This window comes from Protopterus annectens, chromosome 3.part0 (assembly GCF_019279795.1).
Source record: "Protopterus annectens isolate FY-2018-M chromosome 3.part0, PAN1.0, whole genome shotgun sequence".
Lineage (NCBI taxonomy): Eukaryota > Metazoa > Chordata > Ceratodontiformes > Protopteridae > Protopterus > Protopterus annectens.
The window spans coordinates 1,818,748,305-1,819,036,662 of record NC_056731.1 but is presented as its reverse complement, the minus strand read 5'-3'; positions in this window follow the sequence as shown (position 1 = coordinate 1,819,036,662).

Below are 288,358 nucleotides of genomic sequence, written 5' to 3'. Positions count from 1 at the left end.
AGAGTGGTCAGTATGTTTGCATGTTGAGGTATGACCTGGTGGCCATTGCCCACTACTGCTGATGACAGGGCCAAGTCCTCACAACTGCAGTGTCAAATACCATTCCCACCAGTATAACACATACTAGCAGTAAGCCATTATAAATGTATGGTGGTGATATGTGTCACTATCTGAAAGATTGACATGGCATGGCTGTTGGGCTAGATATACATGCAGTACACAGGGGGAAGTACCCCAGACATACAGTATATAATGTGTAACTGTGAAATGGACACACCCTTGGAATTATACATACAGGTATGCTTCACATTATCTGGGCCTGCAGTAGGGAATACCGGTGTCGTCTGCCCGAACACTGGCAGATCACAAAGGTGATAGGACTAAAGTAGTGGGAAACAGCTAATGTACTTGCACATGCCAGCATAACTAGAATGCCCCATGAATATCTGTGCGTCAGATGCAAGTAGTGTCCATAGCACACATGCACCCAGCTCACCCAAACACCACCCACAGGTACCTCTCTGGTCGTATCCCTGCTGTTGGGAATGGGTACAATATGACCCCACGTGTATATGGCAATAGCGAAAGAATGCAGCATGCAGTGCAGGTGTCCCATGCAGGTGTGTCCCTAGCTGTAGGTTGCACCCTGCCAGCATCCACACCACCTAATCAATAATGATAGAAATTATTGGCATGAACACCTAGCACACCTACCCTGTCACCCCAGGGGAATATACTGTATGGTGGTCTGGGACTGTAGGACTGACAGAATGCAATGGCCTGCCACAGCTGTCCTGCATTACCACCAAATGGCCTAGGCCTGGGTCTCACATGTACTGCCAATGCATGTTATGTTATGGAGACCCAAATAACAACATAACACACTCCACATAAGGCATATGCAAGGCCATGTGGACAAACCACAGTAACATGTCCACCATGTCCCACTGCAAGAACCATGGACCAACACCAAAACACAGCTGTGATGAGTTGATAACCTTAGGGAAAGTATTGGAGAATGTATGCATAATGTATGGAAGAGGATAGAATAATAAAGGGGGGTGGGAGCATGGGAAGCATGGAATGTGCAAAGTCCAACACACAGCTGTGTGCACATACTATCCCTGTCTGCAAACACATAAATGGGTGGCTACAAATCTGCCCATACACCACAATAGGGGTAATGTCATAACTTATGACCCCTACCTCTGGGTAACCTGTGTGAATCTGTACAGCTGTGAGATATTGCCACAGCAAGATAAGGCCATACTGTCATGCGATGGATGTACAAGTATGTGATCCTCTGCCAGCACTGTACTGAGGTGCTGAACCGGATACATAGACCCAGCAGCAAGTGTCTGCAGCTCCCTCTCCAGAATGGCATAACTTTCCATGAATATGTAGGTGTTTTCCCACAATACCAGACACAGCTGCATTCCCACTTGTTCCCCAGGACATCACTGTGTGCAAGAATGTCCACCTGACAGTACTTGAGGACATAAAACATCACAGTGTATAACAGTACACATGTCTGAATTTCTCTGCTAACACCAGTACCATGTAGCAGAGGCAGCACAGACACAATCACTTACATTACACACTATCCCTCGCACAGTTTTACCCCATATTGTCAAATGATCTACAGATACCCTGCAGGTACAGTTTTCTACCTGTAGGTGTACAACACAAAGGTCTGCACTGGAGTACAAACTACCAGAAATGGATCCACACATTCAATACAGAAGGACATACTGGGCATGCTCACACACAAAGAAATTAAGGCAATGTCAGACAACAGCATACTGAAAAGTCATACTGGGCATGCTCACAAACGTAAACAAATGAAGCCCATGTCTGCAAAAAACAGTTGACCATACATATCTGATAGTTGCAGATGTTAGTATGCACTCCTCAGTATGCACCAGTCATACTTTGCACACACATTGGATAGGAATACAGATATATATCCAAGGGCAACACACTATAATATGCCAAAAGTAGACATACATAGATATGTGGAAGAGAGTGACTGTGACAAAGAGCCATCCATCATGAGACCTGTCCCACCCAGCACACAGCCAAATGGCTACAACCACATGATGTGTAAATGTCACTCACTGTAGAAATTAGCCAGTGGTATCCATCAGCATTACAGACTATGTGGTGCAAGTGCTAGCTGTGCAACATGATTGTACAAGGCAGTAGTCATCTAGCAGCTGTATACACGTACCTGCAGAATATAATTGTGTGTGCCTGCATGTGGTGTGTCAACCTCTAGATGAATGGGTTATGGCCCATACACACACACTGCCCTCCCCATAACCCTACTATGACAAGTCTGCTGATGTAATCCACTTTGAAATACACCTTTGAAAATGGAGTAGCCCAGTAATCTCTTTGGCTCGTCCTAAAACTGTGTAATGCTGTAGTGTGATAAACTAGTTAGGAAGAAGTTCTAATCCCAGACATGACAAGTGTGTGTGTGTGTGTGTGTGTGTGTGTGTGTGTGTGTGTGTGTGTGTGTGTGTGTGTGTGTGTGTGTGTGTGTGTCTGTGTGTGTGTCTCTGCCTGTGTAAGGAGCAATGCCTTTTTAGGCTAGTTACACTTATTACAATTTACATGCTTTATCTTGGCATGGCTGCTGTCATTCACAGTGAAATACGCCATTGGGAAAAGTGTAGCCCAGTAATTTTCATGGCGCCTCCTATAACTGTGTACTGCTGTAGTGTGCTAAACTAGTTAGGTAGGAGTTCTAATCCCAGACATGGTAACTGTGTCTCTGTGTAAGGAGCAATGCTTTTTAGACTAGTCACACTCACTGCAATTCAAATGCCCTACTTTGGCAAGGCTGCTGATGTCATTCACTGTGAAATACACCTTTGGAAAAAGAGTAGCACTGTAATCTCCGTGGTGCATCCTATAACTGTGTAATGCTGTAATGTGTAAAGCTAGTTAAGTAAGAGTTCAAATCCCAGACATGTCAACTGTGTGTGTGTGTGTGTGTGTGTGTCTCTCTGTCTGTGTAGGGAGCAATGCTTTTTAATCTAGGCAACCTCACTACAATTCAAATGCCCTACTATGGCAAGGCTGCTGATGTCATTCACTGTGAAATATACCTTTGGGAAATGTTTAGCCCAGTAATCTCTGTGGCGCATCCTACAACTATGTAATGCTGTAGTGTGATACACTACTTAGGTAGGAGGTCTAATCCCAAACATGGCAACTGAGTGTGTGTGCCATTGACTGTGTAGGGAGCAATACTTTTTAGGCTAGTCACACTCACTACAATACAAATGCCCTACTTTGGCAAGGCTGCTGATGTCATTCACTGTGAAATTCACCTTTGGGAAAGGTGTAGCCCAGTGATCTCTGTGGTGCATCCTATAACAGTGTAATGGTGTAGTGTGATTAATTAGGTAGGAGTTCTAATCCCAGACATGGCAACTGTGTGTGTCTCTGTGTAGGGAGAAATACTTTTTAGGCTAGTCACACTCATTACAATTCAAATGCACTGCTTTGGCAAGGCTGCTGATGTCATTCACTGTGAAATACACCTTTGGGAAAGGTGTAGCCCAGTAATCTCCATGGCATGTCCTATAGCAGCATAATGCTGTAGTGTGATATAGTACTTGGGTAGGTGTTCTATTCCCACACACGGCAAGTGTGGATGTTTGTGTGCGTGTTTCTATGCCTGTGTAGGGAGCAATGCTTTTTAGGCTAGTCACACTCACTACAATTTAAATGCCCTACTTTGGCAAGCCTGCTGATGTCATTCACTGTGAAATACACCTTTGGGAAAAGAGTAACCCAGTAATATCTGTGGTGTGCCCTGTAACTGTGTAATGCTGTAGTGTGAAAGACTAGTTAAGGAAGAGTTCTAATCCCAGACATGGCAACTGTGTATTTGTGTGTGTGTGTGTGTGTGTGTGTGTGTGTGTGTGTGTGTGTGTGTGTGTGTGTGTGTGTGTGTGTGTGTGTGTGTGTGTGTGTGTCTGTGTATAGAGCAATGCTTTTTAGGCTAGTCACACTCACTACAATTCAAATGTCCTACTTTGGCAAGGCTGCTGATGTCATTCACTGTGAAATACACCTTTGGGAAAGGTATAGCCCAATAATATATGTGGCACATCCTATAACTGTGTAATGCTATAGTGTGATAAACTAGTTTGGTAGGAGTTCTAATCCCAGACATGGCAACTGTGTGTGGGTGCATGCATATGTGTGTCTCTGTCTGTGTAAGGAGCAATGCTTCTTAGGCTATTCACACTCACTACAAATTAAATGCCCTACTTTGGCAAGGTTGCTGAGGTCATTCACTGTGAAATACACCTTTGGGAAAAGTGTAGCCCCGTAATCTTCGTGGTGTGTCTTGTAACTACGTAATGCTGTAGTGTGATACACTATTTAGGTAGGAGTTCTAATCCCAGACATGGCAACTGTGTGTGTGTGTGTGTGTGTGTGTGTGTGTGTGTGTGTGTGTGTGTGTGTGTGTGTGTGTGTGCATTTGTGTGCATTTGTGTGTCTCTGTCTGTGTAAGGAGCAATGCTTTTTAGGCTATTCACACTCACTACAATTTAAATGCCCTACTTTGGCAAGGCTGCTGAGATCATTTACTGTGAAATACACCTTTGGGAAAAGTGTAGCCCCGTAATCTTCATGGTGTGTCCTGTAACTGTGTAATGCTGTAGTGTGATACACTACTTAGGTAGGAGTTCAAATCCCAAACATGACAACTGTGAGTGCTTGTGTGTGTGTCTTTGTGTAGGGCACAACACTTTATAGGCTAGCCACACTCACTCCAATACAAATGCCCTACTTTGACAAGGCTGCTGATGTCATTCACTGTAAAATTCACCTTTGGGAAAGGTGTAGCCCAGTGATCTCAGTGGTGTATCCTATAACAGCGTAATACTGTGGTGTGATAAACTAGTTAGGTAGGAGTTCTATTCCCAGTGATGGCAACTGTGTGTGTGTGTGTCTCTGTCTGTGTAGGGAGCAATGATTTTTAGGCTAGTCAATTCATTACAATTCAAATGCCCTACTTTGGCACGGCTGCTGATGTCATTCACTGTGAAATACACTTTTGGGAAATGTGTAGCCCAGTAATCTCCATGGTACATCCTATAACAGCATAATGTTGTAGTGTGATATAATACTTTGGTAGGGGTTCTATTCCCACACATGGCAAGTGTGGATGTTTGTGTGTGTGTTTCTATGTCTGTGTAAGGAGCAATGCTTTTTAGGCTAGTCACACTCACTACAATTCTAATGCCCTACTATGGCAAGGCTGCTGATGTCATTCAATGTGAAATATACCTTTGGGAAATGTTTAGCCCAGTAATCTCTGTGGCACATCCTATGACTGTGTAATGCTGTAGTGTGATACACTACTTAGGTAGGAGGTCTAATCCCAAACATGGCAACTGAGTGTGTGTGCCATTGTCTGTGTAGGGAGCAATACTTTTTGGGCTAGTCAATACAAATGCCCTACTTTGGCAAGGCTGCTGATGCCATTCACTGTGAAATTCACCTTTGGGAAAGGTGTAGCCCAGTGATCTCTGTGGTGCATCCTATAACAGTGTATAGTGTGATTAATTAGGTAGGAGTTCTAATCCCAGACATGGCAACTTTGTGTGTCTCTGTGTAGGGAGAAATACTTTCTAGGCTAGTCACACTCACTACAATTCAAATGCACTGCTTTGGCAAGGCTGCTGATGTCATTCACTGTGAAATACACCTTTGGGAAAGGTGTAGCCCAGTAATCTCTATGGCATGTCCTATAGCAGCACAATGCTGTAGTGTGATATAGTACTTGGGTAGGTGTTCTATTCCCACACACGGCAAGTGTGGATGTTTGTGTGCGTGTTTCTATGCCTGTGTAGGGAGCAATGCTTTTTAGGCTAGTCACACTCACTACAATTTAAATGCCCTACTTTGGCAAGCCTGCTGATGTCATTCACTGTGAAATACACCTTTGGAAAAAGAGTAACCCAGTAATATCTGTGGTGTGCCCTGTAACTGTGTAATGCTGTAGTGTGAAAGACTAGTTAAGGAAGAGTTCTAATCCCAGACATGGCAACTGTGTGTGTGAGTGTGTGTGTGTGTGTGTGTGTGTGTGTGTGTGTGTGTGTGTGTGTGTGTGTGTGTGTGTGTGTGTGTGTGTGTGTGTGTCTGTGTAGAGAGCAATGCTTTTTAGGCTAGTCACACTCACTACAATTTAAATGCCCTACTTTGGCAAGGCTGCTGATGTCATTCACTGTGAAATACACCTTTGAGAAAGGTATAGCCCAATAATATATGTGGCACAACCTATAACTGCGCAATGCTATAGTGTGATAAACTAGTTTGGTAGGAGTTCTAATCCCAGACATGGCAACTGTGTGTGTGTGCATGCATACGTGTGTCTCTGTCTGTGTAAGGAGCAATGCTTCTTAGGCTATTCACACTCACTACAAATTAAATGTCCTACTTTGGCAAGGCTGCTGAGGTCATTCACTGTGAAATACACCTTTGGGAAAAGTGTAGCCCCGTAATTTTCGTGGTGTGTCTTGTAACTGCGTAATGCTGTAGTGTGATACACTATTTAGGTTGGAGTTCTAATCCCAGACATCGCAACTGTGTGTGTGTGTGTGTGTGTGTGTGTGTGTGTGTGTGTGTGTGTGTGTGTGTGTGTGTGTGTGTGTGTGTGTGTGTGTGTGTGTGTGCATTTGTGTGTCTCTGTCTATGTAAGGAGCAATGCTTTTTAGGCTATTCACACTCACTACAATTTAAATGCCCTACTCTGGCAAGGCTGCTGAGGTCATTTACTGTGAAATACACCTTTGGGAAAAGTGTAGCCCTGTAATCTTCATGGTGTGTCCTGTAACTGCGTAATGCTGTAGTGTGATACACTACTTAGGTAGGAGTTCAAATCCTAAACATGACAACTGTGAGTGTTTGTGTGTGTGTCTTTGTGTAGGGCACAACACTTTTTAGGCTAGCCACACTCACTCCAATACAAATGCCCTACTTTGACAAGGCTGCTGATGTCATTCACTGTAAAATTCACCTTTGGGAAAGGTGTAGCCCAGTGATCTCAGTGGTGTATCCTATAACAGCGTAATACTGTGGTGGGATAAACTAGTTAGGTAGGAGTTCTAATCCCAGTGATGGCAACTGTGTGTGTTTCTCTGTCTGTGTAGGGAGCAATGATTTTTAGGCTAGTCACACTCATTACAATTCAAATGCCCTACTTTGGCAAGGCTGCTGATGTCATTCACTGTGAAATACACTTTTGGGAAAGGTGTAGCCAGTAATCTCCATGGTACATCCTATAACAGCATAATGCTGTAGTGTAATATAATACTTTGGTAGGGGTTCTATTCCCATACATGGCAAGTGTGGATGTTTGTGTGTGTTTCTATGTCTGTGTAAGGAGCAATGCTTTTTAGGCTAGTCACACTCACTACAATTCAAATGCCCTACTTTGGCAAGCCTGCTGATGTCTTTCAATGTGAAATACACCTTTGGGGAAAAATACTCCAGTAATCTCTGTGGCACTTCCTATAACTGCATAATGTTGTAGTGTAATAAATTAATTAGGTAGGAGCTCTAATCCCAGACATGACAGGTGTGTGTGTCTGTGTGTGTGTGTGTGTGTGTGTGTGTGTGTGTGTCTGTGTGTCTGTGTGTGTATGTGTGTGTGTGTGTGTGTGTGTGTGTGTGTGTGTGTGTGTGTGTGTGTGTGTGTGTGTGTGTGTGTGTGTGTGTGTGTGTGTCTGTGTGCATGTGTGTGTCTGTGTTTGTAATTCGTATCCTGTGTGGAGGTGGCTGTGAGTGTATCACAACGGGACTTACTGTGGAGTGGATTTTGCAAATTTCCTATATGGTAGCCCTATTATATGTCACAATGGCCACCTTACAAAAATAACAGATGTGAAATAGCTGAGAGGCTGGGGTGGCAATCCATACCCCTACATGTGACATCAAGGCCTGGCCAACAAAGTTAGCAACCCTTGTATTACACAGAGAACACTCTCAACCCATGTCTCATACACAAAAACACTTGCCTAGGCAACAACTGCTATGTTGGTAGTACCCTGCATATTGCCCACAGATAATAACCATGATGTCATTGCATTGGACAACAGGGGGCATGGCACCCTATACATCAGTAAAATACACACGTACATGCAGAGAGTGTGCCTTCACTATGCTCCCTACTGGACACCTGCAACACCTGTGGTGCCATCAAATGTGACCCACAAAGGACATACCATGCCTTATATACATGCCCTGTATGGACAGATGCCACTGACACCAGGGAATACCTGTATCATGCTATCAATGCAGGTTCAGGGTCAACCTGCTGTCCATTATCTGTTCCCAGCACATGTGACCAGGACAGGCATATCTGATTATAACATTCTGTGTACACAACATAGGCCAGACACCCCAGGTACAGTTCCACATGCCACTGTACATCCATGTAGGATGTGTGCACATCCCAGATAGCATCCATGTCATGGACTAAAGAACACATACACAGCAAACATTGAACAGCAATGGCCACACACAATAGTTACCCCAGGTGACTGGATGGTGAATACAATACCCACCTGTGTGGGCCAATCCAGACACTACACCCCTGAGCCAGACTGCAGATCATTGTCATGTGGCCTGATGCCAAGTTATACCCTTCACCTAGCCTTGTATAGCCTTCTGGCACAGTCAAACACTACGCACCCGTGAACCAATGCACACATGCATGTCAGTACTGGCACCCTGTGTCTGTGTGTGTGGTGCATGATGCTCTTGACCACATTCAGACTCACTACAACCCCCAATGGCATGCTGAAGCATGTAATCTGATGTCAGATACTTCCACATACCCTTTGCCCATATAACCTACGGATAACCCCCGTGGTGTATGTGATACCTGCACAGTACTGTATTGTGGCAAACTAACTAGTGAGGAAGTGTATTCCTGACCCTGCTAAGTGTGTCAATGTGTGTGAGTCCCTGAGAGATTGTGGCTGTGTTGATGCTGACACCTGTTCATGCAGACAGGCATGTGTACTACACCTACCGTATCGCTACCATATCACTGTTGCAGATGTTACTCACCATCACATATACTTTTGGAGAGCTCCTCAACATGTGAGCTATGTGGTGCATCCAATACCTGCATCGACATGAGATAGCAATACATAGTCAGTCAGAGGTTTGATAACCTGTACGGGTAGGTGTGTGACACCAACATGCTTAGGTTTTACTCTCCCACCCCCTCTTTAACTTATCAGTGCCTCTGTCTGCCTCTGTCACTCCCTTTCCGGTGGATATGGAGAACTACACCTGCTTTGCTTAAGCAACAGCATGTGCTTTGTAAGTGATGCTCATGATCAGCTGATGGCCTCTACATGAATTGCAGCCCTCCTCTAGCTGATTGCATGTGGAACAGCTGTGGTAACATTCCCATAGCCAATTGCATGGAGACACACTCCACTATCTAAGAACATCATGTTGGAGTTGGGCCTTTTCATTCACTGTGAGCAGGACCTAGATGTGGTGTTTGGCAAACAGCATCACAGATGGATTGGGGATTTACCTCTAACAAAATACACTGTGGAAACAGGCCAACACACAGGAGGGGGATGTGCCTGACATGACTACAGAATGTAAGTGTTGCTATTCTGCATTTGGAGTAATAATGGTTTAACAGGGTATGTGTGGTTATGGCTGGTCTACATGTTTTAATACCTGTAATGACAGTGCTATGTTTCTGAGGAAACCCCCATCTGTAGGGTCATCTGCAGGCTGAGCAGTGTATAGTGCCTTTTGTTTCTTGTGTTACTCACAGAGCACCTATCTGTGAACTACAGAAACATAGTGTGAGGATTGCAGTCAGTACATGGTGACAGCCATGAGAGTTACTGACTTCATATCCCTCATAGGACATATGTCACAAAAAAAACTGTTACAATAATAAATGTAAGAGGTTATCACAGCAACATGTCAATATTGGCCCTGTGTTTGTGCTTCCAGCCACAACTCTGTCAACCTTTGTACATATGTCATGCAGTAAGAGGTACATATGTTCTGTACACCATAATTTATTGACATCATATCTGATAACAAGCCAGTGAGATATCAGACTGCTACACATGTTATGTATAGTAGGGATTATATTTAGGACATAACCTGGGAATTCTATGGTTGTGTGTACAGTACTGAGGTCTGTGTACTTATGGTGATTGTCAACAGTGTGTGCGTACTGTGAATATTTATCTTAGCCTGTGTACAAACTCTGGTAGATGTCATTGTTCTTGGTCCTGTTCCATCTGATGTTAAATGATGCTCCACTGTATGTTACCCTATCTTCTTACATGTTTGTAGGGCCAAACACACACATGTCCCATACCACAGACAGGCATCGGACCACACTGTGTAGTGACCCAGTATATGTAGGTTTAGTGTGTGAGTGGTACATATGAGGATGGTGTTGATCAGATAGTCTATATACTGTAATATTAGGCTAGCTTACCATATGTGGCTGTGGCTGTGTTTACATTGGTTAGTTATGCAATTTCACACAGGTGTCTGTTACTCTGTGCTGTGAAATGCTTGTAGAACCTGCTATATATGCAGTTACATGTGTATTCCCCCATAAGAAATGCAGGCCAGTGTTGTGGCAGTCTGCCTGCACCCTGCACATTGCTTTGTTACATGTCTAGCAGCTTAGTGTACTTACCCAGTGTGATTTTATGCCCAGATACTTGCCAGATGTACTACTGCATGGCCACCATAACAGTCATGTATTTCAGACAAAACAGTGGGATGCTATAAGGGTGTATGTCACTAACTAGTGGGTAGTATGTGGCCATGGCACCTCTGTACCAGCAATTATTATGTGTCAGGACAGACAGGGGTTTGTGAATGCATAACAAATGGGAGAAAATGTATACCAGTATTTATGGGTTATGTGTATACCTCTGGCTGACCAGAGTGTGTCAGACTGTTCACATTTATTGCCCATATCTCTGCTGTAGTCCATAGGATCATTACTGTGCTAGCAGTGGTACTCTACTATGATGTTCTAAGGATGTCTGTCAGTAGCCAATGTCGCACATGTTGAAAGCAGATGTGAGCTCCCACACACGACATGTCTTTGAAGATAACCCCTATTACAGTAGCAATAGTCTACATATATGCCTGCAATACATACCTGATACCCCCTTGCACTAAGAGGTTGGGACTATTGGGGATGAGGTAAGGCTCCACTTTATGTTCAGGACATATGGTGAACATATATGTATATATAATTATCCACATATTTATATAGATATATACACATATACATATTGACATACATAGATGGATATGTATATGTACATTTTATACATTTAAATACTCAGATATATACATATACAAAGTAATATATGTCTACACGTATACAGAGATACATATGCATATACTTATGGATATATACATATATATTGACAGTAATAAGTATATCCCAATAGATTTATATGCAGATATAATTATAGATATCTACATATGTATATCTACATAAATAGGCATATCTGTACACATAGGATGTGCATACATATATAGCTATATATACATATACCTATATATACATATATGTATATATGTGCATATATATATATATATATATATATATATATACACACACACACACACACACACACACACACATATATATATATATATATATATATATATATATATATATATATATATATATATACACATACGAAGAGATGTACACATGGCCATATATATGTTGCACTATACAGATGTGTATACTGACATATGTATGAATATACATGTGTATGCACATGTAGACATATATCAACCTATTATATGTGTATATCCATATTCTTGTCATGTGCAAACCTTATGGTGGTGTATACCCTCCCAGATGTATCTCACCGTATGTATCTGCTATGTGTACATTATGATAAAACAACATATATGATGCAACAGGCATATTAATAACAAGTGCTACACAACTGGGAAGTAAAGGTAATTGTTCAATACTATTCAATATGTGTATTGACAGATATATTGGAAAAACAACAGCTATTTTCACAGTGGTCATGGTGTAGTCGTAAGTGTTGTGACTATAATGTACAGGGTCCTGGGTTCAAGACCTGCAAGGGCTGTTCATTTTGTTGCTGGGCAGAACAAGGGCTGTCGGGTACAGAGTGATTAAGGCAGTTTTGAACAGCTTTAAGCAGGTTTGTGCGGGTTTGTGTGAAGCTAAGCAGTGATAAGCTACGGGTAAACATACGGGTGCTTACACAGTGTAGGCTTCACTTACCAGTGCACAAATCAACTTAGCTGTTATATTGCAGCAATGTTGGTACCTGCTAAGCATGGCTTAGCCCTGGTAACCAGTTCACACCACTCTGTCTCATAACATAGCAGGGTAATGACATCTATAATAAGTGTATGTAATGCCATGCACAATACATGCGCCTATGTGCTGTCATTACAGTAGTAAGGGGGTGTGAGTGTCATATGTGGAACACAGACATATTTGAGGCCTGTACAGCACTGTTATCCATGTGAATGTGTTACATACAGGGGTAGTAGCCCAGGGCATGTGCTGTCACACTGGCATGCAGTGTATCATGGCAGTACTACTGTTGACAGTGCTACCCAGGCAAGAGTAGAATGCTAAAAAGTCTATGCATAAAAAATAATAAAATGTTTTTTATGCATAGATTTTTTAACATCATGTTATTGTAAGAATTTTATCATATGGAATGTACACATGATTTGAGATTTCATATTATGCATTGCAATCAGTAGAACATATATGAATACATACGTTTTTGTCAGTGAACTTTTTTCACATTTATATATTATAATTTGTGGTAAGGACATAAAATGTAGTTCATTACTTTTAAGGTAGTAAAGTAGATTTGCTTTAAGGTTTAATGAATTAATTAATATTCATTATCCAATTAATGATTGTAGATATATATGCCTGGGTTCTTTTTAGTACTTGTATCCATTTTAAAGTGTCCTGATGATGTCCCTTTTTAAGTTAAGGGAAGAAAGCGCTTAACCTGTGGATTTTTATTGTGAATAAATTTTTCTGCATCTACAGTGGTTGTGTTGTCGTATGTAGACTGGCTTTGCACTTCTGTGGTGGTTCTACAGTTTTTACAACAGTTTTCTTGAACCTTGGGATATCTGCCTATGTGGTGCTCTGCCGGACATCTGTCTATGCCTGCTGTGACCAGACACACTAGGCATGGTTACCACACTTTCCTGTGTGCACTGCCACCAAATGCCAGCTGTCCCTCCACTATGGCCATTACTGATGGGGTGTGTATAGGCACTGAAACTGTGTGTGGGGTAGTGGTGGCTAAAAGGGGGATGTCAAATGATGGTGCTGTTTCAGCCCCTGACAACCCCACCTGTGCCTCAACAGTACAATCATCTTCAGTGTCTGTATGGACACCAACATCAGACTGCATGCAGGAGGGACCCTGACCCACCTCGTCACCTGTGGGGGAAAATAATAAACGCACTTTAAGACCTGTACAGCATTGCATAACAGTACACACACACACACACACACACACACACACACACACACACACACACACACACACACACACACACACACACACACACCACCTTAATACCTACCTGTCCGTGACTTTACAGACAGTCCCACATATATAACCATGCATTCCCCATCCTGCATCACATTTGGTAACATACACTCATTGATGCCACTCATTAATGTATCAGTCCTCTAAATGCCTAGACAAGTGATGACAACACAAGTACTGTTACTGCATTACCCGCCTGACCTGTGTGGAGTGGTTTTACATGGCCTCACTGCTGTCATTCAGTGATCACCCTGTATATGTCTGGACATCATGGGCCTGGTCCCTATTTGTGGGGGCAACTATGCTTGCTCCATAATATCACGCACTGGTGTGTCATGTGTATGTATTGCTCAGTACATGCCAGATATGCTGCTCAATCAGCCTATCATGTAACAACTGTAATATATGGATACACTCCCTGGTGTTTACTAGTAATTCCCCAATGCATCTGTAGTGCTGCATACGTGGGTTGTCGGTCACCTTTCTGCTGAATGCAATATTAAGAGTATACCTGGTGTCTACCTTCCCTCTCAATGCCTGTTCCATGCTACAGACCTTATTATACTATCAGCTGTCCTTTGATTACATACATGACAAGTATTCCTGGTGTGTAATGTGGCAGTCCGTGTACTGCATGATCCCAAAAGGAGGTACTGCTGTATGAACAACCCCACAATCACACATGTGCATACATGGCCACCCACACAAACACACACACATATGCACACACACATCCTACATGCATCAACCTCCCTCCACTTCACCAGAGTGACACTACATACAAACTAACTACCCACTAGGATGCACACACACACCCATACACTATTACACATCTGTCAACATGCATAACATATGGTACACAACAGCATGCAGTGCAGCTATAGTCAATCCATGGAAGCAACAGTATACATGTGTGTGATGCATATGCTGTGTCACTAGGTGATGCCCCTTCCCATGGATACCACTGCACCCATGTACACAGTATTGTTGTGCACCTGTTCTGCACCCTGACATGCACTGTTCACCACACCTCATAGGTGTACAACCCATTGCTAAATGTGTAGTACTATGTCAGTTATATCAGCTTCAATGCTCACAGCCCCTGTGTTTGTTAGCAACACATACTTGGGATGATATGTGGACAGATGTCATTTGTGAATGCCTCATTTCTGATTTACAGCTCTCAACATCAGTGGACCATGTATGGCCAATCCAATAGTATTACACTGACAACCATCAGAGAATACTGTAGCTATGGGGGGTGTACACACCCTTATTGATATGACGCACCCTTCCTTGATCTGCCATGGGACTTCATCACTGCATATATTAACAGTACATGAGCCCGATATGTGACATATGTCCTGTACTTTCACATACAGTGTCTACGGAATGTGCTAGGTGTGCAGATGCTGACCACAATGCAGACACTCCATGTGGGCATATGTGTGCACACACTTATCATGATGGTTTGTTGCACCTATTGTTATGTGTACTACAGCAGTCACTACGCCTGGCAGGGGTAAACTAGCATGGGTCATCTGCATTTTCAAGTGTATGTTCAGTCTGCCCTACATATGTCCCCCAAATCTGCATGATTGCAAAGTCTACTCATGTGCACATCCCTTGGTGTTCACACACTGCCATCACTATTGCTGTGGGGGTAGGGTTACATCTTCCACAGTTCCTGAACCTGACAATGTGCAGATACAGCCATTCTTAGCATCCTTAGGATCCCTGCTGCAGTGCACTGGTGTGCCATGCTGATACCCCCCCACCTTCAGCCTTTTTGCAGATGCTTGACAAGTAAGGCCTACACATGTGTCAGTTTGCAGTGCCCCATACACTGAACACCACATGTTACAGCCTACTCCCAGCTGCTAATGTGGACCACAGTAATACATTATGCCATAGTGTAACTCTGCAACAGTTGCCATTGTCCTACAAGTATATACACTGGTGTTGCACTGTATACAGGTGTTGTTCCAAACATGTCCCTACTGTAGGCCATGTCTCCCACCATTATGTTACTCCTTGTGGACACATTCCACAATGACAGGATGTTAGTTATTTTGCAGGTGTCTGACATACCCTTCCAATACCCCATCATGCTCACCACTGGGATGCCATGCATTTAACAGCAACAATACATGCACATGTACAGCATGCATTCTGGGTAGGTGTGTTAGATGTGTGCATAGAATATACCATAGCCATTTCATGCCCGGTGTATTGGCAAGCATCTACATAAACCATACTCACCAGTAACAGGCTGCTGCCTTGGTGGTATACCAGAGGGACCTACATAAGAGGGTGAGAGATGCAAAGTCAGTGGCCACACCTGTGGCATTGCTACAGGGTAGGTGCAGCATTACAATACATCAACAGTACATGTCCACAATACTACCACAGATGCACATCTGTTTATCACTACTAAGCAGCAACAAACTATGTCTATGACATGTCAGATATGCATGATCTACCTGTACAGAGGCAGATGTATATGCAACAGTGGTCTACTGATGTGCCCTGTGGCCTTGCCTGCACGCTCCTCAGCTGGTGTGTGGGTAGCACCCACCTCCACAAAGGTGTTCAGCAGTTGGTGGCTATGTGGACAGGCAGGTGCCATGAGCCTGGCTAGGAGCTACTCCAAATGTGCCAGGGGGATGGATGGCATGACCCCCCCTGTTGTGAGGTGATCCCCCCAGACTGCAGCAGCACATTGATGGGCATTGAGAAGCAAGTCAGAACAATGATGCCAAACCTGCTCATAACTGCGGTTGTGCAGTCCGACATCAGTGACCCTGTGGACTAGGTCATTCCACGGGGTGGTCCGCTCCTGCTGATCATGGGCAGCCTGCCCAAACAAGACAGCTTAATGCTGTATTAGGTGGTTTACCACAATGTCATTCTCAGTAGGTGAGTAAGCCAGAAGCCTTTCATGGGACATCTTGCCTGAAAGACATAAAGACGGACTCAGGTGCGATCAACTCACACAGCAAGGTTACCACAGTTCTTAATACACATCATTGTCACCCCCCACCATAACAGTGACAACAAACTGTACACACAACTCAATAGGTATGGCTACAGCTTACCTACAAGTGGGGCAGATATTGTATTGTACCACAATTTGTGCACTGTGTTTGTAGCCATGTTCCCTGTGTGGACACTATCATTGCTGCCCTGTTACAGACTATTCACCTGAATGCCATTGTCAGGGCCACTATGGTTCCATATATGCCTGTGGTATGCTTGCTATGTGGTTGCTGCACATCTGACATTCTGTGTTATTGGTAATATCTATGCATGCTGTTGCACATGTTCCAGGATTGTGTAGACTATTACTACCCTCATATGTTCTATAACAGTGACACAATAGCATGTATATGTACTATTGTCCAGAAGAACCAACTCTCCAAACTCATCTGCCCATGATATCAGTCCTCATCACATGTGTGACCCACCCTGGGGTCTCCTCATATACTGGTACAGCAATACCTTCAGGTGGAACCAACTCAGGGGATATTGTATCCCCCCTGGGGGCACACACAGACATGATCTTGTCCCCCGAGGTCATGTCCAGGGTCTGTTCCATAACGGACTCCACAGACACATGTGGGATGTGCTACATCACCTTGAGGCACCCAGTACTCATTCACAGGGTCCACATGCTCCTCCTGCTCAGCCTCCAGGTCAGGCACCTTCGGGACATAGACTGCTGTTGTGAGCAGCAGTGGGTGGGAGGCTTGTTCCCATTGTGTCCATATTGGGGCCCATTAGGCATCCACATCACAGACCACACACCATCCAGTGTGTTTACCCACCACGTGTCACATACCACCCTTGTAGACTGTCCTCTATATCTACCAACCCTGACCACCTCCAGAACTATACCTGCCATACTTCCTCATATTCCCATTGCATACTTCACAGACAAGGGCAATGTGGTCCCAAAAAGGGGTTCACATGTGACATACCCATCCATGTTGCACAGATTGACAGCTGTAGATATGTATGTGTATTGCTATGTGTGCTGTTCCCTCGCACATAGCATGCAGCACTGTGATGGTAATATAGGGGGCATGTATTTACATACATATATGTTTGTGTGTGTGTGTTTGTATATATGTAGACATGTGCATATAGGTATATATCTATATATGTGTAGATATATATATGTTTAGTATATATACACACACACACACACACACACACACACACACACACACACACACACACACACATGCATACCTATATATGGGGTGCAGTCAGACATCAGGTCCACAATCTCGCAACGCCCTCCTGCACAGCTGCATTGTTCTGCCTTACTACAACACATACAGGTGCCAGATATGGACACAGCTTGACATTAGAGGGGTATATGTAGAGCCAGATTGCAGGTAACCCTATTACACACCTATGGCATTCCTGCATGCTACAATACAGGTTAACCTGAGTATCCTGCAAAAGGTGGGCTGTGGAACCCACTTGTCCATCATTATGGCATTACTTCCACCACCAGCTATTGGCCACAGTAATATACATACTTCCCATTACACAACACACACTATGATGGCTTACATCTTATCAGCCAGTGCTGCTCTGCACAGTTAATGGGTATGGCCCACTACCCACAGAGACAGACTCTATTGTCCTTAGCAGTTGTTCAGCTGAACATCATTACAACAACAACATCTGATGGCACATATAAATCATTCCACATCATCTATCCCATTATTATGGACCAAGTACTACAGTCAGTTACATGCATATATACTTCACATACCTGTTCTTGGAATGAAGTCTCTTCTGGATAGTTTGCTGGATGTTTTTTCTGTCTGTTTTTGGCTTTCAATCTCTCTCTCTCTCTCTCATTCTCACTCCAGTAAATGGATTGAGCTGCTTTGAATAGATTGTAGCATGGGTTTTGTAGGTGATGCACATGATCAGGTGATGGCCTCTGCACCAATGAATGTCCTCCACCTGCTACCTGTCATGGCAACCAATTACTATAAATCCCTACATCATGTGAGCATGGTCCCTTTACCTTTCCCGAATGGTGGACATCCTTCCTGTGTGTGGGCAGCAGTGTTACAGACAGCAGGTAGCAATACCTCTTACAACAGAACCTGCACACTCAGGCCAGCTGCATATTTGTAAGTGGTTCCAGAAGTACAGACAGAGTGCGAGTAGTGTTGTTGCATGCATTGTATAGCACCAGTGTTATAGGGTTTGTGTGTACATACTAGTTTAACTTGGAATGCAGTCTGTCTGCATAGCTCTCAACTGTGGGCCTATCCACTTGATGGCCAGAGGTGTTCCTATTATGTTTTGTCTGTCCACCACACAGGTCTTGTGTCAGATATATCACTGGCAGTGTGTGTGTATGTGTGTGTGTGTGTGTGTGTGTGTGTGTGTGTGTGTGTGTGTGTGTGTGTGTGTGTGTGTTGAGTGCTATCAGTACATGGCTACATCCATAGCTGTTTCTAACTTCATATTCCTGACTAAGGGTATGTTGCAGACTATCCTGTAACACCAGTGACTTGCTTAGTGTATGACAACAGTATTACACATATGGGCCTGTGTTCCAGCCTCTGTCCTCCACCTACATACCAGGCTTTGTACATATGACATGCTGTCAGGGGTTGTTGTGTAGTGGGCTGTGAGTATGTTATGCTGCCATTCCTGCCATCAGTCCACTGCTGTTGTGGCCCCCACAAATATTGTGGGGTTGGGTAGATATATGTGTGGACTTCATCTACACAATACATGTGTGCCCTTATGCACTCCAGAGACTAGTGTATGTAACACTGGTATATGGCCCTGTATTATTCAGTCTATAGGGGAGATGCACCATAACTAACCTAGGCTGTTACAACATGTGGGGGTATCAGGGGTAAGCTGCCTTAAGGTATCTGGATGCACACTACCATGCAATTCACCATGCGTAAATGCAGGCCTACTGTTTCCTGCCATACAGACTGTTCTATTTGTCAGTGTGATTGTGATGTTGTCAGTTATGCCTTGTCATGTAACAGATACATCCCATGGTGTCAACTGAGGTCTTTATCCCCTAGGGATTGTATACAGCGTGTAGTTAGAGGCTGCTGGACTATACATCTGCATTACTTACTGTTAACTGAATGCTATCCTGTGGCCCAGTCTGTCTTTAGTATTGTACTACTTGAAGGCCTTGGCCTGGACAGCAACATTTGTCAACCTTTCCAGACTACTGTATCAATATAACAGTTTCACAGTTGCATTACTCTGTTTATATGTATGTCAGAGTATAAACAGCTATATGGCATGGCATATACAACTGTAATAGTACACAAATAAAGCTTTCCCATGTATGCAAACCTGTGTGTGGTGTTATATACTTTGACCTCTCTGTGGGTATATGTTGCAGGCAACAATTGTCATTTGTATGGGTGGCTCATACAGTGTCCAGTTGGTAAGATGGCAACTGTAGGCATAGTGGCTGTTCCATATTGTGTGCACCTTCTACATATGCATCTTCCTATACATATCTCTTTATGTGTATGTGTAGTTACATATATATGTATATATATATATATATATATATATATATATATATATATATATATGTATCAACATATATGTGTCTGTGTATACGTATGTTAGGAATGTTGATTGCTTCCACATTGTACATTTCCCATGGTAGCCAGACTGTGCCACCTGATATGTTACTGATACCAGCCTGACATCATAAATGTGAGATGGAGTACTGTTAACATCTTATGTCCATATTGTGTCAGGTCCTGGTTATGGGATTTGCAACAGCTGGTATTGTATTGCAGGGCAGATGTGTTTAGTTGTGGGGGTGAATATCTATATGTACAAGATGTATGTTGTTTGGGTCCCCTCACCCCTATTAACAGTGCATGTGGACATATATGTTTATGTTATTTTCTCTTTTATATCTAAAGATATATGTCTGTATATATCTATATATATATATATATATATATATATATATATATATATATATATATATATATATATATATATATATATATATATATATATATATATATATATATATATATAGGCAGACTTGACTGGTCGACAGTTCATTTGATTGACACACATTTGGTCAACAGTTCATTTGGTCGACAAGCAGATTTGCCCACTTCCCCAATGTTGTGCAACCCTGGAGTTGATATATATAGTTAGGGGTGTGGGGGCCCCACATTAGTGGGGGCGAAGCCCCCCACCTAAAATGCCTGTCGACCAAATGAACTGTCGACCAAATGAGTGTCAATCAAATGAACTGTCGACCAAGTCATATAGACCCATATAGACATATATATCTATAGATGTATATATGTTTATATATATATATATATATATATATATATATATATATATATATATATATATATATATATATATATATGTATATATATATATATATATATATATATATATATATATATATATATATATATATACATATATAGATATGTTATATCTATTTAGATATAAATATATATACACGCACATGCATCTATATGTTTAAATACATTTCCTGTACTGTTGAATGACTAGGCTGGATGATATGTTTGTAAAAACATCAGGCATATGTATGTCTGACATAGCTTAGTGGTAAATCACTTTGGCTATGATGTGCAGGATCTGGGGTTCGAGTCTTGCAAAGGCTGTTTATTTTGTTGCTGGGCAGAACAAGGACCGTTGGATACAGAGTGATTAAGGCACTAGCAGGTTTGCGTGGAGGTAAGCATTGCTAACTTCCGGTTACAGTTTCTCATACTCAGTTAGCTTCTAAATTGCTTAACCTGTGTAGGCATTGCTTACCACCATGCAAACAAGCTTAAACATGCTTACAGCTGCTTAAAAGTGCTTACTCCTGCTTATCCCTTTTCTAATTTCTTTAAAAGAAAAGAGAAAAGGGTTGATAGAAAAGTGGTGAAAAAGGGGCACAAAGAGGGAAAGACAGTGGGGAAAAATAGCTAAGGATGTGCAGGAGGATGTAAGGAAGGTCCATAGTTCCCCATTTCTTCTACAGCAAAAGCTGTGCATATACACTGAATTTGGAGGTAGATTTGGACACTCAAACCCCTGATAGAGGGTTGAGAACAACAATAATATGTTGTGATGCCAATTAGACCAGATTACATGTGTCCAGTGGACATGTGTGCAAAATGGACAGCTTTGTATGGGGTGATATTTATTTCTGGAAACAGATTGCCCTTTTTTTTTTCAGGTGAGCTTGGGATGTTGAGGAGGGATAGTAGGTATATTTGGGTAGGTAGGTTGGGTAGGTTAACAGACAGGACAAACGAGGTGCATAAAGGGGCGGTATATGACACATGTGGTGGGTAAACACCTTGATGGGGAGGGGTGTTGGGAAATCCGAAGCCCATGGTCCCCCTAGTGGAAGCAGTGGGACTGAGGTCCCCACCCATGGGCAGTCACCATTGCATCTTCACAGCCTCGAAGGTGACTGTACTGAGGGCTGAGTCAGAGAGCCAGGCCAACCCTCTAGTCATGACACGCTGCCCTCGAGCTGGTGAAGCAGATCTCCAAACTGCTGATTGACCTCGCTACGAACCACGACCTGGACCTGGCAACTGATGACAGGTTCCTGTCCGCGCTCGCTCCCAGGGGGTTGAGCCCCATCCCCTAAGGTGGTTCCACCCAAAGGTGGTGCAGGACCAATGGACGAGGAAGTCCAAGGTTGGGCCCCAGATGTGCAGGTGCCCGGTGCCACAGCCAGTTGAGGTGGGACAGGTGGGTCCGCTGGGACCCACATTCCCATATGTGCTATGCTATTTATGGTTTATTAACATATGGGGGTTAGTAATAGTCAGCACATTCCAGGATTAGGTATAACACCATGCATAGATATTCCCATTAACCCAGACACCAGATATGGAACAGTTGTATAGCAAATGTAACCCATGCATATATGGGACCAGAGTGGTAATAACCACAGCATGCAGGTACATTGATGGCACCATGCATACATAGAAACAGATTTAAATAATTATCAAACAATAGGACATATGTCCCAAAATGACAGTGAAGCCATCACGTACCAATTGAGGTGGGTATTTAGTGTATTGTTGGAGATATGGTGGTGGGGGGAGAAAGATGTCAATTAACAACTAGTATATTCCTGTAGTTTGCATTACTTTCCTAGTCAGTGCTGTTATTTGTACCTTACATGTATTACTACATTACCCTATTGCCTTAGTTTGGACAGTGATATGGCTGTCAACAACTATATCCATGGACTGGTTTTACCTGCTGTATACACCTCTTACCTGGGATAACTGTGGAGGAATTGTTTATTAACACTGTTTCTACACATACTCCCAGATTCCAGGTTGATGTCATGTACATACCTGTCCATCTCTTTTTGTACAGACTCTAGCCATGTCTTGACCACATGCAGGTGTACCGGGACGTATGTAGATTATTGCCCTCTTCAACTTTTAGTGACTTACAACAGTCTTATACAGGATTTCCCAGACAGTTATATTATGTAGCACAGTGTGGGTAACAGTGATGAGTGATACCTTATTATTCAGAGCAACTGCAACACTCACAATGCCATACAATACCAGAGTAAACAGTACCAGTACAGGGTATCAATCTTTTATTTCTAGGCACAGTGTTCGTATCTGACAGACCTGTTGGAGCAATGTTTGTTAGCACTACCTGACTGTTGCCACACAAAGTACCAGATTTCACATTAGTATTATGCACTTACATCTCACTCTGTTACTGTACACGCTCTCGTCACAGCTTGACAACATGGGGGTGTAGATGGGACATACCTGGCCTAATACTCTCATAACATTTTGGAGAGTTGTTAGTGTGACAGGTTTGTTTTTATAGATGTGTGACAATCAGTTGTATTTCCTGTCTGGTGCCTAAACATCTGGGATCACCCCACTGATTTCCCAGGGGGACAGGGTGAAAGGCAGCAGATATGGGCCAATATACTGGACATTCTGGCCATATCTGTACAGTTGTGGGGTATAATTCTGTATGCAGCCTACTTCCACTCCCAGGATTCAGGCCATGGCTGTGTCTGCTAACACTAAAACACTGTCCATCACAGTTGTGTGTGTTATATGGATATTGCTGTATATATCTCTTTTCTGATTTCTGTGTATAATTCTCCTGTGGTTTTATATTCTGACCTTGCATTACATCACTCTTATACAGGATTTCCTAGACATTTATATTATGTAGCAGAGTGTGAGTGACAGTGATGAGTAATACCTCATTATTCAGGGCAACTGCAACACTAACAATGCCATACAATACCAAAGTAAACAGTACCAGTACAGGGTATCACTCTTTCATTTCTTGGCACAGTGTTCATATCTGACAGACCTGTGGGAGCAATGTTTGTTAGCACCACCTGACTGTTGCCACACAAAGTACCAGTTTTACATTAGTATTATGTACTTACATCTCACTCTGCTACTGTACACACTCTGGTTACAACTTGGAAACATGGGGGTGTAGATGGGACATACTTGGCTTATTACTCTCATAATTGTTTGGGGAGTTGCTAGAGTGACAGGTTGGTTATTATAGATGTGTGACAATCAGTTGTATTTCTTCTTTGCAACCTATATGTCTGGGGTCATCCCACTGATTTCCCAGGGGGACACAGTGACAGGAAGCAGATATGGGCCAATTTACTGGACATTCTGGACATATCTGTACAGTTGTGGGGTATGATTCTCTATGCAGACTACTACCACTCCCAGGATTTGAACCATGGCTGTGTGTGCTAAAAATACAACAGTTCATGGCTCAGTTATGTGTGCAATTTGGATTTTGTTGTCCATCTTTTCACTGTTATCTGTCTATGTCTCTCCCAGTAGTACTAGCTGACCTCTGGGAATTACACCAGTGATATACAGACATTCCTACACATTTTATATTTATGTTGCACAGTGTGGGTAACAGTGCTTAATACAATAGTACTATTAAGTGATTGCAATTCTACATTACTATATGATACCGGAGTAAACACATGCAGTACAGCAGTTAGACATTTATTGTCAGGCTATTATGCTTTTATTTACATACAACCTATACAAGATTCTTCCTGCCATAGTCTCTGGTGTATGCAGTACTAGTCTTAAAAAATACAGGTTTTCTACAGGCAATTGACTTACTAATACAGTTAGATTTATTTCCTATGACAGTACATGCAAGAGTATTACTAACCTGCCTCGTGTCACAATCTCTCCAAACGACAGCCATGAGCCTCCTGGTTCACATCCTGCTCACTTGCCACTGTGAAGGACATAAGAGGAATATTTAGCCATACCTATCCATAATATACATGACCTGGCAATTATTAAACAGGTAGTGGACTGATACTTATACACTACTGGGACTTGGCCTGTCCTCCTAGCCTCTTGGAGCCACTGATCCAAGAGATCCCCCTTTCGCTGCTTCAAGTCAGCATAGTGATGCCTGACCTGTTCACCAGTTTGGGGTATGCCAGTGGCACTGGTGAGATCATGGGTGAGGCAGTCCCAGGCTTCTGCTTTATATTGGGAACCCTGGTACTGGCCCTGCAGCAGTGTCTGCTCATGGTCTTTGACAAGTAGTCCTGCCGTGACTCTGGACTCCTGGGTGCCCCAGCGCTGTGCCCAAAAGCACACTCCCTCTCCCATTCCTGACATGGTGCCTGCAAGGGGAAGCTACAACCAGTTATGAGATATATTCCCCCCTGTTGGGTTTAAGTAGGGCTGATTTCCCACTCTTTACCATAATGGGACGGTTTTGAAAAAGCTAAGCTATGGGCAAACCTGCTTACCTAAGGTTGGCATTGTTTAAAGGGGTATACCAATGGGCAACTTGAGTTAGCTGGCCTACACATTGCTTACACCTACTAAGCTGTCCTGTGCAATGCTTAGCATTATTTAATATTTACTTTGCATTGCATTTGCTTTTTGGCAATTATTTATTATTCATCATATGTTATATATATGTCTGGTATCCATGATTCATGTGTATGTACACTGCATGGGGTTCTTGTGTTTAACAGGGGACTTCAACACTCTTATTACAATTACACAACACATCTGGGCTTACTTCAGTACTCCAGTTCACATACTTATGTTATGTAGTAGGTATATATAGATTCTTTCACATGTTCAGTTTGGTTTTACTATAGTGAGGATTAGTTTGGTGATACCTCAGTTTTATTTATTGCTGCGATGGCTTAGTGGTTCACTACTCTCACTGTAGTGTATAGGGTCCTGGGTTCAAGACCTGCAAAGGCTGTTTTTTTTTTTTTGTTGCTGGGCAGAACAGCGGCTGTTGGATACAGAGTGATTAAGGCACTTTTGAGCACTTGCAAGTCGGTTTGTGTGGGTTTGCATGAGGGTAACAAATGCTAACCTTCGGTTAAATATGCTTACAAAGAGTTAGCTTCAATATTGTTTAACCTGTATGCGCATTGCTTACCTCCATGCAAATGGGCTTAAATCTGTTTACTAGTGCTTACATATGCTTACTCTCACTTACTACTTCTTAATAGTGCTTATATTTGCTTACTAGTACTTACTCCTGCTTACCATTGCACTAATTTAGATAGTAATGTCTAATGGTTCTTGGGAAGATAGGGGATTTAGAAGCTGTATGGAGTTATCATTCATTACACATTTTACCTTCCATTTGTATCCCTGATTCCTGTGTATATATACTGTTTGGGACACATGTATTATCTGTGGACTTTGCAACATTATGACACTGACACCTCACATCTGCATTTAATACAGTACTCCATTTCACAAATATATGTTATGTAGTAGGTTATGCAACTAAAATATTGGTCATAAAGTGATTTGACATGGAAAATTGAATATACTCCAGTGGGACTCGAACCGGGAATGACAGCTCACAAGGCGAATGCTCTGACCACTTTACTATTGCTGTACTGCTTCATTTGCATATATCTTGCTTTTTATCCTCTTCTGCTATTTAAGCTGCATTAACTATAGGTAAGCAATGAGCAAACCCACGCACCTATCATTACATTTAATCTGTTTCATAAAAAAAAATAAATAAAATATCTTTATAGTGTTTGTTTTCACTATTGCTCTTTTACACATGGGCTAATGTTGCTGGGGGTATGCATACACCTATGAGCGGTCTCGCTCATTCTTTTAGGACTTGTCTGCTGTTCTTCATTGCAGGGGCATGTATATTCTGAGAGCTCTGCTCTCAGACGTGCCTCCTGCACTCTTACATGCTCAGTGTAAGATTAGGAGCTCAGGCAGTGTGCCTTCATTAATTTGCATGGCACGCTGCCATCCTGCTCCTCAACGGCTGCTTCTGTGCAGGACTAAGCTAGTCCTGCATGGGAGAATAGTAAATCTGGGGGGTTATGTAAAGAAGGACAGAACATTCCAAAAAGTTAATGATAAAAGGGTTTATGGACTGGCTGATGGGACTGCAATATTGTATTTAAAATAGAAATAAAAAATATATAAATATTCAAAGCATGATAGATGTGTAGGGGAATAGAGGTGTCATAAAATACTGGGGATAACCCAAAACATGTCATGTGTTGGAAAACAAGGACATTTGATAAGTAACTGTGATAAAAGAAAATATTATATTTGTGAGGAAATGGGACATGATGCAAAAATGTGACCTGAAATGCTATAAATGTAACACAATTGGACATTTATGAATGGATTGTAAAATTAAAATAAGAGAAAGGAAAAGAAAAAGAAAGAGAAAAATGAACAAGGACAAGAAATTATAGACATAGTAGAAATGGAAGAAAAAAATAAATAATAAAGAGGACATAGAAGACAGCATTGAAATAAGTGATGAAGAAGACATAATTTGGGAGGTTGCAAAAGAGAAAAAAAATCTATTGGTAAAAGTGGGTAAAAGAAAGAAAAAGAAAATTTAAAGGGACATGTTCCAAAGGAAAAAAGAAAAGAAGTGGATGAAAAAGAATATATACAGTTAACGGTTGGGGGTTGGTATGATGATCAAAGTGTTTAACCCCTAAACAGAGGGTGCAGTGTTTGAGTCTCACCTTTTGAAGGGAAATTTGCTAGGATTAGAATGGCCTATTAAGGGTTGCTAGCCTAGTAATTAGCTATGAACCTTTAAACCATAAATCTAGGGTAAAGTGGAAATTAAAAATTTAGAGTGCTTTCTGTAAATATGAATAGTACTAAGAATATACTAAGAAGAATAAGGACTTTGAAGTGGTATAATAAATGTGATGTAGATGTAATTAGTTTAGAAGACAAAAGATTCTTAACAAATGAAGAAAAAGAATAGACAGAGAAACTATGAGAAGTAAAGACAATCTGCAATTTGGAAAATGAGAGATATTCTGGAATAGCCATATTCTGTGGAAATATGATAAAGATATTAGATGTAACTTTAGTAAAAATGGGAAGATTAATCATTGTGGATTTAAAATGGAAAGAACAAGTATATAGAATTCTAACATGTTGTGCTCATACTAATGATAAAGAAAGTGAGCGCTTATTTCATCTGATTTTAGACCATAAATAAAAAGAAAAAAACCTACACAAATGGACAAGCAATGCAACACCAATCAGAAATGAAGTAAATAAAAAAAAAATACACCAACACATGGCTAAAACTTAAAAACAATTGACTTTTAATAAATGATTAGCACTTTCACAACCCACATGGTCACTTCTTCAGACCATATAAAGAAATTAAAACAAGATACAATAAATATACAACATCCAATAAAGAAGCAAAGTTCAAGTACTCTATATCCAATCAGAAAAGAGCACAAAGAAATTCTGTAACTGATACATAATGGCAAACTAGTATCACATATAGATAAAGCTCGTAAAGGTATAGCAGCTTAAAAACCCAATTATTGTTTAAACTGCAGGACTTCAAAACAGGTTTCAGTGAAACCATTCCATTCAAACCAATAAGATAAAGAAATTAAATTTCTGGTGCTACAATCGGTCCTGACCTTAAATTCATATCTAACTTCTGAATCAGGGTGTATAAAGCAATTACTGCTGCCTAGAAAGTCACAAAAGTTGCACCTTCAACATGGAAATGTGTCTGCTCCATCTTTCTGAGATATAGACTCAATCTGGCCACCAGGGTAGCATAGAAGTCTTTTCAGGGATTTTCTATTTTTAAAACAAAAATGTGTTGTGACCCCTACTAATTTGTGAATTCTATCATTTGTTAAAAGAACTCGCCAATGTTTCTAAAAATGTCAGAGACTAAATTAACATTACTGGTATAAAATAAAGGGACTGATACATGCGTAATCTTACTTACTCCCCTCTCTTGTTGACTGAGGCAGAAAGAAAAATAAGGTTTGGCTCTGCTATTTCTAAGTTGTCCGATATGAGAGAGGTTCGAGTTTAGTTGCTTCTATAGCCTCTGTCTATATGGCTGCACTAAAGCTTTTCCAAGTCATTCTGAAAACCTCTTTGGTAAGCATTGAATCTTGACATATGCATGTCCTGGCCTTTAACCACATTTCTAAAGGTGTGGTTAGGATGCATGTTTTTTTTTCTGTGCAGAAGAGTATTCCTATCACAATCTTTCCTATATAGGCCCATTTCAAACAACAGGAACAGAGACCTAGTCACTCTAATGATAGTGACTTTAATATCTAAAATATATCAATGCAGGTCATAGAATATTTAAAGGAAAACTTAAAAAATGAGGTAGTAGTAGGAAGATACTTAACAAATTTTAATAAATTACTCACAAAACTGGACCACAACATTTATTTATTTGCATTTGTTTACCGGGAAATTCTGACTGGACGCAGGTCCTTTTTCAGTGGATGCCCGGGGAGAAAAGCTCTACATCAAGTACATCATAAATAGCGATACAAAGTTGCAGCAATAGTAAACAACATTACAGGTTGTTGGCTTTAATACAATAACAAGATATTGATTATCAACAGTATATGCAGTAAATGTTGCAAGTTAAGATAGTTTCTATCTTATCTATAAAAATATCATCAACAAAGCAATGATAAAAGTTAATATGTTGAGAAAATCAGGAAACAGTGAGAACACACTGATTCTCCCATTGAACTAACAGTATATTGGAGTAGCTATTGCCACATGAAGTGCCCACAGCTATGTTAGCTGTTTGTAAACAATATGTCCGATCAGAAAGAAACATGTTATTTTCAGGTGCTAACTCAATGAACAAACAGACCAAATCAGTCTGTATGTTAGTATATGAGCTATGTTCATGTAAAATTGCCTTAACAAAATCCAAACCCTCTAAGTTAGGGATGACCATAAACAAGGAAGTTACATCTAACATAACCAAAAGACACTCACTGGATAATACATTTTGACTAGTAAATGAAAATAAATCCCATGGAAAGTGCTTAGAATCTGCAAGCATAGTCTTAGAAATATCCAATATGGGTCTCAGTTGTTTTTCTATATAGATGGAAAATGGTTCAGTGAGCCAATGACTGCAAACTAGGAGCCATAATCAAAACTCCTAACGATGTGGACATCCTACAAAAGGGCCTCACTGAGACACATGCCTGGTGTCAAAGCCTTGGCCTCAAGCTCAATGCCAAAAAGTGCATTGTCATCCCTTTTGGTAAAAACTCTGTACCCACGAACTACCACATAGGCGGTAGTCTACTTAACACCGAAAGTGTGATAAGACATCATGGGACACAGATGGACAGTAGTCTCTCCTTTGATAATCACATCGCTACAGTAGTCAGGAAATCCTTCTACGTGGCACACCTCATCACAAAAAGGTTTCCCATCCAGGAAAAAAGAGGTCATTGTCCCCCTTTACTCATCACTCATTAGACCCATTATAGAGTACAACACCCCTTTTGGTATGTACCTCACAAGACATCTACAACAACTGGAAAGGCTGCAGAAGTACCTCACAAAGAGGATTACCAGCCTCAAACAGATGCCCTATGCAGACCATCTCAAAAAACTCCAGCTTTACTCTGTTGCATATTGCCTACTCAGAGGCGATCTCTGCCTAACAAACAAAGCTATGTCAGACCCAGAGCTGTTGGACATGCTCCACTTAAAGAAATCCCAATCCCTCCAAGCTACATGCTCTAGGGACCTAAACCTTGTCACCACAATAAACAGAACATGCTGGAGGGATAGATTCCTGTCCCAGAGACTTCTCATACTCTGGAACAAACTACCTATCTATATCAAACAAAGCTCCTCATTAACACTCTTCAAGAAACATCTTGATTGGATGGGAGATAGGAAATTCTCCCCGGGGATCACTTCTGTGGCTCTGCTCGACAGGGGCACAGGAAAATTATTTTCGTGGGTGGCGAAAGCCAGGGTACCTTTTGGCTAGGCTTATATAGGACCTAGGGCCAATAGCCTAGTACCTACCTATGAACCTAGCAGCAACAATCAGACTATTGACCCATCTCAGTTGGGATTCATCAAGGGCAAGTATTGCCTACATAATCTGGTTAGTTTCTTCAAAAAACATCAATGTGGCAATAGACAAGGGCAAATCAGTATACCTGCATATGTGGACCTCATAAAGGTGGTCATCACCATCCCATACTTAGGCATAGTAGCTAAACAATCTCAGATAAATGTTAACCCTATATAACATGCTGGATAGCAAATTAGCTCACAAACAGAACCCAGAAAATTAGGGTGGGAAGCTCTACCTCCTCCAAAAAACTTGTTACTAACAATGTCCCCAAGGTTTAGTCCTTGGGACACTTCCCTTTGGCATTTGCTTTTCAGAGGTCAAAGCTATTGTCATGGGGGTGAGACTGGCAAATATGCAGATAAGAGCAAACCTGTATGATCATAAACTCCCCAAAGGACATTAAAATCCTACAAGATAGCCTGTCCTAACATATTCCTAAAAACTGATCCCATAGTTAGAGCTCTAAGAATCTATGTCAACAATGAACTGTCCTTTTATCACCATATGTCCTCCATTGCAAAGCAATCCTTTTTCTTTGCACATTAGGGTTGCCACCTTTCACTGTGGCTAAAACCAGAGTAAGGCTACACCCCTCGCATCACCTCAACACCGCCCATTCCTGTCCCATCTCCCACACCTGCTCCACCCATTTTGTGATGTCACTGTGACATCAGTGGGTGGGAATGTCCTGTTTTCCATTCCTGATGCCTGCTTTCAATGATTTACTATGGTTTTCTGTAAAAAAACATAGTAAATCAGCCAACAACAAACTCTGATAATCTTGTTTCCTTTTTTGAAACAAAATACCCGAGTTTGTACAGTGTTTTGTGGACTACTGGAGAATCAATTTGATTTCTGGATAGTCCAGAAAAAACTGATAGGTGGCAACCCTATTGAACAACTTCTATCTAAGGTTATGGTGTCCAGAGCCAGGGATGTAATTCTGCCACTGTACTCAGCACTCATTAGGCTGATCATTGAGTACAAATACCTGTTCAGTATGTACCTGTCCAAATATCTGCAACAAATGGAATGATCAGTGCTTTCTCACTAAAAGAATCAAGGTCCTAAAACTGTGCAGATTGACTCAAAGCCTTGCCTTTTTTCTCAGATTAATATGTGCTACCCAGAGGTTATTTCTGTCTTCCTTAAAGAACTTCATCCAAACCTATTCTATCAGAGTTAGTACACATTCACAAGTCTCATATCATAAACACCTGCTCAAGAAGCATCAGTTTCTTTGCAAAATTAACACTGTTCTATGGATCTGTCTTCTGCTCCACATAAAGCAGAGTTATTTCTATTACTCTATTCAATTTAATTTGTATGAATGGATGGGTACATGCAAACTGACTCCAGTTTAGCACCACTTGCCCTCATGGATGATCAGCCTGTCCTTGTTTTTGTATTGCAAAATATAAGCACTAGTAATTATCATGGGAATGCAAGGCTGGGTTTCTTAAGATCCTCACACACCAGTAGCCTAATAAGTATATATGAACCTGTGAACAAGGCAGCAGTTGTGGCAGTAAATGGGGAAATCAGAAGAAGCTTAAAACTGAGATATAATGAAAACAGTGGAAGACATTAATGGTTTTGAGTATCTAGGAGGTGAGGGTGAGGAGCCAGGGAAATCTGAATAAGGAAGTCAAAGCATGAATCAGATGGGCTGTGGCCACCTGCAAGGAGCAACATGTGACAGAAGAATGCCAAATAAGCTAAAACGCAAGTTATACAAAATAGAGTGTGGCCTGTGTTTCTATATGGCACAGGATCTTGAGCAGTGAAGACAGAACAGCTGAGGAAGTTTGAGAAGATATAAAGTACCTGAGATGTGCAGTAGGATGTATACTGTGTAACAGATGAAGACATGAGGACATCAGTGTAGAAGCCAAATTAGCCCCACTAACAGAAAAGGTTAAAGAGCACAAATTACAATGCTTTGGTCAAATGTTCAGGAAATGGAATACAATTTATTAAAGCAGATTTGGGAGAGACAGGAAGAAGGCAAAAGCAAACACAGATACCGAACCAAACATGACTATCAAAGAAGTTGCAGTAGTTGATGAAATACCCCAACCCCATTTAAAATGGGAAAAGGGGCATTGATGATAATGACTGCGAGTTTTAGGTCATGTACACTTGATGTGACTGCAAGTTCTAGGTTGTGTGTATACTTGGTTTGACTGCAAATCTGTAGGTTGTGTGTACACTTGGTGTACCTGTGAGTTGTAGGTTTTGTGTACACCTTGTGTGACTGCGAGTGTTAGGTTGTGTGTATACCTGGTGTGACTGAGTTTTAGGATGTGTATACACTTGCTTTGACTGCAAGTTTTAGGTTGTGTTTACATTAGGTGTGACTGCAAGTTTTAAGTTTTGTGTACATCTGGTGTGACTGCGAATTTTAGGTTTTATGTACATCTGGTGTGACTGTGAGTTTTAGTTTGTCTGTACACTTGGTGTGACTGTGATTTTTAGGTTGTGTGTACACTTGGTGTGACTGCAAGTTTTAGGTTGTGTGTTCACTGAGTTTGACTGCAAGTTTTAGGTTGTGTGTACACCTGGTGTGACTGCGAATTTTAGGGTTTTGTGTACACCTGGTGAGACTGCGAGTTTTAGTTTGTTTGTATACTTGATGTGACTGTGATTTTTAGGTTGTGTGTACACTTGTTTGCAAGTTTTAGGTTGTGTGTACATTGTGCACACTTGGTGTGATTGCAGGTTTTAGGTTGTATGTACACCTAGTGTGATTGCGAGTTTTAAGTTGTGTGTACACTTGGTGTGACTGTGAGTTTAGAGGTGTGTGTACACTTGGTTTGACTGCAAGTTTTAGGTTGTGTGTACACCTGGTGGGACTGTGAGTTTTAGGTGGTGTGTACACCTGGTGTGACTGCGACTTTTATGTTGTGTGTACACATGTGACTGCGACTTTAGGCTGTGTGTACACTTGATGTGCCTGCGAGTTTTTGGTTGTGTGTGCAAGTGGTGTAACGGCGAGTTTTAGGTTGCATGTGTTCTATTTTAGTAGTATTGCTGTGCTTAGGTAGTAGCTCCAATTGTAGAAAAGATCAAAGAGAACAGATTACGATGGTTTGGGCACATATGTAGAAAAACAGAAGACAATCTGGTGAGGAAGAGTTGGGACACACAGAAAGAAGGTAAGAGGAAGTGAGGACATCCAGCTAAGAGGTGGATGGATTGTGTGAAAGAAGATCTGCGACAGGCAGACATGAGTTTTGAAGAAGGCAGGAGTTTGGCACTGAATTGAGATAGTTGGAGAAAGTTAACATGATACCCTAAGCCCATGTAGAAAACTGCGAAAAAAGGGGGTTGATGATGATGATGATGATGCTGTGCTTAGGGGATTGTGTCTAATAAGCAAACCCTCCTGCTCTTGTTAAATGTTTATTTTTTAAGGGGGTCACAGGCATTTGGACATCACAGTGCTAGTTTCTCTTTTAGTAGGTTACAACTGTGTCTGTTTTAGGCTCTAGTAAGGTATCATATGAGGGGTGCCACTCATCCCTCTGCACGTAGAAGACGAAGCAGGCGGGGTAGTTCGTTTAAGATTCTTTATTACATAGAAACAAATCAAGATGGATAGCAGTATCAGTAAACGTAAACAAACTTATTAACAGACAGACCTTACATACATACATGCTTACATCTCAACAGGTTACTACAAAATGGCAGTCAGACTTGCACATGTTCAGTATTTATACACTTGCCGCTCTTGGATAACTTCTTAATGAGACATACACACATTGATCTACATCCTCCCTCTTAAAAAAATATTGCCCTTAATTAAAATGACATTGCAGTTAAACATGCATCAATATAGACATTTAGAAACAAGCACAATGTTCATGTCCTAGTTGTTGTATATCTAGAACATGGTCTGCAGATGTGACCAGATCTCATAACATAGCAATCAGGACTGAGCTTAGCAACAGGGACAGTCTTCAGTGAACAACTCATGTCAGGAACTTCGGGATTCATCACAGGAACAGGAATATTCTCTTTAACTTCTTCAGGAACTGGAACACTGGAAAACTCATCCTGAGATAAAGAGTCTTTCTCACAGGTTGTATGCTGTGGTATAGGCTCAGACACTGGTATCAAATGCTTTAAATTCCACCTAAAGTCAACTCCTTGTGATTCCACAATGTATGATCTCGGCTCTGGGCAGATGTTCTTCACAACTCCAATCCGATCATAACCTCTGAACATTTGTATCTTTACTACTTCTCCCTCTCATAATGGATTGAGTGGTTTGCTGGACTTATCATAATAGGACTTCTGGATTAAATGCTTCTTCAACAGACTGGCTTTCACTAACCTGTTGTTCTTGACTTGTGGAATGAACAATTGACTACTGATGGGTAATATGGTTCTGGTTTGTCTTGACAGAAGTCTCTGAGCAGGTGAACCAATATGTTTATCACGAGAAATGTTTCTGGGATTCTAGAGATTTAGGAAAACATCACTATTGTCTTGTTTCGACTTCTCTAGTAACTGCTTTGCACTTTGAACTGCATGATCTGCCAAAACATTTGACTGCAGATACTCAGGGCTACTCATGACAAGTAAAGTCCCACTCTTTTGGCAAATCTTTTGAACTGTTGGTTTATAAATGGTGTGCCATTGTCAGAAATAACTTTGTATGGACTACCATGGAATGAAAAATGATGCTTCATCTTCTATTGACTGTAGTGGATGCTAGATTTGGAAGTAGGTCCACCTTGAACCAATTGGAATAAGAGTCTAGTAACACCAAATAATTCCTCTCGAAAATATCTGTGGTTACTGTCAATCAAGGTAGTTCAGGAATCTGGTTTAGCTGAAGTGGTTCTTTCTGATGATGTGGCTTTGTACTCTTACACACAGAACAAGAGGAAAGTACTCTGTCAATATCTTGTGACATAGAAGGCCAAAATCCTAGTCCTCTCACCCTTCTTTTGGTAGTGCGCTCCTAGATGACCTCTGTGCAAGATAGTAATGTACTCTTGTTGCATGGACATTGGAACAAATACTTTAGGATCTTTCATGACAATACCATTGTCTGACAAAATCTCATCTCTGTATGGAAAATAAGGTTGTACTTCTGGAGGTGAACTAAGTTACTTTGATGGCCATCCTTCTTTGAGGAAGTGGTTGAGTTTTTGTAAAACTGGATCTGTGGCTGTGTGATCTCTAAGCTCATCAAAATATGTGGAAGAAAAATTTCTCACCTCCATGACTTCAAAATCAAATCTCTTATTCTCATGCTGTTTAGTGGTACTTCTGGGTGACATGTCAGCAAGATAAAAAAGTTTGCCTTTCTTGTAAACAACATTAAAATGATACGTTTGCAATATCAGCATCATGCATTGCAATCTGGCTGGAGCTGTATGCATGGGCTTTCTCAAAATAGTGACTAGAGGTTGATGATCTTTTTCGATCTGAATTGGTCTACCATAAACATAATCATGGAACTTGGAACATGCAAACACAATTGCCAAAAGCTCTTTCTCTGAGTATTTAGCTTGGGTAAGAGTTCTGGATTCATAAGGAACAGGTTGACTCTCTTGTAGAATGACTGCACCAAGACCAAATTTCAAACCATCACAGGAAAGATTAACTGGCTTGTGGATGTCATAGTATCTGAGAGTAGGTGGACTGGCAATTCTCTGTTTCAGGACATCAAATGTACTCTGGTGTTGCTCTAACCAAGACCAAGATACATCTTTACATGTTAGCTCTCTGAGTAGTACTGATATTTGACTCAAGTCTGGAATGAACTTGCCTAGGTATTTAACCATACCAAGAAAATGTTGCAAGGCTTGAACATTGACTGCAGCTGGCATCTCGAGAATGGCTGTTTGCTTAGAAGGGTCTGGTAATAAGCCTGAACTGGTAAATAAATTACCAACATAAGTGACTTCTCATAGCCTGAATTTCCATTTCTGAGGATTCAGCCTAAGATTCACTTTATGTGCCCTTTCCAGAACTTTTCTGAGGTTCCTGTCATGCTCTTCATCATCATTATCTCCTACCGGCATGTCGTCTACTATAATAGCACAAGGATACCCAGAAGAAATTTGCTCCATTACATGCTGAAAGATTTCACTTGCAGAATTTATCCCAAATGGCATTCTCAGAAATCTGTACCTTCCAAAAGTAGTTAGCAATGAAGACTTCTTGTCTAACAAAATTTGCCAAAATGAACTCATTGCATCTAATACTGAAAAACAGTGGCATTTGGCATTAGAGCTGTGACTTCCTCGACTGTGCTCATTGCATGATGAGGTCTTTTTAGTGCCTTGTTCAAATCTCATGGGTCAATACATATTCTGATGTCAACTGAGCTTTTATTATGTGCTACCACCATGGAAGATACCCACTCAGTTGTGGTAGATGAACCAACTGGACAAATCACACCTTGTTGTGCCATTTTGTCTAGTTTGACTTTAACTCTGCTCTGCATAGCTATTGGAACTCTTCTGGTGAGCCTGATAACTGGACTGACATCTGGGTCTAACATCATGGAGTACACAACTGGAAGCTTGCCTAGTTTGCCTTCAAAAAGATCAGAACAGGTAGAAAAAATAGACTGGGCAAAATTAGAGTAGTGGTCTTTTAAGCTAACATAGTGGACTTCCATGTTAAATGAAAGCAGTCTCATTTTCAAACTGTCTCTGAGGCATAATAATGACTGGACATGCCTCTTCATCACATAAAATAATAAGCTGTAGCTTCTCCCAGCAGAGTAACATGAAAACATTACTGAGCTTTCCTTTTGAATCTCCTCACCACTATAAGCTACACGCTTCACACACTTTGTCAAATCAAGCTTTCACCAGCACATACTCTAGCAAATGTTTCTATAGACATAACATTGCACTTTGAGCCAGTATCAACTTTGAGCTCTATGGGTTTGCCATTTATCTGAACAGTACAAAATACATCATTCTTGGCCCATAAATCAACTGCATTGACTGTTTCACTAAGTATTGACACACGATCAACATAAAAAGTATGAGACCCTGGGTAATGGCTTTCTAACTGATCAACTAATTTCTTAAAATGTTCCCTTTTAGTAAAAGAACAAGTGCCCTTTGATTTACAAAATATTTTGAAATGATTCCACTTATTACATTTGTGGCATTGTTGACCAAAAGCTAAGCATGTCTTTCTTTTAGATTCCTGACTATTACCACAATTACGACAGTTGATAATAAAATTAGGTTGAGGCCTATGCTTTGACTTTGTTGACTCACTCTTATGCTTCACTGTGCAAATTCTGGAACCTGCTAGAAAACTCTGGGGTTTACCTGTGAGTGTTGCAGGGGCTACAGTTGATGCCATGTGCCTGGACCTGTTTCTTTTAACCACGTGTTGCATGCTATCATCGTGAGCTTTAAAAGTTACTGGAAACATGCCTCTGTCATTTGTAAGCATATCAGTGTGTTTTTCTGTGAGCTCATATATCTGACAAATCTCAATGGCCTTATTCAAAGCTAAATCACTGTCACAAAGCAAAATCTTTCTCACAGTATCATCTTTAATACCACACACATGTCTGTCCTTTATCAACTCATCCCTTAAATCATCAAATCTGCACATTTTAGCCTTGTTTCTCAAGTCAGTTATATATGCTGCAAACGTTTCACCTAGCTTTTGATCCCTTCTGTATGATAAGTGCCTCTCCATTGTAATGTTGGTCTGGGGTTTACATATTTCTCTAAACTTACATTTTACGCACTCAGGGTCCTCCCTTGACTCATCCTGTACAACAATATGATGGTTTTCCCCCTGTCCAGCAAAGATAACAGGTACATACTCAAATAAACATTCCCTTTCAATGGCTTCTGACCCAGATAAATTAAGTAGAATAAATGCCTTTGTATGGTCATCTTTATCAGAAAATGCAGCCTGGATGAAAATGTTATACTCTTGCTCAAACACTCTCCAATTCTCTGCAATATTATTATCAAACATTAGTGGGCCAGGTTTTCAAAATCCTTCAGCCATGCAGACAAAGTATGCCCAAACAAACTGAAAATATGGCCTTGTAATTATATACAAACAAGTTGCCTCTCTGTATCTTGCAGTAACACACTAATATACAATAAACTCTTCAAAACACTATTACAAAATATGCTCTGAAATGGTTGTATTTTGCAAAATAACTTTACTGTAACACTGCACAAGCATGCAAACACTTCATACACCTCTGATAACTCGGATAGCCTCAGTTAATGTTAAAAATATGTGCTTTGTGAAAAATTTGGTTGTTTCTCTTTATTTTATGCATTTTATTTGTTTTATGCAATTAGGACTTTATTTCAAACATTTTTCATAGTAATTTGCATATTTCTAACAATATTGGACATTTTGACTTATTTTAACATCATTTAGAGCATTCTGTATGCTTTGTATCATATTTTGTGAATAATAAATAGTTTGAGTAAGTTTTAACATTAGAAATCTGTATCTGACCTGTTTTGCAAATTATACATGCAGCAAGGATGGTCCACTTCTATATATTCCACCAACCATAGCTAGATGCCTCTCGAATTCAAGGTAAAGAAATTGGAGTTCTTTCTGGCCATAAGTCATTTCAACCATGCCACTTCTGACACCATGTCACTCGTCCCTCTACACATAGAAGATGAAACAGGTGGGGTAGTTTTGTTTAAGATGCTTTATTATATAAAACACATCAAGATGGATAGCAGCATCAGTAAATATAAACAAACCTATTAACAGACAGACCTTACATGCACACATGCTTACATCCCAGCAGCTTACTACAAAGTGGCAGTCAGACTTGCACGTGCTCAGTATGTATACACTTGTACAAGCCCTTGGATTGCTTCTTAAAGAGACATACACAAATTGATCTACAAGAGGTACCGGTATATATTTCTGTAATTGTTACATTTTTGGTGTACTACCAATATTTTTGCTATGCATTTTTTTATTACATACCAACAAGTAATGCCTTCTAAGAAGATGGCTATTAAGGGCACACACTTGTACAAGCCTTATTTTCAGAGACTGAGAATGAAGTCATACTACAGGCCCTCCATCTCTATGATGGACAGCTCACTGATGTACTGGAAGCAGATGGTCAATTAAGTGAATGCTGTCAGTGGTCATGGCCATAATTATAAAGTGGTCTGACATAGGACCAGTGATATGATACATAAGGCCATCATCAGAGACTGTGGCATGGGAACAGAGGGTGGCTAAAGGTTGTGGACAGTCTACTGTACCACTGATTACCAAGACAAAGGAGTGTCTGGTATCAATTAGGGGCACTGACACTTCATTTGAGTTTCACAGTGGAATGCTCGATGTTGGGCAGAAATTAATAGACTCCAGAGGATTTCCACAAGTGATGTACCAGGTATGTCATTTTACCTTTCCCAAGTCCACCATTTGCATTTTTAGTCACATGAATGCTTATAATGCCTATCTCATGTATTGTGTATAAGTACATATGGCACTGAGGTCCAATGAACACCTGTACGAGGTATGACCCTTCTTGCATTTAGTTATCTTTATTAGTAATTGTGCTGTTTGATCATAGTTATAATATTTGTTTTTCTTTTTCTTTTTGGTGTATTTACAGTTGAAGAATCGTATGGCATCAGCACTATGGAACTACTCCATCTGATGATGGAGGATCCTTAGCCTCCAATGATGATGGCAGGAATAAGCAGGCCCAGTCTGGGGCTACAGTGGATATGTCAGACATGGGGAGTGTCACCATCACATCTTCTACACACACTTTAAACACAGTATGTCTGCCTACATGTAACTATGACACCATACCTCTCAACTGTCCAGATTTTCACAGAGTTTCCAAATTTCTGCCTCATATTTTTGGTCCATTCTTCAAAAAATGTGAGGTTTTCTGGAAAACCATTGTGGATTAAAGTCATTAATTGATGACAGAAGTTTGAGTTTCAGATTTAAACCTTTCAGAAAATTAATGCTAATGTGAAAGCTGCTATCCTTTTTGACTTTCTAAGTTTATAAGAGCAACATTTAAAATCTGCCCCTATTTTTGAACCTTTGTGTCCACATTATTTTTGGCTTTGTCCAGATTTCTTGCTCAAAGAGATTGAGAGCTATGCATGCACAGAACCTTCAGAGAGTAAACATGTTGATGGAGACACTGTAGATGAGGGTAGCATGGTGGGCCCAAGTGGAAATGTCTGAATCTGCCCCTGGCCATCTTGTGCAAAAGGGAACACACAGCGGGGTCAGTAGAGCTGACCCCAGAAGGAATGGTTACTGCCTTCTCCCTGAGGTTAGTGTGTAAGTAGTTTCCCCCCAAATATTTGTAGAGGTCCACTGTGGAAGCACAGGTGAGTTTCATCAAGGTTTCAGTAGAGGTTATGAGACTACTACTGGTGGTGCATGTTGAGGTATGGGACTGGATGAAATTTGTGTGTATGTGACTCCTTGGACAGGATGAATGACACACTGGACTGTGCAGTTTCTGCTCTGAGTCATATGTTGGACGAGACACGAAAATCAGATGACTACCTAATAATCCACTGCGAATACACCAATAAGTGCCCAAAAACGAGGATTCAGAATATAAATCCCACCGTATTTTCAAAACATCCACCAACAGCTGTACGAGTGCAAAGTCTACAAAATTTGTTCCATAACAGGCTCAAACAGCAAGAAAATACAATAGTGCAGATGAAATAATTCCAAGTTTTATTCCGTGACTAACACGAACAACACGTAAATACGAAAATACGAAAATACAAATAAATCAATGCAGAGTTAAGCGCTTTCACCCATTAACACAGGGTTTCATCAGAACTCACTAACCAACTGTTCACGGACGCTTAAATAGCTTTTTTGCCGCCAGTGTACTTTTAAAATCTTAAAGACATATCAAAGCAAAATTCCTTAAAACATATACATGCCAGTAGAATGTAAATAAACTTTATATTTCGTATACTGTAAGAGTTAACCTTTGGATTGATTAAATTAATTAAAATAAAATAAAACGAAAATACAATGAAATTACATGTTCTCTACGATTATCCCTACCAAATATGTATTGCTAATAGTGCAATTAAATCTTGGGCATTCCTAGGGTACTAATAAATGTCTAAATACATCCACTTATATATTAATAATAAAAATCTATATATAAACAATAAATAAGTAAATGTGTATTTGCCCAAATATAAAATATAAAATATCATAATTAAAATACACACACTTGGCATAATCCAATAATATTACATATGTACTGAATATCTGTGCATACATATAACTATATAAAAATGTTCAATGTTATTATAAATATATGAAAAATGTATAAAAATGTTCAATATTATTATAAATATACATTAATTGTTGATTTCAAAGAATAAATATTATTAAATCTTATTAAATCTATAAAATGTCCCATTTAACAATGATGTTAAAAATCCATTATTTCATAAGTATAAAAACAATATTCTTTTTTTGTTTACATAATAGTTTCTTTAAAAAAATTGTCAATAAGTGCATCATTATTTGAAAGGAATTGTTGTGTTCATTTCAAATCAATATGATCTCATTATAGTCTACATCTATATAGTCTGGGAACCATGACTAAAATACATGTAATATTGTGATTTTAACAAAATTTAAAATTTAAAATTTAAAATTTAAAATTTAAAATTTAAAATTTAATAAAGGTTTAATTGATATGTGGTCATTCAAACCTGGGGGAGTGGTGGCATCCAAATAAATTTGCCACCATACTTCTTTATAGCTTAACAAACTTTTAATGTCTCCTCCCAATGGGCTAGGTTTTAATACTTCTAAAATAATGAATCTAAAGTTGTGATTTTCTCCTTCATTGAGAATGTGTTTGTATAAAGCATTGTTCATATCTTTAGTTTTGATACTGTAGATATGATCATAAATTATTTTTCTTAAATTCCTCTCAGTTTTGCCTACATAAAAACTAGAGCATATTTGACATATACTCAAATATATGACCAATTTACTATTACAATTCCCTGATTTATTATATACACAACTTTTTAATTCATTGTTTAACTTAATAATGGGTTTATCTGACATATATTTACATTGTCTGCATGACCCACATTTTAAACTTGTGTTTGTCCCTTTGTGTTTGTCAATCTTTCTGTCTTTCTTGTATTCCACCATGTTTTTTATGTTACTACCCATCTTGAAAATAAAATTGGGTTTAGTACCTATTACTTTTGTAATCTGAACATCGTTAAATATTAGATACCATGTGTCGCTAATAATATGTTTCATGTAACTGGCTGCCATATTAAATTGTATCACGCATGATTTTTTATATCTATTGCTAGAAATCAAACCTGTTTCTTCCTTTTTCAACTCTGTCAGTCAATTGTCTTCCAACATGGTTACTTAACACAGGTTGATATCTGGTTTCCCTGAATTCCAAAATGTATGAAATAGTAGAATCCATCATGTGATTAGGATAACCTCTTTGCGAGAATAACTTTTTTATATATTCTAATTCCTTTATTAAATCATTATCGTTAGATATCATGCGTGCTGACCGTATACATTGACCCTTAAAAATGTTATTTTTTAAAATTTTTGGGTGGCAGCTGTTATAATGAAGATAACTGTTTGAAAAAGTATCTTTTCTATAAATAGTCAATGATACTTGATGTGCCTCATATTTTATAAGTGTATCTAAATATGGTACACCTGTGTTATTGTAGGAGTGTGTAAATTTCAAATAATTGCTGCTAGAATTTAAAAAATGAATAAAAGTGTCCAACAAAGACACGTCTGCTCCCCACAATATATAAATATCATCTAAAAACCTTGAATAATACTTAACATATTTAAAAAATTCACATATGAATAAAATATTATCTTCCCAATTTAACATAACTAAATTTGCATATATGGGGGCACAAGCAGCACCCATAGCGACACCTCTAATCTGTTTAAAAAGTTCTCCTTCAAAGTATATATAATTATTGTCGAGAACTATGGACATCATTTCCTGTAGTAAACATATTTGATTCCAATCCATACTATTTATTTATTTATTTATTTATTATTTTACATTTGTTGACCGGGCTAGTCCAGCTGGATAATTTCCATTTTCAGTGGAGGCCCGGGGAGAAAAGCTCCACAATTAAAACAAGGTTAAACATTTAAGCAACAATGCATACATTTTAGTGTAGTAGAAAATACAGCGAAAAAAAAACAGGTAAAAAACAAATAGCCTAAGCTATATATTCATATTTTTTTTTTTTAGAACAGTACAGTAATTTAGTCATTTGAAATAGCAGGGAAAGATAGTGATTTTTACGTAGGGAGGTATGGCTGAAGAGCGAAGAAGTCATTTAGTCTGGATTGGTACAGGAGCAGAGCCAGAAGTTGTTAAGATGTAATAGAAGTTGTTTTTCGAAAAGTTGAAAGGAGTCTAGTGAGGTAATGTGTGGGGAGGTTATTCCATATTTTCCCTATGGAGTTTGAAAATAGACAGTTACCTGCTGAATTTGTAATTCTAGTTGTGGTGACTTGTATCTTTTCGCAGATCATAACTGTTTCAAGTTTTTGTAGGGAGTAAGGAGGTTACTGAGAGCTGGTGTTTTGTTGGTTGATAAAGAATGTTATGTGTAATTAAGAGTTGTTGATAGATAAGCTTGTTAGGTAGTTCTAACCATTGTAATTGTTTTAAGTTATTACAGTGGTGAGTTCTGTACTGGGATGCTGTGGCAAAACGGGCTATATTATGATAGGATGTAGTTAGTTTTTCAGGTTACCTTTAGAGAGATTGGTGTAAATAGAGGAAGCATACAGTAGGGTGGAGATAAGATGTGATTGAGCTAAGGTGGTCCGTGCTTCTGGAGTAAGGAAGGGTTTTATTCTGTACAGTGAACCTATCTTTTTATTTACTGCTTTTATAGTGTTATTGATATGACAATCATAGTTAAGATTATTATCAATAGTAACACCAAGCAGTTTGGTAGTAGAGTCTGGGGAGATAAGAGAATTGTCAGCTGCAGTAATAGTAAAATTTAGTTGAGGAGATTTGTGGGTAGGTGAGAATAGTAATAGTTTTGTTTCTTGGAGTTGAGAAGGAGACATCTTTTTGAGAACCATTGTTCAACGGTTGAAAAGTAGATTGTGTGAGTGACTGGAGTTCAGATTGGGTGGGAGCTGTACAGATGATGGTAGAATCATCTGCATATTGTATGCAGGTAGTGTTATGGATAGATGATTGAAGATCATTAATAAAGATAGAGAATAAGAGTGGGCCTAATATTGATCCTTGAGGTACTCCTAAGGAGATAGGTAGTAGAGCAGATAGAGAATTTTTCCAGAGTACTGCTTGTTGTCGGTTTTCAAGGTAGGATGAGAACCACGTTAAGGAGGAAAAATCCAAGGCAAGTGAGTTTAGTATGTGTAGGAGAAGTTTATGGTTGACCATGTCGAAGGCTTTTGACAGGTCTAGGAAAAGAGAAGCAGTTAGTTTGTTATTATTACTTTTACAGTTTATTGTGTTAGTAAAGGAAAGTAGTGCAGTGGTCGTACTATGTGAGGGTCTAAATCCATGTTGAGTGTTTGCTAGTAGGTTATTTTGAAGGAGATGGTTAAGTAGTTGTTTGTGTATACATTTTTCCATGATTTTAGCTACTGGAGATAATAGTGCTATTGGGGTAGTTAGAGAGGTCAGTGGATTTGCCTCCTTTATGTAAGGGTATGATGTGTGATATCTTCCAGATTGCTGGAAAATCACTTTCTTTTATGGATCTGTTTATTAGGATCGAAACAGGGTAGGCTATAGCTTTTGCTGCTACCTGTAGGAATTCAGCAGGAAGCTTATCTGCTGAGGGGTAGTGGGTTTAAGTTTTGTAAGAGAGATTGTATGTAGGAGGTGGGTATGGGTTGAAGTTGAAGGGAAGGAATGACGTTGTTGGTGTTACTTAAGATCAGTTGGGAAGCATCAGGGATAAATGGCTTGCTAGTGTTTGTATGGAAGTAGTAAAGAAGCTATTGAAGTTATTGGCTATTAAAGAGGGATTATCAGGGTCTAGATTCTGTGGGTTAGGTGTTACTATTTTACCTGGGGTAAGTAGATGATTGATAGTAGACCAGAACCTGTTTGGTTCTTTTTTTGTGGATTGCTGAAGTTCTACATAGTAGTTCTTTTTGTCTGAAATAATAGCATTTTTGGTTTTGTTTCTCAGCTCTCTAAAGGTTTGATAGTCTGTTGGGTTTCTAGAGGAGCGCCATTTCTTCCAAGATTTATTTTTAAGCCTGATCTTTTGTTTAGTATTAGAGGTAAGCTAGGGTGCTGTTCTGGTCTTTATTCTAATGGTACGACTTGGGGCATGGTGGTTTAGGATTGTAAGGAATGCTGAGCTGCATACTAGTGTGTTTTCTTATGCTGTTACTAAAAGCTATAAGTCCTTCCTCTTTCGGAATACATGAAAACAAATCTATCACATCAATAGTTAAAAATATAATATTATCTAAATTAATATTTTTAGGAAAATTCATTAAAAAGATCCAAGAATCTTTAACCATGTGAGACACATTCTCATAAATAAATTTCAATTTTGAGTCAATATATCTTCCAATTGGGAAGGTTTTGGAATGACTGCCTGACACTATTGGTCTAAAAGGGGGGGTCAGAGGTATCCTTGTGTACCTTTGGGATACCTACAAAAGTAGCCAATTGTGGAAATTCTACCCTCAAGAATTTGTATTCTTCCTTGGTAATTCTTGCTTCAATGTAATATTCTTCTATGTATGAATCTATTCTACAATAAGCTATGTTAAGTTCATTGATGGAAATGGTGATGTAATTTCCAGAATGATGTAGTATATCATACATTTTCATAATGTACCTAAAATTATCGTATAAAATTATACCACCCCCTTTGTCAGGCTTCATTACTCTTATATTCTTGTCATTAATAATAATGTTTAGCAAATTACTATCCTCTATACTCAAATTACTATGTTTAGTCATTTCCTTCAATTTTTTTATGTTCATAATAAATTTTCCTTGATGTGATTTTATCATATAAGTCCACTTTTGGGTGTAAGGGTGGATTGAACGTACTTGTTTTTTTTTTAAAAAGAAATTTGATCGTTATCATGTGAACTGATTTTATTTCCATTACTCTGTATATTGTTAAAAAATAAATCTAAATTTATTTTTCTAACATATTTTTTGAAATCAATAATAGTATGTACCAAATTAAATTTAGGGTTTGGTATGAATTTCATCCCCTTACTAAATAAATTAAAATATTCCTTTCCTATAACACTATCAGTATAATTAAATATATTAAAATTGTCAAGTGTGTGTATATTACCTTCCACTTGGATAGCTTTGTTCTCATAGCTGTCATCTCTATTTATCCTCAAATCCTGGTTAGTGTTCAATACTGAAAATTTGCTGTGTCTCTTACAAAGCTCTGATTGCGATTCCAATGCGGTTGTATTGGTTGTTTCCCTTCTCTCTGAAAATCCTTCCTATTAATATATCCTTGATTGTGTTTATACAATGTGTTATTTCCCCCTTGCCCAAATTCTCTATTTGTTCCTTCACGTAATTGTGTTTTACGGTCTATAAACTCATAATTATTACTACTAACCCTACTGCTTGGCCATATATAAGCTTTGTTAGTGTTATAATGCTCAGTGTCCCTTTTCAGTTTATTGGTCTTACGTTTATTGGTGTTACTAATGTGTTTATTAGCTTCATTGAATTGCTTATTATATAAGTGTTCCCATTGAGGGAATACTAAATCATTCAATATATTATTATTTAGTGTCTCAGCTTCTAGTATATATTTACTCAGTTTTTCATCATTGTACTTCATTAGTAACTCCATAAATATAAATCCACAACTATCAAAAAAAGTATTAAAGTCCTTTTTTAATTTCTCTGAATATTCAAAACCTAAAGGTAGCTTAAAAAATCTCAAACCTTTAGGAACCATTTTCAAATCAATATTTTTTGACAGATATACATTGCCCACTCTCAAGTCATTAATATTTTTTAATTTTTTACCTAGCTTGTAAATCAATGTTTTTAAATTGTCATTGTCATAATTTTCTAACATAAAATCATTGTCATTAACATTCGCATCATTCATGTTATAATTAAACTGCAAAAAACTACATGAAACATATTATCAGTGACACATGGTATCTAATATTTAACGATGTTCAGATTACAAAAGTAATAGGTACTAAACCCAATTTTATTTTCAAGATGGGTAGTAACATAAAAAACATGGTGGAATACAAGAAAGACAGAAAGATTGACAAACACAAAGGGACAAACACAAGTTTAAAATGTGGGTCATGCAGACAATGTAAATATATGTCAGATAAACCCATTATTAAGTTAAACAATGAATTAAAAAGTTGTGTATATAGTAAATCAGGGAATTGTAATAGTAAATTGGTCATATATTTGAGTATATGTCAAATATGCTCTAGTTTTTATGTAGGCAAAACCGAGAGGAATTTAAGAAAAAGAATTTATGATCATATCTACAGTATCAAAACTAAAGATATGAACAATGCTTTATACAAACACATTCTCAATGAAGGAGAAAATCACAACTTTAGATTCATTATTTTAGAAGTATTAAAACCTAGCCCATTGGGAGGAGACATTAAAAGTTTGTTAAGCTATAAAGAAGTATGGTGGCAAATTTATTTGGATGCCACCACTCCCCCAGGTTTGAATGACCACATATCAATTAAACCTTTATTAAATTTTAAATTTTAAATTTTAAATTTTGTTAAAATCACAATATTACATGTATTTTAGTCATGGTTCCCAGACTATATAGATGTAGACTATAATGAGATCATATTGATTTGAAATGAACACAACAATTCCTTTCAAATAATGATGCACTTATTGACAATTTTTTTAAAGAAACTATTATGTAAACAAAAAAAGAATATTGTTTTTATACGTATGAAATAATGGATTTTTAACATCATTGTTAAATGGGACATTTTATAGATTTAATAAGATTTAATAATATTTATTCTTTGAAATCAACAATTAATGTATATTTATAATAATATTGAACATTTTTATACATTTTTCATATATTTATAATAACATTGAACATTTTTATATAGTTATATGTATGCACAGATATTCAGTACATATGTAATATTATTGGATTATGCCAAGTGTGTGTATTTTAATTATGATATTTTATATTTTATATTTGGGCAAATACACATTTATTTATTTATTGTTTATATATAGATTTTTATTATTAATATATAAGTGGACGTATTTAGACATTTATTAGTACCCTAGGAATGCCCAAGATTTAATTGCGCTAGTAGCAATACATATTTGGTAGGGATAATCGTAGAGAACATGTAATTTCATTGTATTTTCATTGTATTTTCGTTTTATTTTATTTTAATTAATTTAATCAATCCAAAGGTTAACTCTTACAGTATACGAAATATAAAGTTTATTTACATTATACTGGCATATATATGTTTTAAGGAATTTTGCTGTGATATGTCTTTAAGATTTTAAAAGTACACTGGCGCCAAAAAAGTTATTTAAGCGTCCGTGAACAGTTGGTTAGTGAGTTCTGATGAAACCCTGTGTTAATGGGTGAAAGCGCTTAACTCTGCATTGATTTATTTGTATTTTCGTATTTACGTGTTGTTCGTGTTAGTCACGGAATAAAACTTGGAATTATTTCATCTGCACTATCGTATTTTCTTGCTGTTTGAGCCTGTTATGGAACAAATTTTGTAGACTTTGCACTCGTACAGCTGTTGGTGGATGTTTTGAAAATACGGTGGGATTTATATTATGAATCCTCATTTTTGGGCACTTATTGGTGTATTCACAGTGGAATATGTTGGAGGAGAGACAACATCCATGAGGCCTGTCATCTGTTTCATCCTCAGATGTTAGCTGATGTGGTCAAGGACATGCCAAGGCCTTGGACACATTCATGCTGACACCTCATCCAGCAGACACTATTCATATTCTGGTATCACACTGACAACAAGGCAGGGTCATGGGACAGCCAGTGCAAGTTCTGGCAGAGGTAGTTCCCATGGATGTGGGCATGCATGACAGACCTTATACTCTCCCATACATGGCTCAGACCTGGCCAGTATGCCAGAGCACAGTATTGGCACACATACTGAAACTGTGTCCACACAGACCCACATACACAAACCCACACTGACAATTACACCTCACTTATAGTTCACCAAAGACTTCTACACATTAGACATATAGCCCTCACCTGGACACTCTATCCTTACTGCATATATTAATTCTGTTACAGCTCATCTCTCACACTCATATTCACACACTTCCCTGTGAAAGACTTGTGCTTCTGTAACCCCCCCCCCCCACCTCCACCCTGAGAAGATGATGATAATTGTAACCTGTCTTTGCACAATCTGTGACTTGGACTGCCTGTGTTTGATGCACAAAGTGACTAGGTTATGAATGGACAGGCAAAGCTTGTTTGTTTTCTGTATATGCATCATCATTGTTACTGTCTATTTAATCATTTAAGTATTTTAGTAGATGTAGAGTAAAGCTTGCTCATCAAACTGCGTATAGCACCCTGGCCTATGGAGGAATGTCTGACTTGGGGAGCCTATGTCTGATTCATAGAGTGGTCAGGTGGTGCATATAATTTGTTTCTATGCATAATTGTTACAGTCTGTATCTTCTGAGCTCTTATAGAAGATATGTAGTATGTGCTATTTGCTGTCTTTTAGCTACTGTCATGGCATATGCCTGCATCTGATATGATCATTTCCTGATGCTAAGTCCTCCTCTGACTCCATGCATGTCTCATCTTCCAAAGCCTGTGATGCTGGAAACTGCAACTGCTGCACGGTATTCCAGAGGCAAAAGCCTGAGACACCCCCACAGTGTCCCCAGTAGGTAGTTGAAAGGTCCCTGTAGCTAAGATACGTAAATCCACACAGACCTTTGTATGCTCTGGGATGAGTTCTCCACAATTCATGAGAGCAACACATCTCCGCTATTTGCTGTGCAGTGTCCTTGTCCACATTGTAGTGGTCCATTATGTCTATTTCATGGAGGCCATGGAAAATTAAGCATGGTCTGAAGACCCTGCACCTTCAAGGGGGGATGTCTGGCACCATGAATAGGAGCATGGTAAGGATCTGTTGGAGATAAATGTTTACAATGACTGCATCAACCTCTAACATTCTTTAAAGTTTTCTTCTGAATGAATTCGGGGATATGGATGAATTCATTGCTAAATCAGGGGTGGTGTGGCTGCTGATTACGTATATGTTTCATAATCATTGTCATGTTTTTTGACATCATTAGCATGCAACATAGTTCAATATATGCTCATTAGTATATATCTCAGTTAAGCCCTATTTTCCAGATGGTCACATTCTGTTATGCTTATTCTTTGAATGCCCACACCCTGCTCATCATTGCTCACCATGCAAATTCAATGAGTGCAACATAACAGGTGGCAATGAATTCTTGCCAAAGTGTTGACTGAAAAGGTACCATACAGTAACACCTGGTCTGGTGCCAATGTCACTTATGGGCAGTGGCAGTCAGTAAATCAGGCCCTACATAAATCAAATCTGTGGGTCACATTTGGGTTGCATGGCTAGGTTATAAGGGCCCTAGTGGCCATTATCCTAGTATACACCTATGAACCTATGAACACTTCTTCTTCTTCTCCTTTCAGCTTTTCTCATTAGAGGTCACCATGCAGAACAATTGGCAATGGAGTTTTACAGTGTTGAGTTGTCAGCTCATCCCCCAACCTTCCACAGAAGTCGTACACATGCACACACTCACACTTTGAGCCAATTTAGAGTGTGCAATCCACCTGCACCATGTCTTTAAGATGTGGGAGGAAACTGGAGTACCAGGAAGAAACACATGTGACCACAGGGAGGGCATACAGACTCCGCACAGAAGGCACCCCAGCTGAGAATCAAACCAGAGAACCTTCTGCAAGGTGGCAATGCTATCTGCTGCACCATAGTGACCGCCCTATGACCCTATACACACTTCAGGATAAACATTAACCTGATAGTCATATCTGCACACTTAGTTCATAGGTTCATAGGTGTTTACTAGGTTAACGACCACAAGGGCCTTTTTAAGCCTAGCCATGCATTCCAAATCTCTGGCAAGTTCTTATACCCTTGATAAGTATAAGCAGGGGCTTGGGAGATGAAACATTTACAAGCAGGATCCTGGCAGATTAATTATTTATAGGTTGCCTGTGTCAATTACAGACATAGTGCCAAACTAGGGATGAATTTTCTGTTCCCCAATTGTCCAAGTTACACTTAAATTGGGTTAGGGAGTAACTCTGTTTCACATGGATGGAGAGCCTGTTCTGGTATACATACCTGTCTCTTCAGCATATCCTATTTATATCACAGGCAAGGATCAAGTCTTTAGAATGGGTAATTCTGGTGCTGTTTGACTTGTGGATATGCAGGAGGTCCGTCACGGTGGGGTCTGACAATGCCCTGTATTCCAGGCATAGATGTCACCTCAAAAGCCTGTAGGAGACAGAATACAGTGATAGGGCCTTAATGTGGTCTGCATAATACACTTTACTTATGCCCTGTATTCTTTTAGTGAGGAACCTCTGCGGACATTCCAATTGTTGGATATGCCTGGTTAGGTATATACCAAAGGGGGGCACTGTACTCAATGATAAGTCTGATGATTGCCGAATACAGTGGACCAATGAAATCCTTGGACTTAGATGTTATACCATTGTTTTTAAGTTGAGCAGCATAGAATGATTTCCTCACTACTGTAGACATGTGATGGTCAAAGTCTAATTTGCTGTCTATGTGTGTCCCTAAGTCCCTGACTACTGGGTCATCTCTAAGGAGTGTGTTGGCAATATGATAGTTACCAGGGGTGGATGACTTCCCGAAGGATACTATTATGCATTTCTTGGCATTTAATTTTAGTCCATGGCTCTGACACCAGTTGTTTGCATGCATTAGCCCTTCCTGGAGAAGATTTGTGTCACTCTGGAATTCAATGACAGCTCCTAATTTGCAATGATCTGCAAATTTAGTCAGCCAGAGACCATTGATATTGGCCTTGACTTTAGAGAAGTAAATGCCAAAAAGGAGTGGTCCAAGGATCAATCCCTAAGGGACTCCACTTGTGACTGGCCTCTTTGTGGAGGTGAACTCCACAATTCTAACTTCCTGGGTCCTGTCTATGAGCCAGTTGACTATCCACTAGGTGACATACGGGTTTGTACCTAACCTCTTGAGGTTATCAATAATGTCCAAGTGGGGTATTGTGTCATATGCCTTGGCCAGGTCAAGGTAAGCAGTGCAAACCATTTTGCCCTAATCCATTGTTTAGGTGACTTTCTCAAAGAAGTCCACCAGGTTGAGTAGACACGACCTGCCCTTGATGAGACCAAACTGGGAAGGATCCAGTGTCTGGAGGTTTACTATATCACCATTGATCATTTCCATGATAATTTTTTCCATGGCTTTACATATAAGAATAATGAGATTTATGGGTTTGTAGTTTCCAGGGTCTGCAGATGACCCACCTTTGTGCAGAGGTATGACTGTTGCTGTTCTTCATTCATGAGGCATGAAGCCTGTTTGGTGGCTACAGTTAAATAGCAATTACAGAGGCCCTGATAGGTCATGTTTCATGCTATTTAGAAGGCATCTTGGGATATTATCTGGGCCCAATGATGCAGTGTTCTTGGTCTTAGAGAAAGCTTTAAGGACCTGCCCCCTAGTGACAGCAGGGGGAGTTATAATTGATGGTATTTTCTGAGGGAAAGTTGAGGGAAGGGAGGGGTAAAGTTGGAGCTGAGTTTATCTGCCAGTAGGTTTGCTATATCTTCTGGCTCAGTATAAGTGGCTCCATTTACAATGAGCTCTGCACACAATTGTGTATTGACTTTGAGGTTGTGGACATAGCTAAAGAATGCCTTGCAGTTGCCCTTGGTCTGGGAGGCCAAATTGTCCTTACATTTGGCTTTGGTAGACTTTATTTGTCATATAAGTTGTTTGTTTAGTCTGATGAGAGTATTTTTATCCTGCTGGATGCTGCACCTCCTAATTTTTGCCATAAGTTTCTTCCTTCTGTTATACAACCTATTGATTTTATGATTCCACCATTGTGGCTTGTTTTTTGAGTTAGTTCTGTACTTCTTCCTGGTGGGTACAGCTATCTCTATGCAGCTATTAACATGCTTGTACAGGGTTTCTGTGAACAGTTCTGCATAGGCAATGGTGTTCTCAGGATTTATGGGGGCTTGAAAATTTGCCATGTTGTCACTTTATAGCAGGAAGTTAGCCTTAGAGTAGTTCCTGAATATTCCATGATTAGCTGGGAGTCCAGTTTTTATTTTTACTTCAAAGGGGACCATTTTGTGGTCTGACCGTACCAAGAAAGACATTACAGTAGGGGGTGTGCAGCACTCTCCCATATTGCTGAAGACCAAATTGGTTGGTGTATTAACAATCTGGTCCAGGGAGTTTGTGTTTACAAAATATAGGAATCTCTGTGCCTGTACATTTGGTGTTGTGCAGGATTCCCCATTAATAGTGGGGTACTGAAAGTCACACGTGAATATGGTATTGGGTTGGATGGTGAATGTTTCCAATGAGATTAAATGCATGGTGTGGGTTTCCTGGGCCACAGAAGGGGACCTATAGCTTGCAAGGAAGTGGTATTGGATTTTGCCTATGGTGATTTGAACATGGAGCAGTTCAAGCACATTGTCCTGTTTAACCAGCCTTGAGGTATATTTATCTTTGATGCAAACTGAGACACCTCCACCTTTAGTCCCTGTCTGTGTAGTAGCTGGTCTAAACGTGTGGAAGGCATTATAACCTTGCAATGTCGGTGTGCTCTCAGTGGCTTTAAACCATGTCTCAGTGACCACACAGACATTAGCATTCTCTAGGATGAAGAGAGCTTCTAGGGAGTGGAGTTTTTTGTTTAGACTCCAGCATCGAGCAGTAATACTGTTAGATTTTCTTGGTTTTGATTTGCTGTGTTGGAAGTACTTTGAATTTGGTATTGCCTAAAAAAGGCACTATGGGGGAAAGCAATGTTTTTGCATTTTAGCTAATATTTAGAAGCCTAGAGGGGAGAAGTGCAGGCCATCACTGGCAAAGCAGCGAGGTCTGTTGACCATCTCCTTCCATGCTGACAAACATTGCACCCCCTTAGAATGACACCAGAAACTAAGCCAGTTATTAAAGTTAGTCATATTTTGTTCATATTGTAGCATCATCCTTGGAGAGGGTAAAATGCTGCTCAGTGCTAGGCTCATACCAGACTGAGACACATATTCTGACAGCTCCATGATGTCCCTCTCTTCATATAGTCTAGGGAGGTACATTTCAGGTCATTTTCTCCCACATGGACTATGACTAAGCCATACTGGTAGTTGTGGTACAATAACCTGAGTGTGTGCGTAATATGATGGATCCTAGCCCCTTATAAACCACTGACTGTGACTTTCTCCTTACTCATCCTGGTGAGAGGGATATCAGTGTGTCTCAGGAAGGAGTCTCCAATGACCAGAATGTTGGATTGTGCGGTGGCTTGCCTTACAGGTTTAGAAGTAGAGGCTCCATGAGATGAGTCTCTATGTGTTGATGTGGGTGTTGTTTCGAAAGAGTGCATTTGGGATTGCTGAGGGTATTTGTTATGTGTACATCATCTAGAAGGTCTTTGGATTTTAAGAAGGTTACATTTAAGTGCCTCAGCATATGTGGGTGTATATTTCTGCTTTGAATTGTGTGTAATGGGTGCAGCATGTATACTACTGACAACCTTATTGGCATTAGGAATACTTTTACATGAGAGATTTTCCTCTGGTAACATTGTGTAATTACATCTCTCACATGCCATATCAGTTTTTCTAAGAATTAATTGGTTGTCAGTAAACATGAAACAATTTCTGCATTGCCTCAGGATGCCCATATCCACCAAGATGGTAACAGAGATAGTGGGAAAGTTCATATCCATGTTAACACACTCTTCTTTATTGATTAGACAGTTGAAGTGAGAATATAAAGCAATGTCAGGAGTATCCAGTTTGCAACTCTGGGGCCAGTGCTTGTCACTGCAAACTAGGTGTCCTGTGTGCAACTAGGTACTGGTGAAATTTCAATGGTGCTTTTACAGGAATAATTTCACTCAAAGTGTCTGAGTCTGTACAAGGCACTGCCAAACACTTGACGGGAAACTAATACATGGACTCTGAAAACTTAAGGTTGAAGTATTTAGGTAGATATTCTAAAGTTAGAAACAAATCAAGCAGGACTTACTAAAAACAAAGAATTAGCTTGTCAAGAATGATGAAAAGAGGAGAGTCATGTGAATGGCTACTGCCTGGCTACTACTAGTGCTGGTCTCACCACAGTTTCACTCTGCTGGCATACAATGCTCCTTTGTTTTTTCTCTAACCAGAAGCAAAACATTAGCACCAGTTCCAATATGAGAAGCAGGCCACAGCTGTTTTGCCCAAGTATCTTTCCACAGTTTAATGCATGACTAAGAAATAATTGCATTTATTTAATTGTATTACTTTATTTATACTTCCTCCGGACTCTACTCCATTGTCCAAGCATGCAATAAAGTCCATCTGATGCAGGGATAATGCTGGGTAAAGTACATGTTTTCATGACAAATTCAATCTTTAGCATTGGGTGATATTTGGACATAGCTGTTCATACTTTTAGGGGTCTAAGCTGAGTCAGCTGAAAATTACCTGATGATTTTTGTATGCATCTCTGCCTATCTACATTTATAGTTTCAGGAATTAGGCTATACATTAATATTTATCTGTCAACTGCACTATATAGTGTGTCACTTAAATATTCTTTATATGTTAATCATGATAAGAATGTGTCTGAATTCCTACTTCTTGCTCTTCTGAAATATGGCAGTTCACATTCATCTCATATGTTTCACTACTTCCCTTTGGTGTGAACTGTTCTATGCCAACAGATGTGCATAAAATTTGTATTTTCCTGGCTGTGCAATTTAATGTGGTTCCATATGCTGAAGCAATAGTTAGATTAAAGTTATTAAAAATGTTCCTGTCTAAATGTCAAAGTATTTCCCTCATAGCATGAAACAGTAAACTCTGTCACTTCAGTGCTGTAACATAAATGGACATCTGTGATTTTTAAGGTATTTTTATAGACTACTCACTCCGGAGGCACAGACTGGTAATGCAAAATGTCTTTTACAGCTATGCCCTGGGGATAATGTCAGCACCATTTACAAACTAGTCAAGTTGCCCATGGAACATTTGTTAAAATGGTTAGGCAACCAAAAAAGAAAAAAAAAAGTGTGTTTACTTCAGTGTATAATACAGTTATTATTTTTGTTCATTGTTTACTTTCCAGACTGGTAGCTTAATCAATATAGAAATTATAGTTAGTGATATTTATTTTTCGAATGAAAGCTGACAATTTCAGATGCAGAGTAGGTAACAACATATGACATCCCCTGCATAACAATATATTACTTTATTATGCTTCTGTAATAAATCTCCAACTTACTTCTTCCTTCTGCTTTGCAGATTATTTTCCCCGGGTTTGCATAAAATGCAGATAAAGTGGGATTATAACTATATTTGAGCATACAGGATGAGCTGTCTTAATTTCAGATGGGCCTTTTGGATGTATTGCTGTGTATATTGACACTATGTTACTGTATAGTGACTGCATCTGTAGGGCCATGGCTGCCAGTACAAAAAAAAATACAAACATGTTGGTGCTGAGAGGTGGTTCTATTCAGCAATTTCATTTGCACCCCCTCATGCATATCTTTCTGCTGAAATATTAAGCTTTTCTAGCTATTTATGTATCTATTGATATCTTATATATTATATATTATATACATACACACACATACACACACTGTTGCTGGGTAGATGTGTGTAGAAATTTTAATCACAAATTTACTCTTTAAATTTCACTTAATCCATTGCTAGGATCGAGAAACAATGAGATACAGATAACCAAGAAGGAATATGATTAGGAGATAAATGTAAAGGGAGTCAGAAGCATGACAGTTAATGATATGCAAACAAATGTTTAGGAAAATATATTGAATCTCATATGAATGTAGAAAGAGAGACAAAAAATAATAAACAGATCTACATTGCCAAGAGCAGTGACATCATCAGACCTACAAGGGTTATGACAAGATCTGGAATAACAAGTCCCTACTTGTTTAGTGATGAATCCTTGAAATAATTACATGAAATAATGTCAGTTGACTAATATGTGATTTTTTTCCAGTGACTCAATAGCACCTGTTACTGAAGAAGGCTAGCTAAAAAGGTAGGGGCAGCTGTTACTGAAACCGTGTTGGCATTAGGTTCTGATATAAATGAGTTAATGCTACACAGCCTTGTAATCTCAGAGCCTCATTACCTTGATGCATTTTCTCTGGGTTAATCTGATATAGAAGTCTGGGTAAGCTTTCTGTATGCATTGTTACGAAAGTAAGTGCCTCAGATTTAAAAAAAAAAAGTAATTAATCCACTGGACCATATAGTGAAGGAGCAGTGTGCCCTCTAAGATGTCCGTAGAGAAGAAATACTGACTTCACTTACAAAACCTCAAACTACTTATATTTATTTATTTGTTTATTTGCTTTTGTTGGCCGTCATAATCTAAAAAGGCAAGATCCTGTTTTCGACAGAGGGCTAGGGAGAAAAGCACCCATAAAGTAAAAAACAACATATAGCAATGGCCTAATGCAGAGATCTCTAAGCAGAAAGAAATACAGTAATATAAATACAGGACAGATAATGCAAAGATAAATAAACTATACCTGTGATACTCATTTATTTAAACATTACATAGAATAGTGAAATGTAGTTATTACAGTTGGATCACAGAACCAATGGGCCATATTAAATGTATTCAGAATTATAAATAGTTAGAAAATGTTTATGATCTCAGTAAAACATTGAGCGAGGAAAGTTGTTGGGTTAGTTTTACATATGTACAGTGCTATATCATTTCATTATTGGTTAGGGAAAGCTAAACATTTAAAAAGTAAAAAAGAAGGAGAACATAAAAATAATAAAACAGAAGAAGAAAACATAAATAGGATAACTGTTGAAGAGAGGAGGGAGAAGGAATAAAATTAGATAGTAGAAAGAAAGGGAGAGATGCATAGGGGATAGAATGTAAAGTAAGGAAACTCTGCTTACAGGCATGTGGTTTAATAACAATCTGTCTACAAGTCAGGTTTTTTGTAGAACTGGTAATGATTTCAGGCTCCTACATACCCAAGTGAATAGCATAAGTATAGCAAGGAAAGATCCATGAGTCATATTAATTTGGATTTAAAGTCTTTTAATTTGAGTGTGTTTGCTTTAGTGAAAGTGGAAACTTGTTTCAGAGATTAGAGAAATAGCTGGAATAAATATTGTCTGTGCCATTATTGTTTGACTTGGTGCTAAGTAGTAGAAGTTTTTCACTGGAACACAATTCTCTAAATGGTGAATACTGTTGGATGTTTTATAGAGAGGGGCAAGTTTCAGGGTTGTAGATAAAATTGTGAGTGATGACTAAATGGGTATAGATCAGGTATTGTATTACTTCAGCCCAGTGTAATTGTTTTAGGGCAAGAGGATGGTGAGTTCCATTGTACCGTGGTGGTGCAGCAGTTAGTGTTGCTGCCTCACAGCAAGAGGTTCTCTGGTTCAATTCTCAGCTGGGGTGCCTTCTGTGTGGAGTCTGCATGTCCTTCCTGTGGTCATGTGGGTTACCTCTGGGTGCTCTTGTTTCCTCCCACATTCCAAAAGACATGCAGTAGGAGGACTGGACACTCTAAACTGGATGTAGGTGAGAGTATGAGTCAGTGGTACAAATTAACTACCGTGGTAGAACTAGCCACCCAGTGGTATAAATCTTGGCTTGAGATGATTGTCTCTGTGGAAGTGGCACCCTGACCCCATGAGCAAAATGGGTTGAGGATGGATGGATAGTGAGTCCTGTCAATTATTTCATTTGTGAATCAAACTCTGTATCTTGTGTTTGCAAGGTAAACACTTTAAACATTATGCCACCCCCAACCTCTTTTAGGGGTTAGGATAAAATAGATAGTATTATGATTTACTGTAACTTGAAAATTCTATGGAATTTTCACTTTTAAGTAGGGGTATTATAAATGACTTTTTCCAAATAGATGGGACATTGTTTTCTTATATGGTTCACAATGGTTTGCATGTGATTATTTGGCTAATTGCCACAGCAGACTTCTTTAAGCCTAGTCATGCTTCTCAAGGTAAGAATCAAACCCTGTACCTTGTGTCTGTGAGGTAAACACCTAAATCTTTACACAAACTCCCTGACCTTAAATCTCTGATAGAACAGTTAATCAAGATGGAGACATGGTAAGTTAGTGAATCAGCTGCCATCCTGGTATAAGACCTCTGTATACAATAAGATTACTAACAGCAAAATCTTTCCCCCAAATCTTTTCTAACCGTAGCAAGTAAGGTATTTCTGAGTCTTCTGAAGGAAGATTCAGAGTTACTTCTGTGGCTTGACATTCAGTAGCTTGGTATGTTCTGCAAAGTTGTATGGCCTTGTGATTATTTCTATATGTTTAAAGCTACATATAATGTCAAGAGTAACACAGACACCTAGATTGGTGGTCCAACTTATTGGCACTGTTCCAATTGTTACTTGGTCCTAAAAAGCATGGCCCTGATTTTCTGCTTGTTTAAGATGAAGTTATCAATAGTGGATCATGTGTAAAATATATACACATCCCTTTCTAAGTCTGAATTGGTATGGTAAAGGGCAAAACAAATGAATGTTTTTACAAGATTCTTAGTGCAGAATATTGTCCTTGTGAGGCTCATTAAAAAATTAAGAATAATGTGTCATGAGAATGAGACAGAAATCTGTAGGACACCCATCTGAATGTAAAGGGAAGAAAACAGTACATAATCCTACCTCTCAACCTCAGCACAAAGAATCTGGACATGGCCAAACATAGTGGGAGGACAAAGCCCCAGAATAGGGACACATTTTAGATATTGCTCTTGTAAATTTAGAAGGTTATTAAAATAAAAGATCTTGCATTACCATGCGTTTTCTGAAGAATGATATGAAATCTGTCATTATTTAGCAAATTCAATCTTCACTGATCCACCACAAAAAATCCAGAAAAAAACACAAGTTTTATGAGGAACAGAACAAAAATATGAGGCAAAAATCTAGACATTCTGTGAAAATCTGCACAGTTGAGAGGTATGTGCATAATTCTGAATAACATTTAAGTGTCTGAAAACCATCTGTCAAACCATGTTTTGAACTTATCAGTAACATTTGGGGGTGTAAGAATTGATAAGAATGTACTGTACTGTAATTAACTGGAAACACTGTAATAAGACTGAGAATGAAAGTCTTTATCTGTTAATTACCCAAACTCATGCTGAACAGGTGCCAGTCTCTCCTTTATGGGCTAAGTCTTGTGTACTTTTCAGAATGAATTTTCCAAACACTGTAGTTCATTCAATAAGGCTTTATTAGATGTTCACAATATTTGAATACCGTCTTCATTAATGGTGCTTATAATCAATTAGTATTTAAACCAAAAAAAAGGGAAAAGTGCTTTGAACACAACCAATAAACAACCAAAACAAAGCACCAAGGAACCAGCAAAACGAAGCCACCAACACAGCGTAGATAGGAGCAAAAAGGTAACATTGCAAAACACCACGTTTTTGTCATAGTGTAGCCAGGACTTCATCAGAAAAGAAAAATACATTGTATTCCCTCCTTCCTAATTACCTCATAATGGTTCTTACATGTTTGTTTTACTTTCATGTATAGGTACTTGTTTATTGTGGATGTATGTGCAACTGTTCTGAAACACACATTATATTTATTATATGATCTTATATTTTTATACCAATGTTGAGGGATGTGTTCACCAGAATGGATTAGTATTGTATTTATTGAACAAATGTCACAGCAATTTTAGTACGAGTGTTTTAATTACATATTATTAAATTTTTATGGTTTATTTTATTTAATTGGGACTAATTACCATTATGATGTAATTAGGAAGGAGGTATATAAGGAGGGAATACAATGCATTTTTCATTCCTGATGAAGTCCAGATACACTAGGATGATGAAATGGCGTTTTTAACGCACCTTTTGCTCCTATCTATGCTGTGTTGGGTGGCTTCATTTTGCTGGTTCGTAGTATTTACAAAAACAAAGACAGATTTTATTTTTTATTTATACAAAGTTTTTTTTTATTTACTGTTAGACAAACTCCAGAGTATTTTTTCTAACTGTATCAACATGATGGAAGTCACAGACTCTATCAACTGTGCCTCTGTAGTTACCTTTACAAGTCCAAGACTAACTTCAAATTTATTCTTACCTGATCATTTCTAATTATAAAAAAAAATAATAGTGCTATATATATATATATATATATATATATATATATATATATATATATATATATATATATATATATATATATATATATATTATATATATATATATATATATATATATATTATATATATATATATATATATATATATATTTTTATTTTTTTATATATTGAACTTTTTTTTTTTTTTTTAATGATTAATGGTTTTAACTTTATTATTTTGTATATTTATGATTGAATACTTTTTATTTATTTGTGAATTAAATTGCAAATCTAATTTCTTTTTTTTTAAAATACAATTGCAAATCTAATTTTGACCACTAGGCTTGAAGTCTTTTCTAAGTTTTTCAGTAGGATATCTATATATTTTAAACCTATGATTTTATTCTAAAAATGAGGGTTTTTTAATTCTTTGGCTTTTAATCATTATATTGTGAAATCTGACTAACTTCTTATGAGTACTAGCTGCTTAACCTACTTTCTTTTTTCTCTTTATAGTCGAACTGTTAACCCTTATACCTTTTGTTTTCATATTTCTATATGTTGTGTTTTTTTAACCTTGTCTCTTGAGTCCTTGTTCTATCTTCTTATCTCTCTTTTATAGTCTTTATGCTGTTTTTTCTCTTATAAAATTTGTCCTTGTGTTGTATATTATCCCATTACATTTAAATTTCCTAATTTTTTTTACCTTTTATTTTACTTTGAATATTAATTTTTATGAATATTTTTAATATTGCTATATATTCTAAATTTTTAAGTTTATATATTTTAAGTCTATACCTTTCACCTTTTCACTGTCTCATTGTCTTCTTAATTACTAATAAAGTATAAGTACATCTGTACTTTGTAAATATGTAAAATAAACTATTATTATATAGTAATTAATAAGTATACTGAATCTACTACCTATTATTTAGATAACTTATTATTTAAATAATTAATAATAAAATTTAATTAAAGCCTGTACAATAATTCTGTAATAATAAATACTAATAAAAATAAAATACAAATAAGTACCTTTTAAGTAACCTTAATAAAGACTATAATAATGTAATTCTGTTACTTTTAATTTACTTTAAATAACTGATGTAACTGAAATGTTTTTTTATATTTTTTATTTTGAGATTTGACTGAAATGTGCTAATAGCTGATATAGCTGAGTATGAATGTCATATTATTTGAAATCTGAATAATAATATATATACTGATCTTAATAAATATCTATGTTCTGATCTATGTGAAAACTAAACTTACTGATACATATATAATATATTATTTTTTGTTATTGAAATACAATAAAAGCATAACTGAAAACTGAAAACTATTGGTACCTTTTCCTGTTTCTATTCTAGTACACTAGACTGAAAACTTAGTACTGTTGAAAAATTGTGTGAAGCATGAATAAAACATTTTGACAGTGTTACATGAACACAGATAAACTGAATATAGATAAACTGAAATTTACTATTGTTATATTCTGGAGACTAAACTATTAATATCTTTTTGTAAGTATTGCCTGAACATAGATACAAATATAAACTGAAACTAGTACTGTTACATAACTGTCTGAAAACATAACTGAAATCTGTTTTCCTATCAGTATTGTCTGAACATAGATAAACTGAAACGTAGCACTATTGTACAATTGTCTGAAAACATGAGAACATTTCGATTGTCTGAACACAGACTGAAAACTAGTACTGCTGTACAATTGTCTGAAAACATGAAAACATTGTCTGAACATAGATAAACTGAAAACTAGTACTATTAAGATTTTAATTGTCTGAACATAGACTGAAAACTAGTGCTGTTGTACAATTGTCTGAAAATATGCATACGTGCTTTTAACTCATATATTTTTACTTTAAACAAATATTGAAGAAGTAACTGAAACACAAAGACAACTTCTGCACCACACCTCTTGTCAAATTTTACTCTGCATTGTTCCAGTCACTGATGAGGTAAAGGAAGTTAGGCCTTTAAACCTCTTCTTTTCATCCCTTGTGCAAGGCTGGGTGACTAAAGTTCTTGATTATATCTAGTATCAGGTCCTTAGTATAACATTTGCATCTTTAACAATTTATAAATGATAGGATTGCTTATTGTCTGGACCTTATTTACATTGTTCTGCATGAAATAACATTTGCAGCTTTAACAATTATAAACTGATAAACTGATAACATTACTTATTCTGCTGACTTTACATTTTTCTGCATGAAATAAACATTTACTGCTAATAAACTCTTGCAAGTCTGTAAGCAAACTGATAACCTCAAATAAAAAAGTAGTAATCTAAGACTGTGCATTTCTGCACCTATATAGAATTAATTTTAACTGTTGCATTCCTTACATTTTTTCCTTGTGACCTTTAGATTTTAGCATACTGTTCTGTGAGTGAAACTTCACCCACTGTCTTACCATAACCATTTCTCCAGCTGACGTCATTTAACTTTTCAGTTGTACTGAATGCTGTAAGAATTTATCATTACTGTCTACAATTTTCTTGGATAAATAGTAAAACTGTAAATGCATTAAATTTATTTATTTATTTTTTGCAATACAGCCTTATGGCATATAGTACTGTCTTTAATTTAAATTGCTAGGCTGGCTGTAATCTGATCTGATGTGCTTGGCAAACTGCCATATCCATATGAAACATAGATAAATATTAAAACTGTACATTAAATTGATTTTTGCCATACAGCCTTATGGAATGTTGTACTGTCTTTAATTCAGTTTGCTAGTCTGGCTGTAATCTGATCTGATGTGCTTGGCAAACTGCTGTCTCCGTACAAAACATATACAGTCTTACACTGATTACATAATGTTATTCTTTTATACATAGGATCTGAATTCTTAACTGTATTGTCACCTTGACAATGTAGTATTGACTTTAAATTTTACATTCTGTAAATTAGCAGACATTATTTTGTCTCTGTCTATATCATTGCTTATTGTTTATGCATTGCAACACTTTAATACAAAGCTCTTAACTAATGACTGCTAAACAAAACAATAAAATAAAAAATTAATTTGCCAAATCTGTAACTGCAAACCCTTTATTTTTCAAACTAATTTGATTGCTAGTTCTGATATACCTTATAAGACATAGAGGTATATGGTTACCCTTTGTTTTTTAACTGGCCACACCCAATATGTCTTTCTGAGCACTTCAGCTGTTTTAGCTGAACGGGAATTTATTTTATTTTTTAACCCATAAATCTGCATGTTCTTGTCATAACCAATTTTTTTAAATCTGTACATTTGCACAAATCTTGTTACTGAAGTCTAAAACAGCATATAACTCTAATGACATGTTTATACCTAGTACAGAGCTGTTACACTTTGAACTGTTAGCTGGTGTAATGTTTGACCCTTTAAACCCTAACAAGACTGCATTTGTGTCCTCTAATAAAGATATATGTGTAGCTGAAGTTGATTTGTCTGTATTAATTAGTACAATATTCCATACTTTTTGTGTAAACAATCAAATATTGTGATTTGTTTTAATCTTAAACAATGACAGATAAATGCTCTGGTTTGGTACTGGACTGTCACACCCTTTATAGATGAACTGAAAATCTTTTGTTATACAACTAGTGACAAAACAGACTCTGGCTATGGAATGTGTTATTTCTTTACTTTGCTCTAAAACAGTGGTTTGCAATGAAGTCTGCATATTATTCTCCCTCAGTGCAATATTTGCACTGGCTTGTACACTGATGTTTTTGTCTGTATTTACTATATTGGCACTTGACTCTGGACCTGGAATGACATGTAAACAAGAATGTATTACATTCTGAAAATTTGCATTTGAAAATGTACTACAGTGTAACTCTGTATGTCGAATTGTATATGCTGAACTTGTGTCTAAAACTGTACTGATAGCCTGCTTCTGTGATTTAACCCTTTTGCATTTAGACATATTTAACATTCTTGAACTAATAACCTTTAACTTTAAGAGAACATTTTTGAAATTAAACCAAAAAATGACTGATGTTTTAACTGTAGCAGTATTACTTGACATGTTTATACAACAGGTATGGAAATTACTTTTACTGATAGATTTAAATGTTTTTGAGCTGTTAACTAAAAGGTGCATATAAAGACTTACATAACTTTATGGTCCTGGAAGAATGTGTGCCATCGTTTGTAGGTAATTAACCTTTTTTTTTGCTTTTTGGCTGTGTGACATCACACTGAAAACTTGAACATTCTTGGAGATACCTGTTAACTGGATAATGTCTTTTATGTTCTGAAGGAACACTGCTTTGATTTAATACTGGTTTGCTGAAGTTGTTAGAGGCTTTTCTGAAGTAAACATTGGTGCTGTGCATTTTAGTTAATAGCTGCATTTACTATATGTAGAGGTCGTCTGCCTTGTCTGTTTTCTACATGAAGTAATGCTGTCTTACTGAAAAGTCTTTTCTGTAATGAGAAGCTGTAGTACCATCATTTCTGGCTTATTATGTATAGAGTCCACAGCTCTTTGTGGAAAAAAACACTGGTATGCTGCTGAAAAGTCTGTTATGAAACATTTGCTGTCACTGTAAACATGTTAATGAAACCTTGAAGTTAAGCTGGCTACTGCAGTAAAACTGCAATTGAAAGGGTTACTTATTGCATCTGTTTCTTTTGAAGTTTTATTAATAAGGCTGATTTGCTGTGTAGAACACGTAATTGAGCGAAACATGGAGTTCTGCACTGTAATGAAAACACTGCTATTTCATAGTCTGTAGAACACACAAAGTCTGACTGCTGATGCTAGGTTCTATGGGGTTTAGGGAGTTACCTCAATTAGTAGCTCAACATTGTAAGAATTGCTAAGACTGTACTGTACTGTAATTAACTGGAAACACTGTAATGAGACTAAGAATGAAAGTCTTTATTTGTTAATTACCCAAACTCATGCTGAACAGATGTCAGTTTCTCCTTTATGGGCCAAGTTTTGTGTACTTTTCAGAATGAATTCTCCAAACACTGTAGTTCTTTCAATAAGAATTTATTAGATGTTCACAATATTCAAATACTGTCTTTATTAACAGTGCTGATAAACAATTAGTATTTAAAGTTACTGTACATCATATTCTGATTGTCCTGGACAATTCAAACTTATATAGTCTTTATTTGACCTGTCTTCTGCACTCAGGCTTGAGTGTCTGTAATCTTCTCTGTAATAACAGGTCAAATGAACTAACTAAACTTAACTGAACTGCTATCCTGAACACAACATTTTATATTGCTTCAGTCCTGTAATTTTCCTTATTAAACCACATTCGCACTCCTTAACCTTTGTCTCAGGCTTTGTCTCATATGTGCTTTATTTAACACTCCATTAAGGAACATTCTGTAGCTGGCAAGATTGTATCTTTCCCTTGAGAAAAGAACATTCTGTATTTCTGTATTTTCTACGCACGTTATGCTTATCTTTCCTTTGTAATAAACTGTCTATAATACCTGACCAGCAAAGTTATTCTTTCTTTCTGCTTAGCTGTCTTTTATGCATAAATGAAACACAATTTTAGGCCTATTTTACCCTTTAGCCTGTCTAATGTTTAATAACTACTTTAAAATGCAAGTCCCTAACCAAATGAGGTTTAGTCTGTAATGCAAGTAACTAGTTATGCATGAAGATAAATATAATTCTGAATCTAATGAATGAAATGGATTTCAGCACAGGGGCAAACAAGCCTAACAAGATTATGAACAAGTCTTTTTTAGCTAGTGGACAAATGAGTTAAATAAAATAGTTCATTTGTTCCTGCTTTTTCCTGCTACTTTTAGTTTTGATCATTCTGAAGTTGCTAAAAGCTGCTGCAGTATTGTAGCGTCCATCCACATTTTAGGGAACAAGCCATGAAACATGTAAAGAAAATTCATTTTTTTATACTCTTCTTGGAACCCATGATGAAGTTTTAACATAAGCTTATATTTCATTTTGCATCTGTCAATAATGATGCCTAAGTAATCTGGCATCTAGCTTTGCTACTAGTTATGCTTTATGACTTTTTCAGCAGTAAAAATAAAAAAAGTCCCCACAATGAATTCACTGTGACACAAACCAAAACCAAAAGTAAAAATTGCAAAAAGTAATGGCAGCAGAAACACAGCAGAAGTGAAATATATAAAAACAACACTTTAATGACAATGATGAAACAACAAAGGATAAGCACTTTCATATGATAAGATTCTTTTTCAGACCATAATGAATCAAAATAATCACAGTTTTTATGTTTGGTTTTAGTTCCTGGCACAGTTAATTCCTTGTGGAGATTTTTTTTTTATTTTTGCTTCGTTTTTGCTTGGCTCCCCCCTTGGGATCATGGCAGAAGGATATGATCAACCCTTGGATTTGGACTATTTTCCTGGTAATTCTGATGATAGTAGAGGAACAGACCATTTCTCTAAGTTTGCAAACATGGAGAATAATCCCTATTAACATATCAGTGTTCATGTATGGATAAAGAATCAGTTCCATCATTATTTGATAATGCTACCTTTCCTTTATGGGCATGCTGATGGGGGTTGAAAATGATTTGTACAAATTAAAACTCCTACAGTTGCAGCATCTGCACTTGGAGGCTTGCTTGTTCTATCGCGTAATACCTAGAGGACTGAGAATTTTGAAAATTCCTATCTGTGGTGAAACATACACTGATTTGTTACAGAGATGGCAGCAACTCAATTTGGAACATAGTTTTAACTACATATGGCTCTTGATTGACGTTTTTAAACCTCATGAAAATTAACTTTGTGACAGCATTGTTTTAAAATGACAGAGTCTTCACAAAGACATCCCTAAAGATGTTTGTCTCACTGCTCATGACAAGGTTATGGATAACATCTTAGCATATGAATCTCATCTAAGACCACAGAAGTTTAAGAAATTAGTGATGGACTTGCTTGATTTTAAGCAGGGTCATATTTTTCATGGCCATGTACCAGCATGGGTAAAGCAGCAACCGTTTCTAATAAGGACAAGGAGGAGCAGCATCTTGATTGTACAGAACTGGCTAGAAGGGCAGTGGCCAATGAGAACAATTCTTTTCGCACACCTCCATTGACTCCTACTATGGATGTTCCCCCAGTCAACCAAGTACACACTGACCAGATGTGTGGAAAAAAAGACTAATACCACTCAGCAGGTTTTTTGGACTTAGCCCTATCCTTACTGATGAAAAAAAACCTGCAGTAGTTCACTTAGTTAATGCTGAGTTGAAGAAACATGAGACTGGATGTAAAAGAGAGATCACTCAGCAGGGGCAGGAAGAGAAGAAGGCAGCAATTGAATAGACAGCAATCTGTAACACTGAATCATTTATGGAGATGAACAACGAGTCCATAGTGTTGAACATCTCTGGTAAAGTTTTGACTGCTTCACGCGTTTCTCTTTTTGAACAAGGTTTGACTTTTATTCCAGCACAGCGTTCAGATTTTACTGAAGTAATTGCTAATTTGAGATTTTTCTGCAGAAATGTTATGTCAAAAATGATGTTTTCAAATGATTCAAGTTTTCTGTCTTTTAAAAAACCCAGTACTTTTCAGCTGGCATTGTATCCTATTCTTGAAGCTTTTTGTAAGAAATGTGAATCGGATTTATTCATGTTGTTTTGTTTACCTGGTGGCCCTAAGAACAGTTTCTCTAATTTGATGACCATGGAGAAAGAATTCCTGAAGGAATTATGAAATGACAATAGTATAGTTATTAAATTAGCAGATAAGGGGGTGTAGTTGTTTTTGTGGACTATTCGTTTTATAAGGACACCATCCAATAACACTGTATATGAACAAATTAATAGTGAGCATATTAAAACTTTACAATATTCTAGTTCCTCAATTATACAGGATTGTTTAGAAAATTTGCTAATAACTATGGAGTTTTCATAGTACCTTACTGAGCATCCTGTTGTGTCCATTTTTCAGGGTTTACCTAAATTACGCCATTCAGACCCATTGCATCTGGGAGGGGGTGGTTAACCAAACCATCCTCTATATATGTTTATAAACAGCTACATGTGGTACTGGATGGGGTTGATACAGTCCTTAGGGACACAAAGCAGTTTTTGGGGGACTTGTATAATCATGTAAGCAATGCCCTGAGTCTCAGTGATTGTTTAATGGTCACTTTAGATGTTGAGTCATTGTTTATGGTGATTCCTAACTTGGAAGGGATAGATATGACTAGAACTTTTCTCAGAATGCATAGTGACTATGATATCAAACATATTGATCTAATTTGCTTATTTTTAGAGGTGGTTTTACAGAACAATGTTTTTATTTTTGAGGAAGTCTATTATATACAGAAGACAGGCGCAGCTATGGGCACATCTTGTACCAACAGCTATGCCAACATGATTCTAGCATTTTAGGAGCAGGAGTATTTGTTGAAAGACAATGCTTATGTGACACATGTTGCCTTTTACAGGCGGCATGTAGATGACATTTATTTGTTATGAGCAGTTGAGTCATTTTATAGCATATTTACACACCACAACTTCATTCTTAAATTTCACTAGCCACTGTTCCAGGGATAGGATCACCTTTCTTGATGTGTGCATTTCTAAAGATAAGGATGGAGAATTCACTACAGGGCTCTATATGAAGCCCTGCAGGAAGAATGCTTTTTTTGCATCGTAATAGTATGCATCCTTCCTCTATATATAGGAATATCCTGAAGGGTCTGGGGATGCGGGTTTCAAGGTTAAATAACTCACAAGGAGGATTCATTAATGACTTGGCATCACTAAGGAATGAGTTTGTGGATGGGGATATAGTTATAGGGAAGTGGATAATATGTGTGTTGATATAATGAATTTGAGATTTGATAGGGCAAGACCCTATTTTTCTGGAGTTAATGCAAGTACTTGTACTACAGTTACAGCCAATGGTAAAGATTGGAGGACAGCTTGGTTCCTGTAACTCTTTCGTATGCTAGTGATATAGGGGCTATACATGATGTGTCTAACTTTCCCATCTTGGCAGCTGATGACCACATTAAGAATATAGTTGGAGAGAGAGACTGCAAATTAGGTATAGAAATAAAAAGTCTCTCAAACGACAGTTATGTTACAAGACCAATCATACACCTTCTCAGAAATGTTTTGTTTCTGGCACACGTCACTGCAATACATGCAGTTTCTGCACCCATATTGATACATCGAATACTTTTGTTCATCCAAGTTCTCGTGCTGCTTTTACTTGTAGTGTTGCAGCAGATTGTCGGACCTCCAATGTGGTTTATTTGGCTGTATGTAAATCATTTACTTGTTTCTATGTGGGCAAGACTAATCATCCAATTTTTAAAAGATTAAGAGAACATTTATATAACATTCGAACTGGTGATAATGGAAATGCCCTAGCCAGATATGTGATGGAATTTGACTGCACATATATTTTTAATTTTATGGTGATTGAGAATGTTGAATTATGTGTACTTATGGAAGATTTTAAGAATTATACTGAGAACAGGGAGTTACGCTGGATCATCAGGTTTCAGGCTGATAAGCTGCCTGGCTTAAATGGTAAGGTTTCTTTAACGCCATTTCTGAAGTCAAGGGACTTGTTCAGATGATATGTATTATTACCTAAATTCAGTGACCTGTTATGCTTTATTAGGAAACATCTGTTATTGGTTGAGATGACTTTAGGCTTCCTTTATATGTGTTGTGATTATTTTGATTCATTATGTTTTTCAACAGTACTTACAGAGAGGGTACTGCAATGAAATTAATCTTTAATTCATCCCAAGACAAACAGTTTGAGAAAGATTCAAAGGTCTGATACATTCTTGGCCTGACCATGCATATCAGCCCATAACAAACCAGCACAAATAATGACAGTGCTGCAATCTAATTGATCAGTTTCCTAATAAACTGGTAACTTAAACTGGCTGACTTGTTGTGGTTCTATAATGAGAATCATCTGGATTCTAGAGTTGTACTTTTAATCCCAAAAATTTCCAACACTGATGTTCCACTTGGCCTACACTGTGCATGCAAACTGTGGAATATATTGCCTTTGTATCGTCTTTTTTTTCAAAAGGTCCTAAGCTTTTTGATTTTTAATACTCAAAGATGTGAGAAAGTTGTGTCTTGTTTTTCATGCTTGGACAGTAATTGCATGATTGGCTATAATTAGCAATAATGACAGTGTTCTAGGTGACACCATAAGGTTTGGTGGGGATTAAGACATAGATCAGGCATCAAAATATGGCAGTTTTTACAAACTAAATCAAATACATATATTTTGGATGCTAGGGCAAGAGTGCAGAGGGATGGAGTTTTAATGCAATTTTTTATGAAACAAACAATGAAGAAATATTTTTTTCACAAATCTGCTGGATGTTTATGTTTTCTATGAAGGGAAAGCCCTTTCCCATGTAATGCATTTTGTTCTCAGCATCCCAAACTGTAAGGTCACTGCATCTAGTAGAAAAGATAACTGCCCTTTGGCTGTGCACACCAGTAGCAGATGTTAACAGCTGTCCATCAGACTGTTGTTTAGTATACATCATAGCTCTCAACCTGTTAGCATGGGACATTATGGACCAAGACCTACCAAATGGTGGTACAAAGACACAACTACAGGGAACATGTTTACATAGTGTACTCATACATTAGTAGCAAGGTGTTCTGATAACGGATTTGCCATTAAATTGCACTCCAGGTAATGTCATATATTTGCTAAACAAGGATCAGACATATGGGGCAGTAGTCATTACATTCTGCAAAAATCATAACAGTTGAGAGGTATGGTATAGATGCATTATACTGTCCATTTAGAACAAAAGATATATTCTTTAACAAAAGGTACTCACTTTTTAACTTTATCAGTTTAATAGGAATGTTCAGAAAGAAACATTACAATGCCATTTATAAATGTATAGTAGTATCTTCTCTACTGTAGAAACTTTATCGAATGGCCTTTTTTGATGTTTGTTCTGTGCAACTTCTCATATTCAAATTTTGTAGTGTTTCTTGTACAGTTACCAATTCATAAGATAATCTCCTATAGAGATATTATACTCAGCAGTAATGAACTTCTAACCAGCTCTCAAAAACATTAAATCTGTCTACAGAAAAAAAAAGAAAAGCACTTGCGAGAAAGATTCTTCATCAAGACATCATGGCACTAAGCAAACACATTCTGATTGTTGTTTTTACATGTCACCCTTAGTATGCAACTTCCCCTGTGTAAGTCTCCAGAGGAAGTCATTCCATCCATGGATGCATTTAAATCTGAGCTGATGTTGATGAATACCTTGATGGATCTCACGAGCAAGGTTATCCCAAAGATTAAAAAAACACAATCTTTCCTTATAGAAGAAAACTAGGCTTTTCTATCCATCCAGATCCACATGATATTATGCTTCCATAATTTCAAAAAGCTTTAGTCACAAGTAAGACTAGCTACCTCCTCATTTAATTTTTATTTATTTATTTTTTCTCATTCCCAAAAAGAACATTTAAACAACAGTTTACAACACCCACAAAAAGTATGGGGCACTATGATGTATATTTTGCCCAACAAATATAAATTGCAAGATTACAAAATAAATAAAAGGGGATGTAAAAGACCCAACCCTATTACACTCACAGAATTACAAATAATGTCTTGTTTAATGGCTTTAGATGAGCTCCACAGAAATAAGAAAGAAAAACAAGGACAAAATGTTCTTTTCTAAACAAACAGGTAAACAACAGACACTCATTAATTAAGTGAAATGATTCAGCAAATCAATATTAATTTGATTTATTTTCTACTAAAAGAAACTCTGATTAAATCACGCTTCTTAGTTAAAAGCCATGTTGACTCCAGCTTAGATTTCCACAATAAAAGATAGTCATCATTACAGTCCAACTGAATTCCAAGTAACAGAGAAAAACATAAAGAAAAAGAACTACCTTGAATAGAACATACATGACCAAACCAACACATTTCATGACATTAAGCTGTGGAATGTAACACATGTTGTAGCTATATAATAGGATATTACATCCAGACATCATTTTTTGAAAAAAAAAAAAAAACAGAATAACATCATCAGTGTAAGAAAACAGGAAGGTAACAAACATCCCTGGTGTAAGTTGCAGCCTGCCATCTTTAAGAGTAGGAGCCACAGCTGAAAGTGGGGCATGGTTACCCAAAACAAACAAAGAGTTCTTCAGTGGGCAATGCTCCTTAAGTCAACATAGCATAGATGGTTGAACTAAAATAATCAGTATACAGTAAATACTCCTTACAATTTAAAAGGGTGCACTCTGGACACCAATTCAGTGTGCTCTTTGTTAATCATGTGTATCCCAATAGAATGAAGTCTGGCCACTGAAGTCTAGAGCTATAGCAAGCTTTCTACTGGAATATGTTATTTTAGTTCAGCAATGAAATTCATGGGACAAGGCAAAAATATGAGGAATAAGGGACATTCTTCAAAGGTTTGGATAGCTGAGACTTATGATTATTAGCAATACGATCAATTGTACCGATGGTAACCATACCTCTCAACTGCTCAGACATTTGCAGAACATCCCTGATTTTGCTTAGTCCCATATAAAAGTTTGCTTTTCTGCTAAATCACTGAAGATTTTTGTCAGTCAATAATGCCGCATACTATAGTTTCATACATTGTGCAGTTCTGAAAATGCATGTCGATACCAAAACATATCGTTCTATTAAACTTTTAAAGCAATTATTTATTTTTGTTGCTGTTGATATATTCTGCCATTTGTCCCATTTTATTTTTGCCTTATCCATCTTACCCATAATTCTAGTAAAAGAGTTGACACATTTGCTGGCAATATTTCTTAAAAAAGTCTGAATGGGAGAGATAGGGAGAGAGAGAGAGAGAGAGACCGAAGCAGAATGTGAGACAATCCACTCCCTTGTCACCTGCATCTCTTGCACTGCACTGATGTACCAGTATGTGGATGTAGGTGCCATATGCATGTGCAGTACATCAGTATATTCAGGGCAGGAGATGGAAGGTCACTCAACCACTGTTATACAATAAGATTATTTAAGAAAGGAAAGCAATTGCTTTCTTGAATAATGTTGTATAATAACAATATTCCATTCCTGTGCGGGGTTATCATAGTACTACCCATGGTTGGCTTTGTTTCATCATTTTAGCATCACTCTCATGATCAAACCACACCAGCCATTTGTAAATCCTGTGATACCCATACCCAGTTGCAGGTCATTACTAAATTAATCAATACAACAAGGGTGGTTTGGGCAAATATATTTTTATAAGAAACATAGTCTGCAAGACTTTCCCAAAATAACTTACTAGAAATATTATCAACTACTTTACGAATGTCAAACTAAGCAATAAGTCAGATGTACAGTAGGAAATAATGGTGTTAACTGTTTCCAGAATAATTATTAATAAGGCCCTGACATCACATTGTTTAATTCTATAAGTGTTTTAAGACACCAAAAGAAAGTCTGCATTGCAGCATAGTCATTAACAATATACAGTCATTACAATAGAAGATATTACTACTCCAATTTCACAAGCCCCTTTTATCAAATTGTTTCCAGTCAAAACAAATAACTGTTTTAAGAATATCTCCCAAAGAGCAACCTGATGAATACCTTCCATTAAAAGCATGAGGTAGCACTTAACATTTGTTGTATGTCAGAGACCTATAATAATCATATTCTAGGCTATTCTGGTTTAAGCATAAGTTATATTAACAATATTCAAAGCCAAATCCAATTCATCAGTAGTAAAATCTTTACCAGTAGCCTGCCAAAATGAGTTAGGTAAGAGGGGTACCTTCCATAGCTATGGGACTGAAACACCTCTATATACAACATATTGTGAATTTAAATACCAGAGATCTTTCCTAAATTAAATAATCTCAATTCCTTCACAATAAAATACCTAGAAAAGAAATTACCAAAAGGAAACCAGTTTAAAGAGGAAACAACAGTAGCATATACAGGTTTTTGTATGGAAGGAATCCAATGTATACAGGAGAAATACAGTGGTATATATTTAAACTTCCAGTATAGCCACTACCAACTCCAGTAGAATAGCACTCCTTATATTAGCTATACTAACCTTACAAGCAGTCACAGCAGATACAGAAAGCAAAGAATCACCTTCCACGAAACTCTTAAGTTACTTACAGTTGATGCTCCCCCATGACTTCTAACAGGTAGAATTACTACAGTGCTAAATAGTTAACCATCATACTAAGGGCCCCAACATCTTTATATTGTCCTCACATATATGGCCACTTTTTGCACATATCCATATTTCTTATCTTTTCTTGTTAAAAAAAACTTGTCTAAAACATATTGTCCAAATTTACAACCCTAGTAGACTATTATGATATACCGACTAAATGCTGCTAACTGTTACAAAATGATAAAATGTTGCTAACTGTTACAAAATGATAAAATGTTGCTAACTGTTACAAAATCATAAAATGTTGCTAACTGTTACAAAATGATAAAATGTTGCTGTTACAAAATCATAAAATGTTGCTAACTGTTACAAAATGATAAAATGTTGCTAACTGTTACAAAATGATAAAATGTTGCTAACTGTTACAAAATCATAAAATGCTGCTAACTGTTACAAAATCATAAAATGTTGCTAACTGTTACAAAAGCAAACAACTCAACAGGAGACTCTTCGTGCTCCTCATATCTTATTAAAATATAGAACAACCTCACTCTTAGGAGTACAGTAAACAAAAACACCTCTAAATCACAAACATAAGAGTACCTTACAGGTACATGGTTATGTACATGCACAACTCCTGGACGATAAATGAACTACCTCAATCATTCATGTTTCCTCCAAACATATTCTCTTCAGAGAATAGACTAAAATCTCCATTGTTTCTTTCCACACCTCTTCCTCTATCCCCTTGGCTGGCCTATGAAACTTTCATTTCTCACCTGTTAAAACTATTCCTCCTTTCCTGCTTTTTTCCCTTCAACTATTCCTTCCCAAGTTACTCCTCAATCTACCACTGGATGTGCTTCCAGAATATCTGTATACAGCATTTTCCATAAGGCCACTAATGATTTGTGATACACCGTTATGCACTATAATCCAGCATTTAAATCATCTGTACTTTGGTTGTATCCTGTGAACACTACTTTGTAGTTTTTCTTTATAAAAATTTTCAGGAACTTTTCTCCCTTGGTCTTCATTGAAAGGGATATATTTCTGCTCAATTAAAATACTCTGGTAAACAAATACAATGAATAAAGAAGTAGAAATTATCAGACCATACATCAGTGACATTTTCTTTTAAAGACACAGTGATGCAGTAGTAGCGTTGTCGCCTCACAGCAAAAGGTTCTCTGGTTCGATTCTCAGCTGGAGTGCCTTCTGTGTGAAGTCTGTATGTCCTCCTTGCATTTGTGTGGGTTTCCTCTGGGTGCTCTGATTTCCTCCCATGTTCAAAGACATGCATCTGGAGTGTTTCTCCCTGGGCCTCCACTGAAAATTGGCTACATTCCAAGCTGGACTTTCCTGGTTAACAAATGTTAAATAAATAAATAATTGCTGGTACATCACCTGCAAATACCTCTCTGTGTTTAAGGATTTTTCAAAAGCAAATCATCTTCAGTTACTTAATAACCAAAATAAATTCTGCTGTAATCTTGCTCTAGTGGATCCCATTGTTAAAGCTGCTGCCTATGATTCAAACTTTTACTTCCACTTAAGTACTTATATTTTATAAGGCAATCCCCATCTGCAATAAATGTAAGGAGACATGTAAAAACAAACCCCTATGGTGGAATATCCAAATAAATACATAAATTATATAACAACAGATAGAAGTTATGCTTATAAGAAACTGCAATTTACCTACCTTAAGATGACACTTAAGCAAACTAGTAAAGTGCTTAAGGGAGCTATTAGGAAGCTAAAAGCTGAATATGAACTTAAATAGCCACTGAAACCAACTATTAGACTTCCTTTAACTATGACAGGGTATTAAAAATACCAAACAATGTTTGGAGCTAGTCCACAATAATACTCCTCATTCTGAACCAAAGGAAATAGCTACTATTGTAGCTGACAAACTTAATGCAGTTTTTTATCCCGTCACTGTTATAGCTAATTGGACTGTGGTGGTGGTGCTGCAGTAGCATTGTCGCTTCACAGTAAGACGTTCTCCCGTTCAATTCTCAGCTAGAGCGTCTTCTGTGTGGAGATATGCATGAATGGGCGTACCTTCATTGAAGGTTGTGCATCAGGGCCGGCAACTCGGCATGTAAAAATCTTCTGCCAATCATTTGCGGACCGGAGTTCCGCTGTGGCGACCCCTAACCAGGAAAAGCCAAAAGAAACAACAACTGTTATAGCTAATCGACAGATCCCTGAGTGTCAGCCATCCCTTAAATTATGGTACAAGTCCTGTTACTCCTCTCAAAAGCTAAGAACATCTCTTCCATGGGCTGTGACAATACTGGACTGACTCATTATCAATGCCAAATATGGCATATCTGAACCTCGACTTAATGTCTTTAAGCCTGTCAACTGGCTACATTCCTGAAGTGTGAAAAACAGGTACTGTAATATCACTACAAAAGGGTGACCCAAACACAGACCCTTATAATTTAAGATGCATTAGTCTCAATAGTCTCATATATGAAGCTATAGAATATATTATATAAGAGCTCATTAATTTTGACATTGAAAATATTTTCACCTTGGACCCCCATCAATTTGTCTTTGTCAAAACTCTGTCCTTCCTCTTCTTTGGAAAAGTCACCAAAGTAGAGGGTAATGGTTAAACAGTATGATAGTCTTGTAAATCTGAATATAAATGCACCTGTTGAGCACAGAAGAGTAGGTGGTTGCTGGTTCATCTAGCCTCCTGTGTCAATACTAGCACCCCATCCCTTCAGCCCTTCAAGTGAAGAGCCAAAAAAAAAAAAAACACGTCACTGTAATTGCAGTTATTGGCTTTTTACAGTTACATCTACACTGTCACCCAACTCTTTTATTAAAATAAAAAAAAACAAGATGTTCTTTCTACTGGCACACCAACCAGGCCAGCCAGATGCATGACACACAGCCCCTCCCTCCTGCCTCAGCCATTCAGATCCCATTTCTTTGCTCTGCCCCCAACCCCCTTTCAAGCTATTTCATTAAAAAAGTCTATTTTAAACTGTAGCAAACTGTTTGCTACAAATATAGCAAACGGTTGCTACAGTTTATACCTTGCCTGTAGAGAGCATTACAGCACTCATGTTTTATTTAAAAAATATTTTAAACTGTAGCAAACAAATAGCTACAAATGTAGCAAACTGTTGTTATAGTTTATAACATGCCTGCATGGAGTCCTATGCCAATCATATTTTAATAAACATTCTTGTTTTTAAACTGTAGCAAACTGTTTGCTACAAATGTATCAAACAGTTGCTATAGTTTATACCCAGCTTGCACAGAGCTCTACAGTGCCCAGGTTTTAGTTAAGGAAAAAAAATGTATGTAGTAAGCAGGTTGCTGGAGTTTAGACTCCACACTACAGCGTCAGGTTTGAGTGAAAATGCAATATTGACTTTTAAAACCTGGTACTGCATTAAAGAGAGATCAGGATTGGCTGATCACACCCCAACACTTTGAGCTTATGACTGCTGTTCCTCTCACCCATCCCTAGCTACACTACTGGTTGAACAGTGGATACCTTACTGCTAGAATCCATGTGATTAGAGTTGTCATTGTCACTTCTGAAATCAGAAAAGTTGCCAGTGGTATACCACAGGGCTCACTGTTGGGCCCCTCTTCTATCTGGTTTTATAGCCTTCAGGCCAACACTATTGGCCCATGGTAATCTAAGTTTGCAGATGACTATACATTGGGTGTCTTTAATTAATCTTACATTTGCTTAACAGTTTCTTCAACACAAGTTAGACCACATAAACATTTGATACAAAGACAGTAGTCTCAAACTGAAAGTGATAAAATGTCAAATAATTAATTTTGGTGTACAAAATATTTTCCCATACTATATAGGTCTCACACTCCACCAATCAGACAGTATCATAGGGGGTCTAGGTTCCATATCTTTTGATCATCATATGTCCACAGCAGTTTGGATAGCCTTCTGTCTGCCTTATCTGATTTACATCAATATCATCACCAGATCTATATGAGTCATAATACCTTTTACTCGTATCTCATCAGACCCCTCATTCAATAAAATCTCTCTATTGGCATATATTAAGTCTTAATATATTATTCATTTAGACAAACTGTAAAGATTCATAACTAAAAAGATCAATTGCCTCTTAAATCTTATTTATAAGGATGGACTGGCTCTCTGTAGTTAGTCTGTTATAAGCTTCTCTTTGGTTAACTGTGTCAAGGTTTTTAAGCCATAAAAGATGTGGTCCTCTTTGACCTGTAATTCATCCACAGAACAAAGGGTTTCTCAAATTCCAGGTCAAAAGAATGAAATCTTCATTGACAGATAAATAAAACACATTGGTGTGATACATTCATACCCCAAGCATCCCCATCTATAGAACAAATCTACTATTTGTCAGGCAGATCAGTGCTCTTGCTACCTTTAGGATTAACCTTGATAACTGTTTGGGCAGCCTCACATTCTCCCTGGTCTGTCTTATGTTTTGCTCCTTGTGGCTGTATGGAATTTCTGAATATAGGTTATTGGCTAGACTTGTAATGGTCTGCACACTGATTGCTTAGTACTTACCTTTGAACCTACAAACCTGCTGAGAAGGAGAATTTCCCAAGTGCTATACCTTTCACCTGCTATGACTTAGTCACAGTAGTATGATTTCTGGTCTCAGTTTTTGTCTTGTGCTTCTAACATGCATTCATTTTATTCTGAGTTTCCACATGTATACCTACCTGAGGGTATATACATTACTAAGAACTATACTAAGCCTATGCAAAAATGCCTTACTGCTGATTATATGAGGTCTAGTAAATAAAGATCTTCCAAAAAATAAGAACGTGTTCACTTTTTGGAAACTCAACTATCATTTATAAAGGTCAGAGCTATGAAGTATAATGTTCAAGGACTGAGAGATATATCCACTACCTGGCCAAATCTCCCCTAATCAGTATGAATGCAACCTAGGGTCTCTCCTGAAAAGATGCCGCTGACCTAGTATAACTAATTCAGTCAACAAAGTGTAACCAAATAAACTAAAAATAAGCTAAATTTGATTCAAATATTCTAGAAATTGAATTCTGCTAGTTGATTCTACCTCACCCAAATGAACAGATGGTGACATGATGCATATCACACTGCACTATACACATAGATAGACAGATAGATAGATAGACAGATAGATAGACAGATAGATAGATAGATAGATAGATAGATAGATAGATAGATAGATAGATAGATAGATAGACAGACAGAGACAGGCAGGCAGACAGACAGACAGACAGACAGATATATAGATAGATAGATAGATAGATAGATAGATAGATAGATAGATAGATAGATAGACAGACAGATAGAGATATAGATATATGGGTATAAATAAAGATACACACATACAAAGGGGGTGAGGGTTCATGGTAAATGATCAAAGTGCACTTACTTTGAATTCCATTCATTGATGGAAAACAACAAAAGAGTGAATTATCAAATTAAAGGACTTTTTAAAAAAATAAGTGCTTTTTAGAGGGTTTAGCACCCCTGTGGGCTCCATGTTAAGTACTGTGTCCAACACAACCCTCATAACATAAGTATACCAACTCCAAGATCACACAATACCAGACAAATGGGACATTCCTCTGTCTCTAGTATTCTACAATCTCAGATAACTTCTGGACTGCCACTAACTTTGTTCAAACTGCATTTAATTCGATCACTTCAATTTGGGTGATCCTTCACACACACACACACATATACATATGAAGAGAAAGATGTATATCTAGTTATATCTATAAATCTATACATGTATATATACACACACACACACACACACATATATATATATATATATATATATATATATATATATATATATGGGTCTACTTCATTTCACCTAACTTCCAATTCACTGACTTTCATTTCACTGACCCCATTTCACTGAAATTTAATTTGACTGACACTTCATTTCACTGACAGTTCATTTGACTGACAAGTATTATTAGCAAGAAAATGGAATATGCCCCCTTCCCCACTGTAGTGCGACCCTGGGGTTAGAATATATAGTTGGGGGGTGTGGGGGGCACAGCCCCCACATCAGGGGGTGTGGGGGGTGCAGCCTCCCACTTCATTTCATATGATATTGTTAAGTTTTGATATAATATTGCTTAGTAAAAGAAAAGTAAGTGGGGGGCTTCACCCCCCACACCCCCTGTTGTGGGGGGCAGTGCCCCCCACACCCCCCCAACTATATATTCTAACTCCAGGGAGGGGGCATATTCCATTTTCTTGCTAATAATACTTGTCAGTCAAATGAACTGTCAGTGAAATGAAGTGTCAGTCAAATGAAATTTCAGTCATTTGGTCTCAGTCAAATGGGAGTCAGTGAATTGGAAGTTAGCCAAATGAAATAGATATATATATATATATATATATATATATATATATATATATATATATATATATATATATATATGAGTCTACTTCATAAGATTGACAGACCATTTGATTGACATTCATTTGGTCGACAGCTCATTTGATCGACAACCAGTATTCAAGGCACTTAACAGGGATTTGTCCCCCTCCCCAATGTTGTGTGACCCTTGAGTTGGTAAATATAGTTGGGGGTGGTGAAGCCCCCCACCTATTTCCATTTAAAATATGAAAATACAACAAAACTACACATTTTAAAGAAAATAGGTGGGGGGCTTCACCCCCCCACACCCCCCCCTAACTATATATACCAACTCCAGAGGTCGCACAACATTGGGGAGGGGGGCAAATCCCAAGTTTTTGCCTTGAATACTGGTTGTCGATCAAATGAGCTGTCAACCAAATGAATGTCGATGAAATGGTCTGTCAATCTTATGAAGATATATATATATATATATATATATATATATATATATATATATATATATATATATATATATATATATATATATATATATGGGTCACCTTCAGATGCCCGACAACGCGTTTCCGACACGGAATCCGGCGGGGCGAAAACACCGACAACGCAGATGACCGACAAGGTGAGAATCCGACGGACTCGGTAAGTGTGCAATAGAGTGAGGGATTTAGTGTTAGGGAGTGGACAGGTAAGTGTGCGATAGTGAGGGACTGTGGGTTTAGGGGTGGGTTAAGTGAGTTAGGGTTAGGGTGCAGGTAGGGTGTGTGTGCGATAGTGAGGGACTGTGGGTTTAGGGGTGGGTTAAGTGAGTTAGGGTTAGGGTGCAGGTAGGGTGAGTGTGCGGTAGTGTCGGACCTTTGGGTTAGGGGTGGGTAAGTGAGTTAGGGTTAGGGTGCAGGTAGGGTGAGTGTGCGGTAGTGTCGGACCTTGGGGTTAGGGGTGGGTAAGTGAGTTAGGGTTAGGGTGCAGGTAGGGTAAGTGTGTAGTGTCGGACCTTAGGGTTAGGGTTTGGGTTAGGGATAGTGGATATGTTATGTAGTGTACTGTGTTATTTACGTGTAGTGTGTTGGTGTAATGGTTTTCGGTGTTTTGCGTTGTCGGTATTTTTTGTTGTCGGTCTTTTGGTGTCGGTGATTTGTGTGTCGGCAAAACGCGATTTCGGGCATCTGAAGGTGATCCATATATATATATATATATATATAGAGAGAGAGAGAGAGAGAGAGCTGCATCTATCTATACAGGTGCTGAGCACCCAATTGAACAGACAGTAAACCAACACCTTAATGTCGAATTCAGAAATGTTGACACATTCTGTGTATTCTCTTGGGATTATCTGGAGCTGACTAATCCAACAGCAGGTAATTTTTGCAGGAGGAGCAAGCCCACCTGCACCCCCCCCCCCCAAACCCTCTGGTAATTGTGTATACTAACTCCAGGATTGCACTGTCCCTGGAGAAAGGGAATATTCTCCTACCTGGGGCTTGTCAATATTGCACATCTGTTGACCCACAGTTTGTGTCTGAGAAATGGTGTCGACTCAATATTGCACATCTGTTGACCCACAGTTTGTGTCTGAGAAATGGTGTCGACCAAACAGGTGTCAGCTTACTGTCCATTCATTTGGGTATCCAACACCCAAATATATAGTTGTAAAAGTTTTGGGGGGTTGTATGTGTCTGCATGTTAAATTCATTGGTGGCACAGTTGATCAAATGACATTATAGACAAGATGAGGAACACTGACTGTAACATAATATTTTGTGGTTTTTCCTTGTTTTGTTGTGTGATCTTTAAGCATTGTAGGAGAAGAAACTTCATGCTGGAGGTGTGGGAGGAGGACTCCCCTATGTTACAATAGATTTTTAAGGTTTTAGTTAAGTAGGGTTATGATCACAAACATAAATGTTTCATTTACATTTGCAATAATTTTGGTATAGATGTTTTTGTTTTATTGCTAACAGGCCTGCAATAAAATGAGAGAGAGAGAAGGACTCAGGCACAGATGTATATACACACACGTGTACGTGTGTGCGTGCACACTTACATGTGTGCACATACACACACAGACACACACACATGCACACACACACGTGTGCATGTGCATGTACATCACATGCACACATACACAAAAATAATTTTATAGGCAACACAACAGAAAAACAGGCTTAGCAATGTGCCAAACAAGAACTTTAATATTCAAACAGAAAAGCTTTCAGGCTTATAAAGAACCCTTCCTCAGTGCTAAATACATAAAACAATAAGAGTGCCCTTAAATACTAAGCTAAAAGCAACACAACCAATAACATTTCATAGTCAATAAATCAATTAAAATAACAAACTTTTTAAAGAAACAACAAATAGAATATATATAAAAGATATTTCAAGCATGATTGTTCAATTTAAGTTCTGTTTTCAGTGTAACAGTTTGATTGATACCTGGAGTGCAATCAACTTGCAGTTGAAGGATCCATTCATACTCTTTAACCTCAAGCTTATTATTCAAGTCCCCCTTTCTCATATTTTTAGTAACCATGTCTATAACCCTAAAAGTAAAAACAAATGTAACATCAGTAGCACTAATATGCTTGGCCAGCATTTATAAAATTTACATTTACTTACAGCATATTCTTTCCTTTCCAAAATACATTTCAAAATTTTCCTCTGCAATAAACCACAACTGGTTGTTCCCCTATACTAACTCGGAATAATTTATTCTCCATTAAAATGTCCCAGTTCTTATTAAGAATCCATTCCAAGGTCTAGATTTTACTAAAATACATTGTAATAAAACTAGTTTCTTGACTATTCGCAGCACTACTCATCCCTTCCTCAGCAATACCCTCTACACCTGTACCAGGTGATGGAAGTAGTCCCATACTACAGGATTCATTTCAATCTTTTTTATTTTGTGTTTATTAAAGTTCAATATATTGTAGTTTTACTGTGGATCTGCCTGAGCCAGCTTTTGTTTGGACTTTTCTGGGCATGGTCTTTGTGTTTTGTTTGAATGGCTTAAGTACACGATTTGCCTTCACCTGTCCTTGTGGCCTGGGACATTACTGAAAAGAACAGGAGAAGGGTCTGTTCATTCTCATATCTAAAAAGTAAATAGGAAAACAAATATATCGATTCATATATTTACATGTAGTCCTTCCCCGTTCATCTGTCCCACATTTCTGGCTTGATGTTTATATCTCTGTTTTACAATTTCTTATGCAATATAGATATGGACTACTCACAGTAAGTTATATGCCAGTCTCCTTAGTATGTTGACAGTACAAGTTATAGCTGTGTTCCATTATTTATTTCACTGTATAGATTTTAAAACTCCACAGGTTGACTCTACTACATATCATGCTGAGTTTGGTTCCCTATTGAAATGTTAGGAATTCTAATGCTGAATCCTGGAACACCGAAAATGCAGCTGAAGATTGAATACTGAGCATTGTTTTTCTCCTTAAAACATATTTTTTGCAGGGAGGCTTGATAAGGGGCATGTCTCACAAACAACTTTGAGATCATAATACCTCAGAGAAAAATACATAACTATGTGACAGCAATACTTCAGAGAAAATGGAACATTATGAGAAATATCAGCCTTTGACAGAACATATAAGTATGGATTTTAAGTCATTCACTCTCCTCATTTTGGGACTCAGAACTGCAAGTCAAGACATTTTAAACAGTTTACCATTGATTGTCTTAATCTTTAAACTTCCTGTTTGACAAAGTGAATTAAAGCTATTTCTGCTGATCATGTTCTAGCAAAATGCTTTCACTCCTCTGCCAAGGTTACAGCCTTTTTTGACCATTAGACCATTGGTTCCTGCAGAGATAAGTTACTTCTATCAATATTCACATTCTTTACATCTTTATAAATGATTATAGCATCTGTCCATGGCATGATTTTGCACTTGTGGTATTCACAGTTCTAATAAATACTTAGGAAATGTGCAGAAGAATTGAGACTATATCCTTCCAGATTGCAGTTACTGACACAAACAAAAACTTCTGTGAAAAATAATTAAATGCTGGTATGTAGGGTTACCCACTGATTATTTTGTGATTTGTTTTATGCTGCTAACATCACAAATTTTGACTGAGACAACTGTCTAAGCAATTGCTTTTTGTATAATAACCAGGAATTGCTTTTATATTTCTTTAGACTTTGCAGATGTAAAACTGCATATTTTAGGTTTAGGAACTGTATTTCCATTTATATATATTTTTTATATATTTCAAAGACATGCGTCTGAAGCATTTCTCCCCGGGCATCTGCTGAAAATTGGCTTCGTTCCAAGTCGGACTTTCCCGGTAAACAAATGTTAAATAAACAATAAAATATATCCATGCTTATTTACAATTATTTCATGGGTTCCACAGTGCAAATTTATTTTATTTTATTTTAGTTATTGCATTTGTTTATCGGTTTTCCGTAGAGGCTCAGGAAGAAAAGCTCTGGCAAAAACATGGTTACAGAAAATATTAAACATTAATTGGTACAAATGTAGATACAGTGTTAGACATAGTGATTGCAGTAATATATATATAGAATATATACATAAAAGTAGGAATTTTGTTGGTTGCCAGATGAATTTAATCAGAAAAGTATAAACAGAGATATATTAATCAAAATTATTCTACCAGTATCAACAAGTGATGAAAAAAATAATAATTATGGAGAAAATATCATCAGTCAGGAGTAGCAAAAGCATAGGAGTTTGAATATCATATAAGGAGAAGGAGGAGGTTAGGTTATAGAGCAAGTAGATAGCCAGGAAGAGTTGAGATGATTTTTCAGTATTTGTTTGAAGGTGGTGGTGCTGCCTGTGTTTCTTATAGAAGGTGGAAGTGAGTTTTATAGTTTGGCAACAGTGAAGGAATAGAGGAGTTGACCAGCAGGTAAGGTGGACTTTTCTACTTTTAGAAGTAGATGATTTTCAGATCTTAGTTGCCTGCTGGGTTGGTATTGGGTGAGTATAGTTGAGAGAACAAGACAGTCTGTGGGTCTGTAGATTATTTTGTGTGGTGTGGTTTGTTGGGTGAATGAGAGACGTTGAGGGAGTTCCAGCCAGCATAATTGTTTCAGTGAGTTACAGTGGTGGGATGAGAATTTGGCCATGGTGGAAAATTTGGCTATCCTGTTGTAACACATTTCAAGTTTGGATTTTGCAGAATTTTGGATATTAGTGATGAGAGGGGTGCCATAAAGGATAGAGAGTAATAAAAAGGTGGTTGCAAGGGTTTGTCTAGTAGAGAGGCTAAGAAAGTGTTGGTGCTAGTAGAGCATACCGAGCTTTTGGTGTGTTTTATGATGTTATTGTTTATGTGTAGGTCAAGGTTAAGCATCTATAATCTATAATAATGCTTAGTAGTTTAGTGTTTAGAACAAATTATATAGTGGTATTGTCTTGGGCTTGTATAATGAAGTAAAGAGTTTTTTATCTAGGGGAGTGGTTTTCTTAGGGGTAAAAAGTACTAGTTTAGTTTTTTTTTTCAGACTAAGAGCAAGATGATTGTTGTTAAGCATCCAAGATTCACTAGAGGTGAGGGCATTCTGGGTGATTTGCTGGAGTTCAGAGCTGGAAGTTGGAGTGCATATTATTATAGAGTCGTCAGCGTACTGAATTACTGAGCATCGTGGGAGAATAGAGTGAAATTTGTTGCTGATGCAACATATGCTGATGACTCTACTCTGATTTGTTAGGCCACATCTCCAATAGAGTTATGGTCAGCTACCCAGACCACCTTTATTACAATAGAAAACTGGCTTTCTGAATGTCATCTGATCCTAAATCCCAGAAAAACTAAAATGCTGTTATTTTCACCAACACGTAGGTCTACCGCTTTTACCTTTACTATAAATTCAAATGATGGCACAATAATCTCCCCTGACCCCTCTACAAAACTATTAGGTGTCATCATAGATAATAATCGAAAATTTGACCTACATGTTAACCAAACTATCAAAACCATCAATAAAAAACTGGGGTCACTTTACAGAATAAAAGCCTTCCTAACCCCTCCTGCTAAAATTGCCATAGCTCGCTCTCACCTTCTTTCAACCCTTCTGTATGCATCCCCTCTACTCTCAAATTTAAAAAGACTGTTCTTAACAAACTCTCAATTTGCTGCAACCACATTGCAAGGTTTGCCACTGGGCTGCCTTTTAGGACACATCATTGCATCAATCTAAATCAGTTTGGGTGGCTTGAACTACCCAGCCTAATCCAGTATAACCAACTGATTATGGCCTATAAAATCCTCTATAATCCGGACAATACTCCTGCACTTAAAAATATTATCACCCCCTATGACAATCCTAGACTGCTTCGATCCTCTAACAAACTACTAATTCAGACTAGCAAAATTAATAACACAGCCAGTGACTCTCTCTTTGCAAACTCTGTAAGTAGACCCTGGAACTCTCTTCCAGCTGATATTACCTTACTTTCTAGCTTAGGTCAATTTAAAACTAGACTCAAACAACATTTGGCACTTAACTGGCTATGTCAATGTATCAAGCCTGGCTAACTCTGCCTAAAAGGTGTAAAAATCTGTTAACCAATTTACTGTGTAATTTAATTTAATCCTGACTTACGCTCGGGATTAACTCTAACCTGTGGAACTTGTTTAACTTGCTTACTTATGTAATCACTGTAAATAGCCTGTTTGTAATATGTAATGCTGGTATTATGTAATGCTGTATCTGCTTACCCTTGGAGCTTTTCTCCCTGGGCCTCCGCTGAAAACAGACATGCATCTAGTCAGACTATCCCGGTCAACAAATGTAAAATAAAAATAAAAAATAAAATTGTTAATAAAGATGCTAAATAAGAGATGACCAAGAATGGGGTCTTGGGGTACCCCCTGTGGAACTACTGAGGAAGGGAGATTAAGATTGTGGCCATTTGGTAGATTGCTGCCTATTGGAGAAATAGCTATCGAACCAATGTAGGGTAGGTGGGGAAATGTGGAGGGTGAATCATTTGGAGAGGAAGATGGTGTAGGAAATGGTATCAAAAGCTTTGGAGAGGTCTAAGAAAAGAGAAGTAATTATTTTGCCAGAATCCTGTGTCTGGTTAACTGTATATAGGAAGGAGAGGAGGGCATTAGTTGTGCTGTGTCCTGGTCTGAAACCATGCTGAGTGGGTGATGGAATTTGGTTTTCATGCAGGTGGTTGAGGAGTTGGGCATGGATGCATTTTTCCAATATTTTAGAGAGGGGTGAGAGAATTGCTATGGGCTGAAAGTCTGTTGTGTCTGTGTTCATGCTATTTTTGTGTAAGAGGAGAATGTATTCTTTTTTCCAAATCTCTTGGAATAGGGATTCTTTAATTGATCTGTTAATTAGTATGCTGATGGGATAAGCTATAGAGTTTGCAGCTAGCTACATGAAGTGTAGGGGTAGATGGTCAGGGGCCAGAGTACAGGGTTTTAGCTTAAGTAAAGGTTTTTTTATTGTGGTGGTGGGTATGGGGGAAAGTTTTAGGTTGGAGTCGAGGGTAGGATTGTTTTCTGCTATGATTTGGTTATCAGCTGGCTTTGTGGTGGTGGTGCCAACTGTAGGAATGGTAGTGGTTAGGTTAGCTATGGTGTCAATGAAGTAGGAATTGAAAAGGGTGCATGTTCGGTTGGGGTTTTGTCTGGGTCAGGTGATGGGTTGCTTTGAGATCCTGGGTGTAATAGATGGTTAATGGAGGACCAGAATTTTTTGGGATTATATTTATTTATTTATTTTGTTTATTTTTATTTAAATTTGTTTGGGTCCATTTTCAGCGGAGGCCCGGGGAGAAAAGCTCCACAGTAAAATAAACAGACAGTAGTTACATTGGATTACATAGCGATTAACAATTTAACATAGAAATTACTTACAACATATTTACAGATGAAGAACATAGTACATCAGTAGACAACTAGAATCTTTATCTGTGAAGTACATAACAGGCATTAACAAATGTAACAATGAGAAGTTCCTGCTGTATAATAAGTACTAGGCTTATGAGCATCTGAGCTTGCTATCATCAAGGTAGTTAGTGGAGGTGAAAGAAAGGTAGTAGTTGGATGGGGTGGATGATATTAAAGTGGGAGTTGCAAGGGCATAGCCAGCATGTTTTTAGTTGCATTTTTAATAAAGTTTTGAAGTTGGTGCATGATGGTATGGAGGTAATTGTGGGTGGGAGTGAGTTCCATAATTTGGCTATGAGAATAGTGCTTCACCAGCAGAGTTATTGGCTTTAGTGATCTGCAAGTGATTTTTGTTGCTGGATCTTAGTAGTCTGGTGGTGCGATAGGGTTGGAGTAGATTCTGGATGGATGGGACATTTAGTGGATGGTTTACTAGTTTGTGGGTGAGTGAGTTGATACCACTGAAGGAGGTGAGGGAGTTCAAGCCAGCCCAGTACAGCAAGTGGGAGACAGTGGTGACTATGGTAGGATGCCCCCTGTGGCGAATGCTTGATTTTGTTGTAGCAGGTCTCTAGCTTATTTAGATCACATTGCCTTAGGTTGGTATATACTGGAAAGGCATAAAGTAGGGTGGAGATAAGGTGGGAATTTGCTATTGAAATCTTTGCAGCTTTGGTGAGAAATTGTTTATTTCTGTATAATGCTCCTAGTTTTTTGCAGACTTTTTTTATGGTCATGGATATGTGAATGTCAAATTTTAGTTTATTGTCTATTTCCACTCCTAGCAATTTGGTGTGTTCAGTTGGGTATATAGTGGTGTTGTCTTTTGCTGTGATGTTAAAGTGAGAGTTGTTTTGAGTATGTTTGGTGGGTTGGAAGATGAGTAGTTTAGTTTTGTTTGGGTTGAGTATTAATTGGGCATTGGATAACCATGTTTCAACAGAGGAAAAGCAGTTTGGGAAGGGACTGGGCTGAGCAGATGATGGTAGAGTCATCTGCGTATTGGATGAGTGTGCCATGTTTGGGGGAAGAGGCTAGATTATTGGTGTAAACAGAGAAAAGTATGGATCCTTGGGGAGATATGTCATTCTGCCATACAACGGATTGTTGGCGGTCAGACAGGTAACTCTGAAACCAGTTGGTGACTGATTGTGAGAAGGATAGGTTATTGAAGACAGAAATAAGTTGTTTGTGTGGGACCATGTCAAATGCTTTAGATAGGTCTAGGAAAGTAGCAGAGGAGAGATAGCCATTGTTTTTATGCTGAAGGATAGTGTTAGTAAAGGAAAGTAAGGCAGTGGTGGTGCTATGGTTTGGTCGGAAACCATGCTGAGTACTGGAAAGTATAAACATATATTTATGTTGGCTTTGTAGTTGGATAGAGTGGGCTTTTTTATCTCTGGTTATTGGTTATTTTTCCTGGTTACAGAGTTGCTTGTATTGTAGTAGAGTTAAGAAGTCTTTTTTTTTCTGTCACGATTTCCAGATTTTATCCCTTGTGGACATGACTTCTTTGGCAGATTTTGAGAGCCAGCATGCATGGTTATGTTTCATTTGTTTTTGGCACATGGGTGCTTGCCTATTTAAGATGTCTAGGAATGTTGAGTTAAAGAATTCAACAGCCTCATTAATTGGTAGGGATTTTAGTGGTTCCCAATTTACTTTAGCTAAGGTTTCATTACATATTGATGGTTGGAACTTAGTTGAATTTCTGGTTGATTTGTATTGGTGTTGGCCTGAGGTTGGGGAAGATTTGCATAAGATATATGCTGGGTGGTGGTCACTAATGGTATTAGGTAGTATGCCTGCAGTGATGATATTGTTAGGGTTGAACACTAATATCCAGTCTATTGTGGAGCCCCAATTGTTATTTTTGTGGGGTCTGGTGATGTATAGAATTACTTGGGAGAAGTTGTAAAGGTTTATGTTTTTTGAGGAGTTCTTTTGGGCAATGTCTAGCCAATCAATGTTTACATTACCTATGATGATGGTTTCATTATCTATGTTTTGGTATGTCCAGGCAAGTATGCTCTCTAATATTGGTATGTTGTATCTTGGACAAATACACAGAGCAATTATGACAATGATTTTATAATTGTTAAGTTTTAATATAGAGATTAGTACATCGGCTGGGGAGACGTTGGGTGTTGGTTTTCAGCAGGAAAGTAAAGTATATTTGCTAGGGAAGAGTATTGATAATCCCCCTCCTTTCTTGTGGGGCTGATCAGCTCTTAGGCATAATTAGCCTGAGGGGAGAAATTATGTGTCTTTTACATATGATTTCAACCTGGTTTCAGTAGCTGCTTTAATATCGGGGTTGTTTTGTAAAATCCACACCTGGAGTTCAGGTATCTTGTTTCTAAGGCTTTGGAGATTTAATATTGATAGCATGAGAGATTTGCTAGGCTTGCTGGGACTAAGGGGCTTGGGCCTGGGTTGAGTTGTATATCACTGCACTGGGATATAATGTTTTGGCAAATTATGTGGATTATACTTATCATTTTTTTACCCAAAAATGGTATAGCTACTGCTGGCGGTGTGATAATGGGGGTGTCTTTGGAGAGGACGAATTTTTACTTTGGGTAGTACAAAGGTATTAGTAAGCTAGCGCAGATGTCCAAGTAACTTGATACATGTGGTTTATGTCTGGTGGTTGTACAGGTGGGTGTAAGAGGTATGTTGAGTGTCTGGAGAATTGTGATTATTGTTAGGAGAGACAATGTAAATGAGAGAAGTGAGACCATAGTAATAGTAGAGATGAACATGATGGTGGTTGAGTGCAGTTTGATAATAGAATGAGTATGAGCAGGATAGCTAGAGTTTAGGGGATTGAGCACTATATGGCCATACTAGAATGGGTGGGGAGGTAGAGTATAACTGGGGGAATAATTAGGGTGGTTATGGGATAAGTGGAAGAGAGGTATGGAAGGGGTCAGGTTAAGTATAAGCTTAATGTTATGTGGGGTGGGTGGGGATGGGGGCAGTGTGTGGAGTAGAGTGAGGGTAGTGAATGGAGCGGGCCAGCCCCCACAGGAACAAGAGCTGAAAAACTACCAGTTCACTGCAAGTAATAAGCTTAAAATATCAGTCTCTAACAAAAGATTAATCTAAGTAGCTCTGCAATGCTTTAAATATGCATATAGTTAAATAGCTAAGGACAAAAACAGTGTTTAGCTGTTATAGAGAGGGTTGTGATTAGTACAGAGAGAATGCTGAAAGTAAAAAGCAGAAATTTACAATTTAAGCAGTGAATGTTTGGGAATGGAAGACTGTGTGTGTGTGTGTGTGTGTGTGTGTGTGTGTGTGTGTGTGTGTGTGTGTGTGTGTGTGTGTGTGTGTGTGTGTGAGAGAGATAAGGCTAATTAATGGTATTATGATGCCATCTAGTGGCAACTGACTAAAATAATGGGGAAGAGAGAACCCTTCATTGTTGTGCACACAGCAAGAACTAACACACCTTTTAACACTAAGCCTTAGAAAAATTTAGAACTAAATTTATTATATACTTTAAGTAACACAGTTGTGATCTTACTATTTGATTATGAGAAACAGTCCAGCTATGAAACTTCTGGACTTGTGTTTCACTAACACATTGGCTTTGGCAAATAGTGCTTTTTTAACCATTTCATAGTTCTGTCACAGTCCTCTTCATGTCCATGAAGATGTTCATTGGTTCTCCCATCTGGTTGAGTTGAAAGGATCCCGGCCCACACATCTTAGTCCTAGTACTCCTGGTACACCTCTAAGTCCTCCTCTCTGGTTAGCTCTTTTAATAGTAGAACGGTCCTTGGTGTAGAGATTGATTTGGTCATGGCCTTCATTCTTTCATCTGCAGCAGTCATGGTTTGCAGTAACTGTTCCACAGTTGTTTTAACAAAAGTTCACAGCAATACCTTTGCTACAGTTCCATACAGCTAGGACATAGTCTGTTTCAGAAGGTATCTCTTTCTCTCTAAGCCAGTCAGTAGCTCTCTCTTCTGGATCCTACAACAAGGTCAATCTCCAGCTTTCTCTCAGTGTCTTCCTTCAAGTCTCCATTTACTCTGCTTTCTTACTTGCAGAGCTGCTGCACTGGGCACTGGGCAAATGAAAAAATTCAAAGCACATATCTTATTGCTATCGACTAATATTGTGTTACATTTTATAACTATATCACAGGAAAAAAGTGCAAATGAACTGGAAAGTTTGCCAACTTAAATCTCTTAATTCATTTTGTTTGAAATATGATTTTTTTTACTGCATTTCAGATTTATGTTAACTATAAGCTGTAGGTTCACTAAAATGAATGAGACATTTAGGAAATTCAAAATGTCCTTTATCATCTGGAAACATATTTGCTGTAATAATCTAAAACTTCTTGTATCAAAAACTTTTTTTGTAATTCCACTCGACTGAGTAGGAAATTCCGTGGTGGTGCAGCCATAGCGTTGTTGCCTCACAGCAAGAGGTTCTCCCATTCGATTCTCGGCTTGGGAGTGCCTTTTGTGTGGAGTCTGCATGTCCTCCCCATGGTCGAGTGGGCATTTGAAAGACATGCGTTGAATGGGTGTGCCTTTGTTGAAGGTTGGGCATCGGGCTGGCAACTCGACACCATAAAAAAGCAACTGCCAATCATTAGTGGACCGGAGTTCCACTGTGGTGACCCCTAACCCCTAAAAAAAAGCCGAAAAGATAAACAATTTGACTGAGTAGGAAGGAAAACAAAATCATATGCATTTTCATAGTCACACTCACCTACAGACCCTGAGTAAAGTTACATTTTCTTCTTAATGATGGATAAACATGGAATTTTTGCAGTAATGATCTTTCTGGAAAATGCTGTAATAATGATAAATAAAATGCTGCTGCCAATGAACCAACAAAGTCCAGCAATGCCCCCCCCCTTTTTTGAATACATATTACCTAATGGAATATACCTGCCTCATTCTATGTGTATATATTTACTTATACCTTGTTTTTTTTTGTATATACAACCAAGCTCTTTAATAACAACCACATCAGATGTCAAAAGAAAATACTTTTTGAAGAAAATGTGATAAAAGCACATTAAAGAAATCCAGACAAATATTCTTCAAGTGAATCCCATCAGAAGCAAACGCAGGTTTCTGCCTGCAAAATTCACACTGATCAATTACCAAAAAGCGGGGCTGCTCTGGCCACTCTGTGGTTAATGAACCTCCTGGCTGATTCCGATTTCATTGGTTTTCATACTTCAGCTGACCTTAACCTTGATATGACAAATGACCAAACAAACAGCATACCATGAATCTACTGAATACCTATCAGATCCCTGAAGATACTGGACAGTAAATACTGCTTAGCAAATAGAAAAAAACAATATTGTTCCTACCTACATGAATCACCAGAACATGAGGATGGCCTATCTGATGAAAACCAAGCTGCACTGCTGACTGCAACCAGTCCCAAAGAAGACCAGGAAACCCCCTTCAAATTGCTTCTGTGATTCTGGTCATTATATCACTCTATCAGCATGGACTATAAATGAATGTCCTAGTATTGCAATGCACCTGAAACCTGGAAAGGAATAAAGTAACTTAGGTGAGATGCAGTTCCCTAGAAAACAATTATAAAATATATGAAAATGCTCTGGAGGACTACCTCTTTGTTCATTTTATAACTTCCACAGACTGAACCTTCCTGCCCAGGTAAGAATCACCCTTGATCTGGAAGGAATAAAAAGAACAAACCTAATTAGAAAAGTCTTGTGCACCCAAAATCTCATGAAGCATGGAACTTAAGTCCTTTGGGTGACTGGAAGGCCCAAAGGGAGCTAAAGCCCTAAATACCCTGGAGTTGAAGAACAGGCTATTTTACAGAGAGACAGGGCCTTCCAAACTGGGCAGATAAGAGGGCAAAGTGCTCTGCTCAAGATTACCTGATGACATAGCATATTCTGATTTGTTTTGGTCATTAAAAATCCAAACCAAAACCACATTGTTAGGCACAAAACATCCCTCTACTGTAAAACTGAAACAACTCACTGACCCTGAACTCTAGTATATAACCATTAGTATATAACCATGACCATGAAGTAGCCCAGACCATACATGTACAGTAGTCAGCAACCAATTAATAAAAATCCCAGATTATGGGTGATAAAAGATTCTTGTCAGTGGGCTGTCAGGCATCGTTAGCCAGCTCCTTTACACTTTCACATCCTTTGAGCACCTTGGTGATGGCTAAGTGTTCAGAATAATGCAGCAAAATAGGGAATCTGTCTCAACAACTGTGTGCTGCCAGATAAATGCGAATAAGCATAGCTGCCTAATTCAGTAAACATCTGGACACAGCATAATGAAAAATAAGGCCCAGTGACCATCGCCTAACTTGCTGTTGCAAGTTGGTAAAAAATCTAGAAATGACAGGAGGGATGCCCTGTAAGGCATTACTCCTCTCCAATCAGCCATATTTCCAATGGAATGACATCAGAGTGTCCTTTCACCTATGGTGCCAATTTTCAGAACTTGTGGATCTGCAAGTGAGAAAGAGAGGCTAACAGCTAACAGATTGTGTTTTCCTGGGACATACTTGCCATTAAAAGCCAGGTTAATTTGGAGACAAGTGAAGAAACAACCTCAAGACAGATTACATCCATGATGACTACCCAACCTGGAATAATGTCAAAGAATGTAACATCCCTCGTCTACTCCACTAACCAGGATGTTGGCTCTCCAAGTAGACCCATAATTGTTTCAGTGAATAAACGCAGAGCTTCTAATGTCACCCAGTCTCACTGCCACTTGAAGATGTGATTGTAAATAAAGAGACAAATATGTCGCAAATGTAGGTAACTCTTATGAGGTGGTGCTTTTTCTGACCACACCTGAGCAGGTCAGACATAGATATGAACATCCTGACGGGAGAAACTGCCCTGGTGGCAAGGTTAAGCAATCAATAGCTCCATACCCTCCTACACTCGTAGCTTGTGTGCAGCTAGGAACACATCAATGACCCCCACTTAAGTGGTCTAACTTGGCTTGTGGCAACTTCAATGATGATGAATTCACAACACTTACCAGGCACAAGAACATGAGTGATTTCAGTGGTGCCTCCATTTTATCACTAGCAAGTACAGCCCAGGTTGTTAAACAGATTAAGTGATCCATACCTTCCTTCACACCATGTGTCCACTTGTCATTGATCAAAATTTTCTGCATCCTGATTTGGAGAGGCCCCTTGCTGTTAGTACCAGTGCAGAGCTGTCCTATATTTTTCAACATTGGTGGATGCCACTGTGCAATGGGCATAACTATGTCTAAGTAAAAGTTGCCTGCAAAAGTCATACCCAAGAGTGGATGTTCTTTCCTTCTTTCTTTCTTTCTTTCTTTCTTTCTTTCTTTCTTTCTTTCTTTCTTTCTTTCTTTCTTTCTTTCTTTCTTTCTTGTAGGGAGCAAGCAAACAGCAACTTTTATTTCCAGTTCTGTAATCTTATGTGTCCCAGAATACTTAATAAGGCGGATGGCTTTGTCCAGAGATGAATATTGCATTCAGGCATTGTCTGTGCTAATGCAGTCATTGACTGATGACCCTTGGGAAAATAATAAATAATGTATCAGCCTAAACTCCCCTTGCTTCTTCTTGGAGATGAGACTTACTGTGGAGTTTTAAAAGGGGTGAACCAGGAAGGGACTATCTACTAACAGCTATTTCTTTATTAAGTAATTTGATTTCCTGAATAATCTCTCTTTTCCTATAATCAACCTCAAGTTTCTACAAATTCTGTTATACAGCAATGCATATGACTTAATGGAAAACCAAAAAGTGAAACCAAATAACAGATGCTGTGGTGCCCAGGGATCTGGGTAAGTCATTAACTCCTTGACCAAGTCATCAGTTTTAATCGGTGAATGCAAAACACCACTTCTGTAAATCTCCTTCAAAGGATGTGAATCCTCAAGAACTTTGAAAGAAGTTCCTAGCCCTGGCTGTCTGCTCTGAACAAAGACTAGTCTGACAGCCATCCCCTCTCTGGGGAAGTCTGATAGGTGATTCCCCCACTTTCACCCACCATTTAATAACTGGATGTTCACTGTCATGCTGCGAGCATATGTGGATGAAACGGCAAGCCAACCAGGCACACATACCACTATTGAAGACCTAACAAGCCTTACCTTTTCTAGCTGTTTGTCATGAGTCATTTTGGGCCAATCAGTCATTATGCTTAGCCATGTATCAGGGTGACATGCATCCCACAATGCCTTATTCACTGCTTTAGCTTATGGAACTTTTGGTCATATCAATGTCAAATGTCAGTAATGCAAACTCACAGCCTAGAAAAATCTTTGGAGAGTTTTCCACCAGTAAACTGACAATCAAAAACTCTTCCCTACCCATTTATCCAAACAATATTTAAATTGAGGCAATAATGTTTTCCTCCTTATCATAATAGACAACATATTCCATCATCTACCAGCACAGGAATAAAATGAGATTCCTAGTAAATTAATCCTATAAGGGATAACATTGACCAACAAGTTACTTGTGGTACTTAATAAATTCCCACTTTTTAATGCCAACTCTTTCTGCAAATGAATCATTCTAAATATATTTATGTGCCATTACCAGATCTTCCCTAATAAACCTATAACTTTATGAAAAAAGAGACAATATTTCCAGTCATCTAGCATAATCTTACACTCTCAAACCTTTAATTTGTCTTGCAAAATATTTTAAGATTTTATCTAATTTCCTCATATGTAAGCTGCTGTAAAATAAAGTACCCATACTCTCTAATACAGCATGTAATAGTTTTATAGATTGACAACAACATTTTGGCATCTCTGCTTGAAATTGTTCTAAATATGTTGCCCAGTTCACAATAACAAGGACATGGTAAGCTTCCCATTGGGTTAAAAAAATATGATAGTGGTAAAGCTTGCTGTGATTATTATCTATCAGCTTTGCCATACACAACATGAAGTTTCAAACCTAGTTATCTTGGTTGCTCAGCAAACCTACTTATTTGCTTCTTCCCCTAAGTGCTGAAGGCTGTCACTAAATCCTTGGCCCCATTTCCCCCATTCTCCCAGATCTACAGAATTCTATCAGTATCAATTAAGTCAACTATATCCATGTATTCCCTGTGGCAGATCTTATACTTAATGGTTACTGGTATATGTGCCTTGATATGTGTTCCTGACATGATACGTGAGCTACCACAAGGGGTGTCTTTCAAGCTGCGACCCATTTTCATTAAAAGACCACCACTTGCCTGCCACAGCTTGTTGACTTATTAATGGAAGCTGGAGAAAAATTAAGATGGAGGGGCTAATACCTTTAAAATCTCATCTCTAGAAATCAGTAGCATAACATAGGTGGGGCGAAGGGAACAGTTGCTCCAGGTACAAGATCTTATAGGGCACAATCCTGAAGTGCACGTCCTGCATTCTTCTTTCAGAATTAGCATTTCTGAATGTTGGTACATAAGGTGAATTTAGCACATTAGCACTTTGTGTGGGGTAAGCTGTAGCTGTAGCAAGCTGATTGTTATAAATGTAGCAATCAGCTTACTACAGTTTAAAATGTAACAAATGATATTTTATTAATTTATTTACTTGGCTCTTTCACTGAAGAGCTTGTAGGTAGTGAAACAGAGCTATTATTTTTTCCTCTTCCATTGAAGAGCTGTGACAAGGAGGGAATGTGTGCCTGGGAGGGCAAGTGTGTGTCTGAAGGGAGTGTGTGTCTGGAAGGGGGAGTGTGCCTGGGAGGAAGTGTGTGCCGGAGGGGGGGGGGCTGTGCCTGGAAGGGGGAATGTGCCTAGGAGGGAGTGTGCGTTGGAAGGGGGAGTGTGCCTGGCAGGGAGTGTCTGCCTGGTTTTAGACTTTTTTTCACTCTTCAAATTAAGAGCTAAAGAGGTGGGATGTCACTTTGTAGTGTAGCCTTAGACACTATAAAATCCAGCCATGCCTCTTCTAGAAATCATGGGGGGTTCATTGAATGTTTTATCAATAAATAAGTCAAAAAACCTTGGCCTGCCTTCTTCGGGTAATGCATCTAAAAGCTTTTTAGATAATCATCAACAAATATTGCCAGTTGTCTGATCCTGCAGACTAACCCATTTAGAGGCAACTACATGATCCAAATTACATGTATTAGTGGCTTGAGGGTGGTCATCCAAAGGTTTGGCTGGAGGTTGTTCTCCATGGGATTGCCAAGATTTGCTCTGAGCTACTGGACAATGGTACCTCCTAGACTGAGCCAACAAATATTGCCAATATACTGGCTGACATATTGAGTGCAAACTTTAAAGGACCAATCACAATAGTAGTACACTGTCAGGCACCCAGTATTACTGCTGCACAGGTTAAGACACCACTGTCCAAGGCCAAGAATACAGCTTCTATGGGACCTGACAATATCTCTGGCTGTGTTCTACATGAACTACAGAGTGACCTGGCATCTCAACTGTGTGCCCTGTTCAATCACAGCATCACCTTAGGCGTTGTCCCTACTGAATTGTGCACTGCTACAGTCACCCCTCTTCACAAAGGAGGGTGACTATAGACCCTGGAAACTACCACCCCAATAGCCTGACAAGTCTTTTATTCCAAGCTATGGAATGCATCATCATGCACAGCTATGGAATGCATCATTATGCACCTAATAAACAGGGATATGGGAATCTGCAGACTCAGGATCCCACACAGTTTAGTTTTGTGAAGGGTAGGTCATACCTTCTCAATCAACCTGGTCATCTTCTTGGAGTCAGTCACCTGAGCTGTGGATGAAGGCAAGGTGGCACATACAGCCTACCTTGATCTGGCCAAAGCCTTTTATAACATTCCTCACTCAAGAATAATGCAAAAACTCACTAAGCTAGGCATCAACCCCTATATCACTAGGCGGGTTGCAAACTGGGCCACAGACAGAACTCACAGTGTGAAAATAGCTGACTGCAAGTCAGAATGCTGAGCAGTCATAAGTGGAGTACCACAAGGTTCTGTCCTGGGTCCTATCATGTTTGGTATCAACTTCTCTGAAGTCCATGCCAACATAAAGGGACTCTGGCTGACAAAGTTTGCAGACAATTGCATGTTGGGAGCTATTATTAACTACCCAAGTAATGTTGACATCCAACAGAAAGGCCTCGCTGAGACCAATGACTGGTGTCAGAGCCATGGCCTTAATCACAATGTCAGAAAATGTGTTGTCATCACCTTTGGGAAAAACCATGTCCCCATGAATTACCACATCGATGGTAGTCCTCTGAACAAAAAAGGCATTATAAGAGATCTGGGTACATAGGTTGACAGCAATGTCTCTTTTGACCACCACATTGCAACTGTGGTCAGAAATTCCTTCTATGTGGTACATCTCAGCACTAACGCATTAGCATCCATGAAGGAAGCGGTCATTGTCCCCCTGTACTCTTCTTGACAGAGTGACACAGTTTGTTTCAGCATACATATTCTGATGGATGTGAGATAAGTAAATGAAATGTATATCCTCATTTTCTGACAACAATCATATCTTCACAGTGATTTACCAGAGAAATGAGAATAATCTGTTAAACAGACCAGAAATATGAGCAATAAACCTGGACATCCTGAAACAATCCAGCCAGTTGAGAGGTATGCTCAAAACCCCTTACTGCAATGAATCTGGACCAAGGCTGACAAAGTGGAGGTTGGAAGCCATGAAAAATGGGGATGTATCTGAAGTACTGGCATAGATAAGATAACACAGTTGCTGTAGTAATACCATCCTTTGTGCTCTAACGTATATTTAGTGAAATAGCACAAGTAATTGAAATATGAAATCTGCTATGAGTAATTACACATGTATTTGCAAATATATCATGCACTACAGGGATGTAACAGCACTGACAAACAGACATCAGTGTGAATGTGCATACCCACAATCAGTATCACCACAGTCACAGTCACATACCGGTAAGCCAAGTGAACAGTAGAGTATACGGACTGTGTGAACAAATATATCATTGTTTGCCACTCACACACTAGCCCTACATATACAGTCCCAATTCTCAGTGTATTTGGAATCCTGACCTTGGTACAGGACATGTCTCAGTCAGCCCCTACAAGCATATACAGACAATAGATCAGCAGAAAATGGAGCAGCATGCACAGTCAGATAAAGAAGGAGCCATAGCACTTACATCCACCCCCCTCCATACACAGCCCAAATAACATGTACACATGACATGTGTACACAGTCCTGACAATCTGTTAACAATGGCCAGACATACACAGACCTCCTACATGTACAATTCACCTCAGAATGTACAGGCTCAGGACTCATATCTATGGCCTCTTCCCTGACATGTCTGTGGGTCTACTAGATCACTGGGATGGTAGCAGGAATGAAGGCAAGAAATAATGATACTAAATACATCTGAGCCTCATTGACATCTGGACAAAGCCTGACATCATTTGGTGACAGAGGCACAAACACAGGGGTAGACTGGGCATATTGCTGTCATACATTGAGAAAGTTGCAGATGTTACTGGGTTTGTTGTAACATATCCTTTATGAGGAATATGAAGTCAGTAATATCAATAGATGTGAATACTTGCTGACTGCATTTTCCAGAGTCCACGACTGATTTACCAAGGACACCAACTGTCTGGGGAACAGACAAAACATAACAGGCAAACATGTGGCCAGTCTGTGGACAGAGTGCCAGTGGAGAGGTATGTCAGAGACATATCACTGTCAGTTGTAAAGTCACTCACTAAATGCATGTCCACACAAACCCGGTCACTCTATCAATCCACCATGTGTATAACAGCACTGATGACAAAGAATCTGTTCACAATTCTGGGGATATGTCTTCCATGTTGTTGGGCTGTCTCCATATGTCTTGTCCTGTGACGTATTGCCCCCTACTGTATGTGAATCTATAGCCCACCACCTCTGTAATGTCCCTCACATAGGCAAGGAAAAGGGGCAAGGCCCACATTAAGGAATGTCCCATATGCTGGAACTAGCAGCAGTCTCGAGGTCCACAGCACAATACTATGTGGGCACCTACATAGTTGCATGGTCTTAGCAATACCTGACATCTGCACATCTGTACAGAGGACAGACCGAAAGTAGATAGCCAACAGGTTATGCACTAGGATGAATGTTTTGAAGGATATAAGTCTGAAACTGAAAGGTATGCCATTACTACATGATAGCAGTCCTCAATGGCATGTCCAAAAAACATAGTAGTCTACAGTTAATATCATAATATCATATCAATATCCAAAAAGAGATACATAAAAACATACAGCTCAAACACCAAGAAGAAGATAGTTAGTATTCAGAGTCCCAGCTTTGCATGCAGGGATGAATGGTTGAAGTACTACAATCAGCAATCTACTTTTACTTGGAAAAGCACTGGTAAAAGTATTAACTTAATAATACAATATGTGTTAAACTATTCTTGTCAACCAGTGTACTGTAGCTGGTGTAACATGCAAGTGTGACTGCATATAACCTGGGATACTACCCATGTATAAAACAAATACAAAAAAAGATAGTGGTACTACCCATGTATACCCAAGTGTCCCATACAGTATAGAGACACCCCTTGCTACTGTAATGACAGCACATAGAAGCATGTTATTTACAGGAAATTAAATATATTTATTAAAGATGTCATTGCCCTGCTAATTTATCAGACTGGAATGTGATCAATTGCTACCAGGGCTGAGCTATGCCTAGCAGGTTTAAGCATTGCTTAAATGTAAATGCTAAGCAGATTTGCACACTGGTAAGAGAAGCCTACATGGTGTAAGTGCCTATTTGTTTAACCATATGTTAGCACCCCTTACCATCGTGCAAATCTGCACAAACATGTTTAAAGCTGCTCAAAACTGCCTTAATCACTCTGTATCCAACAGTCCTTTTTCTGCCTAGCAACAAAATAAGCAGTCCTTGCAGGTCTTGAACCCAGGACCCTGCACACCATAGTCACAGCAATTTACCAGTAAGCATCTGAGATGTATGGTTTTAGGATGTTTTCTCAAACAAACCCTACTTTACAGCCAGTTTACAATAGGGAAGAGACACTGTGAAATTAGGAAGGATTGTATCTACAAATATATATCTGAAAAGAAACATATATATAGAGACAGAGAGAGAGATATGTATGGAGATACATATATGTGTATAACAATATATAGATATATTACCAAAAAATACTGAGGTGTATATCTATATATATATATATATATATATATATATATATATATATATATATATATATATATATATATATCTATATATATATATATATATATATATATATATATATATATATATATATATATATATGCAGACATGTCTAAAAATGCACATACAAACATATGCTGCTGATAGACCATCCGTAACTGGGGCAGCATCCACAGTTGGATACAAAAGGGCCCATGACACTCACATCTGCCCCCCCCACCACAGTCCAAGTGAATAAGTGAACAGTACACTGCTACAAAAGCATGATAGGCCATACACAATGGCCAGACATATAACAACCTCTTACACAACAACTAAAATGACTGAACATAGCAAAGAGAAATACAATCAGCCAGTAATTCACACATGTTCATTATACTGTGATGTCTTGGCCAAAGCCTTCAAGGAGTAAAACATTACAAGAAATAATTGTCTTAATCACAAGAAGCAATTAACACTTAATAACATAATTAAATACACAGCCTCCAATTACACTCCTCATTTAATCCCCTAGGGAATAAAGTATCACATTTAATAATAATAATAATAATAATAATAATAATAATAATAATAATAACAATACATTGATTCTGTCCATAACACTTGTTCTTTTATTTATTTATTATTTATTTATTCATTTCAGTTTGATTACCGGGGAGGTCCACTGGGCATTGGTAGCCCTGGGAGAAAAGCTCCAAAACAAGGAATTACTATTGTTCAAATATTTTGTTTACAAGAAGTAATTTCAATGAACATGCAAAGTCATAGGCACTCTGAATTACAAAAATAATTTCAATGAACATGCAAAGTCATAGGCACTCTGAATTACAAATATCAGGTAGTTACAACAGAAGAAACACTAACAATTCCAATTTTGTTTAGGGAGAAAGGCATCACATGATGATAATACATGTCTTACTATGTAGTTCACTTAAGCCTAATAATTTTAGAAAGGAATAGGAAGGAGAATATGAGGAGGTTAGTCTGGGGCAAATGGAGTAGAAAGTTTAGGATTTGTAGGCAGAGGAGTGCAGTTGCAAATTCTGTTATGATAGAGGTTGGAATGAAGCTGAGTTTTGAAGTTATTTGGGTTGGTACATGTCCTAAGTGACAAGGGCAGGGCATTCCATTTTTTAGCAAGTGTAAAGGATAAGAGAAGCTGGCCAGCAGGCTGCTGGGGTTTTTGAACTGTGATCAGGTTGTGTTAAGAAGATCTAAGTGGTCTGAGGGGGGTATAAGGGTGCAGAATATTAGAAATGGCAGTAGTAGCTTAAAGGCTGTAGTGAGTTGGAGGAGGTTAAGTTGATTGGGAAGTTCAAGCCAGTTTAGGGAGTGAAGGGAGTAGCAGTGATGAGAAGAGGATTTGGCGTTAGTGGCAAATCTAGCGACTTTGTTGTAACATAGCTCTAGTTTGGTGGTAAGAGAGGATGAAAGATTAGTGAGCAGGGGGGCACCGTATAGAAGGGTAGGAAGGAGGAAGGTAGAGGCAAGGGTTAGTCTGGAATGAGGAGAGAGGAAGTGGTTGTTTCTATACAGTAGACCTAGTTTTATGTGCGTTTTTGTGATGTTCAGTTGGATATGGGAATTAAATTATAGTTGATCGTTGATTGTGACACCAAGAAGTTTGGAGGAGGGTATGATTTTGATAGAGGAGTTATTGAGGCTGGAAATTTGGAATGACTTTTTGTCAAGAGAGGAGGATTTAGAGAGAGAGAAAAGGAGTATCTTAGTTTTGTTGGCATTTAGGGAGAGGTGATTTTGTAGCATCCAGTTTTCAGTGGTTGAGAAGGCACTTTGGGTTAGGGCTTGGAGGTCTGTTATGTTAGGGGCAGAGCAGATTAATGTTGAATCATCAGCATATTGTACAATTATTGTGTTGGGGATAGCCTTGTGGAAGTAATTTATGAAGATATTGAATAATAGTGGGCCGAGTTTGGAACCTTGAGGTACTCCGGTAGGGGTAGGAAGAAAAGTAGAGGTTGCTTGGCCCCATTTTACCACTTGGGATCTGTTAGAAAGGTAGCTGGAAAACCAGGAAAGGGATTCTGAGCAAAGGTTGAGATTTGATAGGTGATTTAGGAGGTGGGTGTGAGAGATGGTATCGAAAGCTTTAGATAATGAATGTTTCATCAAACTGAGGAACAGACTTTTTTGCAAAACAGTACCTTGGAAACCACTACTGTCCCCATGGTGAGATTTATTCAAATATACAGCTATAGAACTATCTTCTTTCTTATCAATAATATGTCTCACATGTTCTAACAGCCTAGATTTAAAACACGTGTTACTCTCCCCACATAAAATATGTTACAAGTGGATCTAAGAGCATTCTCTATACACCAATCTCTTGAATGTACAGAATTAACATGTTTTCCAGCCTTTCCGCTTGGCAGGAATGACAGCACTAAATAATGATAGACCATTATACCTATTAACCTCCTATTGTATGACATCTGGACAAAGCCTGACATAATTGGTGGACAGAGGCCCAAATACATGGCCATGCTTGAAATTTTGCTTTTATACACTGAGAAAGTTGTTGGTGTTACAGGGTTTGTTGTAACATATATTTTTTGAGGGATATAAAGGCAGAAAAACAAAATGGATGCTATCATTTACTGGCTGCAATCACCAGAGTATGCTACTAATTTGCCAAGGACAACACCTGTCTGGGGAACAGACCAAACATAACAGGTTAACCTCTGGCCATTATGTGGATAGCTCTACAGTTGAGAGGTATGCAGAGACAGAATGTTGTCAAACTGAAACCCATGCAGAAGTAGCCTGTTCAGACAACTCTGCTAAACTAGCAGTATTCCAAACATATAACAGCAATACTCACACTCTGGCTCTAAGTATTGAACCTTCTCCACCATTTATTTGGCTTGTTTCCACAAGTCTTGTTGTAAGAAGTATTAGCTCACACACCTCCAGGATGTCTTCCTCACAGTTAAGGGAAAGGACCAATGACCACATGGAGTACTTACTTATAGGAGTGTGTTGTCATAACACTGGCTATTGGAAGAACTACACAGCTGTTATGCATGCAATTAGCAAGTGGGGAACACCAATTGGTGCACAAGCCATCACCTGGTTATGAGCACCACCTACAAAAGCCATGCTGCCACCTATTCAAGTCAGCTCTATCCCTGTAGTGCAGAGAGAGAGAGAGAGAGAGAGTAAACAAATAAAAAGCAAAAACTGGAAAACAGGAAAGAGAATAAAAAAAAGATATGTGAAACATGTAAGCATGTAATTGAATGTATTACTTGGTCTGTAATAATGAGAAATATGATTTGGAAGAATATATGTCCCAACAAGACTTACTGTACTAATGTCCTGCTGAACAGCTTCTATGGCCATAGCATCTGGCCCTCTCTGCAGTAGGAAAGATCACAGCCATACCTCTCAACTGTACAGATTTTCACAGACTATTTTCCCATCATAGTTTGTGTCTGTTCCTCCCGAAATCTGTACTTTTCTGTCAAATAGCTGAGGATTGAAGTCATTAAGTAATGACAAACACTTGAGTTTAAGATTCCACATCCTTAAGAATATTCACGGTAATGCAAAATGTATTATTCTACAAACTTTCTAAGTTTGTAACAACAATATTTAAAATATTTACCTATTTATTTCCCCATCATTTTAGGCTTTGTCCAGATGTGATGATCCAAGAGGTTGTGAGGTAAGATCACACCTCAGGAGCCTGACTCATCCTGGGAAAGGACAGCTCACATATGACAACTGCTGAGGTGTCTGTCAAACAGTTGTGACTGTGCCACTGCTAGGCCAGTTAATGGGATGTTTTCCATACCCATATGTTATCTGTGAATATGAGTATGATACATGTTTGTCTTGTAAATCTAAGACACCTATATAAGGCATTCCTGAGAACACTGGAGAATATGAAGGTCTCTCCAAACACTATGTTATTGGGTGACTTCAACTACCCAAACATTGACTGGGAAAACTACTCAAGCCCAAACACCCTTGCCCAGCGGTTCCTTGAATTTATAAACTCTAACGCAATGGAACAACTGGTCACCACTCCCACAAGAGGGAACAACATATTGGACCTGGTCATCACCAACATGGGGACTCTATGTTCCACACCAGAGGTAAACCCCTCATTGGTAAGATCAGATCATAAACAAATTTCCCTGGACATCCATATCCTGTCCCCACCCCCAGCCAAGGAAATCACTGTAAAGAATTTCTCAAAAGCCAACTTTGCACTTCTCAAGACTGAGGTGGAATCCTTCAAAGCCCCTGGGCCAAAGGATAACACAGCCCAATCCACAGAATCCTTTACAAATGCATTCTATGAGCACTTGCAGGAATGCATGGATCGTGCTATCCCAAATAAAAGCATGACTCACTCCTCCAAAAACAGGAGACTGGTCTGGTGGACCCCGGCCATAAATAAGCTATACAACAGAAGGAGGAAGCTACTACATGACAGAGCAAAATCCCAAAAAGGGAAGGCATCTCTGATCAGTATTAGCAAGAAACTTCGATCCCTCATAAAAACATCAAAGGCCAGTTTTGAAAGAAAAAATTGCCCTAGGCACTAAAGATAATCACAAGGCCTTCTTTAGTTATGGCAGGAACATGGGCGGAAACTCCCAGATATGCTCTGAATTGTTGCATAACGGTACAAAATATACCGAACCTACAGACATAGCCAACATCCTGGCAGACAGATTCAATGCAAACCCCCCCTTCCCCCCCCAAAGGAGCAAATGCATATCCCAACTGAATGTAACCTCCCTGACATCACAGATGCACAGGTGAAAGTTGCCCTCTCCAAAGAAAAAAACACAGCATCTATGGGACCGGACGGTGTCCCAGGCTGTGTCTTACATGAGCTCCAAGAAGAACTGAACCCTCACATTAAGTCACTGTTCAAACTTAGCCTTACTACAGGATATGTACCCAAAGAATGGCATACTGCTACAGTAGTCCCACTCCACAAAGGTGGTGCCACAACAGACCCTGGAAACTATCACCCCATAAGCCTGACTAGTCTGGTCTGTAAAGCTATGGAGTGTATTATCATGGAACTCATAAACAAAGACATTGGGAGCCTCCAGACACTGGACCCTACCCAATTCAGCTTTGTTAAGGGCAGATCTTACCTCTTAAACCTAGTTGATTTCTTTGAAACAGTTATCAAAGCTGTAGATGAGGGCAAGGTAGTCCACACAGCCTACCTGGACCTCACAAAAGCCTTCGACACAATACCCCACTCGGGCATCATAAATAAGCTTACCAGCTTAAATATCAACCCCTATATCACAAGATGGGTTGCAAACTGGCTCAGAGATAGAACCCACATGGTCAGAATCGCAGGTGCCATGTCTGAATCCAAACCAGTTACAAGTGGCATCCCACAGGGCTCAGTTCTGGGACCTCTCTTGTTCGGTATATACTTCTCTGAGGTTTAGGCTAACACAGGGGGATTATGGCTGACAAAGTTCACAGATGACTGCAAACTGGGGGCCATAATCAAATCTCCAGCTGACACAAGCATCCCCCAATAGGGTCTCACAGAGACGGATGCTTGGTGCCAGAGCCACGTTCTCTAGCTAAATGCTAAAAAGTGCATAGTCATCCCCTTTGGGAAAAACAAGGTGCCCACAAATTACCACATAGGTGGTAATCCATTAAGTACAGAAGAAGTAATTAGAGATTTGGGGATCAACGTAGATAGTAATCTCTCCTTTGATAATCACGTTGCCAAAGTGGTTAGAAAGACCTTCTATATAGCCCACCCTATCACGAAAGGGTTCGCATCTAGATCAAGAGAGGTCATTGTGCCCCTCTACTCGTCACTCATCAGGCCCATAATTTAATACAATGCCCCTTTTGGGATGTACCTTACCCGACACCTGCAGCAACTGGAGAGACCCCAAAAGTACCTCACCAAGAGGATCATGGGCTACAAACAGATGTCCTATGCAGCTCGACTAAAGAAACTCCAGCTCTACTCAGTTGCTTACTGCCTACTCAGAGGTAATCTATGCCTGACGTACAAAGGCATGTCAAACCCAGAATCAATGGACATGCTCCACCTCAAAAAATCCAAGTCCCTTAGAACTACACGCTCCAGGGACCTAAACCTCAGCACAAAAATAAATAGGACATGCTGGAGGGACAGATTCATTTCCCAGAGGCTCCCCTCACTCTGGAATAGAATCCCAATTCATGTTAGACATAGCCCCTCGCTCACCCCTTTCAAGCGAAATCTTGGCACATGGATGGGAAATCGCAAATTCACCCCTGGGATCTCTTCTGTGTCTCTGCTAGACAGAGGCACAGTAAACTAATCTTAAAAGGGTACCTTCTGTGACCTACTTTACAGAGACACAGTAGGCTAATCTAATAGGGAGGCGGAAGCAAATATACTCTGGCTAGGCTTATAAATGCCTTAGGGCAGATAGCCTAGTATCTACCTATGAACCTATGTGCATAGGAAAGTACTGTTGCAGACATGTGTGTTGAACTGCATGTGATATATTGAATTAATAACATTCGACTGTACATTGTTCTGCTGGACAATAAACACATTTGTGACTGATATCTGTAGTCACATACACATATATTTGTGTTATGTCAGCCAAACTATTGGCAAGTCTGTGAGCAATGACTACGTAATATAATAGCCTACTTATGACTGTTGGACATCTTTCAGGTTATCACAGTGATATCAAAGCCTACTTTTCAATCAACCTACTAATGTATGGCACATCTATATTAATACAGTATCAATACTGATGTCCCTTTTGTCACCCATTTATGTGTGCCATTGTCCAGAAGTCTTGCTATAATAGGTTGGGAAGTATGACTGAGCAGCAAGACTGTAAATACAGTGTGCCATACTAACATAGAACAGAAATGTATACCAGGTATCTCCTGAGCACATGTATGTATTTATATGTTCAGCTGGAAGGCACAAAACTAATAACATGGGTTTCAAGCAGTCAAGTAAATAGGTTGTGCATGTTGCACATGTGTGTAATATCAGTGTCAATGCATACAACAGACATAAATGTGTACAACTACTTGTTGTATTGCCCTGACACTGATATGGGTACTAGAGTAGGCATGATTATCAGGTAGTAATCGGAGAAGTGTCCAACTGTGTTATAACCCTCTGTCCATGCCTACCACTAACAGCTATATCAACACCTATATACAGTGGATATCAAAAGTGCAGACACCCCTGATGGAATGCCAGGTTTGTATGCTGTATGACAATGAGACCACAGAAAATCATTTCAAAATGTTTCTCATCTTGAATGTGACCCCTAACCTGTACAATTTTATTGAAAAACAAACAAAGCTGTTTCAAGGAAGGTGATCAACTATTGCCAAGTGAAGATGTGCCATGATGTTAGAGTCCAAACCAAGAAGAATGAATGCTGTAACCATTTCAACAGGTGCTTACACAACATATCAGTTTAAGGATATGCACACTCATGCAACTGGCTTATTGTACTAATTATTATTTCCATATGTTTTCACAGACCATATTTTTATGTTTTCAATTGAACTGATTGAATTGTACAGGCTACAGGTCACTTTAAAGGTGGGCATTGGTTTTGAAATGAGTTATTGTGCTGTCATGTTTCAATTGCACAAATACCAGGCATTGTAATAGGGATGTGTACACTTTATATCCACTGTGGCTTTATGGACTCAGCTGTTCCTGAGCTGTAAAACCAGCCTCCACCAAGGTAGAGTAATCCCCTTTGGTGGACAGCAGCAATACACAAACCACAAAATAGGTTGCTATATTGGCTGTACAGAGACACATAGATGCAGGCAACAACTTGGAAGTAAGTCCACCTCTATCTGAGCAAGCATGTAAGTTCACAGGTGACTTCCTGTAAGGCTGACTATGACTACAAATCAGACATATCCACACCACCAAAGACAATTGCAACAGTGTCTCCACATATGTTGTCAGTCTCAGAGGCAACAACACAATTCACCCTGTACTGGGGGTAAAGCACACCTCATACACATGTCATGGATATAGGCAACCTCCATCAGACATGTAAGGTAGGAATATTGCCACCATGTTCACCCCATTTGTATAGGGCAATGCACATCAAGCATACTCCTCCCCTCAGCAATGGTGAGCATGTACATATTGCCTTCTGATGGCAACAACAGCAAGTCTCCATGGTGTATAATAACATCACTGTCTGCCTCCTACACAGCTCCATCACACACTACAGTCAAACACAGACTTGCCACCATCCACATATCATCCATATGGAAGATGGCCATTGTCATCCCTCTGCACAAAAATGTGTGGAGAATAGAGGATTATGCAATTAAGTGTCCAGCTAGATAGCTCAGGGCCAAGAGTGCAATGCAAGCTGCTGTAGTCATGATAGATTAGAGGGTTATGGTGTAGTTTGGATTATTTGCAAGTAATATCCACTGTTGATGTGCAATTTGACACAGTATGAGGTCCTGTGACTTTTTTTCCTGTTTATGTCTTCCAGGTAACATACAGAGGCCTCGCCTCCCGGCATTCTCTGCTGATGAAAATGACATAATCACCCAATCTGAGATAGAACATTATGGGATACTATATGGCCAGAGAGCACAAGATGTGTGGGAGAGGACCACCCTGTGGAACAACCTGGTCCACAGGGTAAATGCTGTTGGCCTGCACAGCAGAACTTATGAGCAGTTGTGGCATCAGGACAGCGACCTCACCCACCATGCCCTTTAATGGACTGCTGCTGTAGCGAGGGATGGGCTAGCCACAGGTGTGGGCCCAGCCATCCAACCCCCACTGACACCCACCAAGGAGCTCCTCGACAACCTTGAGGCACCCACCCAACACACAACCCATGAAGCTGAAGAAAATATTGTGGAGGTGGGTTGCATCCACACAATGGACAAGGACCACGCAGGTAAGGCCCCAGTGCACATTACTAGAACACTGTTGCTTATCCATTTCTATCTGTATAGTATCTACATGTATATGTCAGATGAGATAGTAGATCTTGCTGATGTTTAGTAATGCACAGACGTGCACATCTATGGTGATGGCCAGCATATTTTGTAGTATTGGGGGTTGTACTGTTAATGCGCTGAAATGCCGCTTCCAGACTGTACCAAGGCCACATGAGTGGCTACTGACATTACCTCTCTCCCACAACTATTTAGATCCATCTGGTATACAACTGGGAAAGCAGCCTGTAGCTGGTGAATATGGAATTTTTTGGTTGAGGTTTGCCAGTACATCGGCCATGTAAAGGCCATGCTATTTGCCATGCACACATTTATCACACTTACCCATAATGCCTGATGTACATGTTCAGTTTTGTTGGTGTTAACTGCACTGCATCACAGTGGTCACCATGGTGTCATACCTAAAGGGTATGTAAGATTCCTGCAGTGTACCTCACAACCTGTCAGTGCACGGTGTGTGGACAGAGACAAACAAAATAGTGGGACAAATAGGCTACAGTAGGGACATGTATGAAACATTACCCTTATACAGTGGATACAACAGTATATACATACCTATTAAGATGGAAATTGTTCCTGATATATACAATGACAGACCACAATAATACATTCCACACCTTTTACAACCTATAATGTGATCCGAACATGAAATATTAATGTGTAAAATAGAATTATATGCTAGGGCAACAAATATAGTGTATACAAACCTTACAAAGCACTGGATGCATATGTGTGCACACACTCAAAATAACATATTGTGGAGGCAGCTTGTGATGTACTGACAGCATTCACTCTACTTGAGTACACACTTGCCATCACGTACAGGGCCTCAATGTCACACCAAGAAGTATGTTCATGACATTTCCTCATTTGCCTACAACAGAGGCAGCCATGGCTTGTGCACATCTTACAAAGCATCAAAGGGATCCCATATCTGAAATGTAGCAGTCAGGAGTAGGGAAAAAAAGCATTACCTCACCATCACATATACCATGGAAAACAGTGCAGACAGTGATCTAGAGCTGTATTAAATATGGGACAAGAGTGATGAAAAGAACCAGATGCCATTCCAAAACAGATGACCAGACATGTAGAAAACTGGTCAGGGAGGCTGCCAGGAGACATGCAGCAACACTGAGCGAGTTGCAGGAATGTCTAGCAAGTACTGCCTGTGCAGTACCTGTGGCAACAATCGCCTGGATTCTGCATAAGTGTGGCCCATTGGGTATGGTAAGTAGACGGAAGATTTTCCTCACAAGAAACACCATCTAGGGCTGTGTACAGGTAAGCAAAAGCATAACATCAAGTCTCACCAAGGCATGTGTTGCAATGTGTAATGGTGTCATGACACCAAGGTTCAAACCTACAGACAGTATTCATAAAGATATGCGTGGTGCACAAGCAACACCTCACTTCACCTCAGGGCCACCATCCCCAACTTGAAGCTTGCTGGTGCCAGTGTACATCTTTAGGGTTGCTGTTCATTAGCTGGAACTAGACCTGTAGACATGGTGGAGGGAATTTAGAACACTGCAAAATAACACTCACATGTGGCCCACAATTGTCAAGCATCTGCAATAAGGCTGAGGGTGGGGAGGGGTTTCAGCTTCAAACACAACAGTGAACTGAAGCATACATCCGAAGGTAGCTAAGAATGGCTGTATCCGAACACATTCAAGATTATACCTTGTGCCAGACATAACCCAGACTCAACAGCAATAATAGAGCCCCTGTGTGACCTCCAAGAGCTGTGCACATGAGCTGGTCTTGCAATCTGGCAGAGCTGGGAGACCTTTGTAGGGAAGGCAGACCAAATAATGCCAAGTCAAGATGTGCCATGCTAGTATACCCATTCCTAGGAATAGTGACTGCTTTAGTTCACTTAACAGGTGCTTCAACAAGCCATTGGTTTAAGGCTGTTCAAACTTATGTAACCCCCATATTGTACAGATCTCATTCAGTATCTTCATGACTAACACATTTGTTTGATTCTTGATTGGATTGCACAGGTCATATGCCACATATCAGGTGTGTGTAATGTTTTCAAATGTAGTAGTGTGGCCCCATTTCATATTGTGGAAGAGGCTGTCATGTCAACAGGTATGTGTACTCTCCTTATAACTGCATTAAGCTTTGAAGGTCATTGGTGCAATCGGATTTTATTGGACTTACATGCACTGCTGATAATGAGATCTGCAAATCAAATGTCAGTCATTAATTAGTGACATCAGTCCTCATATCATCCCAGTTATGTAGCAGATAAACATATAGGGGTTGTGAGGAACAGAGAAAACATAACTTCCAGGCATCTACACATTCAGCAATGATTTGTACAGTTGTGAGATATGATGTACAGTAGATGCCAGTGTGTTCTACAGGAGCACAGCAATAATGTGTACATGGGTGCGTTGGGTTCCAGGGGAAGAAACATCACATACTAACATGATTCATGCATCCCACTGATGTATATTGTTAGTAACAGGGATTAAGAATGGCTGCAATGCATGATGTTGAGTCCCATGTGTCATGCATGTCAACTGTTGGGTAATGTGAGGTCTGTGTAATATCCTTGTGCCATCTCACCTGTAAGTGTGTGTGTGTGTGTGTGTGTGTGTGTGTGTGTGTGTGTGTGTGTGTGTGTGTGTGTGTGTGTGTGTGAGTAAACCATAATGTACAGGTATTAATTTACAGATATTGTCTTCCCCTCACAGGTGGCAATGTGGGTCGGGGTCCCTCCCATGGTTAAACTGATGTCACTGTCACTGCAGACTCTGACAATGATGATAGGCATAGTGAGGCACAGGCAGGGTTGTCAGGAACTGAATCTGTGCCATTGGTTTGCATCCCACTTTTTTCCACCCCATCCCCGGTCAGAGTCACAATGCCCACACATACCCCATCACCAGTGGCCATAGATGAGGGACAGTTGGCAGGTGGTGGCAAGGGACAGGAAAGTGTGGTGACTATGGCAAGTGTGTCTGTAGACACCAGCCATAGCTGGATAACAGGCGAGGTGCAACACAGGTAGATGGACAGGGCCACTCGTAGGAGGACTGCTGCCTGTCATGTCCCTGCCACAAATGTCACAGCAAGTGTCACCAGACACATGATTCAGACTGTCATGGAGGCGTAGGCACATATTGAATGTTACACCAGAGATGGTCTGAGGCTTCAGAGGGCTACTCTTCCTGCTGTACGTGACAACATCCGTGATCTTGCAGATGCCCACCATTATTATGCAGAAGTTATGTATAGACAGTTGGGTGAGATGGTGGCAATCCTCAACCGTGGGATGTCTGTGCTAGAGCATGTGGTGGGAGTAGGGTGTCAGCCACATGGATGTGGGACAGCACCTTGAATAGCTGAAAGTCTACGTGGCCATGCAACATCTCATTCCCCATCTAGTAGTGGCAGTACCAGCAGCTCCACTGCAAGGGGGGTATTGTCCACACCATGATGCAGCAGTCCATGGGTACATGGTCCTGGCCAGTTCCAACAGGGATGTGGATCAAGCAGACAATTGTAATTGTCAGGGAAGAGTAGCATATCTGGGCTTCTGCCTGGTGGTGCCCATGCAACCCCTGGCAGGCCCAGTTCCAATGTCCGTTGGTGGACACAGTGAACTGTACATCCTGCCATGTATGGTCCACAGCTGTCCAACATACCCCTGTATAGGGCAGCCACATGGCAGAACTGTGTGCATCCATACACACACACACACACACACACACACACACACACACACACACACACACACACATCACCATCACAGCTAGGGCAACTCCATACTTACACACACCAACTCTGCACATCCCATTTAATAAACAACCCCCTAACCCACACACATGATGTCAACCAAATGGTTCAGCCTTGGCCTCTGGCAAACCCACACCACACCCTGTGCATATTATGATACCTGTGTCACATCCCTGTCATCTATACCATCAATGCAGGGACATGCTAATATGGTTCTGATGCACAGGGTGAATGTACTACAGTTTAGCAAGGTAATGCCATTTAAAGTTTTGTCAGCTAGCATGTTTAATGCTTACACATCAGGGTGTGTAGTTGTCCAGTCAAAATGTATTATTGCTGTTATTAAAACTGACTGAATGTGGTCTCCATAATGTATTCTGTTTGTGTTCTAGGTGTCTGTGTGTCAGGAGGATGTTGGCCTGCTGTCCTTTCCTAGACGGGGTGTGGCAGTGTGATAACACATTGACTGTGTCATATCCAGGGTACAGCTGAACACAAGTAACAAGTCTGTATAACAGTTACTGCATGTGCCACATGGTTGATAGGTCTGAGGGGTGAATACAGGTAAGTGCATGGTGGGTGATGTAAGAAGCTCTTGTACAGTGGACAATGGTAAGTGTACTGTGTGGCAAACACCAAAGGTTTATGAATAACACACACATACAGAGGCCTTTGTGTTGATGCAACACACAGAGTACTGTTCACATAGATGTACTTCACTTTGCAGAGAACTAATTTTTGCAAATGTAATTCCACCAAGACTGAATTGCCAAAACCTCAAATCACTAAATAATCAGTTTGCCAAATTTCATTTCACTGAAAATAGTAGTGGCAGGGTATATGTTCTTTTCCCTACTGTAGTGCAATCCAGGAGTTGGTATAATTATTTGTGGTAGTGTGGGGGGCACAGCTCCCACATTGGAGGGTGTAGGGTGGTGTAGACCCACACCTAGTTAGATTAACAGCTACTTACCTTCTTAACATAGATTCAAAAGTATAACAGTATGCTACGCATGGGGATATGCACAGCACTATCCTCAATGTGGGGGACTGTGCCCCCAACAACCACCACCAACTATATATATATATATATATATATATATATATATATATATATACTAACTCCAGTATCGCTGTACAACTGTACAATGGGGAAAGGGCATTTACGCTGCCATGACTAGTTTTGGTGAAATTAATTTCCACAAGATGGTTCATTTGCAATTTTAGATTTTTGCCAATTTAGTCTCGGTCAAATGAACTCCTGGGAAATGTTTTTTTCTGCAAACTGAAGTAGATCCCTTCAGTTGCACACACACACACATACACACACACACACACACACACACACACACACACACACACACACACACACACACACACACTTGCTAACACTGAGATTAGACCCCCTACCTATGTAGTTATTGCTACTAATGTGTTCTGCCTTAATTGCCCACACCACACAGCTTGTAGGTTGAGGTGTATTCCAAGGTTCCTGTAAAGTGAACATCATCACCAGGCCTTGCACAGTATGGCAATGGGGGATGTACTGGGTGTGAATGGACATAACATACTATAACATACTGACATATACACACTGACAAATACATACAGTCATAGACACATTTGACACAACTGGGTTTAGCAGCCTAGACTATCTTGTCAATCAGGGAATACTGTTACATAGTTCATGCACACAGCACAGGGCTTATTGGGCTGAAGATTGTTGTCAGATAATTGTAAGGTTGATGGAGACAGCAGACCACATACAGTGAACCTAGGGACACGTAGTGGGAGTACCACTGTCTAAAATGTGACAGCCACCCTCCAAGTGGACATAGTACTCACTCAAACACAGGATACTGTACTGACACACAAATGTTCACATATTTGGGCTTCCTCAGATTAGAACCACTGGCTATGTAGTTGTTGCTACTACAGTGACACACATTTACTGCACGCAACACAGACTGTAAGGTGATGACTGTTCCATGGCTCCTGTACTGTGGCCAACATCAAACCCTTGTACAGTATGGCAATCCACAGTGTGTGTGGAGACTAAGCCCTCAAAATGCTGTCTCAAGCAAATATGCTCACTTGACTCACTCACACACATACATACACACATACTCACATTTCCCAGGACTCAGGGTGGAACCCCCATCTATGTAGTCATTGTTAGTATTGTGTACTGCAGTTACCACATGTTCCATGGAACCTATAGGGTGAAGAGTGTCACAAGGTATCCTTACAGTGAATAACATCACCAGCACTGCAAAGTATGGCAATGGGAGGTGGATTGGGTGGAAGTGCCCAAAGTAATGTCACCTACAGGTTTACATGCTCAGAAATAGTTGTATACACAGTAATGCACACACACACATATTTGACAGTACTGAGTGTCATGGGTCCATGTGTTTATATGTGTGTACCACACTAATGGCCATGGCGTCATTACAAGGCTAGCCCATGGGAGTACCCTGGCATCATGCCACCTGACATTTGTCAGCATTGCATCTAACAAATACTGCCATGTGAGTGATCCCTAGCATGACAGTTATATTCACCATCCACTAATCTGAATTTCTCTTTAAGAAGGTCAGTGAGGTGCTTTGACATGTATTCAACATATATAGCATAACATGGCTGGTATCTGTGTTATGGACCTGTCCCCAAGCATGTTCTGTTGAATGTGGTAATGCGGTTGAGATATCCATGGCATGTGGTGCATACAGATTGGGGTTTCCTAGTTGCGGCATTTGTAACATAGCTGTGCAGACATGGCATTGTCAGTCAAGCAGGGATTGCCTGTAAGTAGCCTAGATGTGACCAGGAACACTAGGCTGTTTTGGCCTCTTTCCATATCAGACAGTTGTTTCATGCCTCAGGTCCTACATCAGGTGCACTTGCAGCCTATCCAGTCGTTGAAGGTGTCTAGTGACTTATATGACAAATGGGCCATTGTACCTGCTGATTGGCCTAATGAAAGGGAAGTGGAGGGAGACATTGCTCTCTTCATTCCTGGATGACACACCCTTAGTTATGCAATGTGTCACATGGAAGGACTTTCTGTCCACAGTGGCAATGTGGTGGTCCGAAGAGAGGTTGCTGTTAAGTTGTGTTCACAGATCTCCTATAAAACATCTGTGTCCATTGGACTACCACCAATGTGGTCATTTGTGGACAATACATTGATTCAACAGGGGATTGTGACACATTTCTTTCCATTGTGACTAAGGCCAGTGATATGACAACAGTTGGAGGTGTCAAATGTCATTACCCTGCTATATTATCTGACTGGAATGTAATCAATGGTTACCAGGGCTGAACTATGCTAAGCAGGTTTCAGCATTGCTTAAATGTAAATGCTAAGCAGATTTGTGCACTTTTAAGCGAAGCCTACACAGTTCAAGTGCCTATTCATTTAACCATACGTTAGCACCAATTACCGTTACGCAAACCCATGCAAACACACTTAAAACTGCTCAAAACTGCCTTACTCCCTCTGTATCCAACAGTCCTTGTTCTGCCTAGTAACAAAATAAATTGCCCTTGCAGGTTTTGAACCAAGGACCCTGTACACCATAGTCACAGCAATTTATCAGTAAGCCATCTGAGATGTATGGTTTTAGGATGTTTTCTGAAACATACCCTACTTTACAGCCAGTTTACAATAGGGACACTGTGCACTTAGGGATGATTGGTATCTTAAAAAAAAAAAAAAATATATATATATATATATATATATATATATATATATATATATATATATATACATATATGGGCCTAGGACTATTCACTGAAAGCACATTTCACTGAAAGTCAAATGACTGTGCACAAATCACTGAAAGTACAATTCACTGAAAACACAATTCACTGAAACACATTTCCCTGAAAGTTATATATTGCCTTTTCTCCACTATAGTGTGACCCTGGAGTTAGAATACATAGTAAGGGGGGTGTGGGGGGCACAGTCCCCCACATTGGGGGTGTGGGGGCAGTAGCCCCCCCACATAGTTTGGATATATATTAAGTTTAGAAAAGAGTAATTTATTGAAATTACAAGTATCCATGTCTATAGTTCAAAATATTTAAAATAGGTGGGGGGCTATGCCCCCATACCCCCTAATGTGGGGTGCAGTTCCCCCACACACACACCTTACTATATATTCTAACTCCAGGGTTGCATTACAGTGGAGAAAAGACCAAATATAACTTTCAGTGAAATCTGTTTCAGTGAATTGTTTTCAGTGAATTGAGCTTTCAGTAAATTGTGCACAGTCAAATGTGTTTCAGTGAAATGTGCTTTCAGTGAATAGTCCTAGACCCCATATATATATATATATATATATATATATATATATATATATATACATATCTGAAAAGAAACGTATACATAGAGAGAGAGGCAGATATGTATGGAGATGCATACATGTGTATAACAATATATAGATATATTACCAATAAATACTGAGGTGTATATATGTGTATATGTATATAATATATATATATATATATATATATATATATATATATATATATATATATATATATATGCATACATGTCTCAAAATGCCCATACAAACAGGCTGCTGATAGACCACCATAACTGGGGCAGCATGCACAGTTGGATACAGTAAGACCCATGACACTTACATCTACCCTCCCACAGTCCATATTAATAAGTGAACAGTACACTACTACAAAATCATGAAAGGCCATACACAATAGCCATACATACAAAAACCTCTTAGCAAAAGAACTAAAATGACTGAACATAGCAAAGAGAAATACAACCAGCCAGTAATTCACAAACTGCCATACAACTCTTCATATGCCATATCCTTAGCCTTTGCCACATCTCTCTTTGCCATGCATCTCATCTCCTCACTCTCCTGTCTACTTTCCTCATCTCTCTGACAGTCTCACTCCTTCTTTCCATTCCTCTTTTTCTGTATACTTTGTACTTCCTCAGTCTACCACCAGGTTTCCTTGTACTACTTCCTCCATCTACATGTCACATCAAGTACCTTTCTACCCATCTCCCTTACTAGCTCTATTGTACTTAACCAGATATGTAGCAAATTGACAGTGCCACTCAGTGTCTGTCTTAACTCTTCCTTGAACTCCACCTCACAATTACCCTTTTCTAATTCACACCATGTGATCCTTGCTGCTGAACTCACACTCCCCCTCTTCTTGATCTCCATCATCCTGCAGACCAACATTCTATGCTGCCTAAATACACTTTCCTCTTCACCTTTTTACAGTCTCCAATCTGCTTCAAACTGGCCCTCCTACACTGGATATATTCCACCTGTGTGCATCTTACTACATTCTTGTAACTCACCATATGCTCCTCCCCCGAGTTATAGTACATATTCACCACAGCCATGTCCATCTGTTTTGCACACCCCACTACCATCTCACTGTTTGCATTCCTTTTAACACAATGCATATCTATCACTTCCACAGACCCTCTCTTCCCTTCACCAACATGCCCATTAACATCTGCCGCAATGACCACTCTGTCACCCTTGGGTATAGTCATCGCCACAGCATACAAATTACGTCACATTTCTCTTTCTCATCCATCACACAATCAAGTTGTGTAGCATATGAGCCCCCGCCAACCTTGGAGCACACACCCCAGTACAACAGCAGGGAACAGATGCCAACATGCTGGAGGTGGGTAGCACCCACACAATGGACAGGGAGTGTGCAGGTAAGGGCCCAGTGGGGATTAGTATGTCAATGTATCTAACATCTAGGTATCTGTATTGTATCTACATCCATGTATCAGGTCTGATTGCAGTTGTGGATGGGGTGTTCTAATGCACAGAGGTGCACATCTATGGTGAGGACAGAAAATTGTGTCTTATTAGGGTTTGCACTGTAAATGTGCAGACATGCTGCATCCATCCTGTACCAAGGCCACATGTGAGTCTGCTGACAATACCTCCCTCTCACATCTACCTAGGACCCTCTGGTCTGCATATGGGACAGCAGCCTGAAGCTGGTGAGTATGACATTGTTCTGTTGTGGCTTGGCAATACCCCAGGCATGTGAAGGGCATGCAATTTACCATGCACACAACTGTCAGTAATAGCTATATTGCTTTATGGCATGTTCACTTGTGGTGGGGTTAACTATATTGCATCACGGTGGTCACCACTAGGGCTTATCTGAGGTGAAATCAACATTCCTGTAGCATACCTCACAACTTGTCAGTGCAAGACATCTGAACAGAGGCCAGCAAAAAGGGCAGGACAGACAGACTAAGGTAGGGACATATGTGACACATTACTGGCATACAGTGCATATAAATTGTGTACATACTCCTGTTAAGATGCAAAGTTTTTCTGATACATACAAATTGGGACCACAATATGTCAGTCCACACTGCTTCCAACCTTTAATGTAACCCATAACATGAACAGTTCACTTGTAAAATACAGCATCTGGACTCATGTATTGCACTTACAAGGCTGGCTACCTGAGAGGGTGGCAGACATCATATCAGTGTGATGTTTCAGTCAGGTATGATACCTGATGCTGCTATATGTGTCAGTGCACTCACTGTGGCCTATTTCACTACAATATCACATACATGGGTATTGCTAAGGCATAAAGACTACTTCTGACCATGTATAGGTTGCAAACATCTGGATATTCCAGACACATCTGTACAGAGGACTGTACAATGGGTTTAACTTGCTGCATGTGAGGCAGATGCTGTTACCACACTATATAAAGTAATGGCAGCTGGTGGTGGTCACCAGCTGTGTTTGTAAACACATCAAAATGGTATAAGCCACACAAGATATGATCCTCATACACAAACAGTTGCCAGTATTAGGATTAGAACTCCTGCCTATCTAGTTAACTCTACTACAGTGCTATGCAGTTATCAAACATGCCACAGAGCCTATACATTTTCATGTACTCCAAAGGTACTTCTAAGGTGGATGACATCAACAGGACTGCTAAATTGGAGTGAAGTGAAGTGTAAAGGGTAGTACACAGGTCATAAATGGCATAACCCACAGACTACATGATTCTCTCACAAACACATATCCAAACATTTGCCAGTAGTGAGATTAGAACTCTTGCCTATCTAGTTATTTCTACTATAGTGCTACGCAGTTATCAGATGCGCCACAGAGCTTATACATTTTCACTCAGTTCAAAGGTATTTCTAAGGTGGATGACATCAACAGGACTACTATATTGGGGCAAGGGGATGTGTGAAGGGTAGTACACAAGTCAAAAATGATATAAGCCAGACCTTACATGATTCACTCACTCACACACACACACAAACACACACACACACACACACACACACACACACACACACTTGCCAGCATTGGGATTAGAGCTCCTGCCTATCTAGTTATATCTACTATAGTCTTACACAGTTACCGAATGCACCACAGAGCTTACTTAACTTTCAAATGGCCAAAGCTGCTGATAACTGCACAGATGAGGTAAAGTATTACAGGCTGCCGAAAGTCCGTCTTCAGTTTCACCCTTACATTGTGCTAGTTCTTTCTGTCTTGCACATCAAATAGCATTATAGCTTGGCACTTCACCAGATTATTGCATCAATAAGTGTGGTACACCTGGGAGCCATCAGCAGTACTCGTTCATCAAAGAAGTAGCCCCAGTACTTACTAGTTATGTCCACCCCTCCTGGCATGATTGAAGGGCAGTTTTCTTTGCTTTCACTCATTAACCTGGTGTATTTGTCCATTCTGAAGCACTGTTGCAATTGCCTCATGTACCCAGACAACCCTCCCTTCTAAACTACAAATACTCAGACCTGTGAGAGTTACTCGTATATCACCCAATGTCGACACATGCAATCTCCAGCAAAGACTGGACTAGCTGGTCAAGAGGATAAGATCAATACCTGCACCATACCATGTGGAACACATAGTTCACCATGTTACCCACTTTGACAGCCATGACATCAGTGAAAAGCCACACACCCACCTTCCCAGAGGCACTCAATGGACATTTATCCAAACAGCACAGACCATCAAGACAGACACCCACTCAGACACCATGGCATGGCACATGCCAAGGGACACATATTTAACATACACAGTGTGCCCCTCATCCTAAGCTCCTAAGGCTAACTACCTTGCACAATACAGCGATCATAGGTAACTCAATAACTGAGGCACACACATATCCCACTCACTAAGTTGAATATGGAGTAGGTAGCAGCCAAATATCTACCACATGTCAGCATCCAACACATGACACAGCTAGTCATGGCACTCCACAACAACTACGAGTATCACTCTGTATCAATGTGGGTGTGAATGACCTGGGACACACCTCCCTGGACTACATGACAAGAGACATGGTTGAACTTTTCTGATTATGTGGTCCAGTCAGGTGTGATAGTAGTCCTGAGCAGTATACTGCCATCACTCAGAATGATGCTGCAGTACTATCAACAGATGACTGACTGCAACATTGGCTTAAATGTTTTGTGTCATTCTCAGGGGATCCAGTATCTCTCTGCTTGGGATAACATGATTGACAGACCTCAATGACTTGCCACAGATGTTCTACATCTGTCAGCCCTGGGTTTCCAGGTACTGGCTAAGTGTCTTGCCAACCCTATAATGCCTTATTAGGCAGTGTTCCAAATGTAATTACCACCATAGCAGCTAGACATGTATGCAGTCTGAGGGTCATGCTGCTCAACAGTAGACATCTAACTGTCAGGATGCAGTCACTCAAAGTACTCCTCAGAGTGGAGGGCATTAACATTTCTGCTGTAATGGAGAGGTGGTTCACTGCAGCAGACAGCATCCCTGCAGTAACAGGCTATAATGCATTCCACAGCTGTCAGCCCCCAAACATGGACCACACCACACCTCCACAGATTGTGTGGTCTCCATATTCATTATGGATAGGAACACCTCCAGACTAGTATCCCAGCATAATGGATTGGAGATACTTCCGGTACAAATGCCTTGGGGTAATAGTGCAATCCAGACCATAGCCTGCTATGGGTCTACATCTATGTCCCTAGACTGTCAATGCATATTCCTCAACACCCTAACATCTATGAAGGTCCAACACAACACTGACATAGTAGGATACTTCAACTACCCCTTCATTACATGGGGAAAGTAGCCAAGTGCCAGTATGGAGGCCCAAAACTTCCTGAATTCATCATTTCCAATGACCTGGACTGGCTCACACTGACCCTAGTAGAGGATGCAACAACCCTGACCTGTGTTGACTACTTAAATATGGGACTGTTGCTCATCCACAGTTGTCAATCCCTACCTGGTGAGATCCACACAGGCTGTAATCAACATAGAACTCAACATGTCAGCCACACCCCCCACAAAGGTAACCACCTTGAAAAACCTCTACAAAGCTGACTTTGCAGACAGAAAAACAGGGGTGGATGACTTCACTGCACCTACGGCAATAGGAAATAGCTGCATGACTGTCAAATAATACACATATGGACTGTACAAACAGGTACATGAATGCATGGTACTAGCCATAGCCAACAGAACTCAAGACACTGTCCTCCAAACACTGGGAGACAATGGGATGGTCCCCTTGCCATTACTGAAGTGTACAACAGAAGGAGGACACTGTTGCAGAAAAAGGTGATGTCCCATGACTGTTAAACTCCCTTATTAGCCTCAAACACAACTTGGGATCCCTCATGGAATCCCCTACAGGCATGTATGAAGGCAGAAATGCAGCAGACACTGATGACAATCACAAAAGCCTTTGAGAGTTACATCAACAACCTCCACAACATTAAACACAAGTGCTGTGAGTTACTGCACAATGCTAATTCATATCCTGAGACAACAGATATTGGCTACAGTCTTGGCAACACATTCAGCACCAGCTTTACCCCTCTCTCCCCCCACAATTGTACAATCACAATGGCAGATGAATGGTAGATACCCAGCAATACTGCAGGCCAGGTTTGACCTGCATTGTCCACTGGCCAGAGTAAAGCTTCCATGGGACACCAACATATCCATGGCTGTGTTCTACTTGACATAAAGTGACCTTGGACCAAATCTGTGTGCCCTGGTCAGTCACAGCTCAGGCTTTGTCCCTCAAATATGGCACACTGCTACAGTTATCCCTCTCCATAAAGGGGTAGCATCTACAGTCCCTGGGGATTATTGGTCCCTTAGCCTGACAAGTCTACTATGTAGGGGTATGGACCGCATCATCAGGGACCTGATTGACCAAGACACAGGTGATCTCCTAACTCTGGGCCCACACAGTTTGGCTTTGTGAATGGTAGATCATGCCCGCTCAACTTGATTGACATCTTTGACTGAGTCACCAGGGCCGTGTTTGACAGTAAGGTACTGCATACAGCCTACATCAATCTGTCCAAAGCTTGTCATACCATCCCTCGGTGAGGGATTATTGATAAACCCTACAAACTAGGCATCAACCCGTATATCATTATTTGTTTTGTGAGCTGGTTCATAGAACACACAAGTATGACAGTGCAAACTCCAGGTCAGACTGACAAGCAGTCACAAGTGGAGTCCCACAGGGATCAGTACTGGGTAGTGTCCTGTCCAGCATCTACTTCTCAGGAGTCCAGTCCAACACAGAGGAACTCTGGCTGACCAAGTCCACAGAGGATTACAAGCTGGGAGCTATCATTAACTCCACTAGTGATGCACACATCCCACAGACAGGCCTTACTGAGACCACTGAGTGGTGTGGAAACCATGCCCAGAAGCTTAACATCACAATATGCATTATTCCCTTTGGTAAACACTCAGTTCCCAGTAAGTACCACACCGATGGGAGCCCAATGAACACTGTATGCATTATAATATATCTGGGGACACAGGTTGGGAGCAACTTCTCCTTCAAGCACCACATTCCCACTGTGGTCCGGAAGTCCTTCTATATGGCATATTGCATTACCAAGGGTTTTGCATCCAGGAAGACAGAGGTAATGATCTCTGTCTACTATTCCCTCATTAGACCATTCCTCAAATATTATGGCCCATTTGCCGTGTACCTCACTAGACACCTGCTACAGCTGGGGAAGCCACAGAAGCACCTCACAAAGGGGTTCCTAGGCATTAAACACACATCCTACACAGACAGACTCAGCAGACCCAAGCTATTCTCTGTGTCATATCACCTAATTAGCAGCTATCTGTGCTTGACTTACAAAGCCATGACTGACCCAGCTGGTTTAGAAATGCTTCATATAAATCCAGCCACACAACACACTGTAGAGACATCTACCTCAGTACTGCAATCACCACAACATGCTAGTGGGATAGGTCCCTCACCAAGAGACTGAACATGCCCTGGAATACATTTCCCATACATGTCATGCAGAACACCTAGATGACCCTGTTCCAGAGAAACTTGATGAGTGGATGGGTAATAGATAGTTCAACCCAAGGATCACTGCAGTGGCACTGGGATGTAACATTGGGTGGCACAATGGCAGGGTCCTTCTATGTGCTAGGCTTGTTAAGGCTCCTGGGCCATTACCTATTACACACTTGTGAACCTATGAAGGGAATGACATCAGCAGGACTGATAAAGTAGTGCAGTGGGTGTTTAACCTATCAAAATACTTTGTCCTACAAATGGACACACACACATTGGCCAGATGTGAGAGTAGAACCTCTACCTAACTAGTGATTTGTATCATAGTGCTATACAGTTACCACACATGCTACAGAGGTTACTGAGCTGAGGTTTGGCCAAAGTTGCTGATATGGGGAATGACATCAGCAGGACTGATAAAGTAGGGCAGTGGGTGGGAAACATATCAAAATACTTATACTTACAAATATACATACCCACACACACATTTGGTGGAAGAGTAGAACCTCTTCCAATCTAGTCATTTATACTATAGTGTTAAGTATTTATCACACACACACTACTGAGCTTACAGGGCTAACAGCTGGCCAAGGTTGCTGATAAGGGACGGACATGATCTGGACTGATAAGATGGGGCACTGTGAAGTGTCGTAGGTGGGAATGACATACAACTGTTTCACCTATAAACAAACACACAATTCTGTCAGTCTTGCACACACAAGTGTCTCTCTCTCTCTCACACACACACACACACACACACACACACACACACACACACACACACACACACACACACACACACACACACACACACACACACACAAACTTCTATAATTGCCAGGACTGAGATTAGAACTACTGTCTAACTAGTTATTTGTACTACTTTGTTATGCAGTTATCGCATGCGCCACAGAGCTTATGGGACTGAAGCCTGATGGAAGGCGCTTCTAAGATGACTGATATCTGCAGGACTGCTAAAGTTGGGAAAGGGTAGGTGTGCTGGGTTTGAATGGACCCAAAAGCTTTTAGTTGTAAACGCACACACACTTTTAGATTTGCCAGGACTGAGATTAGAATTCCTACCTAATTAGTTATTTGTACTATCTTGTTATGTAGTTATCGCACATGCCACAGAGCTTATGGGTGCTGAGGTTTGACGGAAGGCCCATCTAAGATGATTGATATCTGCAGGACTGCTAAAGTGGAGAAAGGGGAGGTGTACTGGGTTTGAATGGACCCAAAAGCTTTTAGTTGTGAACACACACACACACACACACACACACACACACACACACACACACACACACACACACACACACACACACACACACACACACACACACACACTTTTACATTTGCCCTACCTAACTAGTTATTTGTACTATCTTGCTATGCAGTTATCGCATGCACCACAGAGCTTATGGGACTGAAGCCTGATGGAAGACACTTCTAAGATGACTGATATCTTCAGGACTGCTAAAGTGGGGAAAGGGGAGGTGTACTGAGTTTGAATGGACCCAAAAGATTTTAGTTGTACTATCTTGTTATGTAGTTATCACACGCACCACAGAGCGTATAGGGCTGAGACTAACAAATGTGACTTCTATGGTGACAGACATCTTCAAGACTGCTAAGGTGGGGTAATGGAAAGTGCACTGTGTGGGGAAGGCCTGTTCATTCCTAGATCCTACTGACATTTCTCTAAGTGTATGAGCATGCCAAGCGTGTCTTTCTATAGTACATGTGGAACTCCATTCCAGGGATTCGTGTACTCCAGTCCTGTTTGTTTTATGCTACAGCCATACCTGTCAACCTGTTGGTGCAGGATATCTGGGGCTAGCCTATCAAAATGTGAGGACAATGGGTCATACAATGATTGTGGCAATTTCTCTCAGTAATGTATGGGTTGCAAGGGTTACAGGTCTGGATTTAGCAAACATCTGTCATATGTGCCATTTGACACTGTCATGTACAGTACCTGGTGACATACCTCCTCAGATCATCACAGTGATTTACCAGAGGAATACAAGTGAGATGATGCACACACAAGGTTTATGGGCCAAATGCTATGCATTCTTGCACTATCCAGTTTGTTGAGGGGTGTGCCTACAAGCAATTGACTGCTGGTGCTGTGGAAATGGTCCAGCACCGTGGAGATATATTACAATGGTGTAATCTCTGTGCATTTTATGTTCTGGCCTGGTCTGATTTCCAGTCCACAGTTGGGTAATATAAATCAGACAGGATCAGGGTGACATGCAGACTCCAGATATATTTGTAGGGGATAGGATATGTGGGGTGTGTGTGTCCTGAGTAGATATGTTTGGCTATAGCTACCAATACTTTGCAATGGGCTCTCCTCAATGGTTGACTGAACTTGGAGGGTCTTGTGTGTGTCATACTGTTTGACTAGCCTGGAGGTGTGTGTTTGTCACACAATATATGTATGGCCCACCTCATTTCATGGCCACATGGGGTCAGGATGTTGCATAGGATGAGTGATCAGGGAGGGGGTGTGTTACTCCCCACATGACTGTGGCCCAGGGTTCTGTGGGTGCAGACATGTCACCATCTTCCAGGGTTAGGCCTGCCTGCAGTAGGTGCATTCCCATGTTTAAACTCCTAGCCCTGCCTGTCAACTGTACAAAGTATCACAGAATGTCCACATCCATGACTCATATATCTTGCTGATTACCCAAACAAGTGTATTTTTCCAGCAAAAGTGTTATGCAAGTCACTCAGGGTTGAAGTCAGATATTACAGACAGTTGACATTGCAGTTTCAGACTTTGTACCCAGCAGACATTCCATGCTACTACAAATCATTACATCAACTTAATAACATTATTAGAGCAGTATTTCACATGTGTCCTTCTCTTTGGACCTTCATCACCCCATTATTCATGGAGCTGTCCCAATTTCTGGCTCCCTGAGGCAGGCAGGTTTGCTCCTAGCAGTTGTCAGCATGACCTTTCTTTGCATTTTGTGGACCGTGTTATGCTGGTGTTGTGGACCCAAAACACTACCTAAAGGGCACTATGAGTGAAGCATAGGCATTTGCCAGAGGCCTGTAGGCAAAATGTAACAGATGCAGGCCATCTGTAGCAGGGCAGTGCATTCTGATGATCATATGTTCTCAGGCTGCCTGCAGGAAACACCCCTGGGATGGCATCAGTAAGTTGACTGTGGGTGTTACTGACAATTGCTTTCTGTTACTATTGTGCCATCAGTCTGGGTGACAGCTAGATGCTGCTTAAGTCTAGGAACATGTCACTGCATTTCTATGGGACTATGGGGAAGGGGTGACATGACTGTACATGTTACACATCTGCACAGACTGTGCTGATATTTGCTTAATATTTTGGTCCCATGTAGCATGGTGCTGTGCCCTATCTTTCAGAATACATTTATAACAGAATCAACCACAGGTCAGATTGTTCTGGCATAGACATTTGCAGTTTGACTTCTTACCTTTCAAAGCCATACTGCCACTGCCAGACTTGCTGTGATATCACTGTGTAAAAGTCTATGGGTGGGGATTTCATGGATGTCGCCATGTGGAGGCCTTTGCCAGGCATTTCTGGATGGTTGTCTACAGCTGATCTGCTGTGTGGGGATGGTGGTGGGTATAAGACCCCCACTTTGACATCCATGCATGTGACCTATGACCCCTCCGTTATTTTTCTCACCAGATATACTGCAGTGGTATTTGTCGACTAGGGTGGTACTACATGGTGTGGGTAGGGCAATACTGGGGATACACATCCTGCTGTCCCACAGAGCTGTCAGTTGTCTGCTGCTATTCCAGTTTGCCACCCCATTCCCTTACATGCCTGATCAATACCATAGATATGCTGTCAGAAAAGTCTACCCCATTATTTTAATTTGTTACAGAGACTGGCTTACCTTGTGCCTGCAGCTGTTGTGAAGGTGGTGCTTGGGGGCTGACTATGTCTGATGCACACAATACACTGCCTATACATGGTCAGGTATAGGTGGTGTGATGTTTGGCATCCATTTTACTGTATGGGCGAGTCAGAGAGAGAGAAAGAGAGATCAGTCCCTGGGGCCCTGCAATGTCAGTGTATGTGCTATGCATTGCCTCTTTGCCAAGGCCAGGGCATACTGGGCAAACCTCCATCTGCCTAAAGGGACAGGCTCAGGATGTTCCTCCTCTGAGTCACTCTCTACCTGTGGTGGCCTTGGCAATGGTGGGGGGCTGTGTGGCCCTTCCCCATTATGTTTCTGCTGCAGCTGTTTCTGCAGGATCATATTGTGTAGTATGGCACATACTATGACCATGTGTGCACATGTGGCTGGAGAGTACTGCAAGGCTCCACCAGATATGTCAAGGCAGTGGAACTGTGACTTGAGCATCCCAAACACATGTTTTATAATGATCCTGGTTTGTGTGTGTGTGTGCCTCATTATGGCATTTTTGTGTGTGTGTGTGTGTGTGTATGTGTGTGTGTGTGTGTGTGTGTGTGTGTGTGTGTGTGTGTGTGTGTGTGTGTGTGTGTGTGTGTGTGTGTGTGTGTGTGTGTGTGTGTGTGTGTGTGTGTGTGATACATTCCACCTGCCAACTCTATTACTTGTATTTGAGTGACTCTATTCTGCTATTTCCCTTTTTTTCGTGTTCCACTTGGCATTTCATGTGTTTTTTTTTTTTTTTTGTGGTTTAAATCCCAGTGCATGTCATGCACACCCATTTAGGCAAGATAAACAAGGCTATACAGCCTTTGACACACTGCCTAGACCATGCTATCCCAAATAAAACCAAAACTCCTTCCTCAAGCAAGAAGAAACCAGTCTGGTGGACCCCAGCCATAAGCAAACTATACAATAAAAGGAGGAGACTTATACAAAAAAAGGCCAAATCTCAAGTAGAAAAAGCATCCCTGATCAGCATTAGTAAGAAATTGAGGGCCCTCATCAAGTCAACTAAAGCCCATTTCGAAAAGAAGGTTGCCAAGAATGCCAAGGATAACCATAAGGCCTTCTATGGTTACATCAAAAACCTAAATGGCAATGCTCAGGTCTGTTCTGAGCTAGTACAAAATGTAACAAAATACACTGACCCCACTGACATTGCCAACATCTTGGCTGATAGGTTCAGTGCAAATTCCCCCCCCCCCCCTCACAACCTACAGGGCCTATTACTATTCCAGGGGATTGTGTAACTCCAATTATTACTGATATGTTGGTTAATAAGGCTCTATCTAAAGCTAAAAACACTGCCTCCATGGGACCAGATGGTGTCCTGGGCTGTGTCATAAGCAACCTCCAAAATGAAATAACCCAACATCTGAATACCCTGTTCAGTCTCAGCCTCTCAACAGGATATGTGCCCATAGAATGGCGCACAGCAACAGTGGATCCGCTGCACAAGGGTGGGCCCACAACAGACCCTGGGAGCTACTGACCAATAAGCCTGACCAGTCTGATCTGTAAGGCAATGGAGCGAATCATTATGGAACTCATAAATGAAGAGATTGGGAACCTCCAAACACTTGACTCCACACAGTTTGGCTTCGTCAAGGGCAGATCATGCCTCCTGAACCTGGTGGACTTCTTTGAGATAGATAAGGGAAAGGAGGTGCACACGGCTTACTTTGACCTTGCTAAAGCATTTGACACCATTCCCCATTCGGGTATTATTGATAAACTCACCAACCTGGGCATAAACCCTTACGTCACAAACTGGCTCTCAGACAGATCCCACAAAGTAAGAGTAGCGGGATCTATGTCTGAATCCAGACCAATAATGAGCGGTGTGCCTCAGGGCTCTGTCCTGGGGCCCCTTCTGTTTGGTATATACTTCTCAGAAGTGCAGGCAAGCACCGAAGGGCTGTGGCTGACCAAGTTTGTGGATGACTGCAAACTTGAATGCTATAATAGAGTCTCCAGCCGACATGGATATCATCCAGAAGGGCCTTAATGAAACTGATGCATGGTGTCAAAGCCATGGTCTCAAGCTAAATGCTAAAAAATGCATAGTAATCCCCTTTGGAAAAAACAGAGTACCCGTGAACTACCACATAGGAGGTAACCCCCTGAAATCTGAAGAAGTAATAAGGGATCTAGAGACCCAAGTAGATAGTCAGCTTTCCTTTGATAACCATGTTGCCAAGGTGGTTAGAAAATCCTTCTATGTGACCCATCTGATCACGAAATGGTTTGCATCAAGATCTAAGGATTTAGTGGTGCCCCTCTACTCTTCCCTCATCAGACCCATTATTGAGTACAATGCACCAATTGGAATGTACCTGGCTAGGCATCTCCAGCAGCTGGAGAGACCACAGAGGTACCTCACTAAGAGGATTACTGGCCTCAAACAGTTGCCCTATGCAGCACGATTGAAAAAAAATGAAGGCTTTTCTCTGTTGCATATCGCCATCTCAGAGGTGATCTCTGTCTAACATACAGAGCCATGTCCAACCCAGAACTGTTGAACATGCTCCATCTTAGTAAAACAAAATCTACTCAAGCTACACGCGCTAGGGATATAAACCTCAGCACAACAATGAATAGAACATGCTGGATGGATAGATTCCCTTCGCAAAGACTTCCCTTGCTATGGAACAAGGTCCCAATCTACATAAGACAGAGCCCCTCACTATCACTCTTCAAGAGGAACCTTGACAAGTGGATGGGTAACAGAAAGTTCACACCAGGGATCATACCAACAGCTCTACTAGATAGGGGCCAAGGGTACTAGCTGCTAGATCTAGGGCCTAGGGAACTAACCAAAGGGGTGGTGAATACCGCACAACATGGCTGGGCTAATATATGCTTTCGGGCAGATAGCCCAGTACCTACCTATGAACCTATATATATATATATATATATATATATATATATATATATATATATATATATATATATATATATATATATATATATATATATATATATATATATATATATATATATATATATATATATATATATATATATATTGGGAAGCTTTTCTAAATATTAATCATATCTTCTATCTACAAACCCATGAAGCAATTCCACTGAATATTTATTATGACTTATCCACATTTTGTGGTTTATCTGGCCAGAAAAAGACTAAATATTTTAACAAAAACAAACTTCTATGCCCTCAGCAACTGTAAAGAATTTTGATGGATTTAGCAATACTAAGCAAAATAGATTTTGGCAAAGTTATCAGCTTATACCATATGAAAATGTTTATGGGTTACTGGTGTCAATTTAATCTTGCTGGCACTAAATAGCAAAATGCATTACTGAAAAAAAATGACTTTAGTCACCTGGTACGTCAATGCTGTGATGTTTCTTAAAGTGATAAATCTATAAGCTCTACAGTGTGCTGACTTCATGAAATCAATGTTACAATAAATTGTGTTACTGGTTTTCAGAAACGTGCTGAATTTTCATTTTACAGAATAGATTTAATAGAGCTGTAGAAATGAATTATTGGAAACATTGATTCAATTAATAAAATAATTACATTAGAAAAGGAACCTTTCTCAGTGTTTCTTATAATCAAGTAATTTTTGGCTACATACTTAAAAAGGTATATGCTGACATCCTAATAAACTCTTGTCAAGTGAATATGATTTTAGGGTGGATGGAATTAATTATACATGTATTAAATACACATTTCAGGGTTTCTGTGCCAAAGATAGTTTATTTCTTAATATCATTTTTGTAATTTTGTAAAATTAATTCAAGTTATCAACCAATGACAAATGATAAAATAACAGTAATGCAGTATTAGATGGAAATATAAGAAAGACTAAAAGGCTGGCTGAGCATCAGAACCCCAGAAAATGCAGAAACTGACATGAGCTCATCGGCATAATGACTACTGAATGCTCTGTATACCTGAAACATCATATATAATTGGTTTTAGTTGTAAATTGCTGGTGACTTCATGACACAGTTACTGCAGGAATAATATGTGTTTTACTCATGTTAGACAATCAAAATGAAATAACTGAATATACTCAACAGTTTTTGTTTCATAAAAAGAGCAGCTCAGTTTGGAAGCATGGAGACAGTATGAAGAAGATAGTGTAAGTGCTTGCAGTACATGTCAAGTATTAGCAAGGTCTTAGATAACAGCAGCTGAGCCTTGCAAACTAAGTACACATATAAGCCAGCTGTGAATATAACATTTGTGATAACAAGGGGGGCTGTAACTGTATAGCAATATATCACCCTTTTCCTGCTAACGCATATAAACAACTTGTAAAATCATCTTGTAAACACAACAGATACATCTCCCAGAACCAGATGTCTTCAGTAATAAGGCATGCATTGCCTTCAAAGTGCTGTCAAAAGCATGACTTGGTATAAGCCCCTAAGTGATATGGAACATGACTTATATGTGGATGGTATATAGTGGATGTTTAGGACAATTCATGTAGTTCCACTTTGAAATCACCAGTTTCATTCCATTTCAAAACCAGGATTATCAGATTTATTTATTTATTTGTTTGTTTATTTATTTTTGTTCTGTTATTTATACATACATGCTGATGATTTTGCATTAGTTTTCCAGCATATAATACAGTCTATGTGGCCAGTGTCAAACTGCAATCCAGCTTTGATTAATTTTAGGTGTGGTCTTAAAAGGAACATAACTATGCTCTTCTCAAGCAAAAAACAAAATCATTGTCATTGTAATATTATTCCATCAAAAGGTAATTCCACTATCTTCACTTTATGAGAAACTGTGTTATCTTAACCTCTTTGAATAACTCACCAAATGAGATAGTAGGCTTTGCAAAATCACTTAGTCTCATGTATGATATATTTTTTCTCTTTTTTATCTTTTTGAGTCCACTGCCTACATATCATCATCCCCTTCCCAGCTGATTGGCCCATTCAGTCCTCATCACCTAGGCATGGTTGATCAAGATGGAAATTAGTCAGTGGTGGCTCAGGACTTTTTGGTATGTCCTACATCCCTTCCCACACCAGGTGTGTAATGGGCTACCCACTCTGCCCCCTTCTCACTTTTGTAAATGTGCATATCAGCAATCAGCCCTGTCCTCCTATCCTCAAACACAGGATATGGTTTTCCTGGTCTCTACCAGAGGAATCTTACTATCCACTTCTACTATCAACTTAAGCACTCAAACCATTCACTTCTCATCCCGGCACTTGCTCAAAACTTATAGCAAGCACTAATAAACCTTAGCACTAGACCCCCCCCTATACTGTAGAGAAGGGCAAGGCTCTCTATTCGACCTTATCAGCCAATCAGTAAAACAGTTCACTGTTCCTATCCATGCATGTCCAAAGGGAAGTTTCAGGTGTACTCTCCGGTCCAACTGGTGAATCTGGGCATTTTGAGGCAATGTTACAATTGCCTCATGTACACAGAAAACCCCCTTCTCTTTCCACCAAACACTAATACATGAGAGAGATGCAATTATACAGCCAAACTGGAGGCTAAGCTCTCTCAACCCAAGACTGGACCAGGCAGTCAAGAGGAGAAAGGAATTACTTGCATCACACCACCAGTCTCACATAGACCTGTGAAACCAGCACCAGCAAAAAACACACATAAATACACAAAAGCATACTCAAAGGTTCTAAATAAAAATCTGCAAAAGTGACAGAGACCTCCAAAGCAGACATCCAAGCAACCTCCACCCCCAAACACAAACCATGAACAACATACTTCACAAAACCAGTGTGCCACGCAATCACAGCCCTTAAGGCAAAATAACATACCCAACACACTAGTAATAGGTGACTCTATAGTCAGGCACACTGACATCCCACTCACTAGGCTGAACAAGGAGAAGGTTACTGTTAGCTGCCTGTCAGGTGCCAGGATCTGCCACATAACACAAGCACTCAGGACACTCCAGAACAGGTACAAATATGACTCTGTCATTGTCCATGTTGGTGTGAATGACCTGAGATGTACCTCCCTGGACTACATGAAAAGAAATATGGAGGAGCTCTCTGATCACGTAGCCCAGGCTGGTATGACCTTGACCTTGAGTAGCATCCTGCCCTCACCAAGAATGATACTACGGTATAGAGAAAAAAAAGATCAATTTCAACAACTGGCTAAGCTTCTGGTGTCATTCAAAGGGGATCCGGTGTCTGCCAGCCTGGGATGACATGCCCGACAAGCCACGCTGCTTCACTAGAGACTGCTTGTACCTGTCACCCTTAGGCTTTCGAATACTGGCCAAGGCTCTTGCCACCCCCATAGGGCCTTTTGTAGGCAAGGCTCAAAAGACAAACCCACCACCATAAATAGCACAAGTAACAAAAAACTGAGGGTAATGCTACTCAATGCTAGAAGTCTAAACCTCAATATGCACACACTTGAGGCACTCCTCAATATGGAGAAAACCAATATACGTGCAGTAAAGGAAACCTGGTTTAAGGCTCCAGGGAGCACCCCAGGACTACCAGGCTACAACTCATACCATACATTTCTGCCATAAAACCTGGACCAAAATACAAAAGGGGGGGAGTATCCATATTCATCAAGGATACCCACACCTCCAGGTTAGTGGCAAAGCACGATGCTTCACAGATCATCCACGTGCAACTAACAATGGGAAAAACTGCTATTCAAATTATAGCTTGCTACAGATCACCCTCCATGTTCCAGGACCCCCACTCCGCATTCCTGGAAACACTGGGAAACATAAAGGTCCTACCAAACACCCTGATATTGGGTGATTTCAATTACCCAAACATTAACTGGGAGAACTACTCAAGTACAAACTCCCTTGCCCAACATTTCCTAGAATTTATAAACTCAAACGCCCTGGATCAACTGGTCAACACCCCCACCAGAGTTGACAACATACTAGACCTGGTCATCACCAGCATGGGCGACCGGTGTTCGACACTGGAGATCAACCCCTCACTGGTTAGATCTGACCATAAACTAATGACTCTGGATATCCACAATCCGCCACCACCCCTGGTCAAAGAAACCACCGTGAAAAACTTTTCAAAAGCAAACTTTATGTTACTTAAGACCAAGGTGGGAAATTTCAAAGCCCTCATGCTAAAGGATAATGCTGTTCAAGCTGCAAAATCCTTTACTAATGCACTCTACTGGCACCTACAAGAATGCATGGATTGTACAATCCCAAACAAAACCAAGACTCTTTCCTCTAAGAAAAGGAAACCAGTCTGGTGGACCCCTGCCATAAACAAGCTATACAATAGAAGGAGGAACTTAGTACAGAAAAGAGAAAAATCCCAAGAAGGGAAGACATCCCTGATCAGTATCAGCAAGAAACTACATTCCCTCATAAAATCATCCAAGGCTAGCTTTGAAAGAAAAATTGCCATGGACTCCAAAGATAACCACAAGGCATTCTTTAGCTATGTCAAGAATCTAAGTGGCAATTCTCAGATTTGCTCGGAGTTAGTGCAGAATGGCAGAAAATACACTGAACCGACTGATATAGCCAACATCCTGGCAGATAGGTTCAGTGCAAACTTCACCCACCTCTCACCCCCAAAAGGACCCATAACTATACCAGAAGAATGTAGTGTTCCTGAAATCACAGACACTCAGGTTAAAACAGCCCTCTCCAAAGCCAAAAACACAGCATCAATGGGACCGGATGGTATCCCAGGCTGTGTCCTACATGAGCTCAAAGATGAACTAACCCCTTATCTAAACACACTGTTTAAACTCAGCCTCTCCACAGTCTACGTGCCCACAGAGTAGCGCACAGCAACGGTTATTCCACTCCACAAAGGTGGAGCCACAACGGACCCCGGGAACTATCACCCTATAAGCCTGACTAGCTTGGTCTGCAAAGCTATGGAGTGCATCATCATGGATCTCATTAACAGAGACATTGGGAACCTCCAAATACTGGACCCTACCCAGTTCAGCTTTGTTAAGGGCAGATCATGCCTCCTAAACCTGGTGGAATTCTTTGAGACAGTTACCAAGGCTATAGATGAGGGAAAGGTGGTCCACACAGCCTACCTAGACCTTGCAAATGTCTTCAACACTATTCCCCACTCAGGTATTATAGACAAGCTCACCAGCCTGAACATGAACCCCTACATCATGAGATGGATTGCCAAATGGCTCATGGACAGAACCCACATGGTAAGAGTTGCGGGAGCTAGGTTTGACTCTAAACCGGTTGCAAGTTGCATTCCCCAGGGCTCAGTCCTGGGACCCCTCCTGTTCTGCATATACTTCTCAAAGGTACAGGCAAGCACAGGAGTACTATGACTGAACAAGTTCGCAGACAACTGCAAACTAGGGGCTATAACTGACTCTCTGGCTGACACAGACATCCTCCAAAAGGGTCTTACTGAGACAGATACCTGTTGTCAAAACCATGGCCTCAAGCTAAATGCCAGAAAGTGCATAATCATTCCCTTTGGAAAAAACAAAGTACCCACAAACTACCACATAGGTGGTAGCCCCCTAAATATGGAAGATGTAATAAGGGATCTGGGGACCAAAGTAAACAGTAACCTCTCCTTTGATAATCACATTGCCAAAGTGGTTAGAAAATCCTTCTATGTGGCCCACCTAATCACAAAAGCGTTTGCATCCAGATCAAAAGAGGTCATTGGGCCCCTCTATGCATCAATCATCAGATCCATCATAGAGTACAATGCCCCATTTGGGATGTACCTTACAAGACACCTGCAACAACTGGAAAGACCACAGAAGTACCTCACCAAGAGGATCACTGGCCTCAAGCAGATGCCCTATGCAGCTTGACTGAAGAAACTCCAGCTGTACTCGGTTGCATACTGCCTACTCAGAGGTGATCTCTGCCTGACATACAAGGCCATGTCCAACCCAGAATTGATGGACATGCTCCACCTAAAGAAAACCATATCCCCTCAAGCCACACACTCCAGGGATCTAAACCTCACCACAACAATAAATAGAACATGCTGGAGGGATAGATTCCTGTCCCAGAGACTTCCCATGCTCTGGAACAAGATCCCAATCTACATTAGGCAGAGCTCCTCGCTAACCCTCTTCAATAGAAACCCTGACAAGTGGATGGGAAACAGGAAGTTTACCCTAGGGATCACTTCAGTGGCTCTGCTGGACAGAGGCACAGGGAACTAATCTAAGGGGGTGGCAAAAGCCAACACATTCCGGCTAGGCTTATAAATGCCTTGGTGCAGATTGCCTAGTACCTACCTATGAACCTATGAACCAATCCATGTGTTCAGTGAGCACCCATCTCATCCATCCCTAGGGAGAGCTGAGCAGGCCACACACACTCATTCTTTTCCCTCTCTACCTCAGTCCTCCAGTTCCAAGCTTGCTAACTGAACCTGGATTCACCTGGGGTTGCAGTCCTGGGGTCGCAGTCAAGGCTCCATATCTCTGTACCACAGAACCAGGCATTGATTGGCAATAATGGCTCAAAAGCAAATACACGGGGCAATATCCTAACCTGCTATCATCTCACACTAATACAGACATGCCATCGCTATCTTCCCAACCTTTCTGGCCATGACTGCACCAGATCATTATTTACTGTTTGATGTCAGTTGTCTTATTCTATCATACTGCTCTGGAACATCTTGACTGATATCTTATCATTTCTCAGCATTAATGTTTATCTCCTCTACAGGTTTTTCTACATTGGAAGCCACTGAAAACTGTAACTTACCAGATGGATATTTAATGTAGATATCCCATTCTCTTTCATCTGTCTCCTACTCTGCCTCTCATATACCCTATATATTTATCTATCTAGCTATATACATATCTATATATACATATACATACATACATACACATATATAAGTGTGCGTGTGAATTTATAGGTATGCATGCATGTACAGATATCTATATCTATGTCCATTCTCTCTCTCTCTCTATATATATATATATATATATATATATATATATATATATATATATGTATACACAGGTGAAATTAAATGAAACATCTAAATATTATTGTTTACAAAGTCAACCACAAAATGTCTGCTTTGTAAACATTAACACACTACAACACATGCTCCAAACAAAAATCTCAGTGCATGCAAACAGTGAACTAAACAAATATAATAAAACATAATTTTTGCAAGGGGTGGGCACCCCTCCACACCCCCTGCTAATTATATATACTAACTCTGAGATTGCACAATCCTGATGAAAAGGCCTATTTCCCTAACTCGAAGACTGTCATTCTCACACACCTGTCAATCATCTGTGTAGTCAGCTATATTTTGTTGACCAATCAGATGACAACCAACAAAAAAGTTGACGAATTTCAGTGGACCCATATATATATATATATATATATATATATATATATATATATATATATATATATATATATATATATAGATATATATATACTTTTTTCTCCTTCCTGTAGTACCAATCCCTCCTCCCCTTATTTTTTTCCATGTCATTGCTTTTTTGAATTATTTGCTAAATACTCTCCTTGCTGTGCTCTCAAGCAATATAATCAAATGCACATAGTCACATTATGTTCTGTTTTTATGTACTATATGCTCTTTCTTTGTTATTGCATTTCTGGGGTTTAATTCCATGTAATTTGTAATGTACTCTAGTGTATATAGTCTCATTATATATTTTTTTCTGTACTATTGCAAATATGTTGTTTGATCCCTTGTAATTTGTTGTGGGCTACTTGGTCTGGGTAATCATTGTAAAGGAACCAAGAGCATGGAGTAATCACTACAAACCAAGCAAAAATATATAATCCAAGTGGAATAAGCCGATGAACCAGCGAAGCTATAATACACCTCTTTGTCAACTCAGCAAAATGAAACGATCCAAACACACAAAAAAAAAAACAAATACAAATCAAATAAAAATGATTAAGCACTTTCATCCACTGTATCGTGGACTTCATCAGAATCAGATACAATAATTGAATGATTCATTTTATATCCTTTTTGGCGCCAACTTCTTGTAAAGATTTAAAGCCATATTCATCATATTTTTTCAAAAACACATTACCTTTCTATGTCAATTCATAGTTAAAGTAAACTTTAGTATGCAGTGAGTACCTAACAAACATTACCTATATTAAAATAATAAATATTTTAAAATCCTTTAAATAATATCCTATCAACCTTATAATAAATTTGTTGTTTAAAACATCAAAATACAATAATATATATTATAATATGTTAAAACCAGGCATATGAAATTCCATTAATTTTTATATAACCATATGTAGGGGCTGAATACTAGAGTGTACTTGTGCATAATAATAAAGGGTTCTTGGACCAATCAATCTACCCAGTTAGCAAGCATTTAATAAATAAATAAATATATAAGTGATTACATGTGTTACAGATAGGGCATGTCTGCAAAAGAACTTGACTAAATTGACCAAACTATCAAATTTGCTGGACATTGTCTGTACTTGTTTAAGGTTGCTAAGGCCTGGAACTCCTTATCTATATCCATCAGGTCAATACCCTCCCTCTTATCTTTCAAAAGCACTCTGAAAGACTTCTTCTCTAAAATTTGGCCCTGTTCTTGCTGAAAAACATGATAAACTATATCCCTAAATGTCAGCAAGTACTTTTTTGTTTCTTATAACTCCTTTCTCTCCCTTCTTCACTTACTGCCTTACTTCTATCAAATCCTGTCAAATTCTCTTCCCTGACTTTCTCTCTAAATCTACCATAAGCCTGTTTTTCCCTCACTTCATATTGCAACTCCCATATGTATTAGACCTTTAATTTCCCAACAAACTGTCTAAACTGTTTCTTAATATTAAATGATTGTCATTAACTTGCATCAGTTCTTAACCGATATTTTTATATTAGGTCTAATTTGTTATAATTATTTAAACTGTGGATGTTTTTGTTTTATTTTTTTAAGATTGTAAAATTATTGTTCTTAAAATGTTTTGTAATAATTTGGAGCTTTTCTCCCTGGACCTCTGCTGAAAATGGGCTTCTACCCAGTTAGACTTTCCTGGTTTTCAAATGGCAATAAATAAATAAATAAATAAATCTGGGGACAGGAAAATGATGTACTGATAAATATATCAAAAACTAAGCATATGGGATTTAGGGAAACAATATGAAAGGTGAATACAGGGACTGAAACTGTATATTCATTTAAGGACCTGGGTATATGGGTGGATCCAGCTTTGAGTTTTTTCTAATCATATCAACTAGTTGGTTAATGATAGTTATAGAACTATATGTTGTATAAAAAGATTTTTAAAGTCTAGAAAATCAAAAATGATAAAGTAGTTGTTAGTTATGTTAGACTGAAACTTGACTATGGGGTAACAATATGGAAACTTATAGAAAACAAGCATGTTTAAAGTGGAAAGAGTACAGCACACATATATATATATATATATATATATATATATATATATATATATATATATATATATATATATATATATAAATATATATACCAAGGGCATCCATGGATGTGAAAATTTAAGTTATTATGAAAGATTAAAATATCTGAATTTGTACAGCACCTCATACAGATATCTAAGAGGAAATCTTATTCAGGTATATAGGGCATTTAGTGATAACTACCTCTGGGAATGTTTGGGGTTATTAAAAAGTACTAGAGAATCATCAGACAACCTATGTAGAAATTCTATAGGAATGAGAAGTGTACTAATAAGTTGTCTGAGACAGCAGCTGATACATGGAACAGACTACCAAATTACATTAAAGCAAGCACTAGTTTAGATATTTTAAGAACAGCTTGGACACATATATTGGCAGGTTGGAAGGGCATTAATCCCTGTGCTTGAAATATTTGTATGATTGTATGTATGTATATAAGTATATATAATGAGCACATGTACAAACACACACACACACACACACACACACACACACACACACACACACACACACACACATATATATATATATATATATATATATATATATGTATATATAGGGTCTATATTAGAACATCAAAGTTTCAAAACTTTGAATGTTCTAATATCAAACCCTATTCAACGAAAGCTGAAAATATCGAAGCAACAGAAAACCAAATTTTTTCCTAGAGAAAGAATTCATCTGTCTGTTTCTGTTACTTCAGTATTTTCAGCGCTGTGGTGGAAAGTTACGGGTCGGGTTCAGGTAAGTGTGCGATTGAGTGCGGGTTAGGTTAGTTAGGGTTAGGGTGCAGGTTAGGTATGTGTGCAATTGTGTGGACGTGATGTTTAGGGTGGGTTAGATGAGTTAGAGTTAAGACGCGGGTTAGGTATGTGTGCGATCGTGTGGACATAGGGGTTAGGAAGGGTTAGGTGAGTTAGGCTTAGGGTGCGGGTCAGGTAAGTGTGCGATTGTGTGGATGTGAGGGTTCGGGCGGGTTAGGTGAGTTAGGGTTAGGGTGCGGGTGAGGCGAGTGTGCGATAATGATGGACCATAGGGTTAGGGTTTGAGTTAAGGTAAGTGGATAGTTAGTGGTGTGTGTATAGTTTAGTGTAGGGTTAGATGTAAGATTTTAGGTGTATGTGTGTGGATTTCTGTTTGTTTTGTGTGCTTGTGTTGTGTGTATGTGTTTTGGAACAGCAAATTTTTTCCCTAGGAAAAAAATTTGTTGTTCTGTATGTTTGATGTTTTCAACTTTCGTTAAATAGGGTTCGATATTAGAACATTCAAAGTTTTGAAATGCTGATGTTCTAATATAGACCCTATATATATATATATAAAAATATTTATTTTCTCTATCAGAATAAAGAATGAAGGTTCGGCGACAATGGGATGTTGAATGACAGTTGGCTGACTCCCATATTGCCAACCTTCATGTTTGCGAGTGTCCGGTGCAGTGAATGTCACTGTACATTTGCTGATACGTGGTCGATGTTATGAATAGTGATCATGGTACAGTGCAGATTGGAAAATGTATCCTTTTCCTCACTGTAGCGTGATCTTGGATTTGGAATATATAATTCACAGGGGGTGTGGGGAGTGCAGTCCCCTGTGGGGGGTGCAGGGGGGCTTGCCCCCCTGCAAAAAACATGAATTTCAGTATTGTGCAGTACAGTCATACTGCTAAAAAACAGGACTTACCTTACTGTTGCAAAAGGTGCAGGGGAAATAGGATGTCGAATAATGATGAATTTGAATATGTAGAATAACATTCGACATACTGACTTTCTTCCTCTGCCATTGTCGGTGTTTTGAGTCACTCACACGAGCAAATTACATTGTGCCCTTCACGATTATGATAGTATACCATAATATATATATATATATATATATATATATATATATATATATATATATATATATATATATATATATATATATAAAATGACATATACATAAATGACTGTTGCGTCATTGAGAAAACTGGCAAATGAATGAATATTAAAACAGAGAAAATATTTTTTTTTTTTGTTACCAGATGTGCTATGCAATTAAAATGATCTCCATGAAGCATCTGCAACATTCCAATGGCTGATGGACAAAATTCTTAACACTCCATACCAGATATACTGCAGCCTACCTCAGTGATATTGTAATACTTTTTAAAAATTGGGAAAGCCATCTCCCTAATGATCCAGCCATTTTTTTCCCCGGCTAAGTGCAGGAGAAACACAGCAGAATAACATAATTTGTGTTATATAACAGGCTGAAGAATAGTGAAATCACAGAATAAACAAATTGAAGAAGCACAAAATTAGCTATGCCGACTACTAAAAAACAGGTTAAGGCTTTTTAGGCTTATATAGATATTATCATAAATGTATTTAAAATTTGTGCCATCGCTTGTCCACTGACTGACGTGCCAAAGGGCAAGTTTCCCTTGAAGGTTAAGCGGACAATTTAGGTACAATAAGTCTTTACAAGACATGCTGTGATCAGTGCCTAAGTTATTAGTCTCAGACCTTCCCAAGCAGTTTTACTATGTAATCAGAAGTCTCTGATATAGGCATAGACATAATCTTGTCTCTGGTTAATTTTATTTGTATTTATTTTTCAGTATGTTACTCAGGTAGGTTATCAGATGTATTTCAGCCATAACCCAGGCTCAGTGGTGCAAAAAAAGTGCAGTGATTATTAGTACCATGATGCATACAAAACAGTAGTACATATAACATGGTTAGAGACAAAATACACAGAGTAGGTAAACAGTTCAAAAAGTGCATAAAATTAAGAAAGTCATGAGTGCTTTACTACACATCATTCTAAACATCATTCAAATATTCCAGATATAGGTTCATAGGTTCATAGGTGTGTACGAGGCCAATGGCCCTGGAGCCTTACAAGTCTAGCCCATAGAAGTGCCCTGGCATCATGCCACCCAAAGTTAGCTCCTGGTGCCTCTATCAAGTAGAGACACTGGAGTGATCCCTGAGTTGAACTTTCTATTTCCCATCCACTCATCAAGATTTCTCTTGAAGAGGGCCAGTGAGGTGCTCTGCTTGACATGTATGAGAAGTCTACTCCAAAGCATGGGCAGTCTCTGGGTTATGAGCCTGTCCCTCCAGCATGTTACGTTGATTGTGGTAATGAGGTTGAGGTCTCTGGAGCGTGTGATGTGGAGGGATTGGGATTTGTTTTGGTGTAACATTTCTAATAGGGCTGGGTCAGACATGGCTTTGTAAGTCAAGCAGAGATCGCCTCTTAAAAGACAATATGAGACGGAGAAAAGCTGGAGTTTTTTGAGTCTGTCCATGAAGGGCATGTGTTTAAGGCCTAGGAACCTCTTTGTGAGGTACTTTTGTGGCCTTTCCAACTGCTGCAGGTCTTTAGTGAGGTACATGCCAAATGGGGCATTATACTCGACACATAGAAGGACTTTCTGACCACAGTGGCAATGAATCTGTCGGCCTGTATGTTAGCAATATCTGTTGGCTTAGTATAGGAGGTACCATTGTGCAATAACTCAGAGCAAATCTGATATTTGCCGTGGAGATTCTTGATATAACCATAGAAGGCTTTGTGGTTGTTTTTAGTGTCTGCCACAATTCTGCCTTCATAGCTAGCTTTAGAGGTTTTAATGAGGGATCTCAACTTTTTGTTGAGGCTAGTAGAGGAGTTTTTAGAGTCTTGGGACTTCACCCTTTTCAGTTTCTTCCTTCTGTTGTAGAGTGTTTTAATGGCAGGGGACCACCAGATTGACGTCCTTTTTTTGGAGGAGAGTGTCTTGGTTTGGTTGGGTATGGTTAGTTCCATGCATTTATGTATGTGTTTGTACAATGCATCGGTGTATGATTCAGTGGTCATGCACCTATTTTCCATTTGTGTGGGTGCTGTGAAGTTAGCCACCTCTGTTTTTAGGAGCCTAAAGTCAACTTTGGAGACGTTTTTCATGGTGGTTACCTTTGCTGGGGATGTGGATGAGATGTGGATTTCCATGGTAATTAGTTTCTGGTCAGATCTAACCTGGGAGGAATTGACTATTGGTGTAGAGCAATGGTTGCCCATGTTAGTAATAACCAGGTCAAGGACGTTGCTTCCTTTAGTGGGAGGTAAGGATGAGCTGGTCTAGGGCATTGGAATTAATGAATTCTAGGAAGTGTTGGGCAAGTGTATTGGGCATGAGTAGTTTTCCCAGTTGATGGAGGGGTAGTTGAAGTCACCCAGTATAAGAATGTTGGGTTGGACCCTAATAGTTTCAAGGGTGCTTAGGAACATGGAGTGAGAGTCTCGGGACATGGCTGGGGACCTATAGCAGGCTACGACCTGGATTGCCATCTTACCCACTGTTAGTTGTACCTGAATACATTATGATGGGCTACTAGTCTGGAGGTGTGCATATCCTTTATGAATATGGAGACACCACCATCTTTGGAGCTCCGGTCCATGTTCTGGGGCTGAAAGATTTGGAATGAGTTATAGCCTGGCAGCGCATGGGTGGTTTCTGCTGCTTTAAACCAGGTCTCCGTTACAGCACAAATGTTGATGTTCTCCATTTTGAGGAGTGCTTCGAGCAAATGCATCTTGAGATTTAGACTTCTAGTATTGAGCAGCATGACCCTCAGATTGCATTTTTTTACAGCTGACATGGTGCTAATTTGGTCTTTGGAGTACTGCCTAAAAAGGCACTATAGGGGTGGCAAGAGCCTTAGCCAGTATCTGGAAATCTAGGGGTGACAGATGCAGGCCATCTCTGGCAAAGCATCGAGGTCTGTCAATCATGTCATCCCAATCAGACAGATACTGTATCCCCTTAGAATGACACCAGAAACTTAGCCAATTGTTGAAGTCAAGCATTTTCTGCTTGTACTGCAGTATCATTCTGGGCAACAGTAAGGCTGCTGCTCAAGGTTAGGGTCATACCTGCCTGGGCCACATAATCCGAGAGCTCCTCCATGTCTCTTTTCAGGTAGTCCAGGGATGTGCATTTCAGGTCATTCACACCCACATGGACAATGACAGAGTCATACTTGTACTTGTTGTGGAGTGACCTGAGTGAGTGTGTTATGTGTTGGATCCTGGCACCTGACAGACAGCTGACTGTTACCTTCTCTTTATTAAACCTAGTGAGTGGGAAATCAGTATGCCTCACTATCGAGTCACCTATGAGTAGTGCATTGGGCAAGCTGTTTTCCATTAGGGGCTTAGGTTGATGGGCAACTGTGTAGGTGAACTATGTGTCTTGTGATTTGTGCTGTGTTGTGGTGGTTCAATGCATTTCTGATTTGGAGGTCTTTGCTGTTTGGGTAGATTTCTATTGAGAGCCTCTGAGAAGGTGGGTGTGTGATTTGTGTTTTTATGTGAGAGCTGTGATGGTGGGTGTTCTGGAGGGCTATGTGTTCCATGTGGTGTGGTGTAGGTGTTGACTTTCTCCTCTTGACTAGCTATTTTGGTCTTGGATGGAGAATGCATGGTTTCCATTTTGGATATATAAGTGCATCTCTCACAAGTCTGAATGTTGGGAGGTAAGAGGAGAGGGTTGTCTGCATTCATGAGGCAGTTGCTACACTGCCTCAGAATGCCCAAGTTCACCATATTAATAGGCAAAAGTACAGGGAACTGACCTTTAGTCATGCCAGGAGGGATGGTCATTATTAAGTACTGGAGCTGTTTCCTTATAGGACGTTTAGTGCTATTAGCACTTATGTGTGATACAATAATTGTTACAAGAAGCCAGATGAAGTGCTAGGAGAATAAGCTAGTTCAATGCATGAGAGAAACGAACTAGCAAGATCTAAGGAAAATATTGAAGAGCAGGCTTTCTGGCTCTGGTAATAGTTTACCCCAGCTTAGTGGCACTGCATGGCATGCAAACCTGCACAAACACGGGCTTTTAAAGCAGAAAGTTGAAAGGGATAGAAAAGCTGCCCAAACAGCCAATAAGCTACGATTTCAGAGCTAGAAACCACTCCTCTTGTGGTACATAGACTACCTAGTGCTTACCACTCCCACTGATAAGCTGAAAGGATTCCCTCTAACATAGAAACATCTGGGGAACTCAGAAACTACAATGCAGTCTTGAATACAGCAAATCTGTATCTGGACTACTCTAGTAACAGGAAAGGTGGGAAAACAAGCAAAACAAGCTAGAACTTTTGTTTTAATATAACAGTAGCAAACGAGCAAACTGATTTAAACAAATTAACCAATTAATCAATAAAAAAGCTAAAAACTGAGCCCTGTTCCAGCAGTCTTCAGTCAGACAAGTCCTAACTGCACATTCCTGCCACAAGGGTCCAGGGGAACCTTCTTCAAAAACAGATGACCTGGATTAGTGCTCAAGTTATACAAATAAAACTAGGTTCAGCAGGTCTGAATCTAGTCTATGCTACAGCAAACAAGGCGCACCAGAAATTCCCAGCTCAGAAGGGTAGAATCTACCCCCTACTCCAACATGAGTGAAGATTACAAACCTTCTTAATGTAAAATAACTGGCCTGAAGCCCATAACCATACTAAGTGCAGGAGCTTTTGACATGGGCAGGGTTTGCGATGACTAACTATCAATTACTAACTACCCATTATCTCTAAAGCACAGACATTTGATGCCTTGCTGCAGTTGTTATTTTACTTTAGTTTTAAATGCCTCCAGAGTGTTTTGATCACTAGGTTCTACTAGGAGTCTATTCCAGATTGTGCAAACTAGCTTAGAGAATGCATATTTTCCTGTTGCTGTCTTGAAACAATGCCTAGTAAATGTTAAGCTCTCTTCCTGATGGTCTCTGAGAGCATAGTTAGGTTGTTTAATTTGTAACTTGGATCTTTTAAGTGGACAATGCTCCCTTTACAATAACTTGTATATCTTTGAACTCAGCAGAGGTTGCTCTTTCATTAATGGTTAGCCACATGAAACATTGGAGAAGATGGCAATGATGAGTACTTGACTGATCTTGATTATAATAGTTTGTGTTTTGAGCATGTTTGTAGTAGAATGAAGAGTTATTAATGGACGGCCATATTCAATTTTTGGTCTAAGTAAGTTTCTAGCTATAGCTGTGGGAGCGGTGGTGGTAAGGAGGTGGGAAAGCTTATAGCATAACTTTAGTTGTAGAAGGGTTTTGTTAATATTAGCTGTATGGTTTGTTAATGAGAGATTAGGGTGTAATGTGATTTCTAGGGATTTTTGCTTTGTTACTAAAGGTAGCATGTTGTGTAACATGTCAGTTATTTTATGTGCTAAATTTTTAGGAGTTTGACTTTCTACGAGTAAGAAGCAGCATATTGTCCTTTGTCCTATCTCAAAGTCTAGTAAAACTGGTTTGGGGTTTCTGTTGTAAAATGGTAGTGTCTCTATGTTATTCTAAAAGCAGATGATTGTCCTCATGCAGGACTATACTGAGATGGGCCAGGACTATGGCAATGTCATTAATAAATAATGAAGAAAAAAAGGCCCAAGTGCTGAGCCTTCTGGGATAGCTGTTGTTTGGTATCCAGTTAAATAGTGAGTCATCTGCTAGTGCTTGGAATGTTTTAATTCACGAATAACTTTCAAACCACCTTACAAATATTGCGACAAAAAGTTAAATTTACTAAGTTTATAAAGTAGACGGTTATTACTGACAGTTTAATAGTGTCTTGTCATATCTATGAAAAGACCACATGTCTGCTTGGAATCATCCATATTGTTAAAAATTGTGTTTCTGAAAGAGTATAGTACTGTTACAGTACTAAAGGAGATTCTGAATCCATGCTGAATGTTGCAAAGGAGCCCATATATATTAATGCACCAAAAATGTGTTTGTCGAGTAACATTTAAAAGATTTTTGTTAAGGGACAAAGATTTGACAGAAGTCTATAGTCTACAAATTTTTGGTTGGGGTTATAGATGACGGTGATCAAGCCATCCATTATATAAGTAAAAAACTCAATATTACCAACAGACATTATTCAGCTATAGAGAGAGAATACATTGCCATAAAATGGGCCTTCAGCACCCTAAAATATTAAAAGTTGGGTAGTGAGTTTGTATTAATTATGACAATCCCATCTACAATTGCTTTACTATCAGAAAGACTGCAACCTTGAATTGTCTAGATGGGCCTTGACTCTTCAGCTTTAGAATTTCAAGATCCAACATTATCATTATGGTGGTAGTCCCTTAAAGTCAGATGGGCTATCTTGGAATCTGCATCCTACCTAAGAATGCTAGAACTTATGGTTCTATACTGGATGGAATGGACATGTAATATATCTTGTTCCTAAGCCTGAAAAATATACAGCCCAGTATGAGATTGTATCTACTAGGATTGTCTTTAGCAGAAGGTATATCATAAGATAGAGAGAGAAACACAGAACAGGCAAAAAAAAGCCTTTGCATCAGACAGCCTTAAAAATCTACTGTACACAGATAGGCTAAAAGCCTTATCCCTCTACTCAGTTTCATACAGACTCCTCAGAGGTGACCTCTGTCTGGCATACAAGGCAAACTCGGACTCTGCCTTGACGGGACTGCTGCATATCCGCAAGTCAGGCTCCAATCAAGTAACCTGCATGTGCAACCTCAACCTGGTCTGTGACATCAATAGGACTTATCGGTGGGAGTGGGACAGATTTGTGTCCCAGAGACTTCCCCATCTGTGGAATAAGCTCCATCTCCATGTCAAGCAGAGTACCTCTTTACACCTTTTTAAGCGCAACCTGGATAACTGGATGGGAAATGGAAAATATATCCCTGGGATTCCACCCGTGTCCCTGCTGGACAGGGGCATCAGGTGTTGATTTGTCTAAGTATGGGCTAAACTCTTGGCTAGGCTTATAAGGGCCTCAGGGCCAAAAGCCTAGTAACTTACTATGATCCTACGATCCTATGGTTCATCTGGAAGTATATAATTCTAAAACTTTGAGTGGAGAGAGGGGTCTGAAGTATGGAGACTTATGGGAGTTATAAAAGGTTTCCCTGAAACTTGAAGTATGAAAGGTGCCCCTGACACCTGGAGTTTGGAACATTTCATTAAAAATCATAAGGAGCTGTAGACTTACATAAGAAAAGCTACTGGAAATTAGCCTTACTTAAATGGTAACAATTCCCTTGTTTTTGTTCAAAGAAAGTTCTTTTCTTTTCTTTTCTTTTCTTTATTTCTCTGTAAAAACCTATTTTAAGAGTTGAAGAAACTCTTTCATTAGACTGTGTTTTTGATTACTGTCAGCATTGCAGAACACTAATCTCTCTCTCTTTTTTTGTGTGTGTGTGTGTGTGTGTGTGTGTGTGTGTGTGTGTGTGTGTGTGTGTGTATATACACACACACACATATATATATATATATATATATATATATATATATATATATATATATATATACACACATATACAATATATATATATATATATATATATATATATATATATATATATATATATATATGGATCTATTGCATATGACTGAAATACCCTAGTGTCGAATTAAAAAAAAACTTTCCATAACACTGCCACTGCACAAGACAGACTCAGACACACAAACATTCACAAACACACAAACAACACTACATCTATTCCTTAATCTAAACCTTACCATAAAATACAGAAGCACACAATACCCATCATTCACTAGTTCCCGCCCTAAGCCTAACTCGCACACACACACACACACACACACACACACACACACACACACACACACACACACACACACACACACACACACTCAACTCCAACCCCACTTACCTTTTATTGACATTCTGTACCATTGACATGTCCACTGTTTGGCCATTCCTACCGTCAGCATTAAATCATACCCCTGCATTTGTCGAACAAACATACAGTCAGTCAAATACAAGGGAACAGGATATAGATATATACACACACACACACATACATACATGCATATATTCAGACATATCTATCTACATGGATATATATATATATATATATATATATATATATATATATATATATATGTGTGTGTGTGTGTGTGTGTGTGTGTGTGTGTGTGTGTGTGTGTGTGTGTGTATAGCTTAAGTGCAGATAACCAATTGAAGTTTAAATCGACCTGTTTTGTCAGCACACTTTGGATGACAAAATTGATTGTTGACATTTGTGTGAGATGGCACAATACCTGCAGTTGGGGAATTTTCCCATTCCCCGGGGACTGTGTGATCTCGGAATTGGAATAAATAATTGACAGGGGTGTGGAGGGGGTGGGTCTTGCTCCCCTGCAAAGCACACTGTTTTAAAACTTGCATGGTCCAAAAAATAACTCTATTTCTTATGCTAGATTAGGCAATGTACATAACAAATTAGCAGACTAAATCTTAATACTGTGAAACTATTTTGCTATCTACACTTTCATCTCTGAGTGACATTCTCTGATATTTTATGGTGAGCCTATTTCTAACTGACAATTTAGCACAGAAGATTAAACATATGAGCTGTTAACAGTTAGCATCTTAACAAATGTCATCATGTAGTTTTAATGACATTGCTACTACTTTGGAACACTCAAATATTACACAACTTTTGACATTTACTGATTTATATTGTAATATGTTTAATTTATTGTAAGATGTTTATTTTGTAAGATGTGTTTGTTTTGTATGCCTGTACGTAACTATGAAATACTTTTTCTGACGTATATTTTCCCTAACTGTCATGTTTGTTAATCTATGATGCACTTATGCATGTTTTAGGTTTATGGAGCTTTTCTCCTCTGGCCTCCACTGAAAAGGGGACTTGCTTGGCCTAGATGGACAATCATGGTAAATAAATACATTTCTTCGGTCTCCATTTTTTACTGTGTAGTTCTGTGCAAATCAGTTAACCAGCCAGTGATCCTGAACCTGGGTCACTCATGAAAAGAGTCAGACATATCTAGTGTATTTACCTGGTTACCAAATAAATTAAAGAAAAGAACCAGGGGCCAGTTTTAATAACACCTACACAATGTGTACACAGTATGTATTCAACAACATTCCTACCAAATTTTTTGTGTCAGAAACATTACACTAAGCATACATGTTGTCTACTCTTTGGGGTAACCTTTATGAATCTCTGTCAATGTTTAAAGCTGCAAGAAAATCAGTAGGAAAACTATAATAGGGAAGAAGACAGTGTGAGTTATGCCTGTGTTTTCTGTTCACTCAGAAAAGTGTGCACGTAGTGTACACTAAAGGCATTATTGAATCTCACGGATTTTAAATGATACTCCACCTGCCACAGTTCTAATTTACCAACTAATTTTGCTTGTATATTTGACAAATGATTAATATAAACCAAAGCATTTCATTTTTTGGGGTCACACAAGAAGTAAAACTTTTTTTGTGGGTGGATGCCTGGTACAGGGACAAGCTCCCATACTCCTTGACCTCTAAATATATCGACTCCAAGGTCACAAATGAAGAGAAGCAAAGAGAAGAGACGAGACAAGACAAGAAGGGAAAGAAGGCAGTAAAATAAATAAAACTCACTTTCCCTGTCATCTCTGACTTTGTGGTATAGTCTTTGTGCAACTTAGACAGCTCCATTGCAGCAAAACACTGACTATAGGAATTTTCTCTGTTGTCATTTTGGAACTCACTGTTCATGGCTTGTGATAAATAATAAAGTTCCTGGAATTTTTCTTTTTTTTTTTTTTGCTTGTTTGCATTTTTATAAACTTTAATTTTATTTACATCTAACCTTTAACACATCACCTATGTCAACATGTAGACATTATATTAATGAAACCAAAAGGAGCACCTAGGTTGATGCAGAGTCACAAGTAGAAAGGAAAGGCATTTTTGGCTACTTTATTTGTTACTGTGCCTTTGCACTATTTTTTCCATTATGCAGAGTCAGAGTGAAACTGTAGATATTGAGCTAGACTATGAGCCCCGAGGTGTAGACCTGGGCTCAGTCTCTCATCTACAGAAGAGGTTTGAACAGAATCTCGTCTGTTCAACAGTCACTTCCTGGCAATTCGGCACTTTGGAGCGCTTTGATGACGCGGATACGGCGACACCCGACTTGGATGAGCTACAACGCCTGTTAGACAGTCTAGAGAAAGACTTTGCACATTTGAAACGTTTGCAAACACAGCGCTTGCATTTTCGTTATTGTTTGGACACAAAAATTGTACCGAGAGGATTACGTATATTAAACATGCCCAATCAGGGGGAACATTATCCAGAGTTGCTTTCAAGGTGGCAGCGCCTGAACTTGGAGGTAAGCAAACAGTACATGGAGTTACTTATTGACTTTTTTGCCTCTGAAGAGGAGAAACTCATTAATAACATTAAGAAACAACAGAAGAGAATTTTTTCTTGTTTCCCAAGTACTGTAATAGAACCACTATTTGAAAGCCTGTTGGATGGAATATCAGCCTTAGAGCGGAAACTTCTCCAACAGAAGAGAAGCAAGATAATTAGAGATCATAGAGATTTTAATTTAGGACAAGTCTTCGTTTGGCCTAAACATGGACATTATAGTGCTACCATTAAACCTAATGACTATACTAGTGTTAGACAACTGAGTTCCGAACCTAGTACTGGTTCTGAAAATGTTAATGTTGTTAATAATGCTTGTGAAGCTGTGGATATTACTAACTGTGTACATAACAATGTATCGCCTAGTAATAGGGTACAAAATATAGCTAACATTAATAACACTACTACTTCCAATGATACTGATGATGTAATTACTATTTTACATAGTGAGAGTGGATCTAGCTCTATTAATACAAATAATAAAGAAGTTAGTCAGCCTACTACTGTGAATAATATTGCAGACAGAACTAACTTATATCCAGCAGTACATGTTGTGAAGGGACCAATCAATAAGAGGTTGTCAGTAGATGACGGCATAGTGAGATCCAAGTTACCTCACAAAGTACATACCACCATCACTACAGGAGTAGTAAGTGAGCTCCCTTTTCCCCTCCCAGTCCGAAAGGACAAGAATATAACAAGGGGACGCTCTATGAGCAGGGGGAGACAGAAACACAAATTATCAGAAGAGTATATACCACATCAGACAATAAAGAAGATGTGGAAGAACAAAGTAAATTAGATACAGCTGAAATTTTGATACCAGCAGATTCTATGATACATAACATCTCAGGATATTTGTTGACTGAATGTGATGAGAAATTATTATATAAAGGCCTAAACTTTATACCAAGTGCACACAGTAACTTTACGGACACTGTAGTAGACATGAGACTTTTCTGTCGAAATCTTATGCTTAAACTGCTATTTCATGATAAAACTGATAGTGAATTGACAGACAATAACGTTACTAGACCACCAAAGTTTAAGAAGCTTAGCAACTTTGTCCCACCTAATCATCCGTTAGTTGAGGCATATTTGAAACTAACTGAGGATGATTTGTTTGAATATTTTTCTCTAAAGAAATATAGGAAGAATGGTAATTTGACTAGAGGGGAGCAGACTAGCTTACTTAAACTCCAGTCATTACAGTCCATAACCATCAAACCAGCTGATAAAGCTGGTCGGATAGTAGTTATGGACACTAGCAAATATCATGATGCTATGATTAAACTCTTGGAAGATGATTTCTTTTTTACAAGTTAACGAACAAATAGTGCAAGCCACTATTAGTCACGTAAACAATATGTTATTAGATATGTTGAAAGGTGATATCTTGGATCAAGAATTGTTTGACTATCTCTTTGTTAAGAATCCACTTGTACCAACAATACATGGGTTACCTAAGATTCACAAAGACTCCATTGACCCACCAATGAGACCCATAGTGTCTGGTCAGGGTTGGATCACTGAAAACCTTTCTGTCTATGTTGAGAAACATTTGTGACCTATATTAAATAAGAACAAAGTTGTACTGAAAGATTCCAAACAGTTGTTAACAGATTTGTATGACTGCTTAGGTGGCATTTGTGACGTTGATAACTTGATTTTTGTAACGTTTGACATCAAGTCCTTGTTTACTGTGTTACCAAATAATATAGGCCTGATTTATATCACTGAGTATCTACTCTTACATAGCGAATATACATCAGTTAAAGTAGACCTCATTGTACATTTCCTTGAACTCATTTTGAATAACAATCTTTTCACCTATGACAACAAGTTTTACCAACAGCGAGGTGTAGCCATGGGCACACCTTGTGCCAACAGCTATGCAAACATGTTTTGGCATTTTGGGAATTTGAGAGTCTCTTTAATTTAGAAATGTTTAAACAACATGTAACTTTTATAGACGTTCGTGGATGGCGTTTTTTATGGAGAGGCAGTGTTGATGATTTGTTTGTGTTCCATACTATATTGAACAACCTCACTGGCTATTTAACCTTCAGTATGAATCACTCTAGAGAGAAGATAGAATTTCTTGACTTGTATATAGAAAAGTTAGCATGTGGTTTGATTAATACAGGTGTCTATAGGAAACCTTGCTATTTTAATACTCTATTACAGCGTGATAGTATGCACCCACAGCATATTTTTAAGAATATCATTAGAGGCCAGGGGATGAGAACCTCTAGGCTAAATGCCACAGAAGAAGGCTTCCTAAATGAAGTGAGTGACCTCAAGATAGCAGCTAGAAGAACGGGGCTATAGCTCACAAGAGATTGAGTCCAACCTCTTAGATGTCAATAAACTTAGACTGAACAGAGCAGCCCCTTATTTTGGACCAGTTATTACTGGTGGATCCGTTACAACAGACAATGGTAGAGATGATAGATCAACTCATGTAAGGGTTTCTTTACCATATAGTACTGATTGTCCAGCAATCAAGAATATTATTATGAAACACTGGCCTATTCTCTGTACTGATGACACCATCGGTAAACTTGTGGGGACTAAACCCTCTTTTTTTTATATAGGAACAAATTAAATTTAAGGAGAATGTTATGTTATTCAAAAAGGGATGAATGGTCAATGCCTCTTGAACACACAAAACCATGTGGACGCTGTAATTATTGTAATTCTCTTGACCCCAGTCCATTTTTTGAACATCCTGACATGCACACTAACTTTAGCATACGTGCTGTAGCTACCTGTGATACTACTCATATAGTTTATTTGGCAGTGTGCCAAATATGTGATGCATTTTATGTTGGCAAAACCAATCGTCGTTTTAAAGACAGGATAAGAGAACATCTTTACTACATTAGGAAGGCTTCACCTCACAATGCCTTAGCCAAGCACGTAGCCCAAGCAGGTCCTGAACATTATTTCCTATTTAGAGCTCTTGAGAATATTAAACCCAGTATACGAGGAGGTGACATCAGGAACCATACTGAGAGTAAGGAGAGTATGTGGATAGTTAGATTGAGAGCAGATAGGGGTTTAGGTCTCAATGAGAGAGCCCCCATTAAACCTATGTTAAACAAATGGAGGAATGTTTGTAGATTTTATAATAAATGATGGAACATACATGTTTTTACCCCTTGAAATAGATTTCTTTTGATATATATATTTATATATACATATTTATTAGAGCATCTTGAGTGTTCATGGAGAGTTTTTATATGTTTTTTATATGTTTTTTATATTCACTTTGTCATTTTATACATCTTAGCATGTTTATATGTGCATATATCTTTAAGCTTAGATTAACTCATGAATATGTAACAAGAAGCAGCCAATAGGAGATGTTTTAACTGTATAAATGTAGCCTATGTACTTGAAGGTCTTTGTTACATGATCTGATGAAGCTCAAATGAATGAGTGAAAGCGCTTATCTGACCTGCAGTGGAATTAAAGTTGGATTTTAACCTGAGGGTTTTGCCTTTCATTTGGATTTTAACCTGAGGATTTTGCCTTTCCTTTCTACTTGTGACTCTGCATCAGCCTAGGTGCTCCTTTTGGTTTCATTAATATTATTTAAGTTTTTTCTGGAGCACTGGGCGTTTATCCTGTTTGTCAGCAAGTGGTTTGTTCATGTAGACATTATATGTTTTATGAGGGGTCCGAATGGAGAGATGATCAGCCAGCAAGCAAAAGAGAGTAGTATTGCTGAAACTGAATTCATCCTCAAGTCTTGGTGAGTACCTTCACAAAGTAAACCTTGTTTTTTACAAAATCTCCCCAAGACAACACTGATACATGGACTGTATTTATATAGCATATATTATGGGCAGAAGTAGGTTAAAAAATAAAAAAAGATGGCTGGGTGCACAAGACACAGGATAAAAAAGTGCCCAATCCTGGTAGGCACACTGGTGCCAGGACTGAAAAAATGACAGTGTAGAATCATCAAGACATGGCAACATTCCTATAATAGGGCTATACCATGCCCAGGTGGAGGATTCCCCCCTCATTGTAGAAGGAAGTAACAATCCACAAAAATCACAAAAACTGATAGGCCAAATGAGCCATAAATATAACAGAGTGGACTATTGAGGATAAGAAAGAAATTATGTATTATTACTATTATTCATTATTAGGGCGGCAGTGGTGCAGCAGTTAATGCTGTCGCCTCACAGCAAGAGGTTGTCTGGTTCGATTCTCGGCTGGGGTGCCTTCTGTGTGGAGTTTGCATGTTCTCCCTGTATTCGCATGGGTTTCCTCCGGGTACTCCAGTTTCCTCCCACATTCTAAAGACATGCTTCTGGAGCATTTCTCCTCGGGCCTCCGCTGAAAACAGGATCTGTGGAACCTAGTCAGACTTTCCCGGTCAACAAATGTTAAATTAAATAAAAATAAAATAAAAAAATTCAAGAAGCCCAGAATTTCTAGACATAAGATACACAAAAAGATTAAGAGAGAAGTTAAGGGGAAAGAAAATACTTCCACAAGAAAAAATGTCAGAAGCTTCAAATAAAAAATTGTGCTCATTAATACAACAGATTTATGAAAAACATTATATAGACCAAGAAATTGTGGTCCATTTGGAAAAAGAAGCAACTGAGGAAGAGCTAAAATATAAAGAACAACATTTAGAGACTTTTGAAAGGTATAAAAAAGAAATATGGACAAAGGAAAGAAAGAGAAATCTGATCTGGTGCAATATTTATGCAAAAGAGAAAGTCAAACTAATCAACACAAAAAGGCAGCCCTGAAGATATTCAAAGAGAAATGCAAGCAAAGGCATCAAGTTATGGAAAATGTCACAATAAACAAAATAAGATCACAAAAAGGGAATGTAGAACAGAAGATTAGTAAAGTAGAAGTTAAAAAATAGAAGATGGTATTATGGAATACCTGTGAAATGAAGGATTTAGTGTAGAAAGTCTAACATAGATTACATCACAGCATGATGGAACAACAAGTCCCCAAAGTAAAGAGAAACAGGAGGATCAGGAGCCATCTGAAGAAAAAATGTGGACATGGGAAAGAAAAAGAGATTTAATATGGTATAATATTTACGCAAATGAGAAAGCAAAAAAAAAAATCAAAACAAAAAGAGCAGCACCAAATATGTTTGAAGAGAAATACAGGCAAAGGCATCCAGACAGGGGAACATTTTACAATACAGAAAATAAGAAAGCAAAGAGGAAAAGTAGAAAAGAGGATTAGCAGTAGAGTAGTTAAAGAAATACAAACTGAGGTTATGGATTAATGGCAAAGTGAAGTATTTAGTGTAGAAAATCCAACTCAGAAAACATCACAGCAGGATAGAACACTGGATCCCCAAATTAAGGTGGGAAATAATATGATCAGCTGCCAGATGAAGATACTTTGGAGCCTTCCATAGGAAACCACTGCCAACAGCAAGTGGAGGAATATGAAATCGTGGTGACTCTGACGCTGCTAATATTGTGGGGTAATAGGACAGTGAGTACCCATTTGCAAGAGCAATGAATGAGACATGGTGAAACTGAAGAGAATGTGGCACAGGAAGATGCTGTGGAACTACCTACTGAATGCCCACAGGAAATGGAGAACAAAGAATGTGCCCACAGATTAGAGGAAAATGACCTAAGAGAAGAGTTGCTTGATTTAAGAGATGGATAGACATATTGAGATCAATGAAAGAAACAGATTGCAGAAAGTCAATAAAACCCCAAAAGTTAGAAGTTTGGTAAAACAAATGAACACAGTAATTAGGAGTGTCCACAGAAATTCAAGCAATATAACAGAAATAAATAAGATATGTTACTGTGCAGCTAAATTAATAATAGATAAAGTTTTACCACAAAAATACAGGGTAGTAAGGGAAAAAAAGGGGAGAAATTGAATGCCATCATGTGCATCTGTAAAAACTGTCATTTAATATAATTATACTGTGTTTTTGAGGAGCTTTTCTCCCTGGGTCTCTGTTGAAAATGGACATATATCCAGCTGGACTAGTCCAGTCAACAAATGTAAAATAAATAAAAATACATAAAATAAATAAAAGTATTGAATAGAGAAAACTATAAAGCATTTAAGACAAGTGTCACTGTTAGAAGAGTATAGAAGAGGGAAGAGATCATCAAAAATGCTCAGAAAGAAGTGATAAAAGCGATGCGCAGTATCAGAACAGATCAGGACCTATCGTGCACTATCACAAAGAATAAACTAAAAATATCAGCACAGGCAGAAAAAAATAAAAAAATATGCAGAAAAGTATAAAGGAAAAGTATAATATAAGCAATTTATTGATGACCCAAAAAGTTTTATAGAGAATTGGGAAACAAGGTAAAAAGGAATCGAAACAACACCGAAAAAGAAGAAATAAATACATTTTGGAGAAATATTTAAGAAGATCCCATGGAACATAACAAAGATGCTAAATGGATAGAAGTAAATTAAAGAATGACAAGTTCCGATGTACAGGATATGCAATGGGATGAAGTAACGGCTAGAGAGATTAAAGCAAAGTTAAGAAAAGCTGTTAATTGGAAAACCCCAGTCCCAGATGGTTAAAAGTATTAACATCTTTACATGAAGATTTAGCCATGAGTAAGACCTATTTATATGCACACTTTGAACAGACACCACCTTGGCTAACAACAGGTAAAACAATACTCCTGTATAGAATCTGCACGCCATCCTAAAAACTACAGACCAGTAACTTGCCTTTCTATGATGTATAAACTGTACACTGGAAATGATGCTGACAGAGTTTATAGTCATTTAGAAGAAAAAACATCATAGCAATAGAACAAAAGAAAGTCATATGGAACAAAGGATCATTTGATGTTAAATAAAGTCATAACTGAAAACTGTAAAAAGGAGAAGAATGTAAGTATGGCATGGATGGACTATAAAAAAACATTTAACAGTATCCCACATTCATGGATAAAAGTATATATATATATATATATATATATATATATATATATATATATCTACTTATACTTATATTATAATAATATAATATATTATATATTATTTATATATATATATTAATATATATATATATTTATATAGTATCATATATTTATTATTATTATTATATAATATATTATATATTATTATATAATTATATTATAATTATATTATATTATATTATTATTATGATTTTTCTAAAGTTGATGCTGGGCAGAAGAATAAGAACAAGTATAATCTGTCAAAAGCTGAATATTTAGCACTGAAAGAACTTGAAAACAATGTTAACATCATTGTGAGACCTGCTGATAAAGGTAGTCCAGTTGTAATTTTCGATAGTGTGAGATACACAGCAGATATGTTAAACGTGTTGGCTGATCAAATGTTTTATGAAAATGTTAACAAGAGACGCGTAGACAATATGATTCAGAGGATCTATATTACATCACCAAACGCTTAAAAAAGCGAATGGTGATTAATCGACACTATGTAAGCGAAAGCTTACAATGTCGAACTGTCAGAACAGCGATTTTTTTTTCCAAGGGAAAAAAATCACTGTTCCTACAAAAAAAAAAAAGAAAACACTTTAAACATTACATTACATTACCCCCCATGTGGGAGGGGGCGGAACCCCCCACCCCACCCCCCTACTTAAATATACCAACTCCGAGACCGCACTACAGTGCCGAAAATGGCAATGTAATGAAGCGGCCAAGCAATTTCTTTTCCCAGGGAAAGAATTCGCTTAAAAGCCGCTTCGATATTTTGCCTTTTCAGTCTTTTAAGTTCGACCAAGATGCATTTGAAATGAGTCTTCGATCTTGTAATAGAAACCCGATTCAGAGTGTTTATGATGTGTTAAACAGGCTGTTTAAATCTGGTCTCATAGATAAAAGTTTGCAGGATTATTTTTTTGTTGCACATCCCCTTATTCCTGTTATCAATGGCTTTCCTAAGCTGCATAAATACCCTGTTCATCCTCCCTTTAGACCCAAAGTCGCAGGTCATGACTGGTGCACTGAACCAATATCTGTTTTTCTTGAAAAACAGCTGAGATCTATTATTAACACTATTCCATGTGTGTTAAGAGACACTAAACAGGTTTTAGAAGACTTATATGATTATACTTCCAGCTCACAAAGCACATTTATGTTAGTTACAATGGATGTATCTTCTCTCTTTACTGTAATTCCTAATGACATGGGCATAGTTTGTGCTAAAAAGTTTTTGAATGCTTTTTCTGATTTTGATGAAACTAAAATCAAATTAATTTTAGTGTTATTAGACACAGTATTAGTGGACAATGTGTTTTTATTTGACAACAAATTTTATTGGCAGAAGCATGGCGTAGCTACGGGCACATCTTGTGCCAATAGCTATGCCACTGCTGTCATGTGACCTGGGAACAAGAATTTGTGATGAGTGGTATATATAAGGAATTTATTTCATTTTATTACAGATTTGTGGATGATTTATTTATTTTTGTGAAGTGGGTCCCCTGAACAGTTCCATGATTTTATGGACTATATCAACAGTAGTACAACATATTTACAGTTTTCTTCTGAAACATCTAGTACAGGTATACATTTTTTTAGATGTGAATATAGGTAAGAAAGGTCACAGTATTTATACAAATGTGTTTAGAAAACCATGATATCGTAACCATCTTCTTCATAGGGGAAGTATGCACCCACCACACATTTTTGAGAATGTAATCCACAGTCAAGCATTTAGGATGTCCAGGTTAAGTGAATTTGAAAGTAATTACCAACATCACACTAATAATTTGAGAAAAGCATTCGTAGAGAGAGGCTATCAGAACAAAGAAATTGTTGAAAATATTGAAGCTGTAAGGAAAGTGAGAGATACCAGTGCCAAACCCTATTTTTCCAACCAAATAACTAAGTTAAATGAGGCAGTAGTACCACAGGATTTTGTTAAGGATATGAAATTCAGAATACCCATGTTTTATGCAAGTGATAATGTTAGGTATCAGAGAGTTATTGAGAGACATTAGAACATTCTAATGACTGATGAAAGCCTTATCGGAATTTTAGATACTAAACCAAGGTTTATATATAAAAAGATAACATCTCTTAAGAACCATCTTTGCTACCTTAAAACTCATAGAACTGAGAGAGTAGATAAGAGAACATTCCCCTGTGGCAGATGTGCTGCTTGCAAGTATATAAATACTACCAATGTGATTTTACATCCTGATCAAAAGGAAGAATATACATTTAATATTTACACAACTTGTAGTTCAGAACACATAGTTTATTTAGCTTCTTGCACAGTGTGTGCTAAAGTTTATGTTGGGAAAATAGACAGAGCCCTGCATGATCGCATAAAAGAAAATGTTTATCATATTAGTAAGAGCAGTCAAAACAGTGCCCTTTCTAAATATGTCTTGGAGACAGATTTGACACACACATTCTTATTTATATCTATTGGTAGAGTGTTTGAGAGTGGCAGATGTGGTGACATTAGAAACACTACTGAACAACTGGAAGACAAATGGATAATCAGGCTTAGAAGCGACTATGGGCACGGGTTGAATGAAAGGGTGCCCATTAAACTGAAAGTAAAGAGTAGGCGCTTACGCAGATGAAGTAGCAATACTTAGTATAGAGTACTTGTGTAGTTACTGTTTTGAAAATGAGTTTATATTTATACTAGCTACATTGTTTTTATTTATTTTATATGTTTTTAGTTAGTGTGTATATTTCTATATATTAGGATACTGTCCCTTTTAGAGTTAATTGAAAAGTATCGTGTGATTTGTTTAATGGAGTATTTAATGCAGTTTTGTATGTTTGTTTGCATCTGATGAAGCAGTGCAATTTGTGAAAGTGCTCATACCTTTGTGAATAAAGAGATTTGAAGAACTGGAGCAGTCTGCTATTTTGGGGTTCACTTGTGTATTTGGGATTGTTGCTTGTTTGTTTTATTTGAGCCTGAAACTTTGGAGAATCATGGTGGTTTGTGTTTTTTACTATAAAAAAGCATTTGACAGTATCCCACATTCATGGATAAAAGAGTGCTTAAAAATGTATAAGATGTACCCTACACTGATCGATTTCATTAGAACAGCCATGAAGCAGTGGCAAACTACTCTGTAGTTAAGCCATGTTAGAGGCCAAATTATTTTTCCAGGGATAAAAATTCAAAGGGGGTATTTCTGGGTGAATCTCTTTCACCACTGCTCTTTTGTCTTGCCCTTAACCCATTAAGCTGTCCATTTAACAGATTAAGTCATGACTATCATTTGACTCCCAGAAAACAACAAAGTACAAAGACTTCTCATCTTCTTTTTGTAGATAATTTAAAACTGTATATTTCATCAGATGAGGAAATGAAAGCACAGCTGCAAGTGGTCAAAACTTTTTCAGATGATATAAGAATGTCATTTGGTCTTGATAAATGTACAAAAGCAACCTTTAAAGCAGGAAAACTGCAGCACCAAGAAAACATCAGTTTGGGACAGGAATGTGATAAAAAAGAACTTGAGCAAGAGGGAGTGTATAAATATTTGGGAACTGATGGATCAACAATAAATATGAACAAATGCAAATAAAAGTCAGTAAGGAATATTTTTAGAAAGCTTAAATTAATACTCAAAACAGCATTGACATCTAGGAACAAAGTCCAAGCTGTAAACCAATTTGCTCTTCCTGTCCTAACTTCCAGTTTTGGAGTGACTGGCTGGTCCCAAAAGGTGTTGCATAGTTTGGACAGGAAAACAGAAGGATGCTTTATGCTCATTAAATGATTTCTAAAAATCAGTGTATACCAAGACTATATATTCCCTGCCCTGAAGGAGGTATGGGTGTCCTCGAAAGTGATTACATCTAAAGATCTGTGATAGTGGAACTGCATACATATCTGCTTATCTTACAAGACCCAGACATAGTGAAGGTTTTGAAACATCGGGAGAATAAATCTAAGATGACTTCCCTGCTTAGTTTAGCAGAAACATAGCGTCAAGCAGGAATGGAAATCAAACCAGAAGTAGATAAAAATCAGGTAGCAAATGAATGTGCCAAAAAACAAAAGAAAGAATATATGGTGAAGAATCAGATGAGAAGGCAAGAAATGTGGAAAGTGCATAAGTATAGTTGCAAGTATATGATGTTCTTGGAACAACCTCATGTTGATCAGGATCGAATGCAGGAATGGATAAGGAGAGGTGTATTTAAACCAAAAGATGAAAGGTTAATATTGGTGACCCAAGATAGTGGACTATGTACACTCTGGTTTACAAAGTTCATTCAACATGTGTGAGAAACAGAGTTGGAAACAGTTGTGCATCTTTTTGCTGGTTGTAGTATACTAATGACAGTAGGACTGTATACTGAAAGGCAAGATTGTAGCAATATTGTTGCACTGGGGAGTGTGCAAATATTATAATAATGAAGTAGCTGAAAAAACACTGGAAATGTGAGTGAGAAAGCATCATAGAAAATTATAAAGTTTATATCACATTGGATCATCTATTACCAACAGTTCAAAAATAGATGCAAGAAAAACAGATATAGTAGTCCATGAAAAGAAGACAATAGTAGTCTCTACACCCATTGCCTACAGTGTCTTATGTACAGAGAGAGACACAAAGTCATAAAGTACCAGGATTTGCAGGCAGAAATGAGGGCGATATGGAAGAAAGATACCCAGACAGTTCCAGTAGTAGTAGGAGCAACAGGTCTTATAAAAAGAATTGCAATCATACCTTCGTTGAAGGTTGTGCAGCAGGGCTGGCAACTTGGCACATAAAAATCTACTGCCAATCATTAGCGGACCGGAGTTACGCTGTGGCGACCCCTAACCAGGAAAAAGCCGAAAGACACAACAACAACAACAACAACAACAACTCAGATATGCTACCGATACATGTAATTCCACACAAGTTGCAGAAGGAGTCATTACTGCGCACATTGCGGGTGCTGGAAAGAGCACTTCAGGCTAACATCAAAGACTGAAACAATATTAATCTCATGAAATTTAATTATACCTTGATTTAGGAATGGGGTCCAGTCCAGTCATGGTATTAGAAACCCAAAAGACTTGGAAAAATTAAAAAAGGGCAAAAGTATAATATCTCATTTTTATAGCCTTATGGAAACAAAATAATTAGACAGGTCACTGATTCCAGACACAGGATCAATAAAAAGTTTAAATATAAATACTGGTTACAGTCAGATTTTTACAAGTATGTTATCATTTGTACATGGCCAGTTTCCCAACTCATCTAGTGTGTCTTGAACTACAGTCCAGAATCCACCTAAATGAGATGCACTTAAAAGCAAATAGATGAGAAGTCAAATAACACTACTGCATTAAATATTGTCATGGCAGAAAAATATTTGCTGGCCTAAAATGTTTAAATTCAGCAAAAACAAACATGTTACAAGGTAAATTACTGATTTTTTGTAAGTATTTGACTCTTGAGTTTCTTGGGATTACTCAAGGTGGTATGGTGCAACTTTGCATCTGTTATACCATTTTTGCTTGTTTATTTTTGATCATCAAGAAAATCACAGTTCTGATACCATGTCATAAGCTGCTTCTGATTATTGCCCTAAATATTTTGTTGATCAAGTCAGAAATATCAGGATTCACCATTAGTTTCATCAAATAGGCAACTTATATTTCAAACTACATGGTAGATCAACATAATTATAGCTTCATAAGTTAATAGGTGTTTACTAAACTAATGACCACAAGGACCTTTTTAAGCCTATCCATGCATCCTAAATCTCTGAAAAGTTCTGGTACCCTTGATAAGTGGAAGCAGGGGCTTGGGAGATGAACAATTTACAGGCTGCTTTAGCGACATAAGTGCCAAAACAGGGATGAATTTCCTGTTCCCATCCAATCATCCAAGTTATGCTTGAATTGAATTAGGAAGGAACTCTCCATCACATGGATGGCGAGCCTGTTCCAGAGAGGGCATAGTCTCTGGGATATATACCTGCCTCTCCAGTACATCCTATTTATATCACAGGCAAGGTTTAAGTCTTTAGAATGAGTAATTCTGGTGCTGTTTGTCTTGTTGATATGCAGGAGGTGCATCAAGTTGGGGTCTGACAATGCCTTGCATACCAGAGATAGATCTCTCCTCAATAGCCTGTAGGAGACAGAATACAGGGATAGGGCCTTGAGGCACTCTGTGTGTGGGCATGTTACTTACACCTGGTATTCTTTTAGTGAGGAACCTCTCTGGGCATTCCGATTGTTTGATGTGCCTGGTTAGGTACCTACCAAAGGGGGCTTTGTACTCACTGAAAAGTCCGATGAATGCTGAATATAGTCAAACAATTACCTCCTTGCACTTATATGTCATACCTTTGCTTATAAGCTGCACAACATAAAGTAATTACCTCACTGCTATAGACATGTGATGGTCAAAGGCTAGATTACTGTGAATGTGTGTCCCCAAGTCTACAGTATGACTACTGGGTCAGCTCTTAGGAATGTGTTGTCAGTATGTTGGTTATTAGTGGTAGATGACTTCCTGAAGGATACTATTATGCATTTCTTGGCATTTAGTCTTATACCACGGCTCTGGCACAGGTTATTTGTCTGTATCAAGCCTTCTTGGAGAACATTAGTGCTGGTGGAGAATTCTATGACTGCTCCTAATTTGCATTCATCTGCAAATTTAGTCAGACAGAGGCCCTTGACATTGGCCTTGACTTCAGAGAAGTAAATGACAAAAAGGAGCAGTTCTAAGACCAATCCCTGATGGACTCCACTTGCGACTTCCCTCTTTGTAGAGGTAGACTTCCAAGTTCTAACTTTCTGGGTCCTGTCTGTGACCCAGGTGGCTATCCAACAGGTGAAATAAGGGTTTATATATTACCTCTTGAGTTTGTCAACACTGCCTGAGTGGAAGATTGTGTTAAATACCTTGGCCAGGTCAAGACAGGTAGTGTGAATGAGTTTTGCCCTCATCCATTGATTTGGTGACCTTCTCAAAGACGTCCACTTGACTGAATAGGCATGCCCTTCCCTTTGCTGGGTTGGGTCCAATGTCTGGAGATTTCCTATGTCCTTACTGATCATTTCAATGATAATTCTTTCCATGGCTTTCCATATGAGACTAGTGAGACTTATGGGTCTATGGTTTGCAGGTTCTGTAGCTGGCCCACATTTGGGCAGAGGAATGACTGTTGCTGTTTTTCATTAGTGAGGTACAGAGCTGGTTTGGAGGCTGCAGTTAAATAGCAATTTCAGACAGCCTAATAAGTCATGTTTCAAGCTAATCGGAGGCATCCTGTAATATTATTTAACAAACAAAAACAACAAAATGATAGAGGCTGCAGCAGCTATCAGACATCAACATGTGGAAGAGGCTGAGGGTGGTGAGGATGAGAATGCTGTCCACCAACCTACAGTGAGGAGATGGAGAAGGGTGTACAGACCCAGGGTAAACTACCAGGGGCTACATGAGCTGGAGATAGTGGAGTGCTATAGGGTGGACAGGGACTTCCTACAGCAAATTGTTGAGCTGTGCCGGCCACGCCTGACACACAGAACTAACAGAGGGGAACCCATCCCAGTGGATACCGAGTTATGTGTAGGCCTAGGAATACTAGCCACAGGTATCTCCCAAAACCCAACTGGGGTATCATGGGGATCTCACAGGCATCAGCACCCGGGGTATCCCACCAGTTCCTGGCTCCCATGCCAGCATATGCCGGTGAGCACGTATATTTCCTCAACACCTGTGAGGTGTTGGCCAACAATATGCGTCTCTTCCACCAAATAGCAGAATACCCTGAGGTGGTGGGTGCTATGGACTGCATGCACATATGCATCAAATTACCACCCAGTGAGCGGGGTAGGGTCTACATCAACCATAAGGGCTTCCGCTCCATCAACTGCCAGGTCATGTGCGATGTCCAGAGCATTATAATGAATGTGTGTGCTGGCTGCCCTGGAAGTTATCATGATTCCCACATCTGGCATCTGATACAGCTGTACCAGAGATTTGCCAGTAGGGACATCCCTTATGGTCAGCTAGTGGAGGATGCTGGTTATGCACTGGAGATATGGCTGATGACACCCATCAGAAATGCACACACACCCAAACAAGAACTCCATAATGAGGCACATGCACAGACCAGAATTATAATAAAGCATGAGTTTGGGAAGCTCAAGTCATGGTTCCGGTGTCTGAAAACATCCAGTGGAGCCTTGCAGTACTCACCAGCTACATGTACTCAAATTGTCATCATATGATCACATGTGCCATTCTACACAATATGATCCTGTGGAAACAGCTGCAGCAGGAACAGCACGGGGCAGGGCCACACAGCCCCCCATCAATGACAAGGCCTGCACAGGCACAGAGTGACTTCGGAGGAGGAACAACCAGAGCCTGCCCCAGTAGGCAGATGGAGGTGTGCCCAGTATGCCCTGGCCTTGGAAAAGAGGCAATGCATAGCACATGCACTAACACAGTAGGGACCCAGGGAATAACACCTCTCTCTGACTCACACATACAGGGATGCCAAACATAACACTACCTGTGCTCAACCGTGTATAGGGAGTGTACTATGTGCATCTGACATAGGCAGCCCTCCAGCACCATTCTCAATACTGGCACACCTACAAGGTAAGTCACTCTCCTTACCAATTGCCAAGTGGAGTAGTATGTGTTGTTACTTGTATCTATGGCATGGATGTGAGCATGCAAGGGAATCAGGTGGCTGAATGGGATGCCGGCAGATAGTAGACACCTATAGTGGCAGCATGAGATCTGTAAGAAATACTGGTGTCACCATAGTAGCCAGTACTACACATGGTGACAAAACTCACTGCAGGAAATGTGCTAGGCCACATGTGTGTCCATATGACTCACACATACCAGTCAGGGAGGTTCACATACCCAACAACAGTCTCAGCCAGCAGGACAGGTGTAGACAAACGCAAACAAAAGCTGTGCTAAGGCCTCTGAATGATGCCTATGGGTAACCTCCCCCCCAAGGCCTACACAGACAGACTACATCAGGTCCGGCAGTGGGATGTTAGTTCTGAAGGGTAGGAAGTCAGAAACTAATATGTAGGTCAATCAAACCTAAGACCTATAGTACACTGGTATGCCTCTAGTCAGCATGATAGGTTAGAATACAGATTAAAATGGAGTACCTGACATACCAGTACAGTCATAGCAAATGTGTAAAAATGTCAGGTGTGCCCCCCCCCAATCTTGTGTGGAAATGTAGAAACAGTCAGGTGTGCCCCCCCCCCAATCCTATGTATATATGTAGAAACAGTCAGTTGTGCCCCCTCCAATCCTATGTAAAAATGTAGAAACAGTCAGGTGTACCCCAGTCCTATGTAGAAATGTAGAAACAGTCAGGTGTGCCCCCCCAATCCTGTGCAGAAATGTAGAAATAGTCAAGTGTGCCCCCCCCAATACTGTTTAGAAATGTAGAAACAGTCAGGTGTGCCCCCAATCCTATGTAGACATGTAGTAACAGTCAGGTGTGCCCTCAGTCCTATGTAGAAATGTAGAAACAGTCAGGTGTGCCCCACCAATCCTGTGTAGAAATGTAGAAACAGTCAGTTGTGCCCCCTCCTCAATCCTGTGTAGAAATGTAGTAACAGTCAGATGTGCCCCCCCAATCCTGTGTAGAAATGTAGAAACAGTCAGGTGTGCCCCTCAACCCTACATAGAAATGCAGTAACAGCCTGGTGTGCCACCCTCCCAATCCTATTTAGAAATGTAGTAACAGTCTGGTGTGTCCCCCCAATCTGATGTACACACATTGTAACAGTCAGGTCTGTTCCCCCAATCCGATGTACACACATTGTAACAGTCAGGTCTGTCCCCCCAAATCCTATGTAGAAATGTAGTAACAGTCAGGTGTGCCCCTTCTCCAATCTGATGTAGACATGTAGTAACATGTATGTGTAGGTATAATACCAGTGGAGCACAGATGACTTGAAGTAGCCAAGGTAGCAGGATAGATTGTAGCATTTGTACAATATGCAGGTATGCGTGTGTTAGATTGGTGTGTGTTTCATATTGTATGAGAGTGGTCAGTTGCGGTTGAGGTTTGACCTGATGGCCATTGCCCACTACTGCCGATGACAGGGCCAAGTCCTCACAACTGCAGTGCCAAAGACAATCCCCCCCAGTATAACATATGCTAGCAGTAAGCCATTGTAAATGTATGGTGGTAATATGTGTCACCATCTGAAAGATGGACATGGCATGACTGTTGGGCTAGATATACAAGCAGTACACAGGGCAAAAGTACCTCAGACATACAGTATATAATGTGTAACTGTGAAATGGACACACCCTTAGAATTGTGCATACAGGTATGCATCACATTATCTGGGCTTGTAGTAGGAAATACCGATGTCGTCTGACCGAACACTTGCAGATTACAAAGGTGATAGGACTGATGTATTGGGAAATGGCTGATGTCCCTGCAAAAGTCAGCATAACTGGAATATTCCATGCATATCTATGAGTCAGATGCAAGTAGTGTCCGTAGCACACATCCACCCAGCTCACCCAAACACCACCAACAGGTACCTCTCTGGTCATATCCCTGCTGTTGGGAATGGGTACAATATAACCCTCACCTGTATATGGCAATAGCAAGATGATGAAGCATGCAGTGCAAGTGCCCCATGCAGGTGTGTCCCTAGCTGTAAGTAGCACCCTGCCAGCATCCACACCACCTGATCAATACTGATAGAGAAAGTATTGGCATGAACACCTAGCACACCTACCCTGTCACCCCAGGAAAATATAATATATGGCAGTCTGTGACTGTAGGACTGACAAAATGAAACGACCTGCTACAGCTGGCCTGCATCACCACCACCAAGCCTCTGCAAAAGGCCTGTGTCTCTCCCATACTGCCAATGTATGTTATGTCATGGACACCCAAATAACACCATAACACACACCACATAAGCCATATGCAAGGCCATGTGGACAAACCACAGTAGCATGTCCACCATGTCCCACTGCATGAACTGTGGGCCAACACCAAAACATAGTTGTGATGAGGTGATAACTATAGGGAAAATATCAGAGAATGTATGCATAATGTATGGAAGAGGATAGAATAATAGAGGAGGGGTGGGAGCATGGGCAGCATGGAATGTGCAAAGTCCGACACACAGCTGTGTGCACATACTATCCCTGGCTGCAAACACAAAAATGGGTGGCTACAAACCTGCCCATATACCACAATAGGGGTAATGTCCTGACTTATGACCCCTGCCTCTGGGTAACCTGTGTAAATATGTACAGCTGTGAGGTATTGCCACAGCAAGATAAGGCTATACTGTCACGTTGATGGATGTACATGTATGGGATCCTCTGCCAGCACTGCACCAAGGTGCTGAACTGGATACATAGACCCAGCAGCAAGTGTCTGCAGCTCCCCCTCCAGAATGGCATAACTTTCCATGAATATGTAGGCATTTGACTACAACACTGGACACAGCTGCAGTCACTCTGTGTTCCCCAGGACATTACTGTGTGCAAAAATGTCCATCTGACAGTACTTGAGGACATAAAACATCACAGTGTATAACAGTACACATGTCTGAATATCTCTGCTAACACCAGTACCATGTAGCAGAAACAGCACAGACACAATCAGCTATAGTACACACTATCCCTTGCACAGTTTGACGCTATATTGCCAATTGATCTACATATATCTTGCAGAAACAGTTTGCTACCTGTAGGTGTAGAACACAAAAGGTCTGTACTGGAGTACAAACTACCTAGAATGGATCCAAACATTGAATACAGAAGAGCATACAGGGCATGCTCACACACTTAAACAAATGAAGCCCATGTCTGCTAACAACAGTGGACCATACATATCTGACAGTTGCAGATGTTAGTGCATACACTCCTCAGCATGCACCAGTCATGCTTTGCACACACATTTGATAGGAATACAGACATATATCAAATATATCAAATCAGGGAATAACACCTCTCTCTGACTCACACATACAGGGATGCCAAACATAACACTACCTGTGCTCAACCGTGTATAGGGAGTGTACTATGGGCATCTGACATAGGCAGCCCTCCAGCACCATTCTCAATACTGGCACACCTACAAGGTAAGTCACTCTCCTTACCAATTGCCAAGTGGAGTAGTATGGGTTGTTACTTGTATCTATGGCATGGATGTGAGCATGCAAGGGAATCAGGTGGCTGAATGGGATGCCGGTAGATAGTAGACACCTATAGTGGCAGCATGAGATCTGTAAGAAATACTGGTGTCACCATAGTAGCCAGTACTACACATGGTGACAAAACTCACTGCAGGAAATGTGCTAGGCCACATGTGTGTCCATATGACTCCCACATACCAGTCAGGGAGGTTCACATACCCAACAACAGTCTCAGCCAGCAGGACAGGTGTAGACAAACGCAAACAAAAGCTGTGCTAAGGCCTCTGAATGATGCCTATGGGTAACCTCCCCCCCAAGGCCTACACAGACAGACTACATCAGGTCTGGCAGTGGGATGTTAGTTCTGAAGGGTAGGAAGTCAGAAACTAATATGTAGGTCAATCAAACCTAAGACCTATAGTACACTGGTATGCCTCTAGTCAGCATGATAGGTTAGAATACAGATTAAAATGGAGTACCTGACATACCAGTACAGTCATAGCAAATGTGTAAAAGTGTCAGGTGTGCCCCCCCCCCAATCTTGTGTGGAAATGTAGAAACAGTCAGGTGTGCCCCCCCCAATCCTATGTATATATGTAGAAACAGTCAGTTGTGCCCCCTCCAATCCTATGTAAAAATGTAGAAACAGTCAGGTGTACCCCCAGTCCTATGTAGAAATGTAGAAACAGTCAGGTGTGCCCCACAATCCTGTGCAGAAATGTAGAAATAGTCAAGTGTGCCCCCCAAATACTGTTTAGAAATGTAGAAACAGTCAGGTGTGCCCCCAATCCTATGTAGACATGTAGTAACAGTCAGGTGTGCCCTCAGTCCTATGTAGAAATGTAGAAACAGTCAGGTGTGCCCCACCAATCCTGTGTAGAAATGTAGAAACAGTCAGTTGTGCCCCCTCCTCAATCCTGTGTAGAAATGTAGTAACAGTCAGATGTGCCCCCCCAATCCTGTGTAGAAATGTAGAAACAGTCAGGTGTGCCCCTCAACCCTACATAGAAATGCAGTAACAGCCTGGTGTGCCACCCTCCCAATCCTATTTAGAAATGTAGTAACAGTCTGGTGTGTCCCCCCAATCTGATGTACACACATTGTAACAGTCAGGTCTGTTCCCCCAATCCGATGTACACACATTGTAACAGTCAGGTCTGTCCCCCCAAATCCTATGTAGAAATGTAGTAACAGTCAGGTGTGCCCTCCTCCAATCTGATGTAGACATGTAGTAACATGTATGTGTAGGTATAATACCAGTGGAGCACAGATGACTTGAAGTAGCCAAGGTAGCAGGATAGATTGTAGCATTTGTACAATATGCAGGTATGCGTGTGTTAGATTGGTGTGTGTTTCATATTGTATGAGAGTGGTCAGTTGCGGTTGAGGTTTGACCTGATGGCCATTGCCCACTACTGCCGATGACAGGGCCAAGTCCTCACAACTGCAGTGCCAAAGACAACCCCCCCCCCAGTATAACATATGCTAGCAGTAAGCCATTGTAAATGTATGGTGGTAATATGTGTCACCATCTGAAAGATGGACATGGCATGACTGTTGGGCTAGATATACAAGCAGTACACAGGGCAAAAGTACCCCAGACATACAGTATATAATGTGTAACTGTGAAATGGACACACCCTTAGAATTGTGCATACAGGTATGCATCATGTTATCTGGGCTTGTAGTAGGAAATACCGATGTCGTCTGACCGAACACTTGCAGATTACAAAGGTGATAGGACTGATGTATTGGGAAATGACTGATGTCCCCGCAAAAGTCAGCATAACTGGAATATTCCATGCATATCTATGAGTCAGATGCAAGTAGTGTCCGTAGCACACATCCACCCAGCTCACCCAAACACCACCAACAGGTACTTCTCTGGGCATATCCCTGCTGTTGGGAATGGGTACAATATAACCCTCACCTGTATATGGCAATAGCAAAATGATGAAGCATGCAGTGCAAGTGCCCCATGCAGGTGTGTCCCTAGCTGTAAGTAGCACCCTGCCAGCATCCACACCACCTGATCAATACTGATAGAGAAAGCATTGGCATGAACACCTAGCACACCTACCCTGTCACCCCAGGAAAATATAATATATGGCAGTCTGTGACTGTAGGACTGACAAAATGAAACGACCTGCTACAGCTGGCCTGCATCACCACCACCAAGCCTCTGCAAAAGGCCTGTGTCTCTCCCATACTGCCAATGTATGTTATGTCATGGACACCCAAATAACACCATAACACACACCACATAAGCCATATGCAAGGCCATGTGGACAAACCACAGTAGCATGTCCACCATGTCCCACTGCATGAACTGTGGGCCAACACCAAAACATAGTTGTGATGAGGTGATAACTATAGGGAAAATATCAGAGAATGTATGCATAATGTATGGAAGAGGATAGAATAATAGAGGAGGGGTGGGAGCATGGGCAGCATGGAATGTGCAAAGTCCGACACACAGCTGTGTGCACATACTATCCCTGGCTGCAAACACAAAAATGGGTGGCTACAAACCTGCCCATACACCACCATAGGGTAATGTCCTGACTTATGACCCCTGCCTCTGGGTAACCTGTGTAAATATGTACAGCTGTGAGGTATTGCCACAGCAAGATAAGGCCATACTGTCACGTTGATGGATGTACATGTATGGGATCCTCTGCCAGCACTGCACCAAGGTGCTGAACTGGATACATAGACCCAGCAGCAAGTGTCTGCAGCTCCCCCTCCAGAATGGCATAACTTTCCATGAATATGTAGGCATTTGACTACAACACTGGACACAGCTGCAGTCACTCTGTGTTCCCAGGACATTACTGTGTGCAAAAATGTCCATCTGACAGTACTTGAGGACATAAAACATCACAGTGTATAACAGTACACATGTCTGAATATCTCTGCTAACACCAGTACCATGTAGCAGAAACAGCACAGACACAATCAGCTATAGTACACACTATCCCTTGCACAGTTTGACGCTATATTGCCAATTGATCTACATATATCTTGCAGAAACAGTTTGCTACCTGTAGGTGTAGAACACAAAAGGTCTGTACTGGAGTACAAACTACCTGGAATGGATCCAAACATTCAATACAGAAGAGCATACAGGGCATGCTCACACACTTAAACAAATGAAGCCCATGTCTGCTAACAACAGTGGACCATACATATCTGACAGTTGCAGATGTTAGTGCATACACTCCTCAGCATGCACCAGTCATGCTTTGCACACACATTTGATAGGAATACAGACATATATCAAATGACAACACACTATAATATGCCAAAAGTAGACATACATAAATGCGTAGAAGAGAGTGACAGTGACAAAGAGCCTTCCATCATGAGGCCTGTCCCACCCAGAACACAGATAAATGGCTACAACCACATGATGTGCAAATGTCACTCACTGCAGAAAGTAGTCACTGATATCCCTCAGCATTACAGACTCTGTGGTGCAAGTGCTAGCTGTGCAACATGACTGTACAAGGCAGTAGTCATCTAGCAGTTGTATACACATACCTGCAGAATATAAACCTGCGTGTGCCTGAGTGCAATGTATCTACCTCTAGATGAATGGTTTTGGCCCATGCACACACACTGCCCTTCCCATAGCCCTACTATGACAACCATGTTGGTGTCATTCACTTTGAAATACACCTTTGGGAAAGAAGTAGCCCAGTAGTCTCTGTGGTGCATTCTATAACTCTATAACTGCATAATGCTATAATATGATAACCTAATTAGGTAGGAATTATAATCCCAGACATGGCAACTGTGTGTGTGTGTCTCTGTCTGTGTAGGGAGCAATGCTTTTTAGGCTAGTCACACTCACCACAATTCAAATGCCCTACTTTGGCAAGGCTGCTGATCTCATGCACTTTGAAATACACCTTTGGGAAAAGAGTAGCCCAGTAATCTCAGTGGTGCGTCCTATAACTGCATAATGCTATAGTATGATAAACTTGTTAGGTAAAAGATCTAATTCTAGACATGGCAAGTGTGTGTGTGTCTCTGTCTGTGTAGGGGCTAATGATTTTTAGGCTAGTCACAATCACTACAATACAAATGCCCTACTTTGGCAAGGCTGATGATGTTATTCACTGTGAAATTCACCTTTGGGGAAAAAAGTAGCCCAGTAATCTCCATGGTACATCCTATAACAGTGTAATGCTGTAGTGTTATGTAGTACTTTGGTAGGGGTTCTTTTCCCACACATGGTAAGTGTGGATGTTTAAGTGTGTTTTTCTTTGTCTGTGTAGGGTGCAATGCTTTTGAGTCCATTCACAGTCACTACAACCTCCACTGACCTTCACTGGCAAGCCTGATGATGTCATACCCAGTAAAATACACCTTTGGGGAAAGAGTACTCCAGCAATCTCTATGGCTTGTCCTTTAACTGTGTAATATTGTAGTGTAATAAACTAGTTAGGTAGGGGTTCTAATCACAGACATGGCAAGTGTGTGTCTGTGTTTGTCATTCATATCCTGTGTGGAGGTGGCTGTGAGTGAGTAACAACTGGACTCATTGTGGAGTAGATTTTGCAAATTTATTATACAGTGGCCCTATTATATGTCACAATGTCCACCTTACAAGGATACCAGATGTGAAATAGCTGAGAGTCAGGGGTGGCAATCCATACCCCTACATGTGATATCAAGGCCTGGTGAACAAAGTTACTAACCCTTGTGTTACACAGAGAACACTCTCAACCCATGTCTCATACACAAACGCACTTGCCTAGGCAACAACTGCTAGGTTGGTAGTACCCTGCATTTTGCCCACGTATTATGGCATGATTGCAGTGGACTACAGAGGACATGGCACCCTGTCCATCAGTACAATAGGCACATACACGCAGACAGTGTGCCTTCACTATGTTCCCCATTGGATGCCTGCAACACCTGTGGTGCCATCAAATGTGACCTACAAAGGACATACCATGCCTTAAACACATGCCCTGTATGTACAGATGCCACTGACACCAGGGAATACCTGTATCATGCTATCAATGTAGGTGCAGGGTCAACCTGCTGTCCATTACCAGTTCCTGGCACATGAGGCCAGGACAGGCACATCTGATGATAACAATCTGTGTACACAACATGGGCCAGACACTCCAGGTACAGTTCCACATGTCACTGTACATGCATGTGGGACGTGTGCACAACACAGACAGTGTCCATGTCATGGACTAAATAACATGCATGGCAAGCATTGCACAGCAATGGCCACACACAATAGTTACACAGGTGACTGGATGGTGAAGACAATACCCACCTGTGTGGGCCAATCCAGACTCTACACCCCTGAGCCACACTGCAGACCATTGTCATGTGGCCTGATGCCAAATTATACTCTTCACTTAGCCTTGTATAGCCTTCTGGCACAGTCAACCACTGCACACCCATGAAGCAATGCACTCATGCATGTCAGTACTGGCACCCTGTGTCTGTGTGTGTGGTGTATGATGCTTTCAACTACATTCACACTCACTACAACCCCCATTGGCATACTGAAGCATGCTGTCTGTCAGATATCTTCACATACCCTTTGCCATATAGCCTCCAGATAACCCCTGTGGTGCATGTGATACCTGCACATTGCTATATTGTGGCAAACTAACTAGTTAGGAAGTGTATTTCTGACCCTGCCAAGTGTGTTAATGTGTGTGAGTCCCTGAGAGAGTGTGGCTGTGTTGACACTGACACCTGTTCATGTGGACAGGCATGTGTACTACACCTACCGTATCACTACCATATCAATGTTGCAGATGTTACTCACCATCACATACATGTTTGGAGAGCTCCTCTACATGTAAGCTATGTGGCACATGCAATAACTGCATAGATATGTGATAGCAATGCATAGTCAGTCAGGGGTTTGAAACCCTGCACTAGTAGGTATGTGACACAAACATGCTTAGATTTTACTCTCCCACCCCCTCTCTGACTTACTTTGTCTCTGTCTGTATCTCTCAATCCCTCTCTGTTGGATGTGGAGAACTACACCTGTTTTGCTTAGGCAGCAGCTTGTGTTTTGTATGTGATGCTCATGATCAGTTAATGACCTTTGCATGAATTGCAGCCCTCTTCTAGCTGATTGCATATGGAACAGCTGTGGTAACATTCCCATAGCCAATTGCATACTAAAACAATGAGTGAGAGGGTCACTGAAAAAACAATCAGTAAAATCAAAATGAAAACCACAGCAAAGCTAGAACGTCCACTGAGTGACCTCCCAAACCTCTTGTTTCAGAGGCACATTGGATACATGCAAATGATCCTTATGAACATCAGTTGTTTCAGCTAATTGGTGATTCTGAATGCCCATGACTTGTTTCTTCATTTTACTGGACAATTTCAGGCCAATAAAGCCAAACTCCACTAGCTGTAGATATACATATTTTGGCCTTGTTTAGAGGTTTGGGAGGTCACTCTGGGTATCCCACCAGTTCCTGGCTCCCATGCCAGCATATGCCGGTGCGCACGTATATTTCCTCAACACCTGTGAGGTGTTGGCCAACAATATGCGTCTCTTCCACCAAATAGCAGAATACCCTGAGGTGGTGGGTGCTATGGACTGCATGCACATATGCATCAAATTACCACCCAGTGAGCGGGGTAGGGTCTACATCAACCATAAGGGCTTCCGCTCCATCAACTGCCAGGTCATGTGCGATGTCCAGAGCATTATAATGAATGTGTGTGCTGGCTGCCCTGGAAGTTATCATGATTCCCACATCTGGCATCTGATACAGCTGTACCAGCGATTTGCCAGTAGGGACATCCCTTATGGTCAGCTAGTGGGGGATGCTGGTTACGCACTGGAGCTATGGCTGATGACACCCATCAGAAATGCACACACACCCAAACAAGAACTCCATAGTGAGGCACATGCACAGACCAGAATTATAATAAAGCATGAGTTTGGGAAGCTCAAGTCATGGTTCAGGTGCCTGAAAACATCCAGTGGAGCCTTGCAGTACTCACCAGCTACATGTACTCAGATTGTCATCATATGTGCCATTCTACACAATATGATCCTGTGGAAACAGCTGCAGCAGGAACAGCACGGGGCAGGGCCACACAGCCCCCCATCAATGACAAGGCCTGCACAGGCACAGAGTGACTTCAGAGGAGGAACAACCAGAGCCTGCCCCAGTAGGCAGATGGAGGCATGCCCAGTATGCCCTGGCCTTGGAAAAGAGGCAATGCATAGCACATGCACTAACACAGTAGGGACCCAGGGAATAACACCTCTCTCTGACTCACACATACAGGGATGCCAAACATAACACTACCTGTGCTCAACCGTGTATAGGGAGTGTACTATGTGCATCTGACATAGGCAGCCCTCCAGCACCATTCTCAATACTGGCACACCTACAAGGTAAGTCACTCTCCTTACCAATTGCCAAGTGGAGTAATATGTGTTGTTACTTGTATCTATGGTATGGATGTGAGCATGCAAGGGAATCAGGTGGCTGAATGGGATGCCGGCAGATAGTAGACACCTATAGTGGCAGCTTGAGATCTGTAAGAAATACTGGTGTCACCATAGTAGCCAGTACTACACATGGTGACAAAACCCACTGCAGGAAATGTGCTAGGCCACATGTGTGTCCATATGACTCACACATGCCAGTCAGGGAGGTTCACATACCCATCAACTGTCTCAGCCAGCAGGACAGATGTAGACAAACACAAACAAAAGCTGTGCTAAGGCCTCTGAATGATGCCTATGGGTAACCCCCCCCCAAGGCCTACACAGACAGACTACATCAGGTCAGGCAGTGGGATGTTAGTTCTGAAGGGTAGGAAGTCAGAAACTAATATGTAGGTCAATCAAACCTAAGACCTATAGTACACTGGTATGCCTCTAGTCAGCATGATAGGTTAGAATACAGAATGAAATGGAGTACCTGACATACCAGTACAGTCATAGCAAATGTGTAAAAGTGTCAGGTGTGCCCCCCCCAATCTTGTGTGGAAATGTAGAAACAGTCAGGTGTGCCCCCCCAATCCTATGTATATATGCAGAAACAGTCAGTTGTGCCCCCTCCAATCCTATGTAAAAATGTAGAAACAGTCAGGTGTACCCCAGTCCTATGTAGAAATGTAGAAACAGTCAGGTGTGCCCCCCCAATCCTGTGCAGAAATGTAGAAATAGTCAAGTGTGCCCCCCAATACTGTTTAGAAATGTAGAAACAGTCAGGTGTGCCCCCAATCCTATGTAGACATGTAGTAACAGTCAGGTGTGCCCTCAGTCCTATGTAGAAATGTAGAAACAGTCAGGTGTGCCCCACCAATCCTGTGTAGAAATGTAGAAACAGTCAGTTGTGCCCCCTCCTCAATCCTGTGTAGAAATGTAGTAACAGTCAGGTGTGCCCCCCAATCCTGTGTAGAAATGTAGAAACAGTCAGGTGTGCCCCTCAACCCTGCATAGAAATGCAGTAACAGCCTGGTGTACCACCCTCCCAATCCTATTTAGAAATGTAGTAACAGTCTGGTGTGTCCCCCCAATCTGATGTACACACATTGTAACAGTCAGGTCTGTTCCCCCAATCCGATGTACACACATTGTAACAGTCAGGTCTGTCCCCCCAAATCCTATGTAGAAATGTAGTAACAGTCAGGTGTGCCCCCCTCCAATCTGATGTAGACATGTAGTAACATGTATGTGTAGGTATAATACCAGTGGAGCACAGATGACTTGAAGTAGCCAAGGTAGCAGGATAGATTGTAGCATTTGTACAATATGTAGGTTTGCGTGTGTTAGATTGGTGTGTGTTTCATATTGTATGACAGTGGTCAGTTGAGGTTGAGGTTTGACCTGATGGCCATTGCCCACTACTGCTGATGACAGGGCCAAGTCCTCACAACTGCAGTGCCAAAGACAATCCCCCCCAGTATAACATATGCTAGCAGTAAGCCATTGTAAATGTATGGTGGTAATATGTGTCACCATCTGAAAGATGGACATGGCATGACTGTTGGGCTAGATATACAAGCAGTACACAGGGCAAAAATACCCCAGACATACAGTATATAATGTGGAACTGTGAAATGGACACACCCTTAGAATTGTGCATACAGGTATGCATCACATTATCTGGGCTTGTAGTAGGAAATACCGATGTCGTCTGACCGAACACTTGCATATCACAAAGGTGATAGGACTGATGTATTGGGAAATGGCTGATGTCCCTGCACAAGTCAGCATAACTGGAATATCCCATGCATATTTATGAGTCAGATGCAAGTAGTGTCCGTAGCACACATCCACCCAGCTCACCCAAACACCACCCACAGGTACCTCTCTGGTCGTATCCCTGCTGTTGGGAATGGGTACAATATAACCCCCACCTGTATATGGCAATAGCAAAATAATGAAGCATGCAGTGCAAGTGCCCCATGCGGGTGTGTTCCTAGCTGTAAGTAGCACCCTGCCAGCATCCACACCACCTGATCAATACTGATAGTGAAAGTATTGGCATGAACACCTAGCACACCTACCCTGTCACCCCAGGAAAATATAATGTATGGCAGTCTGTGACTGTAGGACTGACAAAATGCAATGGCCTGCTACAGCTGGCCTGCATCACCACCACCAAGCCTCTGCAAAAGGCCTGTGTCTCTCCCGTACTGCCAATGTATGTTATGTCATGGACACCCAAATAACACAATAACACACACCACATAAGCCATATGCAAGGCCATGTGGACAAACCACAGTAGCATGTCCACCATGTCCCACTGCATGAACTGTGGGCCAACACCAAAACATAGTTGTGATGAGGTGATAACTATAGGGAAAATATCAGAGAATGTATGCATAATGTATGGAAGAGGATATAATAATAGAGGAGGGGTGGGAGCATGGGCAGCATGGAATGTGCAAGGTCCGACACACAGCTGTGTGCACATACTATCCCTGGCTGCAAACACAAAAATGGGTGGCTACAAACCTGCCCATAATACCACAATAGGGGTAATGTCCTGACTTATGACCCCTGCCTCTGGGTAACCTGTGTAAATATGTACAGCTGTGAGGTATTGCCACAGCAAGATAAGGCCATACTGTCACATTGATGGATGTACATGTATGGAATCCTCTGCCAGCACTGCACCAAGGTGCTGAACTGGATACACAGACCCAGCAGCAAGTGACTGCAGCTCCCCCTCCAGAATGGCATAACTTTCCATGAATATGTAGGCATTTGACTACAACACTGGAAACAGCTGCAGTCAACCTGTGTTCCCCAGGACATTACTGTGTGCAAAAATGTCCATCTGACAGTACTTGCGGACATAAAACATCACAGTGTATAACAGTACACATGTCTGAATATCTCTGCTAACACCAGTACCATGTAGCAGAAACAGCACAGACACAATCACCTATAGTACATACTATCCCTTGCACAGTTTGACGCTATATTGCCAACTGATCTACATATATCTTGCAGAATCAGTTTGCTACCTGTAGGTCTAGAACACAAAAGGTCTGCACTGGAGTACAAACTACCTGGAATGGATCCACACATTCAATACAGAAGAGCATACTGGGCATGCTCACACACTTAAACAAATGAAGCCCATGTCTGCTAACAACAGTGGACCATACATATCTGACAGTTGCAGATGTTAGTGCATACACTCTTCAGCATGCACCAGTCATGCTTTGCACACACATTTGATAGGAATACAGACATATATTAAATGACAACACACTATAATATGCCAAAAGTAGACATACATAGATGCGTGGAAGAGAGTGACAGTGACAAAGAGCCTTCCATCATGAGGCCTGTCCCACCCAGCACACAGACAAATGGCTACAACCACATGATGTGCAAATGTCACTCACTGCAGAAAGTAGTCACTGATATCCCTCAGCATTACAGACTCTGTGGTGCAAGTGCTAGCTGTGCAACATGACTGTACAAGGCAGTAGTCATCTAGCAGTTGTATACACATACCTGCAGAATATAAACCTGCGTGTGCCTGAGTGCAATGTGTCTACCTCTAGATGAATGGGTTATGGCCCGTGCACACACACTGCCCTCCCCATAGCCCTACTATGACAAGCATGCTGATGTCATTCACTTTGAAATATACCTTTGGGAAAGAAGTAGCCCAGTAGTCTCTGTGGCACATTCTATAACTCTATAACTGTATAATGCTATAATATGATGACCTAATTAGGTAGGAATTATAATCCCAGACATGGCAACTGTGTGTGTGTGTCTCTGTCTGTGTAGGGAGCAATGCTTTTTAGGCTAGTCACACTCATTACAATTCAAATGCCCTACTTTGGCAAGGCTGCTGATCTCATGCACTTTGAAATACACCTTTGGGAAAAGTGTAGCCCAGTAATCTCAGTGGTGCGTCCTATAACTGCGTGATGCTATAGTATGATAAACTTGTTAGGTAAGAGATCTAATTCTAGACATGGCAAGTGTGTGTGTGTCTCTGTCTGTGTAGGGGCTAATGATTTTTAGGCTAGTCACAATCATTACAATTCAAATGTCCTACTTTGGCAAGGCTGCTGATGTTATTCACTGTGAAATACACCTTTGGGAAAAAAGCAGCCCAGTAATCTCCATGGTACATCCTATAACAGTGTAATGCTGTAGTGTTATGTAGTACTTTGATAGGGGTTCTTTCCCCACACATGGCAAGTGTGGATGTTTATGTGTGTTTTTCTTTGTCTGTGTAGGGTGCAATGCTTTTGAGTCCATTCACAGTCACTACAACCTCCACTGACCTTCATTGGCAAGCCTGATGATGTCATACCCAGTAAAATACACCTTGGGGGAAAGAGTACTCCAGCAATCTCTATGGCTTGTCCTTTAACTGTGTAATATTGTAGTGTAATAAACTAGTTAGGTAGGGGTTCTAATCCCAGACATGGCAAGTGTGTGTCTGTGTTTGTCATTCATATCCTGTGTGGAGGTGGCTGTGAGTGAGTGAGTAACAACTGGACTCATTGTGGAGTGGATTTTGCAAATGTATTATACAGTGGCCCTATTATATGTCACAATGTCCACCTTACAAGGATAACAGATGTGAAATAGCTGAGAGTCAGGGGTGGCAATCCATACCCCTACATGTGATATCAAGGCCTGGTGAACAAAGTTACCAACCCTTGTGTTACACAGAGAACACTCTCAACCCATGTCTCATACACAAACACACTTGCCTAGGCAACAACTGCTAGGTTGGTAGTACCCTGCATTTTGCCCACAGATAGTAACTATGGCATGATTGCAGTGGACTACAGAGGACATGGCACCCTGTCCATCAGTACAATAGGCACGTACACGCAGACAGTGTGCCTTCACTATGTTCCCCATTGGATGCCTGCAACACCTGTGGTGCCATCAAATGTGACCTACAAAGGACATACCATGCCTTAAACACATGCCCTGTATGTACAGATGCCACTGACACCAGGGAATACCTGTATCATGCTATCAATGTAGGTGCAGGGTCAATCTGCTGTCCATTACCAGTTCCTGGCACATGAGGCCAGGACAGGCACATCTGATAACAATCTGTGTACACAACATGGGCCAGACACTCCAGGTACAGTTCCACATGTCACTGTACATGCATGTGGGATGTGTGCACAACACAGACAGTGTGCATGTCATGGACTAAATAACATGCATGGCAAGCATTGCACAGCAATGGCCACACACAATAGTTACCCAGGTGACTGGATGGTGAAGACAATACCCACCTGTGTGGGCCAATCCAGACTCTACACCCCTTAGACACACTGCAGACCATTGTCATGTGGCCTGATGCCAAATTATACCCTTCACTTAGCCTTGTATAGCCTTCTGGCACAGTCAACCACTACACACCCATGAAGCAATGCACTCATGCATGTCAGTACTGGCACCCTGTGTCTGTGTGTGTGGTGTATGATGCTTTCAACTACATTCACACTCACTACAACCCCCATTGGCATACTGAAGCATGCTGTCTGTCAGACATCTTCACATACCCTTTGCCATATAACCTCCAGATAACCCCTGTGGTGCATGTGATACCTGCACATTGCTATATTGTGGCAAACTAACTAGTTAGGAAGTGTATTCCTGACCCTGCCAAGTGTGTTAATGTGTGTGAGTCCCTGAGAGAGTGTGGCTGTGTTGACGCTGACACCTGTTCATGTGGACAGGCATGTGTACTACACCTACCGTATCACTACCATATCAATGTTGCAGATGTCAATCTCCATCACATACATGTTTGGAGAGCTCCTCTACATGTAAGCTATGTGTCACATGCAATAACTGCATAGATATGTGATAGCAATGCATAGTCAGTCAGGGGTTTGAAACCCTGCACTGGTAGGTGTGTGACACAAACATACTTAGATTTTACTCTCCCACCCCCTCTCTGACTTACTTTGTCTCTGTCTGTATCTCTCAATCCTTCTCTGGTGGATGTGGAGAACTACACCTGCTTTGCTTAGGCAGCAGCTTGTGTTTTGTATGTGATGCTCATGATCAGTTAATGACCTTTGCATGAATTGCAGCCCTCTTCTAGCTGATTGCATATGGAACAGCTGTGGTAACATTCCCATAGCCAATTGCATACTAAAACAATGAGTGAGAGGGTCACTGAAAAACCAATCAGTAAAATCAAAATGAAAACCACAGCAAAGCTAGAACGTCCACCGAGAGACCTCCCAAACCTCTTGTATCAGAGGCACATGGGATACATGCAAATGATCCTTATGAACATCAGTTGTTTCAGCTAATTGGTGATTCTGAATGCCCATGACTTGTTTCATCATTTTACTGGACAATTTCAGGCCAATAAAGCCAAACTCCACTAGCTGTGGATATACATATTTTGGCCTTGTTTAGAGGTTTGGGAGGTCACTCAGTGGAAGTTCTAGCTTTGCTGGTGTTTTCATTTTGTTTTTACTGATTGGTTTTTCAGTGACCTTCTCATTCATTGTTTTAGTTTGTTGTTTGGGATATTTTTGCAGTGACCCTAATGATAATGGACATCAGCTTGGTATAACAGCCCTGTGTTTTTAATGCTTAGTGAAACACTCTGCTTGTGCTATGCTGATGAGGTCAGAACAAAGCCAAAATTTGACTTGTTTCATCATTTTACTGGACAATTTCAGGCCCATAAAGTCAAACCCCACTAGCTGTGGATATGCATATTTTGGCCTTGTTTAGAGGTTTGGGAGGTCACTCAGTGGAAGTTCTAGCTTTGCTGGGGTTTTCATTTCGTTTTTACTGATTGGTTTTTCAGTGACCTTCTCATTCATTGTTTTAGTTTGTTGTTTGGGATATTTTTGCAGTGACCCTAATGATAATGGACATCAGCTGGGTATAACAGCCCTGTATTTTTAATGCTTAGTCAAACACTCTGCTTGTGCTGTGCTGATGAGGGCATAACAAGGCCGAAATATGCATATCCACAGCTAGTGGGGTTTGGTTTATTGGCCTGACATTTTCCAGTAAAACGACGAAACAAGTCATGGGCATTCAGAATCACCAATTAGCTGAAAAACCTGATGTTCATAAGGATCATTTGCATGTATCCCATGTGCCTCTGATACAATAGGTTTGGGAGGTTACTCAGTGGAAGTTCGAGTTTTGCTGGGGTTTTCATTTTGTTTTTACTGATTGGTTTTTCAGTGACCTTCTCACTTATTGTTTTAGTTTGTTGTTTGGGATATTTTGCAGTGACCCTAATGATAATGGACATCAGCTGGGTATAACAGCCCTGTTTTCTAATGCTTAGTCAAACACTCTGCTTGTGCTGACGAGGTCATAACAAGGCCAAAATATGCATATCCGCAGCTAGTGGGGTTTCACTTTATTGGCCTGAAATTGTCCAGTAAAACAACGAAACAAGTCATGGGCATTCAGAATCACCAATTAGCTGAAATGCCTGATGTTCATAAGGACCATTTACATGTACCCCATGTGCCTCTGATACAAGAGGTTTGGGAGGTCACTCAGTGGAAGTTCTAGCTTTGCTAGGGTTTTCATTTTGTTTTTACTCATAGCTAATTGCATGGGAGCACACTCCAGTATCTAGGAACATCATGTTGGTGTTGGGCCTTTTCATTCAGTGTAACAAGACCTAGATCTGGTGTTTGGCAAATAGCATCACAGATGGATTTGGGATTTACCTCTAACAACATACACTGTGGAAACAGGCCAACATACAGGAGGGGGATGTGCCTGACATGAATACAGAATGTAAGTGTTGCTATTCTGCATTTGGAGTAATGTCAGTTTAACTGGTTGTGTGTGGATATGGCTGGTCTACATGTTTTAATACCTGTCATGACAGTGCTATGTTTTTGAGGAAACCCCATCTGTAGGGTCATCTGCAGACTGGGCAGTGTGTGGTGCCTTTTGTTTCTTATGTTACTCGCAAAACACCTATCTGAGAACTGCAGAAGCATAGTGTGAGGATTGCAGTCAGTACATGGTGACAGCCATGAGAGTTACTGACTTCATATCCCTCATAGGGCATATGTCACAACAAACCCTGTTCCAACAGTAAATGTATGAGGTTATCACAGCAACATGTCAATACTGGCCTTGTGTTTGTGCCTCCAGCCACAACTCTGCCAACCTTTGTACATATGCAGTAAGAGGTGCATATGTTCTGTACACCATTATTTATTGACATCATATCTGATAACAAGCCAGTGAGATATCAGACTGCTACACATGTTATGTATAGTAGGGGTTATATTTGAGGACATAACCTGGGCATTCTGTGGTTGTGTGTACAGTACTGAGGTCTGTGTACTTATGGTGATTGCCAACATGTGTGTATTGTGAATATGTACCTTGGCCTGTGTACAGACTGTGATAGATGTCATTGTTCTTAGTCCTGTTCTATCTGATGTTATATGCTGCTCCAGTGCATGGTAGCCTATCAGCTTACATGTTTGTAGGGCCAAACACACACATGTCCCATACCACAGACAGGAAGGCATCGGACCACACTGTGTAGTGGCCCAGCATATGTAGGGTTACTGTGTGAGTGGTACATATGAGGATGCTGTTGATCAGACAGTCCATATACTGTAATATTAAGCTAGCTTACCATATGTGGCTGTGGCTGTTTTCACATTGGTTGTGGGTGTGCACTTTCACACAAGTGTATGTTACTCTGCGCTGTGACATGCCTGTAGAGCCTGCTATATTTTCAGGTACATGTGTATTCTCCCATAAGAAATGTAGGTCAGTGTTGTGGCAGTCTGCCTGTAGCTTGCACAGTGCTTTGTTACATGCCTAGCAGCTTAGTGTACTTACCCAGTGTGATGTTATGTCCAGATATTTGCCAGATGTACTACTGCCAGGCCACCATAACTGTCATGTATTTCTAACAAAGCAGTGGGATGCTGTAGAAATGTATGTCACTAACTAGTGGGTAGTATGTGGCCATGTGAACTCTGCACCAGCAGTTATTATGTGTCTGGACAGTCAGGAGTTTGTCAATGCATAACCTATGGGGGCATATGTATTCCAGTATTTACGTAATATACTCATCTACATGGCTGTTAACATCCACATTTCAGGCTTGGCGCACATGTCTTGCACTAAGGGGTTCTGTGTACAAGCCTGGACTGACCAGAATTTGTCAGACTGTCAACATTTATTGGCCATATCTCTGCTGTAGTCCACAGGATTATTACTGTGCTAGCAGTGGTGCTGTACTATGATGTCCTTAGGATGTCTATCAGTAGCCAGTGGCACACATGTTAAAAGCAAATGTGACCTCCCACACACAACATGTCTGTTAAGACAACCCCCATTACAGTAGCAACAGCCTACATATATACCTTCCATACATACCTGACATCCCCTTGCACTAAGTGGTTAGGACTATTAGGGCTGAGGTAGGACTCCACTCCATGTTCTGGATATATGGTGAACATATATGTATATATAAGTATCCATATATCTATATAGATATATGCACATATACATATTGACATACATAGATGGATTATATATACATATAAACACTCAAGCGTTTACATATACACAGCAATATATGTCTACCCATATACAGATATAGATACATATGCACATATACTTATGGATATCTACATATATATTGACAGTAATAGGTATATCAGAATAGATATGTATGCACACACACATATATATATATATATATATATATATATATATATAGGCATATATGTACACATAGAATGTGCATACATATATAGATATACATATATATATATATATATATATATATATATATATATATATATATATATACATACACACACACAAAGAGATATACACATGACCATATATATGATGCACTATACAGATGTGTATGCAGACATATGTATGAATATACATGTGTATGTACATGTAGACATACATCAACATATGTATATGTATATATCCATATTCCTGTCATGTGCAAACATCACGGTTGTGTATACCTTTGCAGATATATCTCACCGTATGTATCTGATATGTGTACATTATGATAAAACAACATATGTGATGCAACAGTCATATTAATAACAAGTACTACACAATTGTGGAAGTAAAGGCAATTGTACAATACTAATCAATATGTGTATTGACAGATATATTGAAAAAACAACAGCTGTCATTACAGTGGTCATGGTGTAGTGGTTAAGTGTTGTGAATATAGTGCACAGGGTCCTGGGTTCAAGTTCTGCAAGGGTTGTTCATTTTGTTGCTGAGCAGAACAAGGGCTGTCAGATACAGAGTGGTTAAGGCAGTTTTGAGCAGCTTTAAGCGCATTTGCACGGGTTTGCACAAAGCTAAGTGGTGCTTAGCTACGGGTAAACATACGGGAGCTTACACAGTGTAGGCTTTGCTTACCAGCACGCAAAGCAGCTTAGCTGTTATATTGGAGCAATGTTGATACCTGCTAAGCATGGTTTAGCCCTGGTAACCAGTTCTCACAATCCAGTCTGATAACATAGCAGGGTAATGACATTTGTAATAAGTGTATGTAATGCCATGTACAATACGTGCACCTATGTACTGTCATTACAGTAGCAAGGGGTGTGAGTGGCATGTCTGGGATACACAAGTATATGAGGCCTGTACAGCACTGTTATCCATATGAATGTGTTACATAAAAGGGTAGTAGCCCAGGACACATGCTGTCACACAGGCATGTAGTGTATCATGGCGGCACTACTGTTGACAGTGCTTTCCCAGGCAAGAGTAAAGTGCTTAATGTAGTACTGACAACAGGCAAATCTGCAGGCATAGCTGGACTCTAAGGCCTCCCTGTTGTGTCCCTGGTATGTGAGCTGTGTCACAGTATATATACCCTACTGGATAATGATCTGACATGTACAATGTAACTGTAGACTACCGTCTGTACAGCACATGTTAGTGAGTGCTTCCAACATGTAGTTATGGCATACATATTGTTGTCAAACGTCTAGCTGGCAACACATTCATCCTACTGCACAGCTACTTGCCAAGCTGATGACTGTCAGTCCCTGTACGGATGTGCAGATGGCAGGTAACCAACTGGGATATGTACAGGCAACCTACGCTTGAGTGACACTGACATTCCTGCCCTGCTGTGTAAGAACTGGCACATATAGGAGACAACACACTGTATGCAACACATACCATGGGTACCTCCACTACACTTCTACAGTCAGCAGAACATGCTTGGGTAGAGGTCTCCATCATAGACACTAACCATGTGTTGTAATACATGTTGCATACATGTCAACTTGATCAACTCAGTGGCCATGTGCAGGAGGCACCCAACGGATTGGCTGATGCATGTCACTCTCATCATGAGGGTCCCCACAGTGGTGTGTGTTGATAGACTGCCTGCAGCCACATGGCATGTGGCAGAATACCACTGTACACACATACCCTACACAGCCCATCTCTCCATGGACAATAGCTAGGTACACAGCTATGACCACCTGCAGCAATGCACCCCAGTACTGACACATGTGTACATGTGAATTACTGAGGATAGTAGCATCTGTGTGTTAGTACACCTGTACTTGGGAATTCCATGAGGGCCTTCACAACCACTGCAACACCCACTGCCATAGTCAGTTGTGGCTGCTGCTGTGTGGGACATTACATGTACCCTGTTATCCTCCTCTCCCTACTGGCTACATGAGCCTTGCAGTACCAGCACAACAGTGATGTACAAATGGATTGATAGACATGGGATACCCACAGAGTTCTGGCAAGTGTGTGTATGTGTGCATGTCCCTATATCTGTAGGGTACAGCATTCTGAGGCCACATACTCCTATTACAATACTCATTGCAACACAGTAGTACAGATTGTGTTGTTGCTGCCCATATGTGAGGCATGACAATGCAACAACCTACTATACCTGTGGCATGTGCATTAGATGCATATCCCTGTAGTACCACTGTTGGGATATACAATGGGTTGTATCACAGACATGGGCAATGTGCGATGGTGGGTATGTCAGAGTGGCATCATGGGTGTCAGGGAGTACAATATCCACTAGGGGATGTGAGTACTGTGTCATTACACCAAGGTACACCTGGTATATGTCCTATGTACCACTTTATGGTGACCACTGTCACCATCAACCATACAGGTAACTGATACCACAATCCAGCCCAGTTATGCATGTGCTGTGTGCAGCATACCTGTAACGCATTGGACACATGATCAAGTTAGTTAGCAGTGATAGGCCCAGGTCTCTTGGATGTGTGTCTGCCTGTTATGTGTCTGTTAATGTGTATATGATGGCATGCCGCACTATGTATTGTCCATATACAACCATTACACCCCCCATTAGCATACTGTACATGTCTGGGGATGTTCTGCATGTAACATGTAAACTGGAACACACCTCACCCTAAACGGTGTGTGGTGTGTGCAATGAAACCACACACTTCAATAGCACTACATCCCTAGGTAGGGGTCTACTCCCAGTATTGCCAAGTAAGAGTGTGCATGCATGTGGATGGGTCTACATCAGGTTGCAGATTATACATGTCCTAGTGGGTCACCTGTCCATGTGGCACATGCAATAATTGTTATACAAACCTGTGGCATGTGTTCAACTGTACCCCAGATATGTCACAGCCATGGTGTCACCACAGTGCCATACCCCTTGTGGAATATGACTGCAGACCATCCTTCTGCTGACACATGTACACCTGCAACATAAATGGATAACATTATGGAGACCACAGTCAACCAGTGTCACTAACAGCTATAATGCATCATTGCTGGATGGCTACACTACTTGACATGTATGCATTAAACTTTACTCCTGACAACATGTTACACTGCAGTACTTTGGTACACTGTAGAACAGTCACCGTGTGCATCAGAACCATATTAGCCTGTCCCTGCATCGATGTTATGGATGACAGGGATGTGGCACATGTATCATCATATGCACAGCATGTGTTTTTGGTTTCCATAGGCTTTGGGGGGGCATACATTTGACACTATGTGTGTAGGTGAGGGGGGTAATGAGGTGAACTGGGCATGGTGATGTGGTATGTGTAGGTATGGGGTTGCCCGAGGTGCGTTTGTATAGTGTGTGGGTATGCATACACACTGTTCTGCCATGTGGCATCCCTACACAGGTGTTTATGGACAGCTGCAGACCATACCTGGTAGGGTGTGCAGTTTACTGCCTCTGGCCACGAGCATGTGGACTGTGCCTGCCAGGGGTTCACTGGGTATGCCCAGGTACAGGCCTTGATGTGCTACTCTCCCCTGATGATGACAGATGTCCTCTGGATCCAGGTCTCTCCTGGGACTGGCCAGGACCATGTCCTCATGACCTGCTGCGATGTGGTGTGGACAGTGCCCCCCCCCCACAGTGCCAGGGCTGGTACAGCCACTATGGGAGCCCCTTGGTGTCCTAGCATGTCCAGTTTGACTGCCAGCTGTTGGTGTTGCTGGCCTACATCCATGCAGCTGTCGCCACACTCCCACCACATGTTCAAGCACTGAAAAACCATGGTCGATGAGGGCCAACATCTCACAAGACTGTCTATCCATGAGCTCAGTATAAGCACGGATGGCACCAGACAGTTCATGGAAGTAGCTCTTGCAAATGTGAGAGCAGCCCTCTGCAGCCTCAGGCCCTGTCTGGTGTAATGTTCCATATGTGCCTGCGCCACCATGACAGCCTGAAACATGCGCCTGGTGGTACCAGTTGTGGCGCATCTGCCAGGGGCATAATGACCAGTGGCCCTACCACAAGCACCCTGGGGCATCTGAATATGTAGTGCACTGCCAGACATCTGGGTATGCCTGCTATGAACAGACACAGTAGGCATGGTTACCACACTCTCCAGTGCACTGCCACCATCCACCAGCTGTCCCTCTGTTATGGCCACTGGTGATGGGGTATGTATAGGCACTGAAACTGTGTGTGGAGTTGGGGTGGCTAAAAGGGGGATGTCAAATGATGGAGCTGTTTCAGCCCCTGACAACCCCACCTGTGCCTCAACAGTACTATCATCATCTTCGGTGTCTGTATGGATACCGATATCAGATTGCATGCAGGAGGGACCCTGACCCACCTAGCCACCTGTGGGGGAAAACAAGAAATACACATTAAGACCTGTACAGCATTACATAGTAGTGCACACATGCACACACACACACACACACACACACACACACACACACACACACACACACACACACACACACACACACACACACACACCACCTTAATACATACCTGTTCTTGACTTTGCAAACAGTTCCACATTTATTCCCATGTGTTCTCCATCCTGCATCACACTTGGTAACATACACTCATTAATACCACTCATTAACGTATCATTCCCCTAAATGCCTAGACAAGTGATCACAACACAAGACCTGTTACTCCATTATCTCCCTGACCTGAGTGGAGTGGTCTTACATAGCCTCACTGCTGAAATTCAGTGTTCACCCTGTGTATGTCCAGACATCATGAGTATGGCCCCTATATGTGAGAGGCTACTATGTTCACTCCATAATTTCACACACTGGAGTGTCATGTATAAGTATTGCTCAGTACATGCCAGATATGCTGCTCAATCAACCTATCATGTGACAACTGTAATATATGGATACACTCCCTGGCATTGTCTAGTAATTCACCAATGCATCTGTAGTGTTGCATACGTGGGTTGTCGGTCACCTCTATGCTGAATGCAATATTAAGGGCATACCTGGTGTCTACCTTCCCTCCCAATGCATGTTCCATGCTACAGACCTTATTATACTATCAGCTGTCCTGTGATTACATACATGACAAGTATTCCCGGTGTGTCATATGTCAGTCCATGTCCAAACGGAAGTGCTGCTGTATGAACAACCCCACAATCACATATGTGTATACATGGACACCCACACAAACACACACACACACATGCACACACGCATCCTACATGCATCACCCTCCCCCCACTTCACCAGAGTGACTCTATAGACAAAATAACCACCCACCAACACACACACACACACACACACACACACACACACACACACACACACACACACACACACACACACACACACACACACACACACGTGAGGTTGCACAAAGATAGTACACACAGTCCTCCTATTACCCATCTGTCAACATGCATAACATATGGTACACAACAGTAGACAATGCAGCTATAGTCAATCCATGCTAGCAACAGTATACATGTGTGTGATGCATGTGATGTGTTAGGAGGTGATGCCCCTTCCCATGGATACCACTGCACCCATATACACAGTATTGCTATGCACCTGTTCTGCACATTTTCATGCACTGTGCACCAAACCTCACAAGTGTACAACCCATTACTGAATATGTAGTACTGTATCATTATGTCAGCTCTAATGCTCACAGCCCCTATGTTTTTCAGTAACACATAACTGGGATGATATGTGGACAGATGTAATTTGTGACTGCCTGATGTCTGGTTTACAGATCTCAACATCAGCGGACCATGTATGACCTATCCAATACTATTACACTGACAACCGTCAGACTATACCATGGCTATGCGGAGTGTACACACACTTATTGATATGACGCACCCTTCCTTGATCTGCCATGGGACCACATCACTGCATACATTAACAGTACATGAGCCCAATATGTGACATATGTCCTGTACATTTACATGCAGTGAATACGGAATGTGTTAGGTGTGCAGATGATGACCATGATGCATACACTCTGTGTGTGCATATGTGTGCACACCCTTATCATGACGGTTTGTTGTGCCTACTTTTATGTGTACTACAGCAGTCACTACTCCTGGCAGGGGTATACTAGCATGGGCCAACTGCATTTGCCAGGGTATGTTCAGTCTACCCTACACATGTCCCCCAAATATGTTTTTTTCCAAGGTCTACTTATGTGCACATACCTTGGTGTTCACACACTGCCGTCACTATTGTTGTGGGGGTAGGGTTTTGTCTGCCACAGTCCTCGAACCTGACTGTGTGCAGATACAGCCATTCTTAGCATCTTTAGGATCCCTGCTGCAGTGTACTGGTGTATCATGCTGACACCCCCGCCCCACCTTCAGCCTTTTTGCAGATGCTAGACAAGTAAGGCCTATACATGTCTGCCAGTTTTCAGTGTCCCATACACTGAACACCATGTGTTACAGCCTAGTCCCAGCTAATAATGTGGACCACAGTAATACGTTATGCCATAGTGTAAATCTGTAACAGTTGCCATTGTACTACTGGCATATACACTGTTGTTGCACTGTATATGGCTGATGTTTCACACATGTCCCTACTGTAGGCCATGTCTCCCACCATTATGTCAATCCCTGTTGACACATTCCGCAATGACAGGATGTTAGTTATCTTGCAGGTGTCTGACATTCCCTTCCAATACCTCATCATGTTCACCACTGTGATGCTGTGCATTTAACAGCAACAATACGTGCACATGTACAGCATGCATTCTGGGTAGGTGTGTTAGATATATGCATGGAACATACCATAGCCATAACATGCTTGGTGTATTGGCAAGCATCAACATAAACCATACTCACTAGCTACAGGCTGCTGCCTTGGTGGTATACCAGAGGGACCTACATAAGAGGATGAGAGATGCAAAGTCAGTGGCCACACCTGTGGCATTGCTACAGGGTTGGTGCAGCATTACAGTACATCAACAGGACATGTCCACAATACTACCACATATGCACATCTGTTTATTACTACTATGCAGCAACAAACTATATATATACATATATATATATATATATATATATATATATATATATATATATATATATATATATAAATTGTCAGATATGCATGATCTACCTGTACAGATGTGGATGCATACACAACAGTGGTTTACTGATGTGCCCTGTGGCCTTACCTGCACACTTCTCAGCCGGTGTGTGGGTAGCACCCACCTCCACAATCTTGTCTGGCAGTTGTTGGCTGTGCGGACGGGCAGGTGCCATGAGGCTGGCGAGGAGCTCCTCAACACATATCAGGGTGAGATGGATGGCATGGTTCCCCCTAATGCAAGAGGATCCTCCCAGACTGCAGCAGCATGCTGATGGCATTGTGAAGCAGGTCACAACAATGATGCTGGACCTGCTCATAACTGCAGTTGTGCAGTCCAACATAATTGACCCTGTGGACTAGGTCACTCCACAGAGCGGTCCACTCCTGCTGCTCAAGGGCGGCCAGCCAAACAGGACAGGGTAGTGCTGGATTAGATAGGTTAGCACTACTTCGTTTTCAGCAGTTGAACAAGATGGGAGCCATCTATGTGACATCTTGCCTGAAAGATATAAAGATGGAAACAGGCCTGAGCAACTCATATAACAAGATTACCACAGTTCTTAATACACATCTCTATCACCCCCCCCACCATATCAGCGACAACAAACTGTACACACAACTCAACAGGTATGGATACAGCTTACCTACCAGTGGGACAGGTATTGTATTGTACCACACTTTGTGCTATGCGTTTGTAGCCATGTTTCCTGTGTGGACACTATAATTGCTGGTCTGTTACAGACTATTCACCTGCATGCCATTGTCAGGGCCACTATGGTTCCATATATGCCTGTGATATGCTTGCTTTGTGATTGCTGCACATTTGACATTCTGTGTTATTGGGGATATCTATGCATGCTGTTGGATATGTTCAGGGATTATGTAGATTATTACTACCCATATATGCTCTATAACAGTGACACAATAGCATGTTAAGGGCATATTTGCCAAAAGAACCAACTCTGCAAACCCATCTGCTCATGTTATCAGGCCACATCACATGTGGAACCCACCCTGAGGCCTCCTCATGTACTGGTCCAGCACTACCTTCAGGTGGAAGCACCTCAGGGGATGTTGCCCCTCCCCAGGAGCACACACAGACATGATCCTGCCCCTCAAAGTCAGGTCCAGTGTCTGTTCCCGAGTGGGCTATACAGACACATGTGGGATGTGCAACATCACCTTGAGGCACCCAGCACACATTCACAGGGTCCACATGCTACTCCTGCTCAGCCTCCAGGCCAAGCACCTTTGGAACATGGACTGCTGTTGTGAGTAACAGTGGATGGGAGGCTTGTTCTCATTGTGTCCATATTGGGCCCATGGGACTTCCGCATTGCAGACCACACACACCATCCAGGGTGTTTACCCACCACATGTGTCATATACCACCCCTGTAGGCTGTCCTCTATATCTACCAACACGGACCACATCCACAACTATACCTGCCATACTTCCCCATATTCCCATTCCCTACTTCACAGACAAGGGCAGCATGGTCCCAATAAGGGGTTCACATGTGACATACCTGTCCATGTTGCACACACTGTCAGCTGTATATAACTGTGTGTATTGCTATGTGTGCTGTTCCCTCGCACATAGCATGCAGCACGGTGATGGTAATATAGGGGACATGTATTTACATACATATATGTGTATGTTGTTGTTGTGTCTTTCGGCTTTTCCTGGTTAGGGGTCGCCACAGCGGAACTCTGGTCCACTAATGATTGGCAGTAGATTTTTACGTGCTGGTTTGCTGGGCCTAAAGCACAACCTTCAATGAAGGAACGCCCATTCATGCATGTCGCCACACAGAAGACGCTCTGAGAATCGAATGGGCAACATCTAACTGTGAGGCGACAACGCTACTGCAGCACCACCACCGCAGCTCGTGCATGTGTGTTTGTATATATGCAGACATGTGCATATAGATATATATCTATATATGTGTAGATATATATGATGTATATATGTGTTTATATATATGTCTACATATGGGTATCTGTATATCTGTGGACATACATGTATATATAGACATATGTGCATGTGTGTTTGTATATATGTAGACATGTGCATATAGATATATATCTATATATGTGTAGATATATATGATGTATATATATATATATATATATATATGTTTATATATATATGTATATATATATATATATATATATATATATATATATATATATATATACATATATATATATATATATATATATAGATATGTTTATATATATATCTACATATGGGTATCTGGATATCTGTGGACATACATGTGTATATATATATATATATATATATATATATATATATATATATGTGTGTGTGTGTGTGTGTGTGTGTGTGTGTGTGTGTGTATATATATATATATATATATATATATATATATATATATATATATATATATATATATATATATATATATATATATATATATATATACATATATATATATATATATATATATATATATATATATATATATATGGGGTGCATTCAGACATCAGGTCCACAATCTCAAAACCCCTTCCTGCACAGCTGCACTGTTCTGCCTTGCTACAACACAGACAGGTGCCACTTATGGACACAGCCTAACATTAGGGGGGTATAGGTAGGGCCAGATTACAAGTAACCCTATCACACACCTATGGCATTTCAGCATGCTACAATACAGGCCAACCTGAGTGTCCTGCAAATGGTTGTCTGTGGAATCCATGTGTCCATCATTATGGCATTACTTCCACCACCGGCTATTGGCCACAGTAATATGCATGCTTTCCATTATACAACACAAACTATAATGGCTTACATCTTATCAGTCAGTGCTGCTCTGAACAGTTGACGGATATGGCCCAATACCGACAGGGACAGACTCTATTGTCCTTAGCAGTTGTTCAACTGAACATCATTACAACAACACCTGATGGCACATATAAATCATTCAACATCATCTATCCCATTACTATGGAAAAAGTACTACAGTCACTTACATGCATATATACTTCACACACCTGTTGTGGGAATGAGGTCTGTTCCAGATAATGTCCTTGTAAGGATTTTTTTTTTGTTCTCCTTGGATTTGGCCTCCTTTGCCCTCTTCAAAAGGAACCTTGATGATTGGATGGGGGACAGGAAAATTCACCCTGGGGATCTCATCAGTCGCCCTGCTAGACAGGGATCCAGGGAAGTAAATATTGTGGGAAGAAATATCCAGCGAATTGTTATGGCTAGGCTTGTATAGGCCCTAGGCCTGATAGCCTAGTACCAACCTATGAACCTATGAACCTATAGATATATGTATGTATATGCATATATATATATATATATGTGTGTGTGTGTGTGTGTATAGATTTATATATATATATATATATATATATATATATATATATATATATATATATATATATACATATATAGATATGTATGTACCTATTTAGATAGATAGATATATATATATATATATATATATATATGTGTGTGTGTGTGTGTATATATATATATATATATATATATATACACACACACACACACACACACACACACACACACATACATCTACATGTTTAAATTCATTTCCTGTACAGTTGAATGACTGTGCTAGATGATATGTTTGTGAAAACATCTGGGTTATGTATATCTCACATGGCTTAGTGGTAAATCACTTTGGCTATGGTGTGCAGCGTCCTGTTTGGTTGCTGGGCAGAACAAGGGCTGTTGTATACAGAGTGATTAAGGCACTTTTAAGCAGTTGTAAGTGGGTTTGTGTGGATTTGTGCAGAGGTAAGCACTGCTAACTTCTGGTTACAGTTTCTTGTACCGATTTAGCTTCTCAATTGCTTGACCTGTGTAGGCATTGCTTACCCTTGTGCAAACACGCTTAAACCTGCTTATTGCTAAAAGCGCTTACTCCTGCTTACCCCCGTGCTAATTTCTTTAAAAAAAGAAAAAAATGGGTTGATAGGAAAGTGGTGAAAAAGGGGCACAAAGAGGGAAAGACAGTAGGAAAAATAGCTAGGAATGTGCAGGAAGGGTGTAGGGATAGTAGGTATATTTGGGAAGGTAGGTTGGGTAGGTTAACAGACAAGACAAACAAGAAGCATACAGGTGTGGTATATTACACATGTGGGGGGTAAACACCTTGATGGGGAGGGATGTTTGGAAATCGGAAGCCCATGAGCCCCCTAGTGGAATCAGTGGGACTGAGGTCCCCAACCATGGGCAGTCACCAGTGCACCTTCACAGCCTCGAAGGTGGCTGTGCTGGGTGCTGAGTCGGAAAGCCAGGCTGACCCTCTAGTCATGACATGCGGCCCTTGAACTGGTATAGCAGATCTTCAAACTGCTGGTTGAGCTCACTACACACCACGACCCGAACCTGGTGACGGTTGACAGGTTCCTGTCCACGTCCGCTCCTGGGGGGGCAAGCCCCATCACCTGAGGTGGTTCCACCTGAAGGTGGAGCAAGACCAATGGGCAAGGAGGTCCCGGGTTGGGCCGCAGACATCCTGGTGGCAGGTGCCACGGCCAACTGACGTGGGACATGTGGGTCCGCTGGGACCCGCATTCCCATACATGCTATTGTGTTTACATTTTATCAACATATGTGGATTAGTAATAGTCAACACATTCCAGCACTAGGTATAACAGCATGCATAGATATTTCCATTATCCCAGATACCAGATATGGAACAGCTGCATAATAAACAGAACACATGCTTATATGGGACCACAGTGGTAATTACAACAGCATGCAGGTGCATTGATGGCACCATGCCATCAGTGTTGGAGGATTTTAACATAGCACATGCATAGAAACAGATTTAAATAATTATCAAACAATAGGACATATGTCCCAACATTGCAGTTAAGTCATCACATACAAATTGAGTTGGGTACTTAGTTTATTGTTGCAGATATGGTGGGGGGAGAGAAAGATGTCAATTAACAACTAGTATATTCCTGTAGTTCACATTACTTTCCTGGTCAGTGCTGTTATCTGTCCCTTACAAGTATTAGTACACTACCCTATTGCCTTAGTTTGGACAGTGGTATGGCTGGCAACAACTATATACATGAACTAGTTTTACCTGCAGTATACACCTCTTACCTGGTATACCTGTGGAGGAATTGTTTGTTAACACTAACTATTTCTACACATACTCCCAGATTCCAGGTTGATGTTATGCACATACCTGTCCATTTCTTTTTGCACAGACCCTGGCCATGTCTTGATCACATGCTGGTGAACCAGGACATATGTAGACTATTGCCCTCTTCAACCTTTAGTGACTGACAACACTCTTATACAGGATTACATAGACAGTAATATTATGTAGGACAGTGTGGGTGACAGTGATGAGTGATACCTTATTGTTCAGAGCAACTGCAACACTTACAATGCCATAAATACCAAAGTAAACAGTACCTGTACAGGGTATCAATCTTTTATTTCTAGGCACAGTGTTTATATCTTACGGACCTGTGGGAGCAATGTTTGTTAGTGCTCCCTGAATGTTGCTACATGAAGTACCAGAATTCACATTAGTATTATGCACAAACATCTCACTCTGTTACTGTGCACACTCTGGTCACAGCTTGACAACATGGGGGTGTAGATGGGACATACTTGGCTTGTTACTCTCATAGAATTTTGGGGAGTTGCTAGTGTGACTGATTTGTTCTTATAGATGTGTAACAATTTTTTATGTTTCCTGTTTCTGCCTAAACATCTGGGATCATCCCACTGATTTTCCAGGGAGACAAGGTGACAGGTAGCAGATATGGGTCGATATACTGGGCATTCTATACATATCTGTACAGTTGTGGGATATGATTCTGTATGCAGTCTATTTCCACACTCAGGATTCAGACCATGGCTGTGTCTGCTAACACTAAAACACTGTCCATCACAGTTGTGTGTGCTATATAGATATTGCTGTATATCTCTTATCCGATTTCTGTCATAATTCTCCTGTGGATTTACATTCTGATGCTGTATTACAACACTCTTATACAGGATTTCCTAGACAGTTATATTATTTTGCACAGTGTGGGTGACAGTGATGAGTAATACCTTATTATTCAGAACAACTGCAACAATAACAATGCCATACAATAACAAAGTAAACAGTGCCAGTACAGGGTATCAATCTTTTATTTCTGTGCACAGTGTTCATATCTGATGGACCTGTGGGAGCAAAGTTTGTTAGCACTACCTAAATGTTGCCATACAAATTACCAGATTCCACATTAGTATTATGCACATACATCTTACTCTGTTACTGTACACACTCTGGTCACATCTTGACAGCATGGGGGGGTGAAGATGGGTCATACCTGGCTTATTACTCTCATAACAGTTTGGGGAGTTGCTAGAGTGACAGGTTTGTTCTTATAGATGTGTGACAATCAGTTATAGTTTTTTTTTTTGCTGCCTATACATTCGGGATCATCCACTGATTTCCCAGGGGAACAGAGTGACAGGCAGCAGATATGGGCCATTTTACTGCACATTCTGGACATATCTGTACAGTTCTGGGGTACAATTCTGTATGCAGACTACTACCACTCCCAGGATTTGAACCATGGTTGTGTGTGCTACAAATATAAAAGTTCATGTCTCAGTTGCATGTGCTATTTGGATTTTGTTGTCTGTCTTTTCACTGTTTTCTGTCTATGTCTCTCTCAGTTGTACTAAATGACCTCTGGGGATTACATCAGTCATATACAGACATTCCTACACATTTTATTTATGTTGCACAGTGTGGGTAACAGTGCTGAATACAACAGAACTATTAAGTGATTGCAAATCTACATTACCATATAATACCAGAGTAAACTCATGCAGTCCAGCAGTTAGACCTTCATTGTCAGGCTATTATGCTTTTATTTGCATACAACCTATATGAAACTCTTCCTGCCATATACTCTGGTGTATGCAGCACATGCCTTAAACAATACAGGTTTTATACAGGCAATTAACTTATACTTTTAGATTTATTTCCTATGACAGTACATGCAAGAGTATTACTAACCTGCCTTGTGTCACAATCTCTCCAAGCGACATCCATGGGACTCCTGGTTCGCAGCCCACTCACTTGCCACTGTGAAGGACATAAGAGGAATATTTAGCCATGCCTATCCATAATATACATGAGCTGACAATTATTTAACAGGTAGTGGAGTGATACTTACACACAGCTGGTACCTCCTCTGTACTCCTTGACTCTTGGATCCACTGATCCAAGAGATCCCACTTTTGTCACTTCAGGTCAGCATAGCGATGCCTGACCTGCTCACCATTTTGGGGTATGCCAGTGGCACTGGCGAGGTTATGGGCGAGATGATCCCAGGCTTCTGCTTTGTATTGGGAACCCTGGTACTGGCCCTGCAGCAATCTCTGCTCATGGGCTTTGACAAAGAGTCCTGCCATGACTCTGGACTCCTGAATGCCCCAGCACTGCACCCGAAAGTGCACAACCTCTCCCATTCCAGACATGGGGCCTGCAAGGGGAATCTGCAACCAGTTATGAGATGTATCCCTGCCTGTTGGGTTTAAATAGGGCCGATTTCCCAGACTTTGCTGTGATTTGACGGTTTTGAAAAGGCTGAGCTATGGGCAAACCTGCTTACCTAAGGTTGGCATTGTTTAAAGGGGTATAGCAATGGGCAAATTGATTTAGCTGGCCTACACATTGCTTACACCTACTAAGCTGGCCTGTGCAATTCTTACCATTGCTTAATATTTAATTTGCATTATATTTGCTTTTTGGCATTGATTTATTATTCATTACATGTTATATATGTGCCTGGTATCCATGATTCATGTGTACGTACACTTTATGGGGTCCTTGTTTTTATTAGGGAATTTCAACACTTTATTACAATTACACCTCACATCTGGGCTTACTGCAGTACTCCAGTTCACATATTTATGTTATGTAGTAGGTTATAGAACATAAGACTGTATATAGATTTCTTTCACATGTTCAGTTTGATTTTACTATAGTGAGGATTTGTTTGGTGATACCTCAGTCTTATGTACTGCTGTGATGGCTTAGTGGTTAACTACTGTGACTATACTGTACAGGGTCCTGGGTTCAAGACCTGCAAAGGCTGTATATTTTGTTTCTGGCCAGAACAGTGGTTGTTGCATACAGAGTGATTAAGGCACTTTTAAGCACTTGTAAGCCGGTTTGCGCAAGGGTAACAATGCTAACCTCCGGTTAAATATGCTTACAGACAGTTAGCTTCAATATTGCTTAACCTGTGTGTGCATTGCTTACCCCAATGCAAATGGGCTTAAACCCGTTTACTAGTGCTTACATATGCTGACTCCCACTTATTACTGCTTAATAGTGCTTATACTTGCTTACTAGTGATTACTCCCGCTTACAACTGCACTAATTTAGACAGTAATGTCTAATGGTTCTTGTGAAGGTGGGGGATTTGGAAGCTGTATGGAGTTATTATTCAGTACACATTTTACCTTCCATTTGTATCCATGATTCCTGTGTACATATACTGTACACACATCTGTGAATAGAAGTGACATAAAGCTGCTTAAATGCTAGTGTATATTACCCCATATTACCCCAATGTGGACTTTGCAACATTATGACACTGACACCTCACATCTGCATTTAATGCAGTACTCCAGTTCACAAATATATGTTATTTACTAGGTTATGCAACTAAAAATATTGGTCATAAAGTGATTTGACATGGAAAATGGAATGTGCTCCAGTGGGACTCGAACTGGGAATGACTGCTCGTAAGGCAAATGCTCTGCCTACTACACTATTGCTACACTGCTTCATTTGCATATATCTTGCTTTTTATTCCCTTCTGCCATTTAAGCTGCATTAACCATAGCTAAGAGATGGGCAAACCCACGCACCTGCGGTTAAATTTCATCTGTTTCATAAAAAAATATGTTTATATTTTTTTGTTTTAACTATTGCTCTTGTACATGTGAGGGGATGTTGCTGGAAGTATGCATACACCTATAAGCGGTCTCGCTCATTCTTTTGGGACTTGTCTGCTGTTCTTCATTGCAGGGGCATGCATATTCTGAGATCTCTGCTCTCAGACATGCCCCCTGCACTCTTACATGCTCCGTGTAAGATTAAGAGCTCAGGCAGCACACCTTCATTAATATGCATGGCATGCTGCCTTCCTACTCCTAAATGGCCACTTCCGTGCAGGACTAAGCTAGTCCTGCACAGAAGGATAGTAAATATGGGGTAATATACACTAGCATTTAAGCAGCTTTATGTCACTTCTATTCACAGATGTGTGTACACAAAGGGTGAAATGTGCTGAAACACTTTTAAGGTGATTATATGAACTGGCAGAAAATTGTGGATTTAATGGCACAAAAGGCAAAAGAAGAAGAAGAAGTAAGTAGTGCCACCAAAGGCAGAGCACATCAAAATATAAAACTGCAAAGACAAATGGTTCTGCCACCAATTCCACTTAAAAACACTTGAAACTTGAAAACTCTTATAAAATATACAATGATAAGATAAAATAAAATAAACACACTGGCTCATAAACCAGATAAGCGCTTTCGGTATAATACCTTTTTCAAATCCTAAATGTTTGCCAGTAAAACTTCCTGTTAAATACCTTCATTTCCTAGTGTTCACTCACTTAGATGCTTTTAGTAACCATAGCAGCATACACACCCTTTTAATTATGTCATTTTGAGTACTGAAGAGCTTTCCCTTTTAGTGCAGGTTTTAAAGGGACAAATGCATTCAGACCTGGTGACTGATCTGATTGCAAATTCATTATCCACTTCATCTCTTCAGTTTCTGTTCGGTTTACTAAATCCCGACAAATGGCACAAAAGCTGAAGGAATAAGAGACTAATCGGGATTGAACTGACTGGTATAGATGGGTTTCAAAGGTCACAGCTTGAAGATAATTTAATAATGATAATAAGGTAATAATAGAAAAAGCAATAAAAATCACCAGAGAGGTAGAATTACTACAAGGGCAAAATGGTAAATTAAATATGGTAAATGATGTGGGTGAAATCAAGTGCAAAGTTAAAGGCAAGTTTTATAAGATGCTTAATTCTGGTCAAATTAATTGAATGTCCAAGAAACGAAGTGAGAGCAGTACCTGGCAAACACGCAAGGCATGACCGTTAACATGAGTTTGAGCAGTGTGCATGTGGCAGATGGTGTGCAAGGTGCAAAAGACAGGACAAATTTTGCAGTCATATGTAAAACAAAGCTAATTAAAGAAGTTGCTTCTTTAAATGCAGATGAAACTAAAATAATGTGCCATGGTCTTAATAAGGTGTAGCTGTTATAAATGTTGCTTACCAGTCATAGCTGTCTGCACAGCATTTTCATGTTAATTTGCTTTGCTTGAGCCTGGATGCACATGTACACCAGAGTGGTTACCATTTTTGGAAATGTGTGTTGTCTCTATTGTCACAAAGGTTGTGCACCATCTTGGGAATAGTAAAGACAGGCAAATCAATACCTCAAATGCTGGAAATGCACAATTGGAGCATATAAAACATTAGAACCTTTGATGCGAATAGCACCTAGTCATGAACCAATGGTCAAATCTCTGTCATGTGGATGACACATAGTTACAAACCAGAAGGAAAAGAAATGATATACAGCAAACATATGGATAACTGTGAAGAGAATTAATGCTTAGATGAATGAAGCCATCAGAGGTGGCTGTGTGATCAAAATCTCTGGTGCACAGATCCAGAAACCCCTCCATGGCATCATAGTATAGGGAGAATTATACAGGCTTAGATGCAAAATAAAAAGAAACACTGACAGATAAAATGTGAGGGTTAGCTTAGAAAACTGCTTCAAGGGACACAGTTGCAATGGCTGTGTAAATAATACATATGTACATGTACACACACACATACACACTCACAGACACACACATGCGTGCGTGCATATATGAATTCACTTCACTAGCTCGAAGTTTCAAAACTTCAAGCTGCAAATGGTCAAGACCAAAAGATTGAAGTTTTGAAACTTTGAACATTTTGAATTAAGATCGACATATAACATGGAATGGGAAATTTACCATTTTCCTCACTGTAGTGCAACATTGGAGTCGTTATATTTATTGAGCAGGTGTATGGGGGGGGGTGCAGGGGGCCAACATAAAAAAATATATATTGATTATTTTGTTTTTTAATACAACTCTGATATTTCAAAATTTCAATGTTATGGTCTCAAACATTACAGTTTGAAGTTTTGAAACTTTGAACTTGTGAAGTAGCTCTATATACACATACATATTAGAGAGTCAGAGATTAAATGGTGTGCAAACTCCAGCAAGATAATCATGAATTCTGGTCACATCCCTTAAGAGGTGGCCACACATAGACTAAGTCAACCAGCTGAGCGGGTGGTACTTTAGGGTCTGGTATCTATAAGGTAGTTTGCCCTCTTTTTTCTCTTCATCCACTTTCTCACTGTAATGATCTGAGGTATTGCCAGCTATGCCAGGAAAAGTAGGACAGTGGATGTGTAACATATGCTAGTATAGCTAGCTGGAATTTTGTAAAGAATTACATGTTATTGTATATCAAACTGATTTGTACAGATGCTTGTGTTGGAAAATGTATGTGTAAAGCTGATTGTGTTAAAAATGTACCAACTGTTTGTCCTGCTGGACAGATAAAGAAATACACTTGTATTTTAGACTGTATTATGACTATTGAAATTAATATTGTAACAGAGGATGCTGGATGAGAAATGGTTAAGCTCAGCTCCAGCTAACTTTGAAAAATAGTAAGAAATTAAATTACTTAATTTAGGCACTAAAGATTGTGTTGTACAGTTCTGATTGTGAGTAGAGACAAATTGTCTGTGCTAGAGAAAGTTTTATTTGCTCTGGTAGGACGAATGTCAGTGTTTTATTGTTTTATGACTTCCAGAAGCTACAACAGATCTTAGCAAACCTCTATGTGTGTATATTATTGACACATATGTGCCAATCCTGGCACCTTCTAGCCAAGGAGGTAATATGGGAACCAGAAGTCATATGACCAGATGTGTGTGATGTCATTCTGTAATTCATCACAACAATTATGTTTTAATACTAGATGACACGGAAGTCTCGGAGTAGTCTGTTTCTGAAACCTGACAAAGAAGGACAATTCACCTACTTCATCTTAACTTGCTCTAGCAAGTGACCAGGGAATAGTAATTCTTTAAATCAATCAGAAAAAATATAGCGAGATTGGTTAAGTATTGTTTTTCTGTATCTATATGAATCTATTCATCTGTATTATTTTAATATTTCCAGTGATTGAAACTCTGGTGTTTACTATAAATAGTTATTTTGTATTTTCAAGTTCTTTTATTATTTATTATAAAATATATTTAAACATTTCATTGTGGCAGGTCTTTTAGAGAATATTTTAACTTTTGAGAGCACTTATATCTATTTGGTGGCTCTGTGACCACTCATGAAATCCTTACTGCATTGATCAAACACTATCATTGTTGTTAACATTAATTTCACTCAGTATAATTGGGTACCCTTGTAAAAGCCTTAGAGTAGCTGGCTTTGGAGTGTCTGGCAGCAGTGTAACTACCATATAGTCTGGGCAGATGGGGTCATAGCTATTAAATTTGTGCCAGACTTTCCCAGGTGTACATGTATGTGCAAATTAAATCTCCAAGAGTGTATGTACATCAGCTGCTTGAAGCAGGGATACAAAGCACTGGTTTTATAAACAGGGTGCTGGAGGACTTGGATGGGACATCTGACTGAGGATACATCTCTTCAGCTGTGCCAGTGGAGAGCCTTACTACGGCCATGGACAGAGAGAGAAAAACCCAGACCCCAGACTGAGTGTGTTCCCTGGGTGTTCTTAAGGGAAATTGTGCTTGATGCAGACAGCTGCATCTGGAAATATTGGGTGTATCCATTTTTGTTCTAAGTGAACGTCCCTCTCCAGTGTCAGTGGTGATGAATCAGGCTCCTTAATTACCGGCACAGGCAGGGATATTCACAAGCTGAAAAAGCAACAAAACTACAAACTGAAGTAAAAGCCACAAAAGTTCAACAGCTTACAAACTCCAGTCTGTTCAGAACAACAAGATGCAAATCTCCAGAAAATGCTGTGTAATAGGTAGGACCATTTAAGAACCTCTTTAATAAAAATTAATTAAAATAAGATAAGCGCTTTCATTTTTGTTTCACCATAAAACTTCATCAGATAAATCGAAGGAAGTAGGGCTAAGAATTTATGTAAAAGTTCACTCCTCAGCAGCCAGTCAAAGTGCCAGAATTGAGCCAGCATCCCCTTAAAGGGAAACCTGCTTTATCTTCTTAAATCCTTTAATTTTAACAGACTGAAAATGGAGATACATTCATTAATACCTGGCCAAACATTAGCTTGAAAAAGCAGCTGCCAAAATACTTCCCTTCTTTCTATAAATAAATGCCATGGGCCTCCTCTATCCTCTTGGAGGATCTGCTCGACAACTACAAAGTAAAAGTAATGGTCTTGAATTTCTGTTACATGTTCAGCCAAGGCATTCATAATTTTGCCTTTTTGTATAATGTAAAGATGTCCATACATCCTTTCTTTTAAGGCACGTTCAGTCTTTCCAATATAAAATGATGGCTATAGTTGACAGAGAGCACCATAGACCACACCTTTGCTGTTACAATCAAATTTTCCTGCAACCAGAACATGTTAGCTTTTTATCCAGAAAGAATCACCCACTTGGATCCACTTACTGAATGAACAGGGGATGTTACATATTGGTGGCAGTAGTGGGATATTAATTGAACTTCTGTAGCCAGTAGGCAGTTGTCACTGAAGGTGTGTGTACTCTCAGCAGCCACAAGGTAAATGTTCAGAGTTTCTTTATCACAGCAGTTTTATTTATTTTTGTTAGTTTAGTTTAGTCAGGGAAAGCAAGCAAAGATGTCAGCAGAGGATTATGAAAAGCTGACAAACAAACAGTTGGCCAAGGTGTGTGAAGCCAAAGGGCTGATGCATGCCAACCTGACTTTCAACCTTAGTCAGAACTCAGACTAGCAATCAGGAGGATAACCAGTCTGGTGATGGGAATTAGCAGCCCTCAGCAACAGGACAGTTCACCTTTTTCTCAGACAACTCAAAAACCCATCTGGAGTTAAAGAGACTTGAACTGAATACCAAATGTTTGGAATTAGAATAAGCAGAGAGACTGCAGCATTTAGAGGCCAAAAGAAAATAAGAAGGGAGATGCTGACTCTCTGTCAGGGTCATGAAGGTGAAGGTAATGGGAAAGTGTATAACTGAACCCCAGAAGCAATACATGTCAGTACATTTCTTCCATATTTTACAAAGGCTGATAATTTTGATAGTTTTATTCATATATTTGAAAGAGTATGTAAACAGTATAATGTTGACCAAGGGCTCTAGGTATTGTTCCTGACCCCCTTACTCCATGGTAAAGGTGTAAATGCTGTTTCTAAATTGTCTGATATTGATTGCTTAAACTATGATAGAGTAAAACAATGTTTTGCAGACTATTTTAAGTTAACACCTGAATCTTACAAAAAAAGTTTTGTAAGCATAAATGCAAGGCAGATGAACGTGTATGTGATTATATTGCTGAGCTAAGCACTTATTTTCATAGGTGGGTGTGTAGGTATCAGGTTACTACTTCTGAAGGGCTGGCAGACCTGTTGGTGAGGGAATAAGTCCTTAGCACTTTGCCTGAGACATGAGAATCTGGTTGGCAGACCAGGAGTGTAAATATGTAGATAAGTTGGGGAAACAAGAGAATCCCTACTTAGTAAGCAGGGCATCACTGCACAAGAAGGAGATACCCAATACTGCACATGGATATAAGGGAATCCATTGTGGGCAGCCTAAACCAGCTTAAAAGTGTCCACCCATAACAGGGAAAGCCACTAGTTCAGGTACATGGCAGGATCAAGGGTTAAATGTTTTAAATGTAACCAGTGGGGCCATGTATCATATAGATGTATATGAAAGCAAGGTGGGGAACAAAAGGTAAGGGAGCCAGCAAGTGGGAATAAAACTATGTCAATGGTAAGTTGCCTGGAGACAACAGGGGTACCAAATTACCACCAGAGTTTATATTCTCACTTAGTGTATAGAAAACAGGCCACTGCTAAGAAAGACATGGCCTCTAACATAACTATTGTGAAGCCTGCAGTGGTTAAAGAGGAGCAGTACTTGCTTGGGCAGTCTGCTACAGTAAGAGCTTTAGGAAGGACCACAATCCAAATGCCTTTGGCCAGGGTTCACCTTCACTGAAAGGGTAAAAAAGGAAGCAAGCAAGTAGGTGTGTTGAGGCTATCCCTGCAGGTGTCTTGATAGGGAATGATTCTGATAATACAGTACCTTGCATCCATGCAGCTACATGAAATCATTATTGGAAACAGGCATGTGGGTCTGGTAGCCTGGGGAAGACCCAGACAGACCTCACACCTGAAGCCAGGGCTGGTGAGGTGGCTATTTCAGGGAGTGAGCTACCCTGTAGCAGTAAGCCTGAGTGTGAGCCACAGCTGCTGGTAGGTACTGATGTTACTTGAACAGAGTGATTGTAAGGACAGAGGTGAGCAGTAGTACCCAGGCTGACAGTGAGGCACCACTGTCAGAGGATACCAGACTTCCTGTGGAAGGGGAACTGGGAAGAGTCACAAAGATAGAACTGAGACAGGTTCAGCTCTCAGACCCTACATTAAGAGGCTTGAGGGAGGTAGCTAGGGTGGCACATGATTCTCAAGGAAAAAGGGAGTCTGTATATTGGAACAAAGGGCTACTGTATAGAGACTGGACCCCTAAGCATGGGCTAGAGTGTGCCATAATACAGCAGTTGGTAGTGCCTAGAGCCTACCATCTGGCACTTTTAGCCATAGAACTTGATATTACTTTTGCAGGTGATAATGGCAAAAAGTGTACCAAGAGATGCATTTTGCAGAACTTTTATTGGTCTGGGATTGCCAGGGATGTAACAGGGTAATACAGGATTTGTGTGCAGCGTCAAAATGTATGCAAGGGAAGAGACGAGGTCAAAGCTCCTTTGGTGCCTTTGCCTGTGATTGAGGAGCCATTTCAGAGGATAGCTTAGGATATTTTGGGGCCACTGAGTACCCAAAGTTCCACAGGGGAGAAGTATATCCAGGTACTAGTATATTATGCTACTAGATACCCCAAGACAGTGACTCAGTCCTCCATTGAAGCAGAGAAGGTAGCAAATGCTTTGTTAGAGATTTTCATCAGGATAGGTTTCCTAGGAGAAATACTTACTGACATAGGTGCCAATTTCATGTCAGACATGCTGGTTTGTCTGTGGAAGTGCTGTGGGGTGAAGCATGTAAAAACCATCCTCTACCATCCCCAGACTATTTGTCTGGTGGAGAGGTTAAACTCTATACTAAAGACCATGCTACAGGCATTTGCAGACTAGTTTAAGAGACAATATGACAAATATTTGTCCCATCTACTGTTTGCATACAGAGAGGTATTCCAGGAATCCACAGGTTTTTCACCCTTTGAGTTGCTGTATGGGTATAGGATGAGAGGGCCTTTAGAGCTTGTTCGTGATTACTAGGAGAGTGAGTGTGAATCCCGCAAGAAGTCTGTTGTGGCATATGCCCTAAACTTTAGGTCAAGGCTTAGAGAGCTCATGGCCATGGCCGAGGACAACCTGACAGGATCCCAAACACCAGGAAAAGGTCTGGAATGACAGAAATGCTCAAGCCCAAGAGTATGCTGTGGCACAGCAGGTTATTTTTCTCATTCCTGTCAGACACAATAAGTTGCAGGCAGCTTGGGAGGGACCCTTCAAAGCGGTAAGGAAGGTCAGTGATGTCAACTACATGGTAGAACAGTGAGGCAGGAGGAAGGAGCACAGATTGTACCATGTTAACATAATGAAGCCTTACCATGATAGGGAGGCCCTAGTGCTAATTATTTGCAGTAGGAGGCTGGAGGAGTATGAGGGGGATTTATGGCTACATCAAGCCAGCAAGCAAAATGCCAAATACTAAGGTGAAGTCTAGGGTTTCAGGCATATGACATGACAGTGCAGCACTGTAGTGGGGTCAGCAATGCCAATGGAGATGGGTTCTCAGCACAGGGCATGGGTTAATGTATTCCTAGACAGGCCCATTCCTTTCAAGCAATGTTTCTCACTTGAAATACTAACTTGGGTCTTCAAAGAGGAAAGAGATGTGATGATGTGAGGTATTGCCAGGTATGCCAGGAGAAGTTGGGCAGTGGATGTGTAATATATGCCAGTAAAGCTAGCTGGAATTTTGTAAAGAAGTACATGTCATTTGTATATCAAACTGATTTGTACAGATGCTTGTACTGGAAAATTTATTTGTAAAGCTGCTTGTGTTAAAAATGCACCAACAATGTGTCCTGCTGGACAGATAAAGAAATAAACTTGTATGTCAGATTGTATTATAACTATTGAAATTAATATTATAGAAGAGGATACTGGAAGAGAACAGGTTAAGCTCAGCTCTAGCTAACTTTGAAAAATAGTATGAAATTAAATTATTTAATTTAGGCCATAAAGATTGTATCTGACAGTTCTGATTGTAGGCAAAGACAAAATGTTTGTGCCAGAGAATGGTTTATTAGCTCCTATACGAAGAATGAATGTTTTCATAGGTCCATAGGTTCATAGGTAGGTACTAGCCTATCGGCCCTAGGGCCTATACAAGCCTAGCCAAGAAGGTACCTTGGTTTTCGCCACCCAAGAAAATTATTTTCCTGTGCCCCTGTTGAGCAGAGCCACAGAGGTGATCCCTGGGGTGAATTTCCTATTTCCTATTCTATTATGATTTCCAGAAGCTGAAACTGATCTTAGCAAAGCTTTATGTGTGTGTATTATTGACACATATGTGTTAGATCCTGGAAGCTTCTAGCCAAGGGTTAGTATGGGAACCAGAAGTCATATAACCAGATTTGTGTGATGTTATTCTGTAATACATTGCAAAAATTATGTTTATTACTAGATGAGACTGAAGTCTCAGAGCAGTCTGCTTTTTGAAACCTGATGAAGAAGTATAACTTATCTACTTCATCTTTTTTTGCTCTAGTAAGTGACCAGGGAATAGTAATTCTTTAGATCAGTCAGGAAAATATAGTGAGATTAGTTAAGTACTGTGTGAATCTGTTCATCTGTATTATTTTAGTATTTCCTATAATTGATTCTCTGCTGTTCACTGTAAATATTCTGCATTTGTATGTTCTTTTATTATTTATTATTAAATATATTAAAACTTTTCATTGTGACTGCTCCTTTACAGAATATTTTAACTTTTCAGAGTAGTTATATCTATTTGGTGACTCTGTGACCACTCCTGAAAGCCTCACTGCATTGGTCAAACACTATCCTTGGTATTAATATTAATTTCACTCAGTATAATTGTGTAACCTTGTGCCCACGGTGGTGTAGCGGTAAGCATTGTCACCTCACAGCAAGAGGTTTCCTGGTTTGATCCTTGGTTGGGGTGCCTTATGTGTGAGGTCTGCATGTCCTCCCTGTGGTCACGTTGGTTTCCTCCTGGTGCTCCGGTTTCCTCCCACATCTCAAAGACATGCTGTAGGTGGATTGGATACTCTAAATTGGCCCTAGGTGTGAGTGCATGTGTGTGTGTGCCTTCTGTGGAATGTTGGGCACTGGGCTGGCAACTCAACACTGTAAAACTCCACTGCCAATCATGAGTGGACAGGTCATCCACTGTGGTGACCCCTAACTGGGAAAAGCCAAAAGAAGAAGAAGATAATTGTGTAACCTTTTAAGAGCTTTAGACTAACTGGCTTTGGAGTGTCTGATGGCAGTATAACTACCTTATAGTTTGGGCAGAAGGGAGCATAGTTAGTAAATATGTGCCAACCTTTCTCATGTGTGTGTGTGTGTGTGTGTGTGTGTGTGTGTGTGTGTGTGTGTGTGTGTGTGTGTGTGTGTGTATTTGTGTGTGACACAAAGCACTGGTTTCACAGATAGGGTGCCAGAGGACTTGACCTGGACACTCGGCTGAGGACTCAGCTCTACAGCTGTGCCAATGAGGACTTTCACTGGGGCCCTGGAGAGGGAGAGAAAGAGAAACCTAGATCCTGGATTGAGTGTGTTCCTGTGTGCTTTAACGGGAAATTGTGACTGATGCACCTGCATTTGGAAATACTAGGTGTATCGATTTTTTTGTATCAAATGAACATCTCTCTTCAGTGTCAGTGTTGAGGATTCAGGCTCCTTGATTACTTGCCCAGAAAGGGGATGTCATACTCACCTTTATGAACCATCCAGTGCTCTTCCAAAAAAGATGGAAAAGACAGAGTGAGAGACACAGACAGGAAGAGAGAAGGACAGAAATAATATTTCCTGGTATTATCCAATGTGCACAGTGAATAAATAATAATGACCTATAGGCTGATAGATTTGGAATGCTTAGTAATAATAGTGTCATGCTTTGATAAAGGACTTGTTATTAATTAGTACCATGGCAAACTGCTTTTGTAAGTTCAGATTCTGTATGAGTCATAGCTGCTGGCAAAGTTAAAGCACACCAAACGGAAAGGGTGCCTTATAGGTTCATAGGTTCATAGGTAGGTACTAGGCTATCTGCCCAAAGGCATTTATAAGCCTAGCTGGAATGTGTTGGCTTTCGCCGCCCTCTTAGATTAGTTCCCTGTGCCTCTGTCCAGCAGAGCCATTGAAGTGATCCCTGGGGTAAACTTTCTGTTTCCCATCTACTCTTCAAGGTTTCTCTTGAAGAGGGTTAGTGAGGAGCTCTGCCTAATGTAGATTGGAATCTTGTTCCAGTGCATGGGGAGTCTCTGGGACAGGAATTTATCCCTCCAGCACATCCTATTTATTGTTGTGGTGAGGTTTAGATCCCTGGAGCGTGTGGCTCAAGAGGATATGGTTTTCTTTAGGTGTAGCATGTCCATCAATTCCTGGTTGGACATGGCCTTGTACATCAGGCAGAGATCACCTCTGAGTAGGCAGTATGCAACCAAGTACAGCTGGAGTTTCTTCAGTTGAGCTGCATAGGGCATCTGCTTGAGGCCAGTGATCCTCTTGGAGAGGTACTTCTGAAGTCTTTCCAGTTGTTGCAGGTGTCTTGTAAGGTACATCCCAAATGGGACATTGTACTCTATGATGGGGTCTGACGAGTGATGCATAGAGGGGCCCAATGACTTCTTTCAATCTGGATGCAAACCCTTTTGTGATTAGGTGGGCCACATAGAAGGATTTTCTAACCACTTTGGCAATGTGATTATCAAAGGAGAGGTTACTATCTACTTGGGTCCCCAGATCCCTTATTATGTCTTCTGTATTTAGGGGGCTACCACCTATGTGGTAGTTTGTGGGTACTTTGTTTTTTCCAAAGGGGATGACTATGCACTTTTTGGCATTTAGCTTGAGGCCATGGTTTTGACACCAGGTATCTGTCTCAGTGAGACCCTTTTAGAGGATGTCTGTGTCAGCCAGAGAGTCAATTATAGCCCCTAGTTTGCAGTTGTCTGTGAACTTGGTCAGCCATAGTCCTCCTGTGCTTGCCTGTACCTCTGAGAAGTATATGCTGAACAGGAGGGGTCCAAGGACTGAGTTCTGGGGAACACCACTTGTAACCAGTTTAAAGTCAGATCTAGCTCCCGCAACTCTTACCATGTGGGTTCTGTCCATGAGCCAGTTGGCAACCCATCTCATGACGTAGGGGTTTATGTTCAGGCTGGTGAGCTTGTCTATAATACCTGAGTGGGGAATGGTGTTGAAGGCCTTTGCGAGGTCTAGGTAGGCTGTGTGGACCACCTTTCCCCTTGTCTATAGCCTTGGTAACCATCTCAAAGAAGTCCACCAGGTTTAGGAGGCATTATCTGCCTTTAACAAAGCTGAACTGGGTAGGGTCCAGTGTTTGGAGGTTTCCAACGTCTCTGTTAATGAGATCCATGATGATGCACTCCATAGCTTTGCAAACCAAGCTAGTCAGGCTTATAGGGTGATAGTTCCCGGGGTCCGTTGTTGCTCCACCTTTGTGGAGTGGAATAACTGTTGCTGTGCCCTACTCTGTGGGCATGTAGCCTGTGGAGAGGCTGAGTTTAAACAGTGTGTTTAGTTGAGGGGTTAGTTCATCTTTGAGCTCATGTAGGACGCAGCCTGAGCACCATCCAGTCCCATTGATGCTGTGTTTTTGGCTTTGGAGAGGGCTATTTTAATCTGAGTGTCTGTGATTTCAGGGGCACTACATTCTTCTGGTATAGTTATGGGCCCTTTTGGGGGTGAGAAGAGGGTGAAGTTTGCACTGAACCTGTCTGCCAGGATGCTGGCTATTTCGGTTGGTTCAGTGTATTTTGTGCCATTCACCACTAACTCCGAGCAGATCTGAGAACTGCCACTTAGATTTTTGACATAGCTAAAGAATGCCTTGTGGTTATCTTTGGAGTCCATGGCAATTTTTCTTTCGAAACTAGCCTTGGATGATTTTATGAGGGAATGTAGTTTCTTGTTGATACTGATCAGGGATGTCTTCCCTTTTTGGGATTTTACTCATTTCTGTACTAGTTTCCTCCTTCTTTTGTATAGCTTGTTTATGGCAGGGGTCCACCAGACTGGTTTCCTTTTCTTTGAGGAGGGAGTCTTGGTTTTGTTTGGGATAGCACGATCCATGCATTCTTGTAGGTGCCCATAGAGTGCATTAGTAAAGGACTTTGCAGCTTGGACAGCGTTATCCTTTAGCACAGAGGCTTTGAAACTTCCCAACCCAGTCCTAAGTAACGTGAAGTTTGCTTTTAAAAAGTTTTTCACGGTGGTTTCTTTGACCAGGGGTGGTGGTGGAATGTGGATATCCAGAGTGATTAGTTTATGGTCAGATCTAACCAGCGAGGGGTTGACCTCCGGTGTGGAACATCGGTCGCCCATGTTGGTGATGACCAGTTCCGATATGTTGTCACCTCTGGTGGAGGTGTTGACAAGTTGATCCAGGGCATTTGAGTTTATAAATTCTAGGAAATGTTGGGCAAGGGAGTTTGTACTTGAGAAGTTCTCCCAGTTAATGTTTAGGTAATTGAAATCACCCAATATCAGGGTGTTTGGTAGGACCTTTATGTTTCCCAGTGTTTCCAGGAATGCAGAGTGGGGGTCCTGGGACATGGTGGGTTATCTGTAGGAAACTATAATTTGAATAGCAGTTTTTCCCATTGTTAGTTGCACATGGATGATCTCTGAAGCATCGTGCTGTGCCACTAACCTGGAGGTGTGGGTATCCTTGATGAATATGGATACTCCCCCGCCTTTTGTATTTCGGTCCAGGTTTTGTGTCCAAAATGTATGGTATGAGATGTAGCCTGGTAGTGCTGGGGTGCTCTTTGTATCCTTAAACCAGGTTTCCGTTTCTGCACATATATCAATTTTCTCCATACTGAGGAGTGCTTCGAGTGCATGCATTTTGAGGTTTAGACTTCTGGCATTGAGTAGCATTACCCTCAGTTTTTTGTACTTGTGCTATTTATGGCAGTGGGTTTGTCACTTGAGTCTTGCCTAAAAAAGGCATTATGGGGGTGGCAAGAGCCTTGGCCAGTATTCAAAAGCCTAAGGGTGACAGGTGAAAGCCATCTCTAGTGAAGCAGTGTGGCTTGTCGAGCATGTCATCCCAGACTGACAGACACTGCATTCCCTTTGAATGACACCAGAAGCTTACCCAATTATTGAAATTGATTATTTTTTCTCTATATCATGGTATCATCTAGGATGCTACTCAGGGTCAGGGTCAAACCAGCCTGGGCTACGTGATCAGAGAGCTCCTCCATATCTCTTTTCATGTAGTCCAGGGAGGTATGGCTCAGGTCATTCACACCAACATGGACAATGACAGAGTCATATTTGTACTTGTTCTGGAGTAACCTGAGTGTTTGTGTATTGTGGCGGATCTTGGTACCTGACAGGCAGCTAACCATAACCTTCTCCTTGTTCAGCCTAGTGAGTGGGATGTCAGTGTGCCTGACTATACAGTCACCTATTACTAGTGTGCTGGGTATGTTATTTTGCCTTAAGGGCTGTGATTGTACGGCACACTGGTTTTGTGAAGTATGTATTTCATGGTTTGTGTTGGGGGATGGAGGTTGCTTGGATGTCTGCTCTGGAGGTCTCTGTTGCTTTTGCAGATTTTTATTTAGAGCCTCTGAATATGTTTTCATGTATTTATGTGTGTTTTTTGCTGGTACTGGTTTAATGGGTCTATGTGAGACTGGTGGTGTGATGCAAGTAATTCCCTTCTCCTCTTCACTGCCTGGTCCAGTCTTGGGTTGAGAGAGCTTAGTTTCCAGTTTGGCTGTATAATTTCATCTCTCGCATGTATTAGTGGTTGGTGGAAGGAGGAGAGGGTTGTCTGTGTACATGAGGTAATTGTAACATTGCCTTAAAATGTCCAGATTCACCAGTTGGACCAGAGAGTACACCTGAAACTACCCTTTGGACATGCCTGGATAGGTACAGTGAACTGTTTTACTGATTGGCAGGTAAGGTCGAATAGAGAGCCTTGTCCTTCTCTACAGTATATGGGGGGAGTTCTATTGCTAAGGTTTATTAGTGCTTGCTATGAGTTTTGAGCAAGTGCCCGGATGAAAAGTGAATGGTTTGAGTGCTTAGGTTGAAAGTTTGTCTAGTTCCAAGGGAAAAATTGAAGAGTAGACTTTGTGGAGCCAGGAATAGTTATACACTAGCTAACCAGTGCTTCCTGGTGCACAAAACTGCACAAATGAGGGTTTTATAGCAGGGAAATGAAAGAGATAGAAATTAGCCCAAAATGGCCAATAAACTATTAATTTCTGGGCTGAAACCACTCCTCCAGGGACAGATAGGCTGCTCAAAGCTCTCACAGTGAACAGAGAAACTTCCTTCTATACAAGTAAGGTATGGGCAAACACAGAAACTTGTAACACAGCCCTGAATTCAACACTAACCTGAAAACTGGACTATACTAGATTAGAAAGGTGGGAAAACAAGTATATTTTTTCAGAAAATAAAGCAGATACAATAAAAAACACTTTAAATGCACATAAATAACTATCACATTTGAGTGTGTTGCCTACAACAGTTAAACAGGTAATTTAAGCACAAAATGACTTTGTTAAAGTGCAGGCAGTAAAATAAGTACAATATGTAGCTGAAACAAGCTTTTTAAATCACAGAAACTCTAGAAAATCCGTGTTTTAGGCGGAATTAGCTAAATGCAGCAAAAAAATGCAGAAAAATGATACTTAATCACTCCAAAGTCTCTCTTTTGTCTCTCTGCTGCTGTAGAACTCTGCAGGGCACCAGGCAGGAGCTTGCTGAGCTGTATACTAGCACAAAAACATTGCAAATGCAGGTTTTATAGCAGGGGAAATGAAAGAGATAGAAATTAGCCCAAAATGGCCAATAAACTACTAATTTCTGGGCTGAAACCACTCCTCCAGGGACAGATAGGCTGCTCAAAGCTCCCTCTCTCACAGTGAACAGAGAAACTTCCTTCTATCCAAGTAAGGTATGGGTAAACACAGAAACTTGTAACACAGCCCTGAATTCAGCACTAACCTGAAAACTGGACTATACTAGCTTACAAAGCTGGGAAACCAAGTATATATTTTTTGTTGTTTTTTTCAGAAAATAAAGCAGATACAATAAAAAACATTTTAAATGCACATAAATGACTATCACATTTGAGTGTGTAGTCTACAACAGTTAAACAGGTAATTTAAACACAAAAATGACTTTGTTAAAGTGCAGGCAGTAAAATAAGTACAGTATGTAGCCGAAACAAGCTTTTTAAATTGCAGAAACCCTAGAAAATCCATGTTTTAGGTGGAATTAGCTAAATGCAGCAATAAAATGCACAAAAAGTATAATTAATCACTCCAAAGTCTCTCTTTTGTCTTTCTGTTGCTGTAGAACTCTGCAGGGCACTAGGTAGGAGCTTGCTGAGCTGTATACTAGCACAAAAACCTTGCAAATGCGGGTTTTATAGCAGGGGAAATAAAAGAGATAGAAATTAGCCCAAAATGGCCAATCAACTACTAATTTCTGGGCTGAAACCATTCCTCCAGGGAAAACTGGACTATACTAGCTTAGAACGGTGGGAAAACAAGTTTTTTTTTTTTTCAGAAAATAAAGCATATACAGTCAAAAAAGCACTTTAAATGCACATAAATGGCTACCACACGAGTGTGTAGCCTACGACAGTTAAGCAGGTAATTTAAACACAAAAATGACTTTGTTAAAGTGCAGGCAGTAAAATAAGTACAATATGTAGCTGAAACAAGCTTTTTAAATCAAATAAACTCAAGAAAATATGCGTTTTAGGCGGAATTAGTTAAAGGCAGCAAGAAAATGCAGAAAAATGATAGTTAATTACTCCAAAGTTTCTCTTTTGTCTCTCTGCTGCTGTAGAACTCTGCAGGGCACTAGGCAGGAGCTTGCTGAGCTGTATACTATTAGAGTAGCTAAGGAAAAATAGAAAGGGACCTGAAGACATACCCATTCATGTCACTATCCCTTTACTCTGTCTCCTATTGACTATTTAGGGGTGACCTATGCCTGACCTACAAGACACTCACATATCTAACCCTGATGGAGCTGCTACACATCCACAAGTCAGACAGCATGAGAGTCATCCACTCTAGGGATCTAAACTTAGTCAGTGACTCAAACAAAGCATGCTGGAGAAACAAATATGTTTCTCAGATATTGCCCTTTCTTTAGAAATGACTTCCTATTTATGTTAAGCAGAGCCCTTCCCTGGTCATCTTCAAACACAGTTTGGATCAATGGATGGGGAATCGCAAACATACACCTGGGTAGTGCCTATGACCCTTATGGATAGAGCAATCTGTAAGATACTCAAGGAATAGGCACAAACCCATGCCATCCGCTAACCCCTAGGGGACATATTTTGTGTAAAATTGGGTTATATTGGGTAGGCCTTTAAGGAACTTTAAGCCATTAGCCTATTAATCTCCTATGAACCTATGACTGCTGCAGTGAAAGCTGCTGAGCATGAAGGAAGAGAGAGAAGAGTAGAATGAAAGGTCATAGAGGAGGATTAGCCCAAGGGTTATCAAGCTCCAGGTAATAAAGGTTACACGAAAGGTAATATTGACAATATGGATGCATTTTACAATCACTAGGATGAAAAGAGGTAGCACAGTTAAAGGAAAATTTGGGGGGTGCAACACTGATCTGGATAAGGACAATGGTCCCTTGGAGGTCATGCAATGGCCATATGTCAAAGAGCATCAAGCATACAGTACATCTGAGTACTCAGCAGTTTTTTTTCTTCAGCTCATTACATATTGCAGGAAGGGAAGTGAATCCCACTCTCACACCACAGACCTTAGGTCAGGTGAACGTCCAGGTAAGGAGAGCTACAAGCTACGCATATACTGTTGGCACTACAGGGAAATATGTGGAAGGATAATTACATAGATATATTTAAGTTATTCAGTCAGGAAAGGGTGCAGAGAATTTTTGAGGACGGTTAACTAGTATGAAAGGACATTACAGCAACCCTGACTGTTCTAGGTAAGCTCAGGGCATATAGGTTTATGGCAAGGATGTGGGAAAACTATGTCCTGATTCTATATCTCATGGCAGTGACAACAGAAAATAAAACAGAACAGACCATTCTTATGTTGTTATACTTTTTTGATTTTGTGTGAAGTACAAAACATGAAAGGGGGCAATCCGAATTATGGCATGACCATGGAAAATTCCTTATGATGGGACATTCTACATCCCAAGACTTTGCTTGAAAGAATGCTGGATTGCGTGAATCCATAACTGATGAAGCTAAACCCAGGAGAGGTCACCAAATACACATGGACTCCATACCACTTTGCCCATGTCTGTAGAACATGGACAGATTAACACCCAAGGTTCAAGGGTTTCATCCAGGATGTGGAAGAAAGACTAGTATCTTTTGGCCACATAACAAAAGATCAAGGAAAGGGGTCCTTTTTGAGGAGGAAAAGGAGGATCTGAGTTTTGAAAAACTAAACACTTCAGTCAAGTGGCATTGGCTACAGGAGCTGTTGATATGTCATCCTAATAAAGACCCCCTCAGTTATTGGTGGATGGTTCTGATAAAGTTTTATGCTGCAGATGGAGTTACCTATTATTGACAGTAGCGTAAAAAACATAAATCAGTTATAAATAAGGCTAAACAATTATATCCACTCTCAGTTTGCTGCTCAAAATGAAAGGATTCACTTCTCTCCTCTGTAATTCCACAACACTCGTTTAATGAATATAACACATGAATAAATAAAGTTAAGCACTTTCATCTACACCAAAGTAGACTTCATCAGAACACTTACATTTAATAAATGCTAGCTTTTATAATTACTACTGACCAATCCCAACCATCAGTTAGTATGCATCAATAAACCAATTAAATATTTAAAGTGCACTGTGCCCTGTTAACTTCATTCATTACATCTAGTGAACCATTCTCATAGTGTACATTTAAAATAATGCTGCTCCATTGCAACTTGATTATACCATTATTAAACAGAACAAAACTACCTATGCGTGTGTATTCATTTGACCAAGTCTTTTTAAAACATTTAAAAATGGATATGTTTAAAAGAAAAACATATAAAAATATATTGACTCAAGTCCATATTGAATGGTCTATGCAAAACTCTTAATACAAACATTCATAAAATAAAATTAAATACACATTTGCTTAATAAGCATTTTCTAAAATTGGCTTTATGGAAATACTATCATTTAACCCTGGGTATACTGATGCGTTTAACATAATCTGCCATCTAGTTTCCCTTTCTCCTAACTTTTTACGTATATTACGTAGATGAAAGCGCTTAACTTTATTTATTCATGTGTTATATTCATTAAACGAGTGTTCTGGAATTACAGAGGAGAGAAGTGAATCCTTTCATTTTGAGCAGCAAAAGGAAAGTGGATATAATTTTTATTGTGTGGACTTTTGCTGACAGTGTTTTTTCATTATAAATAAGGATGTTATGGCCTTTGCACTTCTGAACAAAGACATGATGGCAGAAATGATAGCAAACTCCTTCATGGAACCCATGTTTGAACACTGTAAGAAATTTTAGCTCTGTGACTGATACTAGCTTAATCATTATATGTATCATCCAAAATGGGCATTAGCCAAAGGTGGCAGAGGTAAGGAAGCTGCAAGAGTTTAATATTCTACATTAGATAATGCAGTTCAACTAATTTGGATAGCCACCAACCCATGATTAGCTAAGTCAGACAATAAGGCAGCTTTCAAGCCTGACACTGGATGGATATGCAAATAACTGGTACATTTTATTATGATAAGGTTATGCCCAACAGGGACAGCAGTAGACAATCTACATGTCTTCTTTTTGGAAGAATTTAATAGACTGAATTCCTGGCAGCAAGATTAGACTTTGACCATCAATATAAATCATTATAACAATACATTAATAGGAATAGCTGTGAGCAGCAAGTGGTTTATTTGCTATTATCTTCTGCACTAGAGCTGTAAAAAATTCAGTAGAGTATCACATTCCTGAAGCTGATGGCCATTTGGGAAGACATAAGTAATCAGACATGTGAACAGTTGACTATCTCTAGAGAAATAAGGCTATATATAAAAAAGCTAAATTGTGTTTAAGAATAATCAGACATTATTTATTACATTTACAAGTCTTGATCATTTCATTAGAAATGACAGCACAACTATAGAGGGTGCAAAGAGCCTCAAGAATAGAGAGAATATATTTCACTTTATAAAAGAATGCTAACAAGGAGACAGGCACGGTAAGTTTTAAACTACTAAGGTGTTATAAGTTACAACTGCAAAAGGTACATTTAGACATTTTTAATTTGTATATCTAGTTATTGTTATAGAATTAAGAAGGTGATTCTTAAAAATAAGGCTAAGCAAGAGGTGTTGGATGGAAGGATCATAACACTAAAAATTCAAAGAATAAACCAAAAGTGTGGTGAGGAGTTATCTAGGCAGATGAGAGCAGGTTTTAGCAAAACTGGAGAAAACAAGCAGAAATAATTTGGAAATTCTGAATGGTTTTTGCTGATCCAAACAAAAAGAAGGCCCTACAAGTCCTATGTGCTAGGTTACAGTCTCAATGCTTGCCTAGTTAGATAGGCAAGAAGTGTCAGCCCTTGGAAAATATGGAAGTATTGAATATGGGGCAGACGTAAGGATAAGACAGTAAGATTTCTGGTAGGATATGGAGAGTAGTGTATGATCTCATATGTTGCCAGATGCCCCCTACATTTTGGAATGGTAACATTTGCTGTGGGGGTCCTTTGGCCTTCAGTGATAATGACAAATTAATACTTTTGATGGTTTTATGTTGAGACAACATGTTGAGATAACTGAGCTGTTCCTAAGAGGGCTTTATGATCTCCCATAGAGAAGTTAAAAATGGTAAAACTGGTATGGTGAATAGCTGAATTTGTGACAAATGGTAAAGTAAATGAGGTTCACTGGGGTGAGGGATACCTCCAAAGAAGATTATTAGAATCGGAATGTGAAGCAGGTTATATTTGCTGGAGATTATATTACACCATTCCTTCAGCTAGTTGCAGAGGAGGCTGCCCTGCTTATCAGCTTCAAAGAAATAATTGGTAGATGAAATTAATTTGTATAGGTGGCAAGACTATTTAGCAGATAAAACTGACAGTTTAGGTCAGAAGGTTAAGACTATGAACTACTAATGAGCTTTATCCTTTAGTCTTGAGTATGATTCCCTCATGTTTCTTCTTGCAAGCTGTGTGAATCTGAGCAATCTAGTCAGCTAGACAGGGATCTTGGATTGCCCCTGAAAAGGGACATTTATATTTAGTGGGCTTACCTGCTTAAAAAAATAAAACCAAACTAATAACTACTTGGAAGTTGAAAACAGCTGGCATACCTAAAAGGTAAGTGCTATGTTATCAGTTGAATGGTATCAATATATTTGGAAATACCTGCTGTCAAATGTTGGAATAAAAGGTGATATATTGTATTTTTACTGAAATAAAATATTGCTCCTTATGTAAATATATCTTTCAGGAAAATCTTTGGTTACACTTCAATGAAATCAGGTGATCATGTGCATTCTTTTGTTGGAGAGCAAGGGACAAACTAGCATATGAATCTTAGTTAATTAAGTACACACCTCCTAAAAGGACTGATTTTAGGGGAAAGGTTCACCACCTGCTGGCCTTAGACCATGAGGGTTCCATCAAAGTACCTATTAGTTTCCTCTGATATCAGCAAGAAGGGCTAGTGACATCTAGGTAAGTATCTTGCTGTTGATGGTGATGTCCCTACGTTTTCTGGATAAGTCGGCGCATAATCTTGAGGTATGTGAATATATATATATATATATATATATATATATATATATATATATATATATATATATATATATATATATGCTGCCATGTGTGCATATGCAAGAAGGGCATGAGGAATGGATGATATATTTTATCAGCCTGCAGTAGTGTAGGCTTGTGCTAGAGCTTGTGCTAGAGGATAGCCCTACCATGGCTGTAACACCAATCCAGCAGGATGTGAGAACAGAGCCTTGGCTGCTCAGTCCCACTCAAACCTAGCTCATGCTTTGGCTATGTAACTATTAAACATTCCCAGAATATCAGCAGCTTAGATAGATTTTCCACAGCAGGTTAATGAAAAAAAATATTTGAAAGAAAATATCACTCAGGAAGACAAGCTCAAAACTATATATTCTACTGAGGGCAGAACTCCTCACATTTATCAAATTACTAGGCAGGGCTGGATCCAGCACTAGGCAACCTAAGAAGCTGCCTAGGGCTCCATGCTGGAAGGGGGACCCTGGATTCCATATTAAATTAAAAAAAAAAAAAGGAAAAGTTTTCTTACTTTGTTCAGTGACCACATACTGTGTACTGTTGTTTCAAGAATTAAAAAAAAAAGTTTTTCCTGATTTACCCACATCCCGCTGCTTCTTGTATGCATGCAAAGATGGCAAGAGAGTGCAGTGTTACATTGGTTTTACTTTCCTTTTAGAATGGATGCTTCAGTGAAACCTGTATTGTTTGTTGCCATTTTAAAAGTCTGCAACACAGATTTTACTAAAGGAGCAGAGGCTTTCAGAATGGGCTACTTCTTTTACTTTCATAACATTTTACTTTCCTTTCAGGACAGCCATTTGCTGATTTCATGTGTGTGTGTGTGTGTGTGTGTGTGTGTGTGTGTGTGTGTGTGTGTGTGTGTGTGTGTGTAATGCCCCATTTAGTTATGGGGATTGCTCAAAGTCAAACCCTGTACCTTACATACAGAGGGAAAGAGCCTTAATCCAACTGTCAGATCCAATTTTATAGGTAAAAACTCAAGATCTGGTACACAAAATACATGTTGATGCAAAATTTTGACTTTAAAGTAGTCTGACAGAGAAGACACAGGGAGGTCAAAAATGAGAGCTGGGGATCCTATAAGCAAGTAAGCCTCCCCTCCAAAAAAATAAAACAGCATGCTATATGCAGTAATATATCTGATTTTTGTATGACTTGTGGATTTTTCAACAATAGATACTGCTACAGAATTTATATTGTCTGTAATTGTTTTGCTTTATTCATAGGTTCATAGGTGTATACTAGCCTAATGACCACCAGGGCCCTTATAAGCCTAGCTGTGCAACAAATTGCACTAAAAAATGAATTAATTCATTAACAAGCATGGAGCAATTCACACAAATTAAAAACAATCATAATATCGAACGTACCAGACCTTGAAGTGCTTTTCCTGAGATTGCGGTATGGTGAAGAATGGGATATTTGCCCTTTCCTCACTGCAGTATAGTCTCAGAGTTGGAATATATATTTAGCAGGAGGTGTGGGGGGCACAGCCCCCTACAATAGGAAGTTCAAGGTCCGATACATTCAATATTATGAGCGTTTTTTTACAGTACCTTCTTTAGAGCCTCCATATAGTCCGTGTTATTTAGAGTGATGATCAGAACTGTCTGATCATCAGCATCCCTTGTGTAGTCAGTTATTGCATATTATTGTGGTACATTCTTCTCTAAAATATCAGACTGTAAAGGATTTATGAATTTAGTTAAAAACTGTTAGTCTGACAGTTAACACAGAGAACTAAAGCCCTAACTTGCTAATAACTGCTTTCTGTGTCAAGGGTGCATAGTTTGAATCTCTCCACCTTCATTTACCTCCTATGTAACACTGAGTAAGTCATTTAACCAGGCAATGCTTCAGAGTAATTGGGAATTTGTGCTAGGCCCCTTAATTGTCTCCAGGACCGAATGCCTAGTAACTATGAAGCTGTTTTCACTATTTGCCAGACATTTCCTATTCAATAGCTGATCTACTGACAGAAATATTATGGCAAAAATCATCAGCAAACTTTTTTTAATGCAACTCAGGCAATTTATTGTACAAGGGCAGCAAGCACTGCATTCAGTGATGAGGCCCTTAAATGCAAAGTTGTTTGCCAGCAGCAACCTCTACATTAGTAGTAGTTCTTTTTAATATGGAATTATTTAGATGACTTTTACTTCCTGTTGAGATTGTGCATATTAGGTTCAAAGGTTCATAGATAGGTACTAGGCTATTGGCCCTAGGGCATAATTAAGCCTAGCCAAAATGTTTCTGATTTTGCCTCCCTCCCATGTGGTTTAGTTACCTGTGCCTCTGTCGAGCAGGGCCAGAGAAGTGATTCCCAGATTGAATTTCCTGTTTCCCATCCACTCATCAAGATTCCTCTTCAAGAGCGCTAATGAGAAGCTCTGCTTCATATATATATATATATATATATATATATATATATATATATGGGGACCTTATTCCAGAGCAAGGGGAGTCTCTGGGACACGAATCTGTCCCTTCAACAAGTTCTGTTTATTGTTGATGCCAGGTTTATGTCCCTTGAGCGTGTAGCTCTGGTGGATTGGGTTTTCCTTAGGTGGAGCATTTCTAGCAATTTGGGATTTGACATAGCCTTGTATATCAGGCAGAGTTCACCTCTGAGTAGCCGGCACACGGCCGAGTACAGTTTGAGTCTTTTTAGCCTCATGGCATATGGCATCTGTTTAAGGCCCATTATCCTCTTTGTGAGGTTCATAGATTCATAGTTTAGTACTAAGCTAACTGCCCTTGCGAGCCATTTTAAGCCTAGCCAATTATCCCTTGTGAGACTCAAACCCTGCACCTTGTGTATGTAAGGAAAATACCTTAGCCATTAAGCCATCCTCCTGACCCAAGGGTGAGGTACTTTTGAGGCCTCTCCAGTTGTTGCAGATGTCTTGTAAGGTACAACCCGAATGGGGCATTATATTCAATAATGGGTCTAATGAGTGATGAGTAGAGGGGGACAATAACTTCCTTATTGCTAGATGCAAACACCTTTGTGATAAGGTGGGCCATGTAGAAGGATTTTCTAACTACTTTAGCGATGTTGTTGTTGAAGGAGAGGTTACTATCCACCTGAGTCCCTAGGTCTCTTATCACACTCTCTGTGATAAGTGGGCTGCCACATATGTTGTAATTAATAGGTACTTGTTTTTTCCCAAGAGGGATGACAATGCACTTTTTGGCATTTAGCTTGAGGCCATCTTTTTGGCACCACATATCTGTATCCGTGAGACCCTTTTGAAGGATTTCTACATCAGTAGGAGTCTCAATTATGGCACCCAGTTTGCAGTCATCTGCGAACTCTGTTAGCCATAGTCCATCTGTGTTTGCTTGTTCCTCAGAGAAGTAGATACCGAGCAGGAGGGGTCCCAAGATTGAGCCCTGTGGTACTCCACTAGTCACAGGTTTGGAGTTGGGTCTAGCATTTCCTATTCTCACTGAATGGGTTCTATTGGTGAGCCAGTTAGCAACCCATCTTGTAATGTAGGGGGTTATATTTAGGTTGGTGAGTTTGTCTATAATTTCTGAGTGGGGAATGGTATCGAAGGCCTTTGCAAGATCAAGGTATGCCGTGTGAATCACCTTTCCCTCATCTATTGCTGCTTTAGTGATCATTTCAAAAAAGTCAACCAGATTTAGGAGACATGGCCTTCCCTTTACGAACCCAAACTGGGTGGGGTCTAGGGTTTGTAGGTTCCCAATGTCGTTGTTTATGAGTTCCGTGATTATGTGCTCCATGGTCTTGCAGACGAGGCTCATCAGGCTGATGTGGCAGTAGTTCTCAGGGTCAATGGTGGCACCTCCTTTGTGGAGTGGGATAACTGTTGCCGTGCACCACTCTGTGGGCACATAGCCTGAGGTGAGGCTGTGGCTGAACATGGTATTAAGGTGAGGGACTAATTTGTTTTGGAGTTCATGTAACATGCAGCCTGGGATGCCATCTGGTCCCATGGATGCTGCGTTTCTTGCCTTGGAGAGTGCTGTTTTCACCTAGGTGTCTGTGATTTTAGGGGCAGCACAATCTTCTGGTATGGATATGGGCCCTTTAGGGGGTGAGGGTGAGGTAAAGTTTACACTGAACCTATCTGCCAATATATTGGCAATATCAGTTGGTTCCATGAATTTTTAACCATTATGCTGTAGCTCAGAGCAGATCTGAGAGTTGCTATTTAGGTTTTTGACATAGCTAAAAAATGCTTTGTGGTTGTCTTTGGTGTCTGTTGCAATTTTTCTTTCAAAGCTCGCCTTAGAGGTTTTTATGAGAGTTCTTAGCTTTTTGCTAAGGTTGGTCAGGGAGCTCCTCCATTCCTGGGTTTTTACTCTTTTTTGTAAAAATTTCGTCCTTCTATTATAGAGCCTATTTTTGGCCGGGGTCCACCAGACTGGTTTACTCTTTTTGAAGGAGTAGGTCTTGGTCTTGTTTGGGATAGCACGGTCCATGCACTCATGTAGGTGTAGAGTGCTTTTGTGTAGGATATAGCAGATTCAATCATATTGACATTCTGCGTGGGAGTAATGAAGTTTGCCACCTCTGCCTTGAGTACTATAAAGTTTGTTTTGGAGAAGTTTTTCACCGTAGTTTCCTTAGAGCGGGGGTGAGGATGGTATGTGGATATCTAGGGTGATGAGTTTATAGTCTGATCTGACCAATGAGGAATTTACCACAGGTGTGGAGTATTTGTCCCCCGTGTCAGTGATGACCAGGTCCAGTATATTGTTACCCCTTGTGGGGGTGTTTATAAGCTGGTCCAGGGCATTTGAGTTTATGTATTCCAGGAAGCACTGAGCAAAGGTATTAGTACTTCTGTAGTTTTCCCATTTGATGTTTGGGTAATTGAAATCACTCTCATGTTTTCCAGTACCTCGAGGAATGAGGAGTGAGTGTCTTGGGGCAGGGATGGCAATCTGTAGCAAGCTACAATCTGGATTGCAGTTTTGCCCATTGTCAGTTGCACTTGGATGATCTGCAAGGCATCTTGCTTTGCAACCAGTCTGGAGTTGTGGTTATTCTTGATGAATATGGTTATGCCTCCTCCCTTTGTATTTCGGTCCAGGTTTTGCGGCTGAAATGTGGGTATGAGTAGTAGCCTGGAATCGCTGGGGTGCTCTCTTGAGCCTTGAACCAGGTCTCCATTACTGCACAAATATCAATGTTCTTCATATGGAGGAGTGCCTCGTGAGAGTTCATTTTGAGGTTTAAACTCCTAGTGTTGAGTAGCATGACCCTCCATTTTTGTCGCTAGTACTTGTTACGGTGGTGGATTTGTTTTTTGAGCCTTGCCTAAAAAAGGCACTATGGGGATGGTAAGAGCCTTTGCCAGTATCCTGAATCCCAGGGGTGACAGGTGCAAGCCATCTCTGGTGAAGCATCGAGTCTTGTCGAGCATGTCATCCCAGGCAGACAGATACTGAATCCCCTTTGAATGACACCAAAAACTTAGCCAACTGTTGAAATTTATCATTTTTTCCTTGAACTGAGGTGTCATTCTTGGTGAGGGTAAGATGCTACTCAGGGCTAGGGTCATACCTGCCTTGATTGCATAATCAGAAAGCTCTTCTATGTCCCTCTTTATGTAGACCAGGGAGGTACATCTCAGGTCATTCACACCAACATGGACAATGACAAGGTCATATTTGTACTTCTTGTGGAGTGACCTGAGTGCGTGGGTAATGTGGCAGATTCTAGCGCCCGACAAGCAACTGATAGTGACCTTCTCTTTATCCAGCCTGGTGAGAGGGACATCAGTGTGCCTGACTTTGGAGTCATCTATTACAAGTGTGTTAGGTATGGTGTTTTGCCTTAAGGGCTGTGGTTGTGCGGCACACTGGTTTTGGTGGTTATGTGATGATTGCGGTGTGTTTGTGGGTGTAGATTGCTTGCGTGTCTGCTTTGGAGGTCTCTGTTGTTTCGTCAGATTTTTATTTAGAGCCTCAGAATATGTCTTTGTGTATCTATGTGTGGGGTTTGCACTTGCATGTTTGGTGGGTCTATGTGTAGTAAGTGGTGTGTTGCAGGTTGGTACCTTCTCGTCTTGGCTGTCAATACCAGTTGTAACTGGAGAGAGCTTTGCCTCAAGTTTGGCTATGTATGTACATCTCTCGCAGATTTTGGTGTCGTGTGGAAGGAGGAAAGGGTTGTCTGTGTACATGAGGCAGTTGTGACATTGCCTCAGGATGCCCGAGTCCATCAGGTGAACAGGACCATACACTGGGAGCTGGCTCTTGGACATGCCTGAATGGGTTGAGGAACTTATTCTTATTTACTTGGTGGGGAGAGTAATTTGAATGTTCCCTAAAAAACGACTGTTCTGGATCGAGTACTATAGTTTGTTAGTGCTTCTGTCTCTTTTTGGGGCAAGTGCAAGTCCAAAAGTGCTGATTTGAGTGCTAAATCTGGAAGAACTGGCTAGTACTAAGGGAAAAACTGAAGAGCAGACTCAGTGGAGCTGGGGATAGTTTAAACCTAGCTAACCGCCGCTGCGCTATGTGCAAAACCACGCAAATGTGGTTTTGGTATCAAAAAGATTAAAGAGCTGGAAATTAGCCCAAATTTTCCAATAAAACTACAGTTTCTGGGCAGAAACCACTCCTCCAAGGACAGGTAAGCTGTTCAGAGCTCCCCACTCTCACTGGTGAACAAAGAAACTTCCTTTTTGCCCAAGTAAGGTATGGCTAACACAGAAGCTTAAACACAGTCCAGGTATCAGCAAGTATCTGAAACTGGACTTTTCTAGCTTAGTAAGGTGGAAAAATAGCAATTTTTTTTGCTTTTTTTTTTCAGAGAAACAGTAGAAACAAACAAAAGAAAACACTTTTACAGTACAGTAATGGCTGACGCACGTGAGTGAGAAGCCAGTAACAATTAAAAAATAAGATTTACAACAAAAACAACTTCTTTAATGTGCATAGGTTCATAGGTTTATAGGTTGGTACTAGGCTATCGGCCCTAGGGCCTATACAAGCCTAGTCATAACAATTCCCTGGATACTTCTTCCCACAATATTTACTTCCCTGGACTCCTGTCTAGCAGGGTGACTGACGTGATCCCTGGGGTGAATTTCTTATCTCCCATCCAATCGTCAAGGTTTCTTTTGAAGAGTGCCAAGGAGGTGCTCTGCTTGACATGTATGGGCAGTCTATTCCAGAGTATGGGGAGTCTCTGGGTCAGGAACCTATCCCTCCAGTATGTTTTGTTCATTGTGATGACAAGGTTTAGATCCCTGGAGTGTGTGGCTCTGAGGGATTTGGATTTTGTTAAGTGGAGCATGTCCAACAGCTCAGGGTTTGACATGGCCTTGTATGTTAAGCAGAGACTGCCTCTGAGTAGACGATATGCCAAAGAGTATAGCTGGAGTTTTTTTAGACGGTCAGTATAGGGCATCTGCTTTATGCCTGTGATTCTTTTAGTGAGGTATTTCTGTGGCCTTTCCAGCTGTTGCAGATATCTTGTGAGGTACATACCAAATGGGGCGTTGTACTCTATAATGGGTCTAATGAGGGATGAATACAGTGGGACAATGACCTCCTTTTTTCTGGATGAAAAGCCCTTAGTAATGAGATGTGCCATATAGAAGGATTTCCTGACTGTTGTGGCAATGTGTTTATAGAAGGTGAGACCACTGTCCACCTGTGTCCCTAAGTCTCTCATCACACTTTCAGTGTTTAGTGTATTGCCACCTATGTGGTAATTCATGGGTACATATTTTTTCCCAAAGGGGATAACTATACATTTCTTGGCATTAAGCTTGAGCCCATGGCTCTGGCACCAAGCATCCGTTTCTGTAAGGCCCTTTTGTAGAATATCCATATCATTTAGGGATTCAATAATGGCTCCCAGTTTGCAGTCATATTCAAACTTTGTAAGCCAGAGTGCCTTAGTGTTGGACTGTACTTCAGAGAAGTAAATGCCAAACGGGGGCGGCCCCAGGACTGAGCCCTGAGGTACTCCATTTGTCACTTGTCTGGAGCTGGATTTGGAGTTGGCTACTTTTACAGTCTGGGTTCATTCAGTAAGACAGCTAGCAACCCATCGAGTGATGTAGGGATTTATACCCAGCTTAGTAAGTTTATCTATGATTCCAGAGTGGGGGATGGTGTCAAAGGCCTTGGTGATGTCCAGATAGGCTGTGTGGACCACCTTACCCTCGTCCACAGCTCTGGAGACTGATTAAAAGAAGTCAATTAGGTTCAGGAGACAAGATCGTCCCTTCACGAACCCAAACTGGGTGGGGTCCAGTGTTCGAAGGTTGCCAATGTCTTTGTTTATAAGTTACATGATAATGCATTCCATGCCTTTGCAGATCAGGCTCATCAGACTGATGGGATGGTAGTTCCCGGGATCCAAGGTGGATTCCCCACTTGTGGAGTGGGATAACTATAGCTGTGCGCCACTCAGTGGGCACGAAGCCTGAGATGAGACTATGATTAAACATGACTCTTAGGTGAGGTGCCAGTTCATTTTGTTGTTCATGTATTACACAGCCTGGGATGTCATCTGGTCCCATGGATGCTGTATTCTTAGCTTTGGAGAAGTGTGGTTTCTACCTGTGTGGCTGTGATTACCGGAATTTGGCAATCTTTTGTTATTGAGATGGGCCCTTTAGGGGGTGAGAGGGGCTGAAGTTTGCACTAAATTGATCTGCCAGGATATTGGCAATATCCTTGGGATCAGTATATTTAATGCCATTCTGTTGTAGCTCAGAGCATATCTGAACATTGCCATTTCGATTCTTGACATAACTATAAAATGCCTTGTGGTTGTCTTTGGAATTTTTGGCAATTTTATTTTCATAACTAGCTTTGGAGGATTTTATGAAGGAGCTTCTTACTGAGGCTGGTAAGGGAGTTTTTTGCATCCTGGGATTTTCCTCTTTTCTGCAACTCTTTCTTTCTTCTGTTGTATAGTTTGTTTATGGTAGGGGACCACCAGATTGGCTTCCTTTTCTTGCAGGAGAGCATCTTGGTTCTATTTGAGATGGCACGATTCATGCACGAGTAGATGTGCTCGTACAGTGCCTTAGTGTAGGATTCAGCAGTAGAACTTTCAGCTCCCATCTGCATGAGTGTCATGAAGTTTGTCACTTCTGACTTGAGTAGCATGAAGTTGGCTTTGGAGAAGTTTTTTATGGAGGTTTCCTTACTGGGGGTTGGGGGAGGGATGTGAATGTCAAGGGTGATTTGCTTATGGTCAGATCTAACCAATGAGGGGGTGACCACTGGTGCGGAGCATCTATCTCCCATGTTGGTAATGACCAGGTGTAGGATATTGGAGCCCCTGTTGGGACAATGGATTAGTTGATCCAGGGCATTGGAATTTATGAATTCCAAGAACCGCTGGGAAAAGTGTTGGTACCCGAGTAGTTTTTCCAGTTAATGGCAGGGTAGTTGGAATTACCCAGTATTAGGATGTTTGGTTGTATCTTAATATTGTCCAGTATGTTTATAAAGGTGTAGTGAGAATCTTGGGGCATGGTGGGGGATCTATAGCAAGCTACAATTTGGATTGCAGTCTTACCTAATGTTAGTTGCACCTGGAGAATCTCAGATGCATTGTGTTGGGCAATTAGCCTGGAGGTGTGAATATCCTTGGTGAATATGGACACTCCTCCACCTTTAGTGTTTCGGTCTTGGTTTGGTGGCCAAAAAGTGTGGTAAGAGTTTTAGCCTGGTATTGTAGGGGTGCTCTCTGGAGCCTTGAACCAGGTCTCAGTTACTGCACAGATATCGATGTTCTCCATTTTTAGAAGTGCCTCGAGAGAGTGCATTTTGAGGTTTAGACTTCTAGCATTGAGTAGCATTACCTTCAGATTTTGCATGCTTGTATCTGTTATGGTGGTGGTTTTATCCTTTGAACCTTGCCTAAAAAAGGCACTATAGGGGTGGTAAGAGGTTTAGCCAGTAACCTGAATCCCAGGGGTGACAGGTGCATACCATCTCTGGTAAAGCATCGTGGTTTGTCGATCATGTCATCCCAGGCAGACAGATACTGGATCCCCTTTGAATGACACCATAAGCTTAGCCAATTGTTGAAGTCAATCATTTTGTCCTTATACTGTGGTATCATTCTGGGCGAAGGCAGGATGCTACTCATAGCTAGGGTCATACCTTCCTGGGCCACATGATCTGAGAGCTCTTCCATGTCTTTTTTCATGTAGTCCAGGGAGGTACATTTCACGTCATTCACTCCAACATGGACAATGACAGAGTGTGTGCATTATGTGGTGGATCCTGGCACCCGACAGGCAGCTGACTGTAATTTTCTCCTTGTTCCTCCTGGTGAATGGGACATCAGTGTGCCTGACTATAGAGTCACCTATGACTAAAGTATTGGGTACATTGTCTTGCCTTAGGGGCTGTTGTTGGGTGGCACACTGGTGATGTGAGCTATGTGTCACTTTGATTGTGACTGGTGTTTATTTGCTATTCAGCTTCAGAGGTCCTTGTTGCTTGGGTAGGTTAATGTTAAGGGCCTCCACATATGTGGGTTAGTGTTGCTATGTGTGGGTGTTTTTTGTTGTGGGTTTTGTAGAGCTATGTGTTGCTTGAGGTGTAATGCAGGTGTTAACCTTCTCCTCTTGACTGTCTAGCACAATCTTGGCTGGAGAGAGCTTTGCTTCCAATTTGGCTATGTAAGTGCATCTCTCGCAGGTTGTAGTGTTGGGTAGTAGGAGAAGAGGGATGTCTGTGTACATGAGGCAGTTGGTGCATTGCCCCAGTATGCCCAGATTCACCAGGTGGAGAGGAGAAATCACTGGAAGCTGACCCTTGGACATGCCTGTTTAGGTGCTTTTTTTTATAAAGTACAAGAGCTGTTTTCCCTTACCTTTGCAAGGTATTTTGCAATTACAGGCTGTTTAGTGCCTATGATTAATGTCTCCTTATTAACAAGGAGAGTTGAGTGCTTGTATCAGTTTAAGTCTTCCTAGTGCTTTTCAACAGGTTCTAGAGCAAGTGCTAGACACAGGGGTCAGATTTTAGTGCTACTACTGAGAAACCAACTAGTTCTAAGGGAGAACTTGAAGAGCAGACTTTCTGGCATCTGGAATAGTTTAACTGTCACCTGGTGCTGCTGCACGATGCGAAAAATGTGCAAACACGTGCGTTTTTAAGCCAGAAAGTTGAAAGGGATAGAAATCAGCCCAAAATGGCTAAACTTACAATTTCAGAGCTGGAAACCACTCCTCTAGTGTCAGACAGGCAGTACAATGCTCACCACTCCCACTGGTAAGCAGTAGGACTTCCCTCTACCACAGCAAGGTCTGGATAGCTCTGAACACAGAAAATAAAGTCCTGAAATCAGCAAAGCCTGGGATCTGGACTATACTAGCTAGGAAAGGTGGGAAACGAGCAAAGAAAATCTTTTTTTTTTTTTTGTTAATACAGGCTAAACAATGCAATGATACACTAAATAAACACAGAAAAGGCTAACACACTTGAGTGTGTAGCCCTAAATAGTAAATGCAATTAAAACTCTACAAAATTAACAATTTAAAACTGTTTAAATGAAGCAAGGCAAGTGCACGACTGAAAAACGATTTAAGGGGCAGTAATACAGTAGAATAAGTGGCTAGTCTACATATACAGAAATGTCTATATATACAGAAAAGCAGCTAAAACACACTAAAACAATTCAGATGCAGTGCAACCTAGAGCACTTGAGTTGTAGCAATATTAAGGCAAATACAGTTTTAATAAATGCACTAAAATATACTCTACATTTCCAAAATGTTTGAGAAGCACAGTCAGAACACAAGGATATTCAGACAAATTTTTTTTTTTTTAAAGGGAGAAAGGAGAAACAGAAGGAAATTCTCTCTGTATTAGGTAGAATGAGCTAATGACACCAGGCTGGGAGGATTGTCCAAGATCAAATTTAAAGTAGGGGTGGGCAACTGTAAGGCCAGCAGGTAGAAGGACAAGATGTCAATGCGGATGGTGGGTGGGAAAAAACACTACAGAAATGTTTCTCACAAGTGAGCCAATAGCTATGAAATACAGTACAAGTATGCAGTATACAATAAAATTGCTATAAATATCTAAAATAAGCAATAACTACTACAAATAAGCAAAAAACAGACTACTTATTGCTATATATCACAGATCAGCTGCCCCTCCTCAGATAGCTCTGTGTGTAATGGCTGAAACACTCAAGTTAACTTCTTAGCAGAAAGTTGAAACCTGAAACACTTTAAAAAATGTTCAAAAGACCAATGAGGTGCTTTCTCCCAGCTGTAGCCCTGGCAACCCAACTAGGCAATGACCATAAATACTAAACTCTCACTAAAGTGCAGGCACACTAAAGTGCAGGCACAAATAAATGCAATTTCAGTACAAAATGAGCATTTTAAGAAGCAATAAACGCCAGAAAACGAGCGCTTAGGTGGAAATAGCAATAAGCAGCAGGAAAAAAATAGAAAAAAGCACTTAAACACACCGAAGTCTCTCCTTTTGTCTCTCTGGCGCTGTAGGTCTCTGCAGGACACCTGGGCTTGATCTGCTAAGCTGATACAAACCGTGCAAATGTGTTTTTTATATCAGAAAGATTAAAGAGCTTGAAATTAGCCCACATTTTCCAATAAAACTACAGTTTCTGGGCAGAAACCACTCATCCAAGGACAGGTAAGCTGTTCAGAGCTCCCCACTCTCACTGGTGAATAAAGAAACTTCCTTTTTGCCCAAGTAAGGTATGGCTAACACAGAAGCTTAAACACAGTCCAGGTATCAGCAAATATCTGAAACTGGACTTTCTAGCTTAGTAAGGCAGGAAAATAGCAAGATTTATTTTTTTGTTTTTTTCGTTTTTTTTTCAGAGAAACAGTAGAAACAAATGAAAAAACACTTTTACAGTACAGTAATGGCTGTTGCATGTGAGTGAGAAGCCAGTAACAATTAAAAAATACAGTTTATAACAAAAATAACTTTTTTAAAGTGCAGGCACAAATAAATGCAATTTCAGTACAAAATGAGCATTTTAAGAAGCAATAAACGCCAGAAAACGAGCATTTAGGTGGAAATAGCAATAAGCAGCAGGAAAAAAATAGAAAATGGCACTTAAATACTCCAAAGTCTCTCCTTTTGTCTCTCTGGCGCTGTAGGTCTCTGCAGGACACCTGGGCTTGATCTGCTAAGCTGATGCAAACGCAAAAAACGTGCAAATGCATTTTTTATATCAAAAAGATTAAAGAGCTAGAAATTAGCCCAAAATGGTCAATAAAACTACAGTTTCTGGGCAGAAACCACTCCTCCAAGGACATGTAGGCTGTCCAGAGCTCCCCACTCTCACTGGTGAACAAAAAACTTCCTTTTTGCCCAAGTAAGGTATGGCTAACACAGAAACTTAAATACAGTCTAGGTATCAGCAAGTATCTGAAACTGGACTTTTCTAGCTTAGTAAGGTGGGAAAATAGCAAGATTTTTTTTTTAATTTTTTCAGAGAAACAGTAGACATATCAATATCAGGTGGTTAATGTATGCTCTCATAAAAACCTTGTAGTACAATTGTGCGACACATGGCTGTATCTTATGGTATGATACTAGTGATCTTTATACAGTTTCATGTAGTTCACCCAAAGCTACCAATAAAGAACATGTATTTCTTAAGGGATGTACACAGTCAACAAAGTGGCTGTAACTGTTGCTTTTGGTGGTGGTGGCAGTGGTGCATTTTGTGGATGAAAGTATCTTATGCTCTCACATTGTCATTTTTAAAAGTTCCTTAATCTGGCTTTGCACGACAGTGTGTGTGTGTCTGTGTTTGTGTGTGTGTGTGTGTGTGTGTGTGTGTGTGTGTGTGTGTGTGTGTGTGTGTGTGTGTGTGTGTGTGTGTGTGTGTGTGTGTGTGTGTGTGTGTGTGTGTGTGTGTGTGTGTGTGTGTGTGTGTGTGTGTGAGACAGGGAAAGAGAGAGAAATAATTATGTTACAATACTTTGGATATTGTGTGTCTGAGTGAAACAAATTTGAAATATGTGGCTTTGGTCATTAATACTGTTTTTATTTATTTTTGACACGCATCTGAGAAGGATTTGATCAACAATGTGGCTATAATTGCTGGATTTTAATTTATGTCTGTATTTAAAAAATAACTGAACCTGCTGAGCTGATAAAGTTAAAAAGTGATTAGTTTTTGTATGACTAGTGTGCATTTGAGTAAAGCTAATTGGAATATTTTGCCATGGACATTTTTATCATAATCAGGCATGTAATGTGTACACAGCTGATGACAAAGTGGCTATAATCATTGATTGTTGTTTGTCTTTTGGCTTTTTCCTGGTAAGGGGTCGCCACTGCGGAACTCTGGTCCGCTAATGATTGGCAGAGGATTTTTACGAAACGCTGAGGTTCCAGCTCGACGCCCAACCTTCAACTAAGGCATGCCCATTTACGCATGCATGTCTTTCGAACCCTACCCAACTGCGGGGAGAACATGCAGACTCCACACAGAAGGCACTCCCAAGCCACGCCGAGAATCGAACGGGAGAACCTCTTGCTGTGAGGTAACAACGCTACCGTCGTAATACCGTGGCATTCCTGGCTATAATCATTGATTATGGATATTAATTCATTATAACAATGGCAGTTTGAATGGTCTTTTATGGTTAAAATGTTCTGAAATCGGTCATTTTTTTCATTACTGGTTCATGCATTTTGTTTCTCTGCTTACTAGAAAAAAATGTTCAAAACTACAAATTTAAAATGCAGTCTGACAAATGTTTCTTCACTAAACAAGAAATATAATTTAAAAGGTTTGACAACAGAATGGGCAAGTGAGAATAGTTGCAGGAAATTATACCATTTGGAAAAGGCAGAGGAAAGATGAGAGAGGCATTCAAATGTAGGACGAGCAGAAAAGAGAAGTCTGAGAGAGATGCAAAGAGAAGAGAGCTAAGATGGATGAGAGCCAGTATGTAGGGGGATGATGAGATAAGGAAGGATGAAGTAGGGATAAAGGGGTGTGAGAGCTGCAACGTGACTTGAGTGAGTACAGCTCCACTTTCTGTGATGAGTTTTTCCTCAACACCATAACACACAAACCACAACAATACATAAATTAGTAAATATGTAGACAAACATGCATCACCCTAAAAAACAATATAAAATGCAATTAATAAACCAGCTCAACTGACAGAGCCAGGTGACCTGATTCAATCAATGGCTTAGGCACCTACTTGAGCAACCTACACTAATAACTCTGGTAAACCATTTGCCATATAACAAAAATTAAATGAACAAGATAAGCATCTCAATACATGACTGTTCATGTGTATCTTGATTTATCTATATATATGTTTTTATTTCTATGTATGTATGTATGTGTAGATATATATATATATATATATATATATATATATATATATATATATATATATATATATGTAATGTGCATGTGTGTGTATAGATGGACAGATGTAGGTATACTCTCACACACTAATATATAGATACACGCACAAAGGCATCAGGCATAGACACTCACTTGCATATATAAGTACATGAACTACATAAAGTAAAGACCCTGACATCAATAAAGTCAAGAAGAAAGTCCAAGAAAGACAAAACCAAGAACACAAAAATGCAAGGAAGTTCCACAGGCCTCGTAGTCAAACAGAACATAAGTCACGGTGTGTTTTTTTAAATAACAATAAATGATAAATAAATATATACATCAAAAATACATCCAAATGACAATAAGGGATAAGCACTTTTGTCCTGAATAAAACAAGACCATGAGACCTGATGAGGTCTTGTTTTATTCAGGACAAAAGTGCTTGATGTATGTATTTTTTATTTATTGTTTATCGTTACTAAAGCACACATTTTGTGAGTTACACACACTCTATTCGACTGCAAGACTTGTGGAATTTCCTTGCAGCAATAAAATACACAAAAATGAAAGCAAAAATAGAATTACAGGCACTTCAGTTAGAGCTACCAATGACACCTCCAAAGCCAGACATGAAACCCAGACCATACTGTTGACTACATCACTGCGGCCAAATTCCACTCAGCCCCCCATCCAGTCTAAACCTTAAACCTACCAATCCTGTGTATAAAGTCATTAGAAATAATTTCTTAAAAATTGAAAATCTTAGTATTGTCTAAAGTAAATAAAATCTTTAGCATACTTAACCTGTAGAACTCTTATAGAAGCAGCTGTGCCACTATATTTTCAAACCTGGTTCAGATGGATGGAGCTCTGTTTGCAGCCCTGGCCCAGGAGGAGGTGGATAGGGTGAGAGAGGAGGGTGGAGGTGCTTTCTTATCTTGGGTGGAGGGTTGCAGGTGCTCAAGGACTACCCAGGGAAATGCAATTTTACTAGAAGAAATCAGGTCAACTACTTCATTGCTTCAAGGTTGGTGGGCAGCGATGCTTGCTAGAAACATTTTGTGGAAATGAGGGATAAGCACAGTCTGCCCGTTGCACACACCATTTGAACATGCATGGGGATGCAGACATTTCTGCCTTAATGATGGTCCTCTTGGCTGAATGTTGCCCCCTAATGGGGATGGAATTAATTGCTCACTTAGATGAAAAGGGAAGCTGGCAGCAGGAGCAAGAAGTACAAAAAAAATCTTCATGGCATTCAAGATATGCACCTTAACCAATTAAGGAAGACAAATTATAATTTTACTATTTTACTACACCTTTCCCATTGTTAGAAAAATATGTATTAATATGTGTGCATTAGTGCCTTTTAAAAAGCCCAAAAGGGTTAATACATTTATTCTGCTTTATGCTGAACAAATCCATATTAATGGCAAATGCTTTCTGACCTTGTATTTTGTCAGCGCAGCTAAAATCTTGTTTATGTCTTAGGAAATGTACTGAGAAGCAGATGGTTTTCTACTTGATTAGGAAAATAATGAATAGAACAATACTGCTTTCTATAATGTTATTAAACTTAGACAATTAGCCCTGTCTGTGTTATGAGAACATAACCAGCTGCAGGAAGGATAGATAAAGTGGAATAAAGACCGCTTAAAGAATATGAACTATAATCTGTGATTGCTTTGTGCTCAAATGAGTAGAGTACCTTGAAATGTAACACAGCACTGTAGAAATAATTGCAACTAGCTGCCGGTCTCAATAGCCATGTTATTTTTCCAACGTTTTCTCATGAATCTAGAAATGTTATGTCATATCAGCAGAAAATCATGAGCAACATCTGCTGTGAAAAACAATATCGTAAACTTGTGATTAACTACGTCAGCTTCAGTAGGCAATGTCTTGTAAGAATAGTATAAGAATGGCTTCACTTCCTGATTTTAGTTAGACAAACTCTGTATTTTTGCATGCATGTTTTTGTCTCCTTGCTGCAAGAATTAAAGCGCCTTAACCTGAACCTTACGTGTATTGGTCTTTGAAGTTTTTTTCCTTCGACAGATTGGTCCTTCGGACCGGAAACCTCCACTCTGACCAGATCAGACAGGCCATGTGGCTTGAAACCGTACGGGGAAGAAACCACATTGGTTCTTCTTATTTGAAAAGACCTCCTACTGAATTGTCATCCAAAAGAGGCCAGCCACTGTTCTGATCTGCGACTGAAGGGCGGGTTTACCTCGAACCTGACGATCAATCACGGAGTCTCAGGTAAGGTGAGATTTACCTTTTTCTGTTTTAGATCAGGGACTTGATTTGCATTGTCTGTCAGGGGATTTGTCTTGTACAAGTCAGGGACAAGAAGATTGAAGTCTTGTCATAGATCAGGGAAACAGAATAGGTAAGGCAGTTATTCTAGATAGACTGTGAAAAAGAGAAATCGTGGTACCACGTAAAAATAAGAAGGGTTACGTAACATTTCGAAGGTTAGAATAAAATGGGAATTAAGTGCACGAAAAGATCCCAAACTCCGCCGTTAACTGAAGATGCGAAATTTATGCAATTACAACATGCCGATAATGTTAAATACTACTCAAAATGGGTTAATAAGTATGAATTTGATGGTAAATTAGAAAAATCCTCGCTAATTAAACTCATCAACAGCTTAAAAACAATTCCAGAGGTCGGGTAAAAAAGCAATGTCAATTAGGAATTCCTCAGGCACACAGGTGGATTGAGGAAGCAAACCGTAGGGAACAGAAGAGCAATAACTCAAAAACAATGTTTTTAGATAAAGAGGATAATAACTTAGTAATAGCATTGGCCCCTCCACTCCCTCCGCTTCCCTTACCAGAATATGAAGCGAGCGGACAAGCTGGTCCACCCCCATGATATCCTGCTATCCCTGCAAAAGCAAAACCGTTTGTTAGAGATCCCATCGAGACTAGGTCTCGAACACGGGCAGGAAACTCAAAAGGGGACATTGAGTTATATCAAATGGGTAGAAGTTCATGATGTATAAGTGAAGAAGAAATGTGCCCACTAATAGAAGTTCTTAATCCTCTGGCAGGACAAGAAGGGCAGGACCCAACTCTCTTAGTTTACAGACCGTGGACACCGGAAGATATCCGGAAACACACTGAGTGAATTTCCCCATCCAAAAGTTAATTTTAGAAAATTTTTAGAAGACCTACAAGGCATGAGGTTAAGTTATAACTTAAACGGAGAGGAAGTAGAAAAAGTAGTCAGACAAATCGTGGGACCAGATTGGCACATGATCAGTGGCAACTGGAATCCCTGTGACGCAGAACACAAACCCCTCCCACATAGTAGCGCAGAACTAGACAACAGAGTGAAAGGTCTTACAGACCGAATCTCTGAGAAATGGAAACCTAGGGCAGACTGGACTTGCATTAATCAATGCATTCAACAAGAAGGTGAAACTGTTGACAGATATTATGCTAGATTATTAGAGTGTTTTAATAACCATTGTGGAATGCAGGTACCTGAAGATCAAACACATGATTCCGCGTATGAGCAGCAGTTAAAGAATGCATTTTTAAAAGGCAGTATTTTGCCTATAAGCAGCTTTATTACAAAGCACATGGTAGATCATCGTACAAGTAGATTACAGTCACTACTTGAATATGCTATACATGCTGAAAGGCATTTTAATAGTAAAAAGAAAAAGAAAGCCCAAGTATTCTCTGTAGAAGATGGAGCAGAAGTTTATGTAGTACAGTCCGGGAAAAAGGGCAAGAAAAATGCTCAGGGAAACAAACAGTCTGATCAATGATCAGAGGACTTTGAAGGGCGAAAGAAAAGGGGGGGTGCTTTAAATGCAGTAAGAAGGGACACCTGGCAAGAGATTGCAAGAAAAACAAGAAGGCAACTACGGAAGATAAGGAGGGTGAGGACTGACTATATGATAGCCAGGAATCACTAGAAGAAAATAGCCAAGAAAAGACAAATGCAAATGTGATAGAAGGAGTAGAGGATGTCACAGGAGAAATAGAGGAAGTGCATGAAGCCACAGATAGTGAAGAAAATGAAATTTTAGACTTAGCTTTATTGAGTTTGGAGCTCTATTTAGCAGACATGAAACCAGAAGTTACACTCCTGGTAGAGGGGAGGGAAATCACATTTTTCTGTGACTCAGGGACCTCACGGACCCTGATACACCCCTCCAAACTACCAGAGAATTCAGAGTCACCGGATTACATATTATTGAAAGCAGCTAATGGACAGCTGTATCGGAAGCCCCTCTCCCATAACATCGCAATAACTGATCCTGTTTCAGGATTGACCCAGAAAAGCAACATTTTTGTTTCTGCAAAATGCCCAGTAAACCTTTTGGGCCAAGACCTTATGCAGTTATTTGGCATAGCAGTAGTTCCAACTATGCAGGGTATGGAAGCACAGTGACAAATTGATACTTTTGCAGTGCGATCAGAGGGTGAAACATTTTATTGGTACAGCCAGGACTTAGTTACGACTGGTCCAGGGTCAGTAACTGAAGAGCTGATGAACGTAGCCATCAGCAAGTTCCCCTCTCTTGACACTGACAAACAACAATTGTTGCACTGTGCTCTATATTATTGTAACACACCAGGACCTGATAAGGAATATGAGCAAGAGTTGTTTAGAAACTGTGCAAACAGATTAGTATTGCGTAATCTGTACTGGGATATGGAAGGGAACAGCGTAGTTAGCTGTTCATTACCCCAGGAGGTCTTTGCACTTTATAAATCTAATCGATTACCACATGTAAGCTTAACCAAGGACAAAAATGTGAAATGGGCAGACCTAGGAGAAAAAGTCACAAGGTGGGAAAAACAGACAAAGTTAGAACTGTCAGAACAGGGAGTACAAAAGCAGAAGTTAAATTGGATAGCACAGACACACCCAGCTGTGCATTTGCAGTCAAGCGAGGACAGCTGATTTGCACTCTTATCAGAAGAGGAAGAAGATGCCTTACAAGGCATACCAGAAACTCTCTGGTCAACAGGCAAATCAGATGTAGGACTTATTCGTACAGCGGGACCAGTTACTATTATGCCAAAGTCAGCATTTAGACCACAAAAGAGACAGTATCCCTTGAGAAAAGATGCAGAGGTAAGAATCAAACCTATTATAGTAGTTTTACTTAAGGAAGGAGTACTGGTAAAATCACCTGATTCACCATGTAACACTCCTTTATTTCCTGTCAGAAAAGCAAACGGAGAATGGCACATGGTCCAAGACTTACAAGCTGTAAATGATGCAGTAATACCAAGGGCACCTACAGTGCCGGATCCACACACTCTGTTGAATGATTTGAAACCTCATCAGAAATATTTATCTGTGGTAGATATCAGCAATGCATTCTTTTCGATACCGATACACCCTGACAGCCAACATTGGTTCGCATTCACATTTCAGGGGAAAAGGTATACATACACGCGACTACCAAAGGGATATTGTGAAAGCCCAACAATATTCTCACAAGAAATAGCAAGCAACTTGTTGGGATTTACCCCACCAAGAGGCAGTCAGATTTTACTTTATGTTGATGATATCCTGCTGGCAGACCCCACCGAGCAAGATTGCAAAGAAGATACCATACTGTTATTACAATTTTTAGCCACTCAAGGACATAAAGTAAACAAAAATAAATTGCAACTTTGGAGAAAGCAAGTTAAATACCTAGGATATGTAATATCCAAAGAGGGTAGAACATTAGATGAGGACAGAAAAATAGCAATTTTTCAAGCACCGAAACCCACTACCAAGAAGGAAATTATGTCCTTCCTGGGTACGACCAATTTTTGTCGGAGCTGGATTCCAGACCATGCCTTGGAATCTGCACCTCTGACTAACTCAATATACAAGAAGCCTATGGCAGCACAAGATTTATTACAATGGACACCAGAAGCAGAATCTGCATTCTGCAAATTGAAACAGTTGATAGCATCCTCATTAGTTTTAGGATTACCAAACTATCATAAACGTTTTTTCCAATCAGTAGATTGTAAGCAAGGTTATATGACATCAGTGTTAACACAGCAGCATGGGGACAAGCAATGCCCCATTGCTTACTATTCATCACAACTGGACCCAGTGGCGCGGTCTTTACCCCACTGTGTACAAGCAGTAGTCGCAGCTGCAATGGCAGTGCAGGCTTCAGCCTCAGTAGTGTTGTTCCACCCTCTCACATTGAGAGTGCCTCATGCAGTCACGATGATTTTACTGCAAGAAAAAGTAGCATATCTTTCTCCTGCTCGACATCATTCCTGTATGACTATATTGTTGAGCCAACCTCATATGACAAATGCCTTCTACCAGCACCTGCAGGACTGCATGGATAAGGCAATCCCAAGCAAAACAAAGACTCTTTGTACCAAAGGCAAGCGTCCAGTCTGGTGGACCCCAGCCATAAACAAACTCTACAACAAAAGGAGGAAGCTACTACAAGATAGAGCAAAATCCTTAAAAGGTAAGACACCCTTGATCACTATAAGTAAAAAACTAAGAGCTCTCATAAAATCATCCAAAGCAAATTTCGAGAGAAAAATAGCTAAAGACTCAAAAGACAATCATAAGGCCTTCTTTAGCTATGTTAGAAACCTGGGAGGAAACTCCCAGATATGCTCAGAGCTAGTTCAAAATGATGTGAAGATTACTGATCCTACAGACATTGCCAACATACTGGCTGACAGGTTCAGTGCAAACTTCTCCCCTCCCCAAAAGGAGAGATATCTATACCAAACGATTGCAGCCCCCAAACATCTCCAGCACCCAAGTGAGAACTGCTCTCTCCAAAGCAAAAACACAGCATCCATGGGACCTGATGGTGTCCCCGGCTGTGTGCTCCATGAACTCAATGAGGAATTAAACCCACAGCTAGGACAGCTGTTTAATCAAAGTCTTACCTCTGGATACGCACCAGGAGTGGCGCACTGCAACTGTGGTACCACTTCACAAAGGCGGTGCCTCCACCGACCCTGGAAATTACCGCCCATTAGCTTGACAAGCCTTATCTGCAAAGCCATGGAGAGGATCATAATGGACCTCATAAATAAAGACATAGGAATTTGCAGACTTTGGATCCAACCCAGTTTGGCTTTGTCAAAGGCAGATCATGACTTTTAAACTTGGTTGACTTTTTCAAACAGTCACCAAAGCCATTGATGAGGAAAGGCAGTCCATACAGCCTACCTCGATCTGGCTAAGGCCTTCAATACAATACCCCACTCGGTATCATTGAAAAACTCATCAGCTTAAATGTCAACCCATACATCACAAGATGGGTTGCAAACTGGCTGAGTGACAGAACCCACAGGGTCAGAGTTGCTGGCGCCATGTCAGACTCAAAGCCTGTCACAAGTGGTGTCCCACAGGGCTCAGTCCTGGGCCCACTCTTGTTTGGCATCTACTTTTCAGTACAAGCAAACACAGGAGGGTTATGGCTGACAAAGTTTGCAGATGACTGCAAACTGGGCCATAGTAGAAAACACATCTGACACAGATATCCTTCAGAAGGGTCTCACAGAAATGGATAACTGGTGCCAGAGCCACGGCCTAAAGTTAAATGCCAAAAATGCATAGTCATACCCTTCGGGAAAAACAAGGTTACCCCTAGCTACCAAATAGGTGGCAATCCACTGAGCACAGAAGAAGTTATCAGGGACCTGGAGACCCAGGTTGATAGCAGTCTGTCATTCGACACCCATGTAGCTAAAGTAGTTAGGAAGACCTTCTACATTGCCCACCTTATCATGAAGGGATTCTCATCTAGATCAAGGGAGGTCATAGTCTCCCTTTACTCATCACTCATCAGACCAATGATTGAGTACAATGCCCCATTCGGAATGTATCTGACTCGACACTTGCAGCAGCTGGAGAGGCCACAAAAGTTCCACACCAAAAGGATAAAGGGTCTCAAAAATCTGTCCTATGCTGCCCGACTGAAAGAACTCCAGCTCTATTCAGTCGCTTACCGCTTGCTCAGAGGTGACCTTTGCCTAACATACAAGGCCATGTCAAACCCAGATTTGATGAATATGCTTCACCTCAAAAAATCTAGATCCATCAGAGCCACAAGGGCGGGAGACTTAAACCTTGACACGGCTATTAATAGGACGTGCTGGAGGGATAGATTCATCACCCAAAGACTCCCTATGCTGTGGAACAAAATCCCGGTACATGTGAGGCAGAGCACCTCGCTGGCCTTGTTCAAGAGAAATCTTGACCAATGGATGGGAGATCGCAGATATACCCCAGGGATTACCTCAGTGTCACTGCTCGACAGAGGCACAGCAAAATAATGGGTATAGTTCCCCATACTAAAGGGGTGGCGTAAGCCACAAAACGATGGGCTAGGCTTGTAAATGCCCTCGGGCAGATAGCCTAGTATGAACCTATGAACCTATGAACCTATGAACGATGCACGACTTTGAATCTGTCTACCTTGCTTCCAACTCCTGCAGATGGCACACCGCACAGCTGCCTGCAGGAGAGTGAGCAAAAGACACTGCCCAGAAAAGATCTCACGGATGTTCCCTTAGATGATGCCAAGGTGACATACTATGTGGATGGCTCGTGCAAAAGGGGTCCTACAGGGCAGAACTTAGTAGGGTATGCAGTAGTTGCTGATACTGAGATTATAGAAGCAAAATCTTTACCACACAACTTATCTGCACATGCAGCAGAATTGATTGCCTTGACACAGGCATGTACCTTAGCAAAGGGTAAATGTGTGAACATATTTACTGATAGCCAGTACGCTTTTCCTACTGTACATGTTTTTGTGTAACAGTGGAAAAATCGAGGAATGATAACATCTACTGGCAAATCAATCAATCATGCGCAGTTTATTTTATATCTTTTAGAATCTATTCAGTTACCTCAGAAAGTAGCTATTTGTAAATGTATAGCTCATACCAAGCAACACGATAGAATTTCAAAAGGGAATGCAAGGGCTGATACAGCTGTAAAGCAGGCAGCTTCAGAAGCATTTCTTTTGAATGAGGAATTACAACCTTCTGAGATTTTAGACTTAGAAATGTTGAAAACAATGCAGACACTTACTAAGCAGGTTGAAAAACAAAAATGGATAAAACGAGGAGCAATTCTCAAAGAAGGGCTGTACATCTCCAAAGAGGGAAAACCGATATTGCCATCTAACTTGTTTAGATATGCAGCTTTGTTGAGCCATGGGCAATGCCATGTCTCAACAGGGGGGATGGTACAGTTAGTGAACAGAGTGTTCACAACATATGGATTCATAAACTATACTAAAAATTTTTGTTTATCATGTCATGTTTGTAATAAACATCATACACAAGGGGCATTAAAGCTCAAGCAGGGGACTTTCCCTGTACCACCATATCCTTTCCATACTATCTGTATGGATTTCATAGAATTGACCAAATGCGAAAATAAGAAGTATTGTCTTGTCATTGTAGATATGTTTTCCAAATGGGTGGAATCTTTTCCGACTAAAAATCCAGATGCAGCTACTGTTGCAAAAATCCTTGTTAAAGAAATTATTCCTAGATTTGGCATACCGGAAAAGATCTACAGTGACAATGGCACACATTTTGTGAACCAAACCATACAACAACAGAGCAAGTTTTTCGGAATTTCTTTGAAAAATCATTGTGCGTATCATCATTGAGCAAACACATAGAAATTGGGTGTATTGTCTGCCCCTGGCACTGTTGAGCATGAGAACTCTTCTGAATGCAAAGGGATTAACTCCTTTTGAGCAGTTATTTTGGAGGGCATATTATATACCTCAGTGGAAACCTCTCATGCCTGCAGATCAGGAAGCCAACTGTACACTTGCTGAGTATATGAGGAGAACGTTGAATTCTAAACACCTTTTGCAGTTTAATTCTGTTTCAGATAAGGAACAAACCAGACCATCGGAAGCAGCAGTAGTCCCAGGCACGTGGGTCTGGGTGAAAGTCATCAAGAAAAAAAACTGGACGACACCGAAGTGGGAAGGGCCATACCAAGTGCTACTGTCAACACCCACTGCAGTCAAGATCGCAGAGCGAGTGTCCTGGATTCATCTGACACACTGTAAAATGGTTAAAAACTTTGAATTAGGCAAAAATCTTGTTACTGTTAAACCACAAGAGTAAAAATGACAAACTCCAGAGCATACAGGAATACAGAACAGCCACAAAAAATTACATGATTATCCTGTTGGCTATACTGGTGACATTAATCTTTTTGTTGTGGCCTTTTCTTTTTCCAGCCACAAAAGCTAAACTGAATAAACGCGATGCGTCACTCATAGACTGGCATCCAAACTTTAACACTTACCAAGAGATCAAACATGTGTATGCTGAAACTTTTAATGTTTCAAATTGTTGGGTTTGTACAGCTATACCATCAGCATATGGGGGATTATTAATGACTGCAATCCCCCTAGGGGTCAATGAGACCTGTGAAAACTTGGTTTATGATACTACGACTGTTAAATCACAAGATAAAATAGCATTGCGCCTGCCTGTTACACAAAAGGGAATTGTGTGTTTTTATAAAAATGATACTGTCCAGGTGGGTTGGAGTAATTGCAATATGACTGTTCCTTACAAATGTTACACCAAAGCTAATAATGCAGGTTCTATTTGTGATACAGACTATGACTCATTTCTTAAATCAATGCACAGAACAATTAATGAATACAACATAATCCTGTTCTTTTTAAACAACTGTCTATAATAAACAAGAAAATGTTTCATGCAGGGCAAGCATATGTTAATAGTAAAGTTACTACTAAGGTGGAAGATTGTTATTTTGCATCTGGCAAAAAGGCCTATAAATGGTTACCTGAGAATTGGTTCGGCAGTTGTTTTTTGGGTTACCTGGTTCCAGCCATACGACACACTGCAGTTTTGCCTCGAGGTAAAATTCGAAATGCACGAGAGGTCACCAAGAAACCTGTCAGGAAACCTGAAAATCCAGTGGGACAGATCGAGGCGGGCTGGAGAAACCATCATTTCATGGCCAATAAACTAACACATATGGACTTAAGTGACACTGTCATATCGTGGGCAGGCATATTACCAGCATATGGAGCAGTGAAATCGATTTGGGAGCTGAGAAAACTGTCTAAACTCCTCGAAGTAATGAGCAATGCAACTTTTTCTGCTCTCGAATTAGTGACTGATGAACTGAATGCCATGAGAACTGTGGTGCTTCAAAACCGCATGGCTCTTGACTTCACCCTAGTGGTGAGAGGTGGTATGTGCGCTTTAATCCAAAAAGAATGCTGTTCGTATATTCCTGACAACCAGCACGAGATAGACAACCACCTTGAAGTGATTCAGCCTGTCGACCATGACAAAAGCAGGCCCAAACCCACTGATGGACTTTTTCCAGAAATGGTTTGGGGGTGGGGTTCCATCCTAATGAACATCTTGATTGCTATTTGTGTAGGAATGCTCCTGTTTGGAGTATGTGTTTGTTGTGGCATCTCCTGCATGAAAAGATTGATCAAAGATTTTATAGATTTGTCAGTTTCTGAAACCTTATATCAAGGTACTGAGCTTGATGAACTATTGAAGACTGAGATGCTTTCATAAGTTAAACTGAATGACTTTCTTAACTACAAATCCAAAATGGAAGAGGTTAGGAAAAGAAACAAATCGTTTATGCTTTTGAAAGTAGAATAAAAGTATTAATAGGGGGGGCATGTTAGAAAAATATGTATTAATATGTGTGCATTAGTGCCTTTTAAAAAGCCCAAAAGGGTTAATACATTTATTCTGATTTATGCTGAACAAATCCATATTAATGGCAAATGCTTTCTGACCTTGTATTTTGTCAGAGCAGCTAAAAGCTTGTTTATGTCTTAGGAAATGTATTGAGAAGCAGATGGTTTTCTGCTTGATTAGGAAAATAATGAATAGAACAATACTGCTTTCTATAATGTTATTAAACTTAGACAATTAGCCCTGTCTATGTTATGAGAACATAACCAGCTGCAGGAAGGATAGATAAAGTAGAACAAAGACCATATAAAGAATATGAACTATAATCTGTGATTGCTTTGTGCTCAAATGAGTAGAGTACCTTGAAATGTAACACAGCACTGTAGAAATAATTGCAACTAGCTGCCGGTCTCCAAGGCCATGTTATTTTTCCAAAGTTTTCTCATGAATCTAGAAATGTTATGTCATATCAGCAGAAAATCATGTTCAACATCTGCTGTGAAAAACAATATTGTAAACTTGTGATTAACTACGTCAGCTTCAGTAGGCAATGTCTTGTAAGAATAGTATAAGAATGGCTTCACTTCCTGATTTTAAGAAAACAAAGCCACACAGTGAACTGCATAAACTGATTTATTAAATATAAAGAAATAATGTAAAAACAATAGTACTAAGCGCTTTCACCCATCAACATTAGGGCAACATCAGAGTACTAAGAAATAGTAACAAGGCCATTCTATATATAACATACCTAATAAGATAATTGCATTGTTAAAAACTGGATAGTACTTTAAGTAGAGAAGAATATTCTTATCTCATTGTTGATTTTCCGATTACTCCAAGTATTTTTGGTATCCCCAAAATACATAAAGATGTGTACAATCCACCTTTTAGGCCTATTGTGTCAGCTAGACATTCAAAAACTGAAGGTATGGCATCCTATATCGATGTTCATTGTAAAGAAACGTTAACAAAATTACCACACATTTTAAAAGATTCCTGGCACTGTTTGGATTTAGTTAGACAAAGCAAGGTCACAACTGGTTCTAACTTGATTATGGCCACTATTGATGTGGTCAATTTATTTTCTGTGATTCCTCACAAGCAAGGCCTAGAAATGTTTGAGGCCAGTTTAATGAAATATAGTGGAATGAATGTTACCAAATGCTGGCTTTTGACTGAATTAATGGAAATAGTGTTGGAAAACAATTTTATTTACATTAATAGTGAATACTATAGGCAAAGTACTGGTGTGGCTATGGGTTCTAGATGTGCACCGATTTATGCCAATTTGGTGTTAGCCAGTTGGGAAACAGAATTAGTTTTTACATCTATATATTGGCATAAGGTATCCTTATATCTATGTTATTTGGATGATATTATTATCTTTTTGACAGGTGAAAAGGACGAGTTGTTGGAATTATATAGAGTATTTAGGAAAGACGTCAGAATTTCTTGAATTTACTAGCAATATTCAAGAAAATTGCTGTGAATATCTTGATCTTATTCTGTCCCACAGTGATGATGGATTTCAATCAAATATTTTCAGAAAGAAAACTTTCTCGAATTCTTTTTTACATTTTAATAGTTGTCATCCTTTTCATCAAAAAAGGAATTTGGTTAAAGGACAAATGGTTAGGCTGTCAAGAATTATCAGTGATGACAATACATTTAATGAAGAAATTGAAAAATTATCTAGTATGTTTTTAGATAGAGGGTACCCCAATGAACTAATTTGTACTATAAAAAGGGAAATTTACATAGATTTACATTTTACAGACCCATTATAAAATATGGCTGTGATAATATGTTGAATGTTAACCCTAGTAAGCCTAGACATGATACTTTTATTTTACCTTACAATGATACATCACATCACATTGTTAACATTATTAAGGAGACTTGGACAAGTGTTTTTATAAACAATGCTGAGTTACCGGAGATCATTGGCTCCCAGCCTAAGATTACATATAGTAGAGGTAGGAATCTGAAGGACATCTATGAGACGAACACTAATAAGGATATTTTTAAAATGTCTAGAATGAGTAAATGTGGTACTTGTCATACATGCAAATACATCAATGATGGTCCCTACGTTGCTATACAGAATTATGGTAAAACCATTAGATGCCCTGTGTATTGCAACTGCAATACAAAGATGGTGGTGTATCTAGCAACATGCTCAGCTTGTACGGCATTTTACGTTGGAAAAACAATTAGTAAGTTAAGAGAACGTATTATTGAGCATGTTAGAGACATTAAGAAAAATAAGACTACAAGTTCCCTATATATGCATAGCATTAGATGTCCAAATTTCAAAAGATTTATATTTTTTATTATAGATAGAATTCCTCAGAATATACATAAGGGTGGGGATGAGAAGACAATGCTGGAGGCACAGGAATGCCTTTGGCAACTTAGATTAAACGCCTGTACTTTGCCTGGTATTAATGAAATTGTTTCTATTTCCAGTATTTTAAAATACAGGTCATATTTTATATGACCGATTATAAGGTGGTGGATGCTGACATATATGTACAAATATACACAATATATAAAAACATATTTATGTACATATACAACATACTATATTTTAAACTCAATATTTAACATATATATATATTTTTTTGTAATGGTTGTTTTATTAATAGACACAATGTGTATCTAATCCAACATATTTAATTTAATTATTAAATATTAAATATTATTATTAATATTATTTTATTTAATATTTAATCCCTATATTTTTATTATTTGTTATGGTACTTAGATTTTTTTATATGTGTTTGGACACATGTTTAGTATTTCTATTTATTTATTTATGTATTATATTGACATATATTTTTACAGCAATTGTGGTTATTAGTTGTTTTTTTCTGTGCCAAGTCACTTTAACAGATATTCATTAATCAATTAATTAAATTAGTTTTTAACAATGTAATTATCTTATTAGGTATGTTATATATAGAATGGCCTTGTTACTATTTCTTACTACTCTGATGATGCCCTGATGTTGATGGGTGAAAGCGCTTAGTACTATTGTTTTTACATTTCTTTATATTTAATAAATCAGTTTATGAAGTTCACTGTGTGGCTTTGTTTTCTTACAAGTTTCACTTCGCTATTTTGTACTTCCTGATTTTAATTAGACAAACTCTGTATTTCTGCATGCATGTTTTTGTCTCCTTGCTGCAAGAATTAAAGTGCCTTAACCTGAACCTTACGTCTATTGGTCTTTGAAGTTTTTTTCCTTCAACACCCATTCACAGAACCTAGCTACTGCACTAGAAAGTCTCATTATGGGAGAAAAAACAATGTACAATGTCATTGGCCTTTGAAATCTGTGGCAAGCAGTATTGCACATAACATGATAATTTTGGCTAATAAATTAAATCACTGGTAGTCTGGGATATGGGAGCTTATTTTGTGATTTTATGCCAAAATAAAACTTGTTCAGATCACTGAGGCACACAAAGTGGTACATTGACTTCCCTGGAACCTCTAGACAGGCTGTTTAAAATTCAATATGCTTCAGAATATGCTTTTCTGAATGTAGTGGTTGCACTCTGGCGAAAGTGTAAAATGCTAGAAGCCATTATTCTTTGAACTGTAATGATGATTTGATGACTTGATAATTTGCTTTCTAATAGCTTAATACGTTGGCATAATGTTTAAAGTGTTACCTTATAGACACATGGTGCAGGGTTTGATTCTGACATGGGGCAATTAGCTAGGCTTATAGTAGCCCACATGGGCAGTTAGCCTAGTGCTAATCTATGAACCTATAAAACAGTTAAGAAGGGGAGTCAAAGAATACATGCATTTATGCATGGTCCTAAAATGTGTTCAGGGGACCAATGACTTGAAAACAGCTCGGGGACCATAATAAGCTTAATCTATCACTGGCCAAATGCATTTTAAACAAATGTGAGTTTCAAGGAAAGAGAAGCTCACTGTTCCTCATGCTAGATTTGTTTTCAATGGTGAGACTGTTTTGTTTTGTTTTGTTTAATTTAACAAGTGGTCATTGGTGTTTGTACAATAAAATTTGAAATAAGTTTTAAATCAAACCCATGTCTCTGCAATCATTCTAAAAGTAAAGAAGAAAGTAGAACACACAATGAAATATTTGAGCAGTGTTTATGGTAACTGGGCACAGGCAGCAAATTAATGGGACACTGTTATGGTTGTGGGGAGCCTGATCCATTACCCTGCCTAGGTCCCTATTTAATCATAATCCAGCCCTCTTATTAGGTATGAGACTGATAGATATTAGAGAAAAAATACTATAGTAAACTTGGGGAAAGTTTTTTTTTTTTTTTCTTGATCAACTAGAGCTCTTGAATCTTAATACATCACACTACTGGAACTTTGCATTTTCCATTTACTTTACTGTTCTAATAAAGGTACTTTATTTGAGATATTAATGTAGCTCATCATGTCATACTGAAAGGTTAATGGAATTCTAAGCTGTACCTTTGATATTTTTACTTTTGATCCAGCTAATTTAGGAAATTAAATTAACTGGTAACCTTTAATAGTTCAAATAAGGTGTCATACTTTAAAAGTTGATAAACGTTGCATACAAATGCAAATAGAAAAACAGGCAGAGAAATTATTTTACCTTCTGTCTAGCAATATTTTACAATAATTGAAAGCTATTTCTGGATATGTTATTGTTCTTGAACATTGCATGTTTCTTTATTCTTCACAACAATTGCTTTTTTGTAGAATAAAGTCTGTGTTGTATATTATCATTATCATATTCACATATTAGTACCTTATTACAGCTTTTAATATCTTAGCAGTTAGATATACATTAAAATGTGCACATGTAGATTAGCATTTTTCACAAAAAAATAATTTTCTAAACACAGTAGTAGCTGCTAAAGTGAATAGTTTTGGTCAGTAGTACACCAGCCTACCTTCAGAATTGTGCTTTATAATCACCTGTGCAGTCCAACATATAATGCTATACACCTTGTTAGATGTTACTGTTTTCAAAAGAACATGACTTGGAGTAAGCCTGTGGCTGACGTGAGGGCACTATATTCACCTATGCCACCTCAAGTAAAGACAGGGCACTAATGTGTACCACATGTGACCAGGGTTCATTTTGTATCACAGGTGCTAGAGGGCTGATCAGGAGAAGCGGGGTACACAGCAGAGTTGGTCATGGGAGCAAGAGGGGGCGCATGGTGAAGCACTAGATTCCCTTCCACAAGGTAAAAGTGAGGCACATTGTGCACTGTATGATCCCACAGTGTTCACTGAGAGAAGCTGCTTGCTTGACTTGCAGTAATATGTCAGGGCTGGTTGTGTGTTAGCAAGCTGAGGCCTGTGAGGGAACTTGCCACTTCCTGTCCCAAAGTCTTTGTATAATTAAAACTCTGAATGGGAGAGAGGACTGTATTACAAAGAAGAGGAAAGTGAAATGCAAAATATGATTAGGATACATCAGTATCACTGGAACCATGTACTGATGATGATATAATGTTAAGGATAAAGGAGCAACTGTCAGCTCCCTGATAAAGACATGGTAGAAAAACACTGCTTCTTCTTCTTTTGGCTGTTCCTGTAATTTGTTTCCATTTCTTCCTGTCCACTGCATCTTGCTCTGTCACACCAACAACTCACATGTCCTCTCTCACCACATCCATAAACCTTATCTTAGGCCTTCCTCTTTTCCTCCTACCTGGCAGCTCCGTCCTTAGCATCCAACCCATATAACATAGCTGGTCTTACTACCCTCTTGTAGACCATCCCTTTTACTTTTACTGGTACTCATCTGAAACAAAGCACTCCTGACACTCTTCTCCACCCACTCCACTCTGCCTGAAATATGGTCATTATTTATCAAAAACTGTTGTTTATGATTACTGTATAATTATAGACTTAACTGCCTGACTGCTTCTACGCTGGTAAAAATTAGAAAAATTCAGTTAGTCATTTGCATGTTGGTATATTTCAGTATAATAACCTAACTGATTAAACTTGTACTACAAAAACTGCAGCCTTACTTCTCCTTAGATCTTAAAAAGACAAAATGGAAGTTTTATTCATGACACAGTTTTCAGACAGAATTAAAGTTTTATTCATGACACATTATTCATAAATATAATTTAAAGCATTACACACTTCTCTATAATATTGATTAGCCGATTTCTTATCACTTTTAGATATTTATTTTGGAATATGTGAGTACAAAGACACTGAGGATGAATTACTTTTCCTATTAGCCTTGCTCATTTTCTTCCATGACAGAGGCCATTGTCCATAAATCACTAATAAACTACCTCCATTTATTACTTTATATAGTTGCTTTGTGAATCCTGTGAACCCTAAATTTTCTCACTGTTTCTGAAGCCAATCATTTCTAAAGACTGACCAAGTCATACATTTCTTGTCTCTGCAGACAACATATCTTTTAGTTATGTTCCGTAGATGAGGGTGTCAGACTTGCCTCCATATTTACGTGTGTGTGTGTGTGTGTGTGTGTGTGTGTGTGTGTGTGTGTGTGTGTGTGTGTGTGTGTGTGTGTGTGTGTGTGTGTGTGCACATGTGTACATTTTTATTCATGTGATCAGAAACTATATAGTCTTGATTACATGTGTTAAAAATGTATGTGCACTCAAGTTATGACTTTTGAGCTATGGTTGCTAGCGATTAGTAAATTGGGCTGTGTGGTTTTGAATGCTCATTGGGTTGTGTAGTTTTGAGGAGTTATTGTGGGTCTCACTCCTGGGCATATACACTGTCGGCCAGCACATGAATGTAACTTTCCAAAGCCATGCTGTCCCCTTTCTCTCCATTAGATGTCAGCACTGCAGTAAGACAGTTCTCTCCCTCCCCAGGATGGATAGGCTGAGCTAGTCTCTTATCTGCTCACTCCCACCCTTCATCAGCCCCTCCAGTGCTCAGGTCAGTAGCCAGTCCAGGATCTTCTGATTTGAAGTCAGACCTTCATCTCCTTTGCACCAAAAAGGCAGTGCACATCCCCTTTTTGAGTGATACTACTACCTTCATTACTGCATAAGTTGTTAAATTATTTGAACAATTTTGTCATGTACTAGAGTTCTTAATTTGGAACCCAATATTAAGTTCTTTAGACCTATATTATTATTTTCTATTTGTGAAAAACACAAAGCTCTACAAATTGGTCAGTGCTATGGTGTGGTGAATTACAAGGGTGGGAGGCCACAACTGCTACAGTATTGGACAAATACGTAGTAACTGACAGACTAACTGCAAAGTATTTTGGTTTCAGTAAATAAAATACTACTGAAAAACTATCTGTGCAGATACATATATCACCACATTTGGTGACTTCCTCCAATTGCTAACCTTAAAAAAGTTCCTCTGCTCTAAATGGATAGATTATGTCCATCTTGTATGGTCCGGTTCTCATATCTTGGCTCTTTGGATGCAGTTAATTAATGTTACCCATTTAGCTACTCAGGTGCAGCTGCCTAACTTTCATGATGTAGCTTTTTGTTTGCTAGAAATAACTTTCGGACGCTGGATATGCAATACTGTTCTCACATTACTAGCAGTTATTTTTCATTATCAGAAATTGGCTCCCAAGGATTTGCTTAAATTATTGCATCTATTCAGTAATTAAACAATGGGTCTAATTCATATCTTATTGGGAAAGCATGGAACCACTATTCATCTACGTGCTTACTTATATTAGCTGTAGAAAGCAAACCATGAAACCGGTTTAGCTGTAGAAACCACGAAACATGTTTATTTATGATGATATTGTGCAGCGTCTGTTCTGTTAAATTCATCCTTCATATTGCTTTTGTTTAGTTTTAACATTTTGTATTATTTTTATACACTTATAATAAAGGTCGATGTTAAAAAAAAATTCTCCTCTGTGAGTCTGTACAAGTCTGAATGTTAAAATTCTTCCATACCTGCCCATCTTATTGCCTAAATTAATGTGAACCTTGTTTTTTATCTTAAATGTTCTTTACAATACTTCATCATGATACCAGGGGTCCATTCTGACACTTCATCATGATACCAGGGGTCCATTCTGACACTTCATCATGATACCAGGGATCCAGCCTGACACTTCATTGTGATACCAGGGGTCTATCCTGACACTTCATCACGATACCAGGGGTCCATTCTGACACTTAATCTAGATACCAGGGGTCCATCCTGACACTTCATCATGATACCAGGGGTTCATTCTGACACTTCATTATGATACCAGGGGTCCATCCTGACATATGAGCACTAGACTAATGCTAGTATTTTTAAAGTGTTCCTACTTCCAATGTAATCCTTCTAAACTGCTATACGTGGCAATATTATCCCTATTCTAACTGACAAATCTCAAAATCACATTGTGTATAGTTGCAATCATTCTAAACTGTACAGCTTACTTCAAGTGTTCCCATTGTTACTGTTTGGCCCATGTGCTTCACTGCCTTACAAAAGAAGTCACCTCACTTTTTTCAGAAGATATTTCCTGTATAGCACCAACGTCCATGGATATGACCTTGCATTTCCTGAAATTTTAACAGCATAATTAATTCCATTGACTATACAAGCATTCTTAAGATACTTATTTTATTTTTCACACCATAGAGGCTGTCAACCGGCTTTCCCTGCTAGCCAGCCATACCACATAAACTGCTTCTGAGGCTGAATAGGTTGGATGTTTTCTTTTGTGACCATGGTTTTGTTGCTGTTCTCACTGACAATCAGCAGAAATGGAGAATGATGAACTGAGAAGATATTTTGAAATGCCTTTTTATGGGGAGGTTTTATCTCCCACGTTCCATTGCATCCCTTGCTTAATTATTTTAACTCTGACCTGTCACAGCTTGAGGAAAAGAGCAGTTTCCCTGATGCAGTGAATTAGACATTGAATAGCTGGGTGTGATGGGTTTATATGAGTTAGCTAAAATGGTATTCCGGCGATCACCTATTCAGCGACTCGTAAGTAGTGAAAATTGGATCAGCAATTCACTGAATTTGCTAAGGGCAAAAAAATAGTCACCAGAAGCACAATGGACAAACTTTTACTTGACATGAACCCACACACCCCCCTTAACTATATATACCAACTCCAAGCTCGCACTACAGTAGAGAAAAGGGCAAAGTTCTGTAGTTGTCTGTTGTGATTCAGGCAACTATTTCATTGTCCTTAGTGAATTCAGTGAATTGCTGAAGGGATTTTCACTAACTATGGGTTGCTGAATAGGTGTTTACCGGAATACCATTTCGGCAACCTAATATATACCTGGGTGTGATGAATTTGCCATTGCAGTATCCACCTCTTTGCAATGGTATGGATAGCACTGGTAGGTAGGTACTCATAACCCTTTTCTTAACATTAGTCTCACTTTCAGTCTTCCTCGATTCATACTGATCACTAGACACAACTGTTGTTCAAAGTCCAAGCCACCCAACTTCTTCTACAGACCCTTGTGATACTAGCCTTTATTAAATTCATGCTGATAATTTTAAAGGAAAATCTCTTTCCAGCCTATAGGCAAAAGTCTCTGTTTGGCTTCCTTTGGTATGGCATACTATCTGGCAGTCAGTGCAGAGGGTTAAGTCTGAGAATTGTAGTTCCCGTGGTACAGAGTTTGATTCTGTCAGCCCTCATTTGTCTACAGTGTGACCTTAAGCAAATTATTTACCCAGACAGTGCTTGGGTGGCAACTGGAAGTTTGGGTTAGGCTCCTCACTAGTCCCCTGGACTGCAAGGTTCATAAGGACCTATGACGTTTTACATGTAAAATTATGTCTAGATATCACCAAGCATAAACTGTCTCTAACCAAGAGGCCATTCCTGTATCATCATTTTTGAGTGAATCTACTATTGTTTTAATTAATCTAGTCTTCAGAGTGACCACATCAAGTGCTGAATGCAACTGCAGGCATCCCAAGCGTGACCACTACCACTTTTTTCAAAAAAGTCACATCAGCCTGTCTGGACTTGCATCAGGATCCTGAGTTATTCAAATGCTACATCTCTTAAAAGATTCACTTTGGCTAATAATCTTACTCTAAGAGGAGATACGAAGGCTTACATGGAGTCTAAGAGTAGTGTAAGACTCCAGAAACCAATATGTCTGCCGAGCGATCCAGGAACAGCCAACAGGGGTGTGCATGAGAGCTCCTAAAACTACTCTTGCACGGACAGTGTTAGGCTATGCAAATTACCTCATTTGCTGCTGAAAGATATGCAAATGAGGTAAATTTGCGATCCAGAAAACACTAACCTGTCGAGTAAGAGTAGTGTTATTTGCAGGAATGTACTCGGTTGGTAACTGAGTACCGTTCTGCAAATAGCAAAACGGAGCAATGACAGCTCCAAATAAAGGATGCATCCCATTGAGGAAGCATGCCAATGGCCAAATATAAGGCCAATGGCATTTATATGTGTTGCAAAAAAATAAAAAAGTAATCATTTTTTTTCCCCGATCCCCGATGTTTAAGCATAGCGCAGCATCGCGCAAACATGCAGTGCTCTAAAAACCAAAAATTAAATAAATAAAAACCAAAAATAGGCATATTATTACAAATATCCATCTGCCATGCAAGTGAATGGCAGGCTGAAGACAACATTGCTACTGAGTAGTGGTTGCTAAGGGGGGAAGCTCAGTGTGAGAGGTGTAACCAAGCATTAGTAGGCAATCCTATGCAAATGAGTATAAGGATAGTGAATTCCAATTTTCCCTGCCATGTGAACCATGTCCCTAGAGTGTAACAGTAGGATTAGGGGAGTATCAGAGTAGTAGATAGGTGACATTATGAGGGGGGTATGTATCAAAGACTGTAAGCTTATTGGAGCAGAGTGGCATGTGTTTGCTGTGAGTAACCCAGAACTGGAAGAGGCATGTCTACAGATGTCTGAACTGAAACCAAAAGCAAAGGCATACGCTGTGGCTACAACCAAAGTTTCTTGCAAACACCTGCACACCTGTCTAAGCCTATGTGCGTGTGTGTGCACTCGTGTAAGCCTGTGTAAGGCTGTGTAAGCCTGTGTGCGCAGATGTGCACCCACCTAAACCTGTGTAAGCCTGTGTAAGTCTGTGTGCGTGCATGTGCACTCGTGTGCACGTGTTTGCGCTTGTTTGCGTGGCACCGCTCCCAGTGGGAACAGAAAAGGGAAAAGGAAGGAAAAGTAGTAGTAGGAAGTTAACCAAGGAGAGGAGAACTAGCAGAGCTGCCAGGTGAAATCAATCAGAAACAGTCAATTACACATGCAGTCCACTAGCTCAGCCCAGCCCAGCACTTAAAACTCTGCAAACAACATCCCCCCATGTTTTACTCAGAAACACTGCAGTATACAAAGAGAAGTGAAATCTTAAAAAGCTTAACTGAGAAAAAAAAATGTTAGGGGCTGCCATTGCTATTATAAGGCAACATGTGCAAGATGCTGAGGGTGGCGCCATTGCGGATGTTGCTGAGCAACCCACAGTGAGGAGACGGAGAAGAGTTTACAGACCCAGGGTAACCTACCAGGGGCTAAATGAGCTGGAGATTGTGGAGTGCTATAGAGTGGACAGAGAGCTCCTGCAGCAAATTATTGAGCTGTGCAGGCCATGCCTCAAACACAGAACCAACAGAAAGGAACCCATCCCAGTGGAAACCAAGGTATGTGTTGGCCTAAGAATACTAGCAACAGGTACCTTCCAGAGACCAACTGGTGATATGATGGGGATTTCACAGACATCAGCATCCAGGGTACTGCACCAGTTCCTGAATGCCATGTCAGCACATGTCGGTGATCATGTATATTTCCCCCAATTCCCATGAGGTATTGGCCAGCAATATGCATCTCTTCCAGCAAATAGCGAAATACCCTGAGGTAGTGGGTGCAATTGACTGCATGCACATACACATCAAAGCACCAGCCGGTGAGCGGGCTAGGGCCTACATCAACTGTGAGGGCTTCCATTCCATCAACTACCAGGTCGTGTGCAATGCCCAGGGCATAATACTGAATGTGTGTGCTGGCTGCCCTGGAAGCTACCATGATTCCCATATCTGGCATCTGACGCAGCTGTACCAGACATTTGCCAATGGGGACATCCCTGATGGTCACCTGGTGGGGGATGCTGGATAAGCACTGGAGCCGTGGCTGATGACACCCATCAGAAATACACACACACCTGAGCAAGAACTTCATAATGAGGCACACGTACAAACACGAAATGTAATCGAGCGTGTGTTTGGGATGCTCATGTCAAGGTTCCAGTACCTGGACACATCTGGTGGAGCCTTGCAATACTCACCAATTACATGTACCCAAATTGTCATGGTATGTGCCATGCCACACAATATGATCCTGTGAAAACAGCTCCAGCAGGAACAGAATGGGGCAGGGACAAACAGCCCCCCACCATTGCCAAGGCCTGCACAGGCACAACGTGACTCAGAGGAGGAACCACCTGAGTCTGCCCCAGTAGGCAGAAGGAGGCATGACCAGTATGCCCTGGCCTTGGCAAAGAGGCAACGCATAGCACATACACTGGCTCAGTAGGAACCCTGGAAATGATACGTCTCTCTGACTCACACATAAAATAAAAAGGATGCCTAACTTGACACTACCTGTTTCCAAACATGTATAGGGAGTTTAGTATGTGCATCTGACATAGGCAGCCCTGCAGCACCACCAGAGGCATGATTGCCATGTTTTAAGCAATATAAAGCAGTGCTAAGCAGCATTTACCAATATTTAGTATATGTAAACAAACTCGCCCGTGCTAACTACCGCAATGTTGGGCAATGTTGAGCAATGTTGGCCAAGGTTGGGCAAAGTCATGCAAAGTTGAGCAAAGTCAGGTAAATATGCTCATATTTGCTCTACTGTTCCTTAACCAGTCTGCTCTGCCCAGCATGAGAATAAAAAGCAGTGACAGGGCTCAAACCCAGGATACTGTGCAATATAGTCACAGTACTGAACTATTAAGCCATGATAGCATTTCAGTGGCACAGACACAGCAGGACAATTGTACAGTAATGCAATCACAAAGAAATGCTGTATCATGTCCCTAAAGAGGCATATGGGTAACCTCCCCTACAGGCCTATGCAAACAGAGAACATCAGGCCAGGTGGTGTGATGTGGGTAGTGTAGGCTATGAAGTTGCAATCTAATATACATGACATTGGACACTAGGATCTGTAGCACAATAGTATGCCTCAAGCCAGTATGATAGGCAACAGTACAGACTGAAATGGTGTACGATACATAGCAGTACAGGCATAGCAAATGTGTATAAGTGTCAGGTGAAACCCTCATCCTATGTACACCCACAGTAACAAGCAAGTGTGCTCCTGGGTAGAAATGTACAAAGAATAGCTGCCCCCCCCATGTATGTAGTAATGTTGATAAGTCTATTCAAAGTGTGTCATGGAAGCCCTGCAGGCACAGCATGATCCCTGTTGATCTATGACACAAAGGTGAGCCCTGCTGTAAAGATACAGCTTGACTTTCCATACACATATAGTATAAATGTCTATACTGGGCCTGCTCACACACTCCAACAAATGCAGTGGATTTCATTCAGCATCACACTGAAAGGTCATACTGGGCATGCTCACACACATGACAAATACAGAGGTGATAATAAGGGATCTATGGAAAAATGTGGATAGACATCTCTACTGCCAGAAATTCATTCACAAAGTTGTCAGAAAATCATGCTATGTGTTCACATAAACTGCCAAGGTCTGTGCATGTAGGTCAAAGAAGGTTCCCAGTACTCATCAGTCATCAGACCCATCAAAGAGTACCACAACACACTTGCGATGAATCAGACTAGGCACATTCAACAGACAGAAAGACCACTGAAGTACCCTAACAAGAGGATTACTGTCCTCAAACAGTTGCCTCATGCAACAAGACTGAATGTAACCCAATCTGTACTCTGTTGCATACTGTCTACTCAGGAGATCTCTGCCCAACAGACAGGTCCATGTCATGGCTACACTCAGATCTGTACTGAGTTACAGCTCAATGGCACTAAATATACTGACCCAACTGATATTGACAAAATCCTGGCAGATAGGATCACTGTTAACTGTACTCCCTCTCACCCATGAAAGAGCACACCTCTATAATGGAAGACTGCAAGGTTGCTTTCATCACAGCTGCACAGGTAAAAAGCACTATCCAAAGCCAGTATCACAGCAGCCATGGGACCAGTTAACTTCACAGGCTGTGTTCCACACAAACCACAGAACTAACAGGCACTACACTGATGTACCATGTGCAGTCATAGCCTCACCTCATGCTGTGTGCCTGTTGAATGGTGCACAGTGACGGTTATCCCACTACACAAGGGTGGAGACACCACGGACCCCAGGAACTAGCGCCCCATCATCCCGATAAGACCACTTTTCAAGGCCATGGAATGTATTATCATACAACATATAAACAATTACATTTGAAATCCCTAAATCCTGGACCACAACCATGTTGGGTTTGTAAAATGCAGATCATGTCACCTAAACCTGATAGATGACACTGAAGCAGTCAACAGAACCGTCGACAAGGGTAAGGTGGTTTACACAGTCTATGTTGATCCTGCCACGGCTTACAACACCACCCCACACTCTGGAGATATAGATAAATCCACTAAACTAGGTATAAATTGCTATGTCACAAGATGGGTTGCCAACAGGCTTACTGACAGAACACACACTGTGAAAGTAGCAGACTCCAAGTATGACTTTGGACCAGTGATGAGTGCAGCACCACAAGGTCCAGTCCTGTGTCTTGTCCTGTTTAGTATCTACTTCCCTGAAGTAAACTTTAACATAGAAGGTCTGTGGCTACAGATGTTACCAGAGGACTGCAAACTAGGAGCCATAATTGTAAACACTAAAGATATGGACATCCTACAAAAGGGCCTCACTGAGACAGATGGCTGTTGTTAAAGCCATGGGCTCTAGCTCAATGGCAAAAGGTGCATTGTCATCCCCTTTGTTCAAACCTCTGTAGCCAAGAACTACAACATAGGCGGTAGTATACTTAACACTGAAAGTGTGACAAGGGACCTTGGGTCACAGGTGTACACTGGACACAAGTGTGATAATCACATCCCCACAGTAGTCAGGAAACCCTGCTATGTGACATACCTCATCACAAAATGTGTCTCATGCAGGATAGAAGAGGACATTGTTCCCCACTACTCATCACTCACTAGAACTATAATAGAGTACGCCACTTTTGCTATGTACCTCACAAGACAACCACAACAACTGTAAAGCCTGCAGCAATACCTCATAAAGAGCATTAGCGGCCAGAAATACATGCCATACACAGACCATCTCAAAATGCTCCATCTGTGCTCCCTTGCATATCACCTACTCAGATGTGTTTACTGCCTAACATACAAAGCTATGTCAAACGCAGAGCTGTTGGACAGGCTCCACGTAAAACACTCACAATCTCCCTGACCTTCGTACTCAAAACCACGAGTGAAATACAAAAGGAAGGGGTGTACCCATTTACCATATGGATACCCACACCTTCAGGTTAGTGGCACAGCGTGAGTCCTTGAAGACCATGCAAGTGCAACTAACATTGGGCAAAGATGCTCATCAGATTGTAGCCTGCTACAGATCACCTACCTTGTCACAGGAACCTCACTCAGTATTTCTGAGAACAGTGGAAAATATAGAGGTCATATCAAACACCATTATATGTTGTGATTACAACTACCCAAATAGTGAGTGTGAGAATTACTTGTGTACAATGCCCTTTGCCCAGTGTTTCCTAGAGTTTAAAAGGTCTAACCCCCTGGAAAAGCTGTCACCATGCCCACTAGAGGTGACACCAAACTGGACATGATCATCACCAACATGGGGTACCAGTATTCCACAACAGAGATAAAGCCCTCGCTGGTAATATCAGATCATAAAGTAATCATACTGGACATCCACATCCCACCCCCTCACCCGGTAAATGAAACCACCATGAAGACATTTTCAAAAGCAAACTGCGCACGTCCCAAGACAAAAGTGGAAAGTTCCAAAGACCCCTTGCTGTAGGATAATGGTATACAATCTGCCGAATCAATTACAAGTGATTCCTATGAGCATCTACAGGGATGCATGCATCGAGACATCACAAATAAAACCATGATGCACTTCTCCAAAAATAAGAAAGCAATCAGGTGGTTGTTGCCCATAAATAAGCCAGACAACAGAAGGAGGAAACTAACACCTGATAGAGCCAACTTCACTAAAGGAAAGGCATCACTGAGCATTATTAGGAAGAAGCAATAATCGCTCATAAAATAATTCATGGACACTTTCAAAAGACAAATTGCCAAGGACTGTAAGAATGATAACCACAAAGCTTGTGGTAGCTATGCCACACATGTAGGTGTCAACTTCCAAATATGCTGTCAGCTGCTGACAAATGGCAAGGAATAAACTGAACCAACTTTCATTGTCCACATCCTGGGAGACAAGTTCAGTGCAAATTTCCCCCATCACCCCCAAAAGGGCCTGTGTCCATCACAGAAGGATGCAGAGCCCCAGACATCATGGACATGCAGGTAAGGACAGCCCCTCTCCAAAGCCAAGAACACAGCATCAATGGTACTGGATGGTGTCCCAGGCTGCGTCATACACTAGGCACAAAAGGAACCACACCCTCACCTACATTCACTGGCCAGACTCAATCGTACCACAGGGTATGTACCCAAAGAATGGCATACACCAACAGTCATCCAGCCCCACAAAGGGGGTGCCACAACAGAACCTGGAAACCATTGCCCTATACATATACTCAGCCTGGTCTACAAAGCTATTGAGCAAAATGTCATGGAACCCATAAACAGTGACATTGGGGACCTCCAGACACTGGACTCTAGACAACCCCGCCTTGTTAAAGGCAGACCCTGCCTCCTAAACATAGTTGACTTACAACAAACAGTTACCAAGGACATAGATGGAGGTGAAAGTAGTCCACACAGCCCACCTGGACCTCATTAAGGACTTTTTCCACCATTCTCCACTCCGTCATCATGGACACGCTTACCAGCCTGAACATCAACAGCTATGTCACAGGATGTGTGTCCAAGTGGCTCACAGATCCAACACACATGTTCAGAGTTGTGGGTGCCATGTCTGACTCTAAGACAGTCACAAACGGCATCCCACACGTCCTGGCCCTGGGACCCCACCTGTTCAGTAGACACTGCTCAGAGGTACAGGCAAGCATGGGAGGAGTATGGGTGAACAGGTTTGCAGATGACTGCTAACTGTGGTTCATAATCGACTCTATGGCTGGCACATACATCCTCCAGAAGGGGCTTACTGAGACAGATACCAGGTGTCAAAACAATGCCCCAAGAAGAATGGCAAATAATGCATAGACATCCCCTTTGGCTAAAACAAAGTGCAAACAAATGACCACATAGGCAGTACTCCAGTATGTATGGGGAAAGTCATGAAGGCCCTGGGGACACAGTTAGATAGTACACTCTGCTGTGATGATCACATGGCCAAAGTCTTTAGACACTCCTTCTATGTAGCCCACCCAATGTCACCTAATGCAACCCACTTTCTCTAGTCTGATGATGTCACCAACCTACAAATATACCTGTGGAAAGTATAACTCAGTGTAATGTGTATAGCATGTCATGTGAATGTGTACTCCTGTAGTACCATAAACCAGTTAGGCAGGGGTTTGAATCCTGCACTTGACAAGTGTGTCTGTTTGTGTGCGATCTCTGTGGAAAAGCGCAGCCTTTTTGGAGAGTACTCATACACCTTAAAAGTGGTATACCAATCTTTGTCAGGTCTGATGATGTCACCATCCTTCAAACATACTTGTGGAAAAAAGAGCTCACAGTAATGTGTATAGCACGTCGTGTAAATGCATACTCCTGTAGTATCATAAGCCAGTTAGATAGGGGCTTGAATCCTATACTTGATAATTGTGTTGCTGTTTGTGTGTGATCTCCTTGGAGAGAAGCAACCTTTTTGGAGAGTACTCATACACCTTAAAAGTGTTATACCAATCTTTGTCAGATCTGATGATGTCACCATCCTTCAAACATACCTGTGGACAAAAAAAGCTCACAGTAATGTGTATAGCATGTCATGTAAATGCGTACTCCTGTAGTGTCATAAACCATTTAGGTAGGGGTTTGAATCCTGCACTTGACAAGTGTGTTTGTGTAGGATTTCCTTAAAGAGGAGCAACCTTTTTGGAGAGTACTCATACACCTTAAAAGTGTTATACCAATCTTTGTCAGGTCTGATGATGTCACTATCCTTCAAACATACTTATGGAAAAACGAGTTCACAGTAATGTGTATAGCGCATCGTGTAAATGCATACTCCTGTAGTATCATAAACCAGTTAGGTAGGGGTTTGAACCCTGCACTTGACAAGTGTGTGTGTCTGTTAGTGTGTGATATCTTTGGAGTGGAGCAGCCTTTTTGGAGAGTACTCATACACCTTAAAAGTGTTATACCAATCTTTGTCAGGTCTGATGATGTCACCATCCTTCAAACATACCTGTGGAAAAGAGGCATCCTAGTAATGTGTATAGCACACTGTATTAATGCCTACTGCTCTAGTATCATGAAGTAGTTAGGTAGGGGTTTGAACCCTGCACTCGCTGCATGTTGGTGCTCTATGTGTGTGGTACTGTTGGTCAATGTGTAGTGGGTTTTGCTTTTACCACTGTATGACATGTCAGTATGCATTGCACATGTGAGGTAGCTGTGTGGCAAATACATATACGTACATGTTACCTCAATTATTGCATGTGTGTGAACCCTGCTGTCTCCAAGGACACAACTGTCAACTTTGCCAGACTGTGCTGCTGCTTCCCAGATATTAGGTCACATCTGTATGCTTGTGACAAGGCCAGCCACTGCAGTGATCCCTGGCCTAGGTCATCCATGTCACACACACTCATTACGGTTACTTGTGTGAGTGAGGGTTATGGCCGAGGTATATGTTAGGTTCTAACGCAGCAAAGTCTGTCAATGATGGCTATTCATTATAGGTGTACAACAACCTTTGTGGATATGCATGCAAACCCCTTATTGCTTATGTGATACACCGAGGTATTTCAAAAAATCTTAAGAAATGTGATTATTAAAGGAGAGATGGTGTAACACTTGGTTGCATGTACACATCAGTACCTGTTCATCATGTTGCTGGCTACTATCTATGTGGTCCTGTGGGGATACTATGTTCTGTAAAGGTGGATGACTATGCTTAGTCTGGATAATAGCTTTACAGCATGGGTTTGACAACAGTTATCTGACTGTATGGTACCCTTGTGGAGGATGTGTGTGTCATCTGGAGAATGCATTATAGGCCACAGTATGCATTACCAGATGTGGACGGACATATCCCTACTGTGATTGCTTGTACCTAAGAGAGCTATATGCCAGACAGGAGTGGTCTCAGTAATGGGTGCACGTGAATGCCACTGGTTACTGGCATAGTATAGTACCTGAAGGATGCAACTTTTGCTGTGTGTCCTACAGCTATGTATCAGTTGTGAAGACATCATCTAATGATTGGTTATGGTCAGGCTGTTGAAATTATGTATACTACCAGAATGCAGAACTTCTTCTTTCGGCTTTTCCCGGTTAGGGGTCGCCACAGCGGATCACCTTGTCCGCACATTGATTGGCAGTGGAGTTTTACAGTGTCGAGTTGCCAGCCCGACACCCAACCTTCCACAGAAGGCACACTCACACACACACCTAGGGCCAATTTAGAGTGTCCAATCCACCTGCAGCATGTCTTTGGGATGTGGGAGGAAACCGGAGCACCCGGAGAAAACCCACACGACCACAGGGAGGACATGCAGACTCCACACAGAAGGCACCCCAGCCGAGGATCGAACCGGAGAACCTCTTGCTGTGAGGCGGCAATGCTAACCACTGCACCACCATGGCCGCCCACCAGAATGTAGAACAATGAAAGATAATAACAGTATCAGCCACAGCACAGTGTCAAACCATGTCATACACACATGTGTAGTCAGGTTCCGAAATGTGTGTAGTACAATGTATACTGGCCACCAATATAAACTATGTAGTGTTACTGTGTAATACAGGGCATGTCATCCTGCCTATGTGTCCACTATGCAGGTACATGCAGACAGTGCACCGCCACCATGTTCACAGATGTACACCTGCAAATCTGTGCTACACACATCCCACACATACTGTCCACTCTTTAACACATGCTGCCAATACTAAACACATCAGCCAAGTGGCATGTGGGCAGACAATACACTATTTTAACTAACACTGGTGTATACAATACTACAATGACATTCATAAATTTAATGAATCATGCCTGCTCAGCTACACCTTCAAGCATATCATTACACTCTACTGCTGACAACATGGTAACATTGTTGTACTGCTATAAAGTCACCCTGTGCATCAGCACCATGGTAGCCTGTTCCTGAATCGATGTTACAGATGACAGGAGGTGGCACAGGTTTCATCATATGTACAGGGTGTGTTGTTGGTTTGCCAGAGGTCTTCAGTGAGCCATCCAATCGACATGTGTGTGTGTGTGTGTGTGTGTGTGTGTGTGTGTGTGTGTGTGTGTGTGTGTGTGTGTGTGTGTGTGTTTGTGTGTGTGTGTGTGGGGGGCAAGAGTAGTGCTATGGACCAATGTTGATGTAATGTGTGCGGGTATGTGTTAGCCCTAGGTGTCTGGTTCCTGTGTGTGTGTGTGTGTGTGTGTGTGTGTGTGTGTGTGTGTGTGTGTATCTGCATGCACACAGTTCTACCATGTGGCTGCCATATACAGGTAATTGTGGGACAGCCACAGACTGTACCTGCCAGGCTTTACAGATCACCACCTCTGGCCATGGATACGGTACCTGTGCCTGGCAGGGGTGCTACTGACACTATCGAGTACAAGCCAGACTGGGTACTATCCCCAGAGGTAGATGGATACACACTGGACCTAGGTCCCTGCTGGGACTGTCCAGAGCCACGTGCACGTGGTCTTCTAGGATGTTCTATCAAAGCCCACCCCCAACAGGTACTGGCACTACGGAAGTGGCTGTGACCTGTGGGACATCCATGGCGACTGCCAGCTGCTGATGTTGCTGGCATACATCCACGTTGATGACTCAACCATCCTGCACTGTCCTGACACATGGACATGACATTGTGGAGTACATCTAATGTCTCTCCCCAAGGTCTATCTGTGACCTCACTGTAATGATGGATGGCACCTGCTAGTTCATGGATACTGTCAATTACAGTGGTGTTGTGTGCCCTCTGTGCCCTTAGTCCCTGTCTGGTGTACCGTTCCATACGTGTCTGTGCCTCCATGACAGCCTGGAACATGTGTAACATTGTCAGACCTGTGGCATGTTTGTCAGTGGTATGATGAGCAGCAGTGCTCCGTCGAGAACCCCTGGACATCTGCCTATGTGGTATCCTTCCAGACATCTGGGTATGGCTGCTGTGTTGGGATGCATGTGCCATGGATACCAGACTGTCCTGGCCAATTCTGGCTGTATGCTGTCCCTCAGCTAAGGGTATTGGTGATGGATGTATTGGCAGTATGACTGTGTGCATGGATGGTGTGGACACTTGTGTACTGTTGATCGGTGGCCCAACGACAGACCCTAGCAAACATGCTTATGCCTCAACACACCTATCATCATCATCACTATTTTGCTCAGTTACATTGGTTTGCCCGCTGCATTGAACCAGCCCAAAGTCAGCACCTGTGAGAGGAAGACAGGAAACACACTTTACAACCTGTACATGATGTCAGCACACATGCACACATGCACACATGCACACATGAACACATGCACACATGCACACAAATGCACTCCTCACTAAAACAGACACACACACACACACACACACACACACACACACACACACACACACACACACACAGACACAGCACCAGCAATCCAGAACATACTCAATAGCGGGTGATGGTGGAGAACGTATCACAAGGCAAGCAGTTATATCACACATGTCAGCATGTAGGACATGTGGTGCTCAACAGCATGCAGTGCGTGTGTAGACAGCCCTTGCTAATAACAGTATACATGGCTTTGATGCATGTGTGTTGTTGTTCAGTGATCGGCCTCACCCTGGAACGCAATGTGTACATGGACACAACATTGCTGTGCAACTCTTACAACCTCTGCAATGTCTTGTGCACCATCACTCACAGGTATACATACCATGGCTGGATGTGTATCTGTGAGTCACATAGATATCCATTTCTGATTAGTGCATTTGTGTCTTTAGCAGATGATTGTGGACACAGGTTTAGCACATGCATGATATGTATACACACAGGATGAGTGGTGCATGTACACCTAATGGAAAACCAATGCTCAACATAGCCATTGTACAGTGGTTATGGTGAGTGTAGGACATATTGTGGACATGCCAGTGCCAGCCATGACATGGCATGCTACAACACAACTGCAACATTAAACTTCACACATACACAGTGTGTGTCATGTGACCTATACACTCAATAGCATTACATGACATTTATGTGTCACTTTGTACAAATGGTGATTGCTATGCATAATGTGTATCGGTGCATATGTTTGCACACACACAACATTGAGGTGCATAGCAGTTAATGCTATGTGTGGTACTGTGGTCACTGTAACTGAATGGGGTGTAGTACCAATAGCCATCATCATGCAGCATCATGTGGTCACTCAAGGCTACTAATGTGTGCCAGACTGGCACATACCATGCTGTACCAGAACTGCAGTACCATGGCTACATTCACAATTTCACAGTCACTTGTTACATGGGTTTGTAAGGTGCCCAAAAGGGAGCATTGCCTAACATGAATGTGTTGCATGTTGGAGAGTGTCGCACTGCCCCATGATAGGCCTCTATCCCTCAGGTTTATTATGTGTGATGTGTGGATGACATTTGGGATACTGGAGTATGACCTTACAGCGTGTGTCTGAATATGCCATGTGTGGCATATTAACATGTACTGTGTATGACAGAGTTCTGTATGTCGTGTGCATGTGTATCGACTGCCTATCCAATGTCCACTATAGTGTAGCCACAATTGTTTGGGATGCTCTGTGTATTGCATGTGTTTGCGGCAGCCACTCACGTTACTGAGATGCGCATAGTCTCACAGCAAACATGCACAGCATGCATTATGCGTAGGTGTGTTACATGTGAACATGGCCTACACCTCACCTGACATGCACATTTTATTAGCAATATTAAATGAAGAACACACTCAGCAGCATGGGTCTGCTGCCTTGCTGTCACACCAGAGGGACCTACAAGGATATGAAACAGTTTGTCAGTGGCAACAACTGTGGCATTGCTACTGTGGCTTTGCAATCTTACAGTAGCACAATGGTTGATGGTCACAGGCCTACACATCATGTTCCAAATCATCAGTATTGAACAACACCCGGCTCCACATCTTCTAACTTAACAGTACACATCTCACATATGCATGATCTAACAATAGAGGTAACAGCAGTCTACAGATAAGCCAATGTACCTGCACGCTCCATGTGAACTTGCTGGGGGGCTTCGGCCTCCATGATGATGCATGTGTGCTGTTGTTGTTGTTGGCCAGGAACCCCCAGACTCAGGAGCAGCTCCTCCACTCTGGTGAGGGGGGGATGAGTGGCAACCTCACCACCTGTGGCAAGCTGTTGCCTAGGGACATCAGACGCACGCTGCCGGACATGTCTGAGTAAATCACTGCAGTGATGTCATACCTACTCATAAGTCCGGTTATGCATGCCTATGTCATTTATCCTAGGGACAACATCTTGCCACAACTCAGTCCCCTCATGCTGGTCCTGGCGGGTTCTTGAAAAGAGCAGGTTGTACTGTTCGATGAGACAGTTTGTTAGAATTTCATCCTCTGCACAGCTGTATGCAGGATTGCAATGGTGGGTCATGGCCCTGGAAGACAAGAAAACAATATGTGTGAGCAAGTCATGTGGCACACTTTACATTCTACCGTACAGATATCACTGAACTGCCATAATTAGCAAACTATTGTCTGTCAGAGGATACACACTTTCAATAACACATATCACTGCTCAACCCACAACCATCTGACACTGTCTGACACACTCTATCTATTAAAACATTTTCTGCACAGCAACAAAGATGAACCACTATGTAAGACTATGCAACAGTACATGGCATACTGTATGTGACAGAATGCACCACCAAGCTACAGTAGGTATATATCCAGCTAATGCATAATGAAATATGTAATCCATTGCAATGATTGTAAAGTCCAGTTACAGTATTACCAGTATACCATACTAGTTGTTGATGGAAAACTGCTGCGTGCAATATGTGCACATTCGTGAATGTAGGAGGCATACTGCAGTACTAGACTATGCATGTTGCTAGATACACATTTATATCCTGTAACACACATATGACTGGGGCATGTTAAAGGAATACCCACACACACATCAGACATACAAACAGGACACAGAGGTATGGCAAGCCAGATGAGCTTTACGTGTGTACCATACAGTACTCTGTGTCAGTACTTACAAACCCTTATGCCTGAAGTATGTAATCAGTGAGGACTACAGGGAACACACAGAACAGTGTTTCCAAGCAATATGGACATACACCATACTGTGATGTTTAGGCCTACAGCTTCAGGTCATACTACAGTTCATACAGGGGTTTGATTCACCAGCAGTACCAATCAATGAGCATACATGTACTGCGTCATCCTCCAATGGCACACCCCAGTTAACACAAGGGGACTACATCAGACCATATGCCATACTGCTTTTTTTAGCTAGCATTAGCATACACATCTTTTGCTGGGATCAGAGCTAGGACACATAATACCATGACAGAAACAATTTCCCAATAAGCTATCCCACATATACACAACTGTGACACATTCACCAGCACATTCACCATCACACTCAGTCAACCTCACATAGCAATTATTGCAACAAGTACATGTGGATGTGTATTGGTTCATAGGTAGGTTATAGGCTATTGGCCCTAGGGCCTATCAAAGCCTAGCCAGATGGTACCCTGGCCTTTGACACCCAAGTCATTTAGCTCCATGTGTCCCTGTCAAGCAGAGCCACAGAGGTGATTCCCGGGGTGTAATTCCTATCTCACTTCCAATCATCAAGACTATTCATGACAGGTGCTACTGAGGAACTTTGTTTTCTATTGCTAGGTAGTTTGCTCCACAGTATGGGATGTCTCTGAGATAGGAATCTATCCCTCCAGCATGTTCTGTCTATTGTGGTGACAAGCTTTAGGTCCCTAGAGCGTGTAGTTCGCAGGGATTATGATCTGTTTATGTGGAGCATGTACAACAGCTCTGGGTTTGACATGGGTTTGTATATTAGGCAGGGGTCACCTCTGGGTTGCCGGCATGCAACACTGTGTAGCTGTAGTTTGGTGAGACAGTATGCATAGAGCACCTGTTTGATGACAGTATTACTCTTTGTGAGATATGTCTATGGCCTTTCCAGTTGCTGTAGATGTCTTGTGAGGTACATACCAGAAGGGGCATTGTACTCTATAATGGGTTTTGTGAGTGATGAGTAGAGGGGAACACTGACCTATTTTTCCCAGGATGACACAACTTTTGTGATGAGGTGTGCCATGTGGACAGATTACATGACTACTGTGGCACTGTGATTATCAAGGGTGAGACTACTGTCCACCTGTGTCCCATGGTCTCTTATCACACTGTCGGTGTTATGTTGACTACCACCTATGTGGTAGTTCATGGGTACAGAGTTTTTAGCCAAAGGGATGCGAATGCACTTCAGACATTGAGCTTGAGGCCATGGCTTTGTCACCAGGCATCTGTCACAGTAAATGTGACTTTGTCTCTCCCTGCCTATATATTTATACACACACACATATATATATATATATATATATATATATATATATATATATATATATATATATATATATATATATTTATACACATACACATACATATAAACATCCATTGGTGTACATATAGATATACATATAGGCACATATACAGTCCACCTGTCATGGTGGGAATATCAATTATGCGAAGTTTGGAAGGTATACAGTTATGTAATGATATTGCACAGTCTTGTGCAAAATGCATTGAAGGTGTTCTCAGCCCATGTGGCTTTAGCAGGCCTCACTGACTGTGACACTGCAAACCTGACAAATCACACTCACAGCGTTTAACCACCACATGTCATATACCAGCAAGCAGCCATTGTCCACACTACTGTACAGAACACAGATGACATGGTTCAGATGTTTGACATTTAATACTGAGCTACATATATCACAGTTATGTCCCACTGCACACAGCTACACACTAATTTGTCCATGGCAGTAGTTATGCAGGGCATCTGTGCATATATATGTACTGCTGCCACATATTGATGTTTCAAAGTATGTAAAGTAGTCTTCAAATACATCTACTACATGCCAATAAATACATATCTGTTACATACCTTTCCTTTGTATGTGTTTGTAGTTTTCACTTTGTTGTATCTTTGGCTTTATTTTAGATGTTTATTGTTTTAATTTTTTTTCCACTGGTGTGGGTGGGGGTGTGCAGCTCTCTCTCTCTCTCTCTCTCTCTGTCTCTGTCTGTGTGTGTGTGTGTCTCTCTCTCTCTCTCTCAGCATCTGCAATGTGATGATTGCATGTGTGGCCAGCAGGTACAGCCTGCTTTTATAGGTATCTGCACATGTGCATGTGATGGCCTCTGCACCATTTGGTGGCCACCATTTTGTAATTGCATGCAGCCTGTTGTGTGGTAATTGCAGTACTCACTGTCATAGCAACCCAATGCTATAAATTGTTATGTCAGGTAGGCGTAGCCCTTTCAGCTTTCCAAAGTGGGGCCCATTCTTGTTTGCTGTGGACACTGTTGTGTAAGTCAGAAGGCTGGTATAGTTCTTATATCTGAAGCTAGGGGTGTAGCCAGAGATTTAAATGCTGTACTCAGACCTGAATGTTGCCACATGGCTACATCCCTTGGTATTTCAGTGTTGTACTCCTACATAAGGGTATGCTTCTGGAACTCCTTCCAAAGCTATTTGCACAGTGTGTAACAGCAGAATAGCTGATATGCCTGTGTGTTTCTGCCACTGCCAGGCCTCTCAAACACTCAGGTACATATTTGAACTGACTCAGGGAAAAGTAGGTAGAAGTGAAGTACACCTTTACAATATTAGAGACATCAAGTTGGGACTTTGAGAGAAACAGAGCATATGGATTAATACACATTTCCTGAAGTACAAGCGGTGTCCAACTCTTACTTATTGTCATTATTCATTAAGTGTAATTCACCACCTTTCTGACTAACATCTGTAGCTTTCAGAGGGATTCAGAGTGACACAGCTAAAACCTGTCTCAAAATCAGGGACATGCCTAAAATGTAGTCACAGTTGCAAAGTATGGACTCTGCCCTAATCATATATGCTAGTGTTTGTCCTAGTATGATACTGTGTGGGGGTTGTTAAGTGCTGCTGTAACATTATTTCCTGATAGTATGTCTTGTTCACTTTTCACAGTCATGTAATGCAGTTCCACAGGAACTGCTGGTAAGGATCCACAGAACAGGATTTGTGTTATGGCATTCCTATTTGTCCTTTACATTCACTCATTCTGATGCATGATATATTGATTGCAGCACCAATTTGTTGTATGCTTACCATGGCTCAGTGGTACTTCATGCAGTCTAGTGTGTCCAGGGTTCGAGACTGACAGAGGCATTTTATTTTGCTGCTGAGCAGAACAAGGGCACAGAAATACAGAGTGACTAAGGCACTTTTAAGCAGTTGTAAGCGGGTTTCCGTGGGTTTGCACGATGCTTATCTAAGCGCACACAAGTATACACAGGCACACACTCGCTCAAACCCACCAACTACTGCTTAAAAGTGCTTACTCCCGCTAACCCCCGCGCTCATTTCTTTGAAAGAAAAGAAAATAGGGAGATAGGAAAGTGGTGAAAAAGGGGCACAAAGAGGGAAAGACAGTAGGGAAAACAGCTCAGGATGTGCAGGACAGGTGTAGGGAAGGTCCATAGCTGCCCATTTCTTTAAGAGCAACAGCTGTGCATATACTAATAATTTGGATGGAAATTTGAAACCTTCCACCCCTGAGAGAGGGGTGAGGACAACAAAGTATGTTGTACTGCCAATTAAATATCAGTTTATGTGTCCAGCTGACATGTGTGTAAAATGGGCAGCTATGTATGGGGCATAATGTTTTTGTGGAGCAGATTGCCCATTTTTTTTTTCAGGTGAGAGTGGAATGTAGGGTAGGGGAAGTAGGTATATTTGGGGAGGTAGGTTGGGGAGGTAAACAGACAAGACAAACAAGATGCATACAGGGGCAGAATATGATACATGGGGTGGGTGAACACCATTGACAAGGAAGGCTGGTTGGAAATCGCAAGCCCATGAGCCCACAGATGGCAACAGTGGAACTGAGATCCCCATCCATGGGCAGTCACCACTGCACCTTCACAGCCCGAAGGATGGCTGTGCTGGGGGCTGCATAGGAGGGGCAGGCTCACCCGTGAGTTGTGCCACTCTTGCCTCGAGCTGGCGTAGAGTATCAGTGACTGAACGCTCGATCTCCCTATGCAGCACAGCCTGGACCATTTGTAGGGTGATAGGTGGCCCTCCTCCAGCCATGCTTGCACGGGGGGGACAAGCCCCATCCCCTGCATGGAGGAGGGGGTCCTGGGCTGGGCACCGGACCTGCTGGTGCCAGGTGCCATTGCCAGCTGAGGTGGGACAGATGGGTCCGCTGGGACCGGCCTTCCCATAAGTTCTATGTTTAGGAGGATTTGATGACAGTATGGGTTAGTAATAGCCAACAGCATTCTAATTTAGTTGTAACAACATACAGTAGTATTTGCATTAACCCAACACGCCAGAGTTCCAACAGTTGAACAGCAAGCATAACACATGCATATATAGAATAACAGTGGACATTCCAACAGCATGCAGGATTGATTGGTGGCAAAAGGTCACCAAGATTGTGGTATGTGAACAGGGCACATGCATCAAAGTAAATGCAGATATTTATAAACCAATAGGACACGTATCCCAACAAATGTTATGATATTAGACATACCCATTGAGGTGTGGAATTGCATTGTTTAGGCACATAGAGTAGGGTGTAAAAAGATACCTCCATTAACAACTTATATATACTTGTAGTTTACACTACATTCCTATTGATTGCAGTTATTTATCCCCTACATATATTATTACACTGGGCAATGTCTGTTAAATTGTATAATGGGTTTTGCTAGTTCTTGATATACCTGACCTGTATCTGACATACAAACTGTCCTGGATGCAGATGTTACTGCTACATATTTATATATTTCATTTATATTTCAATATCTACATGTCTGTATGTGTTCAGGTGACATTATCAGGTATATGTTGACAGCCCCCTACATTTCTAGCAGCACACTAACATTTCTGGGGAACAGAATAACAAGCTACTCATGTGCCAGATTAACCTGTACATGCTGACCATGAGCCGA